Genomic DNA, 281,341 nt, shown 5'->3' with positions numbered 1-281,341 from the left:
GGATCTCCAGGGACAGGAGTCTGCTTTAATCAAAGGCTACAGTTAGACATTCACTGCGGCAGTCTCAGCCATCACCTCCCACGCCTCTTTGTGCATCTCCGCTGTAAACCCTGACCGGGACCACGTGGACGTCGATGCAAAGGCAACATGGTAAGGTGAAGTGTCGCAAGTCCTCCTACAGGCGTTTGCAAATCCAGCAATGCCAATGCAAGGAACCATGAGCCGACCCAAGCATCAGCACTGCAGGAATCAGCTGGAAAGCAGGAACCCAGGATGGGGACGGTGCTCTGCCTAGAAGCAATTGCTGCTGCGTACGCTGACCTCAGAAAATCACTCAGAAATCTAAAGCGAAAGCTGTTTCCTATTCCTGACATAACCTATGGTCACAGGTGCTAGGAATGATCATAGATCACTCTAGGAAAAAGAGTTACTTCATAATTCTGCAAAGAGTGAATGCAGATTTATCACCCGCTTTGGAGAGAGGGTAGTCTACTCAAGAAGGAAAAGAAAATGTTTCCTGTAAAATGTGGTGCATCCATCCATCTTTGCTTCCTTCCTTCCTCCCTTCATAGATCATCCAAACCTCTCTCAAAACTGACATAAACCATCAGAGTCCCACTGATATGCATCAGCTGGCAAACTTGCATCTTAATCTTGGCTATGAACGTTTAGGTTAGAGATGTTAAAAAAAAACAGTCTACCAGGAAGGTGTTCAGCACTTGAGCAGGTTGCTTGGAACGGAGGCAATCCGCCACTGGAGAACCTTAGACAAGCATCTTGCTGATCCTGCTGCAGGGCAGGAGAAAGGGCCAGGCGACCTCCCTGAGCCCTCTGGCATTGAGCACTGGCAGGGCTTAGATAAGCCCGCAGGGAGTTAATGGTTAGTGTGACACTGAAACCGGGAGCATTTTGCCGCACAGAAAAGGACAGAGCGCAGGGTGCTCCCAGCTTGTATGAAAAAGCTTCCATGTATGTTCTTACAAACTGTGGTTGTGTTTCTCATCGCTTCCTCAGTCAGCAAGGCAAACGGGGGGTTTATCACCACTCAGGACCAGCACTGCTGCTGGTGATGGTGGTGTACAACGTGCTCCCTGCCATCAATGCCTTAAGAGATGCTTCTGCCTTCATCGAACACTGCCAGAGATCAGTGCACGACTCTGGACAGGGGGACTCTAGAAGGGCAAAGGACTAAAAATTAAATGTGATCTTTTCTGTCTCTGCTTCCTGCTCTCTGCATCAAGAACATCTACAGGATGACTTTTCCCGCAAATAAAAAAAAGTTAAAAACTCAAAACTTCGGTTCCAACAGAAACCACAGGTGAGCCCTCAGCCTGCCACCTCCCACCCTCCCACATGCAGAAATGCTCAAGCGGTGTGAGTGATGGCAAACTTTACCCCCGTGCCCAACCATGCACCATTGCCGGTGCTCATCTGAGCCACCGAAATGTCTAAAAGGAAAAAAAATCTCAAGATACTATGAACTTGGTCCAGAGCCACTGGCACGGGAAAGAGCCTGGCTCCCGCCTCTTCGCACCCTCCCTTCGGGTATTTATATACATTAATAAAATCCCCCTGAGCCTTCTCCAGGCTGAGCAGTCCCAGCTCTCTCAGGCTTTCCTCATAGCAGAGGTGCTCTACCCCTGCAACATCTTCGTGGCCCTTGGCTGGACTCTCTCCAGTATGCCCATGTCTCTCTCATACTGGGGAGCCCAGCACTGGACCAAGCACTCCAGGTATGGCCTCCCCAGTGCAGAGCAGAGGGGAAGGATCATCTCCCTTGTCCTGCTGGCCACGCTCCTCCTGACGCAGCCCAGGGCACCGTTGGCCACCTTTGCTCGTGGTCAGCTTGGTGCCCACCAAGGACCCCCAGGTCCTTCTCTGCAGTATTTCAGCCAGGTGGCCCCCAGCCCGTGCTGGTGCCTGGGGCTGTTCCCCAGTCCTGGCAGGACTTTGCACTTCTCCTGGTTGAACTTCATGAGGTTCCTGTTGGCCCATTTCTCCATCCCGCCGAGGTCCCTCTGGACACCAGCACACCCACCGGGTGAACCAGCCACTCCTCCATGTACTTTATAAGTACAAGCATGGAATGGTTGGTCCTGGCTGAGCAGGCATCCTACCAGCAGCGGTCAGGACGTGCTCCCCAGTACTCGTGATTTCACTGAGAAAAATCCCACAGACTTGGCCGTGCGCAGGCTTGGGCTTTGTGAAGTGAGGGATCTGCTCTCTGCCCACTGCAGACGTAAAATCAACGATAAAACAGCGCTGGTGGTGCAAGTCCCGACTAGTTAGGGGGTCCTGGCTGTTGGTGAGTTTGGAGGACGGCATTTGCCCCAGCACCGTGCGAAGGTAGACAAGAGCCCCATTTGCTAACGAAGCAGATGCTTTGGTCTGCCCTCACGCAGGTGGCACGGGGCGGCTCAGTGCAAGGGGCACCCAAGGGACGGGCTGAATCCAGCCCAGGCACCCGCGGCAAAGGCCACCCCGTTGCACCCGGGGCTGCAACCTGGCCCAGCCGAGCCCTGCAGGGTCCCCTCTGCAGACAGCACGGGGCTGCGATAGCGGGGGGCTCGGGGTGTCCCTGTCACCGGAGCTCTGCCCGTGACACCAAGCTGCTCCCAGCGTGTGATTTCCCTGTTGCTCCTGGCTGGGGCAGCTCTCCCGGACCCAGGTTTGTCCGCCGAGGAGCCCCAAGGAAAAAGGCACTTTGCCTTGTTTACCTGCGAAGTAGCCATGAGCGGCAACAGATAGATGCATCACGGCTGAGTAATTAGCCTCAGGACACTTCCAGCTATTAGCCATAGCTCACTTGCTAATTTTTAATCTCTCCTTCGGGTGAAGTGTCCAAAGCAAACAACAGTTTAACCCTGTGAGTGCTGGGCAGGGGTAGGTGCCCGCCAGAGATGGGCAGCGGAGGGGGGCACGGAGACCTGCGCTGCCCACGGGCCCCTGCAAAGGCTGGTGGGTTTGGGCAGCGATACCCAGCCCGGACCATGCATGGAGGTGTCTCTGCTCCCTCCAGAGCTGTTTGCAGAGTTGCAAAGCCCTTGGTGCGAGGCCAGCACCCCTGAACCGCCACGGCACCTCGAGATGGGGGTGCTGGTTCAGCTGCAGCTCCCTGGGCAGTGCTGGTGCAAACTCCTCGACTGCAGTGGCAATACACAGACCTGCCTGCAGGACAGCATGAAAGAGCTGGATGAGCATGCACAAATTAAAACGTTTCAGCCCATACTGCCCCTGGCAAGTCCAGCACTGGCTACTTGGGGCCCCAGGTTGGGCACAGGCCCCAGCTCCCACCCATCCTCCTGCCTGGTCACCCACTGCCTGCACCAGCCCAGAACCTGCACCATTCCTTCCCACCATAGCCCATGCCCCAGCCTCAGGCCACTCTCAAAATTAATGTATATTTTAATCCCAGCTAAATTAACACTGTTCAGCAGCATTTCCTTACATGGCTGTAGCGTACAACCCTTCTTGCGATCTGCAGCACAAAAGGTCCCTCTTGGAAACACCACCCAAACTCAAACTCCCGGCGGTGGGTGCTGGAGGTGCCGCTGGAACAGGTTTTCTCATTTTACCGTGGCATTTTCAGCCCCTAAAAATGTCCCAGCCCTGGGGCTGGGTTTGGAGGAGGGTGGCTCTGATTTTTAAAGTTTGGACTTCTGAAAAGTTTGGACTTGGCTGCTGTTCTTCGTACCTGGCAGCTGCCCCACGGACCCAGGGGAGCTGCACGAAGTCTGCAGCCGCCCTGAGCATGGGGCGCTGGAGCAAACCCCCCAGCACCAGGAGGGGGCTTGGGGGTCCCCATGGGACACCCCAGGAGAGTCCCTGCCTGGCCATAGCGGGCACTGGGGGACAGCGAGGCACAGCTGCCCAAACACACCTCCCTCTGCAATGGAGACAGACAACCAAGGGGACAGAGGGGTCCCAGCACCACCAGTGCCCCCATGAAGGGCTGGGGGGGGGGTGTTGGAAAGGAGTTAATTACTGGGGGGGGCGGTCTGGAAAGAGGGACCGGTGTCCTGCAGCTAGGTCTCTCCCCATGGTGTGATGACCGAGGGGATGCTGGGACGGTTACCCCACACCAGTGCCACCAGCCCTGGCTCCAGCCAAGAAACTGATGTAAAATCCCCGGCGAAGTATCATCGGTTGCAAACCCGCTAATTGGCCCCTCGGCAGCAAGCCAGGGGGGACCGCGGGCTGCAACAGCCCGGCCACCAGCAATCAATCCTCCTGTGGCCCTGTGCTGTAATTACCATCCAGCTCGTTAGCACTAATTGGACTACTCCCAGGAAGGGAGCCTGACAGAAAAAAAAATAAACAAAGTTCAATTGCTTTTAACTTTGACTTGTTCGAAAGCCCAGGGAAGAAAATAAGTCAGAGGGCCCGAGATATCTTGGAGGGATGCTCCTGCCTCATGTCACCGGCCACACAGCCAAAAATCTCTGCCCAGGGCAAGGGGATGCTTCACGAGTTGCCCGCCGAGGCTAAAGGCATGTGCACTTCTGCAGGCAGGATCAGGCCCGGTCCCTGGGGCTCACCGCCAGCGCAGCGATGCTCCATCACAAAATACCATGCCCGGCTCCACTGCGGGGGATGCTGGAGGGTCCCGAGCCCGGGAGCGACTCTTCCCCAAGCCAGGAGCCTGTTCCTCTCCCCAGGGGTTCACACTGAATGCATCAAGTGCAAGGCACCAAGCCGTGCTCCAGCCTCCGCTTCCCAAGGCCACCTCTTACCCAGCACAAAATGCCAGGGGTGCCCTGACATTTGTCCCCATTGCCCCCGTTTTAGGGGTGCTTGTGACCTACAGCCATGCCGGCGATGTGCGAGTCGGGGCGGTGCTGGGGGCGGTGTAAGACGCAGCACAGCCAGGTGCGTGCTGGGGCTGCGGAGGGACAGCCTTGATGGCTCTCCTGGCTGCATGGGAGCTTGGGCAGCTCTTGGTGCTGCTCTGAAAGCAGTTCCCCAGCAAACCCTTCAGCTTGTGCCTCCCAAAACACGAGTCTCCTCGCACCAGGACAGCACTGCCCGGGGTATGGATCCTGCTCAGCATCCCCGTGGTGCATAAACCACCCTGCACTGGGCACCCTGCACCGCACACCGGGCACCAGGCACTGTGCACCATGCACCCTGCACCATGTACCGTGCCCTCTGTACCATGCACCCTGCGCCCTGCTCCCCACACCCTGCACCCTGCTCCGCCAGGGGTCTGCTGCCCTGGAGCTGCTTCAGGAGCACAGTCAGGAGAAGACAACCTGCCAAACTGGTCTGGACTGGGACAGGGAGGTCTCGCAGCCCCCATCCCAGCCACCGCCCCCTGCCCTGTCCCCAGTGCTGCGCCCGGCTGTGCAGCCAGCTGCCCTTGCACCGGCTCCAGTGTCATCAGGCCTTTGCTGAGCTGGTTCAAGGCCAGGTCCCAGCAGAAAGCAAGCTGTGTAGCAGTCCAGGGTGGCTTTCTTCAGGGCCATGGAGGCAGCAGCAGGAGCTGAGCATGTTGGTGACAGGTCCCTTGGCCACCGCTCCCTCCTGCTCCCATCCCAGCTGGTGGACTGGGACAAGCCCCAGCAGGTCCGGGCAGCTGAGGGGTGGCCAAAGGGACACGACTGGTGTGGCAGCGGTCAGGGAAAGAGTCCGGATTGCAAAAAAACCCCCCTTCTCCTCCATCCCCCTGTGCGGGCACAACCCCAGAGCAAAATACCCTGGGAATGGGGTGTCTTGGGTTACCCGTAGAGCATTTCATCCTGGGGGGAACAGAGAGGTGAGACCAGAGGATGGTCTGAGCCTGCGAACGGCCATGGTGGGGCTGCAGGGAGCTGCTGGGCTGAGCCCCTGGCACAGCACACATGGGGCAGTTTGCAGGAGCTGCCGGTGACCTTCCCCAAACTGTCCCAGTGTGCTGCACCGGGCTGAGCCCACCAGAGCCATGCAAGCCCAGGAGCTGACGCCTGGCCAGGAGTGGGGGATTTGCTGGTGAACCCGTTTGGCAATGGGCAGTATAAGAGATGGTGTGCATCCTCCAGGTCATGGCTGACCCCCAGCCCCCTGCAGAGTCCTACACATCCAACTCATGGCTGCTGGAGTGAAATGGGCCCCGGGCTGTGTCGGAGCCACCTGCGCTGCTGGGATGGTGCCCTGAAGCCCCTTCCATGCTCAGATGGTGGACCACATGGAGAGACAACATCACACATCCCCCCCACACTATGTCAGCCCCTCTTGCAGAGGGGCAGGGGTCCAACCCTGGACACCGAGCCTGCCTCAGCCCTGCAGCGGGGCTGGGCAAAGCTGAGCTCCTAGAGCAGATTTCCTCCCTGCCCTGAGGTTTGCATAACTAGCAGGTGAGCCCGGAGAACGGTGGCATTTGCACCGTCAGCAAGTGAGCCAGGAGGATGGCAGCAGCAGGAGCACGTGCCCTGTCCCGGGGTTGCAGAGGCCGCAAAAGCAGAGGTGCCCAAACGCGCCAGCTCTGGCCCCGTGGGTCAGTGAGAGCCGCGGGTGCAGTTTCAGGTGTAGAGGGGTGCGTGCATCTGGGCGATGCCCTGCACATCTCCAGCACCTCTCTGGTAAAGACGTGGCCCTTCCAAGCTGCTGGCACCTCTGCAACGGTGGCAATCGCTCTGCTAACTACTGACCACAGAGCCCAGGGAGGGCAGCCCTTCCCCGCCGCTGCTGCTGCTGCTGCTCTCACTGCCAGGCTATCTGGGAAGAGAGAAAAATAAATGAACGCGTCTCCAAACCTCTTCCCTCTGCTCTGGGCGAGCAGCAAGCAGGCAGCCGGGCTGCCCTGGGGACACCGCTGTGGCAGCGGGCACGGCACCAAGCGTGGAGCGCGGGAGGCACCTCCTGGCCAGGAGGCAGCACTGCCACCTCCTTGCCCTGCCACCCCCTTGCCCTGCCACCCCCTCCCTGCCACCCCCTGCCACCTCCCTGCCCTGCCACCACCTCCCTGCCACCCCCTGCCACCCCCCTGCCCTGCCACCACCTCCCTGCCACCCCCTGCCACCTCCCTGCCCTGCCACGTCCCTGCCGTGCCACCACCTCCCTGCCACCCCCCTGCCCTGCCACCACCTCCCTGCCATCCCCTGCCACCCCCCTGCCCTGCCACCACCTCCCTGCCACCCCCTGCCACCTCCCTGCCCTGCCACCACCTCCCTGCCACCCCCTGCCACCTCCCTGCCCTGCCACCCCCTCCTTGCCACCCCCTGGCCCTGCCACCTTCCCAGTGCAGGAACTGCCAATGCTGTGCATGTCCAGGGTTGAAACCAGCAGCCCTGGCCGCCCAGGCAGGCAGGAGGGCTGTGCCGCCTTCCCCAGGCATGTGCAGCCCCTGCTCCGGTTTGGGACAGCAGCTGAAAAACGGGGTCCTGTTTGTCCAGGAGCTTTTAAACACTCTAATGGTGATTTTGGCTTAGTTCCCCCCCCAGCCCTGGTCCATGTGCGGGTGCAGGGGCCGCAGTGGGGAGTGAAGGCTGGGTGCCATGGCCAGGGACAGACAGGCAGGCAGTGGCAGAGGACAGAACCAACCTGCCGTCATTCCTGCCTGTGCGCTGTGCTACGCTGCAAGGACGGGGCAACCCTGCAGCACCCCACAGCCCGACGGGGCAGCCTGGGAGAGGCCCATCAAGGGACGGGGCTCTGTGCTCGCTGGGATACAGGGGAACGGCAGAGAGCAGGGCCCCGACAGCCCCATAGCCGTTCCTGTCCAGTGCTGCCATGGTCCCCAGCACCCTCTGCCCTTCTTCCCCAAGAGGAGGGACTGCTACCCCATCGCAGCCTCCTCTCCTCCACTCCCACCCGTGTCCAAGTCTCTCCCTCATCCCATTTCTTATCAGTCCTTCCTCTCCCTCTGCCTGCAAAGCACTGCGGGCTGAGACGACCGCAGGGACAGTCCTCTTCTTCCCGGACCGCAGCCCAGCAAGGCAGGGGGACACCGTCCAGCCAGCCCCTGCCCATGGAGACATCCCCCAGTGCAAAGCAGCACCAGCCTCGGCTGAAAGCATAAAGCACCAGCACATTCACCTGATCCTCCCCGAGACCATTGCAACATGGGCAGAGGAGAGCATCCCCCGCTCCCAGGAGCTGCCATGTCACTGGTGCATGGGCAGGACCATAACCATCCATCGGGCACCAGCATGGGGGGCTTCAGACTGGACTTTACGACTAGGAATTGTCTATGGACAGCTCTGACGCTGCTCTGATAACAACTGTGAACATTTGACTGGTCTTCCTGAGCTGTCCTCAAACCCAAGTCCATGCATTAAACTCTCTTGGCCTTCAAAACAGGAGGGATGTGTCTAACCTGCCTGTGGCAACAGTCCCTGGACCCCAGTACCATGGCTGGGACCTGGTTAGGGGATGCTCATTGCATGCAAATAGCCAGTAGCCTGTAGGGCAGGACGACGTGTCCAGGAGCCTTTCCTGGTGCTGTTTGACGGACTTTGCTCCCAGGTCTTTATAGGTCTGGCCAGGATCAGCCCCAAGGAAGCCCTGCCTGTGACTGGGGCTTTACATGCTCCCACCATCCAGTGACAATCGCATTGCAATGGACCCCATCACCAGAGGCAAAACTGAATAAGATGCTTCACATTGTGCTTTTCCTACCTGCCCTGTTACCAAGGCTCTTACCAATTCTACGTGCTACAGCATGCACGGTTAAATACAAACAGCGCAAGAAGCAATGTAAAGAAAGAGGCTGCAGGTACAGCCTCAGCTTCCATGGAAACCCAGAGTGAGCTCACAGGATTCAGACTTCAAGTGCCAGTCAAGAGCCATTCCCTAAAGGTGACAGGGTGGCCCATACCAGATGGTGGGAGCAAGGAAACCTGCACAGCATTGCCCGGTCCCGCTCAGAGGTGCTGGTGGGAGCAGGGTGTCTGCCCCAAGCAAAGGGGCAAAGACAAAGATTGTGGAGGAAAGGCACAAGGCTTGTGGGGGTAACAGGGTGTAGAAGAGCACCTGAGTCAGGCACCCAAACTGGGAGACGCTGTCAAAGTCTAACATGAAGCTGAACAGCAACTTTGGAGGGTGGTGACAATGCACAGAGGATGAAGAGCAGAGGACAACAGATCTGTGGGCCAAGGAGTCTCTCTTCCACCTGAACATCCCCAGGCGGTGGTGGACCTCTCCAGGAGGATCCAGTGAGAGGGAACAACCTCTGTTGGCTCTTTCATTTTGATGCCTTCTCTCGGGCGGCTATGAGACTGCAGCACTCAGACCTGGAAAACAAAGCAAATGGACAAACTCACAAAACTGGGACTTATGTAAGTGTCTCCTGTACGGATTCGATGTGTACACGCTCGTCCTGCAGCCTTTCCCCACACACCCTCCTGTCCTCTCTCCTGCCAGCCTGTTCTCATGAACCCTGCCAGGATTTCACTCATTTGAGGTTGCTCCTCTCCACCATGTTGGCAGGACAGGGAGGCAGCAGCAGCAGCACGATCACAAAGGCATCGCTTTCTTCGGGACAGAGACAGAGCAATGACCACAGGGTTGATCCCACCTGGTCATTGCAGTCTGGTGCTGCACATCCTGGGACCAGCGAGGCGGGCAATGAGATGTGTGCTGGAGGAGCATCGTGTCTGCCACCTGCTGCCCTGCCGGCCGGGATGCTCGCAGAGCGCTGCAGAGCTGGTCCACAGCCAGGAGCTCTTCACCCCAGCGATCACATAGATCAAGGGAGCGGTATTTATTAAACTCTTGAAATCCTCAGCGGAGAGCTAACGAGTATGCCTGCCTCAGAGAGAGCAGCAACAGCAGGAGCAGAAATTGCTGATGTCTTGGTCTTTCCAATATCGCAGCCCTGGCGCCCTGCAGCCCGGGCGAGGGCTGCCTCGGGGAGAGCAGGGGCTCAGGGAAGGCAGGCTGCCTGCGTGGGAAGGGTTTCTCTGCTCAGGGGGCTGAGATGCCCTTTCCCTTTGGTCTGTGTTTAGGGTGAGGCTGGCTGAGAGACCCCATTCATCAGGCTCGGGAACCCCCGCACCCACTCATCCTGGGCCAGGAGGAGTCCCGAGTCCCAAGCCTTGCTCGCACGACTGCCTGCACGCATCCCAAAAAACAGGCTGGAACAGACCTTGGAAGGCCACTGGGTCAGTCCCTCTGTAGCTTACCTCAGTCTCCTCTGTGCTAAATGTCACCAGATCCTTCAGCCTTTCCTTCTGGCCACCTCTTCTAGACCCCTGATGATTTTTGTCCCTTTCCTGGCTCACACCATGCACTGCTGGTCTTCTCCTGCGATCCCAACTGGACGCTCCTTGTGCTGCCAGCTGCAGATCCAGTTCACAGGGCATGCAGCTGGGTGAGAGCATGTCCCTGTGCTGGTCGGACACCTTACAATGTGATGTCTAAGTAGGCACCTTTCCCAAATTACCTGACTTGGGAGTTTGTTTAACACAACATACTCGCCCGGTGGCCACGCCGACTGGCATCGATGACCTTCTGGTCTTTGCAGAATGACCCTGATGCCACTCTCTTGCCAGGGAGGGAAACCCAGTTATCCAGGACTGGCGAAACACCAGCACGTCCCAGCTTCCAGATTCTGGGCCAGATCCCTCTCAACCAATTCGAATATGAAGAGAAGTCGGACAGTCAGTTCAAAACCATTAGCTACAGTGGATGATCAGATACTTTGTCCCCAAAGGATCTGAAGTGCTTCTTAATCTGCCTGCGATGCTGGGGCAATGGCTGGCTTCTCTTCAAACACAGTGCTCAACCAAACACCTCCCTTTTCTCTGCAGCACAACCAGCAATTTTACCACATCTATCGCTTAGTGAGAGTATTTGCTTTGGTTTATGTTAATTTTAAAATATTTTCACAATGTTTTTGATTGGGTTTTTTTTTTTCCTCAGCCTTCACCCTGCAGTCAGGAATCTTTCCTAAAGACTTTGGCTTTTTCTTTCTAATTTTATTAATGTCATAATTAGCATTCATACTGACTACTCCCTAACTATCCTCTATTGTGTAACAGATGGGGGGAGCGCTTATAAATCCCCTGCCAAACCATGGTTTGATTTTTGCCCAAGTCGTGCTCCTCTGTGACTCATCCAGTAAATGATTGCTGGCTTGAAGAGAAGAATAGCTAGACTTGAGTGGAAATGGGGTAAAACACATCAAGGGTTGATCCAAAGGGGAGGGGGGCGTCAGACCAGCTGACTCTGATAACTCCTGGCCATGGGACCAGGCCAGCCCGGACCCCAGTAAAGCAGTGGATGCCCCCAGGGCAGCCCAGGAGAAGGAGATGGTGACCAGGCAAGGAATCGGCAGAGGAGCAAGGACCAGGAGAGACGGTATCAGGCAGCACCAACAAGGGACGTACTGGCCCCAGGGAGCTCAGCAGTGGACATCTTGGGGGTTGTTTGACGTTGTCGTTAAGGACCTTATCGGAGCCTGCAGGGGCTGATGAAACCTGCTGACAGCCCAAGGCTGGGAGGCATCACCCAGGGAGCATGGGGATTTATCACAAGGGGCTGGAGGAGGGAAGTTTCAGGACCTCATACTGACATCCAGATTGCCAACAAAATCTTTAATAGAAGTGGAAGAAGCAGCAATCGCTGGAAGTCCTTGCTGCGAACAGCCTCGAGGCCTCCCAATTAATAACGCTGCCTTGAGCACCGCGAGTGACTCATGAGCCGCTGCATCCTCCGATGCTCCCCGCTCATCCCTCACACAGCAAGGTTTATAACTCTTGCCGCACTCTGTCAGAAACCGTGGAGAAATCCACCTGTGGCAAAGCCCACGCACTTCAGTGGAGGAACATATAATCCTGCAGGAAAAAAAACAGCCAGTTTCCTTGCCAGAAACCTGCCTCCTGTGAAACTGAGCTGACGGGCACGAACTCTATCTTTAGCCTCTGGCTGTGCGTTGGCAGAGTTCCCCATTAACTGCTCCTTCCCCGTTTACGGGGTGCACCTCGGGGCTCTGGAATGTGGCCATGTGCGAGCGGAGGTCCCAAGCTGGCAGGGATTTGGGGTGCCCTGGGGGAGCTGGGTTTGGGTCTAAATCCTAAATCCTGGAGCCGCCTTTCTCATTGCCCATCATTTCTCCTCTCCCCTTGCCTCCGCCCCACTCTTTTGGTGTGCACATTCATCATCTCCTCCTTCATATATTTTCTCCTCCTTCACCTTTTCTGCATGTTTTTGTCAGGGATGGCTTTTTTTGTCCCAGTACCCTTCGTGGTGCAGGGTTGTGGCCCTTAAGGGTATCCCTCAAGCAGCTCCTTGTCTGCACCTCCCTTTTCAGATGGAGGTGCCCGTGCCCATGTCAGGCTCCCCAGCCCTGGGATGCCTCCCTGCTCCTCTCCCAAGGGAAGTCGCAACGACGTTCCTCTCCCATCATTCCTTTCCCATCGGGTGTTTCGGTGGGTGCACGCTGTTGATGAGTCAGTGCGTTGACGTTCACAGGCCTGAGCACGTGTTTAAAATGAGCCTCTCTGGGTCAAGGCTGCAGGGAAGCTGCACAGAGACTCGGAGCACGTTTCTCTGCCGAGCTCAAGGGACCGATGCCACCTGAGTCATGTCTTAAAAACTGGGCTCCCCCAGGACGCCCAGCTCTCACAGACACCCCCAAGCACCGTGTCAGGAACTGCGATAAACAGCTTTTCTGGGGGTGAAACCGCTGGTTCCCGGTCATGGTCTGGGAATGCCTCGCTGCTGCTGTGCCTCGGTCCTGGCGAGTGCCTTTCCATGCAGGGAAGCAGCCACCAAGTGACCCCGCACTATGGGACACCCTCAAGGAGAAACTCCCTCCTCCATACCCCTGCTCTAGCCACGCTGGGCATGAGCACAGAGCCCTTATCCTGCGAGATGGTGCTGGCAGAGCTCTGGCCAAAGAAGAGCGGGAGAAGGCCGGGCTGCTCGGCTGGCGGGTGCTCGGGAAGCAGACAAGCAACGTAAAACAAAGGCTGCTGTCCAAGCCAGGACAGCGAGCTAGAAACCAAGCAGATTGTTAGGCTGAAAGAGGGCTGGGGTTCCCTTTCAGAGCAATGAGACGCAGGAGCAGCCAAGTAGAACGGGAAAACAACCAAAATGGTCTCCAGAAGGCATTTGGAGTGCTGCATTTGGGGGTTATGTGCCACGATGCCAGTGACAGCAGGGGTCTGTGGGCTCCCACGCTGCCGTCCCGCAGGGATCCCAGGGTGGAGCGTGCCCATGCACCATCTCCTGCTCCGGTCTCTTCTCAGAAAGGAGACTTTCACCAGTGCTGGGGCAGGACTGGAGCTCAGCTCACAGTACGAAAGCAGGGATTTATATTTTTATCATGGAAATAGCAGAGTGGAAGAGATTCACTAAGATAAATACACAAAAGCTGGGATGCTTCAGTCAATCCTAAATCAAATTTAATCTCCATCTCCCCGCTCTAAAACGGCTTGTGTTGATAATTGTGCTTAGTGATTCTTTGCCAACACTCAGACAGACTTTCATCCCTCCAAAGCAAACAGAAACATACATCTCACAGCAAAGACTCCCCAATCCAGCCCCCTCCCTGGATCCCTCTGTGCGCTAGCAGCATCCCCATCCACCAGCCCTGATGGAGGGGTGTTTGCAGAGACAGAGCTCCCTGCTACACAAACAAGGGGAAGGCAGGAGAGATGGAGGGAGAAGGGCGAGTGCTCCACCCTGTGTGCTCCCTGGACAATATACATGCGTACGTTGTATACTGGTAACTTCCGAGAGCCAGAGGACAGAGAGGACTGGCTATGTCAGGGCCCAGGTCTCAGCTCTCAGCCTGGTAGATAATCCCCTCCATAAACTGATCAAGACTCCCAAAGCATCCGAGCTCTATCAAGGCCAAAAACCATGCTGTGAATATTTCCTTTTGCACTACTGTAGCTGTGGGCTTGCTTCCTTACCCTGAACAGAACATGGGTCTCAGTCATGGCATCTGGAGGCAAAGCATCGGGAGTTGAGCGTATGGAAAACCTTAAGGGACAGAAACTAGGGCACTTCTCTTCAACCCTAGACCATGGCAGTGGGAAGGAGGATGCAAATAGGGTTCGCTGAGCACCAGCCATCAGTGCATGGGTGGGGAAAAAAAAAAAAAAAAAAAAGAGGGTTTGTATCTTGGACCCAATCTAAAACTAATGCTGCCTCTGGATCAGCACACGTGCAAGAAGGAGTGCTGTCTGGGTCTCATCCGGGAGGACCCGTCCTTTTCAGAGCCCCAACAAACAGTACCAGCGTCGAGGACTGTGCCTTGCATGCATGTGCATGGTTTGCGTGCGGTGCTACCCACATCTGAGCGGCCTCATTTCATCTGTCCAGTGTTGCTGCACTGTGCCCAAAACAAAGAAAAGGGGCTCATGCCCACTGCATCAAAGGACATCAGCATTCAGATCTTCTCAGGAATTGTGCTGACTTCTCTCTACACCTATACAAATTTGCCAAGCGGTGCCAGGCACCCTGCTGTGGCCCCATGGCCAACTGGCATGCATGTGCTATGCCCCCACGCTAAAACTCTTCTAGACTCAAAAACAATTTGGCCGCACTGCAACTGCCCCTGCTAGCCCCCAAAACATGCCCAGGAATAGTTTGGGGTAGTCATTCCTTGTCTAAATCATACCAGTGACCACACTAGCAATTTAACAGTGTGGACAGTCAAGCTGTAATGTCCAGGACCTGGTCCTGATTTATTTTTCTAGTACTTACATAGCTTTTCAGCCCCTGCTGCCCCGAGCTACTCGACATGAGTGGAGAGCACACGGAAAACCACGTGCATACTGAAACATGCTCTTCACCTCGCAGGAAAGTCACCTGCTTGGTTTCCTCCTGAGAAATGTGCTCTGAGCATCACCCGGACAGAGAGGCGGGATGGTTTAGTGGCAGGGGTGAGACAGAGGAGACCTGGCTCAGCCTTTGGCTGGGTTCATGACTTCAGACACATCACTTTATTCCTCCATCCTGTTTCTCTCCTCCCAGTCTTGCTCAATAGGGGATAAACTTGCTGGGAGGGTAGAGGTGGACCGAGTTCAGTGAATCCTGGAGTGTGTAGGTGCTTCTTTAATAAAAGCAATCAGAGTTTTGGCTCATTTTTCAAGCCTTTTGCTGCCTTTCACTTACTAAAGGAACTGAAGAGAAAATACAGGCAGTGGGGGTTAGTGCTACACTTGCTGTGTGAGCACAGCCCCTCACCAGCCATCAGGCCTTCTCTCGTCCTCACTGCTTGTAGTTCACAGTTTCCATAGGCCTGTCCAGCGTAAAAAGTGTTTTATCGTAGGGAGAAGAGATTTGCATCCGCAGCAGGAGAAACTGTGCTTTCTCCTTTCAGGCCCAGGAAAGCTGAGCCCTTCCAGCAGGTTGGCACTCTGGGATGGCAGGTGGGAACCAAACGGGGTCAGCCAGCACGTCCCAGGCTGAATCCCTCCTGCTTAGATTCCTCGGGGTCCACAAGCGCAGACCACTCCTCCTCATCCCTTTTTTTCTTCCTGTACCTTCTGACCATCACAGCAAACTCCATCCTCACCTGCACCATGGGAGTGGAGGAAGACCTCCGTTCCCCCATGTACTCGCTGATCACTCTGCTCCTGATGGTCAGTCTCTGCAGGTCCAGCACATTTTCCTGCTGGGTTTCCTCCTTCATCTCAACCACATCTCGCTGGGGGGGGCCTGCATGGCCCAGGTCTTCTTCCCATACTTCTTCATCATGCTGGATTGCAACACCCTCTTTCTCATGGCCACAGGTATGTGGCCATTTGCAACCCACTGCACTACACAGACATAATGACCAGAAAATACCTGTCCCGGTTATCCCTGGCTCCAGTGGTGAGGGATATCTCTTTTGTCAGTCCTGTGGTGATCCTGGCATCCAAGTGCACTTGTGCCACTCTAATGTCGTCAAGGACGTTGTCTGCGAGCAGATGGCCCTGGCGAGCCTGTCTTGTGGGGACACCTCCAGGAACAAGATGGTAGGACTGGGCATGAGAGCCATCACCATCATCTTCGATTTAGGTTTCCTCCTGACATCCTACTGCAGGATAATCCACACAGCCCTGAAAATTGCTTCTGGGAAAGTGCAGCACAAAGCTTGCCACGCCAAGTGCTACTCACCTCATGGTCATCCTGGTGACTCACTTGTCTTCCTCAATAGTCTATCGCATGGGGAAGTCTGCCTCTGAGGACGTGCACAACCTGACCAGTGTGACATACCTGCTGCTGCCATGTGGCATCAACCCTATCATCTATGGTGTGGGGACCAAAGAGATGAGGGAGCACCTCCTAACACTCCTGAAAAAAGAGGTTTGGTGTCAATCCCCTTTAAGGCAGCAGCCACAAGCAAGCGGAGGCAACACCTCTCCGTGCAGACACACAACATCCTGCGCATCACCATGGAAATGGAGCTCTGAACACCCTCTGTCAGGCAGGAGAACAGACTCTGAGGACATGCAACAAGAGTTAATTACCAGGGCAAGTCAAAGGAGAAGTAAAGCGTTAAAAAGAGAGTGTATGTGCCCAAACCAGCAATTTCCAGCTTCTCTGGACCAGCCACACACTGTCAAGCCTCAGAATTTCCCCTCCACACTCAAACTGCCTCCTACGAGCATCTAACAGCCACCGCTACCTGTGGCACACCAGTTTAAGATGAAGGATTCAGGGCTGACAAACCACAGGCTCCCTTCACAGACCGTGGGGACAAGAGGATACGGTCTAGAATAAGCTCCCTGGCATCAGCCTGACTGATGCAGCACAGCATCCGGGAACCGCAGGCTTTGGATGCTGTGTCTTGTAGCTTTTCTCTGTCCCAATGCTCAGTACTAGTTAACAGCCCATGCTGCAATTAAGATAGCCTGCCTCTTCCCAAATTGTCCCTGCTGGAGATCTTGCCAGTTGACCCCAACACATAAGAGATCAGCAAGACCGACTTCTCTTGCTTGTGAAGGCCCTTCTGGACCAGAGGCTAAGTGGAGGAGGGAATATATCGTGCTGGTAGGTGTTCTCCTGGTTGGTAGATCTAAGCATCTGATCCCCACACACCCCATCCCAAGTTACTCAAATGCACAAGAGCGAGAAGATCCCCAGCAAGGCATGGTGCTTGGAAAGCTCCTTTCAGACGTACAGGATAAAAATGCTGCTCTCGTATCAAGTGGGGAAGCTCACCAGAAGGCTCTTCTCTCAAGTTTCCTTCCCCAGGCAAATTAGAAAGAGCCTGGAAGACGCAGAGACAGCGAGTAAGAGGCCCAACCAGCCAGCACCCAACACCCCTCGGCTGCTGCAAGCACCCTTCCCTCAACCTGTAACTGCATGCACGTCCACGGGGCTGCAGGGCTCCTTTCTGGGGGGACCCCCACTCACCCCAGTATGGCTGCATCTTCCTGTCTTCTGAAAACACCAAACTAGGTCAGACCAAAGGTCCAGCCAGTGCCTCAGCCCCGAGAGCAGCAAATAAATGCATAGGGGAAAAAGTAAGAGACAGGAGTACAAGAATGCCATGCTCCCGCTTTATCCCGTCCCAGGTCCTGGCAGTCACCAGCTCATGGGTTTATTGAATCCATGGTTGCACCAGACCATCTTACCCCTTTTCCCCAGGAATTGCTTCATTCTCTTAAGTGACCATCAGACAAGAAGTGCTGCAAAAATAACATGAGTTACAGTGGTAATTCCTGCAAAAACCTGCAGCAGGCAAAGAACAAAACGCATGGCGTTACCAATGCCAAGTTCTCCTTACTCACATAAAGCATCTAAGGTTTGAATCGGTGGTAAATATACAAGTATTGGGTGTAGTTCAAAGCCAAAAGGACGTACTTTTGCCCAGTGCAGCTGGCCAAGATGGAGATCTCTGCAAGATCCTGGATCTATCCTAGATCTCTGCTCCCGTCTTGGATCAGACCCAGTTTCTCCTCTTCCCTTGTTTTTCAGAAGAGTGGCCAAGGACTGAAATATTCACACATGTGCATCTGGAAGTCAGTCCCCATAGGTACCCATCAGACAGGAGAAAACATTTCTCTCTCCTGCACCAAATCACCTCTGAAGGAAACCATGCACAAGCAACTGCACGGGCTAGTCACGTCTCCAGCACCTGGGGAGGAGGGAGCAAGGGCTGAGGAGCACGAGAGCTTCTGCCAGGCAGAGGCTCAGGGTGCTCAGAGGAACACCCGGGGGATTACGGAGAGCTGGGTGGTTTAGTCCAGAAACGTGGTATTCCTGTTCAGGTATTAGCTCTTTTAACTCTGTAAAGCTTCCCAACGTAGAGAAGCATCCAGCTGTTCTCGCAGCCTTGCTGGGCTTCTTGGCTGACACATCACGGGACACCGAGTCAGTCTCGGACAGGCCGGTGTTTCGGGATCAAGTTCAGCAGTTATCCATGCTGGCTACCACCTTACTCGAGGAGCCTCAGCCTTGCAGGGCAAGGGATGCCTCAGGCTGAAAGTCAGCGGTAGGATCTGGCCACAGATACACAGAGCTTTCTGTTTGCAGCTGTGAAAACCTTTGAATTCTTGGCGTGCGCCGTTTTTCCTTTTGGAGAAAAAAAAAATGCTTTGGTATTTTTAATCTAAAAAAGTTAAAAATCAATGTTACCAAAAACTCGCCTACAGTCACGAGGTAACACACAGCCCCAAACATCCACAGGGCCATAGGGCATCTGTCCAATTTGGACAACACCCTCTGCAAGAATAAAAAAAAAAATAAAAAAAAAAAACCCAAAACACAAACCCCACAACCGCTCTGCAACATAATGCGGGGTATTGAAGTAGAGCCAGCGCACTGTAACAACAGCGAGCAGACGTCCTTATTGCGCAGGACACTGGTACAAACCACAGAGGTGCACCACGGGGCGGAAAGCTGCTCTCGGCCCCTGCTCAGACTTGTAGCTCCGTGATTCGGACGTTCTGAGATCAGCCCCGCAGGACGTGCATGAGGAAGGGTGCTGATCTCGGCGCCGATCACAGCGATCCTCCCGCCTGCCCTGGCGAGGTATGCGGGGAGAGCGTCTCAGACTCAGCCTGTCGCTCAAGGAGCAAACAGCTAATGGCCTCGGATCGCGGTGTTTGATCTCGCAGGGAGAGCACGCTCTCAATCCACAGCCCAGGCTGCACCGCAATAGCTGTTCAATCTAACCAGAGAGAAGGGGAAAGCTTCTGTCACACCCAGCTATTTCAGTGCAGCTTCTCTGCATAGCTACCCCTCATTTTGCAGTCACAGGGTCTTGGTGCAGCACTTTGGCTGTTGAGGGAAACGTCCTCCGGTCCCTGTGCGGCGCTGGGCTGCTCGGCCAGCACACAGGGAGGGCTGCAAAGCCAGGCAGGGACTGTCCAACGCCAGATTCATCCTCTGGGACTCCCATGCTCCAAGAACCTCAGGCTCAGCTCTTCCTCTCTTTCTTTGCTCTCATGTGCCCAGCGGTTATCCATGCAATTGGGACGGGGAAAAGCCCGTGCTCTCCCGAGTTCCAGCTCTACCTCCCTCTGCCCTGGGGCTCGGTGGGACCGATACTGTTGTGCCCCAGATGCTGCCTTGTTCTTGCCCCCATGCCAGCATTTGGTTCTCATCCCGCTGCCCTGGCACAGACGCTGCTCACTTGCCCGACGCTCATCCTCGTTTCCTCCATCCCGCACAGGATGGGGCAACCTGCAAGCCACCACACCACGTGGACATCACGTCCGCACAGCTGCCGGCTTGTCTAACCTTGGTAGTCTTGATCTGTGGCTTGTACCACAGCCTCCGAACTCTCTCTGCCACTCCAGTGCGACCCAGCTTTGTGCCCGTGAGCACGCAGCCCTGGCACACCCAGCCTGCGGCAGCGCATCCCAGAAGAGCACCGTGGGCATGGTGCTGGGCGCTTTCTTCATCACACTGGCTGCCACCTGCATCCCAGCCCTGTACGCTGGCTTCAGCCATGCAGCCCGGGCAGCAAAGCTCCCCACGCCTGCAGCCCCCAGCTGCTGGCAGTTCTCACTACATATAGAATCACAGAAGGGTTTGGGTTGGAAAGGACCTTTCAAGGTCGCCTAGTCCAACCCCCCTGCCACCAGCAGGGATGTCTTCAACCGGATCAGGTTGCTCAGAGCCCCGTCCAACCTGGCCTGGAATGTTTCCAGGGATGGGGCATCTCCCACCTCTCTGGGCAACCTGTGCCAGTGTCTCACCACCCTCATTGTAAACAATGTCTTCCTTCTATCTCCTGCCTCGCCTTCGCCATCACGTACTGCACTGGCCAGGCAGCCTCACCGGACACACACAACTCACTGAGTGCTGGCTATCCCTTCCACCCACCCACCCTCAACCCTATTTTTTACAGGGCATTGACCAAGGAGATCAGGCAGCGTGTCCCGAGATCCCTGTGGAGACAGCAAGGAGCCCATGGGCTCCTTGAAAACAAGCCTCTGCTCACCACTGCCAAGGGAGGTTTAGCTTAGGCTTTAGGAAAAACTTTCTAGCGGTAAGACAGCCTTCGAGTACTGTGCTTGGGGAACCTGCATCACCGGAGGATTTCAGATCAGGTCAGATTCACACCCATCTGAAATTGCTCGGGGTGAGAAGATCCTGCCTTGGGGAGGGGATGGACTAGCTGGTCTCTCCAGGTTCCATCCAGTCCTGTTTTCTGCAAGTCCTGGATTCAAAACTGGCAAGCACCACCCATTCCCTCCGCTGTCCTTCCACTGCAGCACAGCTTTGGGTGAGGACTTGGGTCAGCCGCGCTCCCAGCCCCCAGCAAGGTGCTCTCCTCACACCGGCTCATGCCACTGGACCCAGACTTTGGGAGGCACTGGAGGCTGGGGGGAAATCTTTAATGTCTGTCTCAGATGTTGAAGCAATTCAGATACCTTTTATGTCTATTATTTCATTTACGCGGCAGCCAGGGTTTGTTGAGATATTCACAAAGAGCCCAGGAGCAACCCAAAGAAAGGACACTGTGCCCACGGCTGCTGTTTCTCCTCCTTCCCCCCCAGCTATTTCATTTAGTCTCATAAAAGCTATTACAAGCCTTCCATCATTTTACTCCTGCTAGGCATCTAAACCTGGGCTGACATTAATGAGAAGTTCGATGTCTAAACACCTGCGTGGTATTGGTACACTGTGGGGACGAGGCTTGTACGGGAAGCAGAGAACGGGAGCTGCAAAACGAATATTAAACAGAAAGAGCTGCACAGCAATATTTTATGCTTGTTACCGAGTTTGACTTCAATGCTGGTGGAAAAAAAATCCTAGGCAATGCAAGAACTCCAGGGAATTAGCATCTTCCCCCAGCCTAAAAGCCTCATTTTTTTATAGAGCACAAATGAGTTCTGGGCAGAGACGGGGGGAGTCTGTGAGTACTTCTCTGTATTTGCCATCTGATATTTCTCAACAGCGTCTACAAAAAGTTCAGAGGACACAGCAAGAAAGTGATACATTAAAAATTGTAATTTTTAAAATAGTAAAATAGATAGGAAAGAGCCTTGGGGGGAAAGACAAGCTCCTTGTCTTCCTGCTGCATTGCGGCTGCAGAGTTAAGAATCTCAGTTACGCTTTACTGCCATAAATTAAGAAGCATCAGCTCAAACACACACAGAGGCAAAAAAAGGACAAAAAGTCAGAGCTCTTACAGCTCTTAGTGGCTCAGAGTCAGAGCTCTTGCAGCCTTCCCAAGCTGAGCCCAAAACAACCCAAGTGATGGAGTAAAACCTGGGGCCAAGAACCAGCCGAGGAGGGCTGCGCTCACGCCAGGAACAGGAGGGGATTTCAAGTGACCTTGACAACGGGACAGAGCCTGAAATCACCAACGTGAAATCCAGCCAAAACCAGTGGGAAGTTCCACGCTTCATGGGGAAAACCAGAGCGTGGTTTCCCCAGTGAGAAGCCCCTGGGTAAGCAGCGGGGTGGTAAGGACAGAGCTGGGCTTGGGGCAGACCATAACCCCGATGAGCCAGCAACACAGTGCCAGTACCAGGAAAGACCTGCCTAATTCCGAAGCTCGATAACAGCAGCATCGCACACAAGACACAGGTGTTATTATCCGGCTCTGCTTGATACTGATGCGGTCTCAGCCAAGTACCAGACCAGGGTTTGGGCACTGCGGTCTCAGACAGACAGAAATGGAAACAATCCATATGAACCAGATCAATAAGAAAATAATGACACTTGAAAAGAAGAGACTGGGTTTGTTTTCTTGAATAAACAGGGAGCTGGAAGGGGTAAACACACCACTGTTGTCAGGAGGTAAAAGGCTTTTCTAAAGAGCAAGGATTTGTTTCTCTCCATGACTACCAAAGGAAGGATGAGGAGCTTAGTTTGCAGCATCGATAATTCAGCCGGGAATTAAGGGAACTCTGAGTGACAGTAATGAAACACTAGAAACAAGGAAGTCAGGGAGCATCCCTCACCAGAGGCCATGACGAGCAGCTCTCAGAAATCACCCGGGTCCTGGCTCCCAGCACACGTTCCTGCGGCCACGCCGTGCTGCGGTTCGGCAGCGAGCAGGTGCCCTGCCACGAGCACGCGGCCGCGGACCGCAGCTGCGGAAGCGGCTTGGCACACACCGCTCGCCGCTGGCACGCGTTCGCTGTCACCAAGCGGCGTGCACGGCACACACGCGCCGCGCACGGCTTCTGCACGCTCAGCTGCGCTCGGCTTTTCTGAGTAACGCATCACACCCCAAAATCCCATCCAGGAGACGTGAATCGAAAGCTGTGGGGCAAAATACACACCTGAACAGCGCAGCTGGGAGCGGGGAAACCGTGAATAAGTTTGCTATGAATAAAACATACTCCCTTTGGCTCCAGGCTGTCTACTAGACGCTGAGCGCCTGCGATCAGCCTGCCAGTGAAAGCAGGGAGGACAAAAATAATCCAGAGAAAGGCAGGTTTATGATGGCACACGCCGTGTTTAGGAATCACGTATGTGCCAGGTCTCCCTGTGACTGCAGGGGATGGGGCCCCGTCTCCCAGATACCCCGCCAGCTTTACCTTCTGCATCACCAAACCTCCAGCCGATCACCTCTTGCTGCTGAACACGACGGAACAGATGCCAGCAGAGTATCCCACGGAAGTTGTGGTATGGGATTAGGTAGGATGACGCTCTAGATATATCTTGAAAATCAGAAAAGTTAATTTACTAAGCAGTTTTCTAGCTCTGGGATAATTTCCCTGGGAATGAGTTAAAGCTACAACACAGGAGAGATCCTGTGTTGGGAGCAGCAGAGAAATAAACAAAGATGCTCAATGCTACAGGCTTTAGGGAGAAAAACCTGAGAAAGTCTCCAGCCGGTGTGGTAAAGAAGTCAGGGTTAAAAATATGAATGCTAGAGTCTTTCTGCAGAAGGCAGCTGGAGAGAAGAGAGAAACAACTCGGATGAGGAATGGAGGGTGGTGGGGGCAGCAGCCTGGTGTGACCCGTGCTCACTGCTCTGGCACGGATCCTTTTGCACGGCCGTGGGCAGCGGCAGGGCTGCAGCCTCAAAATCAGCTTAAGCCAGTCCCAACTCCTGCTGTTACGGAAGGAGGGTCCGTTCCTCAGCTGCTCCTACCCACCACCTCCCATCTGTTGGCGAGAGCAGTCGCAAGGCAGCACAGTCCGCAGCAATAAAAGCGACTCCTTCTTGGACTGACAAGAAGCACAGCTGGATGACGGCTACAGCAACAGAGGGACGGCTGCGTGAACGGTGGCTGGATGCCCTCTTACATCAGCAAACACGCACCCTCCTGAACTTAAACTGATTAAGGCCCAGCAACAGAGCTCCTGGGTACGTTTCTCACCAAGAAAGTTCTGCGCAGGCCTGGACTTTGCTAAATCAAGAGCTCACGGGCAGCCACCCCAGACCCAACACCACTGAGAAGCACCGATCCTGTCCCTGCTTGCAGGACAGGCTCAGCACCCACAGCCAGCACCAAGCACAGCGGCCAGAGCCACCGGCATGCCCAACGGGTTAGAGGTGCTGCCGCTGTGGACGGACAGCCGGACACTTACAGAAGTTATCGTGGAGGCGGCAGGCCCTGGCGTTAACGCTCACCCAGATGCGATGAAGTTCAAGCCGACACGTCCCACGAATGTGTCCCACACAACCAGAGACAGGGTAACTCCCACCTTCCTGAGGTGCGGCTGGACCGCTGCGGAAGGCTATGTGACGATCAGATTCACGCCAGCCTGAGGAAGAACGCGCCCAGCTTCGGTGCCACTGTTTGGGATTCAGCTGGGAGACAGGAGAGCTGCTTGTGCACTCAAGGGCTGTTAAAGAGCAAGCCAGGAGCATGGCCCAGGCTACTCCTTACAGGCAGCTGCTCTCCTCACTGTCCTTCAGGCTGGCTTTCGGTCTGACTCGCATGAATTTTAACCTTTTGGTTGCAGTGTCCCGTTATCAGCAAGAGGCACACTCCTCTTCCTGGCTGCCTCTCTGTAGACAGGGACAGTCACTCCACAGGAGCCCTTTGGGCCAAGGCAGGCATCTATCCCTGCCTCACGGCCTCAGGGAGAGACGTGTAGGTGGTCTCACCACCTCCACTTCAGCTTTAATAGGACAAAAGGGTGGCGAGCGCTGGCTGTCTGGAGAGGACCCTGGCTAGGGAGCGCACGAGGCTGAAGGGAAGGGTCTCAGCCTGTCTCTTCGCTCAGGATCTCCTACGGACCCCATCCGTCAGCCCGCGCTCTGCACGTTACCACCATGAACCCATTAGCTTCCCTCATTCTCCCCCTGCTCCAGGAACCACACAAGTCAAGTCGCCACCAGTCTGGGTCTCTAGCATTTAAATCCTCCTTTTTTTTTTTCTGTCGTCTCTGTAGCTCAGAGCTATTTCCTAGAGAGCAGCAGCACCTTGCTGTCAAGTGGGGATATGTTCAAGAGGGAAACAGTCTGTTTAGTGTTGCTTTAGCCCAACCACAGCAGCGGTAACAGAAACCTATTTCAGAAAAGGAACTGAGCAAAACCGACCCCACTCAAGCAATGACAGCCCGCTTCCCTGGCTAGTGACAGCAGTCAGGGGATTACGGAAACAGCAACAGGAATATCTGGTTGGCCTTTAAGGAAGTAACAGTGTTTGTCGGAACAGTACAGGCAGCAGGAGACAGCCCAAAGGCCAGGCGAGTAGTAGCCAGGGCAGTGGTTAAGGACGGACTGCGTACAGGAGAGAGAAGGTGGCTCCTGAGGCCTCCCCCCGCCCCGCAAAAGGAGCATCAGCATTCAGCGCAACTCGCATCCCCCACTCCAGCTCCTCTCTAACTGCCTCTCCTCTCTGTCTAGCAGGAAGCGTAAGCCCTCTTCACTCTTCCCCCAGGAGACCAGATCAGGCAGGAGTGCTGATTTCAACAGCACTCGTGTTTAGGAGTGCCTCAAAGAGAGGCAGCAGCAAAAGCAAACTGCAAGTACAAGGAGAGTCTAGACTGCAGGGTCCCCGGGGAGCTACTCCTGTTTACACAGGAGTTACATTAACAGTGCGTTACCCAGTTACACTCAACCCCAAGAACTCTCCTTGTGATGCTTGAGAAGCAAAGGCTTGTTTGATTGAGTGACAGCTTATTGCTGACCTGGCTGCAGAAGACACGCTCAGCTTTGAGCGGCCCTGCCCGTGACTGCCCGAGATCCCGCACTGCTCCAGACAGCGGCCGCAGTCTCGACAGCCCCATCTGCGCTCTACTGTCGAGACAGCAAAGGGTCAGCGCCAGACGGGCGGGAGCAGCGGCGGGGGGGGAAGGACCCCATCCATCCCACTGAAGTTCTCCAGCAAACAAGTGAGTACAGACAGGCACAAGCATCTTCGTAACTTCACTAAACCCTTCCATTACGGTCTAAACAGCAGCTCCTCAGCAGATGTTTGCCTCCAGCCCATACCTTTCCACATATCCGTTTGACAGCCTAACACATCGTTTTTCAGTTCTCACTAAGTTCTCTCTGCCCCATCCGACAGGTGAGGTTAGCGTGTTCTGCAAGAGGGATTCTGCTTCCCCATCAACCCTCCTCCAGCCCTTGCAACTTCTGAACTTTCCAAAACTCCCTCAGAAGAGGATTTTTGCAGCCAAAAGGCCCTGTCCCCTCAGAATCTTTTTGGTGAAATTTCTTGGGTGGCACAGCTGCCAGGAGTGGTGATCAGACACAACAGTCTTCCCTCGGAAGCAGAGCGTGCCACCTCCCAAGGGATTTGCAATAGTGCCTGGTAAGAGAAGCCAGAAGCAAGAAACAGGCCAAGTGCTGGACTGAAAAACAAGATGCAAGGGTTCAAGCCTTACCTCTAGCACAGTCCCAGATTTGCCCGGTGAACTCAGCATACCTCCTCTGCACGTTACTGAAACGCAGGCTTGGCATTACTTCAGCCCCTTCCTCGTGTTTACCTTAAGCCCAAATCTTCTAAACGACACAGAGGAACAGACACCCTACTGAGTTAAGCACGGCTGCCCCAGCAAACACAGCGTTCTGCTTACATGCCTCATTTTACACAAGAGCCTTCAGACAGTTCTCTGGAAGGAACCGTGCAGGAGGTGCACAAACAAGGCCCCAGCCTCCAGCTGCTACAATTCACTTTTAATCAAAAAAAGTGTTCCCAAGATACAACTGCTCATTCCTTCGACATTCCACGTTTTATTGAGTTTGGCTGGATTAAAGGGTTAGTTGTATGGTACATGAATTCAATAAATATTTAAGAACTGGATGATGAAGCCCCATCGTATTAGAGCAGGGAGTTAAGTACATGGATAAGTAAAAATGTATTATTTTTAAAAGAACAAATAACTAGCTGGGGTGGATAAATGCAACTCTCGGGAAAAAAAAGATGGTGTGTGCACTTCAGAAGGCTTTCTGGACAAGGACAGCATGGAAGCCCATTACCAGAAAACTGACTGATAAATTAGAGTAGGTTTTTAATACAGAATAAAACGCACTGCAGCAGTTCTGCCATTTCCTGGTCGGAACTGAAAAGGAATATTTACCAAGTGCAACGCTCTGCCCTGTCAGGCTGGATGGAGAAGATGAACTCTGCAGGTAGCAACGCACCTACCACCAGTCTGCTCCTTCAAAAAAAGCTTTGTGGAGAGGGAAGAGGAGGGGAGAAGGAGAGTAAGAAATGGTGGGAGAAGGGTCTCACTGGCAGATGTGCACACACTCCAGCTTTCTAAGCTTAACATAAATTGCTCCTTTGCCATGACAGACAGCATAGCAGGCGTATGACACACCTAGCCTGGGGATGTTTTCCTGCTGTCTTATCACAGCAAAGGAAGAGACATCAGTCAGGTCCGCTTCGTTCTCTGAAGATATGAGTAACAGTCTTTGGTAAATGAAAAGAATTGTCTGAAGTCCCCAGGACAGATCTCTAACGTAAGTGGTATTAGCACTTTTCCTGTCTGTTCAGGAGAAGTCCTGCCTGTAGGGTTCAGTGTAAGACCATGCAAGAGCACGTAAGTTTTCAGGAAGCCCAGCTACTAAAGCAATATACAAACTTCTTATGCACCCTATCCATACCTGTGCACCAACCCCCAATTGGACAGGGAAGCTACAATACACTACTGTGATCACCCCTCCCTGCCACAGTTCCAGCAAGCCTCTACATCCTGAAGTTACTCTAGACGCTTCTATCTTAGAAGGACTCCAGCTAGGTGGAATGGCTTTGCTGGCACTGCAGGGCGGATCCATTAGGAGCCACACATCATACACTCATCCCGGTTCTCCAGGGAGCACACCATGGCTGCTTTATTCCTCTCCTTCTCTTCCTCTTCCTTGGAGGCCTTCTCCCGCTCTCTGAGTTTCTCTTTGTTCAGGGTGAACTGGATGGGGTTAGCAGCTGGTTTTGTCCTTAGATAGTACATGCCAGTCTTCAGACCCTGCAGAGCAAAAGCATGAGTCTAAGAGCCGGAATCAGCTGGAAGTCAGGCAAGCAACACAGCCAAACTCTGAACGGCTGAGGCCGACCTCCCTTAGCCCATACCACCATATCGGCCTCACAGTCATGTCTAGTAGTAGTCAGGATTAACAGGAGCAAAGCATCTGCAGCTTTATTGCTGTAGAGAGATATTCCGCTAGTAACACCAGATTCTTGGAAGGAAACGGCCGTTTACCCTTCTAAGAATCAGTGAGACCAACTTCTCATGAAAGAACTTATCAGCCCCCATCTGCTCTCTGTTCCGAACAAGCCTCCCACCCTGCCCCTCCCAGATACCTGCTTCCAGCCGTAGAAGTGCATGCTGGTGAGTTTGCCGTAGTTGGGTTCTGCAATGTGGATGTTGAGAGACTGGCTCTGATCAATGAAAGCTCCTCTGTCTGCTGCCATCTTGAGGATAGTTTTCTGGGAGATCTCCCACACGGTCTTATAGAGTTGCTTCAGGTCATCAGGAATCTCGGGTATATTCTAAAAGGAACAGGAAGAGTTTTCCAATGCGGTGTAACCAGTGACTGCCCAAATGTTCATATTTATAAAGTCAAATTCTTCACCGATTGCTGACACTTCAGCAATCCTGACTAGAACTAAGGCTTTTTGCAGCTGAACTCTTATCACTGAATCCAAGCATCCTGTATCTGAAAGCACCCAAGCATAAAGAAATCTTACTTGCTGAAACAGGACGGCTTCTTCTGGGGAATTTGAGAGAAAAAGCTGTTCGCAAACAGACCATTACTGTTTTGCCCTAAATAGCTGTGAGGTGTTACAAAAAGCAATCCAGCAGCTAATACCCCTCCAAACTTCATGACAAGTGGGCTGCACTTTGTTAGCATGCATGACTCCAAGCACAACAGTCACAGCAGCATTTCAAACTCCACAGCGTAAATGATTCATCCCATACAGACTCTTCTACGTGTAACTTCTGGATCTGGATGTCATATACTCAGCTCCTGTCTCAAGCCTAGTCCCTGCTACGAAATCACCCCTTTATAATCTTCATGATAAATGGGAATCCAAACATCAGCAGAATCTGCCTAAAGTAACGCAGCCTGACTTGGTATTTGTTCTAGCAATAATTAGTAGTACATTTCCATTGGGCTTCTCTATTACATGGGCAGGCTCCAGCAGGAACAAATTACTACCGATATCGGACGCATCCCCTCGTATTTCCAATGGAAATGCCACACATTACAGCTTTTCCTCCCCAGGCTAGCTAGTCACTCACATACAGCAGACCTCAAAAGCACTGTGTGGCAAAACAGCCCCCCAGCCAGCACTTCCCAGACCGGCAGGAACCCCTGCGCCGTTCTCCCTGGCTTCTCACGCATACCTGGATAGAGCCGTTGTGGGCAATGATTTGGTTTTTCATCTCCTCATTCCACAGGCCCCTCTCTGTGAGATCTTTCAACAAGTGCGGATTCACAACCTGTAAGGGACAAAGGCCAAAGCATGAACGCACTGTACATTCTGCTAAGCTATACGCCCTGCCTGACAGCACAGATACACCTTCCTACAGGAGGCAAATCCACCCCAGCGTGCACAGGTTTTTAAATGGTTAAACAAGACCTTGTACAGTACTGACAGACTTTCACTCTTCAGTCAGCATTGAGGTATGCATGCAGACGGCCAGACTAGGCACAAGGTTAAAACAACAGGATAACAAATGTGAGGTGCTGCTGGCCACTGCGGACAACAGAAGGCTGTCTGCAACGCCTGGCTGACACCGACCTGGGGCTAAACTAGCAGGACAGTAACGGGAGAAGTTACTGGACATTACAAATGAGAAAGGGGAGTGTATGGAACTCCCCTGCATGAGGAATGCCAAAAGACGTGAAAGCAAGAGATCTTGGTTTACCAGGGCCACTGACCACAACCTGAATTACTAATTAAGGGTGTAAACAATCATCAAGACTGGGGTCAGAAGGGGAAGGAACAAAATAGGTGCAGGTTGCTTATTTGGGAAGAAAAAACAGCGAACTTTTGCTTGCTGGGACTGGGAGTACCTGTCCACCAGCCTGACCTACACAGTGGAGCAGGTTAATAAACCTGTTGTTCTGACCTCACCACACGTGTCTGATTTGATCCTGCAGACGGGAGGAAACGGAGAGCTTTCCCTGACATCGGTGAGGGGACGCCTCAGAGCGGATGCCTCAGAGGGGACGGACAGCAGACCTCCCTAACAGTCAGATATTCCCCTTGTCTCACCTAGAGGTCTTTGCTAACCCCAGCCTCCAGAACTCAAATCATTTCATACTCTTTCCTAAATGACAGACCCCTCTGCATCTGTAAAGCTTTTACACGACCTCTTCAGATCTCTTCAGTGCTTTACATACAGCTCTTTCCTCAGGACCGTGCAAAGCAGCACTGTGGTCTCAGTTACTCTTCCCATAGCATGCATGTCCCTTCAATGATTTCACTAATCATCATTCATTTGGCAATTATTCCTGCAGGCCATCTTGAGGCCTCATAAAGGTTTTTTCCAGACAAAAGCAGCACTTCTTTACAATTTTGCATATACCACGATGACTGTTGTGGAACATGCAAAACTGTACTACTACAGCACATAGTACAGGCTAGATGTTCCCCTTGGTGCTTTTGGCCTTCGATATACACATCTAACTGAACTGAGTTACCAAGTGTATGGCCTCCGTCTTGTCTTTCTTACCAGTAAAAGTCAAAGATATGAAAACAGAAAAGCTCTTTCCCGCAGCTGCCTTGCTTACCTGAAACTCTCCCGAGAGGACCCTGCGTGTGTAGATGTTACTGGTGTAGGGCTCAATGGATTCGTTATTGCCCAAGATCTGAGCAGTAGAAGCAGTTGGCATGGGAGAAAGGAGAAGGCTGTTTCTGACACCATATCTAGTAACAACAGTGAAGAGTTAGAAAGCTTCAACCAAGTGAGACAAGACAGAAAAGACCCAAGAATAGCACAGTTTATATACTGTCTGCTAAGAGGGCCAGTATAAGGAACTCTCAGCTCACACGCTCAGAAATCTCACCTTCTCAGGGTGCAAACCCTCAGATTACCTGCAGTAAAAAAAGGGAAGCTCCACTAAACTTGTAACATGGGTCAACATGGAAGCATAACTAAAGTCTTTGCTATTTTCATCTTTAACCAGAGGCTTTCCCAAATTATTTAGTCATGAGAAAGGGTGCATAGAAAAAAAAAATCTGTCAGGCACTCCACAACTCCACAGCACTCAGGCAAAAACAAAATGAGCAGCGCATGAAGAGCCTGAGACCTCTCCATACACGAGACAGTAGACAGATTTACTAAATTTAAAAATTGGACCCATACAAATTGAACAAATTCATTACAGGCCCTTCACGCTTTAACGATTCCTGTCTTCAGGATGTTTGAGGCTCAGCTGCTATTACCTGTCAGTGGGGAAAGAGTTCCCAAGCCCAGCTGACACTGTCTCACTCATCACTACATTTGTTTAACGGGAACACAAACCATTCTGCTGACGCATCCAAGGTGAAATAAGAGCTCAGCTAAATCAGAGTCTAGGGGGTGGGCTCTCTCTGGCTTGTAAAAACAAAAATGAAAGAAAGCCACCCACAGAAGTTTTGAAGAAAGATCTACCAGGGCAGGGCAGAAAAACATACAGGACCATTTCTACACTTGCGCTCTATCTTTTGTTTTTAGTCAGTCAGAACATATTGAATGTATTTGACATCTAATACAAACTGTGCAAGACTACTCACTTAGCAATCTTCTCCTTTAAAGCCTTCCAGTCCCACAGATCAGACGGGGTGACATTCCACATGTCATACTGAAGAATCTGAAGAACACAGGTGTAGTCCAAATTAGACAGGGCACTCTTTTCTAAATCACATTGTAACTTGACCTGTTATTCCTATTAACTATTCTCTACAATTCAGTCTCAGTGAAGCTCCTGTATCATAATCTTACAAACACTCAATCTTTTAATTGCGCTAAAGGGGACAGCCAGCACAGGCTGAGTCTTGCTTTTCTTTTATTGCTCTCTGCACCTCAGTTTAACTTATGCATTTCTTACTGCACTTAAGAAGCCAAATGATGGAGGAAAACTCATGTACCGTTTGCACTGTTGCAATGTTATCAGCCTAAGGTGTTTCAGTCATACATCTCCTTCTGTATCAAAGACCAGGCACAGTCACATTATCTGCTTTTCACAGCTTTGGCCCTGACACAGGACCGTTCCCGGTACTTACTCCTTTGCTGACAGGAGAACCCTCATATGTTTCGTACGGTCCTTGCTCCTTGGCAAGTTCACAGCTGGCTTCCAAAGCACCGTAATAAATGGTCTCAAAAATTTGCTGGTTCAAGCGCTGGGCCTCGGGACTTTCAAAGGGGTACCTCATCAAGATGAAAGCATCGGCCAGGCCCTGCACACCAATGCCAATGGGACGATGGCGTCTGTTGGAGCGTTCAGCCTGCACAGCATTCAGGTAAAGAGAATAATTACCTTTAGCAGAACTACATAAAATCATAGAATAAATACGGTTGGAAAGGACCTCTGAGAGGAATTTTCATCTGTACCATTGCCTTAACTTTTATGGGCCATCCATTCTGCTGCAACAACCCACCTTTCAATTCTGCCCAGTTCCCCGCTGTTTGGTGGGGCAGGAATTTGAGGACCCAGATTAAGTTTGTTAGACATGATCACTGATTTTAATTGCTCAACCTGACAAAGGGAGCCATGATTTAGAAGTGAACACTAAGCACTTTCTGAAAAAAAGGCCTGTGAAGACATTTAAACTCATGCATTCAAATTGTACACACTAGAAAAATCTGATCCTCATTGGGTTTGGCTTCACACTTTGGGTATTTGCTTAGTTCCTCCTGCAACACCCAGCTCTGCTGCTTGCCTTTCTATGTTCTTACAATGCAACAAACCCTGCTGCCATTCCTCTTCAACAACTACCAAGCCTCTCCCCACCTTCCTTCCAGAAAGCAGTCTATGCACCCTCCCAGAAGTGCATAAAACCAACAAGACTGAGTTACGCCTTCTTGGGATCTTTCCAGGATCCTTCTCTCTGTTCCACTTTCCGCTCTACTCCTAGTGCTGTTCTGTACTTTATGGAAATCCACACACATGAAAAAATTCCAACTGCAGAACCATCTCAAGGGGAGGCTTTTTCTACAACTGCTTCACTAAGGAACCGTTCTGGGTTGAAGCTTAAGAAGCCACTAACAACGGGGTCACATCTGCAAACAGGCAGTTAATAGAACTCCCAACTATTTGCCAAAACAGGTTTACAAAATCCCTCGCTGATTCCTTCTGCCCAAGACTGAACCGGGATTGCTACAGAACAACAGGCCCTTTGTCACCTGACTCTCGGCATGCCTTCAGCCCCGTACCAGCTCAGCACAGCGCTCACCTCTGGCACAGGGTAGTAGTTGATGTCAATGATTTTGTTCAGGTTTCGGACAATAACTTTAGTGACTTCAGCTAGCTTCTTGAAATCATATGTATGCTCTGAAGTGACGTACATGTTCAGGGCTATAGAGGCCAAATTACAAACTGCAACCTGTGGAGAAAACACAGTGAAAACAGGCATGCCAGCCGACTCCCCGTGCAAAAACCACACAATCTCAGTTCCAGAGCATGCTCTCTATCCAAACTATACGGAAACAAAGAATCAGGCAACCTACAAGGCTGCAAAAATGCACTCCTCATTTCTATGCTATCTTATGTGTTGTAAAAAGGGTAACAAGAATTCAAAAAGGTTTAGTAGAAATCACCATAAAAATTCAGTTCTCTGGCCTGGTCAATCCTATTGCCTGCAAGCTATCCTTACATAAACTAAGACTAACCATTTCTGGTGTTGCCAGAACCAGCAGCTGATCTCAATGAGATCCAGACTGTATCAGGGCATTTTCTTGCTCATTTTTTAACACTAGCATTATTTCCAACCCCAGGAGAACTGAAAGATTTCTTGTGCAGTGCAGGCAGGCAAGATGGCTCTCCACTTCTTCTAGACTACTCAGGATTTTATGAATATGCCAAAGAGTGTGAGCTAAAGAACAACTAGCGGCTCAGGCAGTAGAAACTGATACTTTCAGTCACAACAGCCTCAAGAGCTTTACCGCACTAGAAATTCTCCATGCTGTACTAGCACTAACTCATTTCTATGTCCTTCCTTCACCTTTGTTAGCAATGCTGCAGTTCAAACGTAGCATATCCTTAGAGCACCAAGATTAGGGTAGTACATAGGGAACTCAGGGGGAATTGATACTGAAACGTAAGTCTAGGGGTAAGAGAGGTATGGTTTTACTAAATCATTAGCTGAAGAGATGCTTACATCAGCTACCAGCAAGCCAAAGAGCTCACTTCTCCCTCAAGCTTTCAGAGGTTCACTTTGATAGGTATCTTGTTTTATACCAAATCCTCCATGGGAGCTGGAAGGGAGGGGAAACCCACACACAGAGTCAGTGCAAGAGCTGTAGGTACTCGAGTCAAAACAGCCCCAGAATTTTCTTAGCTACCTGTTCCCTTCCCCAACCAACCGTCAGACATATTCTAGAAAGCTGCAACAGGAGCAGTCACAGCTTTCCTAAATGCTACAAGTCCCTGTTCTCCACCGACCTCATCTTTGCTGGTATACTCCACTATTTCTGTACACAGATTGCTGCATTTGATGGTCCCCAAGTTCTGCTGATTGCTCTTCCGGTTGCAAGAGTCTTTGTACAGCATGTACGGTGTGCCGGTCTCTGTCTGAGATTCAATGATAGCGTACCAGAGCTGCTGGGCCTTCACCACTCTGCGGACACGGCCTTGCTTCTCGTAACTGCAACAGGGCACATGTTGCTTAATAATTCTCAGGCTCTCCAAAAACAGCAGTGAAAGACAACCATTTTTAACACAACATCAGGTTTTCAGGCAGGCAAGACCCCATTCGCTTCTGAACTGTGTGAACTCTGAACTGTCCTTGTTTAAAGGAAATGGAAATCTTTCACTACAACATCCTGTACAACTCGTTCAAAACAAAGCCATCAACTGCTTTAAGCAGGGATCACTTCAGAATTCCCTTCTAACAAGCTAAAACAATCATTCATACATAGTTGTATCTTGAGCAGGTCACAGTTTGAAGCAAACAGTAAGTAGACATTCCCCATCTTTGTCCTTTTATCAACCTGATAATGGAACTCACTGACCACTTATGAGCCAACACCACAAACCTGTGCTTTGGCTCCCAGATACCACACAACAAGGGCAGTTCTGTGAATGGATGACCACTGCTTAAAAGTCTATTCACTTTTCTTACCTCTCATATAGTTTCTCAAACTCCTCTCCCCAAACCTCATCTAGGCCAGGACACTCATTTGGACACATTAAGGACCAGTCCTGTAAGAAGGAAAAATATTCAGAGAAAATCTTGAGGCACCCTGTTAATTAAAGGCATTCAACTTCATCAGCAGATCCTGCTATAAACAGGAACATGCGAACGACACTTCCCATCCTAAAAAACTGGGAACCAACTCTGCCAGCAGACATGGGGAAGGTGTTTATCGGACTAGTCAGATTTATTTTAAAAGTAATTATATGAATATTTATGACCAAACTGCATTTTTAGTCCTGAAATGACTGGTTCTCAATATATAACCCATTTTAAAGCAAATACAAACAGTCATAGGAAGATCAATTTACTGAGAAGATTTTGATGCTTTAAGGAAACTCCAGAGCAAAAATTTAGGATAATAGTATAAGTACGTATGTCATGGGCTGCAAGATTAAGCACTGAAGCAAAGTATCTCACTGGAGTTCTCCAACTCCGTTCTCTACCTGCACAGCCTAGTTCTCAAATAAGGTGCAGCAGCTCTTTCAGGAAGTTCCTTTGCTGCTAGGAAGACAGCTCTGCAACCCTTCGTGAACTCCACCCCAGGGCTGGCCACCTCCTTCTCCATTAACAGACCTATTCTGCACCAATCAAGCTTCTTACCTGGTTGGTTTCAACTCGCCTCATGAAGAGATCGGGAATCCAGAGGGCAAAGAAAAGGTCTCTGGCTCGCTGCTCTTCTTTCCCAGTGTTCTTCTTTAAGTCAAGAAACTCAAAGATGTCCAAATGCCACGGCTCCAGGTAGATGGCAAAAGCCCCAGGCCTCTGATACATAAAACATAGTCAAGATCAGAACAAACTGCCCTTGAAAATAAAATCTCCTGCACTGCTCCTGAGTGCACACAATGCCCTGAACTAACTGGAGCTTAGTTTTATAGTCTCGTTAAGGCAATTTCAATATGCTGCTTTGCGTTACCATTGCTCTCACTTATTGGAACTCGGCCATATTACTAGTTCCAGATTCTCAATAAAAATGATTTAGTACCAAAAAAATATTTCCTCTGTGTAAACAGGAGCTTGACAAATCTTAGATTTACTTACTGTGTCATGCCTCCATTGACCTCTGGACTATGTGAGGACAAAGGATCAAGAAGCTTTCTATGGTCTTGTACCTTAATTCACTATAGTGCATTCAAGGAGTGACTGACAACCAGCGCAAGAGGCTGCTCTAACATGTGCATACCATGCAGCAGACATATACCAAAAGATATACCTGCATGATAAAAGGCACAGTGAAAGGGGAACACCAGAATATCAACAAGAAGGGGGGAAAATGCCCTATTTTAATTATGTGTCATCTACAACCACTTCCTCAGCTCACTGATGTTCCTGGGACAATCTTTCACAGATGTGGAACCTCTCCCTCTGACCTGAGGTTCCCTTCTTGACCCTAATTTAATGGAAAGCCAGTACCTTGTTTCCACCTTGATCCACGTAACGGGCAGTGTTGTTGTAGACCCTCAGCATTGGAACAAGCCCATTGGAATTTCCATTTGTCTGCAGAAGCACAGGAAAATCATCAATACTGAAAAGCAGCTACCTGAAGAGATGGGCCTACATTTTCTGTATGTCTTTCAGCAGTCTGCAAAACTCTTATGCTGAAAGCCAGGAACTGACCACCCCAATCAGTTATTTAGCAGTCCCTTCCCCTCGCCTTTATTTTAAATAGACAAAAATGTATACATCAGCTACTGGTCCCAGAGTTAATAAAATGGACCTCCTAACTTCTTTTTGTCACATACACTGTGACAAAAAAACCAAACACACATCCACAGATGATCTCGAGCAGTTAGTCAGACAAAAAGGAAAAGGGCTAATGCACGAGTCTCTGAGCATATTCCTAGGTTGCTAATACATAAATAAGTTGAAATTGTCTGATCAAACAGTGGAATAAGATCCTCTTTTTGCAAGGACTTCTATTAGGAAGCCAAAACACCAAGGAAAACCAACCTTTTCGCTTTAGAGCATACTGAAAAGGGAAGAACTACTGAGCTAGACTAACTGCTGTGTTAAACCTCACTCGGTAGAAGCAGCATTGATTTGGCAACCGAAATATAGACATTTCCTGAAACCAGAAGGTTAACGTCTGCTGGGAACACCATCTGCACACTTACCCCAGCAATATAGCTGCCCGTGGCTCGGATACAGCTCACAGCAAGGCCAATCCCACCAGCAGACTTTGAGATCAGCGCACACTGCTTGAGAGTGTCATAGATTCCCTCAATGCTGTCATCCTTCATGCACAGCAGGAAACAACTAATGAAAACAAATAGCTTTAGCATACAAAGATTAAAACAAAAAAAAGCGAGAAGTATTTCACCAGGCATGCAGAAAAACAAGGGTAAACACTGCATCTTTAACATGCTATGCAAAGCAAAGAAATGAAGCAAAACCATAGGTTGCAAAGTGGAATAAAGAATAGTTTTAGAAAACTTCATGAGCAATAGTTGTATTATTGACACCTGTGTTATCAAAGCAAAACATTTTTAAAATCATATCAGTTATGCTTGCTACTTTTAACATGTTTTAGAAAACCATTACCAGGATTCAGTTTGTAACCTACATAAGACTACGCACGTAAGTAACTTTTAAATAAAATATAGCTATGTAAACATTTCCATTAGCTTTAGAAGCTTACAGAAACCTCTGTATTTTTCCTCAAAGACTACACTAGAGATCAAGTTAAATTTGACAGCAGCTTCTCAAAACTTCATAAAACAATCACAGAAGCACAGCTACTATTTTTAGAAGTTGGGAAAGCATTTCATTTGAACAGACCCGATCTCCAAAACTTCATCTACTTATGCACTAAGCAAACTTGAAAGCCAAAGGTACCTGGAAAGTTGAGGCCGGTTGGTGCCTGCATTGAATAACGTGGGGGAGGCATGGGTAAACCACCTTTCAGACAGAAGGTTGTAAGTTTCAATTGCAGCATCAATGTCATTTTTGTGGATCCCCACCGATACCCTCATCAACATGTGCTGAGGACGCTCAGCCACTAAACACAAAAAACAAACGGGGCGGGGAAAGAATGTCAGTATGACATTTACGATTAGTACAGACAGATGTAGAGGTCATAGCAATAAGCTACAAACAACGTGCAACAGGCCACTTGAGAGTCATAGTTTTCACAGAATCACAGAATAATTCAGGTTGGAAGGAACCTCAGGAGGTCCCTAGTCCAATCTCCTGCTCAAAGAAGAGTCGGCTAAGAGAATCAGACCAGTTTGCTCAGGACTTTGTCCAGTCAGGTTTTGAAAAACTCAAGGACGGGCACTGCATCACCCCTCTCAACAACCTGCTCCAATGCTCGACTGTTCTCATGGGGGAAAAACACCCCACCTGTATTAACAGTTAAAATCCAATCAAATATCCAATTCAGCATCCAATTGCTCTCTAGGTTTATTATATTACAATTAACCTCTCACCCTTCTGGTGTCCTAGGATTTTCATGCTAAGGGCCTGCCATAACTGGTACTGATAGCACAGTAGCTCTTTCAACTTAAATTTATTAAAAAGTGCTTAGCATTATGGAACAAGTTATCAGCTGGACAGGAACTACTTCATCTTCTAAATCCTAGATAACAGGCAGCTTTCAAAGCACTAGGGTCCTTAAAACAGATAGGTGAAGAAGCACAGTTGTCCAGGTCACACTGCCATTATTTGGAACACACAAGTAAACTTGCCACAGTGCTGCTCTTTAATGACTAACTGTTCTTCATGCAAGCATACCACTGCCACCAAAAAAATGCCAGATTCTTAGCCTAAGAAAAGAAGTTGCACATGCCCAGAGAACACCTACTGCAAACGTTTTGCTATTTTTTTTAAACTTGTACACAGTGCTTTCACTGGAATACTTTATGGAAAGCTGTGAGGTAGCCTGTTACCTCCCCAACCCCTGCTCTGAGCCGTGGTCTTGACTTTTAAACAATACCTTAAGTTGACACAGACAGTTCTTACCTTTTGAGTTGATTTTCAGCAAGTAGGAGCGTTCTAGAGTCTTTAAAAAGAGAGAATGCATTTTAGTAGACATGCAGATTTCAGTTTTTTAAAAAATCCTATTAACTCCAAACTCAAGTATCTTCATGCTCCTTATCCCAGGCTTCAACAGAAGCACCAACCCAGCACTCCACTCCTCCTCTTGTTAATGGCGTAGGACATTAGGTGACTAATGACTAAAAAAAAACCCAGAAGTCCACTGTAAGATTCCAACACTAAGGACTCTCTGCTTTGGATTACGGAGTGGTAGTGGAGAGTGCAGCCACAGGGTTCAATACTACCTCTCAACCCACAGTGAATTAAGGCTAGAAGGCAAGGGAGTGCTTGTTCTCCACAACCCCATGCCTCCTTAAAGTATTGTTAGTTATACCACGATAATGCTTTCCAGACAATCTGTATCACAGTCTTCAGTGCTGGGTGTTGAACACACAAAATGACAAATATGGCAAGCCCACAACTAGACCAGAAGCCTTTTAAGCTTGTGCCTAATGGATTACAGCACTAATTACAGGAGGGGATGTCAGGAATTGCTTATCTATATATCTATAGAAACACCCCCCCGCCTTCAAGGTCCCCTCTTTCCATCCCTGCCTATGCTGTTTCCGCAGCTGCTCTGCTCTTTACACACACTAGTTGTTTCCTCATTGCAGACTACTTCCCCCAGACCAGAAGGCACCGTATCAGGTGCGTCGATGGAAACTCTAGGCAAAGACCCCCAGTTCTTACAGAGATTCACAAGAACTATCTGAAGTACCCAGTGCTACAGAATAGCGACATACTCTCCAGCTAACCCTCCGGAGAGCCCACTGCATCGTGCCCTAAAACAATTCAGCAGAGAACAGCATGTTATAAGGGGAGCAGGAAGAGCAGATGGTGGGGGCACAATAGACTGGACTGGTTGTGGGGGAGATGTTCCAGCAGCATGGAAGACAACAAAAGCGTGGGATGACACACTGAGAACAACTGTTACGCAAAACAATAGGGAAAAACAAAAATCCCTTTTTTGGTTTATTAAGAATCAGATTATTTCCTTGAGGAATGGCACAAGCTGGGAAGCTGTCAACAACATTTAGTGCTATCTGCTGCGAAACAGTTAGAGCCCAACAGTTAAAATATTATAGCAGCCAAGGGTACACAACGAAGCCAAGAAGAAAGTACATGATTCATCCAGTTAGGCAACTGCTTTGTGCAGGTACTCTTTGTTTTTTACAAACCCACTAATGTCCCACCTACTCCAGTGCCCTCCTTGCCCAAATCTACATGATTCTGCAAGTATTCCCATCCTTCCCAAAAGACTCAGCTCCAGAACAGTATCAAAACAGCAGTCTTCATTATCATGAGTAATGTGCTTTTTACCTTAAAACCGAAATAGTTGTAGGAGAAGTCTCTGTCATAGATAATGGCAGAATTCAGGCGCTGAGAGGAAATAATACAGAGAAAAATTTACATTTACAGTCAGCTTTTTTGTGCCTCACATTAAGGCATAACAATGCTATCATTGTTTGGCATTTCTGGCCTCAAAGGTCTAGTGAAATAGATATCAGATCAGAGGAATAAAGTAGGGAAGAGCACTTATCTTGAAACAACAAATGCACAGTTTTAACAATTTTTTTCCAAGTACAATGCACAATTGTTGGCTACATTTTACTGAAGTCTAACTAGACACTAAGAAACACAAGACAGAATCAAAATACAAATGTGACTTCCCCATAAGAACACAGACCTGGAACAACTTGAAATCAGAAACCAAACCTCATCTCTCCCTTCTGTGCACACAAAACAGATTGCTACATCAAAAGGTACTTTTTCTCAAATTAATTAGTTGCGCTGATCATGACTATGAGGACATCCAAGAAAATAGATTCTACTACAGAAACATCCTTACATGAAGGAAATTCCTACATCCTCTCTTTTAAACTCTCCAGAACAGAGCAGTTAGCACCTGCACTGGTTTCTGCACTGACTTTTTGTCCTAAAACAAACATGGCTTGCTTAAAAATAAGAAAAATAAATTATCTGAAATTATAAATTATAATTTAAGTTTTATATATTTATAATCAATATCATTTATATAAAATATAAATTATAAAATAAATTATAAATTAGAAGTTAAAAAAAAGTTACGTACATCTTTGTTGGCCAAAACTATGTCTAGAGTTTCTTTGGAGATCATTGGTGAGTGCTTCCCATTGTGAGGGTTTATGTAGTTGTACAGATCATCCATCACATCTACGACAGAAAGGTATTTAAAAAGAAGGACATCCACAGACCTATATATGCATCATCTGTCATTTGTTTTCAAGGATTTAACAGGCAGGACTACCCATCCTCTAAAATAACCCCCTCCAGCTCTACAAACACACAACTTCTCTTCTACCAGCTCAGTACTATTACTGATCTGTTAACCTTAAAAATGCACTTCTCTTACAATGTTTTTTTATAGAATTTATAACACATAATAAATGGGAAAGAAAGTGAGTGCAATGTAATTTCAATCAGTTACATTTTTCATCAAGCTATTTATACAGATACTTTTCACAAAACAGGCAATTTCATTTTCCTTGTGACATGCCTAAAACTCATGTTTTTCATCTCCATGGTATTTTTAGTTAGCCTGGGTACTTAGTAACTTCTGCTTAAGAAAGAGATTTCCATATTTATATCCTCTAAAACTCCTACTCCCTTTCTGACTAATTGCTATCCAAGTGCCCCCAAAGAGACTTACCACTGAATACTTTCTTGGTTTCTTTGTGCAAATTGGACACTGCAATCCTTGCTGCCAGGATAGCGTAGTCAGGGTGTTTGGTGGTCAGGGTTGCAGCCGTTTCAGCAGCCAGCGTATCCAGTTCCACCGTCGTGACACCACTGTACAGCCCCTGAATCACTTTCATGGTGATCTGGGCCTGAAAAAGGAAAATTCTGGACGTTAGCTACCTGTTGTTGGGGGAAAAAAAATCCTGCTGTTTCAACCATTTAAGATGTAAGCACTTCACTATAAGCAGTACTGTTTGCTCTGTTTGAATGGAAAAGCAAATTAAAATAGCAAACCCTCTTGCTGAAGTACTGACTCCTACAATTTTAAAGCAATACTGGGGCAGAAGGGAGAGCGAGAAAAGAGTGAAGAAAGCAGAAACTGTCAATCTGGAATCATTGACAGTTTTTTCTCTGCAGACACTTTCCTAAAGGCTAGAATAGAGTAGCAGCAAAGTTCATAGGGAGAAAAGTCAGATTAAAACAGTAGTTGCTTGCAAGTTTTGAAACTCCAAATGAAGCTTGACTTTATAAATGCCTGATGAGACACGGAAGTGCTACGCTTAAAATCATTTCATGACAAAAGCAAAAAAAACCCAACCCTGGAAAGGATACAATGGCTTTTGCTTCATGGCTTAACCTAATCTTCATCTGCCAGTTGGGACCTTTTGTGGGAAAATACTTTTGCATCTACCATCTCCAAAGTGTTTTCTGCTTTTCTCTCAAGCATCTAGCACTGATCACTACAAGAAAGAGCATATTCTACACTGGAGAAGAGAGGTCTGATCTAACGTGGTAACTGCCAAATACACTGCAAGTGCCAACAGCCTCACAAAACCAGGACATGTAGTTTTCAAACCTTACTCTCTGAAAGTAAGCGTGTTACGTGAGGGATTTTTAGTATTGGCTTGTAAAGCATCTGGCACAAGAAGATCCAAGTCCAAAAGGAGAAACTCAATTCCAGGAAGAGAGATGTCACACACTACTGCAGAATAAATAAGAATGCAGTGCTTCATGTAAGATTAGCTTCATTATTAAGACAGGGGTATTAAGAATCAGGAGGACTAGGAATCTTGCTTCTGTCTTATTAACTCCCTATGTCACTGAGATCAAGTCAATATACTTTGTGTTTCGAACACCAAGTCACTAATGCTCCTCCTCCTACTCTCTATCTATGGCTGAAGAGCACTACTTTCTGGTACAGAATGAATGTGAAATATTTTACAGATGCAATTTAAGACACGAAAACAGATAATTAGATCTTCGAGATGGGAAAAGCCTAAGTTGGCAACTCACTGGGTCTGCACATCTGCATAAAAATCTCACAGAGATCAATGGATCCACAAGGAAGTCATCCTCTGCACAGGCTTTGGAAGGAGCAGCTTACATGAGTGGGATCAACATGCACTCAAAACCCTACGCAGCTCAAAAAAACAAAGTAGGGATATTATAATGACAGGGGGGGTTCTGTCAGACAGAAAGGGCACCTTGTTTTATTAAGAGAGGATCAAGACTGTTTTATTAAGAGAGGATCAAGAGCTATTTTCCATACGCTTTCCATGCATGTCCAAAGAAGTGCAATGAAGCTGGTGAAGGGTCTAGAGCACAAGTCTTATGAGGAGCAGCTGAGGGAACTGGGATTGTTTAGCCTGGAGAAAAGGAGGCTGAGGGGAGTCCTTATCGCTCTCTACAACTACCTGAAAGGAGGCTGTGACAAGGTGGGTGTTCGTCTCTTCTCCCAAGTAGCAAGTGGTAGGACAAGAGGAAACGGCCTCAAGTTGCACCAGGGGACGTTTAGATTGGATGTTAGGAAAAATTTCTGCACTGAAAGGGTTGTCAGGCACCGGAGCAGGCTGCCCAGGGAAGTGGTTGAATCACCATCCCTGGAGGTATTTAAAAGACATGTAGATGTGGCACTTAGGGACATGGTTTAGTGGTGGACTTGGCAGTGCTAGGTTAACGGTTGGACTCGATGGCCTTAAAGGTCTTTTCCAACCTAAATGATTCTATGATTCTATATAGTATTGCTCAAGCTTCACAGATTGAAATTGAGAGCAATCTACCAAAACCAAAATATGCAAGTTGGAGCAACAAACAACTCTTTTTTTAAGCACAAGAAGCTCAATCACTTCAACAATGTTTGAGGTAAAAGCAATTTACAATAGGTAAATTGATTTTCCCCCACCACAGTCTCAGACTCTGTGTCTGTGAAGCAAAAAACCTCAGAACACAAACAATCAGAAGAGACACATTACGAATGCATTTGCCAAGAGTTCCTGCACAGGCCACCATGCTTGGCTTTTGCCAAGGAGAATAACTGGGTAACACCTGCTCACCGCTGTCAGCTTTTAGCAGAGATCACAAGGGGCAGAGAACAGTACAGCAGGAAAAAGGACAGACTCACGGGATCAACAAAGTCAGCGTTGAGCCCGTAGCAGAGCTTCTGGATGCGCGACGTGATCTTGTCAAACATGACACGCTCTTGGCGTCCATCTGTTGGAGAAGAGGTTAGTGTCACAGCAGCTCCCGTTACAATAAAGAACCAGTTAAGCACAGTATCTTCCTACCCAGCACCTCACACAAGAAGCCAGCCCTCTTCTGGGGGAGCTTGGGATGGGAATCACCAAGGACAACCTGTTCAGGTTCTCTGTTCAGGCCCAAGGAGAAGAGAGGCTATCCCTCCACCCCGGCATGTTCTTGCTGCAGATGATCTACTATGCATGGGATCCCTCACTCAGAGGCGCAGGCCTCAGTATAGCAAAGAAACACAGGGAGCTCACACCACTTCAAGAGGGGCACGAGTACCGACTACAGGGCCAAGAAATTCCCACCCCACTACACTTAAAACTTTGCATAAACCCAATTCTCAGGACCACCGCTGCAGAGGTGGGGAACCCAGCTGAGGGCCACCCCAGCCCCCCTGTCCCCCAAAGGCTGGGGATCCCTCCTCTGGCCAAGCACTCTCCTTTGATCAAAGGTGCGGGGACCAAGCCCGAAGCTCATTGCCATGGGGGGGGGGGGGGTGTCTCACAAAGCAAACTGAGGGGTCTCACCCCTCTCTTTTGTGATCATGGGGGGAGCTCCCTCTCTCCGGTGTCCCCCCCAGTGCAGATGGGGTGCTATCCCCTCACACTTGGTGCTGTGCAAGCTGCCCCCAAAGCAGAGGGGATCCCATCCTTCCATGTCCCATGAGTGACCCTCCCAAAACAGAGGAGGGGATCCCCATCTGCTCACTTTAGGTGCCATAAGAGGGACCACCCAAAGCAGAGGGAGTCCCATCCCCTCACACCAGGTGCCATGAGAGGGACCCCCCAAAGCAGAGGGGGTCCCGTTCCTTCACACCAGGTGCCATGAGAGGGACACCCACCCCCCTCAAAGCACAGGGACTGACCCCATCCCCCCACGCTCGGTGCCATGAGAGGGGACACCCCCCCCCCGCCCAGAGGACAGGGACGACCCCATCTCCTCCTCCCCGGTGCCGAGGGCAGCCCCCGTGCCCGGCCGGTGCCCCTCGCGGCGGAGGGCCCTCTCTCACCCCGCTTGACGACGTGCATGGCGGCGGTCGGCGTCCCGGCGCGCGGGTCTCTCAACGGCTCCTCAGCGCCAAGCGCGGTCTAAGCGCTTCCCGCTCCCGCCAACTGCGCTGACCCCGCTGCGCCGCCGTAGCGCTCCACCCCTCCGGCTGAGGCTGCGGGCGACATCTTGCCTCCGGGCACTGCCTCCTCCTCCTTTGCCCCCTTCCTCCACCGCCACGACTTCAGCGCTGCCTTCCCCCGTTAGCGGAGCCTCGTCCCTTCCTCCATCTCCACCCTTCCCGGTCTCCTCCCGGGAAACACCACCCCGCCAGGGAAGACCACGCCGCTTGCCCGCTTCCAAGATGGCGACCGACAGCCCGCCTCCCCATGGAAGGAGGCGGCGGGACGGGAAAGGGCGGTTCACGCCGGCGCAAGGGCGCGACGTACGGAGCCCGCGAAGGGACAAAACGCCCTCGTCCTGCGATAAGCAGTATAGCAATAACAATGGCAATTGTAATTATACTAAAGCAAGGCCCAGACGTAATATTTAATGCGATCCAACGAACGAGAGGCGGTCCCACAGCTCCCTTTCTGCCCATACCCCACACAGAACACCACTGCCCTGGGGCAGAGGCCCATACGGGCATGGCGGCCTGTGCACCAGCATGGCGCCCAGCCCAGGCCCTCCCGCGAGGGGGCTGGGGCAGGGGACAGGAGGGGAGCTGGCATCCCGTCAAGAGAAAGGCCCCCCGGGGACACACAGCCCCTGGAGGGCTCTGGAGGCCAGGACCGGGGGTCACCGGGCCGCCATCCTCAGCCAAGGCAGTGGGTGCCCCAGCCGAGGGTGACATGACGGGCGCACGGCCTGCCACAGTGACATGAAGGGCGCACGTCCTGCCGCAAACACCTTTTGGGATCTCAAAAAAGCCCATGACCGCCCTTAAAACATTCAGGACTGACAATGTCGATGAGGGGCCACCCTCCCTCTGCGCTTCAGGAGGGTGAGCCCCCTCCCACGCCCGTGGGCAACCACCATCTCCTTCTGCAGCGCTTGCTCGTCGCAGAGGCAGGGGAAACATCTGGGAGTCCAGGCAGGGCTCACGGGCAGCGGCACCCAAAGCACCGCTGGGGTTTATGTGCGTAATCCAACCCAAAACGTCAGTAGTTCCTCTGCTAACCTGCTCTGAATGTCTTGGAAACCAGCAGCCGACCAGCAGCTGTGGCACTTGTGAGTCTGAAGTGGCGTGATAATATCTTGCGTTTATCGCTGACAGCATCTTCCTTTTCTGCACAGAGCCTGTGAAGGGCCTCTCTCCATCCCCCCCCCGACCCCGAGAAGCACACCTGCCTGCAGAGGACGATGCTGAGCAGCTTAACACCGTGCGGCCTCGTCTCTGCGAGTGGGAAACGGGAAGTGGAGGCGAATACAGCACCGCACCGGAAACTTCAGGTTTTGCACCGTGAGAATATAATCATCCAACGTACCCTTCGGCTGAGGCTAATCCTCTGAGTCTCAGAAAGAGATCCCAGGAGCTTTGGTGGCACAAAGTGACTGGAAATTCGGTTACTTATGTCTTCTGGATGGACCACTGTCACTCCCCACATGAGGGTGTTGATTCCATTCCGACTCAGAACAAAAATGGCAATTACCGATTCCTCAGCACCAAGGTTTGCTTTGAAGGTGCCCAGTGCACTGACAGGTCAGCCTGATCCCACTCAGCTTGAGCGAGCCAAGCAGGAGCACTGCACAGAGGCTGGCAGCCCAACGAGGTCTCGTCTCAAAGATGTGACACAGGGAATTTTTGGAACTGATCAGGAAATGGGAATAAGTTTGGGGTTGTTTCTCTGTTTTATTGGGAAAAGGCCTACAGAAGGAAAAAGCATGGCATTTTGATCCGTTTGAAGCCTGAGCTGTGCTCACAGATCTTTGCCCTCAAGTTCTTCTGTTTTGTGTTTTATTCACTCTTTTTTGAAAAAACAGTAGTAGGTGGAGCAGTTGTTTCATCTTATGAGGATGTGCCTGTATGTCGCGGGTTAAACTGCTGCAGAGGAAAACCAGCCTCCTCCCCTCCAGCATGCTGGTGTCAAGATCAGAATGACCAAGATAAAACCAACTCTTTAGAGAGGTGAATTTTGGAGGGAAATGTAGCAACGAAAAACAGACTTCCTGAGGCTGCGCAATACTTTACCTCCACCCAGCTCTGAGATAGCTGTGGCTGGAGTGGAGCGTCTGTGCTAACAGGTTCCAGTTGGTACTCCTTTGCTGATTTCCACAGTAAAATTTCCTCTGTCTGAACAGGCTGCTTCATTCAAACTACCAGAGCCACAGACACGTGCAGCTGGCACCTCGGCTGCACAAGGGCATTGAGCCTTTCTCAGCTAGGAAACAAGCGCTGAGCTGGGACAGCACTCAAAACCGAACCAAGGTTGCTTCGGTACCTTATATTCACGCAATGTGAAGCAACAAAACAAAGGATCTGATCCTGCCATGGATCAAGGGGACAGACATACCAAGGAAAGCGTGGCTCCCACCTCTTGCCCATGCGCTCCTGCCTTAGTATGAAGGGAGCTGGGAGCCTGCGTGTGAGTCCACCGCCCTGGCATGCTCTGCAGGGAACCCAGGATGCTGGACCAGCAGAGAGCTTGCAGAGATTCGCACCTTATCTCACTCCAGAGCTGACATGCTATGTGATGTCCTGATGCCGACCCCTCTTCTGGTCCAACCTCACTTTCAGCAGAGAACAGAGTTCAGGCCTCTCTTCCAAAGCAGCCATTGATAATGCTGATGATTATGTATCTGACTACGTAGCTGGTGAAGCTGGGCAAGTCTTGAGTTCCCATCTTCCCTTTGGAGGAGGGGATTCACACTTGTGCTCCCCATCACCCAGGGAGCACTGTCCCTGGCAGGCTGCAAGTGTCCTCAGGAAGGAGGCTCTCTCCAGTTCTCCTGATGAAGATCTCCTGTTTTTCTCAGTCCTGCTGGCTTGTGCTGTGTGCTTGTAGGTCACGTACTGGGCTGGGCCCTGAGAAGATATCCTGAAGACCTTGACAGTGCTGCGGTGCCAGGCTGCCCAGATGGCAGCACTCCTGGTGCAAGTGGAGAGCTGTCGGGCTTGAGGAACATTTCTGGCCAAAGCAGAGGAAACCATGAGAGTGAGGTGGAGGCCTTGAGTCATGGACTGAGCTGCACAGAGATATCTTAATCCTGCCAGGAACAAAGGCCTGGGCTGCTCTGTGACTCTGGCTCTGAGGGCCCCTAGGCTACCGTGGAAGTTGTGAGTATCTTAGGTATCTTGGGGGTTTCTTACGGGATCCAGTCTTTGAGGAGAAAATACAGGTGGAAGAGCCTAATCCTCCGCCTCCTGGTTGTTTTGTGCGTCATAGCACACTATGCTAATTCCCCAACTCTGATTACTGGTTCCTCAGTTGCCCTGGGCCAACTGTGTGCAAAGCTCTACCGTAAACAAGACCACCAAAATTACCCAAGTTAAAAATACCTCTTCCATTTCCCTCTTTCGGGTGGAATTACAGTTAATTCCTTGACCCAGAAACATCTGTACAAATACTCTTCATTTGAAGAGACTGCTTGATTTTGATTATCATCTCTCTTGCAAGGTCTAGGACTTTGCACTGCCCCAGGAGTACAGCAGCACTTTGGCAGATGGCGTGAGATGAAGGTGACCGCAGTCACCAAGCAGAATGACTCTTTCTTCCTTTGGTTTCCTCCCATGATGAGCTTCCTTTTTGCTCCTGACTTAGATTAGATTGCAGTCACCCCACAAAGACTTCACACAGTGTTTCAGAGGGAGTCACCAGCTTAGTGGATCACTGGACAATTCACCACCCATTCCCATCCTGCAAAAGCGTTCTCGGTTGAAAAGAGTTGATTCTGCTGAACCTGTATTTGAAATCTGTCCCTTTCTCCACTCTCCCTGCTGCGGTGGTGGGGGATAGTCATGGTTCAAGGGGTATTTCCTTCTTCTGAGGAACCTGCTCCATTCAGAGGTTAGAAACAGCAGGCTCCAGGTGCAGTGTGATGGCAGTGGCCAAAGAGAGGCAGGGCCAGTGCATCAGCCATGGAAAAAATGCATGTAATACCGAGAGACAGACAGAAGCTGATGTGCAGCAGAGGATCAGGGATCTAGCCCAGTGTCCCCTGGAAGATGCAGAGGAAAGGAGGTGGAAATGAGCAGAAGACGACTCTGTGGCTGGAATGGGGGAACTGCAGGAGAAATACTGACTCTTTCATGGATAGATCACACTTTTAAGTTGAGCTCTTTCAGCAGCTGCTACTACTGCTGACGCTGAACCTGTGCGAAGGTGGCAGCAGTCTGTCTCCCAGAAAACCCGCACCACTATTTCTGCTCCTTATTTGGCTGCCTGGTTTTCCCAGCAAACGGGCCAGGAGAGCACAGACACTAACTGGGAAAACAGGGTGACAATAACGGGTGTTTTGGGGAATGTGGCCATCAAAGATAACCTGGAAAGGGAGACAGAGCCATTCCTGAAACTGCTCCTTCCTTCCGCCTGGATGCTGTTCAGCCTGGGGGGGACAGCGGACCCCTCCGTGTCCCTTTGTACCACTCCCTCACTCTTCCTCATGCCTTCATGCCCGCTGGGCTTCAGCACTAAGTGGGAGCCTGGCACTGTTGTCTGCTTCCTCACACTGCTCTGCAGCAGGGTCGGGATCAGCTGCCTTGGCAGTGCCACAGCCCCCGTGCCCCTCCTGTGCGGGGCCACGGCTGGGGAAGGCACTGGGCTGCTCCTGCAGCATGGCTCAGCCACGGGCATCCAGAGAGCCCAGCACAAAGCCATGTCCCAGCAGAGGCTTGGTGCTGAGAGGGGCCACCCCAGCGCACACCCTGCACTGAGCTCTCTGTGAGCAACGGGTGCTGTCTCACCCCGCTGAGCGCAGCCCTGGCCCCAGAAAACTCATCCTGAGCAGGCAGTGATGCCTCTGGTCCCTCCTGGCTGCACAGGCAAGCGGGATGAACTGTTTGCGGGGAGCTGCGCAGGCTGTGGACTCCAGGGGTGCTCGTGGGGACCCCGTCACAGCAGATCCCGCACCCCGGGCCGGGGCCGGCCGGGGCGGAGCTGCACCTGGCGCAGGTGAGCGGAGTGCGGCCGTCCTTCCCTCCCATTGCCGAGCAGGAAATGCCGTGCACCGGGCACCTCGACACACCGGGGACCCCGGCCCCCACCACGCCACCGGAGCCCACGGTAGGACGGGGGCCCTGAGGGGACGTGCATGCCCTGTCCTGCGCTGCCCCGGGCTGCAGGAACCCCCGCTCCCAGTGCCGGGGACCTGCGGGGTGCAGGTCACCCTCCACAGCCCCGTTGCGGCTGGCCCCACTGGGAAACCCTCCCCAGTGAGCCACGGTTGTGGTGGGAGCAGCACGGGGTATGTCTGGATCCTACAGCGGTTTCCGCAGATCCTTGTCCCTTAGCCACCCAGATGCCAAGGTGATGGCCAGCCTTTGGGTCTCAGCCCAGCTGGGTTCCTCTTGCAATCCCTCCACCATGGACCAGTGCCCTTTCTCCAGCCCCGACGGGTGGACACCTCCTTGCAATTTGCCGCGTGGCTGCAGTTTGGCGGAGCTGCCGGGATTTCTCAGGGTGCACAAAGCAGCCGGCGCCTGGTGTCCCCTTGGGCGCAGGGCAGTTCTCCTACCCATGTGGAGGGCTCTGGGGAAGCTGTGCCCGGCGAGGCCGGCTCTTCTCTCGAGGGCAGGTGGGGCTGATGCTTTTCAGAGGCCAGAGCATCTCTGTAAAGGGCTGAAGGGACCCCACCGCTCTCCCTTCTGTCGGAGCGCTCACCCCATGGCTCATGCTGCAGGTCGCTGCTGGGGTGTGGGGCAGTGGGGGCAAATTTCCTTCTGGGGACAGAGAGTGTGGGACAGGCAAGCCGAGGGGGTCGCAGCTCCCAGGTAACCCCAGACAGTGTGGGGCACGTGAATGGTGGAGGTGATGGGGCTGCTTGGCAGTCCCCTGTGTGCAGCCCCTGTGGCGTGGGGGGGGGCTGCGGGCTTCAGCCCTTGGGGCTTCAGCCGTCTGGTCCTGCTGCAGTGCAAGACATGGGGGTATGGGACGGGACGGGGCTTGGTCGCAGTGACGGTGCTGGATGCTCTGGGCTGAGACTGGCTGGGCTGGAGCCCTCGCGTCCCGCTGCGCCAGCTCCCCATGGTGAGCAGGGAGCGAGCGGTGGGGCCAGGGTGCTTGTACAGTCCTGCTGCCGGCTGCGCCAAAGACTGCCAAGCACTGCTCTTCCTCGGCCTCATCCTGCCTCTCCTTCCTGAGACCCCCCTGGTCACGTTTGCCAGCATTTGGGGTGGGTAAGGTGGCAGGGAGCAGGTCCTGCTGAGCCAACGGGGCTGGATGGGGTGTTGGGAATTTCCATCCACAGCTCCAGTACCTATAAAACCTGATTGGAAATGGGTGGGGGTCATAACTGCATTAACTGCCTGGCGGGCCCCATGGCTGGGACGTGGGCGCTGCGGGTGCATGTACAAGGCAGCCCTGCGGGAGAAGGGGAAGAGCAGCACGCTGGGCCAGGAGACTTGATCATCCTGTGGCAGGTTTCCTGCGTTCCCTAGTAGCATTTTAACTCCCCGTCCATCCTCGCTGACCTCCCCAGGGAAGGTGCCGCACACTTATCACCTCCTGCATTCAAAGCAGCAGGGAGGCGGGTGGTGTGGCTCCTTTTTGTAAGCAGTTATGACCACCTTTCCATTGCTCTGGGCAATGGGAGACGAGGACGCTGGTAGTGGGAAGCCCCAGGAGTTGTGGGGATGGCAGACACTGCCAGGGGCACAGGGCACCTGTAGCACAGCTTGGCAGGCTCAGCAGGACTTGCTAGGTCTGCGCTGGCTCCTGTAAACACACCGGGCATCCCTGCACCGTGCTTCCCAGCCAGTTCTGGGAGGACAGACAGCTTTGACACAGCGCCAGATGCGAGGCAGTGCCTGCTCGGCCGATGGCATAGTTAATCTGCACCTTGTTTCAATGACCCACATATAATCAAGAGCTGATAGATACTTGGTACCTTGCAGGAAGGCACACGGTGAGGCTCGCCCTGGTTTCTGGAGTAAACAAGCTCATGTGGGTGCTGGCACTCCCGGGCTGCGATCCCCTTGGATCAGGTGCCTGGAGGGAGCTGTGCTGCGCCCATGGACTTTGCACAAGAGCAGGCATCTCGGTGTCCCGGGGCTGCATGCAGCCAAGAAACTGTTGCCTCTGAACAGCCCCAAAATGCCCATGTCTTGGGCACCCTGTGGCATTGCCCTGGGAGAGCCGCCCTCCGCAGCACATGCTCTGTCGAGCCTGGCCAGTGCTCCTGCCTGCCGCAAGGCATGTCTCCTGCCAGCTGCTCTGCTGCCCACAGCCCCGGGAGAAAGCGATGGGGCTGGGGAATGTGCTGGATTTCAGGGTTTCTGCAGCCTCTGGAGACCGTAGAGGTGGAGGAGCATTTTCCACACGGCTGGGGTTTGCAGATTGCTTTCCCGATGACCCATCCTGTTGCTTAGGAAGGGGCAGTGTGAGTCAAGGAAAGGGATGCTATGCAGGACAAGTAAACACTGGATCAGCCCCCTCAAGCCTGGGCAGGGACACTGCATCACAGAGGGGGTTTTTTTATTTAATTCAAAACTGGATCCTTTTCTAAAATAAACCCTCACACTCCAGTGGGAGCAAAGCCTGGGCAGTCCAGCCTTTGGCTTGTGTTGCACGTGAGATCAAGTCTGATCTTCTCAGCTTTGTGGTCTGTGAATCATAATGCTGCTTCGTCACTGAGCAACGCACCCCTTGAGCGGTGCTTCCCCTGCAGGGTCCCGCAGGTGGGGGAAACTGAGTCACAGCAGCGCTGGGCTTGCTGGAGGCAGGGCTGGGATGAGAGCCACATGCTCCTGAGGCCCCGTGCTCCATCCCCTGCGGGCTGCGCACAGTTGGGCTGAGAACAACCGTTTGCATCTGTTGTGACACTAGTACTAAAAGAAACGCCCTACGCAACAACATCCTCAAGTACCGTCACACTGCTAGACCCTCCGGCCAGGGTCTGGGGAGGGTCCCCTCTCTTGCTGATCCTCTTCTCTCCAGGCAGTCCGACCTTGCTGGGGAGGGTGGATCAGGATCTGTCCTGGAGGGACCTGGGGAAAGCTGCAGCCCAGGCGGCAGAGGGGATCTCCGGGGAAGGACCGCATGGCTGGAGCAGGCAGCGTGCAGGCAGCATGCTTCGTCCTGGGGAGGAGAGGAGGTGGCAGCGGGGTGCGACACGGGACCAGCGCCGTGGCAGTGGCAGCACCTGATGAGCACAGTATTCAGCGTCACACTCTCTGAAGTCTCGGGGTGCTGAGCAGGTGGGGTGTTGAGGGGTGCTCAGCCCCTCACAGAGCCCTTGTCAGCACTGGTCAGGTTTCTCTGTCTGCTTGTGCTGCAGCCCAGCTTTTTCTCAGCCCAAGCAGCACACCCGAGCCCGGTGACCCGAGGTCCAGGGCAGCTGGGACAGCAAATTTGTCTCGGAGAGATGCTGCTGTCGGGAGATCGCTGGAGGGACCAGACCACTCTCTGTCCCCCCAGGCACGACTCCAGCTCTGCGGGATGATTTGGGGGATCCTTCTGCCCTTCCCAGGGTGGCAGGACCTGTGTGCCCAAGGAGGCTGGTGCTGGTGGAAGGGATCACAGCCCCAAACCCTGCCGTGACCTTGCAGCTCCCAGTGGCGCTGCCGGCCGTGCCCTGGGAGCAGAGCAGCCATCCCGCAGCCTCTCCGGGCCCCAGGGCCATGCCAAGCCGCTGGCTGGCTGCAGGAGCAGTCGGGGCAGTAACTCATGATAACAAATGAGGCACAATATCCCCATTCCCCCTCTCCCCACCACGCTCATTTCCCCTTCAGCAGAGGTGCCAGCAGGGCCAGAGTGCAGGGTCTGGGGCTAGCAAGAGGTGCAAGACACCATCACCTTGCTGGTCCCCCATCTCTGCCCATGCCAAGCGATGGTCTGTACAGTGTGCACAGCACCAGATCTCTCCTCCCTGCATCCAGCACCACTTTGCCTTGGTGCAGTGTGAGCTGACGGCTGCAGTTCTTGCCCATGGGTGCCCTGGCCGGGCACGTGGGCAGGACCCCAGCAAAGGTGGGAGCCAGAGATGGCCCCACTGGCCTCGGAGGTGCTGGGCAGGAGGCCTTTGATGAGTGGTGCATTAAGCAGTGGCAAGCACCCCTGCACCCACCCTCATCTGCCCAGCGCAGGGCTGGATGCTGGAGTGCCAATCCTGGCAGTCCCCGTGTTTAGATAGTCCTGGGTGCATAAGACAGAGCAGAGATGAAAACCCATCACGGGCGGTGGGTGAATGCCAGCTGCTGACTTTCATGCTATGAGAGGATCTGCTGGATCAAACGTGCCCAGGGCTTTTGGGCTGGGGTCTGCCCGGACCTGCGCCTGGCTCCTGGAGCCTGGGGAGGAGCACGGAGCTCTGGGCCAGCCCGAGCCTCCCATGTCCCACAGCATGGGCCACCACGGGCTCCCGCTGGGCAGGTTTCAGGGACAGCCCCAAAGCCCCTTTGGGAACCAGATGCTTTTTCAGGGAGAGCTTGGCCATGCCCAGCCCTGCCGAGGAGCCTTGCGGGGTTTGCAGGCTGCAGCCAGTGGTTCCTGACGCTTTGCTCCCCTCCGCAGGTCAACATCTTCCAGATGGAGGGTCCGACCGCCGACCCCACCAGCCAGCCCTGGCCGGGACCCCTGCCCCAGCCTGAGATCCTGGCCCCCAGCCCACCCCGGGAGACCCGGGCCAGCAAGTACAAGTTCCTGCTGTCCTGCCTGGGCTACTGCGTGGGGCTGGGCAACGTCTGGCGCTTTCCCTACCTGTGTTACCGCAATGGAGGAGGTAGGTCCCTGCTGCGGGCACACACGTCCCTTCCCGGGCACCCGGGGAACTGCTCACTTCACCTGGATGGAGGCCAGGAGCACGGCGGGGCTGGGGAGGGACAGCGTGACGGTGCACGGGGGCTGTGCTCTCCAGGACAGCAAACGTGGGGGATTTGGGGATTTGGGGTCTTGTGTTGCCCACCTGGACACCACCACTTTAATCCCACCATGAGGACCATGGGGAAGGATGCTTTAAGAGTTCAAAGCATCTCCCTGTGAGTCTGCCAGGGACTTCTCCTTCTCCTCTGGGGTGAGCCCGGAGCAGCGTGCAACACTGTCCTGGGTGGTTTGGGCCAAAAAGCGCTGCCTCCAGGCAGAGCCCCTCTGCAAAGCATCTCTGCCTCCACCCGGAGAAGCGGGGCTTGGCCAGAAAGGCAGTGACCCCCCCTTGCAGCACTGTCAGCCCCTCCGCAGCAGCGGTAGCAGGGACCGTCCGGTGCCGTGCAGCTGCAGGCTGTTGTGCATGGTGCGTGGAGGTGCCCGTCCACTGTAAAATCCAATTCAGTCAGGCAGGAGAGCCTGGGAAGGCGGCCAAGTGGGAGCAATAACCCGCCACATTTCTGGGGCAGGACAAAGTGCAGGCAGCTCAGCATGTAGCTGGTGCCTGGTGGCAACGCCCCAGGATGCAGCGCCGTGTCTTTGGGCTGTGGGACAGGAGAAACCTCCCCAAAGGTCATTCCTGAGCCCCTCGCTTCTGCTGCTGCCCTGACATTGTCTCCTCTTGCACCCAGCTGGAGAGCCCACCTCTCCCCGTCCCACCCTTGCCAGCTTTGCTGTGCTTCTGACCCACATCGCTCTGCCCTCCAGCATCTCCCCTTATGCTGGGCATCGCAGAAGTCTGCACCGCTCTGCTGCTGCCTCGGGATCCTCGATGCTCTGTGGGCTCGCAGCCTGCCCAGCCCCGCAGCCTGCCCTCCCCAGAGCAGTCTGCGGGGCTTTTATTGCACTGGTTTTCTACATTCGCTCCAAACTGCCCAGTTAAATGGGTGATTTCCCCTTTGCCCCATGGATGCTCCTTAAATCACTATAACTGAAGTCATGTGCGAACAGGCCAACCAACTTGTTCGGGGCACGGCCGGACGGCGAGTGTGCTTGTGCGGTGGCAGAAGCAGCCAAGCAGCCACGCGTGGGACACGGGACCACGGGACTCCACAGGGTGCTCCATAGCCCCCTGCCCCACGCTCCAGCTGTCCCCGACACCGCAGGTGCCCCCGTCTGAGCCGATGCGAGCAGGCCTGGCTCCAAAATGCCCTGCCCCGTGTGCGCTCGCCCCTGCTGCCCACCGGGGCTGGCACCCATCCCTGTGACACCACGCAGGTCTGGGGAAGCACCGGCGCCTTGGCGGGACGTGCCAGGGCTGGGCTGCGCCGAGCTTTGCACCTTGCCTAACTGGGGAGGAATTTGGCCCTTGGGGCAGGGCTCGCTGCTGGGTGATGGGGCTGCCATGCCCCGCGCTGGGGCTGGGGTGCAGTGTTGGCTGCGGATCCTCCTGGGGAAGCATCTCCTCCTTCCCGAGGGGCTGCACAGCCTGCCTCGCGTTAGCACCAAGGCCGGGGTCGGGGCAGAGCGGGAAGGAGAAGCGGCTGCTCCTATGGGAGCTGCTGCAGCCGCCGGTGCATGCCCTGGGGTGCGGAGCCACCCTGCCACCGTGGGGATGGGGACGGCAGTGGGGTGACCTGCTCTGGGGACACAGATGCAGCCGTCCCCACCCGCCGCAGTCTCTCCCATCACAGCCGCCTTTGGCACGGCTGCAGAGGACACTGGGCTTTTCCCTTGCTGCAGTGACCGCAGGGGTGCGGGACACCCCGAGCCTCCCGCTCCCGGTGCTGCCACCACCCATCACGCACCCCTCGCTCCCCATGCCCTCTCCCAGGGCCACGGCTGCCTGCGGGCAGGGGCCGCCTGCACCGCACGGGCCCACGCGTGCCCAAAGCCGGGGGCTCCCTCAGGGCCGGGAAGGGAAGGAGATGGGCTGTGCTGCGGCAGCCTTGCGGGGTGCATCGCCCCATGGACCCCGCAGACCCCTTGTCCCAGGCTTCGGCCGGGCGCAGCGATCGGTGTGCTCGCCACTGGATGTCACTGCCGGCCGCCCGGCCGTGCAGGGCCCACGCTGCCCGTGGGCAATCGCTGGGGCAGGGCCAGACGCTGCCCGTGGGCACTGCCCAGCACCCACGGGGGACGAGGAAGCCTGCCCACCCTCCAGGCAGCATCAGCCAAAGGGGCTCGGGGCCAGCAGGAGAAATGGGGTTGCAGGGGGAGCTGCTGCCCCCTTGGCCCCCCGCTCCAAGGAATGGGGATGGGGGGGGACAGGCAGTCGTGGGGGTTTTTATCCCAAGGCTGCGGAGCTGGAGAGCTTGGGAGGTTTGTCCCCATACAGCACCGCTTGCAGAAGGCCCCTGCAGTGCCAGCACCCGCGGGGTGCATTGGACTGGCAGTAAAGCAGCCAGAGCCACCGTTCCCCAGCGTTGTGTGCAGAGCAGGGACACACTGCACTACCTCGGTCCCCCAGCCTGGTCCCCTGGCCCCACAGACGGTGCCTGCAGCTGCAGGGAGCCAGTGGGACTGGGGCGCTCGCTCCCAAACTCTGCCAACAGCCAAGCAGGAGTTCCTGATGTCCCAATGGGGCTTTAAACCCGCGGCGGTCCCCTCCTCCCCAGGCTGAGCCCTGCAAAGCCTCTGCCAGAGCTGGCTGGTGATTCCCCTGCAGCACACGCAGCAGATGCAGAGGCAGCCAGCCCCCCCAGCACTGCGCTGATGAGTGCCAGGCTGAGGAGCTGTCAGCCCCACATCTGGGCTGTCAGCCAGGCTGCGGGGGAGCAGGGTTTGAATACGGCATCGTGGCTGGAGAGCTGCTCCGCTGTGGGGAACGGCTTTGCCACAAGGAGAGGATGGGCTTGGGCTGCAGCTGGCTGCCAGCTGGGAAATGCCATTTTCTCCCCTGGAAAATGTCCTTTTCCAGCACAAATTTGGCCTGGCTGAGGCTGCGAGGAGCAGGATTTCCTCCGCAGAGAAGGCCATTGGTGAGACAAGCTGTGTAAAGATGGAGATGTCAGTGTATCACCAGAGGAAACACCAGGATCTGCTGTAGGCACATCCCAGGGCCCTGAGCATCCTGCGGCCCTGAGCATCCTGCTGCCCTGAGCATCCCACAGCCCTGAGCACCACTGCAGCACCCACGGCTGCACCCCAGCGCGGCTCCCACCACCCACCCCAAGCCGGGGCCAGCAGGATCCCACCAGCTCCCAGCTCAGGCCCTCGCTGCTGGGCTCATGGGGAACTCGTCTGCTGGCGACGGCCCCCAGGATGGAGCCAGCAGCCCCCGGGAGCTTTCCCTGCTCTGTTGCATCCTGCTCGGACAATGTGTCCCCGCCATGGGTCCGAACCACGCACGTCTGTCCTCTGGGGAGCCTGGACTGGTGCCGGCCATCCCCCTGACCTGCTCCCCCTCTCCTCCCAGGCATCTTCCTCGTCCCCTACTTCATCATGCTGCTCATCACGGGGCTGCCCCTCTTCCTGATGGAGCTGAGCCTGGGCCAGTACGGGGCCGCGGGGCCCATCACTGTATGGAAGTGCTGCCCGCTCCTGAAAGGTGGGGCTGGGGGCACCTCTCCTTCCTGCCCCACAGCCGCTGGGGCCGGCTGGGCTGTGGGAAGGGGTGCGGGGTGGGCACGGGGGCTGGGACACCCCCTTGGCGAGGCCCCAGCCTGCACCCTGAGTCCCCGGGCAGCCCCGGGCAGGTCTCCTGCCGCCTCTCCGGCCCCTTGGACCCATGCCGGGGCCAGGGGTCTGTGGGATGCGGGCGGGCCCCTGCCTGCCCCCCCTCAGCAGCCCCTCTCCTCGCGCAGGTGTTGGTGTTGCCATGCTGATCGTGTCCTCCCTGGTGTCCCTCTACTACAACGTCATCATGGCCTGGGCTTTCTACTACCTGGGCTCCTCCTTCCAGAGCCCCCTGCCCTGGTCCTGCGATGCCCCCAGGAACGCGGACCTCTGCAAGGTTGGTGGCCCCCGGGCAGGCAGTGTTGCGGGGTCCGGTCCTGGGGTGGGATGCTGCGGGGCCAGATGCCGCACGAGGACCGGGCAGGTGGTTTCTCTTGGGAGAAGCTTTGCCTGCAGCAGGAGAGGAGGGTGAGGCTGGGGCTGGGGCCAGGGCCAGGAGGGACGTCGGGGATGGTGGCGGTGGCAGTGGCGATGACGGTGACCTGCCGGGGCTGTGTGTTGCAGAACGTGTCGGGGAGCGCCAGCCGGGTCAGCGCCAGCGAGGTTTTCTGGAAGTAAGTCCCTGCGTGGCAGCATCGATGTGTGCCTCCCTTGGCCTGTGTCCGGGGGTCCAGCCCCGGCTCCATATCCCCTGGTCCCGAGGGGCCGGGGCTGAGCCTCCGCAGGCAGCGGTCTGTGATGCCGGAGGCTTTGTGAAGGGCGGAGGGGTGGGCGAGGACATTGCAGAGGCGATGAGGGTGCCTTGCATCCCCCGTCCCGCTGACCCACGCCCCCGCGCCGCAGCAAGCAGGTGCTGGGGGTGACGCACAGCTCCGGCCTCGGGGACCCCGGCCCCGTGCAGTGGCCCCTCGCCCTGTGCCTGCTGGCGGCCTGGATCCTCATCTTCCTCTGCATGCTGAAGGGCATCCGCAACTCGGGCAAGGTGAGGGGCAGCACAGGGGGGCGGCGGGGGGGCTGCCGTGCCGGCAGAGCAGGGCCGAGCAAAGCCGTGCCCTGTGCAGGTGGTGTACTTCACGGCCACCTTCCCCTACCTGGTCATCCTCATCCTCATCATCTGGGGGGCCACGCTGGATGGCTCCCTCGATGGCGTCCGCTTCTACCTCTCCTCGGACTGGAGCAGGCTGAAGAGCGCCCAGGTAACCCTGCGCCGGTGCTGGGGGGTCCCCAAGGGCAGCGATTCCCCCCGGCTGGGGGTGGCGGGGGAGGCTGGGCTGGGGAGTTCTTGCAGCCCCCTTGTGCTGTCGTCCCCCAGGTGTGGAGCGACGGGGCCTCGCAGATCTTCTACTCGCTGGGCATTGGGTTCGGGGGGCTGCTCTCCATGGCCTCCTACAACAAGTTTGACAACAACGTCATCCGGTGAGTGGGGCTGGGGTGCGGGGGGTGCGGGGGGCGCAGGGGGTGCGGGGTGTGCAGGGGGTGCGGGCTGTCGGGGCAGCCCCGGGTTGCAGCTGGGGAGGAGCAGGGTGGTGATGGGGAGGTCTGAGCCCCACGGCCCACCGGGATGTCCCCATCTCCATCCTCACCCCACGAGCGTGGGGCTGTGATGCCCTCCCCCGGCAGGGACACCTTGGTCATCACCATTGGGAACTGCTGCACCAGCTTCTTTGCCGGCTTCGCCATCTTCTCGGCGCTGGGGCACGTGGCCTGGAGGAAACAAGTCCCCGTGGGCAGCGTCGCCGACTCAGGTATGGGCTCGGGGAGGGGGGACTCGTGCCATGCCGTGCAGCATACTCATGCCTGCACAGGGATGGGGCCACGGGGCTGCAGCCAAGCTCACATCCAGCCTGGCTACCGGCTTGCTGGGCTCGGACAGTCTCACCATGGCGTGTCCTTTCACACTTCCCTTCGTCTCACCCCGCAGGCCCTGGGCTGGCGTTTGTGGTGTACTCTGAAGCTCTCTCCCTGCTGCCCGGCTCCCCATTCTGGTCCATCCTCTTCTTCCTGATGCTCTTGACGCTGGGAGTGGATACTTTGGTGATTGTCACCCCGGGCAGCCCCATGTCCTGCCCCCTGCCTGGCCTTGGGGTGCCAGGTACACCCCGTCTCGGGCATGCAGACGGCATGACGTGCATGGGCCAGGAGCACGAGGATGGTGCTGGGGTAGGGGGGATGCATGGCCCCATGCATGTGGGGCTGCACCCAAGGTGATGGGGCAGGGATACAGCCACATCCCACTGGCAGTGGGCATGGGTTTCTCCACTTGCCCAGGTGTCACAGGGATGGGGATGCACATGGGGACACTGCCCTACAAAGTCCCCTCTGTGAGGACTGTCCCCTGTGCCCAGTCCGGGGGAGGCAGGGATCGTGACATCCCCCCCCACTGATATCCCCGGTCCCTCAGTTCAGGAACATCGAGGGCATCACCACAGCCATCCTGGATGAGTTCCCAGCCCTGCGCGACTGGAGGAGGAAGACAGCGTTGCTGGGTGCTCTCTGCACCTCCTTCTATCTGCTGGGGCTCCTGCTGGTCACCCAGGTATGGGGTCCCCTGCACTCCCATCCAGCAGCACCCAGCACCCTCGGGGCGATGCCAGGGTGGAGGATGGGGAACGGCCTCCCCTCCCCTCCAATCTCTGCACAAGCCCTCAGGTGGGAGGACAGAGGGCTGTGCGTGGGCCCTGGCATTGATGATGTCCATGGCGTGGGGTGCCCTGCGCCCACCCCCCTGCCCCGAGCCGTGCTGACCCTGTCCCTCACCACCTCACAGGGAGGCATCTTCTGGTTCACCCTCATTGACACATACAGCACCGGCTTTGGGCTGCTCATCGTCGCTCTCTTCATGTGCCTGGGCATCGCCTTCTGCTACGGTGAGCGGAGCGGGTGGCCCCGGGGCACGCTGCAGCCAGCGCCGGGGGGTGCGTGGTGGGGTGCAACCAGCACAGCGGTGCGGTGCTGCCAGCCCTGGGGCACTGCCGCAGGGTGTTTACGGCACAGGGCAGCCCCTGGCTACCACACTGGCAAGGCTTGGCATTCCTGGGGCTCACGGCAAACCGTGGCCAGGCTCTGCAGGGTGCACCTGCAGCTGTGGACAGCTTGGAGCTGGGGCGGGCAGGGAGTTACCCCCGTCCTGCTGCCCACGCGCAGCTCAGCCCTGCAAGGAGATGGTGCAAAGCCGAGGTGCAATTTTCCCTAGGTATGGGGGATGCAATTTCCTCCCCAACCACCAAAGCGTGGTGGATGTTCAGCACCCAGCACCACCACTGCCAGCGTGGCTCAGCACCAGCACAGGGTGTCGTGGGTGTCCCAGAGCGGGTGCACCTGGCAGGGCCGTGCTGGGGACAGGCAGGGGCCCAGCCGTGACCCTCTCCCGGGGTGCCTGCAGGCGTGAACCAGTTCTGCCGGGACATCGTGGACATGATCTGCCGGTGCCCGCCCTGGTGCAGCCACATGCTGGGCTACTTCAAGGTGTGCTGGGCCTTCTTTACCCCCTGCCTGCTGCTGGTGAGCACCGAGCGCCCGCCTGGGGCTGGAGATTGAGGGGAGAAGAGCTCCTCTCCCTCCATCTCTCCCTCCCCTCTGAGAGGGGCAGCTCTTGCCGTGGGTTTGGAGCAGGGCTGCCCTGGTCCCGGTGCCCTCCCAGGCCTCTCTGTGGCTGCTGGAGGGAGTTTGGGGCGGCCTGGGGGGTCCTGGCGGCGCCCAGCCCAGCCAAGACCCCTGGGGCCAGGCGGTGCCATGGCATCACATCGCTCCTGCCTGCTCTGCCCTTCAGTTCACGCTCATCTTCACCTTCCTGGACATGTACAGCGTGCCCCTGCGCTACGGCACCTACAAGTACCCTGCCTGGGGCACGAGCCTGGGCGTCTGCATAGGCGTCCTCACCTGCCTGCAGATCCCGCTCTGGGCTGCTGTGGCCCTGTGCCGCGAGTCGGGGACGCTGAGCGACGTGAGTGTGCGAGGCGGGATGGGGCACAGGGATGGGGACGGGGCGGGGGCAGAGCAGGGGCTGCACCAGTGCTGGGGAGGGGGCCGGGGAGGCCAGCGATGGAGCGGAGGGGATGCTCTCCCTTCCCCAAGAGAGAAAAAGGGCTGGAGCTGCGGGGCTGGGGCAAGAGGTGGGGTCGGACCCCCTCCGCAGCCGTGCCCGCTGCTGCCCCTTCCCACAGCGATGCTGCCCTCTGCCCCGCGGGGGCTCGGGACAGCCCCTGCTCACCCTCGCCCACCCCCAGCGCTTCCAGAAAGCCACCCAGCCCCTGCGCTCCTGGAGGACGGCCACCACCCAGGATGTGGCCGAAAACGTCATCAACGTGCCGTTCACCATCACCCTGACCAGCAGCGACTTCACCGTGCAGCCTCACGGCAGCAGTGAAGACTGATGCTGGCCCCGGGGCACCCCACGTCCTTGCTCAGAGCCCCCCAGGAAGACGGGACCTGCTGGCGATGGGGGAACCCACCCGGGGGCTGGCTGCTGGTGCACGTGGCTCCCCTTGTGCCATCACCGTCACCCACCCACCCCGGCAGATGCTAACCACTGATCCCAGCGTGTATTTTAATTCTTTTTCCTGGAAACGTTCTGCACGCCCCAAACGTGTTTCTAGGGGACTCTCTGTGAGCAGGACCGGCTGCCTGGGCCGCACTCCAGCCCTTCGCCCGCCTCTAGGCAGTTGTCACATCTCGTTGGAGCGGTTTGGGGGCGGCTGCGTGAGTCCCTGGCCCCGACCCAGCGCCCTCCCGGCAGGGCAGGCTGCCGGCAGCGTCCCTGCCAGTGGCAGCCGCCTTGGGCAGGGGCCAGGCTGGCTGAGCCCGCCATGGCGGTGGGAATGACACGCTGACCCCTGGGGTGGGCTCCGGGCCCCGCCGGCTGCCTCCCAGGCGGTGCTTGGGGCCAGCAGCTCCGGCATGGCTGGTACCGCTGTGCCGGCGGGCTGGGCTGGGCTGGCCTGGCAGCCAATTCAAAGCCCCCAGCCCGGCACAGGTCCCCACTTGCCTGTCCTGGGCCGGGGAGCAGTACGGAGCAGGCGAGTGAGGCCAGAGCAGCCCCGGGCTGGGTTTGTAGCCTCAGGCGGCTGTGAGTGCATGATGTGTTTGCTGCTGTTGCAATAAAGCTCTGTTTTCCAGAGCGACGTCGCTGTGCGCTGCTGGCCGGGCTGGGCCGAGCTGGGAACGTGCCCACGTGTGCCGGTGCCTGCGGAGGTGTGTGTGCCGGGTGCCTTGCTCCCCACCGCGCCACAGGGTGCCACCGCCACCCCGGGCTGTGCCGTGGCTGTCATGCAGTGCAAGTGGGGAGGGATCCGTGCCACCATCCTGGCCGGGTGCTGCCACTGCTCAGGGTGGTGGTGCCCCTCGGTAGGGCTGCACCCACTGCCCCGCTGATGCACCAGAGCCCCGCAGAGCCTGGGTGCAGCTCCTCTGGGATGGGCCAGATCCTGCTGCGTCCTCCCCCTGCACGCAGCCTCCGGCCTGATGCCCCTGTGCTATCTGGCTGCAGGGTCCCAGCCCGCGGGGCCTCATCCTGCTGCCTGCCCTCGGGCTCAGCGCTGGGCTGCCCGGGGGCGCAGGGGGACAACATCCTGCTGGCTTCAGCTGCAGGAGCAGAGGGGTGCAAGTGGGGAGAGGCTTTGGCAGGAGCTGAGGTTGCCCTGGGCCAGGTCAGCAGCTGGTTCCTTGCCAGGGAAGCTGAGGGGGCCCCAGGGAAGTGCTTGTAACCCCCATCCCAGCGACCGTCTGTCCTTCCTGCAAGTCTCCAGCCCAGCACTGGGGCAGCTGCGCTCTTCCCATGCTGCTGCCGGGTGATGTATGGGTGATGTATGGGTCCACAGCCGCATTGGCGGGACGAGGCCATCCCCCAGCAGCGGAAACGGGGCAGCACCGGTGGCTCGCACCATGGCCCAGCACCGCTGCGCCAACCTGGGCGGTGCGGGGTTATTTTTGGTGCTGAGCAGAAGTGCATGATCCAGACCCTGCGGGAGAGGACTCTGCTCATGGCCCGGGCACTGCAGGGCCCCGGTGCAGCGGGCAGATGGGAGAGAGCCGGGGCGTCCGTCTGTCCCTGCTGTCCACTGGGCAGGCCAGGGCAGCGGGGCTGGCTGCCGGCGGCACGGTCCCCAGGGAGCCCCCCCACCACTGGCAGGCACCCAACGCCCTGACACCCCCCCGATGGGACCCCGACTCTGCAGCCTGGGAAGGGCTGGAAGAAGAGAGCAGCAGACGCCGGCTCGTAAAATAGACTACATGCTTTATTGGATTTAAAAGTTTTATGAAATGACCCAAAAAAAAAAAAAAAAAAAAAAATCAAGAGTTGGCAGATGCGTCAACAGTTGCCCTTTGGTGGATCCCCAGCCCCTTCTCCAGAAGCATCGACAGGTCTCTGCCACCGCAAGCAGCGCCGCCGGGCCCCGGGCTCCAGCCCGGGCAGCCCCTGCTCGCAAGGTGCCCGCGGGGCCCCACCGCAGCCGGCCCCGCTCCCAGGGGTGGCCGAGCCGCTCCAAGCACGCCCTGCCCGCGGCGGCGGGGTGCCCGCAGCAGCAGCCCCAACCGTGGGGGCCGAGCACGGCGTGTCCCCCCCCCCTCCCCGCGCCTCAGAGCAGCTGCGGGGAAATGCAGGCACTTATTTAGAGGAATTTTTCACTTATCTCAAAGCAACAGTGTAATTGTCTAACTACCACCTACGAAACAAAAAACACCTTTATAGCCCTTCCTGTATTGTCAACATACACATATATATTACTCTGGCATAAAGCAAGGCCCCGGGGGGCTTTCAGCATCCCGCCCTGCCCTCCTCTTCTTCCCCTGCCAGATGTGCATCCTCCTCTGCCCTCAGCAGGTGAAGCAGCTGGGGTGGCCTGGGGCAGCAGCCCACCTCCGGGGACGTGTCGGACGGCGGCATGGGGTGGCTTGGGACAGAGGGGGCAGCAGGGGCTGGGACCCCGGGCTTGGTGGAGAGCTCTGGGGGTCATGGCATGCCAGGCACCAGCCTTGAGGGATGCGGGAGGGCAGCTGGGGGCTCCTCTGCCAGCCCCGGCGCTGGGCGCTGCAGAGCTGTGCCTGGAGGGAGCAGGGCTCGGCCCTAGGACGGAGCGAGGCTCATCCCTGGGGATGGGCTCACCCCAGGGATGGAGCAGGGCTTGGCCCACAGACAGTCACTGCCCCGAGCCGGGGACCCCCCCTCAGCGGCCAGGGCTGCAATGGGGGAATCATGCCAAGACAAGGGCTCTGAGCAGCAGGATGCAACCCACAGCCTGTCGAGGGAGGACGGGAGAGCCGCCGAGCCCCGGGCAGCGGCTTGGGACGGACTGAGACCTGCCGCAGGCTGTGCCGGCACCCAACGGCGGCAGGGCCCGGGCCACGGGCTGGCACAGCCAGGCTAGACCCTGGCCTCCGGCTGGAGCGAGTGCGGCCTCAGGGCAGGGAGGACGCTGCCCACGTGGCCTTTAAGGGCAGCGGGCGCCCAGGTGAGCCACTTCCATCCCTGCCTGCATCCCCGGTCCTCGAGGAGGGCGCAGAGCCCTCAGCACTCGGCCTGAGGGCATGCCTGCTTCAGGGGGATGCAGCCAGGAGAGGGGGAGGACATTTTCAGGCTCCCGCCACCCACGCGCAGCCTGCCTGTCCCCAGCCAAGGAGAGCCCCGCTCCCTCCCTCCAGCCCTGCCAAACTGGGACACAGGGACAGGGGACAGGCCCCGCACCCGGGAGCCCCCTCTTCTTTGTGTGGACGTGGCGGCTGGACCCGGCTCTGCACCAGCAGCCCTCAGGGACAGCCCTTCCCTTGGTGCTCCTCCATCACCAGGGTCCCAGCTCCTTGCCCCGCCGAGCCGAGCCCCCAGGGCATGTCTGGGTTCAGAGGAGCTGCCCCAGCAGGTCCAGGGGGCTGGGGAGTAAAGATGGGGGCAGCCGTGGGCTCCTCCGCCCCAGAGCAGCCACCCCAGCATCCAACGCCCCCACCCCGTACAGACACCGGTGCTGCTCCAGCAGCTCCCGGCCCAGCGCACGCCTCCGGCAGCGCCATGGCTGGCGGGGCAGAGCAGCTGGGTGGGCAGCCCCATCCCACCGCAGAAACCCAGCGCGCTGCAGCCGCCTCCGGCGCCAGCGGGAAGCAGGTCAAGGGCACGCTGCAGGCAGAGCTCCTGGATGCACAAGTACCGGCAAGGGCAGAGCCCTCCCTCACGAGGGCGTTTTACTCGCTCTCACTTATCAAGAGCGCACAAACAGGGATTCCCCCTCCCAACCGTCATAGCGACGGGGGGCCGGGGTGTAGAAAAGTGACTCACAGAAATGAGGAGAGAACCGCTGCAACGTCTGCGAGGCAGCTCGCCCAAGCGCTCGCACCTGAGTCACCCCGAGAGCCGAGCGGGGAGCGTGCTGCCTCCTCGGGGAGCAGCCGGCCCCGCTCCGCACGCTCCCCAGCGGGCTCCCACCACCTCGACCTTCCATACAGCCTGTGCAAAAGTTGGAAGAGGCAGAAGAACCAGGGGGGGGGGAAAAAATTAATAATAATAAAAAATAAAATAAAAAAATAAAACCACATTGAAACCAAACCCAAATGCCGTGTGGCTGAGCAGAGGCAGGAGTAACTGGAAGCCATGCACAGCAAAGCCAGGGACTGCAGCAGTCGGAAGGGGAGAAAGGGCGGCTGTTCTCTTCGGGGGGAGCGGTCGTCTTTTTTTTTTTTTTTTTTTCTCAGAGATCAGGAAATAAATAAGTTTAAATAGCTCCTCCCGCTGCCAGCGTTAGGTGAGGGTGCAGAGGGGAGGGCAGCGGGTGCTGGCCAGCACCCGAGCCCGCGGGGTCTGGGACGGGCGGGTGCGCTGCGTTCCCGATGCACGGCCGCCCCCCGGTCCCAGTGGGTCACGCTCCTGGGTGGGTTTCCTCTTCCCCCCCTCCTCTCTCTACTTCTTGGGCTTCTTGAAGATCTTTAGGGGGAACTTTTTCTTGCTCTGGCCGAGGTCAACCTCATCGCCTGTCAAGCTGCTGTCCTCGTCCCCCGGGCTCTTCTTGGCAGCCAGCTGCGGGATGCGGGTGCTCTTGGCGCTGCTGGGCCGGCAGTCAGAGATGGGGGAGGGGGTGTCGGGGTCGGTGGAGCTGGGGCTGTGGGACCGGGAGGAATCCGAGTGGCTGTGCTTGCCGGCTGTCGGGTGGCTGATCTCCCCCAGGCTGGAGGACTTCTCCATGCCGTGGTTCACCATCATCATCTTCTTCATCACCATGGGGCTCTCGGGCAGCCGCTCCGGCAAAGCCCCCAGGGCGGAGGCTTCCGCGTGCCTGCTGCCGCCGTTGGGGGTGGGCGCGCCGATGGCAGGGTGGCCGGGGGCAGCCTCCTCGATGGACCTGGTCAGCAGGTTGGGCCGGGCAGCCAGCAGCTTGGGCGCAGAGCTGGGGATACGCTGGTGGTCGCTCAGGTGCGGGATGGAGGAGTCGGAGTCGCAGCGAGTTAAGTCTCTGGGGTGGAGAGGGCGGAGGGGAGAGAGAGGTCGTTAGCGCCGCTGGCCCCGCAGCCCAGGGACGCGCGCCCGAGCCCACGCACACACGGATGCAGCAGCTGAGGGCGGCCGGTGGGCAGGGCAACGCAGGGGAACCCCCTCGAGGCAGCCCCGTCCTGCACCAGTGGCTTGGCAACGAGCCCCCGGGGAGCAGGAGCAGGGCAGACGCCCACCCCGCTCCTGCCGCCTCGCCCGCCGGTTCTGCTCCTCCGTACGAGTGCCAGCAGGACAACTGCGATGGGCACCCCCGGGGACGGGGGGGGCTCGTCCAGCCTGGTGCCAACTACCCAGCACACAGGGCACAGGGACCTGCTGCTGCAGGCAGGCAGGCAGGGCTGCCCGCTGCCTCCCCCTGCAAGCGCAGCCGCTCTCCCCAGCACAGGCTGCAGGTGAGCTCACTGCTTAGCACTGACCTAGCACGAGCCAAAACGCCGCTCGGTTCAGTGCCATGGGGAGCTGGAAGGAAGCACTGTACATGGAGGCAGAACCAGAGGGATCGAGGCCCCAATCCACGAGGCAGCGGCAAGCGCTCAGCCCCGAGCTCGTGGGTCCAAAGGCACCGGCTGCAGCACCAGTGGGCATCAGGGGCCCTCGACCAGGCACAGCAGGGCTGGCCAGCCGCTGCTGGGCTCTGCTCAGAGCCGGCAGCTCCCTCCCGCTCCCTGAAAAACGAGCCTGCCAGCCCACTTCTTTCCCATGGATCCCAGTGGGAGCTGGGCCAGGGAGCTCGTAGCATTGCACAGCTCGCCCTGGCCCCCGGAGAACCGGTGCAGCTGCGAGAGCCGATGCCCTTCCAGCTGCAGGACTGGGGGCAGCTTCATCAGAGGGTTCCTCTGCACTCACTCAGCTCGCATCTGTGTGTGCGCACGCCCGCTTCGCCCCTCCGAGTCGCGAGGCTGCAGCCTGACCGCAGCCGCGGGACAGAAAGCGCCAGACCAACCGTTTCCCCTTTTTCCTGACTTAGCTGGTGCAAACCTCTAATTCCGGAGGGAGGAATTAGAGGTTCGGCTTTCCCACGCGAAGCCATGCCCGAGCGCGTGCTCCTGACACGCAGCTGCCTGTGGTCGCTGCCTGCAGACCCTCTGCTGCACAGCGGTTTGTGCCCCCAGCCTGGTGCCTACTTGTGATTGCAAATGGCATCAGAGCGCGGCTGCGCCAGCCCGAGGAGCTCCCAGATCCTTTTCGAAGCGGAGAGTGGGAGGTAGGAGGAAGGGAGAAATGGAAAGTCACAGCTTACTCCTTCCAGCCAGGACCACCCGGATGGGGTGCAGTGCTGCTGTACCCGACATCCCCACGGTCCCTGCCGAAACCTGCTAGCGTGCCCGTGCAGCCGGACAAAGAGCTACACTGCTCTTGCTACCACCTACTTTAATGCTGCCCTCAAAGACTCGGATGCCGCACGGCCACCCCTCCTGCCTGACAGGGCAGGCACAGGCAGGGAGGGATGGGGGCTGCGAGGGGACCCAGCCCCTGCCTCACGCACAGTCTGCACCGGCTGGAGGCAAGTAGCACAGAATGGGAAAGGCGGATGGAGGGAAAAGGAGCAAAGAGGAGGAGAAGCGAAAAGGGTGTGAGAAGAGACGGGAGGTGCTCGCCAGTTCCTCAGCCCCTGCTGCCCCCGTGCTCTCCGCTCCCGGCGCAGACACCCCCCCCCCCCAGGCAGCCGAGCCCCAGGACGTGGGTCACCGTGCTCCTGCCGCGCTCAGCACCAAACCCGCCCGGCACAGCATGCGAAGAGCCCCTAGTTCCTCTTTTACGATACCACCATAAATAACATCGGAGTTTGGCGGCAGCAAAAGAGAGAGGCAAGACGAGAGAAGACGGCCTCACTGCCGAGCTGGTACCCAAGGAGACTTCCAGGCGGTACTGGGTGGATGCTCAGGAAACGCAACTGCAGCGACAGACCACAAAGTCACCCAATACGACTGTACTAGCACAAGGTGCTTGTAAAAGGCAGGAAAGATTCTCCTCAGATCATTGCCCTCCGTAATGGTAACAAGGGTATTTTTTAACAAAACCCACTGAATAAACTTGGGCCCTCGTTTAGCAGCTCCATAGGAATATATGGAGGAAAGGGGTATGAAAAAACCTCGTGGATGGTTAGGATACAGCCCAAGATCCACTGTGAGAGCCCAGCTGTGGAGACTGCCTCATCTCTTATTTTAACAAGAAGAAAATAGCCCCAGGCATTGCTGGAATAGTCCTTGCCTTTCGCACACACACAACTGAGCCCATCTGACATCCGAGCGATGGAGAGCCGCATCCTCAAGGTTAGCAGCAGGCAGGGGAGAACAGGAACTGAACAATTTGGATGGTGTGAAATCCCCAGCTATTCTGAGTGAGCATCTTGGAGGCCGTCCAAGGGAGACAACTGCGATGAAACAAACACACCGTATGGAGCCACGGGAGCTCCTGATTCCCCAACGCCACCAGCAGATACCATGGCTCCGCAGAAGGTCACCATCACGGCTTGTGGCCCACAGCTTTCACTGGGATAACTGAGGCTGGGTCATGGGCAGTCAGCTTCAGGAACAGCAGCATCAATAAAACTCGATGGGGCTGAACCTGGGAGTATTTCAGAGCCATCTTCCAAAAGGCGGACACCGATGGCACCCACACAACCCGGGGGGCTCGAGACCTCAGGCTGCTGCTAGTAAATGCAGAAGAAAGACGTAACTGCAATCACAACAACTCGACTCCTTTCCTTTAAGAAAGGTAGGAGTCTCATGCTCTTCCTGAATGTTTCTTGTGCACGCCGGTGCTTAACACACCGACAAAGGGGGAATTTCTGCTGGGGAATTTCTGCCGGGGAATTTCTGCCAGGCCACTCCTTGTGTCACCTCTCTCAGGAAAGGATGGCAGAAGCCATCGCATGTGTGTGCTGAACTGCTGTCGAGAGACACCACGAGGGTGAGCCAGTGCTGAACACGTGCTTTCAGAGGTTTACTTCCTCCAAAAATACCTGGAAAGCGCCCCCTTTCCACGAAAACAAAGCAGATTTTGGCCACGTGGTTTGGCACCAGCCCTGCAGACCGACGCCGAGCAAGGGAAGGCAGCGGCCGGCACGTCCTCCCGGCCGGCGCTCGGTCCCAGCACACTGAGGAGAGGGAGCGATGCTGCTGCGGAAGCTGCGTCTTCGGAGCTGCCCGTGGGCTGCCCGTCCCGCCGCCCACACATCTGCCGCTCACCGCTGGCTGCAGAGTTGAGTTCAGGGGAAAAGGCTCCATCCAGGCTCTCTGCTCAGCCACCACGGTATGGGCACACAGGTGAAGCAGCACGGCAAAAACTTGGCCTGGAAACGACGCCGATCTGAGCCAGGACTACGGGCAGGCAGGACCACCTCCAGGCAGCGCGGGCAGGTCCGCAGTGCCCGCTCCGAACTCATTCAGCTGATCCCGTCAGGCTGGCGTGCCGTTATGGCGGGGTCGGACCACCGCTTCCCCAAGGACCACCTCCCTAAGGGCCACGGTGCAAGAGCAGAGCACCCGCTGCTGAAGTTCACCTGACGAAGCGGCTGAGCATCGTGCAGATGCAGCGCGCCATGGCCAGTGAAGGCAGGTTTAGGCAGTAACGCCTGCTCGCTTGAAATTCAACGTTGTAACTCCACCGAGGAATATTCTTTTCCAGTAAAAATCAACCCAACCTCCCTACTGGCTGCCATAATCACAAAGATACCTGGGTGGGGGTCAGTGAAAAGGAATCCTTTAACAAAAACCCGAGATAATAGCAAATACAGCAAAAAAATAATTTTTTTAACTGAGGTGACTTAAAAAAACGCCTTATTTGTGCAGAAGGTGAGTTTTCTCCCTGCTGAGATCTGCAAACGCCCATTATCTGGGAGGCCATCCGGCGAGCCTCTCCCCCTCTCTCACAAGGTCCTGCACAGTTTTAAATCCAGAAGAGACAAAAGCAATCCCGCGGCTATGGCAGCGTGTGGAGAAAATGACGACAGCAGATGGAGAAACATCCTCCGCTCCAGGAGGATTTTCTTCCCCCCGCCGAGCGCAGACGCTGGGAACCTGATCCTCGGACAGCTGGTCCCGCGCCCCGGGGAGACGGAGGCGAAACGCTGCCTCGGGCCGATGCCGGCGAGCAGCTCGGAGCAGGTCCTCGGTGCGCACCACGGCTGCCGCGTCTCCTCCCGGGACCGCTCTTCACCGCAACAGAGGGTCCCTGGGCATCAAGGGGTCGGTGGTCGGTTTGCGGGGGTCACGTCCCCACTGCAGGTGTGGCTGTCACTGCTGTTTCCCTGGGGATGCCCTGCTCCGGAGCGGATGGCCGGCACCACACTGGGTGCCGCGCTTGGTCCAACAAGGTTGGACCACAGTTTTTTCTCTCTGAGCTCGCCGGCTTGCCATCCAGAGGGGGACTGAAGGAGCTGATGGGGGAAAACAGCCTACGAGCACGCACACACTTTTCAAATATCCCAATGGTGCGAAGCTAACCCATTGTATTCATAATCTATCCAGCTGTAACTCAGGAATATATTCCCGAAGGGTAAAGGCAAGACACCGTGACTGCTGACACCAGCACGCCAAGTGGCACATCAGCAGTGGGCAGCGGAGAAGACCCCGAGCAGCAGCAGCCCCCACGCCGCTCTGCGAAGCTGCGGTTCAACCCACGGCAGCCGAGACGCAGGCGTGACGTGCCGGCACACGGCAGAGCGCTTGCCGCGCTGGGGACGACCCAAGGGGCTGGCTGGGCCATTAACCCACCCCGACAGCCGACGGACCAGGACATTCAGGCACAGGCATTGAGGGACCTCCCGCGTCCCTGCTGTGGCACCCACGGGCACGGACTGATTTTCAGAACTGAACACCAGCAGCTGGAAACTTTTGCTGGGACTTTCTACAGCCCAAAACGATCCTTTCTGGCGGTTCCCACAAGTAAGCGCACGACCGGGGAGGTGTGTGTCCACGGGAACACGACTCCCTGTGATGCACGCTGGCTTTGCCAGAGAGAGCAAGGAGGAGGGGATGCTCCCGAGCCCAGTGTCGGGACAAGAGGGGAGGAAAGAACATCACCAAGATATTGCCAGTCATCTTGGGCGAGGCTCAGCCAAAAAGGGCTGGTCTATATCCCGCTAATTTTCATGAGGTTTACGCTCCTGAATCGGTACGGCACCTTTTCAAGAGGAAACGCTGGCCCAGGACACTGCCAGCCTCGATGGTCTCAGGGGAAGGTGCCTTCAGAGGAAGCGCTCCTGCGGTGCAGCAAGAACTACCGAATGCTCATCCCTCCTGAAAACCCTCAGGCCACTAATTGAACATGAAAATACCTGGGAGCCTCATTTAAGACAGCATGTTCCTCAGTCCCAGTGGCACTGCCACACTGTTCGCGTCTTTCTTTTTGATGTAGTTGGGCACACTTACAATCTACGAAGACCGAAGCCAATGGCGTTCACGTATGTGAAGGCAGGATGTGCGCGCTGCTGCCGTTTATCTGCTTTCACCTGCGCTTCCTACCGTGCCACTGCAAGAATCCAAACCGACCGCGGCGAATGAGAGAGGGTGAGAAAATGGGAATGGACTGACTTTGCAAACAAAAGAAGCAGAGAGCAAAGCATGGAGTAAAGAAAGACTGGTAGTGGTGGAGAAAGAGGGGAGAGGGCAGGAGGATGATAGAGAATAAATATTTATTTTTCCTCAGCTCTGCAGCCCATCGAATGCTTTCTCGTGGTGGGCTCCCGCTGTCTGCACAATCCAGGACATAGGCTGCAGGAAAGCTTAGGAGTGGCTCAAGGGCATCTGACACTAAAGCAGGGCTTGGTCTACCAGCCTTCTACAGACCTTGCTGCCTCTACCACTCCCTGCCCTTCACCAAGAGCACCCATAGCTGCAAGGCTATACGTTATATACCTGGCTAGCATGTGGCACCAAGGGCAGCAAAGGCTTCCCCTAAGGCAGAATCAAATTTGCTGTATGGCTTAGTTATTCTGCTGCGCTCAGCGTGGCACAGTCAGAGGCTTAGAAACAGCCTCTACAATGCAAATCCAACAGTAATTTCTTCCCTTCCATTCTGTAAGGGCTGTGAATGACTCTTTTCACTGGATTACTGACACTCTCCTGTTGCTTTGGCTGCCACCTCCCTTCCCTGCTGGAAAAGGGCCACCAGCGTGGGGATTTGGTCCTAGGCTCCCATCTCCGTCAGGTTTATCCACGGGTACCACTTGAAGCAGGCACTGGCAGCAGAAACCTCTGTGCACACAGCACCCTCCAACCCCTCTCCCCCCCAGGGACACCCAGTCCCCTTCATTAACATTAAAAAAAACACACATCAGCCTTTGAAATCAGAACAGCTCTGACCTTATTTGCACCGGATCCTCTGAAGCCAATTGCAAAAGAGAAGCAAACAGTGAGGAGTTCATGAAAGCAATTCACCGGCCACGCGCTGGCCTTGCCTGGAGAGAAGGTCCCTACCAGGTTAACCCCCAGCAGACTTTAGCACCGTATACAGCTGGCAGGGACAGAAGCGATCCCCGAGCCTGTCTCTGGGGGAACGGCTTGTTTGAGACGGTTTCTCTTGCGAGGTCTCGCCAACATTGGCATCTGCTGGATACGAGAGGGGCTAAAGCGATCCAGCAGCCCAAAGCACTCAAGGTAGCACTCTCCTCCTACCAAGGGAGCCAGGAGCCAGGGATTTTTTGGGTTCCGTTTTCGTCCTTGGCAATGACTCCCTGGAAGGCCTTTCTCAGCCTCAGCTTCCCCATCTGTTCTGCTTGCCTCTTTGGGAGGCTGTGGAGCTCGAGGGATGTATGTAAAGGCCTCCAAGACTGGTTATATAAAAGAGAAAGAGCAATACATTGGCTTGTGCTGTGGCATGCCTTCGTGGCAGTATTTCTAAAGAGATGCATCTAAGCAGGATCTGCTAACGATGCAGTTTGACAAAAAATTAAAAGCGACAAAATAAGAACACATTTGGGCACCCAATTCTTCATTTCTGTTTTCTGAAATGAACAGAGAATGAATGAGCATGGATTTTGGAGTCATCTGCTATTGTGTAGCTGAAGCAAATCTTAGGTGAAAAGTTCTTACTCTGCAAAACTCCACTGCTAAATCAATTATCCTGCATCAACAGGTGGTCTTTGCTACGGGAACACGGAGAAATCAATCCTACCTTCCACTGCAGGGTGACAATTAGGTTCTGACAAGCTACTAAGTGCCCGTGGGGAATAAGGAGAAGACCCCAGTCATTCTCTCCTAACGACCTCTCAGCACCATTGCCTTTTCTAATTGGGATCCCAAAGTCACACCACGTTTCCCTCTGCCACTCTCAGGGGAGCCTGCAGGACTGAGACTTTAACCTGGTCAGCAATTAAGTGTACCACAGACTCAGCTGAAAAAAATCATGTTTATACAGCTATTTTTGAAACAGTACATCAGCCTTCGAGCTCCCAGGACAAGCCCTCCTTTCTACAGAGACAGGAAGGTCGATGGTAAACAGGGACTGCGCGATGTTACCAGAAGCATTCCCAGCTTTTATCAGTCAAACTGGGACAGCTGCAACTGAACTCAAATTGGCAGTAATTAATCTAAATTTTAATTACGCTGCTTCTCGTAATCCCAAAACAAACATTACTAAATTAACCAAGACGTTGCTCTTTAATTGTCCATTGTGGAGCAGGTGCAGTAGTTTCCCCCCGCCCCGACACTCCAGAATCCATAATCTGCCTGGGGCTGCTCGGGGCTTTACACGCGCTGCTTCTCGCAGCCTGGGCTCAGGGATGCTCTGGCCCAGCAGGCAGCTCACAGGCAGCCCGCAGGCAGCCCGGCTTTGAGACACACCAGTTAGCGAGGGGGTGAGACATCCAAAACGGAGACTGTGTAAACGATGGCAGGGGAGAACCTACGCCTAAGGGCAGAGGTACCTACAGATAAAGGAATAATGGTACAATGTGCCGGGATGAATGAAGATGTGGTGACTTGGAATGTTGTCCTGCCTGGATAAATAAACGTGAAAGGACATCGCCCCTATCGACTTCCTCGCTGAGGGACTTCCAGCCTTTTCCCAGAAGTCTGTTCCCTAACGCTGAGGGTAAGGAGACTATTTTTAATTTTACCAAGGAGAAAGAGCAGAACAGAGAGAAGAAATGACTCGGCCACGGTCACTGGCAGCTCCCCGGCAGGGCAGGACGACGGGACTCCCTGACGGCCCGTGACAGCCCGTCCACCCTCTGCTTCAGCGCCGACACCTCCACACCGAGCGGCCGCAACGCCCCTGAACTAGAGACCGCGCAAACCACACACCCCACGCACCCCTTAAGCCGAGGGTTTAAATCAAGCACCCGAATGGACGCAGGCTCAAACAGCGCTCTGGAGCTGGGTGCGTCCATGACCCACGTGGGGCGAGGACCTCCAACGACTGCTGCCCGTGGACCTCATTCGGAAGAAAGCCACCCGGGGCCGCCCAAGGAATGCGATCCTCTGCTTGGGGCACGGAACATTTCTGAACTCGGGACGGCTGCCGGAGGCCCCCTCGCAGCACCCCAGTTAGACCAGACAGGATTCCTGCATCTATGGCCCACCCAGTGCTTCGCCTCCCTAACGCCGGCATGGTGAATCAGGAGAGGTCAGGGATTTAGGGATGTGGATAATAACTAGTCCCTTGGATCCTATCATACATAGGTCTCCAAAGAGCCATCGCTCGCCGGCTGTTACTACTGAAAGGGACCAAGTTAAAGCCAGTGATCCAGCAGTAAGAAGCTCCAACTCCCTCCTCATTATTCAGACATTCTTTAGCCAAATCACAACCATGCCTCATCTCCTACCAAAACAGAGGTAGAGAGTCACTCTGAAACACAAAATACCTAATCCTGCTTTTTGCCACCTCTTAAAACGAGCACACATTCCAAACCCTCCAGCAGCACCAACGACTATCTCATAGTATCTACCCATCGTGTTTCCTTTGCAATTCGCTTGTGAAGACCCCAGATAAGTCAAGGCTTCAAATAAGGTCAGTGTTTGTTTGATTAGTTGCGTTACCTTTGTTCTCACAGGTGCATTACCCAGGTGAAAGACCGACTTACTTAGTGATAACCGAGTGCCCAGGAATTCTCATTTGCTTAGCTACAGTTAAAACAACAGCACCTCCATGGTTTATGCACCCACTGAGTTTGCAGAGATGGGAATGGACCATGGAGCACTCCTTAGAGGGTCCACTGGCACAGGAGAGCGGTTGAAGAAACAAACATGTGGATAAATCATGAAATAAAACCCCAAAAGGAAAGGGCACAAGGAATCCAGGAGAAAGAGCACCCGAGCAAGCATCAGCTCTGAGACACAGCAGGCAAGAGGGAGCTAGAAAAGAAACAGCAATATACCCAAAGCTCTCAGTGCGACAGCGAACTCCAGAGGTGACATCAGGAGGGGGTAGATCAGGGATGGAGTCCATCTGAAGGAAATAAGAGGAGGTGGTGTGATGGTAATAGATAGGGTGGACATGGCAGGCAGGAGCAGATGCAGTGGTGGTGGATGAGGAGCAAGAGGTGGAAGAGGTGGTGGTGGCAGCAGATGATGGGCTGGTGCCGGGAAGGTCGGAACTGAAAGACTGTCCAGAGGAGAGGCTGTGCATTCGACGGAGAGAGACTCTGCCTGCCCGGTAATGGGCAGGTTGGCCCGACTCATTCTGGCCTTGCACATAACTCTCTACCAACCTCTGAGATCCGTGGGCGTGCTGTGGGTCCACCAGGCGCTGGCGAACTGTGCTGGGCAAGGCAGGAGCTGTAATGAGAGAAAGGGGAGAATGCTGAAGGCAGCGCATCAAATCGGCGAGGAGGCACCGCGATAAAGCTGCCACGCACACGGCCAGGACTACGCACCGCAGCACCATGCCTTCTGTCACCAGGACGCTTGCTCGGGCCACTGCAGCCATCCTACCTTGTGCTATAAGTTACGCTGGTTTAATGCAGAAGAAGCGTTAAGCTGGTGCTACTGCTTAACATGCTAGATTAATGCCCAGCCCATGAAAAACTCTGTTTGACATTCCTGATATAGGTGCTTTCTGAACACCTTATCTGATCATCTTGCTTGAAGCAGAAACTGGCTGCATGATTCATCCTACCCAACTTTACATCAGAGCTACCACCCAGGCTCCCTTTATAGTAAACGTGAAGAAGTCGGTACTTTCAGGACATGATTCATTTCATCCTAACGCAGACATCCAAATCGTTCAGATGCTTCCTGTCTTGGTAGTGCTATTTCCCTACACAGCCTAAAAAAGGAGCCTCCGGTGATCAGTTCAGATGTAGGCACCTAAAGCTGGCGAGGAGAGCTCCACTCCCGGAGCTCAGCTCTGTTCCTGCTTCCAGCATCGTCGTGCCAGTGCAACTCCTGGAGCAAGGTGCAGGAATGCGGTACCGAAAGCAGGGTTGCGAAGTACAGCTGCACTTTGTGTTCAGGCGCAGGAAAGCTTCTACGAAAATGCAGAAACCTCCCAGCCTTGTACCCTTCTGCAGGGCAGAACGGCTGGGACACGCGGCAGATGTATAGTAACTATGATATTAATCGGGTAGGCACAGGCTTTCGTCACAGTCCACGCCTGAAATGATAGCTCTGGTCCAAAAGTGGTATCATCTGTTCCCAGTCTGTTTGATAACTAGCTTACTGATCAGAGAGACGCTCAATTTGGAAAATATTTTTCTCCAATTGCAAATTCATCTTGGTTCAGAGAAACAAACTGGACTACCTCCTTCAGTGCCCTGTCACCAGCTAATTAACAGCTTTTAAAGATCGTAATGATCTTTCTGGCCACGTCATCTTACCTGTCGGGTAACAAGAGGCCAGAGAGCTCAGCCACTTCCCTCTGCCCCAAGCCTGCACTACCTCTGCCCCACACCTACGCACTGAGCCGGAGCCAGGGGGTCGCCGTTAGGAAGGCAGAGGGAGGCACCTTCGCCTACACGGAGATTTCTGCACGCTCATTTCCATCAGGCAGAGCATTACACATGGAAAACTAAGGATCCAGTGGGCTGCATCGCCATCCTGCAGACAACCAGACGGGCTGTATTTAATCCACTAGCTGTAACTTCCATACAAGATGTTCCTTCTTTTGCAGGAGATAAGGTGTTCAGGATTTCTTATATGCATAAGAAATAAATGTAAAAATGGGTTAAAAAGGTGAACAGACAGGAAAGCTAAGAAATGGAGTAGAAGGAGAGCTCCTTCGGGAATCGAAGAACCAGCAAATCACTGCTATAAAAACATACAGCTAGGAAACACGAGTCTCCTGCAGCTCATCTGACAGCGACAACTCAGGTACTGAAGCATCACGGCTGGGACATATTTCAAGTGGAAGAAGGAACAAGCAAGAATAATTCAGGCAACTTTGCTGTTTCCACATCCCCAAGGTTAATCACAGTTTCTCTCACAGGGTCCCACTGCTCAGGTTTGCTACTTCTTGCTTTACTACACTGCCCATCTACGAACCTTTTACTGGAGCTCTTTATACCATCCGCTTTCTATTTCAAGTTTTTTTTTCCTCTTAAGAGCTCCAGAGCTGAAATTAAGTGAAATCAAGTCACACGGAGTCAAGGTGGAAAAAAAATCCCTTGCTCCGGTGGGGACTGCAAAAAACCGATCAGAGGAGGTGAGGGGGAGCGTTAATGGGCAGAACTGGAGGCTGTTCCAGCTCTCCTGCTGTGCCTTTGCAGCAGCAATGCTGCTAACTAAGGCCGCGCGGACAGGAATAGCACAGCTGATCCCTACTTGCCTGCTGCTGGCGGGGATACAGTTTAGGAGTCTCAGTTTGGAGGACTAACGGGGATCCAGGCTCTGCAGGATAATTAACTGGGGGATTATGGGTTTCTGCTACAGGTTTCTTTTTCTCTTGGGCCATGCTTTTTTCCCTAAGGGGTTTGGGTTTTTTTTCCCCCTTGTGTTCCACTCCTCATTTACAAACTTGACACCTTACACCTTTGCATGATTTACCCTGCGATAAGCACCGGACTAAAGGCTGAGACCTCGCCTTGCACAGCCACAGCGGACCCTCGCTTCCCACAAACATCATTGCACTCCAGCCACTGCACATGTTTCATCGTTAGCCAAATAACCTGCCCATCATCTTGAGGAAGACCACCACCATGCAAGCCCTAACCAACGCCAGCACACAGCCTGGCCCGCTGCCGCACTTGCTCGTCCTCCTCCATCCCACGACGGCCGGCGTTTGGCAGCGCTCCGCGAACGGAAGGCTTCCAGCCGAAAACAGGAGGCTCGGTGTCTCTGGGGCTGAGCGTGCCGTCCCCATGGCCCCGGCATCAGGGCACCAGGGGACAGATTAGCATAATAGGTGGCATTGCTCAATTTATTTACGGATACCGAGGGAAGAAAGGCATGGCAATTGGCAGCAGCCCCCCACGGGGAGGGATCGGGGTCAGCCTTGGCCAGCAGCGGAGGGACTGCAAGCAAAGCCTGCGCGGAGGAGGAGGTGGGATGGGAAAGGGAACGTCATCACCTCCTCCTGGCCTAGCCTGAATCCTTAATCTCCACCTCAGGGGTAAAAACAAGTAAAAACAACCCTCCAGATTTCATAACTGGATTTTTTTAAAAAGCAAAACCCAAGAGCACATGAGAACTACAGCGAACTGTGATTCTTCTTCATCCCACCAGACTCTTCCCGGGGGTTAGTAAAGATGCTGATGACTCAGTGAAGAGAGGTACATTCATTAGTTTTCCGTGCCAGAAAGCTGGAAAATTTGTGTGTGTATTTTAGTCCAGAAAAAGGGCAGAGGTAGAATAAAAAATGAAAATATAATTGAAGAGAACCAAACCAGGGTATTTCCAGAGGGACTGATCCTCCGAGGACAGAGACGAGCGGTCACTGAACCTGCGCCCGAAAAGCCAGGCTGCGTCTGGGATGGGCCAACCGGGTGTGAACGGGAGAGAGAAAAACGTGATTTACCGGGAGAATCATCGTGGGCAGTCAGCAACATCCCCAACATGTCTGGGGAGCAAAAACTCTGCGCTTCTCTCCTGAAGCAGTCTTTGTACACAAAGAAAGAAAAATCCTCTAGGGAAAGCCAAACGCTCCCTTGCTTTGGGAACTTGGGTGCCCACCGCTTGCTACGTGGAGTTCTCGCCCGCAGGGATGCAGATCAGCGCTGCGGCACGGAGGCAGGCAGGCTCGCTGCCGATCGCTGGACTGACGGGAACTGCAAGCGCTCACTGCAAAAATCTCATTCGAGGTGTCTCAAGCAAGGCACAACGAAGCTGAGGCTTAAAACCTCAGATGAAGGCTCCTGCCTCATACAGCTCACACCCTCCAGAGAGCGTGCTTCAGTATTACTTAGGACTTCCCTTCAGACATCCCTCTCTCATTAATACCTAGCTTGCATCTTTGCAAGTGTTTTATTAGAGCTGTCTAGGTTGGTTTCTAATGGTAACTGATAATCGCAAAGACTAGTAGGACACCATTATCTGTTTGAGGCTTTAAACTTTCCCTACGCACACCCAACACCATAAAGCACCAGCTCCAACCCCCATGTTTGCTGAGCCCTGGAAACATGCAAATACCCTGTTCCTCCTGCCTTAACATCCTGCAGGCTCCCCAAATCCTCACTGCTCTGCCTTCATCCCCCCATCGCCCTGAGCCCAACCTCAGCACTTGCCTCCAGACCTTCACAGCATCTAACCAGCACCCGAAACCACGAGGCGGGGATGGTGATGGCACGTACAGGCATCTCCTGCAGCGCACGCTGCCAACCCCGAGACTCTTCTGTTCCTCTTCCCCACCTTCTACCCAGTTAAACAGACTTTTGATGAAGTCCTCGCTAGAAAGTGACCCGAATCAGACATAACTAAGACGACTGCTGCAGCTAACACTATCAGCACGGGCTCCCCTCTCCCAGCTGGGGCTCAGAAAGCTGCACTCTCGCCATGACGTGCTGTTCCCTGCACCATCCAGACCGCTGTCGCAGAGCGTCTGGAACTGCTCCTCAGTTCTCCCATTCTCTTGTGCAATAGCTAGGAAACTATACTTGGAAAACGCATTTTTGAGAGAAGCAAAGCCGAATCTGCGTCAGTTTAACATGGGAACAGTAGTCAGGACTGATTCACAAACCTTTCGCAGAGAAGGAGACAGCCTTCACTTAATCCAAGAGCTCAGCAATTGAGAGAGCAACAGGCACAGGGTGACCCCAGTTCAGTCCCTTCCTCCAAGAGATCTGGGCTCATGAGAGCAGGATCATCCACCCTCCCTTTCCAGCAGCCCCATTTCTCCCTATAGGAGTTGATGCACTTTGTATACCAACAGTCACAGACAAAGAGGGAAAGAACGCCCACCTTGGTGACTACAACACACGCACAGGAGATGGGGCACTGGGGTTTCAGTCTTTGCTCCAGGAAATGTTTAATGGGTCGTTAGAGGTAGGCAGCATCACCACAGCAGACTGCTCCTCCCCATACAGAATGGCAAGAGGTGCAAGTCCAAAGCTGTGCATGAGGAGGGGGTGTCTTCAGGTCCTTTTATATCCTGAACAAGTGCTCCAGCCAAGGGGACATCAGGAAAATGCACTTTGTTTTCCTCTCTCGCTTCCGTGGGTCTAGCCCATACCTTTGGGGTTTTTTGTAAATGCTTAAATTCAGTGCGTTGAACAGAACAGCAGACATATTAAATGATGCCTAATAACATCTACAAATTACTAGTTCTGCTGGAATTAACAGGCTCCAAGCAACCCCAGCAGTGGTGGTCTGGCACTTACGGACATCCCTGACCCTTAACGACTAACAATTTGTCTTTGGTCATTTAAAAACCAACGTAGATACCTCAATTCCTCCTAACGCATTAGAACTACTGTTCCAGGTCTGCCCCATGTTGCGGCACCCGGCAGACGCAGACTCACTACACGCAGCTAACACAGACTACGTACATTGTATGGACATGGGAGACACGATCTCCTCGTCCAGATCGTCCACGTCATCAGTCATGATGAAGTGCGAGGGGTTAGGCCGCGGGGTGCCCATCCAGCTGGGGTCAATGTTAAGGGCTGATGCCAGGGTGTGGATGCCCGGGTTGTTGACGATCTGGAAGCCGCAGAGGAGCTCTATCTGCTGCCAGCGATGCAGGCGCTCCCGCAGCGCGGCCGTCACTTCGCTCAGCGCTTGCCTGAAAGCAAGGTTCAAAGAAGGAAAAATGTAGCAAATGAAGGAAAAACACATCATAAATTGTCTGAAACAGGGAGTCTAGTGGTTCAGCTTTGTATCCTAATACTTGAGACGTCTTTCATTGCACTTTCAGGAATACAGGAATTAAAACCAACAGCAACAACTGAAATACCCAGGGATAATCGCTTAAGAACACTGCAGCCTCCCGAATCCTCATTTTGACAGGACTTCTAATTGCTCTGCATAGCCGCGATTTCTTGTTTCACACAGACAAAATTAAAAGGTTATTGATTAAAAGGAGCAAGTCCAATCCCAGCTAAATAAAGTCAGCAGAACAAATGTTCAGCAAAATGAGACCAAGAGCACCTGTACAGGCTACAGTACACTCATGCCTGTAATACAAGAGGGGTGAAAGCAGCAGGCAGAAATAAGGGAAGGTAGTAAGTAGATACTCACTTTGCAGTTAAGATTTTATGATCAACATCATCTAGAGATGAACTGTGAGCAACATGAAATGTTCCAAACAGGGTGTTTCGCTTCTTTTTAATTTTTTCAGCCTGGAACATCAACAGAAAAAGGTCACAGGAAGAAGACGACCTTATGTTTCCTCCAGGACACGAACATCCTGGATGGGCTGAGACAGAAATAGTCCCTGCAGCTGTCTGCACGCATGTAAATAGTGTGAATCGGGTTTTTACTGAAGGATGTTATTCTTCCTTGCACAGTGGGTGAGGAATTTGCCAGCAGCAAGTAAGCAGGTTGGGGGTTTCATGCTCTTCCTTGGCCCTTCTCCTGATTTCCCAAGAGTCAGAGGGAACTGAACCAGCTACTTCATACAGAGAATGGCTCTCTCATAAAGCCTTGTTTTGTCTATCCCATGAGTAAACTATCAGAGAAACACTGTTAATGCCCTAGAGTTGTTGGTTTGGGGAGGTTTTTTGTTTTGGGGTTGGGTTTTTTGCCGTCCCTTTGTGGCACTGTGTGTATTCAAAATTAAAGTCTCCACACACAGCTCTTTGGTTCACAGATCTAGTGGCATTAACTTGAGACGTACAAAAGACAAACCAAGGAAGTGGACATGAGAACTGACACAGCAAAAGGAAAACCACTGAAATGTTAAAATGTTCAGAATAAAAACATATTAAGGCAGACAAATTTTTCTATGCTGCCAGCTCTGACTGCTGTGTATGTCCACAGAGACAAATGCATGTTACAACAGCTTCCCTGCAGCTCACCGCTTTTTGGTTGGCACAGAAAATTTGAAACAACTGGGAATACAGAAATGAATCACTGCTGCAGATCGCATGCACATGTTAGACATTTTGTTGCCTGTGCACGTAAATCACCTAGAGCAGGGATTATGCTTAATAGGTGCAAAACCTTCTGCTTACTGACTACCCACAGTGCCGTCGCACAGGCAGCAATTCGTACTCTGCACCTTCCCAGGCTCCAGCCCACTGAAGACAGGCTAACGCAGCTGACGGGCATGCCCAGCTCAGTGCCTGCCGTGCCCTGAGAGGTGATGGCCCATTATCACTTTCAGCCCCTACTTACACCTCTATGAAGGTTTGTGCTGCACTTTAAAAAAATGCAAATTTAAGGCATTAAAAAGGAAATAAAGAAGGTGCAGAGAAACCAACTCTGCAGGTTTCATTCCCCAAACCTTTCCCCGCGGCTGCGAGGGGAAGACCCGGGACAAGAAGCTGAAATTCTCACCCCTTCCTTGGCCACCAGCAGCTGCTTCTCCGCGTTCTGTTTCTTGATGTTGTAGTACTGGACCTCCACCTCGTGGGTCAGCTGGAGCCACTTCTGCAGGGCCTCGGGCGCAGCCCAGCTGCAGTGGGACTCCAGCTCCTTCTCGGCGTTCTTGAGTGCCATCCGTACCTGGGGGAGAACCGGCCGGCGCGGCGTTGCAGCAGCGGTGGGGACAGCCTCGCCCTCCTGCAGGGTCGTCCCAACCGCTGGCTGCCGACCCGGCGCTTTTAAGGCACCAGAAGAAAAGAAAAGAAGAAGGGAAAAAAAAAAAAAAAAAAAAAAAGACTCCACGCACGTTAATCTTACTCACGACAGAAGCAAAAGTCATTAGGAGGAGAGGTGGCATCCTGGTACTGCGGGCAAGTGAGAGAGAGGAGGGCAGCAGGGCAGCCGTCCGACAGACAAGGCTGCTGTTCGGATGACCCGAACAACCTACAGCACTTTCCTTTCATCCTAAAAGTGAGCTCCTTCCTCAAAAACTTCCAGCCACCGCAATGCTGTCCTGCCTCAGCGCCTCAGCTCTCAGGGAGGGTAAGCAGAGCGTGCGTTCATCGCTGACCTGCTCTACCCCGTCACGTCAGCTCCTCTGCCTCACAACGGCATGAACTGCAGGTAAACCCTCCGGAGCTGACAGCAGGATGCACAAGTTAGTTAAAAGAGAATTAGACTTCAGGTAAGGATATTCAGGGTGCTTATCGTAGCCTCTAGAAATCTCTACAAAGTTCGCTGCCTGCCTGCAGGTCTGGAAAACCCACAGATTCTCCTCCTGAGGCAGAATCGCTGACAACACTGTGCAGGCAATCGCCTTTTCTCACTGCAGCTACTGAGCCAAACAGAGGGAGCTTGTCAAGAGATAACTTTCACACTGGAGCAAGATGATAAAAATATTTAGACACAAAACATGTGCTGCTTGGTCAGGAAAAGAAATAACACGTCTGGAATCAGCAGTTTCTGTAGCTTTCTGGGGGACTCTCCTTCCATCCCAGCTCAGTCTCCTCCACACACCATCGGTCTGGTCTCCTCCACACACTTACTTATCTTGCTGGAGAAGGGAGCGATTACAAAATTAGAAGAAAGTGGGTGACAAGCAAGTTGAAGACACCAAAACCTTACATAAAAGCATTTAGGGCTAGAGACCATCAAGAATTAACACTTCTCTTCCACTACACGTCATGTGGAGAGACTTTAATAAACCTGAAGCCTGACATAAGCCCTGCAAGAAGTTAACATGTCCCACACCGGAGAAACTAAAGGATGGCAACTGCAGCTCAGAGCTGCTGCCAGCCAGGGACAGCACAGCGGTGGTAGACTGGACTACCCTCCAACCACAGCACCTTGAGCCTCAGGAGGGGTATACGTGGTTATACACTCTACAACAGACTTCCTTGCTGTTAAAATAAAAGCCAACCCTAAGCATCTTCAAGAGCTTTCACTGCCCCAGCAAGCCCTGGCCCACCGACACAGACCTCCTGCTAACAGAGGTGGAGCTGGGAGGAAGGGCCCTGCTACGGCACGGCCAGCTACGCCGTCAGGGCTGCACACACATCTCACTGGGATGACGCCTGGATGATGCCTGTCCCATTTTCTCTTTCTGTTCTTTAGGGCCCAGGTCTAAGAAGCACAGAGGCAGTGGCAGTGTGTCCAGCAACCTGCTTGGGCTCTGCACCAGACCCTCCCAATGCCCAACACACGCTTCCCACAACCGTGTTTACACCCACCCTGCCCTGGTGCCGGTGCCTCTTCGTTTCCCACAGAGCACAGCCGCAAGCCAACTGAAGAGAAGCATTTTTTTAAAAGATTGCTCAAACTTGGATCTTTTCCCTTAACATGTTATTTAACTCAGTCACGTCTCACCAAGTCTGGCATAGGCATAATTTCTAGTGAGCCAAAAGCAGCAGGTTACAGGCAGATACTCTGAAATCCCGTATTTTATCCCGGAGGACATTTGCACAGTCCATCTAGAAGTAGCCAGGAGGCACCATACAGAAGAGGTCAACTACTTACATCACTTATGTGTGATTTAGTCTTGTTGAGCATAACATTGCCTAAATCATTCAAAAAGTTACAAATCCAGAATCACAGAGCCCAGGAAGGTCTATTTTTTCCCCTCTGACCCCAGCGGCACTGGGCACTGCTCCCACCACAGGCAGAACTCTGACCACGATCCACAAGCATCTGGGACTTAGAAATATGGAGAATAAGCAGGCAGGAAATCTGCCACTAGGTATTTGGGGTAGAGGAGTGCTCAAAACATTTACAGGAACAACATTTTTATGGAATGGTGGAAAATGGAAGCAGTGCAGAACAACAGCCAAGGACCAGTGGTTGAGATGAGCCATCATACAGCAGTGTTCAAAACACAAACCCTCTTGGTTCTGCAGGGGAATCAATACAAATAGGAGTCACTTTGTGTGTCTACATTCTCCTGTGAAGATTTCTAAGATCCCATTTTGACCACTAAGAGCAACAATTTATAAAGTGAGGAATGCCCTCTAGGTCTGCGGCCCCAGCTGGGTCCATGGTCTGGGGGAGGACGACCTAGCGAGGAGAGAGGATCGGTATGAACAACCCAGTATGGGAGAGTCCCATCCCAGAAATACACTGCTTCTCCATCTCATACGCCCAACTCCAGTAGGAGCTTCCAAACCCTCCAGTTATCGTTTCAGTGATAAGAATCAACTGGTGCAAAAGAAGGTCTTGTTTTAATATTCCCTGGGACCCAAGAATATCTTAAAATCGGATGAGTTTTACGGTCAGCGGGAGTGACTGGTTAATGTTATCTGTGGTCTACAGCTCGCTGGGACGGTGATCGTGTTATAATCACACAGTGTGGGTCAGGTGGGTAAAACCAATACTCACCCTGTCAATGCATCCCTCCCGAAGGCCTCTAAGAAACAACAGAGCGGTTACGTCACCTCTGGCTTTCTGGGTTTCTTAAGAAATGTAAAGTGGAGGGGGAAGTGGAATGGATGACACCCTGCCTTCTCCAAAAGCCGGGAGCAGGTCAGGTACAAGGGCTCGGGGTTACAACAGGAAGGCTACACATGCTTATTTAACGGCCCACAACACAAAGTGACCAAATGTCTGTTTGTGTGAGTACGGACGTCCCAATGCGTGTCCTGAAACAGAGCTCAGTGACTTTGTAGAGAGGCTGGATGACAAGTTAGGAGGAATGATGTTGGATCACGAGAGCAAAGCTGGTAACAGGCACCTGTGGGTGTCTGGGCTGTTGGTATTCCAAGCAGGAAGGAAATTTGCTGTTTGCTGACTGTTTGCGTACCTAGGCTGCACTGCCCCATGGCTCCCTGGTTCCCTGATGGCCCAGGACACTTGTTTCTCCCTTGTCAGTGGAAACCCTAGATTCTTGTCTCGTTTTCTTCCCCATCCTCCATGGTGGCATAAAAGACTGGGCGCAGTCAGGTTGGGAGGATATGCTGATGGCCTCAGAATATCCACGGCACTCGCTTGGCTCATGCAATTCTGGCTCACACAATTTCAGTTTAAACTGATATATACCAAACATGTTTCTTTTCTGCCAGCAGCAGCATTATACACAATATTCTGTCTAGGCCTACGTTGCAAGATATAACTTGGGGACATTTTCCTGCTAGTCTGAATTTAAAACTAATCTTTCTGAGAACTGCATATGAACTCCAACTTTGCTGTACAGATTCTAATCTAGTGCTAAATTTCCTCGGAAGGAAATTTCCTTTGTACACCTCTCTGATCCACAAGAAAACATGGTAAGCACAACAAAACTCATTATAAATCTCTCCTAAAACCATGAATAGACACACAAAAAAAAAAGAAAGAGCTTATGGTTTGGAGTGGGAGTCAGAAGTCATCAGAGGGGTGCAGCTACCGGCCAAGTTCAATACCTCTCCTTCTGCAGGGCGAGCTGGGATGTGCGATGGCAGCACATCGCTCTTGAGACAGCACTTGCATGGTCCCTGCTACCCAACGCACAAGCAGCACTGTTGTATGTATGGGGGACGTGTAACATGGAGTAGTGGAAGAAACACTTGGATCTTTTCCTCCACAAAGAGGAGTGGAAAAGCAAAGGCGGAAGAGCATTATAAGCAGAACATCACTGGCTTTCTCAGAAGGATGAAGCAGAGTGAGGAACTGCCTCCTGTTCTTGCTGGCGTGTCTCGTATGTAAGCGCATCCATCTGGCTGAACCCTTACCTGCTCCAGTTCTTGCTCAGCGTATTTCTGCCTGCTCAGTTCGTTCTCGGTGCCCTCCCGCAGTTCTCGGAGCCGGTGTGCCTCCTGCTTGGCGATGCTGATCTCATCTTGCAGTTTCTTCTCCAGGTGCACCTTTTCCACCTCCACAGAGCGATGCTCCTCCTGAGCCTTCTGCAGTCTGCAACACACAGAGACCGAGAGCCCAATGCTGTGCGTGTCGGGCTATCTGTACAGAGCTGACGAGTACACAGTGCCAGGGCTGGCCAGCCACAATCTAGACCAACCCTGCTCTTATTTATTCTGTGTTGATGTCAACAGAGACCTGTATTTGGAAAGTCAAGGAGAAAGTTCACCGTGCCCGGGAAGAAATTAAATTGTCAGCTCCACAGTCTCAACTTTATTTCATTTATTAAATACTCAGTACATATTTTCTTAATTTTCCAAAGCACATCAAGATTTCCTTTAACAAGCCTCAAATTAATTTGAATTTTCAGTGTTTTTACAAAACTGAAGACCTCTGCCTTTAATAAAAAAAAGGAGGGGAAGATCTGCCTGAGCAGGTATGACCACCCAGATGGGATGTCTCCGTGTTCCCCTTGCAAAAGCCTTCAGATTTAGACATGTCTTAATCTTGCCTGGAAGTTATTATTTTCCCTCATGAGAGAATTAAATCAGTAGGAATTACATATGGCAACAAAAAGTCATAACAGATTACTTGTACCCATTCAGGAAGGTTCAACCATTCAGCCTGGGAAGCCTCAGCCCTCGGAAGGGGACACCACCGCAGCCACAGCGAGATGTTTCAGGGTTTCTACGACGCTTGCATTTCAGGGGAGCTGCACTAGCGTAAACCCAATCCTTGCACAGGGTCAGTGAAATCAAGTGAGCATCAAGAATGAACCCGGCCCACGTGGGACTGAGCTGTCCTGAAAAGGGGTGGTAAAGTCTCTGCCAGCACCTAATGCCAGCAATGCCTCTTTTAAATAGAGTCCCAAACCCACATGCTTCTAGAGACACAGCAACTGCCAAGTAAACGGGAAAAAAAAAGATTTGGCAAATACTTGGCTGAAATGAAATGTAAGAGGTTCACTTCATAATGAAGGTTCTGAACAATCATGTTGAACAAGTACTACCAATGAAAGAAATAAGAGTATTAAAGGGCTTCTTGCAAGAACCAGCCTAATGATTCAAATGAAAAATATCTTTTTTTTTTTTTTTTTAAAATGGTGGCAACAATTAAACCCTGGATCAAATTTCTGAGGAATGTGGTACATCCATCTTTGGATAACTTCAAATCAAGATGTGATGAGTTTCCAGAACGTGTACTTCAGCTACTGGATTGAACGCAATGAAGTGTTGTGGCTGATGCTGTCAGAAACCAGGTGCATCAATCTAACAGTCCCACCTTTTAAACATGAACTCCTCTTTCAAAAGTCTCAGTTATCACAGTCTGAGATAAATCAATAAAAGTTGGACAAACCCATACTGTAGAAGCAGCAGAGGCAACGCTATTTTTAACCCCAACCAAACTGAGGAAACTCCTGTTTTCTGCCCCGAGAAGCAAAGCTCTGCTCCCCACCCAAACCAGCCCCTTCTCCCTGCATGCACCTCCTGCCCTGCCCAGGCAGCTTCTCTAAGGATCGGTGGGATCTTGGATAAAATGCTGATCTACAATGAAGCTACCAGCAACATTTATAAGGTTAGCAAGGCATCAGCTTAACCAGCAAAACCAGTAGCGGCTTATGGCAGATAGATTTTCAGTGACCAAGTAAAACTATCCATAAAATGAAAAGAAAAAACCCCACCCTAAAACCCCAAATGGAATCATCTTAGCCAGAAATAAGTATTTCAAGGTCACCCCAAATGGAATCATCTTAGCCAGAAATAAGTATTTCAAGGTCATAAAATCTTCTCCCGCTCAAGATCATCAACATCCAAACTGGAGAGCAAACCAACGGGGTAATGTGCAGGAGAGACAGATGAGAGGGGACAGCGAGGTCTGTCTCCGGCTGTGCTGTACCTGAGCTGCAATCCTGGGCTCCCCAAGTGGCTCCTGCTCATCCCAGACCGGCTGGGGACTAACAGAAAGGAAAAACCCTGATCCGCAGTCACTACAAACGCTGCTCCCTGCAGCACACGCAGAGGTGTCCATCTCCCAGCCTTGTATCGTAGGACAGCACTTGGTTGTGCTTTTGGCGATGGGCGACGGAGCACAGCCCGTGCGCAGACTCGTGGCAGGGACCCATCGCTACCTTTCAGGTCAAGAGCGGAGCCGCTCGCTGTCCCAGCCAAGGACTCCTCTTCCTCAGGCTCCTCCTCGGCATGCAGATGGCCATTTAAAACAGATTGGACGGGCTGGACTCTCATCAGCCGTGATGTTGGCTCTCTTCTTGGAAAAGGCTCATTTTCAATTTACAGCTCTGTTGAGAAACTCAAGTGTTTTTCTTCCCAATTTGAAGAGACTCTTGCCAAGACATTCCAAGTTTTTAGATAAACCCACGCTCTCTGCCCCGTGCATCAGTGCTAAAGCTCTTCCATACTAGGGCTGTAAGAATCCCAAACCACCAAAATATCTCTGTTTAAAGGAGAAATTCCCCTATACTATGATGCAGAAGAGGGAAGCAATTTTATCCTTAAGATAATTCTCAAAGGCACTCTAATATTGTATTCTCCCTTACTACCATTTTTTTCCTGACAGCAGAGCCCATATTTTCTTCTGTTGGTTACAGACAAAACCATGCTTTGTCTGTGCATTTCTGTTCAAACCCAGCTGATTCAGCCACCCTGGTTTCACGTGCACTGAGCTCCACAAGACGACAAAGTGCCTCCAGAGCTACGCTTGTAATGAGGGCAAGTAATGGAGATCCATCTGGGGGCTTCACGATTCAGGAGCAGATCTTCAACACAATCAGTAGATCTTCAAGACAGATCTTCAATCATCAGCAGGATGTGCTAAGACATGAACTTTTTTATCTTGGTGGGTCATTTGATTGACTGGAAAGTGTCACTGTTGAAGGATGTTCTCAAAAGGTATTTTGAAGATGAACAAAAAAAAAAGGTTTTTTGTATCAATCTTCCCTTCCCAACTCTTCAAGAGCTTATCAGAGTTGTACATCAAATAACAGTGCTAGCAGTTGGCAGGCAACTGGAAAGGCACCACATGCCTTCCGGAGGTCTGTTCAGCACTGAAATTCAGTGAGCCAGGAAAGGAGGTTACTTCAAGCTCTAGAAAAGAAATTTCTGAGCAGAACTTCAGAACAACTTCAGAACAAGTCCATGGGAACTCGTTGCTGTTGGTAGTTTTTGCCGTTTCTACAGTGGCTGAGGACTGCAGCTGAACCTTGCTGGGGCTCAAGGATGAAGAAGCGAAGGCATATTCCTCACTTCAGAGGGGAATCAGATCAATCCTCTGCCAAGAGGCCCCACAAGGTCCAGGAATTCACTTCCCACTTCTTGAGCTCCCGCTCAGTGCCCTCTGCAGAGGACAAGCCCTCCCAGCTGCACACCCTGCAGAAACACCACAAGCTGCTCTGGCTTAAGACTCAAGCTATGCTTAGTATACGTGGTTTTGTGTTTCTTCCTGTCTGGCTTTAGAGCATTAGTTGAACTTCCCAGGCACATCTACTTGTTTACGTGGCTCTGCCCTCGGCAGCAGATCCCAAGGTCGTTCCCCACACGGCACATTCACAGCAGCCAGTATTTGGACATTGGTGTGACCTGCTCTTCAGTGACACCCAGCAGAGACCTCCTGCCCTGGACACTCCGCTGCTCCAGGGCATGGATGTTGAGAAGGAATTCCCGTGTCCTTCTGGCTGGGGGGGGAAACACCTTTTTCTTTGGGCTGTGCCCAACCTGTAATGTAAAATAACACAAAGCTTTGTGAAACCAGCTGTGGATTGGAGCCGGTTCCTTGGTAGGCAGAGGGGAAATGTATTTTATTCTATCTCTATGCCAAAACAAAGCAGGTCACGTATCCGCAGTACTGCCAGGGGAGCATGCCCAGTTTGGCACCATCACCTTGGTACTCTCTCAAGTGTTTGCCCTCCACATAGCTACCAACAGATGCGATCGCACTCGAAGAAGAAAGCCTTTCCAGCAATGCTCACGTGCGGGATAATTCCCTGAGGGCTGTCATGAGCACGTAGGCAAGAAATCAGGCTGCAGTCTTGTAGGTACGTTGTATGGTTTCCAAAGACTCGGCTGTTTGCAGAGGTCTCCACAGCAGATTGACATCCTCGGGATCCTGGTGTTTGCACAGGTTGCTCGTCACGCCACCCGTGAGCGGCCAGCTCGCGTACCTGAGGCCGGGCTCCGCTTTCGGAGAAGCCACTGGAAACATAGCCGTCAGCTTATATGGCAGCCAAACTAAAGTTTATCCTCCAAAATTACACTTAAAACTAATGAAAAATAGTCACAGCCCAAGACTATCGTGCTCCGTTATTTGCTAAATCTGCCCTTAAAAAAATATCTTATTGCCAAAAAACCCCACTGGTTTGTCACCAGCAGTCTTGAATGCTCTTTTCTTTCCTAGAAGACTCCTGTGTCTACAGAGGGCCTCTTTTGCAGCATGCTCTCCGCTAAGTAGTTTTACTGGAACCATTGCAATAATTTCTGTGAGTAGAGGTCACATTCCTGAGGCTACAGTATTTTGCCCAAGTGCCTAGAGTTCAGATATTCATATTTAATACTCCAAAATTATTTGGTTTTTTCATTCTTCCCAGGCAACGCTCCTGGATTTAAGTACCACCGTGCAGGCAGGGAAGCACAGACTTTTACATATAGCTCAAAGAATTCAAGAGGGTATGTGTAATTCCTCTGATTGCTTCCACTGTTTCAGCATGCTTTTTCCCCATCAAAAGCCAGGGTGAAACAACCTGATCAGCCTGGATGACAAATTCTAAGTGAGCTGGATTACCTTACACTCCTTTAAGAGGCTCTTCTTCCCCTCTAGGTACAGATTTACACTGTAATTTTGGGGCGTGGGGATCCTGATATACTTTCAGTATGAGTCAGACTGGGAGTAGAAACCACTGTACATTTCACTGCTCCTATATAATTAAATGTGGTAAATAAATAGGATGTACCTATTTGAAATAGGACAATGCACTCAAAACGAAGAGTGGCCAGTGTTGAGTACAGAAGGAGCGCTCCCATCCATTTTGCTCAGTTGGATGTTTTGCTCCCTAAAGCAGCGAAGGTCTGAGCATAGGGAGGAGAGCTCTCACACGCCAAAACCAGCAAAACTAAACGGAGTCAAGTCTTCCCAGAAATTCAGAAACTATTTTTCTGAACCAGTAATGACCATTAGAGCAGAACAGGAACTAAACAGATGAAACACAACATAAAAACAGCGCGGAAAGGAAACAAAACTGGGTGGGAGCACGTATGGCTGCGCTCAACTACACGTCAGCATGCACTGGAGCCCACCTCGGAGCGGGAGATGCTGGTGTCGGACACCGTCACTTTGCTCCAGTGGCTTCATTGCCACGTTTCAGGACTTTAGTAACGTCAGGGAGTTTTTACCACCCAGGCCTTCACGTGGCACACCACAAGTACAAATAACTAGCACGTCACCACCAAAGAGCAGGTCAAGTGAGCACGCACACATCTTTATGTGTAGCCTGGTAACTGAATTCATTCACGAGCCCCGCACCCGTTTGAGCTATTAAGAGTGGCTGGCAGGTTTGCTACGGTCGCTCAGGAAGGTGCTGACTCTGGTACATAGCAGCACGACAGCTAAAAAGAAAATCTTTCCTGAAATCTAAATGAAGAATAACCTTGCAGAAAAGACTGACAACTGAATGCTCCAACTGGGTGGACGCATAAAACCTACCTTTCTTGAAGGTCATGGAGAGACTGTTCAGCTCTGTGAAGTCCCTCGAGGTCTTTCATCATCTTCTTCATGTGCTCCTTTGAATAGCGATTCTGGATGTAGGCAAACCAGCAGCCACCCACTCCGATGACAATGGACACCACCAGCATGAAGTCCTTCAGGTGGTTGTGCCGAGTTACTGGAAGAGAACCAGAGATACTACTGAATTCAAAAGAGCATGACGATTAACTCTGCAATGCTTCGCCCGGAGCTGGACATGAGAACTTAAGACAGCGTCAGAAGGAATTGTGGCTCAGGTTTCACAAAGGGAAAAGATGAGCTATATCGACATTTAAGGGGAAAAAACCAAACCTTGACAACATTTATTCAATCTGAATGGGGAAGGGAAAAAAAAAAAAAAAAAAGGAAGATGAAATTCAAAATCTTATAGATAGGATTTGCCTGGCAATACATGATACAGGAGAGCCTCCACATAGGAACCCCCAGAACAGCTGTGCTCTTTTAGGACAATACAGATAGCATCGAGTACGAAGATGTAAGAGCTAAGAAGAAAATAACTTTGTTGAAAAAATATGACTGTGATCATAGAGATGGGGCAGATCAAGTATCAAATTGTCAAGTTGCAAAACTTTCCATCAGAATTACAACTCCATGTGGAAAACCCCTTTTTCAACCGTCAGCAAAACACAGTTACTTTAAAAAAAAAAAAAGTGTGGATGCATGTGAGAGAACGAAAGTAAGTAAGTGGGGGTTTTAAGTGCTAAACAAAAACCAAAAACATGTGTCAAGCAGAATTTTTTACTGTTTACTATTTAGCAAAACCTCAAACAAGTATGTACAGAGAAAGCTAAAAATGAGAATGAACAGCTTAGTCAATCTAGCTGCAAGTAAACGTTCAGTATCTACTGGTTTTAAACTAAAAGAAGGTAGATTTAGACTAGATATAAGGAAGAAATGTTTTACAATGAGGGTGGTGAGACACTGGCACAGGTTGCCCATGGAGGTGGGAGATGCCCCATCCCTGGAAACATTCCAGGCCAGGTTGGACGGGGCTCTGAGCAACCTGATCTGGTTGAAGATGTCCCTCCCCATGGCAGGGGGGTTGGACTAGGTGACCTTGAAAGGTCCCTTCCAACCCAAACCCTTCTGTGATTCTATGACCCCGCACGTTGCAAATCCCCAAGCACAACCTTCCACTTGCACTTCACACAGTACTGATTTCTTTTTGCTGCCAGTACTACAGGTTTTATCCTAGGCAAGCCGATTTCCTATCAAGGTCTACACGTATCAGAGGGAAACACGTAATTCCCAGCAGCATGGGGTGTACTCAGCTGCTCCATACAACATTTACACCACCAGCGACCCAACACCGCTTCCCAGCACAGGCTCCTCTACAACGCGCAGAAGTCCCAGAGGCTTTTACATTAGGCTTCATGCAAATGAGAGAAGCGTGAGCATGTGAAGGGGTGCTTATCCGAGAGCAAACGCTGTGCCAGCTCCAGCAGCCCCCAGCTGCTCCACTTGACCGGCTCCGTGCGATGGTACTCGGATGGACAAGACCGACAGGAGAATTTAGGTTGACAGCTACAGGGGAAGCAAAAGAGCCATTACAGGCACAACCAGAAAACTTCTTTGCTTCCCCTGAAGCGGGAGCAGGGGTTTTTTAAACACAGAAACGTACATATGCAACGTGCCCCCTCCCCTTGCTGCCGACCTTGAGAGCACAGAGTGGCAGCCGGGTCATCTCTGGATTCAGAGGCGAGAGCAGCCAGAGAGCAGCCAGCAGGCAACAGCCACCAAAGGGCTCTTTCTCAGAGGAACTGGGAACTACGTGCTGTAATGCAGTCTCACAGTTACTCTAAAAGGAGTCAGCAACGCTGTTTTCCCCAAATTGATGCAACGTCCCTCCCTCTGCCCTGCACCTGGTCTGGAGGACACCTCAACTCAGCATGCACGGGATGGGCTGCACCCAAAACAGCACCCATTTTCGCAAGAAAAACACTTCAGCGAGGCGAGTCCTCGCTGCCGGATCCTCACAGCAATACCTGCTGCCCGTGGGGCAAATGGGTTGCAGCAGCCCGGCAAGCACGAGCAGGACTCCCCAAAATGAGCCGCTTACACTTCAGGCTCACGACGAGCACGGCATGGAGCGGTGTCCTGGCTCCTTCATCTTACGCAAAATCCTTCAGCTCTTTCTTTCCAGTTATCACAACGCATTGACTGCTTCCTCATGAACCGAGAAGCAACAAGGTGACTGTGGTACTCTCACTGCAAGGAGTTTCTCCAAAAAGCCTTTTCATCTTATTTGAAGTTTTAGAGACTTTAAAAGCTTGTTGATTACAACAAATTTGAAATGGACCGCTACCAACAAAATTTTGACATAATTTTATTAATTTTAATAAGTACTTCCTTCACAGCATTACAATGCAGATAAAAGAGTCCCCCAGGGCTGTAAATTCATCTTTGCTACCTTAAAATACAATTAACAAACATGATTTCCCCCCCCCCCCAAATCCTTCCCTCAAAATGACACACACATAGCAAACATAGGGCTTTCACTTCCCTTCCTTTTAATTTTTGCAAGTGTTTAAAGGCTTTTCCAATATATTAAGATACATGCTTTTCGTAATGCTTAGGTCTAAGCATCAGCTTTGCACAACGCAAGAGAGAATTGCCCAGCTGGCCTTTTCAATTTGAAATTTGCATTTATCACATCACAGTGACAGTGAAGGCTCTGAAAGACCACGTTGGAAGTCTCTTACTGGGCATACTGCACTGTGGTAAAATCCCCAACAGGCAGTAAAGAGAGAAAGAACTACGTAAAGGCACAGTGGTTCCTTCAAATGGAAAGGATTCAGATCTGACCACTCTGATCCCCAACAATAAATCAATACGTTCATTTCTAACTCGGACACACACCCTGCTCCACTCAGCACTCATGTTCTCTCAATTTTGTGAGAAATCCCAAGATGTAAAACACGAAGGGTGCACACGAAGGGTGCACAGAACAGCGTAAGAATCCGATCTCTTTTCCCCAGGAAACTCAAGAACCAGGTAAATTTACAAGAGGAACAGAGACTTCACCTTGTAAGAGGAGGTCTAAAGACATTTCTCAGGCTGTTGAGAAATAATTGGTGTCAGAGGTTTTGACAAGAGACCTAACAGAAAGTTAAAAAAAAAAAAAATTTTACTTCCATCATTTGGAGGGATGAGGACTGTCACAGCTGTGGCAGGAACAATATTTATTGTACCCCCAAATCTCTTGATGCCCTAGTGAAATCAAGTACAGGGACACAAGACATTTGCTTTAACTCATCCCCAAATCACCCCCCATGAATCTCTATTTCAGTCAAGACATAAGATGCAGAAACTAAAGGTCACTGACGATATGCAAAACGTGATGAAGCAAAGATGAAAAAGTGGTAAAAGGAGGATGCTGACGTGTTTTAATTAGGAGAAAAAGACTGTTGGATTTGATACAATTCAGTATTTGGGGGAAGGTGGGCTAGAAATAGGTTTTTATATTCTCATGCATCTCCGATAAATGATATACTTGGGATTTCTGCGGGAACTGTAAGAATATCTCCATGAAGCACAGACAATAGGTTAGATCAACATTTTCTTTTTCACATACTGAAGCTGTCATGTAACCGATACAGGGACTCCTTAATAGTCCAGTTACAAGCCACAGGCAGAATATTCTGGTACTATCAAGAAGAATACAAATACACACACACAAACATAAAGATTTGGCCAAAATGAATCATTCCTAGTCGAAAGCTTTAGATGAAGCATCGTGTAAAGGCATGTGCAGCCTCGGTCTAAGGAACATACTGCCTTATCCCAGAGGGGCAGACATGAACTGGAGAAGACACAAGCCTGCAAAACGCAGTAGAGCAAAGCAGAAGATCGCACTAAGCTAGACTCAAACCACACAGATAGAAGAATAGATGTGTTACAATAGTAAGGGCATTAAACCTGTGATTAGGAAAAAGCCTTGTATTGGATCTTGGTTTTCTGATTTATTTATTTTTAAGCAAAGAACAGCTGACATGTGCCATAACTGGGAAATGACGAGGCTTTCAAAGGTCAGTTCCCCCGAGCAGCAGATGATGGATGCACATGCCCCGACTCCTCTGACTGCATCCTAAGGGATGCATCGCACAGAGCTCATTACCACTGACTGTAGTGATCTTTATCGTGTCAAAGTGCCAGAGTCTGACCCTGGTTACAGCTCCAGACTCCATCCCGTGACTCTTTCTGGTCACAACCCATCTTTGGTTTCTCTGTAGCTCTCACTCTGCTGCGAGCGAAATGAGTCTGGAAGTGCATTAGTCTAATGGGGCCACCCTCACTAGCAGAAAAATGATTTCTGGAGTGACTCAAGTGGGCTGCTGCCATCTGCGGCTGGTAGGAATTGCTCTGGTTGACTGAGAGCCAGAAATGAGGAATACACATAAGCCAGCACAAGAAACAGATGTAAAGCAGCCCAGTATCCCAGCTTTACAGAAATACACTGATGCGACGTGATGGACATTCTGCATACAGAAATCTGAGATCTTCTGGAGCAGACAGACTGCCTGAAGAACAGAGGGAAAACCCACAAACACGACACACACATCTTCAGTGAGGTTGGCTTCTTTCTGCAGCTGCATTTAGGCATAAGGCAAAAGGCTGCACCCAAGAAGCCAGCACGGTACCCGAGGTGGTGGCCCCCGCAGAGCTCTCAAGGGGCACAGGCAGGCAGGGACCCGAGCCACCCAGTGTGTTCGCCCCGAGAGCATCACGGCTGCTGAGTCAGGGTATAAACAGACTTGCCCACTACATCTGAGAAATGTTTTCCAGTTAACATGGGATGGACACGCAGACCCTGGATGATGCAGCGCATCCTCCTGTGCTTTCAACAGAAAGTGTTGCTATAAAAAGAGATGCCACCCGGGAGAAACACGGGAAAGCCCAGGGAGTCCTCGGTGCCGCAGGCTGGCCAGTTAAATGACATCCCACTTCACTGTCACGTATTTCCAACCGGAGCCTCCAGCTGAAGCAGACAGGCATCCCGGCGTGTTCTCCTGCACAAGCCTCCCACTGTCCTCCCTCTGCCTGCGTTTTTCTCCCCGGGTGTGGACTGATGATCAAAAGTGCTCACATTACTACCTGCAAACGGGCGCCCGCAAGCAGGCGTGTTGCACGTGAAATGTAAAATACTCATGAATTTCCCGTGAAGGCATTTTAAGCTACTACTCAATCCTGTCTCTGCAACTGGCTCTGGGGTGAACGTGGCTGGTCACCCCAGCAGCAATAACCACAGTACTCGCATCGCTTAGGTCATCTCCCCCCAGCCTCACGCTGCTTTGCTCCATTTTTTTTCTTCCTGACCAATTTTTTAGGCCGTGTTAAACTTCGGACTGATGATGAACACCACATCATCATAAGGCTGGACCGAGTGCAACTGGTGCAAAGCAGCAGCAGGTAATTGCTGGCCAGGTACGGGAGCTGCTCCTGTTCTCCAGGAGCGGTGCAGGAGCAGCCGTGCGGCTGCCAGGGAAACCCCCCCTCAAATTAACCTGCAATTCTTCAAGCTAAGGAATAAATCACCTCCCATTTGTCAGAAACAGATGAATAGGGTTTCAGCAGAAATTGGTTAAATAAAAATCATGGCCTAGCAATACTGCTACAGCTTATGAAGAAGTGTGTGATTTTTTTTTTACCTTAGGACAATAAAGGGTTTATGTATTTATTTATTTTAAATATTTACCTCTGGAATTTTATAGAGTGAACATAATCTACTGCTGAAAAATAATCAATGCCATCTGTCACGTTAAGAGTTTAATCAATAAGCAGCAATGCAGTTCAGCTATTGCTCTCCCCAGCCCACCAGCACTTGATTGCTGTATTAATACATTTAATGTAAACAAACAATGCAAACATGTAATCCCAGCTCGAGGAGGAAATCCTGCGTGCTGTGTGGGGGATGTAATGGCTGTTTGCACTGCTGAAACACAAATACTGCAGCAATCTCTTAGATGCACAAATGAAAGAAAGAGGAGAAATAGCGTCCCTGTTCAAGATAAGCTCTCCTGCAAACTCGGACCCCTTTCAGAAATCAGTGCCAGCGAGCTTTTCCAGGAGCTACATTTTTTTCAGAAGCAGACAAAACAGCTTGGCACCATCTCGAAATCCGACCCTGACTGTTTCTCAGTGAGGCAAGCTGCTCTGGCTAAAATCCAGGTAGCACCTCTCCCCTCCCTCGGTTGACCGTTCCGATCTCAAACCTTTCTGGGAACAGTTTTGCTGTGACTTGGCAGCGTTTTCCCAGCAGAGACAGGTCCTGCAGCCAGCCCGGACGCACAGCAGCCCAGGCCAGGAGCTCCGCACCCCGCGGCAGCTCTGCAGCAAGCAGGAGGGCAGCTGGGGCAGGAGCACAGACCGGCAGCGTCCTCCCTTCCGCAGCACCCCGAGCCCAGCAGCACCCCGAGCCCAGCAGCATAAGGGAAACCCAACCCACCCGCCCACCCAGCCTGGAGCCAAACTGGCAAAGTCAGTACTGGGAGGCACCGCTGGACAGACAGACGGTACACGTATGGGATACCAGGGAGCTGCCCTGCGTGAGGGATGGCCAAAGGGTTGAAAGGGGGAGGGGGAGGCTCACCAGGGTCGCTGATCATGATAGGACGAGGGGTAACGGTTTTAAACCGAAAGAGGGTAGATTTAGGTTAGATATTAGGAAGAAATTCTTCACTGTGAGGGTGGTGAGGCACTGGCACAGGTTGCCCAGAGAGGCTGTGGGTGCCCCATCCCTGGCAGTGTTCAGGGCCAGGTTGGACGGGGCTTTGAGCAGCCTGGTCTGGTGGAAGGTGTCCCTGCCCATGGCAGGGGGGTTGGAACTGGATGATCTTTAAGGTCCCTTCCAACCCAAACCATTCTGTGAGGAAACCTAAAGTCGTAAGGTAAAGCAAACCGTGGGATGGGGGTGGCTCGGGGGGGCTGCCCAGCAGCCCTGCGTTGGGTCTGCACGGAGGAGGGACAGTGATGCTGTTCCTCTGTGTGAAATGGAGGGGCTTTCCCGCATGGGGGGAGAGGGACAGGACCTTCCTCCAAACGTTCAGCAGACATCCAAGCACCGTCTCCCCTTATCTTCGCGAACTCCACCATGTGATCCATCATCAAACACACCACAGAAGAGTTCAATCATTCTTTGAAAACATTCACTCGTAAATTCAACACTAAAGAAATAAACAAGATTAATACTGGCCCCGTTTCCCATTCCGGATGGATTATCACAACATCCTCTTCTAAGCAGCAGACTCTGGCAAGTTGCTGCAGATACGTAATTTTGAATCCCTTTTATTTCACTTTTTGAGAAGACTGCCAGGCTGACTTGTTCAGATGGTTTGTTTTCCACCCACCCACAGCTATTACAGCTTTTCTCTCCTCTGCTGTCTCCTCCACCATTGCCGTGACCTGCTTTGCCCAGCACGCTGCCAGCACAGCCGCCTCCCCAGCCACGCAGCATCATGCCCTAAGCTAGGGCAAGTTTAGGTGTTGCACAGAGAAATACCTACCAGCCCCACCTCGAGCTGATTCATCTCCTGCTCCCGTTCCCAGTGCCAACCGTTCTCAGCTCCACCACACAAGCACTTGACAAACATCCTTCCTCTCCAGCAGCTTTTGCTCAAGACAAGCGGATAAGGAAACTCTAAGGAAAACTCAGCTAGGATGTAAAGTCAGCCAAGCTGGCTTTTCTCTGCAGCTCTTCTCTGAAGAGAAGCGAAGGGCTCCCCAGACCATGGGAGTAATTTGGCTGCTTTGAGCAAGGAACTCGCCTCTTCCCACCAACTGCAATCAGCGCCAGGGCTCCCATCTCTAACATACACCTTGGTCTCTCCCTCTAAGTGATTCAAGGAATGGTAAACAAACATCCAGTTAATCTAAAACTTATTCTACCCACTGTTTGCATGCTTTCCTACGCTGTGTGTCGTGGTTTAACCCCAGTCAGCAACTAAGCACCACACCGCCGCTTCCCCCTTCCCCCTCCCAGTGGGGTGAGGAGGAGGAAAGGAAAGAAAAAAGTAAAACTCGTGGGTTGAGATAAGAACAGGTTAATAACTAAAGTAAAATATAATACTAACAATAGTAATAATGAAATATAATAATAATAATAGTGATGAAAAGGAATATAACAAAAAAAAGGAAGGGGGGGGGGGAACAGTGATGCACAATGCAATTGCTCACCACCCGCTGACCAATGCCCAGTTAGTTCCCGAGCCGCGATCCGCACCTCCCAGCCAACTCCCCCCTGTTTATATACTGGGCATGACGTTCCATGGTATGGAATAGCCCTTTGGCTAGTTCGGGTCAGCTGCCCCGGCTCTGCTCCCTCCCAGCTTCTTGCACACCTGCTTGCTGGCAGAGCACGGGAAACTGAAAAGTCCTTGGCTTAAGATAAGCGCTACTTAGCAACAACTGAAACATCAGAGTGTTATCAACATCATTCTCACACTAAATCCAAAACCCAGCACTGTACCAGCTACTAAAAAGAAAGTTAACTCTGTCCCAGCTGAAACCAGGACACTGTGAAAGCTCTCGGGATATTTCAGATTCAGCCCGCAGTGCCAAGCATGTCACCTCACAGAGCAGACAGGCTGCAGGACAAAGAGTCCTGCACTTTCCAAATGGGCTTTGGAAAGGTAAAGAGGAGGAGGAAAAAGGACAAAAGAAAAAGTACAGCTGTTACATTTTGCACTAAAATTCACAAAACACAGTATTTGCTGCAAACTACTGACTATTTTTCCACAAATGTAGCTCCCAGTACTATTAACCTACTCAAAATGAACAGCATAAAGCATGTTCGTTAGGAAGTAAGCGGGGTTTCCCTGAGAGGCATTTCACCAAGTCCCTTTGAAGGACACGTACTGTTTCGCTGTGCGCAATGCCATCCCCCACGCATGCCAAGCCACCCCAAAACAAACCAACCAACCCCGTATTTCTGAAATTGCTTATAGAAGTGCCTGGAATTTGGCAAATGATTGATTGTAGTTTCAAAACAGCTTAAATTGTGTTTTAGTGAAAACCTCGGAGGGCTCCTGTCAGAGTCTGCTGTGAGAGGCACTGGAACGTGCAGAGCGAGGTGACCGCTCACACGCCGAGGAGCGTGCAAGGATGGCCGTTATCTTTGTACCAGCCTTTTTACACATTAACGCTGCCATGACACAAACATTTAACATTGGATGCAACACGTCTCCTGGGCGCAATTAATATCTCTTATTTCCTTCCAAGTGCCAAGACAACTGAAAGGATTCATTCAAATCCCAGTTACCGCGTCTACCGCACAGACTGGGAAATGAGGTTGTAGCAGAGTGATGCACCTACAGTCCCAAGCGTGAGCCTGGCCCACGCACTGCACGCTCCCAGCCTCACATATCCAAACCCCAAAATTATCCTTCCAATACTCAGTCTGTGCATGCCGTGTACCACTGGTACAGCTCCATCAAACACCCTTGGTGCAGGAGTCGCACTTGGCTTGATCCACATGGCGTACACCACTGCCACGCATGACCACGAGTGTCAGACAGGCACTACCAACGTACCAGTCTATAAAAGACATGAGAACTCTGTAAATCACTGTAACCCACCGAGGATTTGTCAGCATGAGGAATTGGACCCAACTATTGCTTCTGTGTTCAGGAGCTGGCAAGAATAGCTGCTGCAGGACAAGTCACTCTTCTCCAGGGTCATGAATGCCTTTCCAAGGCAGAATAGTGGGAAAGACTGCAAGAAATGACAGGAGAGGTGTTCTGGCATAAAATACCTTTTCTGGGATAGTTCTTGTTAAGCTCAGGCCACCCACGGAAGAGCTAAGGTGGGCTGCCCTGCCCTGCTGCGGTTATTCTCGCCAGCCCCAGGCCCCCTGCACGGCACAGGTCAGAAGAACCGGGGGACGTTCAGCTCTCCGACCCGCTGCTGCAATCACTGTCCAAAGACTTACGTCAAGCAGAAAAAGACGGCGTTTTTCACGTGTAACGTACGTCCGTCGCCGCCACTGCCTGCGCAAGGAGGAACGGGATCGGTCTCTCCCATAGCGGCTCGCATCGGTTTTCCCTCTGACCGCCTGCCAAGGCTTGTGCTCCTACAGCACGTACCGGCTGCCGGTGGAGTGACCCTTCGGGGTGTTGTATCACCAAGGCAACACAAGATAATCTTTCTACTCCCAATTTTCTTGCTGCTTTTTAACTTGTAGTACCAGAACTTCATGTTATTTTAGCTATTTAGCCTCTGTATCTAACGCCCTGTGACAGAGGCCAACTGTACAGCAAGGCACTGGAGCAGAGGTTTTATAGCCGAAGCTCAGATTGTTTGCGTCCAGTTTATTGCAACTTAAATCACGCTGCATTTCTCCCTCGCCTGCAGACAGGCTGGCACAGCCTGTTCTCCCTGCTCGCGTGTGGCCTCTTCTGCTCTGCTGCTCCTGCGCCGCTTCACCCCTTCGCTCCCAGCACCAGCAACCGCGACCGGGCAAACCTGGGTGCACGTCATGCTTGCAAAAGCTGCAGGAAAAAGCAACGTACACCAAGGAAAACCAATTTCTATACCTTCTTTTTCGGGGAAAGAAGGAAGAACGGACACAATTTTACCAAAGACAGTAGTTGTTACGCATTGACTGCAAGACTATTAATGTCACGTCAGGTTTGCAGCGCTGTCTTGGTTTATGTTTTAAAGAAGCAAGGTAAGAAGCTGTACAATAGTAAAAAAGTTAACAGTAACCTCAGGTGTCTTAAGCAAAAGGGTCCTACCATGAAAGATACAAATTCAAAGCCTCAATTTTTAAACAAAAAGTTTCACAAAGTTTTATTTTGGGAATAGAACCAGGATGGATTATTAGAAAATGAACAATTTTACAGCACTGCTAAATAAGCACTGCTAAAATAAGAGAAAATCTACATACTTGGTAAATTCTATACCGGTTATTTACATTCAAGTTGAAATATCAGAAAAAACACACATAGGAATTACCAATTTTTTTATTTCCCTATGTGAATTAATTGGATCAGTGATGCTGCCTTCCTCAGTCAGTAGCAGATGTTTTCAGACACAAGACAGGGAAGAAAAACCACCTCAGGGTACAGTTGTGGGACAGGCACCAATCCCCTCCAAAGTCGGCCTGGTGGCAGCTGCTGTAAGCATGACAGCATAAAACAAAATACAAAAATGCCTCTGTTTTTAAAAAACCCAAATGAAGCTAACAGCTCGATAAATTCCCCTGATGGCACCTACAATTTTCCTCTCTGTTGGTATCGAGCCCCGGGCCTTTCTCGAGTACTTAACGCTTTTTTTTGTTTGCTAGTGGACCCACAAGATAATTATGGAAAGAAACTTTTATAAATGTGCTGATTTTCAATGGCAATAGGACACCGTAAGACCAGCCAGATTTCCCTGTTGCCCCGCTCCCTGGCTTTTCAGGTTCAGAGCTATTGCTCCTTAAAGAGTACCCAAACCTAAAGCTCCAGCTCATTGACCAGGTGCTGCTGGCACATGGACTGAGAAAACTATACGATAACGCTAACGGACCCTATGAAGTCTATTAATGGGACAGAGCTGCTTTTCTGTCTAGGTGCAGGTAATCTAAACACCATCCAGTTAACTGTAAATATTTAAAGTGGATGGTAAATCTCACAGTGATAAATTAATCTGGTATTTGGTTAAGAAATTCTATTGCATTAAACAAATGATTCAACGGATCTAGAAATACTTGTCAAATACGCTTTTAATTGTAATAAAGGGAAACAAGTCGGCTATATTGGAAGCTATACCGAAGGAAGCGTGGCTTCATCCACCCCAGAGAGTGGGCACCAAGGAATAAATGCTTAATGGAAAGCAAAAAAGGTCAGTTCGTTCAGAAACCTTCAACAAGTGCCACCTCCTGTCTGGGAAACGTCTCCTTATCCAGGCACCCGGTCCTTGCGCTTCTGTTAATCCCTGCACAGACATTCAATAAAGGGTAACGCTCAGGATGACGACTAACAATGACCGCAAATGAGAAGGGCTGGGGGAATGGCAGAGACCCCATCCCACAGCGCTGCAGGACCCACGCAGACAGCTCAGTATGGTATGGGAGGCACCGGGGGGCACCGAAATCAGGGCGATGGGCGTCAGGGTGCCCGGCTGGTCCCCAGGGTGCAGTGCTCCGCAGTCCTGGGCAAGCTCTCCCCAGCAGAGCCCAGGACAGGTACCGGTCAGGCAGTGGCTTGGCAAACTGCCGTGGCTTGTGCCTAGCTGTGAAACAAATTACATCTGGTGGACATCTGTCCTGGGAAGCGGAGCTACAGAAACCTCTCCTGAAATCCCACAGGCAACACACAGGTCCCACTTCGATGGCCTTTGGAGAGGCGGACAGGAGAAGTCACCAGGATGGATAACTCAGTGCAGGGCATTCTGTCTGTCTTTGAACCCCAAATGGTACCACAGTGGTGCCCTGAACCATCTGTGAGGAGACGTATGTCTCAGTCTCCACCACCTGAGAGTTACAAAGAGTAAAAATTTAAATTCACTTTTCACCAAAAATATCTACTGTTTCGAATTTTACTGCTTCTTTTCTTAAATTCCCCTCTCCCATTTCACCTGAAGTTGTGGTATTTTGTGCTGGATAAATTCCTGAACCACAGGAACAGGACACGAAAGGGACACAGACACAGAAGAAGCAATCGCTTCATCTTGCTTAGATTATAATTTTACCATACTCCTTCGCACTTGGATTAATTACAGAGCTGCAACCCTGCAAGTGGGCAGACCTGTTTGAAGAAGGAAATGTCACGTCTGGAGTCTGGCATAGGAAATCAGACCTCGTGGGATTACAGGAGTCTACTGATCAGCACGGAAGCTGGCCAGGTGCCCCACTCAACCACCCGATGCTTGCTGAAGCCTCTGCAACAAATTAGAGGAGACATCAGAGAACAAGCTCTCTAGCCCCGGGATGGGAAAAAGCTTCATCCAGCTTTATGCGGCAGTGAGGAACCGTACCTTGGTACGTGTGCTACAATCCCCACCGACAATGAGATGTCTCTGGTTTTATGAGTCTGCAGGAAGCAGTCACGGGGCTCTGATCGAGGCTGATTTTACTGTAATGCTTTTATACTTGCGGCGAATAGAAAGTAGCTTCAAGAGAGAATAAACACCCTTGTCAAGAGAGAAGACAAACCCTTGAAATACTGCACGTGCAAGCCACATCTCACTGCCAGCAGCTTCACTCTCAACAGCAAAGATCACAGGAGACCACCGCCACTGACCACCTGAAAAGAACTGTAACAAGAACGTATCTGAAACCACTAAATCTATCACTGCGCGAACGCTGCTTCTGCAGCTTAAAAGGTCACCAGTACTTCCCGAAACTGCTGATTGCTAATGGCTATTGAGAACTGCTGTTTCGCAATCCATTCCTTACAGAATCAGTTTTAGATAAACCACCTCTCACCATACACTGCAGTATGAACTGGAGACAAATCCATTCAGTTAACCAGCAAATAGCAAATATTACCTTCTAAAAAGGGTTAAATCTCTACTTCAACTAAAAATTTAAAGCGTATTTCCTCTATTCACAGACCCGATACATACGCAGATCGCAAAATCTGTAACAAACCCTTACTGATCTGAAACAACCCGATCAGGACGGTTCACTGCACGCTTTCATCTGTGTGACCGGAGGAGGTTCATATTCCAGTGCCACAACAGCCGCATGGCACCTCAACCACGGAGAATGGCCATTAATCTCTAACCATTACAAGTAATTTACTTTGCCATTTACAGAGCATCCAAGAACTGCCTGAAAAATTCCCCCTCCAAGCACAGGAGTGACTGGGCTCGAGCCTTTGTCGGGTGAGCAGCGATAGCCACCCCTGTGCAATGCCACTGACCGACTGAAAAGCTTCACCTTGTAACACAGGCCAAGTATAAATAAAGCAAGCAAACTATGCCTGAATGAATATATGCTTTTTAATAACTGGAAGCAAAAACGGCTGATTGTATAAGCTAGGCTTCTAATTCACATAGCTTATATCTCTGCCAAGCCTCATAAGTTTCACTTGGTTTATTCTGCGCAGCCAGTTTTCCCAGGATTTGCCTCACTGCACCTTTTCTCAGGAATTTGGACACAGACTGAAAACATGAAAAGACTGCACTAACAGTTGGATTTCAAAAAAAAAAAAAAAAAATTGAAGAAATAATGGAAGTGCCTTATCACTTCCCACTGGCCAAGTGCTGGGCAGCCCAGAGAGGGAAGGCTGGAAAAAAGCCAAACCCCCTCAACTTCTCCATTAGATTGTTAGCAGATCCGTGTCCCACAGAGCAAAGGTACATCCTATCTGCTATTCCAGCAGCGGACAGTGGCAGATGCTTAAAAAAAAAAACATGTAAAGACCAGAGGAAGCACAAAGTGGTATTTTTGATGGTGTAAACCTCCAGTTGTCAGCCATCAAATCTGGGGGAATTCCTGGGCCAGAATTTGTGCCCAGACTATTGCATTTGCACCGTGGTAAGAAAGTACCCCTTCGCGTTCATTTTAAACCTCCCATGCAGGGGACACACGACAACTAAAAGAGAAAGAGGAGTACTGTGCAAGAGGGCCCAAATCATGTACAGGCAACACAGTCTGCCGTACTCGTCTGCATGATGCCAAGCAGAAACAGGCCCTGACCAAGCAAGGTTTCTGTTCACCTCACAAAAGCACCTAAAGCTCATGAGAAAGACATGACTAAGAGGGAGAGAGACAAAAGTACCTTTAATAGACAGTAGACATGAGCCAGACGGAACGAATGCAAAAGGAGCACCCCGAGCAGCGCCGAGATAAGCATCAGAGGGCTTGGAGATCACGCCAACAGACGCCTATAATCAGCATCAAAGGAACCCAGTCCCTCATTCTCATCCATCCTAAATGCCTTCCCATCCAGCCTACTGCTATTTCCCTCGTCCAGAGGCGGGTAATCTGCAGCCTGAGTCACCGACGGAGCCCCAGGTCCCCGGCAGCAGCTTCCCTCCGTGCAGGCAGGGTGGCTGCCCTCCAACAGAACCCCTTCGGGGCAGCTGCAAACCTCACCACACGGTCAGCACCACAACGAGCAGGAAGGACAGGAAGGTTTTACCCTACGGACAGGGGAGATCCCAGCAGGACAGTGGGTCCACACCCCTGCGAGCAGCCTGTCAGAGATGGAAACGCAAGCCCAGCAGGCAGGATGCCTCCGGGATACAGAGCTGCTCCGATAAATCCAGAGGCAACCTGTTCCTGTTTCAGGGGAATTGTACCAGGGGTGATTTACCTAGGTGAGGCTGTGTAGGGCAAAGTTTGGTTCACACAGATCTATCTTTGCTGTTCAATACTGAGCACACACAGATCCTCTTGATGAACAGCCACAGGACTTTGAATTTTGGTACTTACAGAGAGGAGGCCCAAACAGCACTGTGTCCAGAGCTTTCAGCTGCAGCTTCTGCCTGTGGCTTCGATCTGTCATTTTCAGAACACTTCCCATCATGGTTGCATTGTTCACTGCTAGCCTGTAAAAAAAAAAAAGTGTAAAAAAAGAAGTAGGAGCCGTCATATCCATCTGGATTAATAACTGACCAAAAATTAGTAGCACGGAGACTACAGGAGGAGAAACGCAATGAGCAGGACCTGAAAGCTCCCTGCTTCGGCTATCAGGACAAAAGAAATCCCTCAAATATTGTCACCTCTGATATAGGACATCTCTATGAAAGAGTTAAGCAGCAGTGTCTTTGGCTTTACTCGGAGACAGAAGGAAAAACCAAGGTGAAGCCTATTTCATTAATCCTGACAACCTAAGTTACTGATTTCCTATCAAAACTGATCTTTTGGTGTCCTACCAATCACTAATTTTTTTTTTTTAAATCAAACCTATACTGCTAGCCTTTGACATCATATTTCGTAGACCATAAGACCATACCTCTCACTTGGAAGAAATGTGGGCACACCATGCACTGCCTCAAAAACCTTATTTTATTCCCAGTTAATCCCTCCTTCCCAGTCAGTTTACAAGCCCCTTTTCAGCAACAATAACCTTTACCCAAAATGCTGCACTGAGTTTTTTCAAACCTGTTAGGAGTTTAGGCCAACTCACAGCCAGTGTTTCTCTTGAGGAACACAAGGCTTAGAAGTCTCCTTTGCTGGAGCATCAAGGGGCATGAATTAACACCAGCACATACCTGTGCTGGGCAGTGCAGAGATACATAACTAGTAGCCCTTGAACTGGGAACTTAAAGGCTACTTAGAACCCAGAAAGCAGAAATACTCCTTTGCTGAGGACGATGAACAATGACAGAGAAGCTCCACGACTGGGCTGGGGTTATGAAGGAAGGCTGTGGCAGAGCCAGGACGTAGCCTAGGTCTGCTCTGCTCCAGGTCAGGGTTTTAGCTCCAAATATGAAGCTTCAGGCGTAGGCAGGTGAAGTCTAGCATACAAACCAGCAAGGACCGTATTCACGACCACACAACTCGGACTGCAGCCTCTCCTTTCACCCACAGCAGATACACGCTCGCTTACGGCTAAATCACTCCCCACAGAGAGGACTACAGCAAAGCCGAAGCCTCTAAACATAACCAAAGCGGAACAGGAACTAGACTTGGCTCTGTACATGCTGAGGAATTGCACATGATGTTATGAGCCGCCTCAGATCTGTTTTTCTCCCTGGCACACATCCCAGAGGAACACAAGACAATGCAGTGAGCACTGACCTGGGCATGGCATGTCCACTCAGCTGCAACTTTCTGAAGGTCTCTTCGTACTGTGGCAGCTCTACGTAGGTAATGAGCCACTGAACCACCTCGTCAACTGTCCAATTATACACTGTAGGAGAGGTAGAAAACAAGCAAGCAGCTTAATATTTTTACTAAGCAACTGAAATCATCAAGCCAGCAACAACAGCATAACTTCACCAGACACACCTCATCCTATCACCTTCAGCAAAGGAAAAATATTTGTGGAGTTTAAACACATTCCTATTAAGTATGCAGTGAGCTGGGGCAGGGACATTAAATCGTGTGGACTATTAGACAAGAAATAATCCCCCTGGGACACTCCAGGCAATCCTGCAGGTCCTCAGCCTCTACCTGGTTGCTTGTGTGATTATTTCTGCCAATCTGTTCTAGACACGATGGGCTGCTGCAGATTCAGCGTAGACATGATGGGCTGCTACACATTTAGCCTTAACAGACACCACCACACCGTGCATAAGGACTTGTGCTTTCCCAACGGCAGCCTCTGACAACAAACGTTTCAGGGGGGTTGATTTTACAGTGTGCTTCCAGCTCATGAAAGAAAAACACGCAGCGAGGCCATCAGATAAAGGCACAGCCTCAGACAGTGCTGGCGCAGGTGATGCTTCACTGGCAGCCTTTTGTAATGTCATCAGAAGGGCCTGAGGCCGAGATCCTCGGAGAGGCAACACCCAAAGCGCTGGCAGATGATAAGTGAAATCACTTCATTTTCTGTCATCCAAGTGACGTTGCTGCCTCCAAACTCCCAACAAAGTACGTTCATCCTCACCACATGCCCAACCTCCTGAAATACTGAATCCAGCTAACATATCTGGCAACACGCTCTGAAAGCCTCACCCCGTCCTCCAGACCCGTGGACCATGTGAGCATCAGTTTAAAAAAAGTGCATATGGAGAAGTGCTGTAACAAAATGGTCGTAAACAGCTTGAGAAAGTGATTTGCGGGAGGAGGTGGAGCGGGCGCAGCAGCCCAAGTGAACCAGGTGAACTTTTCTCCTTAACTGCCTCACCTGTGGGTTCGTGGATTATTTTTGGAGCTGACACACAGCTCCAAAGCCACAGATGAGGAAACCTTTGGAAACGAAGCTTCTGCCTTTGCCGCTTAGTTTTGTTGTACTTACAAAAACAGTATGAAGGCAAAGAAAATCATGCAGCAGATTTTTTTCGTAGGACAGAGAGGGGTTTGTTATGCTTTAATTTATCGACTTCTGTCTTTGCTTAGCATGCGCTGAGCTCTTGCGGCATTTACCCAGCCTCCAGCAACCCAGAGCACTGTGCTGGACATCACCCACTGCTGACAGTCACCACCTCACACACTTCTGGCCCAACACCCGCCGGTCCCTCTCTCACACGCCCTTTCCAACAGCCCAGTGGAGAAAAGGCCCATTTACTGCTGGCTCCGAGGGCTGCATCGCTGCTGAGTTCAGAGCTGCACGGCCACTTCTTCAATGTCAACAATGACTTGTCCCACAAACATGAGAAACATCTTCCAGCTCACTCCAGCGAGCTAAACGCCTTCGGCGGAAAGATGACAGAGCGGACAGAGCAAGAGCCAAGCGCTGAGCAAAGGGGAGCAAGACTTGAAAAGAAGGTGTCATCTCCACGTACGCTTGCACGATGACTCACAAGACGCAGGCTGGCAAACACAAAGTCAGCAAACTGCCCTCGCTTCAGGAAACTCCCTACAGTTACTGGTTGCTGGCCCGCAAACCGTGGGAAACCGATTTCTGTGGCCACAAGCAAGATGTTAAAGCTGAAGCGGGCAGGGGAAGCCCGGTTCCCTGGATGGTGGCACCCCCAGCACCCAGGCGCAGCGGGACAGCACCGCTGCAGGGCACGAGGCCGGACAGCCCGGCCACCGCACACGGCCGTCACAGACCACCCAGCGCCCGGTGCCCACGGCGGGCAGGAGTCAATGCAAGCTCTGAAGAGCCCAGCGTGAAGTGCCGGGGGGTGGCGAGCTGGCCCTGGAGGGCCCCATGGTGGTATGGGGGTGCCTGCCTGTGCAGGAGGAGTGGTGGGCACCCGCAGCTCCCCCCAGGCCTGGCAGGGGTGTCCCGTCCCCCCCTCCGCCAGCAATGCAGGGCTTGTCCTCCGCATCCCCACGGCACACCATGCCAACAGCCGTGCCGCCACACCAACAGCCGCCTCTCGGCCTCATACAGCAGCCCCCGCATAGCCCGGCCCCGGCTTCTCTCTTTCTTTTTGGCCTCCCATATCCAGAGGTCTTTATTTTGGGAAGAAATCACCGAGAAACAAGCTGGCAGCATCAGGCGGCACGCTCCAGCACAAAGATGAGCAGCTCCCCTGCCCTGCATCCTTGCCGCAATGATCTGATCCGCTACTTCAGTGGCTTTGGTAGAGCCATGCTTACCAAGGGCTTTATCTATCAAATCCAACACCTTGTAAGAGCATCACAACCTTTATATTTTTGGATAATTAGGGGGCAGAAACAACTTTTTAGTTTACAAGTGTGACCAGGAACAACAGCAATGGCAGGTAGGAAAAACACTCTGCTTGAAAACAGATGAAATGGGGACAGTGGCCCTGGGCACCCGTCCCCGTCAGACCTCGGTGCCATTTCAAAGCTGCTTTGCACACCCACATGAAGGAGCAGACCTTTTCTACAAGCCTGATTCTGCGAGTTTTACGACTCGAGTTCAAATGCCAAGATGAGGCTCCATATGAGACCATCCTTTAGAAGCTAGTAATTTGTTTTATCAGCTAGATACATAGAATGACGAGAAGGGACAACAAGAGTGGTAACGAAATCCAACACAAGGAAAACCGTTATGCCACAGCAGCTCTACCCAAAGACATGGCAGGTCCCGTGCGTGTCAGAAGCAGAGAGAGCGCAAAAGTAGCTCAGCAATTAAGGGACCTGGGGAGTACCCTGGGATGTCCTCCTCCATCCCTTAACGATTTCTACCTTTCCCAGCTGACATTAAAATATACTTCAGGCAAAGCCATCTGTAAACAGCCGTACAATAGAATAAATATTTCTTACATGAGGCTTTCCTTGAACACAGGAGACAAAGCGACTCGTTAGCATCATCCCGGCTTGCAAGTGGTTTGGACAAGAATTTTCAACACATGGCTGCCCATCTCCACGGGACGGAGAGTCTGGTCCTGGATAAACAACTCCAGGATCATGCACAGAACCACTGTGTTTTCAAGTCGCCCTTCAAGTGCTGTACCTAAGTATTCATTTAGTCCTCCTGGGATTGTGAGGGACTATAACATTACTTACAGCTGTACCTACACAGCGCTTTGAAAACACTGAGCGCATCCTACCCCCAAGTAATTTAAAGTCTAAGACAGAAAAATCAAATACAAACGGAACAGGACACAAATGAGAAACTGAAATCTTTACAGTTGATTGATCAGAAGACTAAAACCCAAATTTTCAAGCGATGGGCGTTGATAAGATTACCTGATCTTGGAGGACAGAGGGAAGGGAAAAGACTGTAAGCGAAGGGAAGAGCAGCAACTAAAAGTATTGGAAAAAAAGCTGTTCCAGGTCTTGAGAGCAACATGACGACTAGCGTACTGAGAGAAAAGGAAAAGCACAAGAGGAGGAGTAAAGGGCAGCCATCGGCAGAAATGGTCCATGCCACGGATCCGAAAAAGACCCGATATACCAATGTGATCTGCATCAACACACTGCTCACAATGCAGTAAGTAAATCAAAACGCATCGTACAGTCAACACTACACCTATGTTTTGCAAAAGTGCAATCTTCCTACTTCTATACCCTCCCCCACATTTTCATTTTCAAGGCACTGAAGATTTTCCTTATTAGTACTACTGGTCTTAAGATAAAATATCATTCTGTAATGAAGCCCAAAATTTGAGAATGAAAAGTTTCTTAACTAGAAAGAAAAATCAGTTTTAAGGTCTCTCAAAAAAGAAATTCCAAAATTCTGGTCGGGGAAAAAGTAGAAGTGAAATCGTGCCTTTTCCTGACCACCTCGGACACCCTCCCGATGCCTGGAAACAGCCAGCGCTGTGAGAGCCCTGGGCGTGGGGCAGCCCGCACGCAGCGGCCAGGGAAGCACTAGCGAACTTTAAAGTTTCTTCCAAGATTCAGAAGTTTCAGGAAGTTTCCCACCAGTGCCTGAACTTCCACCACCTCCCTGGGTTAACTTGCTGTGATGAATAATACCATTTCTTAACAGCTTGCAGCTTATTTCTACATCGAATGCATTTTTGTACACTTCCAGTTTTAGGACTTTATTCTACCTTCTTTTCACTAGATTAAGGAGCTTTGCAGGTTCAGCAAATTTCTTCTAAGGAAAACATGATCTGTAGGAAAACACCCACGCAGCTCTACTGAATATTTAGGATGCTATTACCCCGTAAAAATACCATCTCAAACTGGGTATTTGAAGGAGAACCTGGAATAGGACAGTATTTGGCTCTATTTTAATACACATTTATAGAGGCAGGGAAATGAAACAACAGTTTGTACTTTTATGGCCATACTCAGATGCCAGCATTAACAGTTGGGAAGCATCAAGAGCAACGAAATCCTGAAAGGCCCCCCCCAAAAAAAGGAAGCTGGAAGAGTACTTGTACAAGGCAGCAAAAGAAGCAGCAGCATATTTTTCCTGGGAGGTACACACACTGCTGACAAGGTTATATGAAATCCAAGGTGTTTATCACTTTTATGGCCAGGGGGGTGGGGCGGGCTGTTTCAATTTGCTTGTTTGTCTTTTTTACCTTCAGATGTCTTCCAGGCCTTCCAGAGATCTTCCACGCTAATGAGCTTGTCTTCTCCATGGAAGGTGCTGTGCTTGACTGTTGGGTCATGGTAATTCAAGTCCTCCCTCAAGAACTAGGAGAATAATAAACAGCAGGATTATTCTTTGATTCATCTTTTAGAGAGACGAGGAGCATTAAAAAAAAAAAAATCTTTCACCCGTCTTCCTTATTATTACATCCACAGGTTGTCACATAACAATTTCTACGGCAAAGCCCTAATAAGTCTGAGATGCAGCATCTCTGGTCTTTCAATCTCTGATCAAAACTACATCATCTCCCTACTTCACAGAATCACAGAATGATTTGGGTTGGAAGGAACCTTTAAAGGCCATCTAGTCCAACCCCCCTGCCATGGGCAAGGACTTCTTGCACTAGATCAGGTTGCTCGAAGCCCCGGCCAACCTGACCTTGAACACTGCCAATGATGGGGCATCCACAGCTTCTCTGGACAACCTGTGCCAGTGTCTTACCTCCCTCATTCTAAGAAATTTCTTCCTTATGTCCAATCTTTAAGCTTCCTTATAAACCCCCTTTATATATTGAAAGGCTGCTATAAGGTCTCCCCAGAGCCCTCTCTCCTCCAGGCTGAAGAACCCCAACTCTCTCAGCCTGTCCTCACAGCAGAGGTGTTCCAGCCCTCGGATCATTTTGGTGGCCGCCTCTGGACCCGCTCGAGCAGGTCCACGTCTCTCCTGTGCTGAGGACCCCAGAGCTGGACGCAGCGCTCCCGGGGAGGTCTCAGGAGAGCGGCTGAGTTGCTCTAACACATAACACCATCCATTACAGACCTGCACCTTTACTTCTAGCTGAAGGCATTTTTCTCTACTTCCAATTTCAGGATTTTATTCTGCCGCCTTTTTGCTAAGTAGCCCTTTGCCAGCAGATTTCTGCCCAGGGCTGTGCTGACAATAAGCAAGTCAGCTTAGACGCTTCAGCCTCTTCTCATTAAGAAAAGCAATCTTTCCAGACATCAAACCATTCCGCTTGTTCTTTTCCAATCAACTGCTTTCCGAGCCCTTTACCGACACATCAGCGTAAGAAGAGGTCACAGCATTTCCACAAGGCACACACATACATATGGCAGCAGCAATCCCTCTCTTCTGCTACTCCCTCTCTCTTGGCACAGAAATCAGAGTCTTCTCATGCCGCCTGTGCCCTCCCCTTGGAGAGACCCCATAACCCCAAGAGCATCTATCAAAGGAACGAGGAAGTATTTCTGAAATCGAGCACTCCATTAGGAATCTCCCCATCTCCGTTATCATCTGATAGTTATGGAATAACACAAGCTGTAAACCTAGACATAAGAGGATACGTCCTCTTATGAGAAACAGTAAATGCTCAAAAGTTTACCACAAGACTGCGACAGATGGTACCTGCAGGCAGGGTAGAGTAAATAAGATGTGCAACAGAAGCATTAACCCAATAATGCTGGAAAGACAGAGAAGAAAAGCCAAATGACGGGGTCCTTGCTATTCCACTGCTCTGGGGAGAGACAGGGCACAAGAGAGCAGCCACAGGAAACAGGGAAAAAAGCTTTTTCTAAGGAGGAATGAAGCAAGACAGCCGATGCAAAGCAGCTAGGTCTTGGTATTTACAGAGGGGTCTTCAGGGAGGGAGGGGAGCCGGGCTGGGGCAGACAGAACAGCGACCGTCTTCAACACAGGAATCTTAACCTGGAGTCCTGGAATCACCCGGTAACAATTAAAGATGAAACACAAAAGCTACTTCAGATTCTCAGAAAATAAAGGGAGGATATAAACTGTTACGTATAATCACCGTAACATTTTTTTTAAATTATTATTTTACCTTTTTGTAACTTTGTTCTATTATTGCAAATATATGCTTTCAGGTAGGTGTTATCATTTAACCTTTTTCATTACAAAGCCAACACTGCATAATCAGATAAACAACACAAGCTACTCCTTGCTCAAAGACGAGACAAAGCTTAAAATCAGATTTTCTGGCTTTCAGCAAATCCTCAAGTTCCAGACTATCCAGGAAGCAGTGGGAGGTTTGCCAGCTGAAAAGCACTTTTTTGGTTCTGTAAGACCTTGTATTTGATTGCATCAAAATGTAGGTCGTCAAAATCGCCCAACGCTGCCAGTAACAGTCTCTGTTACTTTGCAGGAGTTTCTGTGTCAACGCGAATTCCACCAGGGATTACTTCATATAATTCACACACCATGCTCGGTGGTAGAAGCTCATCTTCTGTAACATCTAGAATCAACACGCTACACTCTTCTGGCTATCCAGTAGATATCTGAGCAAATGAACTTCAGGGGACTGAGAATAACAATATATATAACTATAGATACATATATTTATATATTAGAAGATATAGATAAAAAGAATATATATGTGTTTTTATTTTAGATATATTTAGATATAAAATTAGTGTATATATAAAATTATTGTGTCTATAATAATATTTATATCTGTAATAAAATAATTAGTTAAGTATTTCTAGTTGCTGCACAAAACTGACAGATCGAACTGAATATGAATATTCTCTGCAGCACATCTGAAGATTTCTGTTCCTGTTAAGACAAGCTAGGAAACATTCAGTAACTATATGTGTTAAATTAATTTTAATACAGATAGACAGAGTATACTAGAGTAACATAACCTAGGCTTTTGCGATTCCAGACTTTTCTTTGAATTATAGTATCACCAAAAATTCAACTAAACTGCACAATGGAACCAACTTTATGTCAAAGGAGTAAGAATAAAAAAAAATTATTATCAGATTTGACCTGCACCTTCAAATCAAAGCTGAAACAAATGCCTTCCACAGGAGGCGAGGCATTTTCACTGTAGGCTGAGCCACTAACGAAAAAGATATATATTGTCAGTATGGTCTGCAGATATATCACAATTCACTTGGGGAACACATCTGTCATAATAATCTGCTCCAGTGTGTTCCCACCCCCTCCCATCTCAGGAGAAGACAGGCCAGAAACAGAAGACACTGAAGAAAAGTGAAGAAAATTGTATTAAAAAAAAAATTAAGGGAGAGTGCAAGAAAGACTAACAAGATTTGAGACTACCCTGTATGCCGGAGGGATTCATGAGATGTGACACAGCAAAGTACGTGGAAATCAAACAGAAGAAAGAGGATCGCTCACACTCCAGTACCTAACATATGCAACAAAATTAAAAGATAATTTCACATTTACATCCCTGCATGCATCATCCAGTGCATGATTACCACGCAGCCTTCTTTATTACAGGTCTTTTCAGTGTGTAACAGAATTACAAAAAAAAAAAGTAATCTCTAGATAAGGAGATAGTATTTTAATATCAGACAGGGCATGAAAAATATCTGTGAAAGTTTTAACTTTCCAAGCTCTCTACAAGTCCATTGCAGATGCTACCGAGGCCACCGACAGGTACCCGCAGCTTGAGCCTGCTGCCTCTCTGCTCTCTTGCTTTCTAGCCGGCCGAAAGCTTCGGCTCCTCTTCCCATCTTGTAGACAAACATGGAAAGTGGGAAAATTCAGGCAGCTTCAGCAGGGCAGCCCGCTGCCTGGTGGTGCGGGTCTCCTGCCAGTATGCCCCGCCGCAGGCAGCAGCGAGACGCCGGCAGGCAGCCGTGCCAACCCACGGCAGGGAGAGGCGAAGTCCTCGGCCTCCCTGCTCGTTAACTCGTGACCGAGAGGGAACGCGGCAATGTCACCCGGCGCTGCGCACCGCGCGGCTGCCAACTCCCACCGGGACCGGAGGGATCAGCTGCTGCTCTGTATATTTAGCTCGGGGAGCGCAGAAAGGAAAAGTGATCTCTTGCAGCTTTCCTTTGGCACACCATCACCAAAACAAACTCCCAAGGACTCTCCGGAGGGGACGGTGCTGGCTGCGGTGAGAACATTTCTATAAACAAGTGGGAAGGAGGATGCAGGATGGAGCCGTCACCTCCTCTGACAAGCTGTTCATGCACGGTGCAGCCTGAGAGGCTGGAGGAGCTGGGCAGCATGCACCAAAGCCCAAGGAAACCTTAAAAGCAGATTTTCCCTTAGTATCTTCTGGGGAAAAGACAAAAAAGAACAGTGCAAATACAGCAAGTAAGCCAAACTCTGCCTAGCATGGTCTTTGGAGGTGAAGGCTTCTGCCAGGCTGCTGGTGCCATGCGGGCGTCTCAGCTCTGCTCCTCTGACCCAGGCTAGAAAATAAAGATGTTTTCAGCTGACTGCTGACCCGCCAGCTCCAGATCTGGTACCGTCAGACACGTACGACTGCTAAACCCACTTTCTCCAACCTCTGCGTGCTGCCAACCAGCACAAATCGATGGGAATTCCTGTTGCACAGACTGTAATGCACCTGCGTCCCCAATGCCAGCGGCGCTCAGGGCGCTTTTCAGAGCCCACGTTTGCACATCTACTGCACAAACAATTTTCAGGGTGCATAGCTCTCATTTTTACCTCATTGGAGGGACTCCCCACAGATTTCACATACAGAGGTAACTGTACTGAGCAGGCACATTATGTGTATGCTAACACGCGTACATATAAAGTAGCCGCGGGACTCCCAGATGTTCAAAACACCAGCCACAAGAACCACTGCACAAAATACTGACCTACTTGCAAACCATTAAAAAGCAGCACTTCAAAGTGTTAAAGACCCTGCTGGTCCCATCCCTGGAGATACCCAAAACTCAGAGTCCTGGGCAGCCGGCTCCGGGTGGCCATGCCTGGGCAGGGACTGGACTGGAGCAGCTCCAGAGGTCCCACCCAGAGCAGCTCCAGCTCCCGCCTCAGCCAGTCTGCGAATCCGCAAGAAGAACAGAAGGAAACGTAGTCAACCAGGAGTCTCACCACCAAGTTCAGAGAAAGACAAACCATGACCCCACCATCCAAAAGCAACGGGAACAGAACCACCGCTACAAGTGACAACCAACATGAGCTGAGATAGCTGCAGGAAGACTCAGCCTGTGAACGCTGCTTGATGTCAAGATTTCTTTTATAATTTAACGGGTTTCTCTATATAACAAGAAGGAGCAGAATCCGAGGCACACAAAAGCCAGCTGCTGCACACCTTTCCGAAATGCCTACCGCTGGTAGAGCACCGGCGAGGAGTGGGTCCCTGCACAGACACAGAGGGGAATTGAAATACTTTGGGGAGGGAATAGATCCAATCCCTGCTGAAGCCACCCACAGTTCTGACCTCCACAGCAGTCTGGGGCAGAAAATTACCTCCATTTTAGGATGAAAATACTTTTTCTTAGTGCCCTCTGCTCACAGCCGCTCCAGCCCCAGGTTTCCAGCAAGTGCTGGAGGCACTGGCAGAGACCCACGTGCTCTGAAGCAGAGGTACGCACTCCCTCCAGAAAAAACAATTACAGAACCATTTTGGGATTATATAACCTCGTTAAACATGGGGACCTACATTTTAATTCTCCACCTGCCAAATCCCGTGACCAGTATGCTTTTCTCCACTCTAAAAGGGGCGAGGAGTTTGAGTTGCACGCATTTCTTGGTTAAGACAAACTTGTTGTCTCAGTGGCTGGAAGCACGCTCAAAAATGAGCAGTTCCATGAAGTGTGATTTTCTGGAGGTTTTTTTCCTCTTGTGTTCTTTAATCTGCAGAAACTCCAATTACTCACACGATTTTTGCACTTCCTCCCCCAACCTTTACATCCCTCCTACATCCCTGTATCTCTGCTCCTTGTCCCTCCGGAGCACCAACTACCTGGGCAAGAGGTGCACGCGTGCACCGACTCACCGCTGTGCAGGTGCTAAGGGGCCAAAACCGACCAAGCGACTGCAGAGCTCGCCGTGCATCGGTTCCCTCAGTTAGCTCACCAATTTTAACATCTTTTCTGAGCTACCGATTTTCACTGAAGTTGCAGAAAACTTTTGTCTTCAAGGCCTCTTTCCTGCTAACGTGCCTGACCCCAGATAGTGGGATCAGAGGTTGAGAGGAGCCAGGGACTGATCGAGCAATACCATAAACCTTGTTTCCTTAGGACACCAGGCTAACAGCATCCGGGAGACTCGTCAGTGTGCACCTACATCAGAGTTGCCCCTAAACAGCTGGAGCTGCCTTCGGAGTGAGTGCGAAGAGCAGAAATAGATCGCTAATTAGAAGATTTCCCCATGAGGGACAGTTCTTTCATTTTAATCGAGGTCACTGATGTCATCTTAAACTTCATTGAAAATTCACTTCCAGAAAGGAAAAATGAAATGATGATTTAAGGACAGCATAAAGCTGTTGGACAAAATTTCACCTATAATTAGAATATTTAAAAAATACAGTTACCTGTCTGTCTCTCTCTTTCTGCCCAGTCAGGTCTTTTAATCCAAACAAAATGTACCCATAACTTACCCCCCAAAGAGACAGGGCCGAAACAGTAAATGCAAATACGAAGTTCTCAACCAACAAGGGAAACACGGCTATGGGAGCGAAGAGCTTGCTCTCCCGCAGCCGAGCAGCCCCTGCGCAGGCGTCCCTCTGCACTGTGCTCCAGGCGCAGAGACCACGCGCCTGCACGACCGACGTCTGCAAGACCCCCAGTCTCTGCTGGAGCTTGCAAATGCTTCGGGAGAACAGGTGATTAAACCCAAGCTTCAAAATTACCTCAGCCTTATCCTCAACAGATGAAGGTTTGGGGTTTTGTTTTTTTTAATTAAAGGAATTAAGATAAGATGAACAGAAAGGCAAACAGCAGAGAACTGTGGTTTTCCAGGTAACTCATCCAACTCAGCTCAACATCTCTGTGCAAGGCTGACCAGTCACCAACGTGTTCTGTTCTGGAACTACATTAAGATGTTAGCTCACTTTGTTCTGTCACAAATCCACTTCTTAAAAAAATAAATCCCAAGTATATAAACCTACACTAAAGGGAGGCTACTCGGAGCAACTGTTTGCGGCACGGCATTGCAAGAGCTTCCATCATCAGTACCCTCCAAACAGAGACCTCCCGAGGTCCCGTCCCACCCGAACTACTCCGAGACCCCAGAGAGGCTCCCCAGCCTCCCCCAGAGCCCACCCTCGCCCCGCTGCAGGGCTGCCGGCGGGTCCCATTGGGTCCCCAGACAGAGAGGTGCTCGCAGCCTCTCTGGCTGTGCTCCGCGCAGCCGGTGCTCCCCCCGTCCCTGCTGCCGGGGAGGCACAAGCACTTTGCTGTAACACACTCCTTCCTGGGTCATTCTCTGCATCGCTTTCTGAGAATTTTACGGAAATCAAGCATGCCATGCCATCCTCTATGTCCGCTCCCGAGGTGGGAGCTTCGCACGCTGAAAGAAGGGTGTACGAAGATTAAGCGTAAAAGCAATAAAAGGTTTAAATTTGAGCTTCTTATATTCTTTCAAATAATGTCTCCGGCAGCTGTCCCACCACCAAAGACAGGGAGTTAAAACACGATTACAGGGTACACATGGGGGGCTAGAGCTGATAACCTTGAAAGCAGAGAAACCAAGCGCTCAGGCAGTAGCTGGCTCACCAAGGAAAATTCTTGAAATACCTTCTTCAGTGGCTTCAAAGCCTTTATTGAAAGTTTAATTTAATGCAACTTTAATAAAAGTTTCAAGCTTAGCAGTGGTAAAGCTTGCAACTGTATTTACAGAATCATTTAGGTTGGAAAAGACCTTTAAGATCATCAAGTCCAACCATAAACCTAACACTGCCAAGTCCACTAGATATAACTTGGGGTCACTACAATACTTCATTTTATCAATAGGTAAACAGATATAAATACTAATTCACTGCCAGCCGCAGAGACCTACATGTGCACACAAGTATTTTCCATGGAGAGCAATATTTGCACGTAAAATGCACGGCACGCTCATTGAGTATAAAAGGGAAACCATGGAAAAACTACCTTCAATTCTCCGAAAAGATGTATATTTAAAATATTGACTAGGTTATGCTGCTAACTGCATTTTATGTTTTATTTTGCTTATTTTCTTCCCTCTTGAACCCAAAGACTGTCACAAGCCACTTGTGAAAAGCAGCGGGCTAGCAGGAGGAAAAGAGCCATCACAACCACCCCAGGGATGTTCTTATTTTCATTTACACATCACGCATGCACCACCTCGCTGCGATGCACGCTTCCCGGCGAGCCCCCACGAGCGGCAGCAGGTCCGCTCCCGTGGGAGGCAGAGCCGAGCTGCTGCCCCGGGGCCGGCAGCAGCCGCGGGGTGCCCATGTGCCATCGGGCCATCCCGGCCGTCACCAGCTGCGCCTGGCCGATCACTCACCAAGGTCGCCGCTTCCTGGGGTTTCAGCATCCTCTGGGCTCAGTTTAACACCCAGCTGCCTTTGCCAGCCTCCAGGTTTCCTCCTCCTGCCAGCAAAATTCCACACCGCGGCACACACCGGCAGCTGGAATGTGTTTCTCATGGCAGAGCCCGGCGCTGGACTGCCCGTGGGGTTGGAGGGAGAAGGATGGGTTTGTCATACCCTTACAGCAGCATTTTAAGGCACGGGTAAATTATAGGAAGGAAGCTGATTAATACAGGCCATCTCAATTAGCCAAAACAAACTTTTAAAAGAACTCAGACTTTCTTATATGAAAAATTCCACATTTATCTACTTCTTCAAACCAGCCATATCCAACTATTAACAGCAGAAGTAACAGAAAAAAAGCTTTTTCCATTAAACAACAGAAATACCACCATCTCCTTCCTTTCTAAGGACGATCACCACCTTTTGCTGGGAAGCTTGTGACAACTGCAAAATTCCCCAAAATACTGTTCAGACAAAATTCCTGTCCCGAAGAGCTGGGAAGATAACACTAAAGATGACAGAAGCGGTGAAGGGCGTCATGGCAGCTGCAGTAGCCCCAGGGCAGCACTTCGCTTCCCCGCGGGCAGCAAAGGAAGTGGATCTCAGGAAGGGAGCTGGGGACCAACACGACAACGAATCCCATTTGGATGAGCATGGGAAATAACGCGCGCAGGCAAAAGCAATGCGGGAATCGGTGTCCCCTGGAAGCAGATGGCAAAGAGCAATTGCAGGTAGCAACTGGTACAGGCATGGGGGAAAACTAATGGGAGACTCTGCTGGGAGCACCTGGGAGAGCGGGAACACTGTGGGAACTCCCAGCAGGGACATGCAACAGTCTGATCACCGAGCTCAGCAACACCGTCCTGGCAGCTCTGCTTCTAATGAGCAGGAAGGGATAATGCACACACCAGAAACAGGAGGAGAGCTGCTGGGACCAAGACAAGCGATGCATGGGGCTCGGGCATCGGTCTGATCCAGCTATGAGGGGTTTGAAGACTGACTAGTAATGGCAGCAAGGCAGTGATTCTGAAGCCTTTTAGAAAAATGAATTTTATTACTCATACAATGGCAATATCTATACTGTAAAATGAACTGACGGTACAAAGGCTGTGAACAGATACTACTGTTAGTGCTTGTACAATAAGCTCTCAACTAGTCGACCAAGACAGAGGGCAAGATTCACTCAGAGAAACATAGAAATTGCTAGTTAATGCCCAACCCTAACAACATCAGGCTTATCCTCAATTTAATAACAGGCAAGTAGGATGCGCCAAGTGAATCGATTTGCCTGAGGCTACCCCAGGAGTCAGCAGGAGAGGCAGAGCTGCAGCTCCAAAGCAATGCTGAGCAGAGAACTGCCTCCAGGGAAACCACTAAATTTTAGGAAACGCAACTGAAAGCTTTTCATTTGTTTTAATTACTCTGTGAAGTGGGATTTAGGCAGAGGAAACGGCACTGCAACCCGGGAACAGCCAACCAACACTGCTGGCTCCTCATAAACAGGGTGCTCAGCTCCAGGCTGCTGTGCCACGTCCCTGGAGACTGTCACCTCCCAGGAAACTGAAGAGCCCTTGTGACGGCTGCATTTGCCCAATAAACTGAACTGCTGCGTTAGTTTGGGTGGGAGATTTAACCTCCCTGGACCGCGGTTTCTCTATCTGAGAAGTGGGAATAAAGCACCCAGGATAAGGGCTCGTGAAGGACTGGTGGTTGTGCAGGCTGTCGTATGCCTTCAGTTTGCCATCTGCATCAGAATGGGGGGGGGGGGGGGGGGGGGGGGGAGATGTCTTTTGGTCCAGAGGCAGCAGGTCACAATTTTGTACACTCCCAACCCCAGAGAGATTATAGCAGGTTCTCCCACAAAGCCGTCTTTCCTGAGCCTACAAAACATACCGACATCTTCATCAGGAAAAGGCCCGAGGTGCGGAGGGCGCATTCAGCAGAGCTCCGCAGCGCGGCACAGGCGGCTGCCAGCCCCACCACCCACCTCCTGGCCGGGCGCACGCTGGGTACCGGCTCACCAACAGCAGCGGTCTCAGCAGCTCCTGACTCGCCTCCTTCCAGGGCCAAGAATTCCCACCATTCAACAGCCCTTGCTTCCAGCACATCCCAGCCTCAGTCCCAGGATGTGGACTTGGCACGAGACCTACGCCTCCACCCTTCAAGAAACTCCTGTAGCTCTAGAGCCATGCATCGTCCCCGAGCCCAGCGGCAAGGCCAGCACAGGCAGCACATCCCTATCCAGACAGCCGTTTTGCTGTGGATCGAGGGATTGGGAGAAGTGGGATCCTGTGACTGGCAGCAGATCCCTTCACCAGTCTGCTTTCTTTTAGCTTCCAACACTTTGACTTTCTTATTTAGATGCCAGTCTCCTCATAAGACAGAATTCCTCACCTTGAACAGAGCCATGTAAACAAGCATCCACTGCAACTGAGGCAACATTATAAACAAACAGCTTTTCCTTTTCTAGTAGTCACTTACTTCTATTGGTGCTTATGTAAGAAAACAACAACAATTTTATTTCTCTTCAATAAAGGTACCAGCTAACATCTCCAAGGCCAAGATGACAAAAAATTATCCCTTTTTTCAGCAGTACTGTACATGTACTTTAACTGTTTCAGCTGGGTTGGTGGAAGAACGTAGTAAACACTGTAATGTGAAGGAGACAGCAGCCAGTGTATTTGCTCAACAGCGACAGAGAGGCTCGATCAGAATTCAGAGGTGTTTCCCAACCCCACAATTGAAAAAAGGAATCAAATAACAACAACAATCATGTAAGCCAATCTCCTTGTCTTTCAGTGTTGGAATAAAATCGATAATACCTTGTGTGTAGAAAAAGATTAAGTGGCTAGAAACCCCCAGAACAGAGGAAAAGCCATAAACGCTAAAGATTTACAGTACTGAAATACACCGTTTGGATCAGAAACTTGGCTCAAGATGGCACATCGCTTCCTCTGCCAGACGAAGAGACAGGCAGCCAACAGCCTAAGAGCTGGCACACCTGAATTTCAGGCACCCCGCCACATTAGCATTACCCGCAACAGAACGGCCCTCTACGAGAGCAGAGCGCTGCGTGGGAGAAGGACAGCAAAGCACCGAGCACTAACCTCGTCGCTCTCCTCCACGTCCACGTTGCCATTGGCATCATCGTCCATCTGCTTGTGGATGTTGCGGACGGCTTCGAAGCTGAGCTGTTCATCTTCATCGTGGCACAAGGGCTTGTCAATGCGGCAGAATTCTGCTGAGGAGGAAAACACCAACGTTAGGCAGCCTGTACCAAAAACATCACCACCGTGTTTTCTCACTAAGCTTCTTGCGTTTGAAAAGCACTCGCTAAGCACTAGAGAAAGCATTCCGGTGCTGTCATTCACAGCAGGGGTATGAGCAACAACAGCCAGAGTCCTATGAAATCCCTAACAGCAAAGGGTAGGTCATGGCCTCAGCACTCTTCTCCGGGTCAACTTCTTCAGCATTTCCACTGCCCCGGGCCTCCCAAGGCTCCGAGGGCAGGTCTCGCATCTGGGGCTTTCTCTGGCCCATACAGCGTCCACCGATGCCCCGCTGGCAGGGGAAGGGGAGGACTGCAGCTATATTTTACCTCCTGTTTCACGAGCTTCATTTCTCACTTGGAGATTGTTAGTGTTGGCACAGCGTTTAGCTAGGACATTTTGAGAGTAAGAGCTGTATGTTTATATAACATGTCAATTAAAAGAAGTTAGCCTTCTTCCTGATTATGAAATGGACTTTTCTGGCTTGTTTTCGCATATTTTTCTACATTTCAAGACTAACACTTTAAATTTTGCTGCATGCCTGAGTCCATGTCAGCACCAAACGTGGCTGATCCATCCCTTCTATGGCACTGCCGCGTGGCGACGCGTGACTCGCCGCGATGATGGCAGACCAACGCTGCAGTGCCGAGACAAAAGCACAGATGCCAGGCACTGAAAACATCCCCCAAAGGTGAGCTCTTTGTATGAAGCACCTTAAGAAATACCCTTTTGTTTCACAGAGGCTATATCAGATTCACTGTAAGCAGATAACAATTAAGAATTATCCAGGGGTGACCGCTCCAAGATTGCTGTGAAACCAGTTTAATACCTCCTGGCCCAGTTCCCATTAGAAAGCTCTCGTGTTCAAAAAACCAAAGAGAGTTCAGACTGAACTCCTAGGAATTTAAGCAGAAAAGTCCAAATTACATATGAGCTCAAACCAAACTCTAAGATGATCCTCTCAAGATAAGACAAGCTTCTTTATAGGAAAAGTAGATGGATTTTCTCCTGCTGCTGCTGCACACGCTGTATCTGCTGCGAATAACTGGGCACAGGCTCACCTTGCTATTCAAAGATGACCATTTGGACTATCCACCTCTCTGTCACATCTCCACACAACTAGCAAGTACTTGGATTCACTATCAACACGAAAGACTTTTGAACATTAAATCCACACAAGTTTTTAAAAATCATTTTAATTATTTTAGCACATACTACACGATCCCTATGGAAAAAAATATTCCTAGAGAAAGTCCAAAAGCCTCTTAAACAGAGGTTCTCACAGAATGTGTGTCACCTACCACATTTAAAAATCCACTCAGTCAATTTGCTTGTGAAATTGAGGACTCGCACTACCAGACCTGCCTGCCAACAGCCCTGCTTTGGTCCTGCCCCAGGGGAGGAACAAGGCCAGGCACCAGCACGGGCTGGGGCCACCCGGCTGGAGAGCGGCTTGGCAGAGAAGGTCCTGGTGGGCACCAAGCTGAGCACGAGCAAAGGTGGCCAAGGGTGTCCTGGGCTGCCTCCGGAGGAGCGTGGCCAGCAGGGCGAGGGAGGGGATCCTCAACTGAGAGGCCTGGGGCTGTTCAGCCTGGAGACGAGACGGCGCGGGGGGATCTCATCCACGTACATCGATACCTGCAGGGAGGGTGCCGAGAGGACGGGGCCAGGCTCTTCCCGGTGGTGTCCAGTGCCAGGACCAGAGGCCACGGGCCCACACTGGAAGACAGGAGGGTCCCTCTGAACATCAGGAAACACTTTTCCCTGGGAGGGTGGCCCAGCCCCGGCACAGGTTGCCCAGGGAGGTGGTGGGGTCTCCATCCTTGGAGATGCTCACAACCCTCTGGACACGGTCCTGGGCCACCAGCTCTGGGTGAGCAGGGGGTTGGACCAGATGGAGCCCAGAGGTCCCTTCCCACCTCAACCAGTCTGAGATTCTGTAATAGCACTGATGTCCATATGTAAGCACGCAGCCTCCCAGACGGAGGAAACCAGACTGGCACCGGCTGATGTTGTCATGTGCATGTCCAGCTTTCACAGTGGAAACCTACCCCTCCGCCCTCCTGGACTGGGTAAAAAAAACCCAAAACCCTAAACACCACCACAAACCTAAGCTCAACGAATTACACAAACACACACACAGCCATGCTGCATACGGCTGTTCCAGGCGCAGGTTTTGCTCATGTGCAAATGCACGTGCTGCCAGCTACCAAAGTCTCTGAACTCCATGCAGCTTCAGCCATAAGCCTACTTGTTCTTAAATATTTGTAAGAACTCAGTAAAAATCAAACAAAAAACCAACCCACAAACAAACCAAAAAAACCCCCAACAAACTAGAATGCCATGTAAATGTAATGCTGTTTTCCTACCTTTAAGTGTTGATTTTCCTCATCTTATGTCCCCACGCTAAATACGTGGCTCACAACCAGCTTTATTATGTATATATCCGTAATCAGGAGACTAAATAAAATACTGGGGTTTTAATGTTGAGGAACATAAGCCAAGGATCAGGAATTTAATTTTGACTTAATTTACTTATCTGCAGCAGAATAAATTATGTTCTTCAAAGTCATATTCTGCTTAAAACAAAGTCACTCAAAAAAACACTTAGATGGATGTCAGAGCATTATTCAAATCAGACCAAGCTCTTACATTATGCTTGTAACCTTTATTTCTGATGTCTTTATATGTACACATACACACAAATGTATTCAAGATCTTAGCTATAGATTTTGCACTAGCATGTTTCAAATACTGAGCTGATTTCATATGCCAGTGCATAATATCATACACTATAAAATGAAAGGGTTTTGTGTGGGGGTTGGTTGGTTTGGTTTTTAAGTAAGGTACCCTGCTCAGATCACCAGGCTTCTGTGTTATGTCCAGGAGATCCCAACAGCCGATCACCCTTCAGTGCTCCAGAGAAAAGCGATATCCTCGAGGTGCTTGATGAACCATCTCAAGAAAATTTATCTGTACCTTAGGTAAACAACTGCACCCTATGCGTGCATGCTAAAAATTGCCATCGTTAAATACCCAAATCCATTTACACTTTGCTAATAACAATGATTAAGTAAGGATAACTATCACTGTCACACACACAGCCCCCTCGTGCCCCGCCACCCCCCGAGGCTGGGAGTCAAGAGCACTCATCACCACTCCGGGAAAGAGCAAAAGCCCTCGAAACTACACACCAAAAAAATCCTAAAAAACTAGAATTGCCCTAAAATTCTATGTCTGGTCTACCCTTTAGAGCTTTTTAAGAAGAACATACTTCTGATCTCCAACATTGGGGTAAAAATTGGTAGATAAGCCCTTAAAACCTCTGACATAGGCACAGCATGCAGCTACACTGGTGCAACCCTCCGAGTTTCTGGTATGGCTTCAGTGCACGCGCCCTGATCATGCACAGAGCGGAGCAGAACAGGTTTTGTTCGTACCTAAAAGTCTCTCTTTTTCAAACCTGGTGAGCAAACCGTCCCAATGGGTTCTTCAGCTCTGGCTCCGTGCCTCAGTACTGCTGCAGGCAGAGCTGCGGCAGCCCATGCTGACGCCAGTGCACGTCCCCCGTACCTACAGCCTCAGCCCTGCTCCAGAGCAGCACAGCAAGCCCTGCCACTAATACGCGCAGAGCATCAGACACCAAGGCCCTTCAGACACACCACTTCTCTAAGGGGGCCTTTGGTAACCCATAGACAAACCGTACTTATCAAGGGGAGGAACCCGTTTTTGTTGCAAAAGCAGGTTTTTAAAAATGGGCTCTCTGACATGAAAAGGCGATCATCCTTTAGGGACACGCAGACGCAAACGGATTGATCGCATGACTTAAATGCTGGGAGAAGACATGCTGTACAACCTACTGCTGCAAAATGGCACCAACGAGAAATCAGGCTATAGGTATGCACACATGCATGTCAGGGAATATGGATCGCGTAGGTAACGCCACCACAGCAGCTCTTGGCTGGTTTCATCCCAACATTATCAATGACTGTCGATGCTTTAACGTAGATCTCACCAGAAGAAACTCCCAGTCGTGTAAACCAGGCTAAGCAGAAGTCCACATTAATGAACAAGACTCACCCACACTTCACCCACCAGGTTGGCATGAGGTATACCTGCCACGGCCAGAATAAAGCCCCAAGCCATGCTGCACGCCCCTGGGATATAACAAACACCCCCCCCCCCCCCCCCCCCCCAGCACCCTGCTCTTCCACCCACCCCCAGTATCCAGCCTCTTGGGGCTTGGGGTCGGGTTTTCTTTGGTGACTTCTTTTTAGGACACTGTGATCAGTGACAACACATCTTGTATCAGAGCACTTCTGCAAGTTATAAGTATTGCCGGGCCTGGAACCGACATAATTTGGGCTGAATTTATAGGTTTAGTTTCATTATCTAGAAAGATTAATATTATTATTATTAGTATTATTAAGCACAATATCCTTCTTCTACCTTGTTTAGTTGTGGAAAAAAAAAAAACAGGAGAAAATGTAAAACAGTTTAGCTTCAGAAAAACCAGACCCAGCGTACCTCCCCGCAGCAGGGCACTCTAAGAGGCCACGTGCTGCTTTATTTCCAAATGCAAAGATTCAACCATCTCTACCAAATTACTTTACATTAACAGCCATTTTCTCTCTCTCCAGTCCCAATTACCTCCCACACCTATTGCTGTCCATTCATCCTTTGCTGGCTTCAGTTTAAAAAAAAATAAAAAATTATCCAGAACTGAGTAAATCAGATTCTTTCAAGTTTGCCTACGAGAGCACCACACAAAATGTTTGTAAGAAACAGAAAAATTCATAAAGTCATAAAAGGAGCAATTCCTCCCCCCGCTGAAGTCGCTGTGCCCCAGTTGTTGGACACGGAGCTGCGTCCCCACACCAGCTCCCAAGACCCTTCCCTTTAGGTCCAGCATGGCAAATACTCGGGGCACTAGTCAGTAGGCTCCGTCTAAAGTTTTTGTTTTCTGCATTCATGAGCTGAAGAAGAAGAAAAAAAAGTGCTGGAACATGCTGCCGCTCCTGATAGATACGGCAAGATGACTTGGACAATGATGGAGGCTACTTGTGCGTTCCTGAAGAGGCAGGGCTGGTGTCCTGCTGCTTCACAAACCTCGGGAAGTTTATTCTGCACTAACTCTTGGATGTCCATACAGCCAGGAGATTCCAGCAGCCCTACAAACTGGTGTTCACTCACTGGTTTTGGTCAAGCCGTGAAAGCTCTCCCTTCCCCAGCATGGCAGGGCTGTCCTCTCACCCTGCGTTGCTCATGGCCAGCTGCCGTAGGAAGCCGGTGGAGATAAGGACACCTGGGCTCACGGAGCCTGCGGTTGGACCCGGGAAAAACATCTGGTACAGCAACACACAGCAACCAAAGCAGCAGCCAGGGACAACACCGTGGCGGGCAGGGCGTGAGAAACGGTGGCAGTTCAGGAGGCAAAGTCAGCGTTTCCCTGCTCGGGTGTGCCAAGAAGCCTCCATTCTTCCATTACACCGTCGGGTGCAGCCGGAGGTGGAAGAGTGAGTAACGGCACTGCATAGTGCGGCCACAATATCATCCAAGTACTTCACAGCAAGCAGGGTGAAGCAGTTCTTCGTCTGTGTAATTTTTGTTGATTTTAATTGGCCAGGGAGGGGAACTTGGCAGAATTATTTTAAATATTATTGGATGCTCTAACATTGATTTGCACAGATTTGGTTTTCCTCTCCTACCCTGCAAGAGTTTTATTCAACATTATTGCAAAATTAGCTCAGAACTTTGGGCTGGGCCTTTTCTGCAATGATTTGTCATGCTGATCTCAATGACAGAGAGCAAGAACACAGGATGGTCATTGTATTTATACTGCCTTTGGACTTGACTTCAGAAGGAAAAATGAAATCAGGCTAAAAGATATCTCCCAAAATATTACGTGACCATCTTGTTCTGAGCCTGTGCTTATTATTATAGCAATGAATGTAGCAACACTCTGGCAAAGTTCAAATTATAGGAAGGAAAGGTCATGTTATTATAAAACAAGAGTGGTTTTATTCATATTAACACTCTCATAACCACATAACTCTTGAGCCCCAAACCATGTCTGTCCAAGTGGTCTGTCCAGCATTCAGGCAACAAGACACATGTATTGAAGTGTTCTTGCCCAGATTTCTTGCAACCACAAGGACAACCCCTGGGTATTTGTAACACAAATGCTAAGAATGAAGCACGACTGTGAAAGTAGCAGAAAGAGCAATAAAGCAATGGTTGCAAGAATTGCCATGTGTTGATAACCAAGTACACCATCAACAGCAATCAAGCTAGTAAATAGCGAAGAATTTGTTGTTTGCATCAAGGCCAGAAAAAGCCTGAATAAGGGCACAAGTGATTTAATCAGCAGAAGACCCTGCACTGATAACAGAACGGTCTTGAGGTTTCACCAGAGGGCATGGGCCATTCCCCTCCCTGTTATCTCAACGGGAAGACAGGCTGCAGCTGTAAAAATACCCAAAATGAAGAAACAAAGACCAAGGTGAGCAACCTTGCCTAAGATTTATGGAAGATTAAGCAAAAAGATCATACCATAATAACCCTTGTCTCCTCAAGGGAGACAAAAAAAAGACCTATCCAAAAGCCAGGTCATCTCTTGGGCTCCTCTTGACAGGTTGATAATGTAATGAGGGCTTAACAGCCAGCATGCCTTGCCCTCCATGTCACACACAATGACACTCCATGTCAGGCCACTCTGACGCAACACGTGGCTCCTTCAGTGAGTGAAAGCCTTGAAATGAGTGTGAAATTGGTTTTGTTTAAGTAACATCCTCCTCTTCCAGAAGGCCTAGCACTGATTTTTGCTACAGCAGTTTCTACGAAGACACTTGCTGTCTGGTCCTCATCAGTTGTCCCAAGTTGTTCTTAGGTGGCAGACCACACCAGGATTTAGGGGTGTGACTCCAGGACCCCTTAGGAGCTGACACAATCATCTTTACTCAACCCTCCCACCCCACCTCTACGAGTCACCAGGAGTCTTTTGTCTCTTCATCCTGCTGTTTTGTGCCTCCAGTCCTGTTCTTTATCTCCCCACTATCATCTCTCAATAGCTACAGCCTCTCCTTCCTTTCAGAACAAAAAGTCCCTTTTCCCTCCCGTGGGGTGTCCTGATAGACTGCGATGATGGCCTGCTAACCTGGGCACTATCAACGCATGCCATCTTTACATCCCTTCTCCTGCCATTGTTCTGCACTCACACCCACCCACCTTCACCCCTTGGGGCTTGCTCTCCCCCACTACAGGTATTTTGCAATCTCCTATGCAATCTCCTACAAGCAGACTGCTCAGGGGCCCTGCTGCCACCCCACTGGGTGCCACCACCTAGGAGATCATCAACAGACACTTAGGCCTAACTGCTAGAGTAGACTAGGCAGAGCTGGAGTGACATCTACCATGGAAAGCAGTTTGGATTGGTTTTACGAACAGATTAGAAAGACATGTCTTACGAAACGTCTTAGGAGAAATTATACTTTCCAGTCCTACCCCTTCTCCTGCTGCGACTGCCTCGTCAGCCCCAGCCCGCTCCAGAAAGACAAGAGGCAGCGAAACAAACCAGAATACAGGAGATCTGGCTTAAACATCAGAAAAGACATTTTTACTCTAAGGGTGGTCAAGACTGGCACAGGGTGCCCAGAGAGGGTGTGGGGTCTCCATCCATGGAGACAGTCGAAACTCAACTGGACACGGCCTTGGACAACCAGCTCTGGTTGAGCAGGGTTGGAGAGGACGATCTCCAGAGGTCCCTGCCAGCCTCAGTGACTGTAACATCGAAGTATTTTATTCTAGAGCTTTCCTTTCTCATTGGAGATTCTCTCAAATGAGAATTCTGTTTGTTTAATTTCAGGTTCTCTCAATTTTCTTCTATGAGGTCCCATTATCCTTAATAACACTGAAAAGCTGCGTTAATGCCATCGCAGCTGATTGCCCCCGGTAGCACTGAGCTCTACAGCAAGAACAGCCATCAGGATAGGATTAGATAGCAGTTTAATTATAAGAATTGTCATTTACATAACTCGCTTTTATAAACACTGGAATGGCAGCCAAAAAAAAAAAAAGTCTTATATTTGGGGAAAAAGAATTGTTTACATATTTTACTAATGTAACCAAGTTTAACTTCTTGCTCAGGGTTCCTCCCCTAAAACCCTGGTTTTCAATAAAAAAAAATAATGCCAAGGACAATTTCATAAATTTTAACAAAGGCATTAAATGGTTTTGTAAGGAATGTATCCAGAGATTACCATTCCCCCTGGAGGGGTAAGGAAAATGAAAGGGAACCAAGATATCTTGCAAGGCTACAGAGCAGCAGCATGGCGAGCAAGGCAAAAAAGGGCAGAGTAATCATAGTTTTCCAGCTCTGATTACCAAACAATAGAGCCTGACAAAGTTACGAGTATACAACCATTTCCACTGTCATGAAAGTACTCAAAGTATTTTTATACTACAAGTCTACACTGTACAGCTGGATATTATTCACTATATAGAGAACTGTCAGCCACTACTCCATGTTTAACGCGTAATACTCATCCACAAATGCATGTGAAAATTCACACATATAAAACTTTTTTTTTTTTTTAAAGGTGAATTTGCCAAACAGAATCGGGATTTTAACACATGCCCGTTTCCCTATTCCATTTGAACTAGTTCCCTTGGCAGTCAAATTCCTTCCCTGGGAGGTGCAGAGGCAGGGCACAAAGTCTTGCTCCGGAAGGCAGCAACCTGCGACTCTCATCGCATCAATGAGTCGCACGCAACTCACCGGCATTGCCAACACGGACCTCATCCATCTTCCCACCTCCCTTAGGGCCTAGGAACTCCAACCGGTTATTTTCCTAGTGGTTTCTGTAGGTAGAAGATTGCAGCTGAAAGGAGTTTCCTCACAAGCAGACAAAGGAGAGCATTCAAGCAGGCTCTCTCGCTCAACACCACTGAATTATTCACACCCTCTTGCTGCAGTGTTAAATTATCATCACCGCTGAAACAGCGGGATCTGTAGCAGACAGTTAAACAGAAATTCACTGAAGTCATCCCGTTTTCCACTTCACACGAAGCACTGCAAACTGCTTCTGCGGCACAGATCCCCGGTTCCTCACCTGAGCACAAGTAACCCAACCCGTGAGTCTTACTAGAAAACCTTCAACTACTAAGTATGTATTAGCAGGAGTTCAAAGATATACTTTTTCCTTTAATGAAACAGCTTGCACGATGCAAAAAAAAAAAAAAAAAAAAAACCACCAAACCTGTACCCAACTCAAATTAAACAGTCTAGAAAAAATGTAAATACAACCAGAGATTAGACCATTTGATCTCTGATATACTTTTAAAGAAAGTAACAACACCCTTGGGTGCCTCTGCTGGAAGGTCCAACTAAAAATGTTTGCAAACCATCTAATAATAGCGTTCGGAGAAACAGGCCACGCAGAATTCACGGGGCCAAATCCGTCTCCCCTATTCTGATGGCAGCTATCGGTTCCTGGAAAATCCCCCTGATCTCTCAGGATCAACATGACAAAGCTACGCAAGGTGAAACAGATGCAGGAGAAAGAAAGCCCTCAGTGATCCATCGAGACTCCTGGCAATACAGGCACTCACCTCTTCAGGTCACCACCATCAGCTTAAGACAGATACAGCAAGGAATTAAGCAGCAAAGTGACACTGTTGTACAGCTGCTAGCTCTTATTCGATTAAAAATTCAACATTTCTTCCACAAATGGGCTTCTCTCCTTGGCACAAGCTCAGCATTTATTTACTACAATTAATTCCCTCATCACTGATTGCAATTAGCCTTCTCCATGCAACAATTTACTTGATTTAGTACCAGCAAAGCTTCATCCCATTTCTTCCAAACACCCTCATTCTTCCCTGCAATCAGCAGCAAAGCTCTTTTTAACCCTTGCTTCCAACCCAATCCCCTCCACCACAAACCTTTGCTGTCCCACTCTTCCTCTTCAAATGCTTTCCTCTTTCCAGCCCATTAAAAAACAACACCCCCCCCTCCAAAAATCAGACATCCTCCCCAAACAAAACAAACTTATTCCCCGCCCTTGGGGTGGGAAGCACCCACCACCAACCCCATCCCACACCCTGGGCCTGTATCTGCCTGTCCTAACAGTGCCCACACCTCCTTCTGCCTGTGCTGTCTCAACACACAGCCTGCTCTATTAATGAGAAAGCATCCCATCTCCTGCCCACACCACCAACGGAGTATTTGGGTATGCTTCTGCCCTCCCCATTGCTCTCAAACCTCTCCAGACCACATCTCAGCATCCTTGCTTGCGTGCTCTAGCCTTGAAGTGCCAATTTCACGTATTTCCTTCCTGAGAAATTTTTGTTTCCTTTCTTCAGGCCCAAGGACTGCGTAACATTTCTGTTGGGCTGTCTAAATAAGATAGCAAAAGTTGTTTTAGTACCACCCTGTAAAGCAAAGCGGTTTTGCCTAGAGTCAGCTAGAAAATACCACATCAAGTCCTTCTGCAAGATGAGCAGCAAAAGCCAAAATATCCCACGGGCAGGAATAAGTTCTAATGAGCTTAAATAACTAGAGATTGGGTTACTTCATAATAATAAACTAAGTAATCTAACTGCTTACATGTTCCTTTGCTTTTGTGCTGAACAAAATTGAATAATTAACACCGTACCAAACAGTGAAGGCCATCCAGATCTGACTTTAAGGACGTCCTTCACTCAATACGACTGTCCCTCCACAGCTGATGTTCTTTAGAAGCAACTTCACTGAAGACAGGTAAAGTTTCACTAATTAATTTAAATCTGCTAATATTGTGGGTAATGTGAAAACTGCAACAATTCAGCTTACTGTAGATAAGACAGATCTGATACCTACTGGCATTGCAAACACCAACACCAGAAAACACTAGTCACTGGCTAAATAAAAACCTCTCCTTCCTCCATCTTTGGCTATATGGCTTCAGGGGGCTCCCGGAGCACCAGCATCCACAGTTCATCACAGTGACAACAGCAGCAATTTTTCTTATGCTCCAATGATGTGGTAATTTCCGCAAGCAACCTCTCTATCCATATTCCTGAAGAGATACGAAGTGCAAACAATTATTTCCCCAAGAGTGAATCCTCCGAGGAAGGAAACCTCGCCTGGCTCCCCAGACTTGCTGTGGGCACTTCACTGAGACGAGAGCGAGGGGCCGTGCCAGCGAAGGGCAGCGGGTGCACGAGAGGTCTGCGCTGCAGGGCGATGCTCACGGAGAGGCACTGCCTGAGCCTGCTCAGAGTCGGGAACTGGGAATCTCAGGAGCCCAGCACAGGCTCGGGCACAAGCCCTCCATGGGAAGCATCACTTCCCATGTATTCACCCGGAATGTCAGTCTCTGAAGGACGACATCCCTTCAAACTCTGCCCCCTCCGCACCCCTTGCACGACCCAAACACTCACGGTCCAGCCCCCGCCACAAGTGAGCAATATACCTCTCCACCGAGAACATTCTCAAACACTCGCACATGGAATGAGCCAGCTCTTAACTTTCCACCCCATTCATCACCTGGGACAAGCTCACTCCCAGCTCCTGGGGTCCTGCTCCATGTGCTTCACCCTCTGGCCTTGCAGAAACAGCTTCTGAGGTGAGGTCAGCAGCCATGCAGAGAGCAGGGCTTCCCGATCACCGCACAGAAAGCACGTTTAATCAAGGAAGTGATCAGATGTTTTCTGAGAGTTGCAAATTATGAAAGAAAAAATATTACCAGACACAATTTTGTTTTGGTTTTTTTTTTCCCCTAGCCTCTGCTTTATGGCATAAATATAAGATGATGGTTTTTCAGACTTGCAAGCATTTTTCTGAATATCAGTGACATTCTCCCCATGTCTTCATGTATAGAGTGCATGAAGGCAGGTGCAATGGGGAAGGGTCCCCTCGTGACCCCCCATTTTCTGGTGGCCATAACCAGCAGATTCAGTTAACGCTTTTAGCTAAAAGTGACCTTCTTCACTTTAAATTTGGTATAGGCTTACTTATTTTTAGATATAATGGATGTTTATTAACGCTGAGGTGTAAATATTTCTCAGTATAAAAATATTTTAGAATTTCCTCAGATTTCTCAAGAGCAATCCTCCACCAGTGCTCGGAAACGGCCACTTTTCCCAAGTCATTCCCCAAACCTTGCAGCATCAGCCATGGACCCAGAGACCAAACTGAGCTTTTCCCTTGCCCATTGTGCCCTCACCCCCTTCCCCAGACCAGGGAGCTCCAGCCCTTTTCCATGCCAGACCCAACCATCTCCCCGTCTCCGGCAGTGCAGACAAAGCCGCGCTGGGACCTGGGACCGCGACCCACCACGCTGGATGCTCTCAGCTGCCGAGCACCAGGCACTGCCGGAACAACAGCTCTCCTCTCCGAAATCACGGTGGGAAAGGAATGACGAGGGACAAAGCCCATGGCCATCTGCTGATGCATCCTGAGCTTGATAAGTCATGCCTGTCCCCAGCACTGCTGCTCATTCCTACCCTGGCTTCCTCAGAACTGGCCCGTGACTCCACCGTGCTGGAACAGAAGCCCAGAGGGGAACAGCAGGAGGGATGCTGACATCCCACCGGCCGCAGCAGCGCTGGGTTGATGGGGTGCTGGGCTGGCACTCGCACCCCATGCTGGGCAGGGGAGCGGCTGTGCACCACCCGACCACCACTCCTCCTCCGGAACCCACCCTCAGCACCCACTGGGACCTGCGGCACCCCTGGGCTGCACAGATCCCAAGCACACTATCACAACTGGGAATTATTTTAGAAATATAGCCTGAAAGCCTAGAAACCTTTTTTTTATTCCCAGCTGAAAACCCTCCGGCAGAGCAGTCCTGTGCTCGCGTCAAGTGGGAGGTTGCCGGCTTCCCCGCGGCTCACAGAAGCACATCCCTGAGCCAGGCAGCGCTCCGCACCCGCACACAACCTTGCTGTGCCCAGTGCTGTTTAAAGTACATAAAATATTTTAGTGGTAAATATTCCTTCTAAGATATATATCTCCCAAATGCCTTATCAGTACGCTGTGAACAACAGTGCTTTCGGAGGTTAAGGAAACTTGCTTCTTCGCAATGCCGGGAGGCGTCAGCACCCTGTGGGGTCAGAGGCAGACGTGGGACATTCCACACCTTCACCAGCAAAGCCAGGAATCGGAGCTGGGTCCTGCAAGCTGAAAAACCACCACCGCCTGCAGCAGAATCCAGGGGTTAACCCTTGACACGCACCTCGTTTTGTAGCACTTTCCATTCGTGTAAGGCGATGTTTTGGAGAACGATATGCAGAAACTTACTAAGCCTACCATAAAAACGCAGTGCCTGGGTGCAGTGGGGTGCTGCTGGAGAGCTGTGCTGGAGGACCACAGTCCCTACACCGGAGGGAATCGAGGGGGCTGGCTAACCCTGCAGCACCTCCTCCTGTTCTCCAGGACCTAGGATCAACACTCCTGCTCTGTAAAGAGACGAGGAGATCATTACATGGCCAAAATCTGCCTTTCAGATACTTTGAAAGACAGAAACTCAGTGAGGGGTGGGAAGAATTCAACATCAATCTGAAAACCTGTAACAGACATGAGTCAGCCGCTCCAGTCAGCCGCAGCCCACGGTACGTGGCTTTGAATGCTGGCTGCCGTGCACGGTGATGCAAAACTAGTGATTATTATTTTTTAAGTGAAAGAAAAATTGCTAAAAGTCAGGAAACCACATAATGGATGAGTGAGTCATTCTTGCCTGAAAAATTTGAGACGCCAAGGAAAGCTAAGAAGAAATCAAAGAAAAACCCACAATATTTCTGCTATTCCATCTCATCGTCCTTGACCCACGCAAGCCGTTACTGCAGCAGTGCTTGCCCAAAGCCAGGGATTTCCAGTCCCCCGCTCTTGGCGCTCCAGTATGTGATACACACTGCAAAAAGATACTGGGAGCAAGATGAGCTCGAGATACATAATTTCATGTTGCAACAGAAGCAAAAATTTTAGTAGCTGTACAAGGTGGCAGAGAAATATATAACTCCCATCTTGCCCTCAGAGAGTATTTATTGATAAATGCCTAACACCTAATACAAACATATTTCTAATTTTATTGTTCAGGCAAGACCAGAATAGAACAGTATGTACCTCAAGGCTAGTCAAAGTTACCCCCAAAGCAATGCATTATACAATAAAGATGTCAATTAAAATTACAGAATCATAAAATCACAATCATGGAATAACGGAGGTCAGAAGGGACCTCTGGAGCTCATCCAGGTTCAACTGCCCAAAGCAGCTCTAAATCAGATCAGGTCACTCCGGATGGAGACCCCACCACCTCTCCGGGGCCCCCTCCAGTATTTGACCACTCTTACAGCATTTTTTTTTTCCCCCCCTACATCTGGTTGGGGTTCCCTGTGTTGCAGCCCATACACGGGCTGCTCTCCTACCAGCGCCGAGCACCTCTGGGAAGGGTCTGGCTGCAGACAGCAGCGAGGTTTCCCTCTGCCCTCCTCTGCCCCAGGCTGAACCATCCCAGTCCCCCCAGCCACTGTGGTGGCTCTGCTACACTCACACCAGCACGTCCGCACCTTTTCTGTACTGGGGAGCCCCAAAATGGACACAGTACTCCAGCCGCAGCATCACAACCACCGAATAAAGGGGAGGACCTCCTCCTTGGGCCTGACAGACCCCCTCCTGCCTCCCTCACCCAAGGGCACTCTGCCCATGGGCAACTTCTTCACCAGGATCCCCAGACCCTCTTCTGCAAAGCCCAGAGAGTCAGCCCATATTCTTGAGCAGGGTTATTCTATCCCAGATGCAAGACTTTGCATTTTCTTTTGTTAAGCTTCAGGTTTAACAAAAACTCCTGCCAGGCCACTTCTCCTGCTTGTCCAGGTCCCTCCAAGGGACACCTCTGCCCTCCAACGCTCCCCCGTTGGGTTGCTGACCCGCACGGGCTACAGCAATTTGCACTCAGCCGTTTCCCGGGTTGAACCGTGCTGCTGCCCAAAGGCACAGAGTAACGCCAGAGGCATGGGGGGGACGGGGGGACAGCACCGTACACCCGTGAGCCTCAGAAACAAAGCTGAGAACTACTCTGGCTCCATCCACCCTGACCGCAGCTCTCTTCTGGAGGCCAACCCTAGGATCAAAGGAGATACAACACTTCAGAGAACCTAAGCAATTAAGGAGAGTTTAAAGAACTCTGAAGTATTCGGCAGGCTAGGAAGGAACATGTCAATGCTGTGGTTGTGTCTCCAAAAGCAGAGAATATGCCAGACCAGCTCGAAGCTGAGCCATTCGGCTTCTGCGCAGCATGGAGGTGGGACTCTGTTTCATCCCCAGTCTGAACGAACTTGTACCACCAGTATCCACCCAAGCACAAGTCAGCACTACTCCAGCTACCTCCAAAAAGTCAAATAAAAGCGTGACAGAAGAACTTGCAGAATTACAGCGATCAAACAGGCTCCAGGCAGGGAAGCAGCGTGGGTATCTGCAGAGGGTCTCCTGCAGGCGTTACCCAGCCCTTGCTGCCACCACGGCCACGACATGGACCAGCCCGTGCAACCACCCCGCAGACACAGACAGCACGAGGGGGTCAGCAGCCAGCTCCGCTCCCTGGCACGACTCCCGCCAGGTTTGCAGCTTCCCAAGGAGCCCCACAACTCACCGGCACCTTCGGAGGCGCAGGAGGGAGCTGGCACGGGGCAGGCTGGCCGCAGCGGCTGTGACACCGCTCCCGAGGGCTGCGGAAGGCACCCTCGCTATGCATTACATTAAAAACTACAAACTACAAACCAAGCATGAAGTGCAAAGTGGAGCATCACTTGACACACGTGCTTTCATAACCCCTTGGAGCAAAGTGATCCTTTAACGCGCACAGCCTCTCCTTTCTCACCACCACCCTTTTCCTTCAAAGTAAAGGCTTCAGGCCCCGCGGGACACTCGGTAAAGAGCATCTAAGGGGCACTGCGAGGCAGGGGCTGGGACAGGCAGTAGCTCACATCACGGAGGACCATGCACACTCCTGCAGCCAGCCTGCTCCAAACACAGATTTCTTCCCAAATTAAACGTCTTACTCTATCACTCACGCTCCTAACTCAGTTTTCTTCTCCTTCAAACGGACTATTTCAGGGCTGATCGCTGCCTCCTGAATTATGTCACCCCCATGGTGACACAGCCTGACTGATTACATCGGCTGATTCTCAAGTACAAAAACGTACACATAAGTAAATCAGGTCGAAAATGCATTTTACCCCATGATTTTTGGCTTTAGCTAGAATAGTGATGTTCTGGCTTTCTTGTTTGGTTGGTTGTTGGGTTTTGGTTTTTTTTAAATGTGATCTTTATTACTAATATTAAGACTGCTTCCTAAAAGTTATCTGCAATGTTTGGAGGCTCTTTATTCATTCTAATTGGGTTCACCGGAGAAAACGTTCGCTTCCTTCTAGACATACATCAGTCTAACCGGGAAAAGCAGTTGCAAGCAGCAGCAAGCTTAGGCACAAAAAGCAGCTTTCGCATTGCAGCTACTTGTATTTCTAACACATGGATAATTTCACTATTTGAATATTGAAGGGTGTGTAACTCCCTTTATCTTCATGCATGTAACTCCTACTGCTCTCGTCCTTTACACACAACTAAGAGGCATCAAGAGACACTGAGACAAGACGGGGCGCCATTATTTGGCGCAGGGCAACCTGCGGCAGGTGACCCTGCGTGAGCAGGGGTTGGAGAGCACGGCCTCCCGAGGCCCTGCCACACTGCACCGCTCTGATTTGAAAGCAGCTTCTCGCTCCTGTGCTCCCTTTGGCTTCTCAGATGATCCAGACAAGCATTTCTAACGGTCTCCCTGACACCGCAAGTAATGAAACACGTCAATAAGCAATGGCAGGATATGGGCAGAACCAGAGGAGCAGTAATTATGCCATGCAATAAATCTGCTCTATTTATAGCAATTACATATGCCATGTGAACCACAATAACTTCGGCAGGAAGGGACCTCTGGAGTTCATCTGCTCCAACCTCCCCAGCAAAGCAGGGCCAACTTAGATGAGCTTTCTCATGGCCCCGTCCGGTTGAGTTCTGGAATCTCCAAGGCCGGAGGTTCCACCACCTCTCTGAGTCACAGTTTCAATGCCTGACTACCTTCGTTATGAAAATGCATCCCTAATATCTAATCAGAAATTCCGCTGCTGTGATTTGTGTTCACTGCCTCTCACCCTATCCTTGCAAACCTGAGAAGAGTCTCGCTCCATCTTCTCTCTGTCTTCCCATTGCATAAATTAGGGACCTGCTTTTATGATTTAAAATATTTCAAGGCCAGGTTGGACGGGGCTTTGAGCAACCTGGTCTGGTGGAAGGTGTCCCTGCCCATGGCGGGGGGGTTGGAATGAGATGATCTTTAAGGTCCCTTCCAACCCAAACCATTCTATGATTCTACGGTTCTATGATTCATCCTAACTTGTCAAAATTAAAATCACTTCTAACAGGAAAAAGATCATCCTTCTTAGCAAGAGCTTTCTATAAAGGAGTTGCACTTCAAGGCTGAACGGGTTTCTTGCTTATTCGTATTTCATTGAGCTTGTGCAGTTAGTGGGACCAGGCAGCTCCCAGTCCAGCACAGAGGAGTAGTAAGTCATGTTCATAATGCTGGAAGGAAGTAGTTAAATCACCCACTCCATAGAAACTATCTTTCTGTTCTTCCTCTCTTATCTCTCGCTTATTTTTTTTTACAGGATGTGAAAGGAGATAAGAGAAACAGCATCTTAGGTTTATGCACCTGCAAGCTGACGCCCGTTTTCCCAGCTACCACGAGCAGCCTGTAAAGCAGAGTTTTCCCGCGCAGTTGGATGCACATAAGCTATAAAGACGACAACTTCAGGAAGAGAAAATAGCCATGGATTGCTCCTAAAAGCTGAGTGTACCATGCAGGTACCACAAACTAAAGGTGCCGAGGAAGATTTAAAGCAACTGTAAGTAAAATGTGTTTGCTTCAGAGATGAACTAACCCCTCGCTGGGTTAAACCTTATCACACGCAGCCCACAGCAGATGCACACACACCGTACAGCTGACAGACTGCTTCCAGTCCAAAGCACTGCTGCCTTACATTTCCCGCTGCAGAGAAAGGAAAGGATAGGAAAAGGTGACCCTACTTATTATAACTGGAGGACTAAACCCTTTATTCTAGGTTATCCTTGGTTAGGGGAGCAAGCAGAACTGCAGGCAGCAGCTCTAATGCTCCAACCAAGCCTTCCTTCAAGGCTTGATTTCTGCAAAGATTTGACATCTCGATGGCGAAGCACTTCAGACCCAAACAGCTCCCCTGGCCAGAGATGGTTCATGCTAATATATTCCCATTATGTTGTACTGAATTTTCAATTCATTACTTTGGGGAGTTTCCTTAGGAATTTAAAAATGGATTTCCAGTAAGAGTAGTGTAGGGGTGGAGGGTTTCTGAAATTACCTTCATACATTAACGAGATGGATAGCACAGAACTGACCCAAAGGCCAGGCTTACATCTCAAGTCTCTTGGTCAGCTCCATCTCAGCAATACTCAATACCTGGACCAAAGCAAAGTTTCCAGAACCAATGCTTTATAGGGGCTTTTTCAGTGGTGTCCTTTTCTTCTGCTCCTCCTTCCAGAACCCCCTGCCCCTGAGCCAAAATCCCATCTATCTCGTCTTCACAGACTCAGAGGACAGCTGAAGGAGCACGTTGCCCCAGGAGGAAAAGCTTCAAGAGTGGACAAGCCAGAAGGACCTCTCGCATGCATTGCCTGTCGTCATCCTCGTCATCCTCCTCTCACAACAGCCCAGGAATCGAGGACTCCCCATGGTCCCTTCACAGACAAGCTTCTGCATAATTAAGCGAAGCGGCACCATTCCCATGCTGCCATACAAGGACAGCTTCTCCCAATTTTAACCTTATTTATCCCTCATGTGTCCTACCAAGAACTGATGATTTAAATTGTCACAGAAACTCTAGAGAGCAGAAAACACAGTGACAATAGCCTTTGCTCACTGTGCCCTTTCAGAGATGGCATACACTCCACTCTGTGTGCCTTTTCTGCAGCCAGAAGGAATCAGCTGCTGCTCGCAAATAAACCATCATGTGGGATAACTGCACTGCTGCATCCAGCAAGCTCATTGGAAACACATTCCTGTAGTTTAAAACATTTTCTCATTTACAAGACTTTTTTTTTTTTTCCTGAAACCAGCAAAGCAGCAGTCTTTCTCTCCCATTTAAGAACACAACTCTAAGAGCAAGGCCATGCTAAGGCGAGATGCTGCCCGCCATCACAGTGTCCACAGGCAGAGCTAGTAGGAAAACGCCATTCTGCAAAAAACACACATTAACAACTAGACCTCAAGAACAGTATGCAACTGTTAGCTTGACTTCTTCAGGGGAAAAAAAAAACCTGCCCAGTCATCCTGTTATCCTCCTACTTCCCCAAACTCAACCAAAGAAACGTCTCGTATACTGTTCTCTAACACTTTCCATGAGGATCAGGACACCGGTGAAGGGGGGACCCGAGGCTGGCAGGCACACGTGGGCCACCCACGGTCCCAGCAGACAGTGGAGGAGAAAGCCGACGGCACGGGGTGGGAAGGGGAAGAGGGTGGGGAGAGGAAAGCAGGAGGAGGAGGAGGAGGAAGCGGCTCATGAACAAAGGACACAAATCCACAGAAAACTCAAGTTTTGTTATTCTTGGTGCTCGCAGACCCATTCGGTTCTCCGCAAGCGATGGAGACAGTCAGGAACCCCGGTACAAGAACGAGATCCTGGACGTATCAGGCACTACCTAGGAAGTGCTCTTAGCGATGCAATTCTACCAGATTTCACATTTAACATGTTAAATAGTAACGAAAGGAGCAAAGGATAAAGGTAAATGAAGAAGAAAGCAACACCACTCTGCACGAGAAGCTGCAGGAAAGCATTCACAAAGCTCCCCTCCCGCAAGAGGGAGGATCCCGACCTCCCCATGGCAGCCCTGCAGGGTAAGGGAAAGGCTCTTCTCGGACAACCCAGCACATTTTTTTTCCCACTGATTGTAACTATAAAAGATTAACCTAATCCCCATGTACTTCACTTGCCCTGTGACTAGTTACTGCCAGGCGACAACGCTCAGTACACGGCGCAGCAGAACATAAAAAGCAGCAATTAGGAGGAGCAACAGCAGCAAACATTAAAATAAATCTCTTTATTAGTAGGTAAACGTTATTGACATTAGGGAAGCAAGACTTTTCCCCCTACCCCCCCTCCTCGTCAACCAAACACGTTGCTCGAGCAAAGAAGGAGCACTTCGGGTTACGTCAGCTCCGAGGCTGGCTTCCCCATAAACCCAAACAGCACTCGCCCAGAGGAAGCAACGCAGGGAGGGAGGAAGCCAACTGCCAGCCCGGCCTCCGACCAACAGCGATCCACCGCTGCAAAACACCGTGCTGGTGACCAGCAGCAAACACGGACGGCTCGGGAGGAGGCAGAGCCGTGCTTCCCTGTCCCTGGGTGTACTCTCCTCCCTTAAAAACCCAGTCACAGGTAACGAAAATACAGACAGCGACAACGACATGCAAGTAGCCCTGACACAGCCTGCTGCAAGTAGATCCAGGAGAAAAGCATTTCTCAGACAGGACCTGCAAAGAGCAACAATCCTAAGCATGCTGTTACGAGGCAGGTGTTCCTAAATTATAATTCTTCTGCCCCGAAGAGCTGCCATCTTTGAATACAAAGGCAAAATAAAAATATTAAACCCCGACTTTGAGCAGTACTGCCGCATAGGTGTGGGAAGGCATGTGTTGGCACAACACTGCTGAGCGTGGCCACCACGCTGTCAGTAAATCTGGCCTGCCCAGCTGGAAGCTGAGCTGATGCCGCCTCACTAATAAAGGTTGTTACAAAACAACAACAACAACAGCAACAAAAAAAAAAAAAAAAAGAGGTCATCCCAGTTCAAGCCAAAAAAACTGTCTTGGAATGACTCATTGTGGAACATGGGTTAATTTGGATATTTTATGTCCTGTTTTGCTACATTGGAAAATGGAAATGCTGCTCCTGGAGGACAGAGTGGGGAGATTCACACCTGCAAAGCACTTTGACAAATAATACATTTAATATAGTGACTTTTTCCTGTCGGTGACCAGTGAAAGCGGAACTTTATAGAACAGGATGCTGACTAAGAAGAGCACTGAAACTATGAGGCTCATCATTCCGGAGGGGTCCCAGCAGTGCCGATTGCACTCAGCCTCGGGCAGCAGAAGGCGACACACAAGATGCCTGCGCTGCCGCCGCCGCCAACTCTGAGTTATAAAACCAGAGGACTGCGAGGCTGTCTGTCTGTCCGTCTTCCCTGATCGAGCATCCACACCAAGCACACAGACCTCAGCCGGCTACTCTGAGCAGACCTCATCAGCGTTACACCAGCAGCCTGCTCACAGACCCAACACCACCATGCCAAGACCTCCCCTGGCCCCGGGGCCGTGCAAGACCGACTGCTTCTGCCAAGCACCAAACCGCCGGGGGTGCGGGAGCAGGCGCTGCCAAAACCAGGAGGGAAGGAGGAAACGCTTTTCAGCAACGGCAAGCTGTTATTCAGTCAGCTCAGCATCTTTTGAAACCTCGCCCTTAGCTTGAAAAAACGCTACTGAAACTCCAAGGGGCAAGCTCCCAAGCCTGGCTTGCCTGCAGATCAGAGGACGGCACGGCCATTAGCGCTTTCCGGAACAGCAGCAATTTCAGAGTGATCACAAACCACTTCTGCTCCTTCCCCGAAGACGGTCTTTCAAAAAATCTTCAAGGCTATTTGCAGTAATAAAATGGCTTTAAAAGGCAAGCTGACAACTCATTGGACAACGTGGTCCTCATCTTCTATGCACAGGGAAGAGTTTCAGAATGATGCAATCCATGTTAATGCTCAGCATTTTAAAGCAACATTGTTGTATAAGTAAAAAAACAAAAGGAAGAGACCAAAAAATGCCAAATGCTTCCTTAGCACAGCTCTGTTACTAACACAGCTGTTGTTCCACTGACTTTGTTAAATTACATTGTTTAATCCTCCCTGAGACTACCCAAAGCCTACCTTGCATGCATGCTTTCACTGCAATCTGGCAGTGTAGAAGCTGCTGAAAATATGACCCATCCTTGTATGTTTGACCAGATATTAGGGTTCACCTACAGTACAGCAGCTCACCTTTTTCCCCATCATTTCTAAGCCATAATTTAGCTGCTGCCTGCACTGCTGCTTCCCACTAAGCAGACTGGAAAGGTTTTACATCACAGGTTTTACAACATGCTGTTGTCCAAAGCACGGCCACGCTCCCGCAGAGGTGTGCGGATAGGACACAGTTTTAAGGTAAATTAAAGCAGGAGAGAGGGGCAGTTTTCCAAACACCCGTCAGCTGGGGCGTCGGACTGCAACAGCCCAACACACATAGGGCAGCACATTAATGCAGTGCTCCAGGGCTTTTAATCCTGACCAAGGCTCCATTTGGCTTACTCGGCGCAGCACAGCCCAAAAGCCATTACTGCTGCATTTGACCACAGAAAACCATGTTTGAGTCCACCAGCAGTAATTTGGAGAGGATGCATGAATTAAGGAAATGTCAGAGGAAGCAAGAGACGCCTTAATCAAAGGCTGTAGCCAGAGTGTTTCATGAAGTTGGCTTGCATCCCCCCAGGACAGAGAACACCCCACCACCACCATCACCTCAGACCACCTCCATCCTTCAGGGGCCCGCCAACTCAAACCACACAACCCCACGCAGCAATCATTATTTATCTTTACCTTTTGTTTTCTCCACGAGTCTTACAGCGTGCAGGTAATGCAGACCATCAGAGCAAACGCTGTGTATTGCGGAGAAATCCTCTTTTCAACTTCCCAAGAGACTGAGCATCACTAATATGTTTTCTCCATGTTACAGCTTTGCAGTGCATGCATGTATACATTTTACTGCACCTTGGCAAACTGAACGCTTACTACACACGTGCTGTATGATATGCGTTAGATGTGCTATTTAAACCTGCACAACGGTTAACTTAATTACTAGCTCCTGAACTCCCAGCTAGCTTTCACAACAGAAACTAGGTGATCAATCTCTCTTTGTTATTTCTAAGTGCCAAGGATGGAAAGCGCCATTCAAAGCCACCCCGGGCACAAAGCCAGAAGACTGGAGTTGAGTTTGACCCTGTTGGTCATTATTTCAGCTGAACAAACAGTATCTTTTCCATAACTATTTATTCGGTAAGAAACTCGCCCCACCGAGTTTCAACGAGAAGGATAAATCACGTACGACTTGGGAAGGGAACGGGAGAGTCTGATTTGAGAAATGCCTGAGCTTTGGTCCCTGAAGTGAGCAGCCCGGGCGTGCTTCCAGGGCACAGTGGGTGCTTGGGCGTGCAGAGCAGCACAAGGAGGGCAAAAAAATAAATTAAGCAGACTTGTTCTTCGGCACTCCATAAATCCTCGATGCAGACAGGTTTACAATTCAGGTACGAAGATACGAGACCCTCGCATTGCTAAGCGCTAACCAGCCTCTCGTTAAGGAATGATTCCCAGCAGAACTTTATCTTTGGTTGGGGATTACGGAAATTATTTTCCCTCCCCCTCACATACCTTCCCACACGTGTGGGTGCCTGCAGCGCAGCTTACAGCTGGCAGGCCACTGAATCAGAAATTAGAAATGGAAGAGACGTATGCGGTCATCAAGGCCGGCTCGCTGCCACGGCGAGATGCTCTTGGCAGCGTGACTCTGCTCCTCACCAGCGCCCGTGCTCTGCGTCCTCCCGGCCACGCCAGCAGCAGCCACATGTACCAAGGGCTGCCTACACTTTAATGGGAATATCATGTATTAGAACAGTCTCCCTAGAATAACAATATTCTTATCAAAGAGATTTCTTTGAACGTTAAAGCCCCTGCAGCAAAGCACTTAAGTGTTGAAAAGACAGACATCAGAATATAAATTTCAAGTTGAATCAAACAGCAGCTTATGACCAACATGAGTAATCAACTTAAGTGTCCATTAACTGTATTCAGAAACAGAACATTTAATTTATGTTTAAGTTAATTATAGACTACCACAGCTTCCAACAGTAGATGAGGCTATTTAAGCTATGTACTTCTAAATAAGAAAAAATAGTCTTGATTTATTTTAAAAAGTTATTATTCCAAAACACATATAGGAGGGACCATGACTTTCTGCATGACATACACCACCAAACTTGAGAAAGATAGTAGCTTTCAGTATCCAAATTAAGAATAAAAATATTGTGTTTACTGCACAAACATGAAGAGACTAAAAGAACAGTATTATTGTCATAGACAGCTTAAAAATAATTAAATCCTAATAGAAAAATGCATTTGGTCTCTTCTTGAAAGAGACACAAAGAAGGTAATTATAATGACACGGCCAATAGAGCCAGTGACTGCCCTGCTGTCATCTGTAAAGAATGAAGATTTTATGGATATGGGACTGGACAATTCAGCGGAAAATGTACCCACTCTGTTTAGAGAGTTACAGGGGAGCTGCAGCGAAACCGGCTTCTGGTCCTATTAAAACAAAGATTTCAGCCTCATCAGCGTCCAGGCTCCAGGCAGCATTTAAAAAGAAAGAAACACATGAAATCTTAACCCCAACATTGATAACGCCAGGCTGCAGGGCCCTGGCTACAGCAGCTGGCTCTGCTCAGCACGGCCACAGTTCTGAAAAACCTCTGGGCAAACTTCTTCAGTTTCCCCACAGCTCAAGCGGCCGGCCAACCCCCCGGCCACGCCGACAGTGGGTGCCCACCGAGGGGAAGCTCACAGCCCTTGTTTGCCTTCCAAAATTCGCCACAAGAGATTAATAACTGAGGGAGGCACCTGGGCAGACACCCATTTGCCTCTCCTTCGGGGAAAACTGCCACTCATCAGCCAATGTTTCTGTTTGAACGAGAGCCGAGTCCCTCCGACCCATCCCAGCCGTTCCCGCTCCCCAGCTCACCCAGCCACGGGGCTGACCAGGCTGGTGCTGTAACGAGGAAGCTCAATTTGCCAAGTTTTTGGCAACTTCACTTGGGGGAAAAAAAGCATTTGTGCTGAAAAAGTTTGTCTTATTTTTTCAGGCTACATCAGCTGATCTGGGAAAAAAAAAAAAAAAAAAGGCTGTATTGTGTTTCTCCCCATAAATTCTGTCCTGCCAAAGCCTTTCGACCAGTACAAGACCAAGACCATTGCCACCGGATGTGCTGGTACTATTTATTTCCTAAGAGCAGAACTATCACCTCTACAGCATTTGCGCACACCCTGAGCCAGGAAACAAGTGACTAAGTTTAGCAATCATTAGGCTACCGATAAACCTCTTCTAAGTCCCTTTCATCTTCTAGAGCCGCACCTCGAAGGCAGCAGATCATTAAGCGTCTGAGTTAGAAGCACCAGCAAAGCCAAACTATCACAGTTTTAGCAGCTTTTACTCTCTGGGCTTTTTACCAGCTATTATGGCATCCACAGAAGCGGAAAAGAGTTGTAGTGCTCATCTTCAGGCCACTGCATCGCACACACAACCCATCTGCCTCGTTACACGAACACGTTGAGGGAGAAGGAGCATCTTCGGCTTGGCTGCGCTCCCTTTGTGCGGCCTCCAGCCTGAAACGGTCTTTGATGGGGCGACGTCCTGCTCTCAGCCCGCCGAGGCTGCTGTTCCCTCTGGCTGTCTGACGAAAATAGAGTTTCTTTTTTTATTAAGTGGTTTTATTTGATGATAGGAGCTCTGGAAAAAGACTGCTCGCTTTACGATGACCTACAAAGAACTATACATTTACCCCATATCTGATTTTTTTTAAAGTCATCATCAGTCAGTGGTAATTCCTTGCAGCTCTCCTGGGCAGACACCGTCTCTGCAGGGACCAGAGGAGTGGCAGCACCAGGATCTGAGCAGTAACACTTGAGTACATTAGACTGAAAAAAAAATATCTCAGTGCTTAAAATTCTGGGTTATTTCTGTTCTGCTGTACTGGATCAGGGTTACGTTGATTCATTATTCAGCAACATTTACATTCAAGTTAAAGAATTGTGTTTAGTAAAGGCATAACTTTGGCTACCAGTAAAATTCTCTGCCAAATCCTAACACAAATACATAGGTGTTTCAGGAACACAAGTCTGGGCTCCTCTGAATCTTTTTTAGTACCTCATTAAATAGGAAAAGACATACTCTAGCCTCTTAACTCTTCAGGCAGAAACTATTACTTCCAGCATCAGCGTCAAGGGGAAAAGGTGCCGCGAGCTTTCCTCCTCTGCTTCAAACTGGGCAACTTTCCTGCAGTTTCCCGATCCCGTATCAACACTCCCCTCCACTAAAAACAGCCTCCTTTCTCACGTTCTGCACTGAAACCTTCACGTGCTCTTTTACCAATACTTACATGAAGACTATTGAACAATAAAACCTTTTTCTTCTTTCTTTCCAATGCAAATGTTCTCTTTTTTATTAAGACAGTTGTAATCTCGTGCAATGTCCAAGAAACCACATAATTGTATTTGCAGTATATACCTGGTTTGCCACAAGTAAGCAAACCTTCATTAGGAGCTTGGTAATCTCAGAAGAATTTAGCCAATATCAAAAAAAGGAGACCGCACGTCAACCGCACACACTGTTCCCATGCAAACACTACATGGAGACAAGCATGGAGACAATGCTGCTGTAAAATGGGTTTATAACGGCAGTAACTATTGTTCATTTACGTTTTGAATAAATAACGGCAAGCTACTGGAAGACAACTGCAACTAAAAGTACCACCACTGAAGAGAATGCACTCTCTAGCATTAGTTACAATTCTTTGGAAATTATTATTTTTTTTTTTTAATCTTTATTGGGACTGGTATTACCACCAGCCAGCTCTCAAGCCTAATTGCAGGAGACAGGTCTAGACGAGTGAGAAGTGAGGACCTTCTCTGGACACGTGCCAGCTACAGGAATCTCCCGGTCCACCCGATCGACAGCCCACGTACGTTCGGAGGCGGGCACCTGCGTGCCGTGAGCGAGGAGCATCCCCGCTGCCATACGGGAGGGAGGGTGGCCTCGGCAGCAGGTATGAACAAACACCTGTTGGCTCTTCCTTCAGTTCTCATCCACAGACACAGCAGCTACAGCTATTATGGATGAGAACTTGGATAAAAAATTATACTGGAAATGCTGGATTTTCCTCCTTGGACACGGCAGCAGAGCTGTGGCTCCGTGGGAGGCCACGCACCAGTCACATCGAACACCCTGACCGTCAGATGCACATTTAAAGGGCTGCCCAGCTCTGCAAAGCTCATACCCGCAACAGTCTTCCGCAACCCCTCTTTGTGTGAAGGAGCAAGAAAACAGGTATGAAACAGTTATCAAAACAAAGCGAAACCATTCCTCTCAGAAATCCGCGTCCTGGAGGGACGTGCAGCTGCCGACCACCTCGTCGGTCAGAACTTGCCTTTGGCAACCCTGGCCTCCGTGCTGGCTAATGAACACTTCACACCCCAAACCAAACCTTTCCTCTGCCCTCACAAACAAAGGGATTTGCTGAACTATCGCGGACAAGAAGCCTACTTTTGGCTGTTAAGGTTCAAATACTGGATTTCCTTTCTGTTTCTAGATTAGCATAAATAGAGCAAGTCTGAGATGCCCAATGCCACTAGCGACAGCTTCCAGAAAGAGATGCAGTGTGTCGCCTGGCCCCAGTGTGAAATTCGAGCAGAGGGTGATGAGCAGAGAGCGCAGCGTGTCGCTTCCCCCCACGAGCACAGCCCGGGAAAAGCGTTTCTTCACAAATCACTTGCTGCTTCTCCGTCTGGACACGTTTCTGAAGGTGTGGGAGAGATTCTGTGAAGGTAGCTGACCCAGCAGACAAACAGATTCACATCAAGGTGCTAAATTTACTCTACAAGCCAACCCAGATTTCAGTGAACTCCCCCATTACGAATTGCTTCTTGGCCGTGCCCAGGAAATGATGGATGTCCCACAGGCTGGGCCACCAAGCTGACATTTGTGAGAGGGTTCAAGTCCCTGCTCTGCCAGATGACTTCCTGCATAACAATGATATCTCTGCACTTTAATCCTTCATTTGAAATAGGAAGACCAGGGCTTCCACATCCTACAGTATTATGAGGTTAAACGTACTAGAGACCGTGAGAAACTCTGAGGATTTTGAAGTGACATTCCCAGTGCAGTTGTTGGGCAGACACCGGAGAGAAACCACCTTTGCTCACAGGTCCTCTCTGGACTTTAACCAAGGAGCAAGAATTGGGTCTGTTTTAAAAATTAATCTTACCTGAGTGAATGGCAGTTCGAGAGTTTCTCCCAACCCCAAAGGAATCACCAGTCCAATTGCAAGAGTGAACAAATTACACATTTACAACTGGAATAAGGAAGAGGTGGGGTGAAACATCCCCCTCCTCTCGCATCTCGGGCAACCTCCACCCCAGTACAGATGCTCTCGGCACGAACCAAGAGCAGTACAGCCCACATCCCCGCAGTTACAGCGGGGCTGCACTACTCGCTGGCTTTCCCGCTGCTTCTCCTATGCAGAGCCCGGCCAAGTCGGTTCTAGCCGAGGTGCCGGATCCTCCCTGCACTCCCGGCCTCAGCCTCTCAGGAGGGCAACAGGGCAATCGTAACGCTGAGATCTGGGGCTCTCTGTGCTCAGGGTATCTGTGCAAAGACTGACTGTTGTTCTTACAAAAGACCTAAGTGGTGCAAACAGACCGGGCCAGAAAATAGCCAAAAGCTACCAAAAAGAGGAAACGCTGGGGTGAGCTACTCCCCACTGGGGAGCCTGCTGGGGTAAGCGGTACACCTCCTTATAGCACAGTCACAGGGAACAGAAAAGCATCCCAGACATTTCACCTTGTTAGGCTGAGTGGCTGAAAATAGCCACAAGATGAAAAACAAACCAGTTGGACAACTTATCCAAACCGTAATGCTAAAGCAAACACCGAGCAGCAAGCTGGAGGCAGGGTGCAGGACGAAGACCGAGCTGTCTCCCGACTTGAGCTCTCGGTGCGTGGAACTCCAGAGTGGTGTCAGAAGACAACGCCACTTGTCACTGCACAAGGGCCATCTCACCCAGCGCCGGCTGCTTCAGCTCTCTCTATAGCCCATGGAAAGGAAGGGATACCTCTGGAGAGCAATTCCTCCATCTAACACAGGTAGATGAAACAACCACATGAAGATACCCATCTCTGCAGTGATGCAACAGGAATACTAGACGTTTAGATTAAGATACAACTTCTAAATGACAAACTCAAAAGGTTGAGCCTCACCCTTACTAAGTCACACAAGCACGAAACATTTTTTCTCCTTTCCCAAGAGGGGGGGGGGGGGGAAAAAGGTGGGATAAAAAAATAACAAGAGATCCCACCTCCCACTTTTCATACCAACAGCTGTAAGCAACACTTCTGTAGAATTCATCCTGCTGTCTGCAGCATGGGAGAGGCACACTGAGTGCCCCCAAATATCCCTTTCCACCTCTTTTCTTTTTTAATGATACAACAAATTAAAACAAATAAGAAACAGGAAAACCTGTTTGTCTACAAAACAGGGAGTGCAAATCTTGAGGAAACGGCATGGCCCACAAGAAGCCACCAAGAGCAGCACGATCCTAGGCACGCCACGGGATGCTCGGCAGCCGTGGTGCTGCCTGCATCCGACACATCCCTGCCTCTCCTCCGGCTGCACAAAGGGACTGAGCCTGCCGCTCCAGCCACGGCAGTGCGTTTCACAACCGCGGAAGCCCCACTGCCCTCTCAGCAGCTGCTGAGAGCTTTTTGGATGGCTGAGCGATTTCCAAAGGTTTGCATGGTGATAACAAACGAATCTGTCTGCTCCAGCAGGGAGACAAGCCTCCAGGAGCAGTTTCAGCAAGTGCTGAAGGAAATCACAAGCAGGATGGTGCGCTCCCATGGTTCTTAGACGCACCAAGGCTCTGCAGGACTGGAAGCACTCCTCTGGTTTCCAGCGAGCACGGCCATGGCCAGGTGACCCTTGCACCTCTGTGCTCTGGCAGGGCCAGGAGGACAGCAGCCGAGGGGGGACAAGGACAGCACTCGTTGCTGCCCCACGGAGAGGTCCCTCTGCCCGCAGGGCTGCCGGGTGTGTTGCCATCACCATTCCCACAAATGCATCAGCATCTTCTAAGTTAGTTTTCACACTCCCCAGTTTCACACCTCCTGGAGTATGTCCTCCTTTATTCAGAGGGCCTCCAGGACACAGCTTAATTAAACGACTCTTCCTAAAGCAAGCCAAGCTGTGGGAGTGCCATTTCAAGCCGCCACTGCTGTTGGAGGCTGGGGAACCTCTTCATCTTCCCAGCATGGTGGCAGAGGGTTGCAACTCACGCCTCTCAGGACACCCGCAGCCAAAGCCAGCCTGGGGGCTCCCCGCCACGCAGGCCGGTTGGCAGAAAGGGTTTCCAACGCCTTTTGCCTTGAGGCTTGCAATTGTTGCTGGTGGCATCCCGCTATGAGCCGGTCACCTCCGGGGGGGAGCTGGGAACCTGAAAAGCCACGCTCGCCCCCCAAGACCCTGGGCATCTGCTACAGAGCAGAGACGGGGGCTGCTCTGGCAGAGCCCAGCACAATCCTACACCACCAAATCCCTCCGGAGTTTCACCAAGCTGCAATATTTTTGTGCCTCAGTCCTGGTTTAAGGTGCTGGGGCTTGCCCCAGGGAGGAACTGGCCCATGCCCTCCTGTGCAGAGGGGTGTAGCTGGATGCACAAGGGTTCACAAATCACGCAGCTAAAAGCATGGGCATAGACAAATCATTCTTTTCTGATCCTCTCCACAGTTTTTAAAAGGAAGAAAAAAAAAAGATTTCTACTCCTCATTTTGTAGTCTGAAGAACAGATGCACCGTGAAATAATGGGGAACACCGAATTCCCATCTCCTTTCTGAAATGCTTGGAGATGATCTCTAATCAACCATTTTCACATAAACGCTTTAGTCATGATTTATTTATTTTTACTTCCTACAAGCTTAATGCCACTGATGACGGGTCAGACTCTGATCCAGCTGTGGAAATATCAAAAAGAGAAGAAAGCTTAAAGGCTCCATGAGGACCGGCACAGCCTGCTAACACCATCGCTTTTTTCCTTCAGCAATAAGCTGTAACAACCGCCAGTCCTCCTCAGTGCTACCTGACATCCTCAGCAGGTAGGAAGAGCCATCGCATGCAGGATTAAGAAGGAATAATACTTCAATAGGCTGACTGTTCTGGAGGTTATCCTCACCATACTTGAAATCCTGGAGCTTTTCAATAATAAGCACAAGTCCTCCAGGCCAGCACAAGATGACATACTTTGATTTAAAACTGCAAAGCAGCTAGAACAAAAAACACTTGAGCGGTGTTAATAATAGCAGCTACTTAGAAAATAATATTTTCAGAAATTATTTCTCCCCCTCAAAAAAAAATCAGGTTTTATCCTGCATCTGTCTATCTATATCAAGGAAAAAAACAACTTTTTTTTCTTTGGCTTACTCACACATTAATTATATACTGGCACTCTTACAAATCTAAACATACGCATTGCTTAGCAGCTTTAATCCTGAATTATTTCTCCTTTTCCTGCAATACAAAGCTTAACTTGACTAGCAAAGGGGCAGACTGTTCAAACAAGCAACCTGCTCATTTGTAATTCAGACGAGAAACATTCTTAAAGTTCTCATGTTTATTATGTTTCTACCCTCCAAGAATCACAGAATTTCAGGCACCAGAGCTCAAAACCTGAAGGAATGAATTAAACTGACCTTAAAACTCTGCCCTTCAGGGAAAAAGATGTAAGAAATACTTAGCAATAAAAATAGTGTCTTTTCTTGCAAAACATGGGGCGTGAGCGTGTGTTTGGTAACAAACATCACCGTTTCCTATCAGATTGCTACTGCTCCCACTTTCTGAAGGCTGGCTGGGATTGGTAAAGCCTCCTGTAATTTCCAAGCCCTGGAGGAGGTGAAGGGACAGAGCAATTAAGATGAGGTAGAGCTCCTTGGTAGGACAAAGTGCGCTTACAAAGAAACGCTGCATTTGCCTCTGTGAATCCTGCAGACATCTCTTATAGCAAAGGTTAGCAACAGATATATATACTTGCCAGACAAAGAGGCAACAACTCACATGGGTGAGAGAGCAGCTTCAAGGAACACTTGGTGGTTCCCAAAGTCAGCCTGCACAGATGTCCATGATACACAGCGAGCTAATGCATTTTCCAAAGTGGAAAAAATAGGTTACTTAAAAATAGGTCCATAATCCAAACAAACAAGCATCCCGATACTATTTCATAAAGATAAAGCAAACAAGCATGGACAATTCACGTACAAAAACATGCGCAGTTATCTTAATGACTTCCTCATGTTCCTCTGATGATTTTCATATCTATCACAAAGGTGGGTACTTCATCCTGTAACTGCCAGTAAAAACAAGTATTTCAACTGGGCACAGTCGTGCCATCGCTCCGGTTATCACCCGGCTCCCCAGCCCCGCAGCAGGGACGGCACAGAAAAGCTCACCTCAATACACAACTACACCGACCCCGCTCTGGCAGCTAAGAGGTTGACATTTATTTAGTTTTAGTAAGTTAAAAGAATAATTCACCGGTAACGCTTCCACCCCGGTGCCCAACACTCAGCTCCCAGGTGAGCCGTGCTGGCACAGTGCTGGTTTTTAACACACCGGCTCACAGTTTGAGGCAGAAGCTTCTCAAGGCTCACACGTGCTGCAGGAGCAATGGCTTAATTAAAGAGTCCATCGTCTACGCCCGCCTGAGGACCAGCATCAGCTGCTGAAAAATGAACCGGAGTTATGGAAGTGCCAGAAAATTAATCACGCAGGACTGCAGGGGCTGATTAAAATGAAGGTAAAGGAAAAATTAAAGTCTGCCAGGGAGACCCACTTGGATCAGATCACACAAGTAAAGGCAGACAGGTCAGCAAGACGGCCATTGCCTACACACGCATAAAACATCTCAACCTCCAGAAGCAAACTGAAGTCCTCAGGGCGGGAGGTGGGGAGACAGAAGGTCCCGAAGGCTGTACTCTCTAACAGGGAGAGAGCGTAAAAGAGGCCAAAAAGCCACGTTATTAATAGCACTTGACTATGATATAACGAAGGGTGATCAAATCTCCTTTTCCAGCCGTGGACCGGAGGGATTCCCAGCTCGTGCTGCAGACCTTCACCCAAACAGCAGTTAAAGTCCTGGTCTCCTGTTTCCAACACGTAGTCCTGCCTCAGCAGGTATCCGCAGTGCGGTTCAACGCAGCCGGACCACCCAGGGAAAACGTACCCCACCAGGTACAAAAGGGCTCATTCCAGCCTGGGAATCCCAGAGCTGCCCCAGGAAGAACCACGACGCCCCAGTCTCCAGCTTGCTCTGCCTGCTTGGGAGTTTATTTCTCCCTATCTAGCTTTGTTTTTAAAGCAAAGCCAATTAATGAAGTACACAGTTTTTTTCAACCCTAATAGGTTGTGCAATTAGGACTTTCCAAAACAAAATGCAAGGCCAGTTACATTCAAGCAGCTGAAGGCAGCAAAAGGGTAACCAAGCTTGGCACTGAATCTGGGCTCGGAGAACTACAATGGGACAAGTGCCACCGCCAGTGCCTTTTTTTAATCAGCGCAGCCTCCAAGTTGAATAAGCAGAAGGAGAATTTTTAGAAGCCAAGGGATAACCTCACAGAGAACTGCTGCTTTTCAATCACCTGCTCATACACCCTCCTTTTAACAAACAAATCCACGTGGAATTACACCAGGATGCCCTTTTACTTCTCTTCCCTCACCAAAAAACAGGCAGATCTTGAAATAAAACTCACTGCATGGTAACGCAGTTCCCCCTGCAGTATTGGTCTAAAGCACAGCGTGCACCGGACAGACATCTGTCCCCTGCCTGGAGGAAGAGGAGGTGAGAGCACTTAGCAAGGAGAGAATTAGGATGTACCAATATACACCAAGAAGCCCATGAGCCAAACACAAACTGAGCAGGCAACAGAAAAGCAAATTTTTTTTCTTTCTTACTCCCTTTCAGATGAGGCACGCTCCATTTCACCACGACCATCAAAGCATCACAGACCCTGCCGGCCACACCATAAGGGATGGCAGGAGGCTTCATCACACATTTATTGCTTCATTCCCTTCCGAGAAGAAAGGACGGACAGGAGGATTGCTGCTTTTGACTTCCCGCGTGTGCGCACGCATACATGCGTATCCCTGCCTCACCTTCAGAAAGGCCAAACCAAAATGCACAGTTGTAAGGTGCGGCCCCAAAAAAAGAGGATTCAGCGATGAAGACACCAAAAAGGCTCAACAGCCGCATTCAGCCTCCGTTTCCAGTCACATGCGAGGTCTGTTTTCTCCCCCAGGCATCTCCGGGCCGCCGGGGTCGGGCACAACGCGGAGTTACCCGGATCCCTGCTCTGATGCTCAGGTCTGTGCTCCGACAGCTCAGCCTCCCCGCCTATGCTTTCCAGGCGGTCAAAGTTAAAGTCAGGTTTTTCTCTCCCACTGGGATTCAGTGACGGCAAAGGCCGTAAGTAGCTTGGGAAGTCCGAACACAAGCTTTATATGTACTTGCGCCAGCACAACTCCTGAGAAAACGAATACCCCAGAGAGCTCACCTCCTCCGCTGCTTTGCTCTGGCCCCACGACAGCAGACAGCATCCAGGCAGTGGCACTGCGAGCTCCACCAGCAACGCTGCCCATTTGAAAATACTACCTGGGAGGCACGTGAGGCATGAAGAGAGTTGCTTTTCAAAGTAATAAATAAATAAATTAAAAAAAAAAAAAAAAAATCCACTCTCTGATCCAGCTGAGCATCGCTCCAAGTTTCTGGGCCAACACAGGGAACAGCAGCAGCAGGCAGGAGCCAGGAGCTCCCCAGCAGCGCTACCAGCCCGAATGCATGCCCATCCGGCCCCGCTCCTCTTCTACGCAAGGCTGCACCTGGATGCCAAAAGACGACAATTTCTCCAGCTCTCAGTACGGTGATCCCTCAAGATGAGTTTCATTCCTAAACAAAGTAAAGGCTGTGCAATCCACTGAGGTTTCCAATCAAGCTGGTGAAGAACATTGACTATTTTCTGGCAGAGTTTTCCAAGTAGTCTCCAAAACTACTACCTCTCCCTTGCCCAGCCCGAAGCTGCTACTCACATGTGCAACTTCTACTCAGTGAAAGTGCGTACCTAGACTGACTTAACTGCAGCTAAAGAAAAAGGCACAGTAGCAAAATCCTTCTAGTCCTCGAGACAAAGACTCCTTTAAAAAGGATTTCACCATAAAGCAAGAAAAGCATAGCAGGTCATTGTATTTCACGAACTCCTCCAGGTTTGTGGGAAAGATGGCGTTTTAAGAGTTACTGCAGGGAAGGTGCGTTCTGACAAGCCAGGTCGCGTATCTCCTCGAGGCTGCGGTCCAGGGCAGGCTACAGGAGGATTCGGAGGTTTCCAGCACGCTAATAGCAGGGATGAAATCCTGCAGTGGTTCTGTTTACACAGCACTGGGAGGTTAATGAACATCAGAGAGCAGCCAGATCAATGGTATCTCAATTAGCTCTTTGTATCTTAACACCACCGATTTTATGCTGATCTCCGGACTTCAAATGATAAGACTTTTTCTAAAGGCAACTCATAAAAGCATCTTACTTGCTGCAGAGGAGGAAATCAGAGGCTCTGGCAAAAGAATAGAGGACAAGTGTAGATTTTGGCATTACGGTGGGTGACGTAAACTTCAGCACCATGAAATAAATGTGCTAACATAATGTTTCATTAACTAAGCAACTAGCGATGACAACATTTAAATTGGTAGATAAAGAAGTAACCATTCATTTGTGTTCCCACTGTGCAAGATTACTGCATCAAGCTTTCAAAAGACACCAAGTCCACATTCTCTTCATATGTCAAAAGATTTCACTGCAAGTTCAAAGTCCAAAAACGATCACTTTCCAAGCTAGAGATTTTGTAGCAAAGGATTAACTTTCAATAACCCCCTGCATCTTCCAATGACAAGTATAGTTCTCAACTGCAGTGCTTGGACACAGCATCCTCATCCAGAAATGTATGTTTTTTCCCCTATCAAATTAATCACTAGTTAAAAGCTTGTGGTTGTAGTCCCCCTTCATCACACTTATTTTGTTAAACATTGATGGTCTCTGTCTTTATGTGTAGCTTAGGCTTGAAGTGCTACAGGCAGAGTAACTCTGAGCATATGCATTCAGGTTTTCTTTTGATACCATCTTAATATTTTTGTAACTTGTGCTCTGGTAACACACCAAACTCCCCCAGCCGGGGTAAGAATCCTGCATGTTAAACACCACTTGAACAAGAGCAAAGACGACTCCAGAAATCTTGTGATCGAGGAATCAAGACAGGGAAGCAGGAGACAGGCGCAGGGAGAACGAGAAGGGAAGGGAAAGAGGAGCTGTTGTGCCTTGGCATAAGTAAATGCCAAACCCTGCCCTGTGCCACCACCGCACCAGAGGGTCCAGCCCCTCCGGCTCTGGCTCGCGAGGTTCACGTCACCCGGAAAATGGGCCAGCCTCACCGTGCTACCCAGAGCCCATCTTTTAACTGCTACAGGAAAGAGAGACAGGGAAAATCCACACCAGGATCCCTCGTCTGTCTAAATGGTGCCAGAACGGGGACCTAAACGAGACCCCCCGACCTCCTCCGGCACAGGCAGAGCGCGGCAGATATGGCCCCGCATCCGTACGGATGTAAGACCACAGAAAGCAATCTCAACATAAAATGAAATAAGGCTCCAGGGAATGCAGACTTGTACTATTTCCATACGATTGTACGGAGACAGAGCAGGTATGAATCCAGCAAAGCAGACAGCCGTAGATGAAAGGTATCACAATTAAGGGAACCAGGAATGAATCCCAGTCATCCAAAGCCCAGCCCCTTCACAGTCGGCTTTCCTTGGATCCCCTACAAACGCACCTGAAGCCCAACCTGAAGGTCCCCAGCGTAAGCACCAGCAATGACGCTTCACTGTCCACCCACGCTGGTCTGCACAGAAGGCAATCAAGTAAAAAAATGAAGAGCAGCCTCATTGATACCAGTTAATGTGATTTAATGAAAAACAGGCTATCGAGCAAGCTTACTATTTTTATTGAAATAAAATTTTAAAAAGACTTTTGACCAGAACAGCTGATGGTACACACAAAACTCTTGTAAAACATTTGACATAACCCCAGACGATGCTCTGATAAGGACTATTGCCAACAGAAAAATGAACAAAACCTGGATTAAATAGGTTAGACTCGGGCAACTGACAGATTACAGCAAGTAACTGGAAAGAGAAAAAAAATCTACCCCTTGGAGGTAATATTTGTAATAATGTCCACGAGGACCCTCTCTTGCCCCTTTTAGAGGAGGGGTGTATGAAAGATCCCAGGGCTGGAAGCTTCGGCTAGACAAATTCACGCTAAAAATAACCACCAGTGGGTGAAAACAATAACGGCAGGGTGACTGTCAGCACATCCTGCGCAGCGGCGGGGCGACCGGCCGCCTTCTTCATGACACCACGTTTTTTCTGAAACATCTGCTCTAGCGCAAAAATAGGCTGCTGGGAGACGAGGGAGGTCGAGCACCTTTCGGGGTCTGTGCTACGCCGGGGGTCGGGCTGCGGACTGGCTGTCCTTCTTGGCTTCAAAACACACACCACCTCCATCTCCATGCCTTGCGAAATGGCTCCTGCGCTTTTGAGTGTAACCAAACTTAAATGTGATATAGGCAGGAGAAGATTAAAGATTAAGCACTCACTAGAAACGCTTGCCTTTGAACAAGTCAAAGCCAGGAGAAAATCTGATTTTCCCTGGAATTCAGTCACCAACCCTAATTTTCCTCCATGGATAAAACTACCCATTTCAAATGCTTAGTTAAAAAAAACCCAATCTTAGGAATCAGAAACATATACTAATACTCGATAAAGCATGCCGATGCATCCCTTGAGTGTGCACAGGAATCTAAGCAACCGAGCTTAACGAGCAAACACTGCTAAAACTCACACTTCTGCTCTCTACAAACAACACTTCCCTGCATCTCCTGAAAAATTTCACTGGTCCAGGGAAAAGTGACCAATGCTGTTAATTTTTTTATCATTAAAATCATGCCACGTCAAAAAAAAGCCCCGAACCCCACAACCCTTTCACTTTCAAAAATCCGTCAAAAAGGAACGCTTTCACTTTCAAAAATCCATCAGACACCTACCTCTGCTTCACGGTAAGAGCCTGTGCTACCGCAGACGGGTGTGCAGCCAACACAACCCTCACTTTCTGCTTCCAGGGAACACGTAAGGAAAAGTGTCATGTGCTATCTGAGGATATTCACTGCACTGAACTGTGAGCAACAGCTCTAAAAGCTAAAAAGCAAATGGCCAAGTGATCTCAGAGGACACATTAACTTTAAGCTGCGTTAGCAGAGTGCAACGAGCACCACCGAACTTCCCAGCTACCCCAGCAAGGGACACGGTGCAGTCACGCTGCAAGTTACCTGCATTCAGAGTGAACAAATCCCTTATTGACCGCGTCCATCTGCACATTTGGGGTTCCAACCTGTAACCGGTTACTCCCTTGCAAGGTGCCACGTGCTGCTCTGCAGGTTTTTAAACCCAGAAGTGACTACAACATACCAGTTGTGAAAAACCAAGAGCAGTGAAAAGTACCTCTTTTGCAGGGAAAGCCCACCTGATTTTATCAAAGAGAGCAGGTCTCTGGACTGCTCCCTGCCTGCCCTGCTCTGCCTCTGCTCAGAGAGAAGAGCAAGTCAGCAGCTGAATCACCAGGACTGCCACACTTCTGCAGGGCCTCCAAAAATAACTCATCTGGAAATTCCTTGGAGGCATAAACCTTGCTTCATCAGGACTGCAGAGATCCAGTTTCCTTAATGGAGCGGACTGGATGCGAACTGGCCTAAGGATTTAGGATCGCGTATAAACAATATAAAAAGAAACTTCTTACAGAACAGCTAGCGTGCGGTCAGTATTAAGGGGGGGCGGAGGGGGGGGGAAGGTCACATAAATCATCACATCGCCGAGATGAAACAATCTGCCTGCCCCGGAATCAGACACTGAGTTCCCGATCGTTCGCCTGATACTGCGGTTCCAGGGACTTGCCCTGTTCTCACCAACCAGCTCCGTACACAAAGCGAAATGCCTTCTTCGCAACGCCGCTGCGGCAACTTTCATCTGTATTAGCGTGAACGCCCACGCCCGCACCTTCCACTGCAACCAAAAACCCTCCGTGAGCTCCAGTCCCTGGGCCCTTGCTAACACATCAGCCTGAAAAGCTGGGCGAGGGAGCAGCCTTGCACCCACGCAGCGCCAAACACAGCACCTCCCCACCACAATTAGGGTTCAGAGGTGCTCACCGCCTTTTTTTTTTTTTTTAAATCGCCCTGAACCGGCACGTTATCCTTCGTGGAAGCCTGCGCCAGGCGGGACCCTCCGGAGCGGATCCAGGCTGTGGATGATGGCAGTGGAGGTGCGGAGCTACCCAGATGCTGACAGCTCTGCTCGCTGTCGAGCAGAAAGTCGTGCTCAGATGGGCTGGCCCGCACCCAGGCCAGCAGTGCTTTAGCTTTGGTGGGAGTTTTCCCCTTCAGAAACCAATTTATTTCTTCACCTGCAGTGCTCACAGGACACAACTCACTTTTTTTTTCTTCGCATGCAAGAACTCAGCGCTGCTGCAATGAAAAGGCGCCGAGCTGAGGATTCCTGTTTCACTACCGACAACTAAAAGCACGTTTTATCAAGCAGGCTCCCAGCTCTGACCTCAGGGACTGTCACAAGGACACACAGCAGACACCAGTGCCCACTGTGGTTTCACCAATTCCCAGCCCCTCCGCCGAGGCTGGCTCTGGCAGTTGTTCTGGCAGCAGCACGCCACTAAAGCCTGGCTCCTGGGGGGAAAATCCACCCAAGTCCAGAGAGGCTTGGGCTTCTCCTTTCTTTTTTTTGCTGGGTTGTTGACTTTTGGGGCAGAGGGGAGGGAAATAAGGGGGCAAATAGAATAGCTGGCTGTTACGTCTTTGCTACCTCTCCTCTTCAGGGCCGGGAGGTGGGAAAGGCTCACCCCCCGAGCAGGGCGAGGGCAGGAGAGGGCCGGCCGGAGGCATGCCAGGGTTACCCAACCCTTGGGATCCCGCACCCCCAGCCCGCTGCCTCCCCAGCCAGGCTGCCCGCCTGGGAATGTCCTTAAACAAAAAAATTAAAACACTGGCAGCACTTTCTGAACACACCGAGTCACGATCCAAAACTCACTGCAAAACACTCTCATTAGCAAATAGCTGGAGTCCATTGCAAAAATAAACACGGATTATTTTTGGTCCTTCGACCCTTGCCCTGCGCGCTGTGGGTTTCCGAACCAGGGCCGGGACGTGGTTAGCAGCAGCTCCTACCCAATAAACCCAACAACAGACTCAAAACGGAGCTGAGGCCGGCTCGCAGGGCACTAACCCGGCTCGCTGCCCCTTCGCAGAGGAACCTGCCTGACACCACCGGGGCTGGAGGCTTCAATACCGGCCCGGTGGGGGGGGGGGGGGGGGAACGGCGGCCGGCCCGGGGCACAGCATGCCGCTGGCCGGGATCCACCGGGTGGTCAAGTGATCCCCGGCAGCTCCGAGGGGGCCGGGAGCTTTGGGAACCCGGCGGGAGAGAGGCCCCGGGTAAACGAGGAGCGGGTTTGAAGGGGGGGGGGGGGGGGGGGGGGGGGGTGAGCCCGCCGGGAGGGCCGGTCTCACCTGCGATGGCGGTCTCGTCCAGGTGGGAGCCGGGGGGCCGCTCCCCCCGCCCCTGCTGCAGGAGGAAGCCGCACAGCACCCACACGGCCACTCCCGACCGTAAATCCATTTCCGCGTCTGCCTCGCCGCTTTTCCCCCGCCGCTGTCAGCTCCTCCTCGGCATCGGCCCCCGGCGCTGGGCCCGGTGGCTCGGCTCACCTCACCTCACCTCGGCTCGGCTCCGCCGTACCCCACAGCCGGGCGGGAGCGGGCTGGGCGCTGCCGGGCCGTCACCAGCTGAAGGACTGCGCGTTATTTTCCGGTATTCCCGCCCGGGACCGGCTTCTTACTGCCCCGGGCCGGACCGGGCAACTGCCACCGGCCCCCGCTCTGCTCGCTCACCCGCCCGCCCCCGGAAACAGCCCCGGGGTCTGCCCCCGCCCCCCCCCCGCAGTGGTCTCTCCCGGGAGAGCCTCCCCCCCCAACCCCCCCGCAGCAGTGGTCTCTCCCGGGAGAACCTCCCGCTCTCCCCCCCCCGCCCAGCAGTGGTCTCTTCCCGGGAGAACCCTGCCCCCCCCCCCCCCCCCCCCCCCCCCCCCCCCCCCCCAAGCAGTGGTCTGTACCGGGACAACCCACCCACCCCACCCCCGCCCCGGTAACCTCTCCCCGGTCCGCTCCTTCCCCCACCTTCCTCCTCAGCAGCGGTCTCGCCCGGGACAACACCCCCCCCCCGCCCCCGCCGCGGTCTCTCCCGGGACAGCCCCGCACCCCCCCGCAGCGGTGGTCTCTTCCAGGCACCCGCCCCCGCGCGCCCCGCTGCGCACCGGGCCCTGGCGCCGCCGCCGCACGCTCGGTGACAGGGGGCGGAGCCAAACGCCGCCGTGCGAGACCCTCCGCGGGGCGGGGCCGCCCCGCGCCGCCGCCCGGCCAATCAGGGGCGGGCAGCTGGCCCCGCCCCTCCCGCCTCCGCCGGTCTCCCCCGCGCCCGCCGCTGAGCCGCAGCGACCTCTGGCGGGCGCAGGCGGGGATGCCCAGGCTGGGCGCGGGCCCCTGGCGCGGCGCGGAAGCTAAGCAGGGGCGGCTGCGTGTGGCGCCTGGATGGGTGACCTCACGGGCGGCAGCCCGCCTCCAGCCCCGGGGAAGGCTCGTCAGAGCACCGCGGCTCGTCAAGGCACCCCGACACATCAGAGCACCCCGACACATCAGAGCCTTCTGGCTCGTCAGAGCACCCCGACACATCAGAGCATCCCAGCTCGTCAGAGCACCCCGGCTCATCAGAGCCTCCTGGCTTGTCAGAGCACCCTGACACATCAGAGCCTCTCGGCTCGTCAGAGCACCCCAACACATCAGAGCACCCCGGCTCGTCAGAGCACCGCAATGCATCAGAGCACCCCGGCTCGTCAGAGCACCCCGGCTCATCAGAGCCTCCTGGCTCGTCAGAGCACCCCGACACATCAGAGCATCCCAGCTCGTCAGAGCACCCCGACACATCAGAGCATCCCGACACATCAGAGCACCTCGGCTCATCAGAGCCTCCTGGCTTGTCAGAGCACCCCAACACATGAAAGCACCCTGACACATGAGAGCACCCCAACACATGAGAGCATCCCAGCTCGTCAGAGCACCCTGGCTTGTCAGAGCACCCCAACACATCAGAGCACCCTGACACATCAGAGCACCCCGGCTCATCAGAGCCTCCTGGCTTGTCAGAGCACCCCAACACATGAAAGCACCCTGACACATGAGAGCACCCCAACACATGAGAGCATCCCAGCTCATCAGAGCACCCTGGCTTGTCAGAGCACCCCAACACATCAGAGCACCCCGGCTCGTCAGAGCCTCCTGGCTTGTCAGAGCACCCTGACACATGAGAGCACCCCGACACATCAGAGCATCCCAGCTTGTCAGAGCACCCTGGCTCGTGAGAGCACCCCGACACATCAGAGCATCCCAGCTTGTCAGAGCACCCTGGCTCGTCAGAGCACCCCGACACATCAGAGCATCCCAGCTTGTCAGAGCACCCTGGCTTGTCAGAGCACCCTGACACATCAGAGCACCCCAACACATCAGAGCACCCCGGCTCATCTGAGCCTCCTGGTTTGTCAGAGCACCCCGACACATCAGAGCATCCCAGCTTGTCAGAGCACCCTGGCTTGTCAGAGCACCCTGACACATCAGAGCACCCCAACACATCAGAGCACCCCGGCTCATCCGAGCCTCCTGGTTTGTCAGAGCACCCCGACACATCAGAGCCTCTCGGCTCGTCAAAGCACCCCAACGCATCAGAGCACCCCGGCTCGTCAGAGCACCCCCACACATCAGAGCACCCTGACACATCAGAGCACCCCAGCTTATTGGGACACAGCCATTTTGACGCCTGAGCGTGCGGTTGCCCACAGCCAGGCCTGGGCTGCCACACTTCGACACCCCCTGAGAGCTGCAACACCCCGCCGGGGCCACGTGCTCCCAGTCACGTTGCCACTCGCTGGTGCTGGGCCGGTACCATCAGCACCATTGGGGCCCAGGGCCACCAGCGCCCGGAGCCCGCCAGCCGGCGGCGGGGGACGGGAAGGTCAGGGGCTAAGGTTTCACATGTCCTTTTCCCTCCGCAGCGGGGCTGAAAGCGAAGCTCGCTGCAGGGATCGGATGCGGCCCCAGAATAGCTCCACGGCCGCCAGCCCGGAAGCAAAATCTCGTCCCGCTCCAGCCCTGCTGCCCTGAGAGGCGTCACCCTTGCCCCCGGAGCAGGCACCCAACAGCCGGGCAGTGCACCGGGATGCAGGACGGGGGGTACCAGGCTGCAGGGCTGGCACCGCGTGGGGAGCCCCGGCCCCAGCGGGTGCCCGGGATGGTAAAGATGGCTGGCCACGGAGGTTAGCGGGCAGTGCCCCAGGCTGCAGGCAGCTGCCAGACTGATTTCCAGGCAGAGTGTTCCTGGTCGGGTCCCAGCCCCGGTCCTCCGTGCTGGTGTGGGGGAAGATCCTGGGGACAGGCAGGGGGTCCCGTGCCTGCAGAGCCCCCAGGGCTCTGACACACCCTGGGATGAGGATGGGGACAGGCACGCTCGCTCCCCGAAGAACAGCCTCGCCTCCATCCCCGGGGCAGACGCGTCTCCCCCACGAGACCCTCCTGCCCCAGGGCCGGCAGCCAGGGACCCTCATGGGCTGCGGGTGCTGCCTCGGGTGCTGCTGGGGGGGACCTGGCCCTTATGGGGACCCCCAGCTTGGGGGACCTGGCCCTCGTGGGGACCCTCACAGCACCTGAGTCTCCTCTGGCCCTGACCCTGCAGGACAAGGCCGTGCTCGGGGGGCTCTGCAGCCCTGGGACCCTGCTGTTCCCCCTCGGGGTGCAGCAGGGCGGCCCTGGTTCCCCTCGCCGGGCAGCTGGTCCCTGCTCTCCCCTCACCCCATCCCCATGTCTCCGCACCCAGACCCCGATGGCAGCCCTCGGGCAGGGGCTGCCATCTCCCCTGCCTGACATCCCCCTTGTGTCCCTGGGGAGCCCCGGATGGCCGGTGTGGGCTCCCCTCCCTCCTCAGCCCCCCATGCAGCCCCCTGCCCCTGCAGTAAGGTTTCCCCAGAGCTCCCGGCCCCCTGGGCTGGCAGCGGGCTACCCCAGCCTGTCCCTGTCCCCATCCCTCTCCCCATCCCTGCCATCCGGGACCCCCAAGCACCTCTCCCCCTGCCCGGAGCCCTGGGGCAGCCGTGGGGCAGGGTGAGGGCAGGAGCGGGTGGGTGCCTGGGAAGGGCGAGGGTCTCTGCTCCCAGCCGGGCCTCGAGGGGGCTGCAGGACCCTGTTCTGTGCTGGTCCCGTGGGGATGGGCACAGCTCCAGCACCAGGAGCCGGACCCCCCCCTGCCCGCCGCAGCGCGTCCCGGGGAGCGGGGGCCGGGCCGCGGGGCGATGCCGAGGGGCGCAGGGGGCTGCGCTCCCCCGGGAGCCCCCCCGCCGCCCTGGGTACCGTCCTGAGGGAAGGCCCCCGCGGCCCCCCCCGGCCCCCCGGCCCCGGCCGAGGAAGGAAGCGGCGGGGCGGGCGGGCGGGGGCCGGGCGCGGCGGAGGGAAGTTTCTCCGCGGGACCGCCCGGGGCGGCGGGAGGAGGCGGCCGCAGACTTCCTCCTCCTCCTCCTCCTCCTCCCTCCTGGTGCTGCTGCTGCTGCTGCTGCTGCTGCTCCGGCCCCGCGCCCGCCGCCCGGAGCCGCCGCGCCATGCCCCGGGGTGAGTGCGGGGCCGGGGCGGGGGTCTCCGCTGGGCGGGAGTCGCCGTCCGGGCGAGCGGGGGGCGGGTCCCGCTGCCGGGACGGGGGCACCCGGCGGCACCCGGAGAGGGATGGGGGTCCCGCTGCCGGGGGTCCCGCTGCCGGGGGTCCCGGCCGGTACCGGGTCCGGGTTGGGGTCCGGGTCGGGGCGGCGGGAGGAGCCGCCCGCCGGGGCCAGGGCGGGGGAGCCGGCGCCGGGACCCGCCCGGAGCGGGGCGGGGGCTAACGGGGGTCCAGGGATAACGGGGCTACCGGAGGTCCGGGGTGCCGGGGGCGCTGGCCCCAGCCGCCCAGCGGAGCCCGGGAGCGGCCCCGGGAGCGGAGCTTCGGGCGGGAGCGGGGCCGGGAGCTGCGGGGACAGAGCGGGGACAGAACCGGCCCGGCACGTCCTGACCCCCTCCGCGGGGCCGCTGCACCCACCGGCACCCACCGGCACCGCACCCACCGCCCCGGCACCGCACTGACCCTGCATGCGCTGCACCGGCCGCTGCCCCCACTGCCGCGGGCGCTGCCCCCGCCGTGCGGCGCTCACACTGCCCGCACTGCACACCCCGCACCGCTCACTGCATGCACGGAAGGGCACTGCACACCGTGCCCCGCCGTGCCTGGTGCTGCACGGGCTGCGCTGCACGCCAGAGGGCACTGCGCTGCCCGCTGCACTGCCCACTGCACCCTCTGCCCACTGCACTGCACCCACTGCCTGCTGCTCTGCCCACTGCACTGCACCCACTGCTCGCTGCACTGCCCACTGCACCCTCTGCCCACTGCCCTGCACCCTCTGCCCACTGCACTGCACCCACTGCACTGCACCCACTGCACTGCACCCACTGCCCACAGCACTGCACCCACTGCTCGCTGCACTGCCCACTGCACCCTCTGCCCACTGCCCTGCACCCTCTGTCCCCTGCACTGCCCCCACTGCACTGCACCCTCTGCCCACTGCGCTGCACCCACTGCACTGCCCACTGCACCTCCTGCACACCAGGCATTCCACTGCAACACCCAGTGGACACACTGCAGGGTTCTGCACCGCACACTGCGCCCACCGAAAGGTGCAACACCACACACTGCGGGGCACTGCACACACACTGCAGGGCACTGCACACACACTGCACACACTGCACTGCACGTCATTGCAGACACACACCCACTGCACCCACTGCAACACCAGTGCATGGCACCACGCTGTACACACCTTGCAACACACCTGTTACAACACATGCTGCACGTCCCATACGCACCGCAACGCTCACTGCAACACTGCACGCACTGCAACACACACGTCGCTTGCCCACGCTATCACACGCTGCAACACAGAGTGCAACACGCTGCAACAGACGTGCTGCAACACGTGTTCAGCAGACACGACACGGACACTGCGGTGCACGCTGCAGACCTGGCACTGCCGTGCCCATCGCACACCGCAGCGCACGCTGCAGCGCTCACACTGCCATGCACTCACACGCTGCAGCGTGCTGGGAGGTGCGGGGGTGGCACGGTGCAGCAGGGGAGCGCGGTCAGCTCTGCTGTGTGACAGGGCTGTCCCCGGCGTGGGTGTCTGCCTGTGGCGGGTGCTTGTTGCTGGGCCACCCCCGGGGCCACCCCAGGTCCCCCCGGCTGGGTGATGGTGAGTCTGTGCCGCAGCCCCGCGACTCTCCTTTTGTGAAACCCGCCTGGCCTTGGGGTCACCTCTGGAGAGGCTTCGGGGAGCCCTCCCCTCCCCTGCCTTCCCCTGCCCTCCCCTCCCCTCCCGGTGCGGGGCAGTGGGGGATGTGCTGGGGGGCAGCAGGGGGATGCTCTGTGCCGTTGGTCAAACACCAGCTCCCGACTCAGCTTGCGCCGCCTCTCGGTGCCGTCCTGCTGCCGGCTCACTGCAGAGCAGGGGCACCCGTGGGTCCCCGAGTCCCTGGAGGAGACATCCCCCCCCGGGAGGGGCACGGGGTTGCCATGGCTCTGTGTGTGGGTGCATAGGCTGGGGTCCTGCTGGGCTCATTCCTCTTTCCTCGGTGGAAGGAGAAGCTGCCGGAGCGCCAGCAGTGGCACGCAGGGACGTCACCCAGCCCCCGCCGCCGGGGCTGAGCTGCGGCGGGTGTTTCGGCTGGGGTGGGCAGCGGGGCTGGCTCTGGGACTGTGGGGCATGGGTAGCTGGGAGCATCCACGGGTGCGGGGGTATTTCTGGTGATGGCGGGGGGCACCCGAGGCTGGCACGCCTCATGGCAGCAGTGGTGCCGGCCAGCGGGTGTAGGTGTGGTGTGTGCCCTGCGTGGGCTGGGAGCAGGAGTCAGGCATCCCGCGCCCGGAGCTTTGGTTTGACCGTAGCGTCGAGAGCTGCCAAACTGGCCCGGTGCTGGCGTGCTCGACGCTGTGCCTCGTCTGCGCTTCCGCTGTCAGTGTGAGCGGTGCCGGGCTGTTTTCTCACCCCAAGGCCATGGGGTGTGGCCTGGCCTGGCTGGCTCCATCCATCCCCGCCACCCACCCACCCACCATCCCTCTGTCCGTCCCTCCGTCCGTCCCAGGATCCCCCCGATGCAGGCAACCGTGTCCAACCGGGAGCAGCCCTGGCTGATGGCGGCCCCGTCCCACCGCCGGGTCGGGGAGGGGGTTTGCTGGCCAGGGCTGGCCCCGGCTCAGGGGCTGCTCGTGCAGCATCACCCTAGGGGGGTCTGGGGCCGGCTCCAGCCCCCGGTGCTGCCGGCTCTGGCAGTGCCTCGAGCAGGAGGCCGAGGGTAGGGACCAGCCGTGGCTGTGCCGAGGCGGAGAGCAGGACCCGGCAGCGGAGCTCACTGGCTCGGGAGGGAAATAAAATGAGGAAATTAGTCACGACGAGCCTGCAGCTGGAAAATGAGGAAAATCAAAATCCTTCGACTCAGCATGGAAGTTATTTTAGCCGCGATGGCAGGGACCCGGCACAGAGCTGGGGGTACCGGTGACACCGCACCTCAGGGCACATCCAGCAGAGCGGGGACCCTGTCTCAGCCGCGCCAGCACTGGGTCCCCGCCGCGGCTGTGACAGAAACCGCCCCTGCCCCGCTCCCGCGGCTGTGCCGGTGCTGGGCCGTCGCGCTCGGCCCCACGGGGTCCGTGCTCGGTATTTATAGATTTTATTAGTTTCCTCTTTCTGCCTGCTGAGCCGGCAGCAGCGCCGGGGGGGCCGCGCTGTGCTGCTCTCCCCGCAGAGCAGGAGTGACCCCGGCCGATCACGGCTGCTGACCCCCAGCCCCGCAGCCCCAGGTCAGCCTGGGCAGGTCCGTCTGTCGGGGATGGACACGCTGCCTGGTCTGCGAGCGCGAGCAGCAACGTGCTGGCTGCAGCCTCTGCTCCCTGTCGGCACCGCACGGGGTGCCCGGTGTGGGGTGCCTGCAGTGGGGAGTGGGGTGCACAATGCACGGGGTGGGGTGCATGCTATGGGGTGCAGGGTGCACGGTGTGGGGTGCCGCGTGGGCCGCGCAGTGCGCGGTGTGTGATGTGGAGGCCGTTGTGCGCAGCGCGCCGTGCACGGTTGGTGGTGCATGGTGTGGGGCGCAGAGTGCAGGGTGCACCGTGCGTGGTGCATGTGGTGTGGGGTGCAGGGCGCACGGTGCACAGCCCGCGCGGCACGCTTTGGTTTGGTTTGGTCAGGTTTGGGTGCCGCGGGGCCGGCAGTGGGAGGGGAGCCCACGGGGGGGGGCGGCTGCTCCGCTCCCCCCAGCGGAAAAACCCGGCAGGGGGATGCCCTGGCTGTGAGAGATGGTGAGTGGGTTTTGCTTCCCTTTTCTGCCGAAGAAGAGATGAGTCGCTTTTCCCGTCCTGGCGGGTGGCAATGGCGGGGGGGGGAAGGTCGCGATGTGTCACCCGCAGCCCCGCTCGCCCGTGCCCTCTCCCCAGCACCCCAAATCCCGGCCGAGCGCCCCAGTGGCACAGAGGGCGGCCGGGGTCCCGCTGGGGTGGGGGGTGCCAAGCCCCGGGGCCAGGCACTGTGCGGACTGCCCCCCCCGTGCTCTGACTCTTCCTCCTCCGCTTCCCCTCCTGTGGGGCCAGGGCACAGGGCTGGGAAGGGGCAGGTGCCTCCAGTGCCCCACGCGGGCTGTGCCCCTCGGCCCCACGAGGCCACCCGCACCCCGGCATCTCTGGGGGGGCCAGACGGGGTTAAAGGTGCTGCTGGCCGCGGACTTCCTGGGAGAACAGAGCTGGCCTTGTGCAGGCAGTGGTGCTGGCAGCAGGCAGGGCAGGGCAGGCAGGCAGGCGGCACACCAGGGCTGGGGCTGCACTCGCCCAGTGTCCCCAAGCACCGCAGGGCAGCGGCCGGGATGCTGCGGGGACCACGAGTGACCTCCGGCCCCTGCCCGGCACCACAGAGATGCCACCATGCAACCCCCAGCCCCATCCTGGCTGGGGGGGTCCTGACCCCCCTTCGGCATGGCTCCCGCCTCCCCTCCTGTCATCTTGCAGTGGGGAACAGGGAGGGCCAGGGGGGCCGGAGCCCATGCGGCTGCGGGTCAGGGACACGGGTGGCCCTCACAACACCCCTTGTCCTCCCCGGGCAGCTGAGGGGGGCTTGGGGCTTTGGCTGCTGTGGGATCTCTTATCTGCACCAAGCCCCCTCCTCGGCAAGCAGCTCGCCCCGTGCATGCAGGTAGCACGGCCCTGCCTGTGGGTCCCCTCGTCGTGCCACTGGCCCTGGCCCTGCACCCGGAGCCGGCAGTGCCCGTGGTGCCAGCGATGGGGACAGCAAAAACGGTCCCGCGCGAGCACCGGGATCCCTCCGTGACCCCTCCGTGGGCAGCGTGTGGGCCCACGTTTGCTGCTTGCCGGTGGCAAGCCTCGGGCCACGCTGGGGTTTCACAGCCCCAGGGGCTCTGGGTCGTGGAGAAGTGCTCCCCCACCCCCTGCCCGCTGCCGCCGCCTCCTTTCCTCCATTTCCCTGTAGCAGCGATGCTCTCATGGGCACGAGCGTTTCCACTTGCACCCCATCCCCTTCCTTAGCAGCCCCACTGACTCAGCCCGGGCCTTTCCCAGGATGGGGATGGGTGCCCACTGGATGCCAGCTCACCCCGGGGTGCCCGCGGTCCCACGGCCGGTTTGGGGGTGCGGGGTTTGAGCTCGGTGTGACCAGTGCACACCGTGTCCTACGGCGGGACTGTAGCGGGGCCGTGGCTGGTGCTCAGGGGCCACCCTGCTCCCCGAGGGATGGGGAGCTGCAGGCAGGGGGGGACACCGCTTCGTCCCCGTCCCCGTGCCCCGGGAGAGCTGCCCCTCGCACCCCGCTTCTGGCTGTGGCAGCTTCCCCGTGTCCCCCGCCGGGGCCGGCTCCTGCCCATCTGTTCTGCTGCCAACATTGTCCTTGGGCTCCGGCGGCCCTTCCCACCCGCGTCCTTCCCCCGGGTATTTATAGACAGCGATGGGCTCTGGCCACATCTCCCCCGGCTGCTCTGACAACGGGGTGTCCCCGGGACCCCAGTACTGCCTGGGGTGCCCCCAGCAGCCTCTCAGGGCAGCAAACTGCCCCCACGCCCCCCTGACCTGGGGTCCAGGGCTGCTGCGGGACCTGTCTCACTCCCACCTCAGCTGGGTGACCCTGGCTGGCACCCGGGACCTGCTGCCCCAGCACAGGGCATCCCCTGGTGTCACACCACCAGCCAGCTGGTCCTGGCAGCCCGGGGACCCCAGCCTGGGGGGCAGCGGGGACCCTCCGCCGAGCCCTGCCATGGGGCTGCCCAGCATGCAAATAGCTACAGGGACCTTGGGGTACCCGTGGGGACACTGGTGACCATGGGGTGACCATGGGCGCTGGGGACACTGGTGACTTTGGGGTGCCCGTGGGCTGTGGGGACAGCGGGATCCTGGGGGTGCCAGGGGCCTGCGTGTCTCCTTGGGGGTTCACGGGGCACCCTCGGGTGCCACCATGCCTTGAGGTGGCTCCTGCTCCGGGGTGCTGCCCCTCGCTCCCCTGGGACCCCATCTATCGCATCCCGTGCCCCCTTGCACGCCCCAGCGGGGTCCCCCCCAGTGACGTCCCTGCTGTGGGGATGCCGCACCCGCCGGCTGCAGCTCCCACACCCCTGGGTTTGGGTGGTTTTAAACCCGCCACACGCTCCCCCCGCCCAGCTGAGCCCGTGCCGCTCGGTGCACCTCCCACCCTGCCCCGCGGGGTCCCCGGGGACATGGCCACTCCCCAGGGCCCCGCGGGGGGGGGGGGGGGGGAACGGTTTTGCAAAGAAAACCAAAGGCTGGGATTTAGAAATAACCTTTTGGCTATTTTTTTTTCACAAAGCAAAGCCCAGTTTGGGTTTATTTCAGCCAGGGAGCGGCTGGCTCCGGCTCCCGACAACCCAGCGCCTGCTGGCCTTTGGCTTGGGAAGAGAAGAGAATTTAAATCTAAAATACGAACCAAAATGGCTTTCCAGGAAAATTCTTATCTTTGCCATCTCTTCTTCAACCTGATCACATCAGAAAAGGAAAAAAAAATCTGCTGCAGCATTGCCAGCTGCCCCGGAGGGGCAGAGGAAGAGCGGGGTGAGCGGGGTGCCTGTGCCCCCGAGCCTCGCAGATGACGGGGAGGAAAGAGGTCCACACTGGGTCAGATAGGTCCAAACTGGGTCCCAACCAGCTCAGCCAGGTCCCAGCCAGGTCCCCGCCATGGTGCGATGGGGGCGGCTGCGTCCTGCTCCAGGGGCTCCCCTAGGGTCCCCCCCCAGCCCTGGGAGCCCTGGGCAAAGAGACGGAGTGGCTGTGGGACGGAGGGGGCACGGGGGCCGTGGGGTGCCACCGTCCCATGGCCCCACTGCATCTGCATGGTCCCGCCGGTTGCCGGGGGCAAGCAGGGCGGCCAGGGCTGGGCACTGGCGCGGGGGCATTTTGTGCACGATGCAGCCGGGCAGGGGCCGGGGCAGCGGCAGCACCCGATAAGAAATGAGGGTGCATTGGGCAATGCAGGCAGTTAGTGCTTGGCCTGAGCGGGGCAGCCCCCACGGGCAGGCAGGACTCCCGGGTGGGGGCTGAGGCACTGGGGTCTCCCCAGGGGTTCCCTCCCCAGTGCTGCCTGCTCCCCCGTGTCCCTGCGGCCCCTCTCTGGCACTGTACGATGATGGCATGGGGCAGCGGGGTGGCACTTACAGCCCCCGTGGAGGGTGCCCATCCCTGGAGACGGCCCCATGCAGCCACGGAGGGAGCTCGGTCTCCCATCGCCCTGATCCTGCTCCCATCGCCCTGATCCAGCTCCTTCTCCCACTGTCCTGCTCCTGCTCCCCTTGCTCCTGCTCCTGCTGTCTTGATCCTGCTCCTGTCCCCATCACCCTGCTCCTGCTCCCCCTGCTCCTGCGCCCATCGCCCTGATCCTGCTCCCACCCCTCTACCCCTTCTCCCACCGCCCCGGCCTCGTGCTGCTGCTCCAAGCCCCGCAGACCCTGGCGGGGGTCTCGCTGCCTGCTGCTGCCCGCCTGCCTGCCTGCACCGTCACTGAGCCCCCCCAGGCCCTGGGACACCCCGGTTGGTGCAGCCTGGTGCGAGGAAACCCTCCAGGCTGCGTTTGTGACCAAAGCGGGGAAAAAATCGAGGCCGAAGGCCGGGTGTTTATTTGTGACCCGCCCGGGATCCCGCGCTGTGCGAGCAGCTCCGGCACTGCTGCAGCCAGCCAGCTTCCTGCTGCGGGCAGGCGCTGCCTGCGAGGGGGGGGCTGCCTGCGATGGCCCCGCTGCTCCCCAGTGCTGCGGCCCCGTTCACAGGCTGAAGACCCAGGGATCCCCCCCACCGCCGTGGAAGCACTTTTGCGGTGGGGAAACTGAGGCAGTGGCTTCAGCGGCGTTCGGGCCGGGCCCCCCGGCTTGTCCTGCCTGTACCCGGGGGTGCAGCGGTGCAGGCAGGGAGCCAGGCAGGGCGGGGGTCACGGCGCACCCGGCCCCGCCATGGGCAGGAAGCCGGGTGTCAGGGCGGGAAGAGGAAGAGCGACTTCCCCATCCAAGGGGGCAGGGTCCGGCCTGGCGGGGGCTCGGGGCGGGGGGCACGGCCCCTTCGCCCTTCCCCAGCCATGCTGCCCCAGCCGGCTCTGGGGAAGGGTGTCCCCCCCAGCCCGGGGCTCTGGGCCAATGCGGCATCCCCAGCCCTTCCACGCCGGCGCCTCCGCTCCCTCCCCATCGCTGCGGCACGTGAGCCGTGTGAGCCGCTGCCCCGGCCGAGATAACCCTCGCGCCGTGATAAATCCTGTCGGGCAGCCGCTGCGACGATGGCCGGATCTCGGCGGGGAAAGGGGCTGCCGGCCCCAGCCTGGCCCCACGGGTGGGCACCCTCCTACCCCGGCACTGTGCGGTGCCCCCGCGCCTCGGCTGGGCTGGGCTCGGCAGCGCCCGGCTCCAGCCTGCAGCAGGAAGGGGAGCAGGATGCGGCCCTTAATGGCAATTGCAGAGGGAACCTGAGGAAGGCAAACAGGGAAACGTGCGCCGGGCTTGCGGATAAACACAGCTGCCGGAGCGGACGTCAGGCCTGAGGGGCCGTGCCAGCGGCTGCTCTCTGGCCCGGCCATGGCACCAGCCCCGCAGGAGCCGGCACTAGCCCTGCTTGGCTTGTGCGGCACCAGGCACCGGGGCTGGGGCGCACGGCAGCAGCCCACACGCTCCCACAGCCCAAATCTGCCCCTGGCTGCATGCCCTGCTGCCCTCCATCCTGTACCAGGCTGGAGGCACGGCATGGCATGGCATGGCACAGCAGGGCATGACATGGCACGGCAAGGCACGGCATGGCACAGCACGGCACAGAGTGCTGCAGCAGCCTGGCTGTCCCGGGAGCACCGTCCTGGGGACGATGTAGTCCCCATGCATGCCAGCCGCGGTGGCACACGCGTTTGCCCTGGGTCAGGGGATGCGGTTCCCTGTCAGGGGGTCTCTGGGCTGCTGCGCACCGCGGGGGCTGCCGGGGGGATGCGCCTGGCCGGCAAGCTCACCTGGGCTGCGGGCTGGAGGGTGAACTGAATGTGACCTGCCCCTCTGCACCCTCCGGCCTCAGGGTGTCCAAGCGGGGGGAACACAGAGTCCCCAGGCCCGACACGTCCCCCTCCCCTGACCATCTCCCCTCCCCGCAGGCTGCTGAAGGGGGACGCGAGGGACACCGAGCCGCGGGGATGCAGAGCATCAAGTGCGTGGTGGTGGGCGACGGGGCGGTGGGGAAGACCTGCCTGCTCATCTGCTACACCACCAACGCCTTCCCCAAGGAGTACATCCCCACCGTCTTCGACAACTACAGCGCCCAGAACACGGTGGATGGCAGGACTATTAACTTAAACCTGTGGGACACGGCCGGCCAGGAGGAGTACGACCGCCTCCGGACGCTTTCCTACCCCCAGACCAACGTCTTCATCATCTGCTTCTCCATCGCCAGCCCACCCTCTTACGAGAACGTCAAGCACAAGTGGTACCCGGAGGTGTGCCACCACTGCCCCAGCGTGCCCATCCTCCTCGTCGGCACCAAGAAAGATCTGAGAAACAACCCCGAGACCATGAAGCGGCTCAAGGAGCAGAACCAGGCGCCCATCACCACCCAGCAAGGCATCAGCCTCTCCAAGCAGATCCGCGCCGTCAAGTACCTGGAGTGCTCGGCGCTCAACCAGGAGGGCATCAAGGATGTCTTCACTGAGGCGGTGAGGGCCGTGCTCAACCCCATCCCGGCCAAGCCCAAGAAGCCCTGCGTCCTCTTGTGACGGGACTGCCGGTGACCAGCAAGAGACGATCCTGCCCCTACCCCGGCCCCGCCGCCCCCCAAGACACTGCCCGGCGCCGCCAGAACCCCCCCACCCGCCTGGGTGCCTCCCCGAGCCTCGCTGCCCCCCCTGGGGACGGGGAGACCAGGGCCACCAGCCCGAAGCCGCCAGCTTTAATAATACAGACCTTGTTTGCACTAACTGGCCATCCGCCCCAGGGGCAGCGGGGCTCCCCCAGCCCCGCGGGACCCCCACCTCGGCCCTGGCTGTCAGCGTCCGCTTTTGGGTGACGCCTCTCCAGTCCCGGCACAGAGCAACGCTTCCCAAGAAGGGGATGCCCGGGGTGGCCGAAGCCCCCTCCTGCCCTGAGCACCCCACAGGGTCCTGCCACCCCCATCCCCTGCCAACCCCCCCCCCCACACCAGCGGGGCTGAGGGGGGCATGAGGGGAGGCCCTCAGCCCCTCTGTGCCAGCCCCGGCGCTCGGCCACCTCCAAGCATCCCACTGCCCTGGCACTGGCACGGCCCCGTCCTGCCAGGGGGTCCCGGCAGCTGTTCCGGGGGTCTCCTGGGTGGGTGTTTGGGGTGAGCCCAGCCCGGCGCAGCATTGCCAGCTCCCCGGGGAAGTCCAGCCCTGGTGAGAGCAGAGCCGGTGCTGCCAGCAGGCTCTGCCAGAGGAGCGTGTTCCCGCGCCGGCCGGTGCCAGGGCTCCGCAGGGCGGTGGGACTCGCCTGTAACCAGCCGCTCCCCGAGTTGCTTCTCCTGAAATAAAGAGACCTGCCCAGGCTCCCCGTCTCCTGTGCTCTCCCGTGCGCGCCCACCTTCCCCAGGCACAGGGACACACCCCTGCAGCCACTCTGGGGGGCCACGGGTGCCCCCACCCTGAGCTGTGTCAGGACCCCTCCCCCTGCCAGGGCCAAGCCGAGGGTGCTTGCGGCAGCGCCGCTGCCTGCTGGGGGTCTCTGCCCGGGGCGGACCGTGGCCAGGGAAAACCCGAGGTGCCCCTGCCATGGCCAGCCCCGATCCCCAGCCACCCCCATGCCAACTCGGGGCCAGCGCTGAGCTCCCCTGCGGGGGGGCTTGGGGACATTGCACTGGGTGGGAATGGGGACATTGGGGATGGGGACATTGCAGGGGTGGGCACGGGGGGCTGCAGGAGTGAGATCCCCTCCCTGGGAGCCCCCCGGCCAGCCCAGCTCTGACTCTGCCCTGTCCTGCCCCGCTCCGCAGCTGCAGGCAGAGGCCAGAGCCCCGTGTCCCCATGCCCGGGGGTGGCAGGGCTGGGGTGTCCTGAGGGACCCCAGGTCCTGCGGCCGAGTGCTGAGGGTGATGATGGTGGCAGCGAGGGAGCGGCAGGAACCCCGGCTGCTCGGCCGCGCTCGCTGCCCCCTCGCCAGCCCCCGCGGGCTGCCGGCACGTGCTGGCCGGCGGCCGGATCCGGCGAGGCCTGGCAGGGCCCCCGCTGCCGCGCACACGGGCCCCTTGTCTGGCCCCGGGGCCTTCCTGCAGGAAGGGCAGAGACCCGGCGCCCGCCACAAGCCGCCTTTGTTCCCTGCTGCCATTTCCCGGCCAGAGCCGGGGGGGCTGCCGGGGGGGGCCAGCGTGGGCGACGGTGCCGCAAGGCAGGGTGGCTCCAGCCACGTCCCATGCCCGTTGCCCTCCCACGGCCGTGCCTTGCTGCAGCCTCCCAGGGGCCGGCGCAAAGCGTGGCCACCCCCCGGACCCCCAGCCTGGGAGCCCGTGGCGCTGGGGCATTGCCATGGCTCATCCCCAGTGGGGCTGCACCAAATCCTGCTCCTACCACGGGCGATCTCCATGGCCATGGTACTGCTCCCACTGCACGGTCCCGTGAGGGTTGTATCCTGCTCCCACTGCAGCAGCAGGATCTGACCTCCATCCCCACTATCATCCGGGGGGGCTGTACTGTGGGGGGTCCCTTCTTTGGGACCCGGGCTTCAGGCAGGGTCACCGGCGCCTGAGGGGCTGTACCACCCCACAAGCTCCCGTGGACAGGGCTGATGGCAGAGCCATGGGTGCCACGGTGTGGGGCTGCACAGGGCAGAGCTGTGGGGCTAATGCAGCGCTGGGCCCCCTCCCTCGCTGGGATGCCCTGCGCTGTTGGGGGGACGCTCGGTACACCCCGGGTGCCACAGCAGGGACGTGTCCGTGCCTGGGGCAGGAGCTGGCCGGAGGTCTCCTGCCAGGGCACCAACACAGACGCCCATCCCCAGGACTGGCAGGGTGCAGGCAGGGGCTGCGGGGGGCGAGGTGCCACCCCGGTGGGGTACATCAGAGGAGCAGGTGCTGGGACGAGGCAGGGACCCCGGGGCGGGATGCCGAGAGAGGCAGCAGGATGCAGCCCTGCCCTGGCCCCGGAGCGGCGGGATGAGCTCATGGCTGTTCTCCTCCCTGCTGCTCCCTGGCCTGGCCCGGCCCGGCTGCAATGAGGTCAGGGCCCCGCCACGGTCCCACCGCCCCGGCAGGAGCCCCCAGCACGGGGCAGAGGGAAACTGAGGCCCCAGGCAGCTCCCCAGCCCCCTGCTCAGCCCCAGCACCGTGCCCCGTACCCCAGCTGCGCCCACCCCAGCCCTCCTGGCCCCGGCCCGCGCTGGCCCCCGGCCCGCGCTGGCCCCGCAGCATCCGCAGCCGAGTCAGCGGCCCCCGGGGCTGGGTGGGGAGCGGAGCCGCCAGCTGCGGGGTGGACTCAGCCCAGGGGGGGGCTGCACCTCCAGCCCGGCATCCTGGTCTGCTCCCAGCCTCCTCCAGACCCGCCGAGCCTGCCCCAGCCTCACCCGGCACCCGGGGTCCATGTCCTGCACCCCAGCACCCGGGGTCCATGTCCCACACTCCAGCACCAGCACCCAGGGTCCATGTCCTGCACCTTGGCCCAGACCCCACCCTGGCCTGGGGTCCCGGGAAGGGATGGGACCCGCTGGCCGTGCCGGGGCCGTGCACCGGCTGGGCTGGGTGAAAGTGGCATAGAGTTTGCTGAGAGCTCACAAAAATACTCAGTGCTTTATTTCAACCTCAAAACCAAGGCGCAGATGCTGCCGGGGGGGCAGCACGCCACACACATGCAGGCAGGGGAGATGGATGGAACCCGGCACGGCACGGTGGGGACGCTCACAGATGGACACGTGCATGGCAGGACCCGCTCGAAGGCCAGCCCGGCCCCGGCTCAGCCAGGGCCACCGGCCAGGGCACCACAGCTCCTGCTGGAGGAAGCTCTGCCCAAGCCCCAGGAGCACAGGGATGAGCGTGGGGACAACCCAGGGGACTGTTGGTGGTGGCTGCATTCACATGAAGGGCAGTGGCAGGGACCCACGTTGGTCCTTCACGGCCGAGCGTGGCGTGGGGTGAGCCCTGGCAAGCACAGAGCTCCCCAAATTCAAGACAGCTCCTGGTGCCGACAGGCTCAGCCCTCTCCACCTGCCTGCAACCCCTGCCTGCAATCCCTGCCCATTCCTCTTCCAGAGACCCTCCAGGAGTGAGCCCTGCGCTAACTCTCCAAGCACAGCACCGGCTCCCCTGTGCCTCCCTGTGCAGGATGCGGCCAAGCCCTCCTGGGCCGTGGCCGTGGCTCCTGCGAGCCAGAGCAGCGGCAGTCCCCTTCCACTAGTGCTGCCCGGCCTGGCCGTGCACAGGGAGGAGCGGAGGAGCCTGGGGACGCTGCCAGCACCCAGCGCCCACCCAGATGGCACCACTGCCATGCCAGCCCCCTGCGCCCTGGCAGCCAGAGCCCACAGATGGGGGGTCACCGCCAGCATGCTCCTCCCGGGGAAGCGGCAGCACTGCCGAACCCCAACAGTTCCCAGCTCAAGCCCTACGGCACAGGGGAAGTCGTGCGGACATCAGAGCGAGGACCTCCAGCACCAGCCTACTCGCCCTTCCAACCCAAACAGGGCTTGAACCGAAGCACAGCACCCCTGTGAGCAATCTTTGCTTGCTGGAGGGGGCTTCTGGGAAAGGCAGAGCAGGAGAGCATGGATGCTCTCGGCATCTGCTGTGCCCCATGTGCCGCTGCACTCACGCTCTCCTACCTTGCTCCCGTGCGGTCTGTGCACGGGCCAGCACCTTTGAAGATGCTCCCCTCCTGGCAACACAGGCACAGATGGGCTGGGACCCTGCCCCAGCCCCAGACGGGAGAGCAGTGCCTGGGGCCAGCCCCCGGCCGTGGCTCCCGTGCTCACCTCGGGCTCGGGAAGAGCCTGGACCCAGCCCCAAGCACTGCGCCGTGGGCCCGGCTCTGCCCCAGCCCCAGCCCTGCAGCAAAGGCTCTCCAAGAAGCCAAGGCTGCGGGCTGCTCCGCTTTGGGGGTGCAACCAGAGAGATGCAGGGGCAGCAAGTGCTCCTTCTCCTGAGGCCGCCTTAAGCTTCGAGGCCCGAAAGGCTACCAGCCCTTTTTGAGGCCCTTGGCCAAGGACCCCCAGCCTGGAGGATGAACCATGAGACCACCCAGGCAAAGCAGGGGCAGGGCAAGGCTGGCCCCCCATGCCCCGATGCTGGGAGCAGAATCCTGCTCTGCCCAGAGCATCCTCCAAAGAAACAGGCAGCAGGTACCTGCCCCTCTCCTCTGTCCTCCTGCCCATTCCAGTAGTGGGCAGGGAGCCAGGGCAGGGGGTACTGGCCTCGAGGGTCCCCAGCAAGAGCCCCCAGCTCTCCTGTAAGAGAGCTCCAGGCGCAGCCAGGGACCACGCACAGACACTTGCAGGGTCCAGGACCCCAGGACTATCCTTGCAGCAGCTCCACGGCAAACGCCCTGGCCCTGGGGGCAGCAGGAGAGGGAAGGGGCTCTCTGCCTCCCCCAGGGGAAGAGCAGCCCCTGCCTGGCACCGGCACCGCGACCGGCACGTGGCCGGCTGCGGCACGAGGCCGGCTAGAAGTGCTTGTCCTCCAGCAGTGAGCTCACCACCAGCTCCTTGTTGCCGAAGTCCCAGAAGGCAGTCATGTGGAAGGCCATGTTGGAGAGGACAACCAGGTACTCCAGGAAGGCGAAGATGGTGTACACTGGCAGAGGAAACACAGCAGGTGAGGGGAACCTGCAGCCAGATCTGCCCCGGGAGCCGGGGGATCTCCTGGGGCACCTCCCCGGGGCAGCAGGGCACAGGGTGGGGGGCTCGTCCCCTGCTTGAACCCAGGCGGGAGGAGAAGGGCGGCCGGGCACCAACCCTCCCGGGGGAGCTCTCCTGGCCTCTGGCCGGGATTTGGCAGGCAAGGTGTCACCCCCAGCCCCTTCCCCGCATGCATCTCCCCAGGCACAGCCAGGCTGCGGGGTGACCGCAGCCCTGCCCTGGCTCCCTTACCTCCGGGGCCGCAGTACCAGTTGTGGTGGAAGTAGACGCACACGGCAAACGCAAATGTGATGAAGGTGAAGAAGAAGAGCAGCTGCTTCCACTTGTATGACTTGCGCTCCTGAAAGAGGCCAAGAGCTGGGTCACAGCCCCGGCCGGTCCCTGGTGCCTGTGCCGTCCCTCTCGCCCGGCATGGCAGTGACCCGCCGAGGCCACAAGCGGCTCAGCCCTTGCCCCTGTGGACACCGGAGATGCCAGAGCAGCCATCCCCATCCCCAGGAAAGCTCTGCCCTGGCCCCGCCGCAGCCCCAGGGGCACGGGCAGGCACCGGGAGCCCCTCTGCCACCCTGGCTCCTCGGGCACAGCTGCCCGGTTAAGGACGATGGGCCAAACTGGCTGCTTTGGCAGGGCTGTGACCTGCGGGCACGCGGGGGGATCACACCTATGTGGAGATAAACCGAGCTGCTGCCCGGGCTCCCTGCGGCAGGGCGCAAGGCAGCCCCCAGGGCAGGCTGCCGTGGGGGGCTGCGGCATGCCGCCAGCTCTCACCCGGCTCTTCCCTCGGGAACTCTCTGCCGCAGCCGAGTGAGGGGCGATGGGAGCCACGGGGACCTCCAGCACTGACACCAACAAGCCACATGGCCCTGGCGAATGCGGGCAACCGTGGAGGCAGGAGCACCCAGCTGCCCGCGGTGGTACTGGGATGCACATGGCACATGGGGCCCTCGCGGCTCCCTGAAGATGGGCCAACGGCTCTACCAGACGGTACATCCTCTGGCTGTGGACTGGGTGGCTGCAGGTGGCCCTGGCTCCCTCGGGCGCTGCCCAACCGCCCCGGCACGGGGAATTCACCGGTGTGCGCAGGCGGCGGCAGCCGGTGCTGCACCCCCTCGCTCGCAACTGCAGCAGGGAGGAGGAAACCACATGAAGGGGCGGCAGCTGGGGCGGGCGCTGCACCGGAGACATCGCACAAGCCGCCCTGGCACTGGGGGGGGCCCCATCCTGCCCCCCAGCACCACCTCTGACAGCGCAACGGGCGGGAGCAGAGCACAGGGCTGCTGCCAGCGGCCCCCCGTGCCCCCAGCAATGCACAGCTTGCTGCTTCTGTGCTGGCAGAGTCCATCCCCCCCAGCAAAGGGGACATCCCAGGGGGCCAGCGCTCTCCCCCATGGTGGGCTCCCCCAACCCACCGCCCCGTCCGCACGCTGCCCAGCACCCCCCGAAGCTGGGGGCCGCGGGTGCTGTGGTCCCCCCGGGAGCCGTGGGGCTATGGTGGGTACTGGCTCCAGCCCCCTTCCTCTCTTTCTCCCATCACCCATCACACTGAGCATCGTGGATCAAGAAACCTAAAGCCCTGGGGTGAGCAGGGAGCCCCCGTGGCAGAGGAACCCCAAACTGTGGCTGGACACCAAGGAGGATGCAGGGGAGACCCCAGTGTCTCCATCCCAGCGCAGGGCGGCCAACACGCTGAGCCCTGGGGCAGGGGGGCTGGAAAGGAGGGGGTCGGCCTCATACAAGGGGGCCAGTGATGCCACGGACAGCCCAGACATGGGCTGTTATTCCCGTTTCTGGGTGGGAGGGGAATTTCCCCCTCGTCTGACGTTTCACGTGAGACAAAAACTGCATTTTCAGGGACTGCTGAGAATAAGGGAAATTTAAATTGCCCCATCACACTTTCCATTACCCCCCGGAAAGCGTGCCGGCAGGCTCAGCCAGCCGCCCTGCGAGCACAAACAGGTCACGGCAGGGAGGAAAACCCAGAGAGGAAGGACGGCCTCACGGTCGTCTTTGCCATCTGGGGATGTGGGGCTGATGCCGCCGACGCCTCCACCCCACAGGGCCCGGGCAGGTCCCTTCCCGCTCCGGCTGATGAGGATCCCTCTCCCCAGCGGCTCCCGGGACCCTCTGGAACAGAGCTTCCTGCAGGCAGGAGCAGGCAGCCCTGCCCGCAGCCCCTGCCCGCCTGCCCACAAGGAAGCAGGAGGCGGCTGGTGCTCAGCCGTGAGCGTGCGGGGCCAGCGGCACGGGGTGGGGCGAGCAGCGGTGCCAACCCAGGAGTTAAATAACAATGAGCAGCCGGGACCAAGGCGTTATGTAAAGTTTCACACCGGAAAAGCGGGTCACAAAACAGCCTTGTTTTCATCCAGGTTCCACGGCAGCGGAAACGGTTGTGCTACAAAGAGGCAGCAGAGTCCCGCTCGTCACAGCAAGGTGAGCAGCAGCTCCCCGCTGTGCTCTCCTGCACTGCATCGCACCGTGCTGCACTGCACAGCACTGCACCACGTCATACGGCATGGCACCGTGTCATACAGCACCACGCTGTGCTGCACTGCACTGCGTCGTGCTGCACCGCGTGGCACCGCACCATGCTGCACCCTGGGACACTGCACTGCATCATACGGCACTGCAGTGTGGTGCACTGCACGGCACCATACAGCTCCGAACCGCGCCGTGCTGCACCATGCCACTGTACTGTATCACGCAGCACCTCACTGTGCTGCACAGCCCCCGAATCCACACCTAGCAGGAGGCTGCTGCTTGCAGTGGATTTAAGGCACCCCCAGATTCCTCGCAAGGGACTCCCACTGACCTGGCGGCCAAAGGCCAAACCTCCCAGGACGTCCCCAGGGAACGCTGTGAGGGGCCACGGGTGGGGGAACCCCAGCAAAGACGGGGCCGTGGGAAGTGGCAACAGCCACTGGCGCTGCCTGAGCCACGAGCGGGGCAGTGGGCACAGCCCACGCTGGCAAGCAGACAGGCAGCTCATCTTCATCGGGCACCAGCAGCTACCGGAGCTCCCGCCACACTGCCTGAAGTGCAGGCAGGCTGGTTCCTGCCTCCTCCTCCTCCCACACCAGGGCAGGGGGCAATGCTCCAGCTCCTACATCTCCCGCACGGTCCCTGTGCTCCTCCCCACTGTGGCTGGGTGTCCTGCCCGGGCTGCCCGCACTGCTGCAGGGACCTTCCCTGAGGAGCGGCAAACGGTGCCAGATTTCAAGCCAGCGGCTACTGAGAAACCTCTGTTCGGCAACGTGGGCATCCGTCGTGACATGTGCTGCCTCCCGGACCCCGTGTACCCCTGGGGACTACAGGCATAATCCTCCAGGGCGCTGGGCTGAGCTGGACATGCCCTGGCATCAGGGATTAACACCTAATTATCCACTCGCCTCTATAATCCTTGATCAGGCTGGGCTCGCCCTCCAGGGAGAAGCAGAGGGCAAGCACAGAGGGCACCTCTCCACCCACAAGGCCCCAGAGGCGTGGGGTCAGGGTGCCGCGGCGTGAGCCTGGGGTGGCCACTCCTACGGGGACACCCTCAGGGGTCCTGCGGCAGGACAAGGGGCAGCACAGGGGCAGGAGACCCCCAGGTTAGGGCCCTGGAGGGGAGCTGGCAGCTCTAAGCAGCCTGGCAGGAGGCTGAAGCCTCCACACTCCAGCTCCTTGCGAGGAAAAAAGAGGGATAAGAAAATCCCAAGGACGTGGGGCGAGTGACTGTGAAATGCTCAGGACGCACACTGAGGCGGGGAGGATGGTTTTACAGCCTGGCAAACCCAGAGGGAGAGCGGTGCACCCCCCTCCTTCCCCGGGAAGGAAGAACCCTGATCCTAACCCTAACCTTGACCCTAAACCTGACCCAGCACGCTGCAGTACAGAACCTGCTCCCCTGCAGGGCCGGGGCAGAGGGATGCCGGGGCAGAGGGATGCCGGGGCACTCCCATGCCTGGCACAGGCAGCAGGCATCGGCCGCCCAGGGATGGGGTGCTCCAAGCTCAGCCAGCTCAGGCTCCCCCCGGGCCCTTGCTGGGGCCGCTGGGCTGGCGCAGCTGCAGCTGGCAACGCTCAGCTGCCAACCCCGGCTTCGCAATTTCCTCCTGGCACGACAGGCTGGGGCACTCTGCGTCCCCTGCAAGCCACTCCAGTTTCACACAGCCCCCCACCCCGAGCCAGCCCTCCATCGCTGGATGCATGCCTGGCCCAGAAAACCACAGGCAAATTATATTTAGTCCGGCAGCTTGCAGGCTTTGAGCTGAGGCATGTTCCCTGTGCACACGAAGGTGTCAGGAGCAGAAGGCCAGATGATGGGAGAGAGGAGAAGAGCCCGGCTGCACCAACCCAGCCTGGTGGGGACAGCCCTGCAGCCCCAGCCCGGGACGCTGTCCCGTGCGGCCCCGAGCCCGTGGAAGGTGCCTGGTGTCTCCTTCCCTCGTCCCGGGGGGGCCCCCAGCCCTGCAAACCTGGCTCCAAGGGCTGGAGGATGGCTGCTGTGAGCAGGCAGGTAGGAAACACCAGCAAGGAGGCACAGAGCCTCCTGCTTCTTCCACTGCCTCTGGAGAGGAAGAAGAGGGACCCTGTGGAGTTCACACCCCAGTTCCTGACTGGGACAGGGAATGGAATGGCAAAGTGACATTAATTCAAAAATGCAACAGCTACGCTCTCCTGGGACCTCCCAAGCACTGGCTCTGCTCCTGGAGCCGTCCCTTCCTGGGGGACAAGCGGCACCCTCGAGGCTACATGCTGCACACCGGTCCCAGCTCTCCCTCGAGCATTTCTGGCTCCCCTGCGGTGAACCTGAAGACAAACTGCCCTAGCACTGAGAGCTTAGGGCTGGGATATTTATAGAGGGCTTGTGTGAGCTACCGCCACCGCCCCCATGGGCTGCCAGCTAGGCAACGGTGCTGCCGAGGAGTTGCGCTGAAACCACACATGTTCACCAACCGCGTTTGCGGTACCCTCCGCACAGCTCCAGCGGCAGCTGGAAACTCAGCTCAGCTGTCCTGCTCCGGCAGCGTAAACAGAAATGGCTTAACCAGCGTCGAGCAGGACAGGAGCGGTGGTGCAGCGAGCAAGGCGCCTGCCAGCCAGCCCTCTCCGTGCTCACACAGCCGGGGTTTGCACCCGAGCAGCACCTCCGCCTTCACACTTGCTGCACGGGATGCTTTCCAGAAGTCGCCAGCCTGGGGCCAGGCTCAGCCTGCACACCCTGCGGAACAGGCTGATGGCAGCCTGGGCTGCTGCGGGGCAGAGCCCCAGTGCCGGTGGCACAGCGGGACCCGGCTCCACTGATGGGCCTGAAGCAGCCGGCCCGGCGGCCGCCACGCGCATGCATGCATGTCTCCCGGCTGAAAGGCAGCCGCTGGTGACGCCAGGCGCTGGGGCAGGGGGGAAATATGTTTGCAAACAAGAAGTGAAACTGCTCTGCTCTGCTGCACTGCTCATCATCTTCACTGTGGCAGAGCCAGCTGTGGAAGAAGGGTTTAAAAGGGTGTGCAGCCGGCCAGGAGCAGAGAGTGACTGCAGAGATGCCAGCCAGGGAGGGCAATGCCATGCCAGCCATGGCCAAGCACCAAGGACTGGGTGCGTTGTCTCCAAGTCTGCTACAATCAGTCCATAGCTGGAGGCTCTCTGACTCCATTTCCCTTTTTCCCCTGAGCTCTCTTCTCTGCTTTGCCCCTTCCCCTCCTCCTCTCAGCCTGCTTTCTCTTTTCTTCCCTCCTGCGGAGCTTTATTTTCCTTTCTCTCACTATTTGCCACCTTGCAACTGGAAACCGTCTGTACTTCCCCATTACGAAGAAGTTCCTCAGCACCTTCCTGCCCTTGCAGAAAGGCAGTTGCAACATGAGCCCCGACGAACGCGAGGCTTTTGCAAGACCAATTCCTGTCACTCACGTGCTGAAACTCCGGCAAACCTGGGGACCTTTGCCCCCTCCGGCAGTGCTAAAGAGTGGTGCCAGACACGGGGCCTGAGAAGGGCTGTGCACAGACCCCCTGCTCCCTCCTCTGGACCGAGCAAGAGGAAGGCTAGGTCCAGCCTTCCAGTTCCTCACGTAGAGTTTGTCCTGGAGACGGTCCCAGGTTTGGCCCTGGAGAACCCGAACCCCTCTGGGAACCCTTGGTGGCTTCCTCTCCTCCGGTACCCTCTGCTGAAGAGGAGGGAAGGACGGGACGCCGCAGGACCAGAGTTGTCCCCCTCGCCCATCCCCTCCTGCCACTGCCAGCTCCAGGGCTGGGGGTAGCCAAGGTGAACAAAAAGCCCCCACAACCAACACAAATGGAGCCAGAATCTGGCCCCAAGATGCCGTGACCCGCAAGAAGAGATCACTTGCACCCTGCCCTAAAACAGCCCCGCGAGCCTCCGGCCTGGCCAGCTCAGCAGGCGCTGCACAACTTCTCCCTGCTCCTGCTGAGGCCGGCAGTTCCCGCCGGCTGCTTGGCTCGGGGCGAGGAGGATGTGGCGGCAGCACCGCGCTTGCCGCGGCCTCGCACCGCCCCGCCACCCCTCCCCTGCCGAGCCAAGCAAGCCGCGGGTGTTGCAGGAGCCGGGCCAAGCCCGCCGGCACCCCGGAGAGCCCTGCTGCCGCCAGCTCTGGAACGCGAGCGTGCAGCCCAAGGAACCCAAACAGTGGGATTAAGCCCCAGGAGACCCTGCCGGGCCCGGAGGAGCTGTGGCCCCATGGGAGTGATTCATGGCAGGAGCCCAACTCGCACATCATGGGACACTGATGGAGTGACAAGGCAGATCTGCAGAGTGACGATAAGGGCGAGCGCCCGCTTATCAAAGGATGCCACCCGCGGCTGCGCACCCGGCAGCGTGTCAAGCCCTTGGCACGTTTCGTCCAGACGCATCCAATCTGACAGCCCCACTGCCGCCCCGCAGTGCTTTCCTTTTTGGAGGAACTCGCCCGCCGCCCTCGCTCCCCGGGCGACAGCTCCATCTGCCGACACACGGCCCTGCAGGGAGCTGGTGCAGGGGACACCGTGCTCCCAGGAGCGGCTCCAGGTCAGGGCTGGCCCCAAAGGGGTCCTCTCTCCATAGGGAGACACCCAGCTTTGGGGGGGGGGGGGACCATGCACCCCTGCAGGCAGCTCCCCTCCATCAGCAGGGCCTTTCCCAGATGGGAGAAGGAAGCCGTGGCACTGTGCCGGGTGGTGGCACGTTCAGCCAGGGCATCACCGTGCCCCCCTGCACACCCAGGGATGTGCCGTGGTCGACACATCCTCAGAGGGGGCAAATGCTCCTTTGCTGGACTTGGGCACACGCCCCAGGACACAGGAGCGCCTCAGCACAGCTCGAGCCCTGCAGCATCGGGGAGAGGGTAAGGAGGACAAGCTGCCACCCTGCCCGCTGCGGCACACAGCCGGAGACACTGCGGCTTGGCAGCAGCCCCCAGCCCAAGTGAGTCCTGCAGGACAGGGGGGCAGGTTTGCTGTGCCCCTCGGCCCATGCCCAAAACAAGCCACCCAGTCCCGCCGGAGCAGGAGATGCATAGCCTGCTCCAGCACCAGTGGGTGCACGAGAGCCCAGGTGACAGCACCCAGCGACACCAAGACCGTAGGCTTTGTGGGCGCAGGCTGCTCCCCCAGCAGAGCCCCAGCAAGGCCACCATTCCACACCAGCTTCACAGACCGGCCGTGGATGCGCAGACACATGGGACAGGCTCTGGACAGCCATGCCAGCACCTCCCGCCTGCTTTCCTCAGCTCCTCGAGAGCGGGTAATGAACCAGCCCTGGCAGGTAACATGGCAGAGGAGGGCAACCTGCAGGCAGAAATGCTGCCAGATGGCAGCAGGGCACACCGGCTCAAAACACCGCCAGCGGGACTTTGCTCCTGGTGTTCCCTCACATGAACTTGGGAGAAACCGACCCGAATTCCCAGCAGAGAAAAGCCAGACATTTAGAGGCAGGCTGCTCACCTCCCTGACCCGATCCTCTGGCTCTGATGCTGTGATGGGTCAGGGACACGTTACACCAGAGCTCTCTGCCTGCAGTCCCTGCTACACACAGTGACGTGTACCCATCACCATCGGGGTGTGCAGGCTCAGAGCTCAGCCCAGGGAATGCCCAGCTCACAGCCAGCATCTGTTTTTTTCCTCCTGCGAGCTGACGGCAGGACTAGCGCTGCTGCGAACACGCTGCAACCAAAACTCACGGGCTTGCTGCAATGCTACAGTCTGCAAAGGTGCAACACCTGCAGACAGGCGCTCCCCGGGGGTGACTGCTGCTCAGGGAGCCGTTGTCTGAGGTGCAGCGCTGGGGGAAGAGATGTAGGGGCTTGGAGTTCTCACAAAAAAGAAAAAAAAAAAAAAAAGACAAGCCAAAAAAGATGAAATAGATAAAGGAAGGAAGCCACAGGAAAGCCGCCAAGAAGCGACTGCCAAGCTCCCATTATCCCCATATCACCAGAGACAACAGATCACTTCCCAGCGAGAGAGGGGAAGCCCAGGATCTCCAAAAGACCCTTTCATAGGGAACCTTGCAGCCAAACAACTGCTGGAAGCTTCTTTTCCAGGTCTCTGAAATAAGCCAGCAAGGGGATGGGCTCAGTGACTTGCCGGAAGGGGACAATAAACAGCCATGATGGAGCAGGAGCCTTAGCAAGGCGCTCTCTGTAACTGTCTGAGCAGACCCCACGCACAGCGCTCATCCTGCTCGTACACAGACAGCGTGTCTGAGCAGACCCGGAGCGCAGCACCCACCCTACCCTGTATCCCTGCAGGCAGTCCCTTCGGAGAGACTTGCTCCCAGCCCTCGCCAGCTTCCCGGCCCCGGGATAAGGGCGCACACCTCCAACAGTTTCCCCTGAAGGTCTCTGCTTTGCAAAGCCATCACCTCCCTGGGGCAACACAGTCCAGGAAGCCTTGGGAACCGTTCCCCATTTAGTGCTGGGGACTGTGAGGGTTGGACTGGGGATCAGCTGGGCGAGATGCATCCCAGAGGAGAAAAGGACAGAGAGGTCCAAGGAGCCCAGAGACCCAGGCAAAGCCAAGCATACAAGAGGCTCACACACGGAGAAGGAGCTTTCACATACGGAGTTTCAAAACTGAATGTCCTGCCCTGCCTGCCTGCGGCTCTGCTGGTGCCCCCGGTCCAGCACTCAGGCCACAAACCAGCACAGCACCAAAGCTGCATCCAGGCGACGGAGCCAGAAGCCCCCGGCTGCATCCTCTGCCTGACCCGCTGCACGACCGGCGAGTCCCCGAGCCCACCGGTCCTCTCACAGAGAACAAGACCCACAGCCAGCCTGCTCAGCGCAGCGATTCCTGGAGGAAAGGGATAACACGACACGTGCTGCCTGCTGCTGGCAGCTGTTCCCAGTTTGCAGGGCCACCAGGTTCCCAGTTCCCCAGCACAGAGAAGCCAATTTCAGCTCAGAAACAGGCATCCTCAGGCAAAGAGAAGGGGTCAGCAAACCCGACCCACGGGGACACTAACGGGGTGGTTTTCAAATGTCAGCTCTAAGTGAAAACCAGAAAATGGGAAATTAAAAGATTCCTCCCCACTTTGTTTTGGTAAACCATCAATTTTGGTGACCATGTTTCCCAGTTTCACCTGGCGGTGTTAACTCCTTTAGCACCAGGTTATGGTTATTTCACAAGCGAGTGACAGCCGAAGCCCTCCACCGCCAGCTGAGAGCCCCCTCCCCAGCACCCAGCACTGCACGGAGAGAAGAAAGGAAATTTTCTGTACCTCGGGACTTACTGTGTGTTTCTTAGTCATTCTCCAGAGGATGCACGTCAGGAGCATGTGGCCCAGAGCCGACGTGATAAAGACGATGAAGGCATTTTCGTGGATTGCTGAATCAACAAGACAACAAGTTTCCTGTTAAATCTGAGCCAAGAGCACAAGGGGAACGTGGGGCAGGCTTTGGGAGGGTGAAGGACTGCTTTCTGCAGGATGCAGTCCTGCTGGGAGTCCCAGCACCCAGGCGATGCTGGGCCCCCAGTGCGAGCAGCAGTCTGGGGACCCGGGGTCTTTGCAGGAGACAGGCAGAGCACGGCTCCGCACCCCCTGCAGAGAAGGGTAAGGGGGGTTTAATGACAAAGCTGCTCGTGCATGCCTCGCGGCCTCCTGTAAGCCCAGGGCTGGAGGGGGATGCGAGTTGCTGGAAGACTTAGCCCAAAGGTGCCAGGAGGGTGTTTATGTGCTCTGGCACCCAGTCTGAGAGTCCCCATTGCTTCACACGGCTGTAAACCTCAGGCACCCTTGAGAGCAGCTCAGCATCACCACTATTGTTCTAGGGATGGGGAAACTGAGGTACAGAGAGGGGGGTTGCGGAGTGAGCAAGTCCAAGATCCAGAAAGGGCCATCTTCTGGCCTCCTGCATTATCTACTTGCCAATTAACAGCTGTCGTCAGCCTCATCACCAGCACCGAGGCCGTCTTGTGCATCACTGAACTAGCACAGATATAGGGTCAGGCTGGAAATGCAGCTGGAGCAACACTAAGGCACGGAACCCCAAAGCCACACACAAAGCCCATGCAACTTCAGGCGAGTTATTTTCAGATGAGTGCTTCTATTTAGAAGAGTTTCCCAGCCTCTTCTCCAGGAACTGAACCACAAGCTGAATTCCCAACCACGTGAATGTAAGAAATGATCTTCCCTGCTTCCCCTCTCGATTCCAGGGGAAGGGAAACCACATGAGGAGCAACGGTAAAGGCAGCTGTTAGAGGGGAAGACGTGAGCAGTGCCCTGCAGAGATGATCAACCCGAGCCCGTTCTCATCTCAGCACGGCAGCCAAGGTCTGAAACTTTCCCCATAAACCTGAGATTAGTCTGCAACAAGGATCTGAGAAAACTGGGTTAGCCTCAGCTCTCGGTGCGGCTTTTGCCCAGCTGCTCTGCCGCACTTCACTCTCCTCCTCTGCACAAGCCGGGCAGAGCCGCTGGCCGCGAAACGAGGCGCAGGCAGAGCCATTTGGGTGACAATGGGGTTTGAGGTACCAAACCCCAAATGAGCATCTGAATTTCTAAGGGCATGCTCCCAGCCCTGACGGGTCGGAGAAGCCCCATGGGCAGGTCGGTCTGCAGTCCCCTGCCATGGTGGGGGCAGCTGGGGACACCGGCAGAGGCAGGCGGGGTGGCGATGCGATGCCTCGCCGTGGGGGACAGGGAGTGCTGGCAGGAGACGAGGAAGGTGAGCTGGACAGGAATATCCCCTAGACCAAGACCTCCATCAGCTGGAGGTTCACGTCCAGCCATCCCAGGTCACTGGGCTCCACTACGGATCTCCATCCTCACCCTAAAGGCTGGGGAGGTCCTTGGACTCTGCTCATGACACCGCAGCCCTGAAGCCACGAGGCTTACTGGTGAAGACCCAGTGGAAGCCAGCAAGCACCCAAACGGTGGGAAGCTTCATCAGACCTGTGTGCCAGCGACAGGCCCCGGCGTGGACTGCTCTGGGCATGGCTCCCGAGCGACGAGCGGGTGAGCAGAAAGGCAATAACCACTGCACTGCAAAAGATGGAAGCATCTGCGAGGGGGAAAACAAGCAGCGTGCGCTGAGAGCTGTCAGCTGTCTCACCAGCCCGAAGGGCGTTGGGGCTCACGCACTTGTTAGCTGTTTTTCCCCAGACAGCCTGTCGTTTTGGTGGGCAAGATGCAACGTCTCCAAACACCCACTTTGTCAGGGAATCAGGACAGCGCCTGCACTGCTCTGCGCTTCGAATGTGAAACCCTGCTCCGATGGCAGCAGTGGGCTGGAGGGAGCCTCACAAATCACCCACCTCATCCTCTGCACCGGGGCTGGACCCTTCAACCCCACAGGCACGTTCCCAGCCTTCTTGGAGGGCTCTGGTGGCCATAGCCCGTTTCCAGTTCGTTGCTCTAAGCAGTCGCAAGGCTCCCTGATCCCCACCACATCTGCCTTTCGAGAGCTTGTCCTCCTCACCCATTGCGAGTAGGAAGATACTCTCAGCACGAAATCAGCTGCATCCCTGCCCCCCATCTCACCTCCCTTGCTGCTAGGAGACAAACCCTCTTCTGTCAACCTCCCCTCCCCAGCACCGCTCCAAACCTTTCCAGAGCTCTGGCCTGGCCTCTCTCTTTGCGAGGCTTTGGGACTACCTCCTCAAGCGTGGTCCCACAGCCAGACGCGATATCCATCATCATCATCAAACTGCGTGCAGGGACAGCCAACACACGACTCTCCTGCGGACAAGTCCCAGAACTGGGTTTGTTTCCGCTGCAACAGCACCACCTTGCTGGCTCGTGGATGTGAGTCCTCTCAAGTCAAGCCCCGGTGCCTCCTCCAGATCTCAGGATTAAACAACAGCTGGATATCACCACTGGCACTTAAATTCATTTCAGACGAGACCATGTGGGAGATAAGCATTTCCCAGCCTATCGTGACCGTATTTTGCACACGCTGATCTAACCTGAAAAATTCTGATTTTTTTTTTTTTCAGGTCAACAAAGGAAATTTCACCCAGACAATCTTGTGGGAGGGTATTTAAAATGCGGCTGGAACAGAGCGCGGGCTGGAAGCCAGCTCAGAGCCAAAGCCAAAGCTCAGCAGTGGAGACGGAGTGGATAGCAGGGACGAGCACTAACCTGCCTTTGCTCAGCTGCAGTGAGACGCGTTAAGCGTGGCCTCAGCCCACAAGTGGGAAGCAAGCGCTAAAGTCTGATGCTAGGCTTGATATAAAAATTCAGCCTACGGTTTCAGCCAATTATCAGCAACCAAGAATTTTGGTAAGAACACGGCTATTTGCACATTATAGACATAACTTCGCTCTATAAATACTAATTTTAATAGATTTTTTTTTTTTAACTGTTTTTTTCCTCCAAACTGACTACTTCCAAAACACTGGCACGAAGCAGAGCTCTGCAAAGCCTTGGCAGCTGCGAGCTAGACCACCGGCACGACGGTCAGCGCAGAGCGTGGGAGGAGACACCTACCATAGTTTTCAGATGAGGACACGTACGTCAGGATAAGGAGGGCGAAGTTTTCGAGGAGGTTGAGCAGCAGGTTGAAGTGGCACAAGCGCAGGTAGCGAGGGTGTGAGCAGTGGCAGCTCTGGTAGTGGTTCCAGTAGGCAACCGCCACCAGGAAGCGGGGCGCCGAGTGGAGGCCGATGCAGAGGCGCCAGACGTAACGCTGGGGGGTCTCGCCTCCGATAGCGGCGCTGATGGAGGGGAGGTAGTTAGGGACCTGGAAGAGAGACAGTGGGGAGAGGCATAGGGAGTGCGTCACACTGTCGTAGTTATAGCTCTCCAAGACACTAAACCTGGGTTTTTTTTTCCCTAAATAAGTTTATTCCTACTTCAAAAGCCAGCGAATGTAACGTGGCAGCAACCCTGGTTCATCCCCCAGGACCAGGCAGCCCCCAGCCCTGCTGGGACAGTCCCCAGGCACTGGGGTGACCTGCTCAGGGTCCTGCTCGGGCTTCTTAGCTTTACACTTTTGACCCTTATTCCTTCCCTTTGCTGAGTCGTGGTCCCCCACGTCTTCTGTGCCCCCAAGTTTGGGGAGAGAGGAGAGAAGGGTACACGGTTTTGTTAGCCCAACTCTAATGGAGAAAACTGATAGCAACAGCAGGCAAAGACAATGTTCAGGGAGGAACATAAAAGCAGGAAAACCATTGATACAGCGCCTTAATAAACTCCTGACCTCCAGAGTTTCACAACTCGGGGACTTTCTGAGCCAGCCACGATTGCTATGCACCAGGTAATCCACTCTTCCATGATCCTGCTCAGTCTCCCCTGGAGCCCACGCAGAACTGTGCACCCCCAGCGTCCTGGGGAGAGGCATTCCGCAGATCAGCTACTCTCAAGGCAACCAAGAAGGAGCTGGTTCCTCAAGCAGAACCTGCCACCTCCATACGACATCCCCTACTTCTCATACTGGCAGAGGGGTGCAGTGGATCCCTGCCTGCCCTCTCCAGGCCAGCCACAACCTCAGAGGTCTCTGTCTCGCCTCTCCCTGCTCTCAGCCCGTCGTCTCTTCCTGTGCGCAGCTGAAGAGCCCTTGCTTCACCACGCCAGGAACAGGAGCTGCGTGACACCTCTGAGCACCCTTGCTGCCCTGCCCCATACACCTGAGTCATGAGGAGGGGACGGAATCGCACGCCGGGTGCGCACATCACTTATTTCTCCAAATCAAGCTGCCCTGGCATTTCGTTGCTTCGTCACCCCCCTCGGCAGCCTGCCTCACCATCCCTGCTCCAGGATCTCGGCATCGACACCAGCCTGCGCCACCCCACTGCGTACGGGCACGAGGAACACCACGGGCCCCATAAAGCTCTGGGGTCATCTCCGGCTGGTGCGAGAACGACTCCTGCCCTCTGTTCCCAGCTTGTATCCAGCTGCTTATCCACACTTGTGCCATGGCTGCTTGAAAGCCCTGGGGAGGAACCCAATCTCATCCCTTTTGGAAATCCAGGCAGTCCCTCTCAACCCGCACTCCCCAGGCACGTGCTTGTGACTCCTCTGAAGAACTCCAGCAGATCTGAGGGGCAGCAATTCCTTTTTGTAAAAGCTGGGCTAACTCGTCCACAAGACAGTATATTTATCTGTAGCTTCACCAGTTTTATTCCTCATCATAATCATCACCAACGTGCCCAGCACAGACATCAGCCTTACCAGTCTGTACTTCCCTAGGTCCCTTTTAAAAAGCCAAAACCTCAGTTGCCAGTCCCGAGGCATCACAAGTACAATAAAATAAAGCAGCCTGTTCGAGATCCCATAACACTTCTGCTGGGAAAGCCTGGAAGAAGAGAGGAGCCCTGCCACCCTGCCGGCTGCCCCAGCTGAGCAGCCATGGCCTTGGAGGACATTTTGCTGAAGAAAGTCGCTTACCCCGCAATGGGTCGCTGTCGTCTCCTGGAAATGGAACAGCAGAGACCAGATCACACAGAAAAGGAAACCAAAGAGCGGGCAAAACACAGTCCCAACGGCCAGCGTGGTAAAACGGAGCCGGAAGAGGATCCCATCTCGATCCAGGGGCAGCGGTACCTGTAACATCTCGATGGACCTGAAAACAAACAAACAAGCAAACGTTTGACGGGGATTCTCTGTCCTCCTGCAAGGTCCAGCCCCAAACAGCCCTGGGCAGGGATGCGCACATACGACTGGCAGAGACGGCCTCTCACACCCGCGTTTAACGGCCGCACAGCCCTAGGGCGGGCATCAAGGACAGGCAGCCGAAAGCACTGTTCCGGAGACGCAGGAAGCCCGAGACTCATGTACAACAGCGAGCAGGGTCAGAGCAGTGGCCTGCACACAGCGGGGAGGAGCAGGCAGCGGGACGTGCAGGCAGTGGGATGTGCAGGCAGCGGGACGTCCCGCACTGTGCTGTGGACCGCGAGACCGATCTGGCTGGAAAGGCACGTGAGCTCTTTTCGGCAGGGTACGTCTATCCAGAGCATTCCCGGGCTGCGCTCACAGCTGCCGCACAGGACAGCGCTGACGTAGCGAGGGCGCTGCGTGCTGCCCGCCGGTGCTGCCGCGAGCTGCGGCTCCTCCACCGCATCCCCAGCCACCCACGGCACCGTCCTCACACCGCGCCGCCAGCACGCCGCAGCCCCGTACCCAGCGCTGTCCCAGCCGAGTGCTCAGCACCTTTACGGGCAAGACTCCGGCTGCAGGATCAGGACCTTGCAAGCCCCGCAGCTTGCACAACAACAAAGCCGTTGCTCATCAGGTCGGGCAAGACGGGACATGCAGTTTATCAAGCCCGGCAGCCTGCCTCCGGCTCAGGGCTCTCCATCAGCTCAGTCCCAACGTTCGCTGGCTGCTCTCTTGCCCTCACAGCCACGTCTGTTCATCCTTTAACCTTCCCGTGCGCCCTTGGCCGCAGCCCAGCTGCCCTCAGACCGCCGGAGTCAGAGCCACGTTAAATCAGTCCTGATCATCACACGCACCATCCTTCCAGCTCTCCTCCCGCCGCGCCTGGCCCCCACCGCTCCTGCCCCAGCAGGCTCCCCTCCGCCTGGGGACAAGGGCCACCGAGCAGCCCAAACGAGGGGCTGCGACGTTCTGCTCCAAGTGAGCAGTTCGGGATGCCTGCCTCACCTCACACACCGCTCAGGCTCCAGGACAAATCCGATTTATAGACAATCCCTCCGAAGCCAGTTAACAGCGAGGGCAGGAGTCTGGGCAGCTGCCCCAGGGAAGCGCAGCCCCCCCCCGCCCCGGGCGCAGGGACCATCCCCACCAGCGCTGCGCCCACCCCAGCAGCGAAGGGCTATGGAAAACACAGCTCAGCCCCCTCGCCTGGGCTGTGCTGCTGCTCTACAGGCTGCTGCGGGAGGGGAAGGGGGATTTATTTGCAGGATGAAAGCAAAGCGAAAGGGAAGCTCTACCGTGGTTCTGCTGGAGCCCTTTGGGGCCAGGACCGCCACAAGCCGGACCGAGGAGCAGGGGGAAGCGGGATCCCCCAGCCAGCCCAGGCTCACCTCCCTGGGATGCCCCGCCGGCAGCAACCCCAACAGCGAGGGACGCCCTTGAAGGGCAGGGCAGGGCTGTCAGAGGCAGCCACGCTTCCTGCTGAGCAAGGCCCGGGCCGGGGGGACGGAGCCCCTGGCACCCTGCACCTCCCTCGAGGGGGGGTTCAGCTGTGGGGACACACCGCACACTGCACCACGGGGACATCCGAGGCATGGCGACGTCCGTGGGGGACAGCTTCGCAGGGGGGGAATGGATGGGGGACGGGACACACAGGACAGATGGACATGGTGTCTGGGCCATCCCCAAAAAGGGAGCCCCCGATTAGCCCCCGTCCCCCTCTCACGAGGGTCTTGCCCAAAGAGGGCAAATAGAAAAGCAAATCTTTTGTGCCACGCACTGAATGGCCCCGAGCCTGGACTGCACCAGAGGCCCCAGCACCCCACACCCCCTAGAGATCCCCCCCCAGGCACCCCAGACTCCCCTCAAGACCCCTCGTGGGCATCCCACACCTCCCCCCCCCCCCCCAAGACACCCCCGCCAGGGACCTCACAGTGCTGTGACCCCCCCCGGGGTACTCCACATCCCCCAGAGACCGCCCCCCCCCACCGGCTACCCCACACCCCCAGCCAGAGACATCATCCCCCCCCCGGGCACCCCCCTCCCCCCCCCGGGCACCCCATATTCCCCCGAAACACCCCCCTCCGTATGAGCCACCCCCCCCTCCAGAGACCTCACAGTGCTGTGACCCACCCCGGACACCCTACATCCCCCAGAGACACCCCGAGCCCCCCCCGAGCCCCCCAGGACCTCACAGTGCTGCAAGTGACCCCCCACCCCGGGCACCCCACTGCTCCCGCACACCCCCAGAACTGCGCCCCCCACCAGTGCCCCCCCCCCCAGCCCCCTCCAGCCCCGCACCGCTCAGCCCCCTCCGCACTGCTCCATGCCCTGGCCCGGCACGGCCACCACGCCTCCTCCTCCTCCTCCTCCACCACCACCTCCCCCTCCCCTCCCCTTCCCCTTCCTCCTCCTCCTCCTCCCGCCTGCCCCTTCCTGCCGCTGCGGCCAGGCCCGCCCCACTCCCCCGCCCAGGCCTTGCAGCCGGCCCGAGGCCCGAGGCCCGAGGCCCGAGGCCCGAGGCCCGAGGCCCGAGGCCCGAGGCCCGAGGCCCGAGGCCCGAGGCCCGAGGCCCGAGGCCCCCTGCAGGGGCGCCCCCTACCGCCCGAGCCACCTCAGTGCCTGCACCTCCTTCCACGGTCCCTTTAAGACTCTCGGCCCCGCCCTCTGCGCCGCGTTACGCAAGCGCCCGAGCGCTCTCGGATTGGGCCGGTGGAGAGAAGTCCCGCCCCCCCGACGCCCCGGATGTCGGGCGGTGCTGAGGTACGGCGTTCTGGACCCTTCCGCAGCATCAGCCCCGCCCCCTCTGGCGCGCCAGGCCAATCGGCGCTCAGGGCGCGGCGGACGTAAGGCGCTACTTCACCCAATCAGTGAGAAACACTCGCTGTTCCCCGAGGGGAGGGGGGGGAGAAGCCTCGCTTTCAAAGAGCGGCAGCCAATGGGCGGCGGGCGCGCGGGGGCGGGGCTAGCCAATGGGGCGGGCGGCGGCGGAGCGCGGGGGCGGCTGGGAGGCGCGCGGAGCGGGCTGTGACGCAGCTTCCCTCCCCCTGTGAGGCGGCGGCGGCGGCACCGCGGGAGCGGCGAGGCCAGGCCCGGCCAGGCCCGCGCTCCCTCCCTTTCCCTGGGCGCTGGCGGTGAGCACCGGGGAGGGCTCCGGGGCTTACCCTCCTTTGCCCGCTGAGGCGGCGCAACGGCCGCGGGGGCGCCTCGCGGCCTTTGTTCCGTAGCGCTCCTCCGGGAGACCGGGCCGGTCTAGTGGTCACGGGCCCCGTGCGGTTGGCTGGGCTGAGGGCGGCTCGCTCTGAGAGGCCCGGAGCGGGAGGGAGGGTCGTGGGTAAAGGTTCAGCAGGGGACGAGCCGGGGGAAGGGGGTGCGGGGTGGGGGGGGCCGGGCCGGGGCGGGGGGAGCCCGCGGCCGGGCCCGGTCCGCCTGCCCCTCTTGCGGGGGTCCCCGCGGGTGCGTGGGGAGTTGGCTCCTGCCCCCCCCACCCCGCCCCAGCCCGTGTTTGGGGGCTTTCGGTTGTTTCGGTTTCTCGTTCCGGGTTCTGGCGGAGGTGCCGGGGTGTTTACGGGGCGGGGGGGGGGGGAGCGGTCGGGCTGGGCTGGGCCGGACCGGACTGGACTGGACGGGACTGATGGCGGCATGGGAGCCAGTAACGCTGGGGGGGGCTTTGCGGGGGTGCGAGCACAGGGGAAGCGGTGTGGTGTGTACGATGGAATCCGGGGGTAACGGTGGGCCTGTCGCCAGGGTGTTGACTGTGGTGGGCGTCTGGGGATGTAAACGCTAGCCCGCTATCGGGAGAGTTATTTAAAGTTATGTTAATGAAGTAATTGAATTTCTTTGGATGTGGCTGGAGGTTTACCGATGTTGCTGTAAAACTGTAATTAGAGCCCTTCTGTTCAGGAGTGAGGGGATGGCTCCTCTTCAGCTGGGGATGGTGTCCAGCAAGTGGGAGAGGACCGTTGTATAAAACCCCCAACTTCTATTAATCCTGCTCCAGCTTCTCTTCAGTTCTGGGCTGCTGCTGGTGTTCCTGCCGTCAGGGGCTCTGAGTGTGTTTTCGTGGGACAGCTCGGAGCACGTTTGATTAACGTAGCATTTTATATGTGCAGTCGTGAGCCCGTTGTCTGTGTGCGGTGTCCCCCCACTACTGGCCTGGGTTAAAGGGGCTCTGACGCGTCCACGGCGTCGGTGACCGCATAAAGCCCGAGTTCTGTTTTGGCTGAACCTGAGCTGCTGGGGGTCAGTAGGTAAGGAAGGGTGGGTGTCAAACGAAAATAAAGCTTCAGACCCTGTGGGAGGGTGAAATCTTTTAATAGCTTGTTTGCGTTTTAGAAAATTATGCCTCAGATTTCTCCTGAAATAGGATTTGGCATTTAACAATCCTGAGCATACTGACTTTGAAAAAGCAGTGGCATAAATAAGGGGGACAGTGAAAGAAGAGGGGTTTTATGAATTGCAAATAAGGTTGAGGGTAGCAAGATTGAACAACAACTGAAAACTGTGTGGACACTTTGTACCTGGCCTTCAGCAAGACTTGCTTAGGGGCAAAGTGAGATGACCAAAAATAGCCTATAGAAATAGAGAAGAAGGTAGCTGAGGTGGGTGTGTAGAGTTCAAGGAGTGTACTCGCATCAGGCGTCAGGATAAAATTTATCTTACAAGTGTAAAAAAAGAATAGGTAGGATTTTTTAAGGCATCCTAGCAGGTGGTATAGCGTAAGGGAGAGCAAATCGTGAAGTTTGGGGTGGTGGGGGTGGTGGATGTTCTTGGAAGCCATATATGATCGTGCTGGAGCGCAAAGGTTGGATTTTGAGGACGTGAACGGGAGGTGGCTCTGCATTTCATCCTGCTATCCAAAGCCAGGTTCTGCTGGAAAACAAAAAGCAGCCTTGGCACCACAAAGGGGAGGTGCAGCGGGGGAGCGTACGTGGCACAGGTGTTTGGGAGCAGGCCCTGAGGGAGAGAGGGGCTGGGGGGGTTGTGATGTGTTGTGGGATGCAGCGTTATCCCGCAGCAGGATCCTGTTGCGTGGCAGGCAGCGCTGTCTCTTCCAGGAGGCAGCACTAGGCTTAGGGTGCTCTGATAGTTTCTCAAATCAGCTTTTTCTTTCTTATACCAGAATCATTTTGTTTAAAGTACTCTTAATGTGCGTGAGGAAGTCCGTAAGGACTCGCGTGTGCGAGTGGGAGGACTCTTAACGCCACAAAATTGTGACATACTGCAGTTCTGAATAGCTGAAGATGACACAAAACGTCTTTTTAGTTACTTTTTAATATAAGTGTCAGATATTGGTTTGCTCTTGACTGTTTTAGTCTCCAGTAGTGCAGGGATGGCTGCAGAGGTACGGTGGGTAGCTACAGCTGCTCAAAAACTGGATTTGGCTGTTCCCAGAAGGTGGTATGGGTTTTTGGGAAAACAAATACTTATGATTTCGTGGATGGGCAGCTGGATTTAGTGACTTCACTCTGGAGTGGCTGTGCTGGGCAGTACGTAGAGTACGTGCGTGCTTCCTTTTGGTTAGGAGGCTGTAAAAGGAGTTGGAATTAGGGAGCTATAGAGAAGCTGTCAAACCTGGGTGGAGGTAAAGGTGTGGGTTTTTAGTTTTACTTAAATTGTTGGTGACCAAATGGAGAGTACTTGAAAGGAGTTCATTGCTATCCTGGATGTTGAGCCTCCTCAAAAACCTAAACAGAGTTTAAAAAAATGCTGAAATGCTAAAGGTTAGTGCGTCATTACGTAAAAGTGTTATGCTAACGTGATAGCAAGTAGTGCTTTGTAAATTTTCTTGGTACAGGCCATGTCTTACAGTTTTCTAAACTTTAGTTCTGTGCTGCTGTGGATTAGCTAATGCTGCCAACAGTGAATTTTTTTCTGGATAATATTGGCATTTTCAATGGTGGAGCTAACAGGTGTTAGCCCCAATACAGAGAAAGATTACAAATTTCTCTGACTGGAGTATGGCTAAGGATTTGTCGTGATCTTATTTTAGCTTGGCTGGTTTTGTTGAAAAAAGCTGTAACATTGTGTTTGTCCTTGGAGAAGAGATTGGAGTGAGGTTGCGTTACTAAATGTATCTGTAAATAAAATGATGGGTGTTGTAAAGGTAAATTGGGCGCCTGTCTAAATGGGGTAAAACTCCCCTGAACCCCCATTTAAAACCAACAACTTCTAGAAAGTTAAGAAAATCCCGGTGCGGCCCCGTGAGCAATAAACGGGAAGCAGATGGAAGGTGTGTTCCTGTAATTCTCGTGCAGTGCATTTCCACTTGTCCTGTTTGAAGCAGTTAGCAAATAGGGTTTAGCAGAAAATCAACCGTGGAAAATTCTGGGAGTGTCACAGAAAGAGCTGTAGCACAGCGCAGATCCCTGTGCCTGTTCTTAGAGAAGCGTTCCAGTGGGGTGGTCTTTCAGGCGTTGAGACGGCTGAGCAAAAATGAGTTTGTGTTGCCTGGTGGGGTCAAAAGTAGTAGAAACAGATGTGGGAGGTGTTGTTAGTGTTAGATGTTCTAGAGGGTGTTGTTGAGAACACGTGGATCAGGGGAGTAGATTCATTTATTAGTTTTTTCAGTCTGTAAGACGTACAGAAAATCTAGCCATAATTAAGGGTGGAAGACAGCTTACTTGTGATGTCACTGAAGTATTAGTGTTCTTGTCCCTTTCGGGGTTCTGACAGTGTTTTAAATTGCTTAGTGTGACTTAAACACGCTGTCATGCATTTTATGGCTTAAGTACTCAAATTAGATTGCTTACATCAACAATGAGGGAGATGAAAAATTAGTTTTCAAGATAAGCTTTAAATAAAAGCTGAATTCTTCTTTCCAGGTTTAGGGGAAAAACCTGATACATCCTGAAAATGTTTAACAAATCCTTCGGAACTCCATTTGGAGGCAGCACTGGCTTTGGGACAACTTCAACTTTTGGACAAAGTAAGTAATGCATCCAAACTGACTTTTCAGTACTTAATGTATTTTTTTCCTAGAGGTGCAGCTAAAGGATCAGGCGCAGGTGGTGATTCTGTGTGTGTGATGGAATTGGAGTGCTGCTAGGCTCTCCAGCTCGCTCGCTTTGTAGTGAATCAGGTTCAGGAGCCTTAGGCTTCACCACTAACCAAGCTTTTAATTTGGGTCGATACCAGGATTCCACGTACAGTTGTTGAAACTTCCTTTTTTAAAAGGAGTGGAAACTGAAATGCTTAGATGAAGGCTGTCTTGCCGGGGTGGGGTGGGAGGGAGATTCTTTCAATAAGGACTGGATTCGTTGGGGAGACTTGGAAGGAAAAAGCATGTAATCTGAGGAGTGTCTTCTGGAGATACACGTTGTAAATACCACAGTGAGTGAGTTTTTAGCCATTAAAGCAGACTATAAACTGGTGCGTATGCCCTGTTCGTTAGGAAGGAAACACAATAATTCTGTTTATACTGCTCCTAAACCAAGGTATGAGAAGAGCAGCTTCCAGGCACCATAAAAAGTGGTAGAGGCCTTGCAGAGGGCTGTCTTTACATTCTGTAGAAGTGGCTGACACAAATATTGTAGCCTTTTGCTTCAAGAGCTCTGTAGAAGTATTAATTGTACTACTTCACATATCCCAGACACTGATGTACAGGTAGTCATGCACAAACTTCTTTTGGAAAGTTAAAAAGGCAGTGACAGGATTTAGTTTCTAGTATACATGTTTAGAATATGGTTTCATCTAAACTGTAATGCTGATTTTCAGATGCTGGCTTTGGTACTACAAGTGGAGGAGCGTTTGGAACATCAGCCTTTGGGTCGAACAATAATACTGGAGGCCTCTTTGGGAGTACGCAGACAAAACCAGGTATTGCTGTGTTATGGTTGTAGTGGAATGCAATCCTGAAAGAAGGATGTTATTGAAAAAACGGGGGTGGGGGGAGGAAAAGAAAAGGAAAAAAAAAACCCCAAGCAACCATCAACAAAAGCAATGACAAAAACCAAATAAACAACACACACACACACACCCCCCCAAACCCCAAAACAACAAAAAAACCCCAAGCAATTGATGATTGCAAATGATAAATAGTCTCTTTCTGTCTTCAGGAGGATTGTTTGGTTCAACTACATTTAATCAGCCAGCCACCTCCTCCACAAGCACTGGCTTTGGGTTTGGAACGTCAACTGGGACATCAAATAGCCTGTTTGGAACTACCAGCACTGGTGGAGGCCTCTTCTCATCCCAAAATAATGCCTTTGCACAGAATAAGCCAGCGGGGTTTGGAAGTGAGTAAAACTGCTACCTCTCTCTTGAGCATTGCTTATTTTCTTTGATTGAAGAGCACAGAATGCTGCGTGTATGTGCGGATCTGGTACAAGTGTTAATGTGGGGTTTTGGTGGTTTTTTTCCTCCTGAAGGATACAGTGACGTGATTGTGGTCCACAGCAGCCAAGAGTGAGCGTGCTATGCTACAAAATCTGTACCTGCGATTCTAGCCATGAGTTTTAAAATAAGTTGAAAAAGGTGGTTGGCTGGCATCTTCTGTTCTTAAATATCTTTTGGCGCTGCTTGATTTTAGCTTTTTATTCTGCTGTTGTAGAGCAGTTACAGTTGGGTTTGCTTCTGGCGCTAGAATGCTTGAAATGCCTCTTAAACTCTACTGTGATTCCCCAAAGCAAAAGCAACTTCTTGCAAACCCTTCTGAGAAGAGAAAAGAAGCCTCACTGATTCCCTTTATACGCATAATTTTCTTAGCGTTGTCAGGAGTAGAATGAAACTGGCTGCTGTGGTTATTCCAGTATTTCCTGGGGTGATGAGTTAGGGGCAGTCTTCTACAGCAGAATATTGCATTAGCAGACTATCGGTTTCCAGCACTGCTGTGAATTTATTTTTTCTAGCGGTTTCTTCCATTTCCAAACTATTTTGTAATTTGAATAAAATATTTGGGTTTGAGTTTTAAAATTCAGGTTTGTTTTAGTACTGATCTTTTTTTTTTCTTTTTTTTTTCTTTTTTTTTTTTAAAGACTTTGGAACTAGTACCAGCAGCGGAGGTCTCTTTGGAACCACTAACACTACTTCCAATCCTTTTGGGAGTACATCTGGCTCTCTTTTTGGCCCGACTAGTTTTACCGCTGCTCCAACTGGCACGACTATTAAGTTTAATGTAAGTTCTGGTTTTCCTTCTTAATCAGAGCCTGTTTACTGTAGGAAGCATTACATTTTGCAGTTAGTTGTGTAAAGAGCTGTCTTGGTCACTGAGCTGAAAAAAATTGAGTAGTTCAAATGCAAGTATGCAGTGTTCAGAAATGATTTGAAAACACCCCCTTTAGTGGAACTGTTGCAGTGGAAATAGGATGTATAATTAACTCCAAAGAACTAGACTTTTTTTCATTCTGAATTTAACAAACTTCTCAAACACCATGGAGTAATGCCCTGTCTAGACTTGCTAGGTCTACAGCTGTGTTAATGCTGAAGAGGTAAAGCAGCTCTTAAAATTGAGCCTCCTCAGCAAGGCAGGAAGTGCCACAGAATTCAGGGTGATCAGCGCTAAATGCTAACAGCAATAAGGGTTAAAGACATCTTGGAATGGGTCAAAATGCATTCAGTTCTCTTATAAGTCAGCATGGCTTTGGAAATGTAAACTGAAATGTGAAGACTGATCCCCTGTGTTTTCTGGATGAGTTCCCTTTAAGAAAGGGTTGAATAACGTCTTGAAAGTTCTGTGGCAGTTGAAAATGAAGGGTGGCTCGGAAAAGAAGCCATCATGGAAATGGGGTAACTGATAGCTGCTGGAAAGAGGCATTCTTTTTCCCAAATACTTGGTCGTGCAAATCTCGGCCCTCTTCATTTCTAGACTGAGCTGATTTAACAGACTGAGACTGTTTGTTATTTTGGGACATAGACAGAACTGTGATGGTAACTTGGGCAGTCTGAGTACCATTGATGTATACTTTCATAGTATAAATAAAAAAATGGGGGATAGTGAAATCCATGCATAGCTAGAGGATTTGCATCACAAATTTAGGTAAACTACTTTTAAAGTGGAACGGAAAAAGGAATGGCACTGCGTTGTTTTGAGTGTTACTAGGGTAAATTCCGCTATTGATTGCTACTGACCATGCCTTGTCACTGGGTGAGGCCACAGCTCTACAGATAAGTGATACACTGCTTCAGGTCCTGTGCTGAATTTAGGTTTTAACAGCATCTGCTGAGAGAGTACTAACTGTATTAACGGAAGTCTGTCTGGATTTTAAATTTGACACCTTAACCTCTTCTCTTGCAGCCACCAACCGGTACAGATACTATGGTAAAATCTGGAGTTAGCACTAACATCAATACCAAGCACCAATGTATTACTGCTATGAAGGAATATGAAAGCAAATCTCTCGAGGTCAGTCAATGAGTGTTCAAACATGCTTATCTTGTTTGGCTGTTGGTTAGCATTGGTTTAGTAGAGCTTTTTTGACTGTAATAAGTATCTTCTATGCTCGTTAATATGAGTACAACCTTCAATATCTGCATCACTCACAGAAGAGAGTAACGTAAAGCAATGCATCGCCATATTCATTGCCTGTGTTTTTAAATGCTTAACACTCCAGTTTTTGAAGAGCTGAAATTCCATCTCGCCATATACCAGAAGGGCGAGAGATCCTGTTGGGAGCAGTGCTACACTGCTGAGATAACGGCAGAATCTCAGACAAAACTCAGATGTTTAATATAAACTAATGTTCCCAAACATTTAACCCTGAAGCCTTCCCATTCAGGTTCACTTATTTGAGACTTCAAAACAGGTCTGCTACTCAAAAGATCTGAAGAAGCTCTGGGAAGTAAAATTGAAGCCCAAACACAAATCTAAGTTTTTAGGTCCTGTTTATGGTGTCCTTCTTTTTAAAAATGTAGGTGTTACAGCTTTTCTTGATACCTTCATCTTGGTGTAGGCTTGAATGCTGTGCAAGCATGCTGATAACTTGTCTAACCTTATCCTGTGTAAAAAGAACACGTAAAGAGAACTGGATTTTCCTTTACTAGGAACTCCGTTTAGAAGACTACCAGGCAAATAGGAAAGGGCCCTCAAATCCTGTAGGAGCAGGAGCAGCTGCAGGCTTGTTTGGGTCTTCTACTGCTACATCAAGTACAGCTACAGGACTTTTTGGCTCTTCTACTACTAATACAGGCTTTTCATATGGACAGAATAAAACTGCTTTTGGAACCAGTAAGTACTGCCTGTCCCCTGTCATTACTGTGACCGGATATGCAAATATTCTGTTACGCTATTTAAAATTCTGTAATTAAATGTGATGAGGAAACACTGGTGTGAGCTCAGAATTTTACTAGTTCTGTTATCAACATTCAATAATCGGGTTCTTTGCCATAGAAATTTCTGTTGGCTTACTCTTCAGGGATTGCAAACTTCCTCTGCATCCCCCAAGTTTTGCTGGAAGACAGTTCATTAGAGCATCTGGCTTTACAAGAAAGTCAGCTAGTTCACATGGGCGAGTAAAACAATTTGAAGTAAAACCATGAGGGCATTGCTAACGATCGGTAGGGTGATGGCATCAGTTGGTTAATGGTGAACTCAAGATTCTACTTCTGCTAATGAGCGAACATAAATTCCCTGGAAGTGGACAAGTTAATTTGTAGTAGCCTAACTAGACTTTGCCAGGAGCTTTTCTCCACAGTAGATCAGGGTTAGGATGTGGACATGTTATATGTTGTGCCGTCCTGGTTTCATGCTGTCCGTTTTGGCATTCTTGGTCAAAAAGTAACAGCCAGGTATGAAGTAACTGATTTACATAAGTGTTTGTATGTCTGGTAGTTGCAGGTCAGTTGTGCTAACCAGTTAGTGTACCTTTTTGAACTTAGTGTAAAACAAATAGTGCTGAAAAGTTCAAACACAAATTCTATTTTTATTAGCTTCTGCTGCAAACCTAAAAGTAGGTAGGTATTTGTATTTGTGGAATTAGACTGGAAACAGAAGACCAAAATCCTATGGTCCATAGAAACAGAAGCGATTATCTGCTGTATGAAAGGCTGTACTGTCTGTCCTTAATGACAGGCACTGCTGGGCTTAATCTCTGGGCTTGCTTGAGGCCTGTGTGGGTTGAGCTGAGCTGCTGTCCTTGAGAAAGATTAACATACAGGTGGCCATGTTTCTCTGCACCCCACGAAGGTATGGTTCATTAAAATACAGGGACTGCCCAACCTGACAGCTTTGCTGGGCTTCGTGTATTTCTTGGGCAGTCAGCTCCGAAGAAAGCAGCTAGTTTTGCAGAGATAGCAGCGGCAGTTGTGAGAAGGAGCAAGAGCTCTTGTCTATGCATATACCATTTTTACTGCATGTAAACAGCCCTTTTCCTTTGAGGAGAAAAAGGGAGACGGTGTTTGAAGTACAGGTAGAAGTTTCTGTAGCAGTAGTTACATGGGTTATAGAACAGAACTGCTGGCGGCCTGCCCGCCTCTTGCCCAGTGAGCTCTTTTCAGGCGCTCATGGTACAGTTTTCTTTGTGCAGTGGAGAACAAACTGACCACATCACAGCTGGTATCTTTTTGGTCAGATCTATCTGTCAGGTAAACTTGCTGGTAATTCTTGGGTGTTATGCTCATGCCAACTTTAGGACAAGGAGAACCTGATGAAATATCTAATACGAACTGCTTCCATCTGAACGCAGATGTCATGCTGTAACTATGACACTGAGCGTTTTGCTCTTCCATTGAATTGAAGCATCTTTTTTCCTGTTTGAATGTGCTGAGTGTGCAAACGTAGTGGGTTTGGATAAATACTTGAGGGTTTTTTAACCAATGTGTTTATATGTTGTAGGTACGACTGGCTTTGGAACAGGAACAACAGGGGGTCTTTTTGGTCAGCAATCTCAAACTACAAGTCTGTTTAACAAACCATTTGGTCAGGCCACAACAACGCAGAACACTGGCTTTTCTTTTGGGAATACGACTCTAGGGCAGCCGAACACGAACACAATGGTAAGATAAATTGTTTGAATCCTTAAAGGTGTAAGTTGTGGTATAGCTACTCCAGGTAGACGCAGGAGGCTGCGATACAGTGATTTAGATCTTCCTCAAATTGCAGTACAGCTTCATAAAACTAGGATGCAAAGCTTTGAACGCTGCTGTCTGAGCTAGCAACTTCTTGCCAATCAAAATTTTTCATTCATGGTAATTGGACAGCAGTACAGCTTTTAACAAATAACTTTTCCCATCCCCTTCTTTAAGCAGTCTGCTCTCTCTATCAATTCAAGTATTTCCGATCACGTTCACACAGATAATGTAATTCCATTATTAACATTCTGTGGGAATTCATTAACAATTCTGTACTTTTTGGTGACTAATGAGCAGCATTCATGGGCTCTTTTGATAGAAGGATGCTACATAGCTGTAACTTGTTGCATAGCTAGGGGCTTTGGCTCCAAATATACTATATTATTTCTGAATATGTTGTGACTTCTCCCAGAAAACACTGTGAAATGTTTCTTTTCCATCTCCCTCACTCAGTGATGAGGAAATTCCAATATCCTTTTAAGCTTGGAGCATAAATTTTTTTTTTTAGTTTCCTTTTTGTAACTGATTTCTTGGAGAATGGCTAAAGCTTCTGAAATGCTTTTCACCCATTTTCTTCCCCCAGCAGAAGGGGTAATGGTGTAGCATCGTTTTATTAACTGACTTTGTGTGTTGGTTCTGTTATCATCAGTGTTAGACTTCAAAAAGCATTGCAGCATTATCTTAACCTAGTTCCTGTTCGTAGGGTCTCTTTGGGGTAACCCAGCCCTCACAGCCTGGAGGCCTTTTTGGAACAGCTGCCAATACAAATGCTGGTACTGGATTTGGAACCGGAACTGGTCTTTTTGGACAAGCTAACACAGGATTTGGTGTTGGCAGTTCGGTATGTCTGTACCTTAATAATAAAAAAATTAAAAGAATGAAGAAAAAAAAAAAGGAAAATAAAAACAAATGGCTTAGAGTCCTGTTCCTGGGTTTTGACCTCCATGAAAGTAACGTTGTCTTAAGAGTTAAGATGCCTAAGATGCAAAAATAGTGTGGTTTTGTGTAAACCGAAGGATACAATATAAGCATGTGTAATAGACCTAGTGTTGCAGAAATAATTTTTTTAACAAGTAATGTCTTGAGTGATAAAAGACGCAAGAGAGACTGAACATCGCACTGCCTGTATATTGCTAGGGATGCCTCAGTGTAGTGTTGAAAACACAGGTGTTTAAATTATGATGATGACTTAACCGAAAATGAACTTGATTCTTGATATTTAGTCATTTTGGTTTTAATGGAGTGAAAATACTTCTTTCCAGAAGGTGCTTGCTATGTACTAGTGCATGTGGCTTGCAAGTAACGCACCACTATTGGGAGTCTGGGTTGCGTGGTCTAAGTTGTGCTCGGCGTTAGTTCTGCTTTCTTGCTTACAGTTGAAACACTAATGCAGTTCTTTTAATACCAGTCTGTCAGGTTTCCAAATTCATGTTCTCTTCTTTTCAGACCCTGTTTGGTAACAAGCCTGCTGGATTTGGAACCACCACGACCAGTGCTCCCTCGTTTGGTACAACCACTGGCGGCGGGCTCTTTGGTAACAAACCAACCCTGACTTTAGGAACCAATACAAACACTTCCAATTTTGGTACATATAAAAAAAAGTGGGGTTTCAGTCACTTAAAACTATACTGCATATACCACACACCTGGCTGCTGAATATCGCATGCTAAATGGTTATGAATGTTAAAATTCTCAGGTAAGCCGTGCTTCTGATGCATGTTGCTGCAGGGAAACATCCTGGATGCTGTTTTATACCTTTCCTCTTGATGGTACTCCCTGACTCAGAAGGTAGATAGTTACGTACCACTATTCTGATGAGTGCTTAAGAGAAGGTGGAACCTGTAATGGAAAACTACTGAAATCAAAGAATTCAGAAAACAGAGGTTTGTTAAGAGGCTGTAAATATGCTGTGGTTGCAAAGGAGTGCTGAAGGAAAGAGGGTGAAAACAGTGGTATCTGTAGCTTGATGGCAGGGATAAGGAGATCTGGCACTGGAGTGAGAGTAAAATGAAACAGTCAGTTCCAGTTTAACTGGTAGCTGTTGTTGTCTTTCATGGTGTGAAGGATCAGAGTCCTGAAGAACTGGGTCTTGTGTTAATGTTGGCCTCTGACACTAGTGTTAGAGAACTGGTGTTGAATGAGTGTGTGACTGAGCAGGAGAAATGTGTAGTGATAGTTCCAAGTAAATGACAGTCTTCCTTCATGGGACTTCTGTTGAAACCTGTTTTGGTTTGTTTTTTTTTTTCTCTTGACTCTGAGCAACAAAACTATTCCTGAAAGTGAGCAGGAGTGGTTTTAGATCTTGACATCTGTCTGTCTGTTGTTTTTTGTTTTTTTTTTATTTTAATGTCAGCAATAAAGTCTAAAATGCAATTAGCCTGTCATGCCAGCCAGAATAGACAGAGGGAAGAAATTGTCAAGCGCTCAGACTGCCAGGGCAGCACCTCAGCAAGTACAGTTCCATTGTGGTGACCAGCCTTGGGCAAACTGTCATCACAGTATTTGTGCAAGTTGCTTCCAGGTCCCTTGTTCTACTGCTCTCTAAGATCTTCATTGCCACCTTAGTTAGTGTGTGGACACAGTTTGGTAGTGAACAGTACTGATTGTAGTATGTGTTTTTAATTTGCCTGCATTATTCGCAGTGGTACAGTTCATATGAAAAATGGAGTTTGGTTCTAAAGTGTTTCTGACGTTGGTCCATGACTGCAGTTTTCTAGTTTAATTCTGTCTTTGCATACTAACCAACCATAGGATGGTTTCACAATCTTCAGTTTAAGAACTAATCTGTCTAATGTTACATTTGGATTGAACTTAGTTACCATTAGAGATGTGTCTTTGAACTGTGTGCTTGTACGAATCTGAGTTGTTACCTGCTTTGTTGGTAAGAATCCGAGAAGTACGTGTGTGGTATAAACAGTATAAAATGGGATTTGTTCCTTCCAGGCAGTTGAAGAAACTTAACACATTTTATTCTGTTGCCAGATACAGCATCATCATGTCCGTTCTGGCTTTCAGTAAAACTTTGAAGTTTGTAACAAATTGAAAAGCTTAAGAAGGCGAAACAGTATTTTTCCGTACTGATGTTTTCAGTATTATGTTCATAACTCAAATATGTTTTTTACTATTGAAGTCCCTTCTTGCTGCTTGTCAGTTTAACTTTGCATTGTTGGAAACAGTGTGTGAAATTTGACCTTAACTGTGGCAGGGGTGTCTTTGAGCTGGTGATGCTTATTTATTTAAATATATGTTTTTAATTTGATCTCTAATAGTGTTAGATTAATGAGCTACTGGTTCTGTTCTTGCAGGTTTTGGTGCCAACACTGCTGGAAGTAATTTGTTTGGAAATAAGCCTGCAACTGGGACGCTGGGAACTGGACTTGGAACAGGGTTTGGGACAGGTAAACAGTTTACCAGCTTGTTTTATGTCAGCCTAAGCATAGTCCTCAAACTTCAGTGATAATAGAGCCTTGGTGCTACTTGCTAACTCTAATGCAGTAAAGGCTGTAGATATTTTAGCTGGAAGCCATGAATCTCAGTCTCAGATCAGAGCCAAGTAGAGCTTGTTAACACAGTGCTCAGTAACCTTTTAGAAATTGTAGGCAGCATTGCTTACAGTGGTGGCTAGTGGCTCAGGAAACTGGTGGCATCCTCTGTGTTCAAAGCCTCTGGTCTGATCGCATGAGTCTTGAGTGTCTATAGCGTTCATGGACATGTTGAATGTTTGTTGCAATTTAATCAGTAATTGATTCTTTGTTGTGGGATAAATTGGCTCGTAAGTTTGTCACAGTCTTGTAGTAAATGACAGTCATCTCTCCTGCCACAGCTCTTGGGGCAGGACAGACTTCTTTATTTGGAAACACCCAGCCTAAACTTGGTGGAACACTAGGAACGGGAGCATTTGGCGCACCAGGATTCAATACATCAACAGCTACGCTGGGCTTTGGAGCCCCTCAGCCTGCTGTAGGTAAGTGTACGTTAACCCAAGTTTAATTGCTGCTTCCTCCCTTGTTTCAGATGTGCCTAAATGTAGGAGCACATCCCACCCAAATGCTTTGGAGGGGAAAAAAGGTTTTAGTATCTCTTTGAGGCCACTTCTGTTTCTTGGTAGCAGTGGAGACCATGTTAGTGACTTTTTTTTTTGCTAATTATATGGGGTTTTCTTAAGTAATTCAAAGTTGCTTAACATTACTAATAATTGCAGCTATTTTAGAGCTTTGTCTTCAAGATTACTAACATATTTCCCGTCATTGAATTTGGGGCAGCAACCATAGGTGCTTACAAAAAAAAAGTAAGGGAAATGTAGCGTTAGCTTCTTCAGTAATTCCAGATAGGATGGCTAGAGGGACTTAATTATCAGGTATGCTGTGCCATTGGTGAAATAAATGGTCTTTAGATTCAGGCACTTGTGCTACTATTTTGTAAGTTAAAATGTCTACCCCTTCCAGCAGCGTTCACCCTGTTTGGCAGATCTGAGCACTTTAAATGAATGGCATACATAACTGATGCTCTAGCCCCCTGAGGCTGTGATTTCAGGAAAATTATTTTAAGCTTGGGGCAGGGGAAGGATGACACACACACAGCACATGACACTGTGTGGGATGACGGGCCCAAAAAGCAGGTTGATATTCAGGGACCACCTACTCTAAGCTCAGGAGAGTTCCATCCGAATGAGCGGGAAGTCAGGCAAAATGACCGAAGGCCTGTGTGGATGAATGAGGAGCTCCTGGCAAAGCTCAAGCACAAAAAGGAAGCAAGGTGGAAGCAGGGGCAGGTAGCCTAGGAAGAATATAGAAACATTGTCCAGGCATGCAGGGATGGGTTTAGGAAAGCCAAAGCCCAACTGGAACTGAATCTGGCCGGGGATGTCAAAGGCAACAAGGAGGGCTTCTGTAAGTGTAGAGGTGCCGAAAGGAAGAGTAAGGGTGGCTGATTCTCCTGAGGGTGGTGGTGCCATCCAGATGGACCTCGATGGGCTGGAGAAACAGGCTGGCAGGAGCCTTGTGAAGTTCAACAAGAAGTGCAAAGTCCTGCCCCTGGAGAGGAACAAGCCCGGGCACCAGCACAGGCTGGGGGCCACCCAGCTGGAAAGACGCTTTGCAGAGAAGGCCCGGGGGGTCCTGGTGAGCACCAAGTTGACCACAAGCCAACAATGTGCCCTTGTGGCAAAGGCGGCCAACAGTGTCCTGGGTTGCATTAGGAGGAGGGAGGTGATCCTTCCCCTCTGCTCAGCACTGGTGAGGCTCCACCTGGAGTGGTGTGTCCAGTGCTGGGCTCCCCAGTATGAGACACGTGGACATACTGGAGAGAGTCCAGTGAAGGGCCATGAAGAGGCTGGAGGATCTCTGCTATGAGGAAAGGCTGAGAGGGCTGGGGCTGTTCAGCCTGGAGAAGAGACGGCTCAGGGGGGATCTCACCCATGTGCATCGATACCTGCAGGGAGGGTGCTGAGAGGACGGAGCCAGGCTCTTCCCAGTGGTGCCCAGTGCCAGGACCAGAGGCCGCAGGCACACACTGGAAGACAGGAGGGTCCCTCTGAACATCAGGAAACACTTTTCCCTGGGAGGGTGCCCCAGCCCCAGCACAGGTGGCCTTGCTTGAGGAGGGGGCTAGGACAAAGGTGACCTTCAGACGTGCCTCCAGCCTCACTGTCCTGTGATCCTGTGAACACCCCTCAAAGTAACTTCATATACTAGTTATGGCAGGCAAAACGTCGTTGAGGGGAGCTACGTTCTCGTCATGATGAAATGCTCTCTCTCATCAGTGTGTCGCAGTCAGATTTTACGTATTTCTGTCTTGCTTCCATCATACTTGTATATTTCTTATGCTTGGACCTCCCTTGATGTAGTTCTACAGATGATCCAAGTATTCACTGTTGTAGGCAATGCCTGCAGCGGGGCGGTGTAGGGAAGGGTCTCGCTGGTTAACATCTGCTCAGTTAAGCCAGCTTTTGATCTGGGAAGAACCAGTTGTCTCAAACTCTGCTGTTGAATTCCTTGCAGACTTTGTCTGACAGTAAGCTGTTGTTCCTCAGAGCGGTTTTGTTGTTCTTTGGGAATGCACAGATTCAATCTGGTTTTCTTGGAGTTAGAATTAAGCTGCTTTAGGTTGCTCAAAACACTTCATCGTGTGAACACTTACAGCATTTTAATGGGAATTGAAATTAGATGCTAGAAGACAGAGAGACAAAATTAAGAGGCCTTTGTTGTAGAGAGAACTCTAGACCTGCAAGTTTGATTGCTGTAGCAAGAATATCAAAACTTTGCGTCATGGATTTTTTATTTTTCTATTTTTCCTTAAAAGGTGTTTCAGAAGTCGAATGTATTAGTTAAAGGTTTTGGCAGGCCAGGCTCATTCTGCTGATGTGTAGATGTGCTGATGCCCTCAGCTTTTCACCGATAAAAACTTGTTGAATGTGGTTGCAAATTCTAATGAAGGAATAGAATCTGATTTCTTCCTTCAGACTGCTGCAGAAATGGTGACTGAAGAGCAGGGGAAAGGAATGCTGAAGTTTGTATAGAAATTTGAATTCCTGTGAGGAGATCCCCTTATTGGAAGGATGTCTTTTCTGCCTACCTTAGTTCTATTAGTAAAACTGTTTAGATGCTAAAAAGTGATGTTCTTTTTATAGCACTGACAGACCCAAATGCATCAGCTGCCCAGCAAGCCGTCCTTCAGCAGCATCTCAATAGCTTGACTTATTCACCCTTTGGAGATTCTCCACTGTTCAGAAACCCCATGTCAGACCCAAAGAAGAAAGAAGAGGTAAGTGCACGTAAACATTAAACTCGCTTTCTGGGTAAGATTTGCAATGACTTTAATTTATGTTTTGTGCTCACTGTCTTCTCTTAAGTACGCAGTGAGCAGCAAAATAAGTTGCCATCTGTATACTCATACTGGTGCAGTGCCTTTTTATGCTCTCCAGGATGCAAACTGCTTATACTGTGGCTTTGTTTACTGCTTCTGAGTACATCAGAGCCTTGACTTTGGAGTTGTTGTTATGCTCACTGCTGCTAGTTGAGAATAAAGATGGGTAATTGTCTATGCTTGGAATGTTTTTAGTGCTTAGCTTGAGCTTTGCTTATGACATCTCTTATGACAGTCTCTGACAAACCATACCTTGTTGGTTTGTTTTAAAAGACAACAAAACAAATACTTTTCAGACTTTTTAAGTGTTAAGGGAGGCTCTAAATGGCTGCTGCCCCTGGGCAAATTCCAGGGGCTAGAGATTACTCCTGCCCAGCCACTGGAGCCCAGCACAGTATGCCCAGAGACCCAGGGGGTCTGCTTTCCAGGCTGATGGACATGGCTGTTGCTTTCCCATTTGCAGGCGCAGTCAGTTGTGAAGCTGAGCATGTATCCCAGGTGCACACGCACAGAGTGCACTGATGCAGCTGGCTGCACAGCCACAGAAAAGGCACTGCCTTCAGCAGCACCCGTGTGTAACACTACCGGGACTCCCATAAAACATAAGCGTATATAGCCACGTCCCCTTCCTCCTCTTTGGCTGATAAGGGTTGAAGTTCCCTAGTGAAAGCACAGTCAGTCACACTCTCTAGACTCACCCGCACATTCGTGGATCCCTCGAGCATTAGCGTGGCCCCTCTGTCCATCCAATAGCCCTGCCCAGATCTTGAGCCCTCTTACCCGCTCCACAGAGCAGGCTAGTCCAGCTTGATGCTTGCTGCACAAAGATGCACGCAGTCACACGTTCATTTCATGGGCACCCTGTACTCACAGGTCCCTCAATATCAGCACGAGTCCTGTGCCTCTCCGATAATCCCTGCCAGGACCCAGGGCCTCCTACTTGCGGGCTAGTCCAGCTTGAAGCTTGCTAGTGAGTTAAGCAGGCACACCCCCCCACACGTGAGGTTTGGGGACGATGCAGGTGCCCTGCCTGTCCCTTACTGCCAGCAGCTGTCACCCAGGCACACCGGCCAGAGAGCTGTGGTCTTGTTCCAGTGGATGTTGCTGAGACCTTCGCTCACCCTCGTCCCCCCCAGTAGCTACACCTGGGTCACACACTGGCCCCATCCCAGGGGCTGGAGCAGAGACCCTCATCTGCTCCAGGCACTGAGGCTTCCCCTCGCTCCAGCTGCTGGCACCACTGGCCCGGGGTGCCCACAACCCCCTGGTCTGACCCCAGTAGCTGTCCCCGGATTCACTCAGCCTGGACAGGAGGTCCAGGTTGGCCCTCTCCAAAGCTATGCCTGTAGTTTCTTAATGGCCCATCAGGGAGTGACTGGAGACTTTTGGTCTTTGGCGTTGTTTCCATTACCTGTTGTCAACCAGCTTTGTGTCTCTGGTTTTGTTTATTGCTTCCCTCTTTACTTGTTATCCCCTTTGCATTTAAAAGGTCCTTGAGTAGATAGCCTTAACAAAGCAGGCACTCTCACTGTCCACAAACCCTTAAGGTAAGTGGTATGAAAATTTCAGTTCTACATCTTTTTGTTTCAGAGGCTGAAACCAACTAACCCAGCAGCTCAGAAGGCCTTAACAACACCCACCCACTACAAACTGACTCCGCGTCCAGCGACCAGAGTGCGACCAAAAGCTTTGCAGTCGGCTGGCTCTGCTAAATCTCATCTCTTTGATGGTCTTGATGATGACGAGCCATCCCTATCCAATGGTGCATTCATGCCAAAGTTAGTTTTTCTTTTGTGTATGCTGGAGGGAGGAGGTGGTGCAAGACTCTTCTGATCAGATTAAGTAAACTCCTGTATAGTGTCCTGAATTCCATGACTGTTTTGTGGCCTGGTTCAAGTATGAATAGCAATAACAGGTTTTGTGTAAAATTTGAATAGCAATATTTTCCGTAGAGGAGATGAAAATGGTCAGCTTAAACTGTAAAATGAGGTCATCCCATGATTGGAGCGAAGCTTCTATAAAGTCAGTTAGGAATATTACCAGGAAAGCTTGTACAGTGTAACACTTCCTGCTTCTGAGGTAGAAGTGTCATTAGGTTTGCTAATGCACCCACTATGAAGGCAGATTTCTGACATTTTCATAGCCTAGCACTGGTTCTGTTTCAGATACGCAGATGTTTCTGTGAGAAATGAGTAACGATGCTGTGCATCTACCCTACTGAAGCTTTTGGTTTCAGTCTTCAAGAGCACCAGTGGCAATCAAATTGAAAAGGGGTTTGGAAAGCTTTGGGTTTTAGTTAGACAACAACAACAAAAAACCTTTGGAGAAAGATGCATCAGTCACTGAAAGTACTTCTAAGCATAGGCTTTTTAAAAACATTTTGTAACTTTTGTGAACTTAATCTGTCTTGAATTTAGCCTGAGCCATCTGTTCACTTTCCAGGGAGAGAGCAGAGTATGGAATTACTCTCTTTTATTGAAAAACACCAAATGAACAAAAGATGAGAACAAAGGGATACTTAGACTTCTTTGAGTGTAATTGGCATAGATGTTCAGTGATCTTCACATTGCAGGCAGTGAGCCCTAGCCTGGCCATTGATTTGCTCCTAAAGTGACCCTGTAGTAAAGAAAAACCTGCATCTGTGGGCCAGACTTTCTCTGCAGGGTTCTGTACTTCTGCTGGGAAAGCACTGTTTTGTAAAATAGATAATACTGTGGTTTACTGAACTTGGGTTTTGAAGCTTTCAATGACTTGTGCTTTTTACTCATAAACCAAAGCCTTGAATGGAATTCCGAAAAGAGTTTTAGTATCTTAGCTACTGCAGTGCTCTTACAGAAGACTTCATATGTCCTGAGTGTGAGGTCTTGTACAGCTGGTTCCTGGTCCCTGGAGCATGTGAATTAAGCATGAGATATACATTTATGCAGTGGGTATATCCCAATTTCTCTTTGGTGTTTTGTTTAGGAAGAGCATCAAAAAGCTGGTTTTGAAGAATCTCAACAGTAGCAATCTGTTCTCGCCTGTTAATCGTGAAAATGAAGACCTGGCTTCTCCATCGGAGTATCCAGAGAATGGAGATCGGTATGTTGATTCATCATGCAGGTGTTTATACTTCCGAGAAATGCAAACTGGTTATGCCTGTCTCTAAATTATTATTAATAGAATAGGTAGTTATTGTCAGGGATGCCAGCTGTTCATTGGAAGTGGGTTGACCTATTGTGAGATTCACTTCCTCTTAAACTAGCTGTATATTCTTCCCGTGTGGTCACATACTGATTCATTCCATCCAAAATGAGGAGTTCAAAGAGGAATGACTTCTTTTCTGGATATGTCTCTCCTCATGCCCTGTAATGAGAAACTAGGCCATTTCTTGAGGAAGGTGATAAACCTTCATCCTCTGACCTTCCTGAGGTGAGAAGAACCTCTCCTTCTGCTTAGTCCTCCTCAGTAACATGAGAATTGCAAGGAAGCTCCACTGATCCCAATGTCTCACAATAGTAATGTATTTTCTACACATTAAAATGAGGAATCTCTAAGGCAGTCTCTTCCCCCTAAATGCCTGAATACCTACTTCTGTAAAAATCTGCGGCCATATTTCAGATGAACTCTGATTTAAAAAAAAAAAAAAAAAAAAGGCTGGAAAAATTGCTGACCAGCTCAACATTTTGATTTTATTTAAAGCTACTAGAAGTAAGAACTGATTATGGGAGTGGGGAACCTTGTTTCTGATCACCTAAGTCCTGACCTGGGCAGTTCATAATGGGGCAGGGGTGTTTGTTAGCTGTGTTACCAGTAGCCAGGTACAACAGGCAGCTCTCTGAAGTTGGTGTTTTGAAGTGACTGTCACAATACCGTTCTCAAGTTTGGTTTGATCATGGTGCCTGCAAGACTTAATCATCCTGTTCTTCTAAAACAGTATGTATTTTGGGCACAAAAGTCTGTAGCAGCCTGGTTCACAAATCATTGAATCGTTCAGTTAGAAGTGACCTTGGGAGGTCTTTGTTCCTCAAGCAGTCGCAACACTGAATTCAGACCTGGTTATTGCGGACTTTGTCCAGTTGGGTCTCTCAGACCTCCATAGATAGAGATTCTGCAACCTCTCTGGGTCCCTGTTCCAATGCTTGACTGTCCTCATTGATTTCCCTGTTGTAATTTGACTGTTTCTCATCCTTCTGCCATGCATATCTGTGAAGAGCCTGACTTTTGTCTTCGGTGTTGGAAGGCTGCTATTGCACCCCCTGCAAGCCTTTTCATCAGACTGAGCAATGCATTTCCCTTAAGCTCTCCTCACAGGGCATGTGCTTTAGTCCCCCAGCCATCATGGTACCCTTCTCCTGGTCTTATCACTATCTTTCTCGTAGGGGAAGCCCCAGGTTAGATGCAAAATGGCAGAGGTGGTCTAACAAGGGCAGAGTGAAGGGGAATAATGGCTTCCCTCGGTCTGCTGACTCTGCAGTTCATGTGGTGGTCCTGTTTGCTTTTTGTATGAAAAGACACCAGAATTTTAATGTTGACGTAAGTCCCTTAGAACTAAATAATACAACTTTCCTTCGTTCTTCAGGTTCTTTTTGTCAGTACCTCCCGATGAAAACCACAGACAAGATGGTGAGCGGGAGGAGGAGGAGGATCATCATGAAGTGACTAGGTTTTACACTAACCCCATTGCCAAGCCCATCCCACAGACCCCAGAGAATACTGTGCACAAACACCAGAACAGTGTGGATGATACCATTGTGGCTCTGAATATGCGGGTGGCCTTGCGAAATGGTCTGGAAGGCAGCAGCGAAGATGCCTCATTTCATGATGATTCCCTTCAGGATGAGCGCGAAGAGGAGCCTGAAACTGTGCATCATCTGCATCCTGCAGGTTAGACTGGGGTGGGGGGCAGTGGATGTGTAGTTCCTGACAGCACCTCGCACATGCTTCATTAAAGTTCTCTTTTGCTGTTTTAGACACTCAGCTTTTTCTCTTTCCCTCCTCTTTTCTTCAGAATACAAATCTTGCTTTTCAGTCTCTTATCTAGTGCAGAAATATTTTCTGCTGAGTCAATGAGCAATTAAATTTCATCACCCAATTTTATATTAGATTGAGGTAGCAAGATGAGGGAGAAGGAGGACCCAATCTGTAATTGTTCTGCAGTAGTAGACTGAGTTGACTCTCGTTCGGGAGCAAGATCTTAGAGTTAGAAATCTAATGCTTGGTAGTTATCAACATGCAAACTGCATTGTAGAGTTTGCCAGGAAAGGAATGGAACATGGTTGTGTCTTTCTAGACCCATCGTGCTGTGTTTTCAGTACTCTCAATTCTGGTCTCAGGGTTTAGTAAAACTGAAAAAGATGGAGAAGTGTGGAAACGTGATGAGGGGTCTTGAGTACCTTTCCCTTAACTAAGACTTAATAGCTGTTGAAGAGGTGGGGACGTATGTTAGAGTTTTTTTTAAACTCATGAGTGATCTGGAGCAGGTGAAGAGGAAAAGATTTGTTCATCCTTTCAGGTAATATGTGGCATCTAATGAAACTAGCAGGTGACATGTTCAAAAGAAACATCTTCAGACATTTTGTAGATGCAAAAAGCTTTGTGAATTTTAAAGATCATTAGACAAATTAATAGATGAAAAGGCATTGGAGGCTGTTAAATGTAAAAGATGCTGCATCTTGGTCAGCAGGTGCCTGAGCCCCCGGATTATTAAAGCTGGGAGAGTGTTTCTGTCAAGTGTTGCTGTATGTGTTTGCGTTTTTCTTTTTAACTACACATCTGCTACTGATCTCTGATGACAGGTTGCTAGGCTGGAAGAACCTGGCATAGCAATTGTCTTAAATTTGCTATGAAGGCTGTGGAGTTAAGGTGTTTTGATTTCTCTGTTTGCTTTTGTTGCACTGATTCTCAGTTCATTTGGGACCTTCAGTTGTTCAGGCTTGCAAAAGAAATGGAATGAATCTCTTGAAATGTTAAAGTTGACAACTTGCTGTCAGCCCAGTTCTCAATGAATTTTCTGTTGTAGGAATTGTTCTAACAAGAGCTGGCTATTACACCATCCCGTCCATGGAGGAGCTAGCTAGATTTACCAATGACAGAAATGAATGTATTGTGACAGACTTCACCATAGGCCGCAAAGGTAAGCACATACAGCTTTTCTAGTTGCTTAAAATTGAACCAGTGATTTTAAAGCTATGGAACCTGAATCTGAGTTCCGTGCCCTCGGTATGATTATAAACGGCGCCCTTGCATTGTGAACAACTTGCATCAGAGGCTTGTAGTATTTCAGATTGGTAGCACTAACAACCTGTGTTATGGGATGACTTGAGAAGCTTGAGAATGAAAAGAACAAAAGCACCTGCAGCTTTTAAGATGCTTGCTGTTTTTAAACATAAAAGTGGTAAAATCCAGACTTGCTGGAGCATTGATGCAAACCTGATTGTCATTGCTTCCATCTTAGTTGTTACCTACACTGGAGCTGACTGAGCTCTAGTGAAGAGCCTTCAGCCCAAACTGTATTCTTTACTGCTTTTATTTAAAAAAAAAAAAAAAAAGAAATCTTTACTGCTTTTATTTAAAAAAAAAAAAAATCATATAGTGTATACTGTTTTTTAAAACACTTTTTCTATATATGCTCTGAAGCTGAGGGTACACTTAGTATTTGCGTTGGCAATATGAAGAGCCAAGTGATAACAAAAAACTTTCTGTGCAAAAGAACTGGCTATAAAAAAGTCGATAACGCTTCTTCAGTATTTTCACACTGGGAAGGATGAGTCACTTGTACGTTGTTCTGGAGACGTGACAGAGCTAGGTGGTAAGGTGGGGAAAGGAGTACAGCAGGAACGGAGGTTCTCTGGCATGAGCTTTTTCATGGACAAATTGTGATGTTTTGGTTTGTTTTGCAGGTTATGGATCAATTTACTTTGAAGGAGAAGTAAATCTAACTAACTTAAATCTGGATGACATTGTACATATCCGTAGAAAAGAAGTTATTGTTTACCCTGACGATGAAAGAAAACCACCTATTGGTGAAGGTTTAAATAGGTAATTTTTAAATATGTGCTGTGTGGGGACAGTGGCTAGTAAGGATGTGTTTTATAATATTGACAGTCTACTGTGTTTGCAGGCAGCTACCAAGAAATCTAAATCTGAGGGGTGTATTCAGGTTGTGGTATTATACAGTTACGAGATACTTGCAAATTTCTGAACCAGAAATTGGGTTTAAAATCTGGTTTGAGCCCACGTGTTCAATTCTCAACTCCTATATCTGTACCTTAATAGCCTTGCCTCAAAACCTTGTGTAAGAGACTATACTTTTGTCTGTCTTTAACAGACGAGCTGAAGTTACCTTAGATGGAGTCTGGCCTACAGATAAAACATCTCGTTGCCTGATAAAAAGCCCTGAACGACTGGCAGAGATGAATTATGAAGGTAGACTGGAGTCTGTATCTCGGAAGCAGGGCGCTCGATTCAAGGAATACCGCCCAGAGACTGGATCTTGGGTGTTTAAGGTAATATTTTTGTTCTAGTTGTAAAGTGTACAAGAATATCGGAAGTAGTCTGAAGTTAGAATCTCCTGAGAACTTAAAATTCAAAAACTTTGCTAAACTTCTCTAAACTGTCTCAAGTCCTTCAGCTGTAGTGCAAATTGTCCTCACCAAACTGATCAAAACTTCTTTGGCTTAAGACCTGCATACAGCAGATGTTCTTGGTCTATGCAAAAGCTGAATTTGTTCCCGGTGTCACACAACTGCTGTGTAAGGTGGACAGTTATGCCAGCTCATTGTCCAGGCCTTTCAGAAATGGATGCCTGAAACCTCTCTTCCAAGGTGTGACATATTGGCCCTTCTCCTTACACAGGTGGCACACTTTTCCAAGTACGGCTTGCAAGATTCAGATGAGGAAGAGGAAGAGCATCCTTCAAAAGTGGACACAAAGAAGTTAAAAACTACACCTGTGCCGCCCCCAGGGCATCTGCCGCCCCAGCAAATGACCCTGAATGGCAAGCCAACACCTCCATCTCAGGTAGAAGGAGGACAGTGACTAAAAGTGAATTCATAAAACGAAATTTGAAGAATAGCTGGTGCCAAGGGGGGGTTGTTGAAGTAACAAGTAGCCTGGAAACCGAAGAGCAAAACCTTACACAAACTTGCACAAACTCAGTAGCTCTTCTGAGCTCTTGATGAGTGTTTGCATGTTCTTTTTTGTTAAGATACTTGACATTTCATACTGAGGATGTGTGGGGATGGGAAGGCTTTAAACCCTTGTTTCTTGTTTAGATTCTGGTCTAGATTGAGTTTGGCATATTTGCACCACTTACAGAAGAAAACTTGTTTTTGTGAATATTGAATATATGCTATATAATTATAACGCCTTGTGCTGCCTGCCTCGAGAATGATATTGTGCATTAATTTGACTTGACTATCATTTAGTATGCAAGACTGTGTGCTTTATATTTTAAGAATGTGCTCTATTTTTATTAAAATACTTTTTTAAGGCTGGTTATATGCTGGATCTTTAAGCGTATTTGAGTTGGATGTGACTGCTTTTAAAGCTTTGTAAAACATCCTTGGTGGTATGCCTCTGTCTTGCATAGGGAAGGTAGCGTTTTATCCAATTCATTGGTCACCCCTTAAGGTCTAATGTTAATTTCATTTAAAAAAAAAAAATCCTTTTATGTGGGATTAAAGGTTAGTCTAATTGCAGCTGATACACTTGCATTTTCCAAATATAATTAGTATGGATATTGTCAAGCTAAATGAGGAGCTGCTTCATTGTGGGTGAAAAAACAGCCTATTTGGAAGGCATCCTGGCATTGATGGGATAGAATATACTCTCTATGCCAGGTGTTAATGGTAAACGTTTGTGAACTACCTATAGCTTTTTGAAGTAACTTGTCATAAAACAGAAAGAAAGTGCAGAGAGCAGATTTTTTTTTTTCCAAAACTGGGTTCTCGATTGCCTAGTTGTGAAAGTAAACCTGCAGCAGTTAGGGTGTGCAGGAACGCTGAGCAGAGGGTACTTAGCAGCTGGATAGGATGTGCTGAGAGGTTTTGGTTGCTGTGCATAAGCAGCAGGCTTTCTGTTTTACCCTTCAGTAACCTGTGACTGCAGTGAAAGGCGATCTCTAAGCTTGCAGCTCACTGAGGCATGGATCATGTGCCAAGGTGCTGCTTGGCATGTGGCCAGCGTTCATGATGTGTCATAGCACGGGGAAGCAGAGGAGGAGAGTTTTATTTCTGCATCTCTGAAGTCACAGCATTAAAAACAGCTTAAGAGGCAGTACTGTCAAAGAGGTTGAAGGCTTTTTTCTTTTGGGTTTTGTTGGTTTTTTTTTTTGTACTGGGCCTTTTTTGAAACCAGGAGACATCATAGCAGTGTTTCTCTTCATTGGCCAATGGCTTTGGGTAACTTAGAGCCCTTCTGGACAAGGGTCTGTTCATAGTGTCAGGAAATAAATCACACTTCATCGCTGCTTGTGCAAAAGAACAATTTCATTACTTCTGTGGTAGGAAAACATCAAATCACCTGGGAATTGCTTTTAATCTTACATAGTCTGTGATCTAGTTATAGCCTCTGTAGAAACGCCTGAGCCGTTGCAGCTCTGCCGCTTTAGGTCTCCATGCAGGTTAGAGGGGCCCAAAGTAAAGGTCTGGCGGCAGCAGTTCACCTCAACGCCTTTCAGTACAGCCAGCGCTGGTGCGCTTCAGGATCCCCATGGTAGGAGTCCTGATCACCGTACAAACAGAGAGCCAGTAACGGTGCAGTCCGCTCTCTGAGCGGAACCTACTACTGTAGTGACAAATCAGGTGAGCTACCACCTCTTCTATGGATTCTGCTTCGGAGAATCCCAAAGTGTAGTGTACAGCTGCTGCTTTGATTGCTCCTCCTGGCTCACTGGCTAATGAAAACCTGTTAGTTCATCCTGCTCTCGTAAAGTACATTCCTTAAGTATTTGCATTTTATTTGAGATGAACACATGGCTGTCTAACAGACTTGCCTGCGTGTACCACCTTTCAGTTTTCCTTCTTGCTTCTTGTTCAGATTAATGGGGACCAGAGCTGATATTTTAAGCAGTCAAAAATATTGGGAATATGTGTGATTTATTCAGGCCTGCCTTACAGATTCAAATGTACTTAGCAAAACCTGTCTGGGTTAATTAACCTCTTTGACTTGCATACCATTAACTAAGGTTTTCATTTCTGAAAATAGGAAAAACATCTAGCTTAGTTTCCCAAACCTCTGAGAGTCTCAGCATGGCTTAAAAACTTGCCAAACTCGTGGTGTATAAAGCATCTGAAAATAATGTTCTTTGGTCTGTAGGAAGCATTTAGGATCTAGACTTGGGGTTTTTTTCTTCCCTCACTAACTTGAATATTAATGAATTTATTAATGTTGCAAGGTCCACAGGAAATAGCTACACCAGGGACCTGGCTGCATTAAAGCACAATGAAGGGAGTAGTGAAACTTTTGTGTTTGTAACCATGTTTTGACTTGTAAATCTGTTCTGCATACTGTAGGCATACTCAGATACCACTAGCTAAGGCTCCTTCCATGACTGCCATTAAGTTCTATCTTTACAGACCCCCTGATCTGATTTTATCTGCCTCATCTGATAACCTTCGTCGCATTTCTTGGCCGATTCTAATGAGCTAAGCAGCAGCCATTTGAATATGCTCTTAAATTCCTTAGCATGATTTCCAGTGCACTATCTTCCAGGGTTTCCTTGCTCATATATATGTATTGCTCCAGAGCATTGCTTCAGCAGTCTGTACGTTGTTGCTTCTGGAAACCAAGGAAGCTGTAAGCATGAATCTTTCACAGGACGCTCGTATCTGAGCAGCAGGGGATGGTTAGACTGGAGCAAAACCAGTGCACTGGAGCCCAGGTTTGGGGTTCGAGCCCATCGGAGCCACCTGAAGGCCATTCAGCTGCTGTGGCACAGGCTCCTTTCTCCTGGGCCAGGTGCTTCTTTCAGGTTGGCCCGTTAGCTGCACAATACCGTCAGTGAATGGCATTTGCCAGGGGTTTTTGTCCTGTCAAACACTTTCTGGTAGCAGAGCTGACAAATAGTTGAATGGCTTGCAGCGCGCTGTCACGCTCCATGGTTTGGTACCGGCTCGGGGGGCTCACTGCAATATGCTGTCGGGAGACCCTGCTGTTACCACGGTCAACAAGCTGGGCAGAACTAGAGGCGATGACAGTGGTCAGAGTTAATTTCTGACGTCTGCTCATTGTTTGTGCTGGCTGAATGTTCTGGAGTGTGAGTACAAGTTGTCTTAAGCGATTGAAGGTGTGTAGAGGTCACTTCAGGCTCATCACAAAGGTGATGCCATGTGATTGCCTTCAGAAAAATCATAAAATTAATTCTTCCTCCTGCCTTGGACTAGCAGTAGAGATGAGAAATTTAGCTGCAGATTGGAAGAGAACTACTGTATTTAACTTTCTAACTGCTGATGTGCCTAGTGATAAGTAGAATACCATTGGAAAAAACCCACAACTTTCCAGTCCAATGACAGTTGTGTCCTGGTTTAAAATTTAAAAAAAAAAAAAATTTTTACACGTGTGTGTGCATGCACACACAGTCTTGTTGACCCAGTCTTACGTGACCTTGAAGGGGCTTGTGTCCACTTAAAACTTCTGTTAAGTTCTTTGTTGCGTATAGACTCAATCTTTTCAATTTGCACTACATCACAGCTGAGGAAACAAAGCAGGTATTACAGCGACTCATCTGCTCATCAGCCACCAGTGGTACCACACATTAATGCTGGAGAACCACTACTTTTAAACTGGTTGCTCAGTCATCTAAAACACCCTGGGTTGAACTTACGCACAGGAAACTTCTCTTTGTGTGATAGCATTTTGAGGGAGAAGAGGAGGAAGGCAGGGTGCACAAAAGTCTCTTCCTTTTTGTTGGTCACATGAAAAATGGAAAGCTGAAGAATAGTTTCTTAAACTGAATGGCAGAACTCAGTAAGCTTCAGGAGGGCATCACTAAACCGTGACTTCTCCTTCACTTTGACTTGCACTGTTACGTTACAACTCTGAAGAAAATGGGAATAGGTTATATATATTCATCTCTAAACTTAATGTGGAGTCTTGACACAAGCAAGGGAGTACTCCGCTTCGTTTGCAGGTGATTGTTGAAACTATTACATACTCTTTCTTGGCAAATGGTTGCAATCTGTTGTTGTCTGACATGGCCTCTGCATGTGTCCGCAGACCCCAGAAGTGGAGCAGCTGGGCAGGGTTGTGGAACTGGACAGTGATATGGCAGACATCACCCAGGAGCCTCCCCAGGAGTCCATTGTAGAAGACAACATGATAGAAGAGCAGGAGGCAGTGCCTGCTTCAGCACACATCGCGTCGACCCTGGGTATTAACCCCCATGTCTTGCAGGTGAGCGTCTTGCAGTGTCCCCTCTCTGAAAGAGAGGACTTGGTAATATTTGTCACTAGCTTCTCAGTTTGCCTCCCCAAGTGTTTTTATATACCAGCTTGTAATAAACTATACGTCACACCTATAGTATGATTAAAACTTACACATTAGGGTTCTGTGTTTCTGTGATAAACCTTTATAGACATGAAAAGCTTAATGCGGAAATGAAACTCACCTTAAAGCTAGAATTCAGATTTCAGAATTCTGAAGTGCAGGCAATGTGGTAGGCTTAACTAATACCTAGCCAGGACTGCCTTGGGCCCAGTTTGTGGAAAACAAGGTGATAGGATAACTGGTCTTGATTTGGGTGTTGGTGTTGGTGTTTTTATTTGTTTGGTGAAAGGATAATACCTGGAACACTTGTGGGCTTCTACCTCTGTGTTTAATTTGTAAGGAAAAAATAGCGGAGTGATTACTTAAGCTCAAAAACAAGTAGATAGAGCCAAGATCTCAGAAAACGTGATTATTTTAGGACTTCACACCCATCCGAACAAGTACTGTGACACTGATTTAACTAGTAGTTTGTAAAAGTTTACTATCAGCTGACAAGCTTGCTTTCAGTTCTCCTGAACTGTGAGCCTTCACTGTTACTTGAAATATTTGTGGCATGAGTGTATTGCCATATGCAACATGTAGAAGTTGTCTTGGTTGGGAAAGGAGCTAATTAGATCAGCTAGCTGCTGCTGTGAGAGTGATTGCTAATGTGCAGGCTTGACTTATCACCTTTTTAGATTATGAAAGCTTCCTTGCTTGCTGATGAAGATGACCTAGACTTGATCCTGGATCATTATCCTGGGAAGCAACCTGTAAAAACGGATACTTCTCAAGAGATCTGTTCTCCAAGGCTCCCTATTTCAAAATCACAAGGACAGAAAAGATACTCAGGTATTGTGAGAAACGACGTATTGCGTGAAAAAAGAGCTTAATTCTAATATTAACAGGCAAAATCCAATGACTGGCTGAACGTATGGCAGAACAGTTGTGTGCTGTGGTGGGTTAGTTTTGGTCAGCAGCCAGATGCCCACCCAGCCGCGCTCTCACTCATGCTCCTCAACAGGACGGGGGGAGGGAAATTGGATGAAAAATGGGTTGAGATAAAAACAGGGAGATTGTTTTGCTTGTGACAGTAACTGGTAAGCAGACTTGACTTGAGTAAAATTAATTTATTGCCAGTTAAAATAGGTTTGGGTAGTGAGAAACCAAGACAAATTAAAACAACGCTTTCCTACCCTGCCCCCCCTTTCCCAGGCTCAACTTCCCTCCTTCATTCCAGACTCCTCTATCTCCTGCCCACTCCAGGGGGGCAGCAGGGATGGGGAATGGGGGGTTGCAGTCAGTCCGTAGCAGTTCCTCTCTGCCACTCCTTCTTCCTTACGCTTTTCCCCCGGCTCCAGCATGAGTCATATCCTGAGGGCTGCGGGGAAGATACCTGCTGTGGTGCTGGAGCACCTCTTCCCCTCCTCTTTCTCTTGACCTGGTGCTCACACTGCTGTTTCCACTTTTCTTTTTCTGCCTTTGTGGCATTTTCTGCCCTTTTTTAAGTTCTCACAGAGGCACCACCAGCTTTGCTGGTTGGTTCAGAGGTGCCACGGACCCCACTGATGGGCTCAGCTGTGTCCAGCACAGGGCAGCCCCTGGTCTCTTCTCACAGAGACCACCCCTGCAGCCCCCTGCTACCAAAACCTTGCTCTTTACACCCACTACATCCACTAACTGGTGATTTCAAGAGGAATAATACCTCTAATAACAAGCATACAGTTGCTTCCTGAATTAAATGGGCGGACCTGGGATGTTTTTGTGGGGACAGTGTCAGCCCTGTTCCCGTTAATAGCAATCAGTGTCTACTTTCTCTGTGAGACGCTTCTGTTCGAATGGTCTAACTATGACAAGATCCGCTAAATTAGTGACTTCTTTGGAAACTGCGGATTTTGGGGTGAGACTGGACATGCACTGTTCTTGGTGTAATACCATGTGCTTTAGTTTGGATAATGCAAATCAGGCTGTGCATGGTGAGTTTTGCGGTTCTCAGTACTGCACATAATCAGGCTTAGCTATGTGTTACCATCACAAACCATGGCAAATATTTTCACTGGCTGCTCAAGTGCTAAAATACCTTTAAAATATCAGAAATGTACTGCCTGAACAGTGAGTACGCCATTCACTGAAACGTTCTTCCTGCTTCTTCCCTCTAGTTGGTGGGCTGCTGCAATCCAAATTTGCGAACGTCATTTTCCAGCCACCGAGTGCTGCTCTGCAAGATTTCAAGGGACCAAGGACTTTGAGCAGTCCCCCTTCTGTTGCCCTTTGGTCGGCGACTTCTCCGTTAGCGTCTGTGTTCTCTGTGCCTCCGTCAGTCCCTGAAGTACAGATGAAAACAGTTGGTGTCCGCAGACAGCAGGGGCTTGTACCTCTGGAAAAGTCCATCGCCTACGGAAAAGGGAAGCTACTGATGGATATGGCACTCTTCATGGGGCGCTCATTTCGTGTTGGTTGGGGACCCAACTGGACACTTGTCAATTGTGGAGATCAGTTGAGTGGATCAAGTGACATGGAAGATCTTCAGTGTGAGTCTGTGGAATACGGATTCCTGCCAACTCCTGTTGCTCCAAAATCGTGAGTAGTAGTTTCCTTCAGGATGATTCTGACATACTCTCTCTTCGTGTTTGAAAGAATCCTGATTGTAGGTCGCTATTCCTTCTGATACGCAGAAGTGATGCAAGATCATGTTAGCCATGGAAATTCCCTTCGGGCTGCTACTTTAGAAAAATCTGTATCTCAAAGACCTGGAACATCGTAGTAAGAGTAGTTATTTTTCTAACAAGTAAATAGCACCATCATCCAGCAAACGGTTAAAGAGAGAAAGTTCAAAATGGTTGTCCAGGAAGCTTCTAATCTGCTGTTGATTCTCCCTGAGGATATCTGCCCTACCTAAGAAATTCCTTGTTTAGCTTCTGAATTCTCAGATGCCTTCAATTCTGCTTGTATATAAAGCAGTATACAGACCTTTCCTGGGCTGTGTAACTCCATACCTAAACTTGACTGGACTATAGCTAGATGTTCTACCATTTGAGTCTTCCAAAAAGCTTGTTCGGTTGATGTTCTCCAGCAGATTTGATTTGCTGGCAGAATGAGGTGCTCTCACAAAATGCACTGGGGTGTGGTAAGGTGTGCTAATTGCCTTTTGAGAGCTGGAAGCACCCAGTTCAATGAGGTTTATTTGCCAAAGTCTGGTTCTGAATCCCAGGCTGTAACCAGGTTCTTCATACCTAGCTGTTGACCTTGGATCATACGTTTTACTGTCTCTATGTTAAAATTAGGACGAGCTGCACAATGCAGCCGCTCCGTGATGGGTGCAGTTCACTTGCATGGAGACCAATTCAGAACATTAGTACCTGTTTTTATCATCTTTTTTCCTCCAGACTCTCAGAATCCTCTTTCAAGGTTCATGTGGAGAAGCTGAGCTTAGAACAACGGAAGATGGACAGAGACAAACAGCTGTATCTCATCCCTCTGGAGATAAAGCTGAAACACAGCACTGTCCATATGGATGAACACTGTCCTCTTCTAGCACCCAACCCAGGAGTTTCTGCTATTCACGACTATGCTGACTGGGTTAGGAAGGCATCCGAGGATCCTGCTGTGACAGAAAGTGAGTATGGAATAATTCTTTTCACCATAGTGATAGTGAACCTGGAGAACTGTCCAGTTCAGATGAATTTCAGGTTGCATCAGAGCAGCGAAATGTGAATAAAACAGAAAATTTTGACTGTAGCTCAGCATTCTTTCTGAAAGTGTAAACATGGTTGGTTGCATTTGGGAAGCTAGGTGACTTCCTGCATTGACTTGTAACAGTAGGATATCCTTTAAGATATCCTACAAGGTTATGCTTATAATCTTATATGAGTCCTCTCTAAATATTCTTCCGTATGTTTTCACTCCTGATGACTGAGTAACTCTGTTCTGACAGCTGTTGTGAAGCACTGGTGCTTGGCATGGACTTTATGTGAAGCGATTTGGGGGAACCTGAAAGAGTTAGAGGCCAGCTTGGAGGAACCCAGTGAATACATTCTGGCCCTGGAGCGCAGGAAAGCCTTCTCTCGCTGGCTGTCAGAGACTGCTGCAGGACGAATTGAGGAGGAAGTCTCTTTGTCCCGACATGGTAATCACGTAGAGGCTGTGTTCAGCTGCCTTACTGGGAAGAGAATTGGTGAAGCTTGCAGGCTGGCACAGCAGTCAGGTAAGATGCTTAAATCTCTCAGCTTTTTGTGGGGAGGAGGAAGGGAGACACATAAAGAGCATTTAAACTTTGAGAGCTGATAGTAACTGGCCGCTCTGAGTATGGAGTTTTCCCTTGTCAGACAGTGATTAAGGTGGGGGCTAGCTTGTCTACTTGCCGCTTGAGTACCTGGTCACATTTATGCTGACTTACTTGTCAGCTCTCCTAGAGTTAGGAATTGATGCTGTATTGCATTTGGAACTGGTTTTTTGCATAGTATCTCCTTTGAATGTTTTTTATTTACTGTTATTTTTAATTGAGTTTCTGTTAAGCTACTTTATGTTTGTTTTAAAAATGTACATTTCCAGAGCCTAATGGCTAGTTTCATCTTGGTCTTTTATGTCAGTTCAAATCTTAAAACTTTCCCAGTCATTCGTCTCCTTTGGGGAGTCTGTCCTTCCCATTCCTTTGTCTTCTCCCCCTGCCCCCATTCTAGTCCATGTTTATGGGGTGGTTTATTTGATAAGAAATTGTGCACAAAAAACAATTGTGCAGCTGTAGGCTGATCAGAGTGCCCCACAGTTCAGAAACAGATGGCTGTGGCACGGGTAGGTGGGAGGATTTGCCTGATGTGCTGTTGTCTCCTGTTCCAGGCGACCACAGGCTTGCTCTGCTCCTCTCCCAGCTGGCCGGTAGCCAGCCCATTCGGGACCTCCTCACCATGCAGCTGGTGGACTGGCACAGGCTGCAGGCGGACTGCTTCATCCAGGAAGAGAGATTGCGGATCTTTGCCCTGCTTGCAGGAAAGCCTGTAAGTTCTGGTACTCGGCTGTTTTGTCATTGACTTGACTTCCCCTTTTTGACAGCAGTACGTTGTCCTGGTTTCGGCTGGGATAGAGTTAATTTTCTTCCTAGTAGCTGGTATAGTGCAGTGGTTTGGATTTAGTAGGAAAATAATGTTGATAACACACTGATGTTTTTAGTTGTTGCTAAGTAGTGTTTATACTAAAGTCAGGGATTTTTCAGCTTCTCATGCCCAGCCAGCACGAAGGCTGGAGGGGCACAAGAAGCTGGGAGGGGACACAGCCAGGACAGCTGAGCCAGACTGGCCAAAGGGATATTCCATACCATATGACATCATGGCCAGTATATAAACTGGGGGGAGTTGGCTGGGGGGCCACTGCTCAGGAACTGGCTGGGTATCGGTCGGTGAGTGGTGAGCAATTGCATTGTGCATCACTTGTTTTGTATATGCTAATTCTTTTAGTATTATTATTGTCATTTTATTATTATTATCATTATTTTTTCTTTCCTTTCTGCCCTATTAAACTGTCTTTATCTCAACCCACGAGGTTTTGTTTTTTCAATTCTCTCCCCCACCCAGTGGGTGGGGGGAGTGAGCGAGCGGCTGCAAGGTGCTGAGTTGCCGGCTGGGGTTCAGCCACGACATACATTTAAGCTGTAACGCTCAATCACAGCGTGTGGTACAACAGCAGGAAAGGAGTACAAGGTGTTGACCTGTGTTTTTTTACTAATGTAACCTCATGCTGTTGTGTGCCTGATATGTGCTGACCATCGTGTGATAAGTTTGACTTAGTAATTTGTTTCTTTAGGTGTGGCAGTTATCGGAGAGAATAAGTATCAATGTGTGCTCACTGCTGGACTGGAAGCGTTGCATGGCTGTCCACCTCTGGTACCTGCTTCCTCCAACAGCTTCTATTTCCAAGGCACTTGCCATGTACGAGTCAGCGTTTCAGGTAGGTCGGTCACGCCTGGGTAAAAGGAGGTCTCACTCAGTGCCACTGACTGTCTGATGCTGCACTGAGACTTCCATGGGCAGTCAAGTATCACTGCGGAGGTGCTGAGTATGGAATTGCATATGGGTTCATTATTTCAGCTGTCACAGCATCGGATTCCTTCACCAGCTTTAATGATGAGTTGTTGCAGCAGTTCACTTTGATAGGAATGTTCCTTCCCCCACTGGAATGGGAATAAAGCACTGGGGTTGAACCTGTTGGTGATTCTAGTCACTTGAGAGGCTTAGGACCTGCTCTTTAGGGTGTTCCGGTTCTGACTTATTTGAAGCAGATCTCCCACTGATGGAGTGTTTCCAGGTGTTTGACAGCTAGACAAAATCAGGAAGATGGGTAGTGGCCAGCAGCAGGAAGGCCGTTTGAGCTAGGTAGCCAGTCAGTTTTCCCAGTGTGATGATTAATACTCAGCTGCCTGACTTCTAAAATAGTCTTTGCTGAACCATACACCCTGTTTGTTATGCTCGCTGTTTCTACAGCAAGCGTGGAAGCTGTGCTACAGACAGTGCGTGGCTGCATGCATTATGCAAAGCCTTGTTTGTTGCTGTAGAGCTGTCAGCCTCTGTATACAGAAAGACAAAGGGTTCTGTTGAAAAAAGTGTTTAATCATTTAACTAAAGAGAGTTCAGCCATTGATCTGTATGCCTAGGGATAGCCCAAGCACAGCATCAAGTCTAGTAACTTCTAATTGATGCATGCTTAATGCTGCAGGAATATTTAGTGTTATCTTTGTACGTAGTATGTCAGTATAATGTGTTCATCACTTCAAGATACCAAGCTTTAGTTTTATCATGACTTGAACTTAAGATAATGCTACTAGGTTAGAACATGGGGGTGGTCTTACTGCAGCCTGACGATATGGAGGAAAAGTGGATACAGCTCGTTGCCAGAACTTCATGTAGGAGGGCTAATAACTGGAAACCAGCAGGATGTGGAATGCTCTTCCAAACCCAGATCTAGTGTCCTTACCAGCAGTGAAAATGTCAAGAGGATTTTGGTGGCCCAGCCTGGTTAGGTGGTATGAAAGACAACGGTTCTCCTGCAGTTCAGTGCCCTGTAAAATGGTTCTTGTCGACTCTGTGCATTCAGTGCCGCTCACTTAACCGTCCAGACTCTGCAGAGGGAGAGAAAGCTTGCAGGGATGCACCGTCTTTCATTCGATCAAGTCATATGTGGTTTTCCAGCTATAAAAACATTCAGGAATACAGGCTGTATGTATGTGAGAACCACCTATACCTCCACACAGTGGCTTTAAGAGCTCAGTGTGAGATGAAATTAAGCCTGCCAAAGCATTTTGGGTTTAGTTTTTTTCTTTTTAGCGTCATGTTTAGTCTATAGTTGCTGTGTGAGTTTTAACTGCAGGTGCAGTAGGGTGCTCCTTCTGCTTTGAAGCAGAGAGCATGCTCGTGAGCCTGCTGAGCTGTGTGGAGTTCAGAGTGCAGTTTTGTTCAGAGTACCGTCTTTAAACTTACTGTTACAACTATTTCTTTAGAACACACCAGAGTGTGAAAAGTATGCCTGCTGTCCCCTGCCTCCTTACCTAGAAGATTCTGGTTGTGTAATTGAAGAAGACGATAATGCAGGAAGGCCTCTGAGAGATGTCTGTTTCCATTTGTTAAAGCTCTACAGTAACAGGTAAATGGGTAAATAGTTCAAAAACTATTTAGAAAAATCTTGATCAGTCAGTGGCTTCTTGAATTCCCAAACCAGGGGTATGAAATCAGCTTCAGTGTTTACTGAACCACTTACAGTTGTCAAAAAATCTGCCTTGCATGTACACCCTTACAGAACATGGTGACACTGTCAATGCTGGTGATGGTATAGATGATGAAACTTAAGTTTTGGAGCACAACTGTGGGTTTTTCTTTTTTCTTACGTGTTTCCTGAGTCTGAAGAGTGCAGTAATCCTGCCTTCACAGTGGTTGCCTTTTTTGAAGGCATTGAGAAATTTACAGGAAGAGCACATACAAAAGAAAAGGTTGTGACAGTCTGGATGCAGACTCAAAAGAAGAGCAAAAGGATTTTGGCAGTTGTTCCTATCTTTTTAAAAAAAAAAAAAAAACCAAAACCAAAGAAACCACCAACAAAACCAAAACCCCACACCCACATAAATCACATAGATGGAATAATTGGAGGGGGGTGAAGGGAAGGAACAAAGTAGCACCAGTTTCTGATTTTATTATGGGGACACAGTTAGCTGTTTATGTTGCACATATTTTTCCCTACAGGCGCTATGATCTTGACCAGCTGCTTGATCCCAGGAGCATAACGTCTGACCCTCTGGACTATCGTCTCAGTTGGCACCTGTGGGAAGTGCTCAGAGCCCTGAATTACACTCATCTATTCAAGCAGAGTCAAGGAGTGCTGAACGCTAGCTACGCTGCCCAGCTTGAAAGCGAAGGGCTTTGGGAATGGGCTGTTTTTATACTGCTGCATGAGCCTGATACGCAGTGAGTAAAAGAATTCTTCCCCCCCCCCCCGCCTTGAAAATAACATGTTCTCTGTTTTACAGAGCTGCTATGTATACTGTAGTTATCATGGCTTCTCTCACATTAAACCGGAGCTGCACAGCTGGAGAACTTCATGCCACTTGTAAAAACTGTGTGCTGGGATTACAAAGTGGCATGAATAATTCTGCTGAGTTAAATGTTCTTGTTAGATGTTAAATAGTATTGTAATGACTGTAACTACTGAACAAGGCTATAGAAGCAGATCTCGTAGTCATTTGGATATCCTGCGGCTGTGTATCTTGTCTGTGGCTCAGCAAGCTTACTATGTTCAAGAACTTGTCCTGAAAACATCATTAATGCAAAATATTGTAACTGTGCCCATTGGAGCTGAACAGAAGCAAGTGTGTTTGAAAGGAAAGCTTGGGAATCACCAAAATGCATGCTTTGCTTTTGTTGGGAAATACAGACCTAACAAAAAATTGTCCTAAACTTGTAGATAATAGATCTTTTGTGGAAAGGGGTCTTTTGCTGCTAATGTTTACAGCTACCATTAAAACATTGCTATAGAATTTTTTTCCAACTGATAACTTCAAATAGAGCCTGTATATTACTCTTAGGGGCCTGGATCACACTTAAATGTTTTTAAGCTTACAACATTTAAGATGCTACAAAAGACTAGCGAGGACTTCTTTCTTAGTGGTTAACCTCTACTGAAGGAATTCAGCTGATTTTGGAACTTTTCTTAATATCCTACAGTAAGACTGTTGAAGACCCGGCGAGGCTGGCTTTTGCTGTCTGTTCTGCCTGTGCCTCTGCCGTCACCAGTCAGTTCACTGCTGCCTCGTTCGGTCCTCAGCTGCTTGTATTGAAGCGTATCTTGTGATGGAGTGATATGAAGGATTGCTTGTTGGAATAACACCTTGTCCTCTCTTCCCCCAGCATACGGGAGAAGGCAGTGCGTGAACTCCTAAACCGACACTGCGTTCTCTCTGAGACACCGGAGTCTTGGGCCAAGGAGGCTTTTCTGACGCAGAGGCTCTGTGTCCCCCCAGAGTGGATTCATGAAGCAAAGGCAGTTCGAGCAAGGATGGAGGGCGACAAGCATAAAGAAGCCCTCTTCTTGTTCAAGGCTGGGCACTGGAACCAGTGTCACAAGCTGGTTGTCAGGCACTTAGCCTCAGGTGAGTCTGCTCTCCTCATTTTTTTTTCATTCTGTCTTTTGAACAGCACACGTAAATATAGTAGGAACAGAAGTCATTGAGTGTTCAATGATACGAAGGGGTAGGGCTGTGTGTCTAGCAGCAGGGTTAGTAGAGAGTGGCTGGCTGTTTCAAAATAGCTCTCACTTGGTACCTGGCGTGATGATTCTTCACTGCAAACACGTGAGAAGGGCAGTGCTTGACCTTCTGCACATCCACCTTCCCGTGCCAGAGGTGCCTCAGGGAACAAGGGCAGCGGTAGCGTTCCTGGAGCCCCGATCCCATGGGTGTCCCTGCTCTAGGAGATGGGATGGCTTTAGACTTGCCTTTTGTAGGTCATAAATCAAGGAAGCCTTTCTGGCCGTGGCTGATAGTGTCAGGGTATTATAAAACTGAGAGTACAGTCCATCAGTTGCTTTTTCTTTAACAATCATTGACTTGTAAGAAACCCTTTCGCTCTGTTACTGACATGCTTGTTCTCTTTAGATGCTATTATTAATGAAAACTACAAGTACCTAAAAGGATTCCTGGAAGATCTTGCCCCTCCAGAGCGTAGTGCACTCATCCAGGACTGGGAGATGGCGGGGCTGGTCTACCTAGATTACATCCGTGTTATTGAGATGCTCGATAGGATTCAACAGGTAACAAATGAAAAAAATTGTAATTTTTTTTTTCCCCTACAGTTTGGAAGCTCATACAGAGTCTCGCTTTTAGAATAACCTTTTACTCGCTGTTCAGTGCTAATGTTAGTGTTTCCCTTTTGCAGACACTAGCAAACAGAATATGGTGCATCTCTGAAAATACAGAGAGATCTGGTAGATGCTGTCAAAATAAGGTGTGGGCTCTGCCCTGCAAACATGCTCTATGTAGCGTGACAGTGAGATAAGTGAAGGAGAAGGAACAAAACTAGCAGTTTGCTGGTTAGCGGGGAGTCTGTATGCCAGTCCCCTCTAATTCAGTTCCAGACCTCCCATTTCCCCCACTTCAGGTGTTAACTTCAAACAGGTTTTAGTGTAGATTGTCTTCCGTTGGGTAGATTTGGCTTAGCGTGCACTCGGGCAGTCCCCGAGCGATTCCGCTGAAAGGCTTTGGGTGACGTGGAGCCTGACTCTCTTGTCTGCTTTCAGCTGGATTGTTCCACCTACGAGCTGGAGCGGTTACATACCAAAGTGACGTCGCTGTGCAACAGGATAGAGCAGATCCAGTGCCACAGCGCGAAGGACCGCCTGGCTCAGTCAGGTACGGTGACATCAGTGTCTAGCAGCACACTGGGGAAAGCCAGTTTTACAACCTAGCCCAGCTAGTACTGGCCGTCCCCTGGGCTGCTGGTGTGTCTGTCCCTTTGCGTGTGCTGAAGAGGAAGGCTGGGGTTGGTGAGGGGAGCCGTGTGTTGCTCCGGTAGTTACCGTACCTGCAGCTGTTGGTCATCATTTCAGGCAGTTTTTGTTGCTTGGCTGATGTGGCATCAGGCATCTGGTCTCTTACAACAGTCTCCTGATGAGCCGTAAAGTGTCTTGTCCATACTTAGTTTTACAGTGCCAAGTAAAGCATGAGCGTACTTGCAGAAAACAGTCTGGTCTGAGGAATAAGGGCAAACTTTTATTATACTCATGGAGGAAATCTGTGTGGAGAGAGGAGATAAGGCCAGGTCGCGCTAGGGCATGGTTCCACCGACCCAGCCAAATGCCTCTGCTCCGGAATTTCCTGTAGAATCGCTGTTCAAGTTCACCCCTCCGCAGCACGAGCTCAAGTGTGCTCACGTGCTAGCTCCCGCTCTGGAGCGTGGTGTGGAAGCATGTAGAAACACTCCTCTTCCTGCTCTTTCCAGACATGGCCAAGCGCGTTGCTAACCTGCTGCGGGTGGTCCTCAGCCTGCAGCACGCCCCAGAGCCCATCTCCGACTCCACGCCTGACGTGCAGCGCGTCCCGCTTCGCCTGCTCGCTCCCCACATCGGACGGCTGCCTATGCCGGAGGACTATGCCTTGGAGGAGCTCCGCAGCCTCACCCAGTCTTACCTACGGGAGCTGACAGTAGTGACTCATTGAGGAAGAATCCCTTCCACCGATGGATGGACAGTTTTTACCGTTTGTTAACCCTTACCCTTGTTCTGAGGGCGAACAACCTCTCTAGCCACGCAGGTTTTTCCATAGAGGTGTAAAACAGCTTTAGTATGTGGGCTAACGCAGGAATTTTTGTAACCTGGGGGAGCATTGAGACTGGTTGGACCTTGCTGGCTGGCACCCTCAACCACACAACATTTTCCTAGAATCAATAAAGCACCTCTTGCCGAACCTGTCTGCAGGTGAGATTGTACCTGTGGAGGGGGGCACGGTGTGGGCTTCGGCTCCTGGCAGAGCCTTTTCGCTCCTTTCCTTGCGGCGCAGAGGATGGTGAAGCAAGTTCTGGGACCGTTTCCCGTGGGCAGACTCCCGCTTTGGTGGGACTGCGCTTGGTAAACCGATGAACCTTTGGCACCTGAACTGACCACGGATAAGCTTTAACTGGGGCTTTTTTGCTCTGTGGGTGGGGGAGGGAGAAGAAACTTAAGTGCAGAAGTGTCTTTTCCTGCATTCTCTTGCTAAGTTGGAGACCTGCCAACGTGCTGTTTTCTCTCATTGCTCCATCCTCCGTCTCCAAAAGCAAAGCAAGCTCCTTCCCGGCCTCAGGAGAAAGGGAGGTGACACCTGTGTGTGTGCCTTACGGCGAGCTCTGCGCCGTGCAGGCCTCCGAGGACGGACATCTCCTGGGTCCCGCACGCGGTAAAACGCAGCAGCTTTGTCCTAACAGTTGCCGCGTTCCGGGACTCCAGGCTTCTGACGGGAGGGGGCAAATTCTGCCCCGAAAGCAAAACTGCCAAAAGAGGTCACCTGCCCAAGGAGCAGAGCAGCCCGGCTGCCCAGGCACGTCGGACTGCCTCTTCGCCGCCGGACGGCTGCCCGGGGTACGTGTAGGGGTACACGCAGCCGCACGCTGCCACGCGTGCGAGTGCCCGGCGCACGCCGTCGTCTCTGTCTTTGCTGTGTAGCTGGGTTGCATCGAGCGGAGCCGCCATCCAGCCTAAGAACACCCCGCAAGCGAACAGCCGACCACGTCAACGTGCGCTGGTGTGTACAGCCTTTGCTCTTAACTGTCTTTAGAAACCGACTATTTTTGGAAGAAGGGAGGGAAAAAAAAAAAAAGCTGTCTCTCGGTCTGCTCTGATTTCAGGGTTGCTGCAGCGGCACCTCCTGCCACAGCCGGCCAGCCACTGCTCGCAGTGGCCAGCGGCTTCCAGCCTGCCGGGTGCTGCTTCGCATTGGCTCACTGAAGGTCTTTATGCATGAGGATTATGTAAAGGTTTTTATTAAAAAAAAAAAAAAAAAAAAAAAAAAAAAAAAAGAAATATAAATAAATGATCTAGATTATTTTCCTGTCTTTTTGAAAACAATAAATAAAATGTTTATAGTATTCCCACGGTTTCCTTTGCTTTTTAAGATTTCAGTTCCATAGGCACGTGTCCCTCGGCTTGTCCCACCTGGGTGGCTTGGGCTGGCTGGGGTGGTGGCACGGCTGACGCGACCGGGGTGTGCAGGGGTGGTGCTGGGGAAGCTGCAGCCCCCCCTGGAGCTGAACCTGTCGAGGGATGTGAAGAGCCACAGGAAAGGCGTTAGGAGGTACGCTGGCACCGACAGACGAGGGAAAAGGTGGCTCAGTGCGGAACGGGAATGGCGGCTTGGTCACAAAGGATGCGGAAAAGGTACTGGGTGTCATCTTCATCTTGGTCTTTACTGGTAGGACTGGCCTTCAGCAGCCTCGGGTCCCTGAGGGCAGTGGGAAAAGTCAGAGCGAGGAAGACTCGCCTTGGTGGAGAGGGGTGAGGCTAGGGAGCACTGGGACCTGGCAGGGTGCACCCCTAGGGGCTGAGGGAGCTGCGAGGCCGCTCTAATGCTCTAATGCCTTTGAAAGGCGGTGGTGGTGATCAGGGGAGGTTCCTTCAGAGCCTTGGAAGAAAGCAGGAACAGTTGGAATAAAAAAAAAAAAAGTCACCCCTGTCTTCAGGAGGAGGACCGGGGGAGCTATGGGCTGGGGAGCCTCAGCTGGGTCCCTGGCGGGGTGATGGAGCGCGTCCTCCTGGGAACCATTTGCAGGGACGTGAAGGAGAGTGGGGGGTTGGAGGCGGCTGGGGACGGTGCTGAGGCGGGGAAATGTCCGTCCTTGGAAGGGGGATTTCTGGAGAGAGGTGAGGGCTGGGCCAGGTTACAGCTTCACGGCAAACGGAGGGATGCGCTTTTCCACGCAGCACAGAACAGGTTTGTTCAGGCTGAAAACTCTGTGTGTGTGCGTGTGTGTGTGCGCGTGTGCGCGCGCAAAGAGGATAAATATGCTTGGCTGGGCACAAATCCAGACCTCTGCTCCCCAAGGCTGGGCGATGCTGGGTGCCAGCCAGTCACTGCTGGAGATGGGGCTGGGAAGGGACCCGCTCCCTGGAGCCAGCTCTTGGGCATGAAACGTTGTAAAAGCAGCGGCAGGTTGTGTCTCCTCACCCACGCGGGGCGGCTGTCCTGCTGTGCCGGCATCGCCACACGTTAAACTTGACACCGGCTGTGCCATGCCACGCAGGGAGCCAGGTCACTCAGCCTTCGCCTCCTTCCATTATTGTAATTGCCTCTCTGCAAACCCAGCTGCTGCCCTGGGCAGAGGAACAGCGTGGCCGGGAACATCGGGCTGGGGATGAATAATTCACCACCTGGAAACAAAACCTCTGGCCTTAAAACCGATCGGCACGCTGCTTGACATCTGCTGCCTGGGGAGAGGTGCCAGAGAGGTGCCAGGGGAGCAGGAGTCGGTGGCATCCCCCATGGCTGGAGCTGGGGAGATGCTCCGGCACCCCTGCGGCAGGGACCTCTCTGCCACTTGCTGCTTTGTCTCCCGGGTCATGTCCCTTAACCTTCCGGGATTTTCTTCTCACCAAATGGGAATAATCTTCCTCTTCCCTTTCCTCGCTCTTTTACTGAGACCAGAGAACAGGATGTCCCTTGCTGTGCACAGCGGTCCCTCCACCCTGGGGTCCACAGCATCCGCCCTCGGCTCTTCCCACCGCCTGCTGCCATGGCCTTGGTGGGCTTCGCTGCCCTGACGCCTCACTTTCAGCCGCAGGGTTTCCTTTTCCAGCTTGCTCTGGGCCAGGACTGGGGGGAGCGACCCCCCTCTCCTGGCAGCTTCCCGGGCCAGAGGCACCTCGAGAGGGCAGTTTCCAGTGCACAAAGCTGCTGGCCGGGAGTGAAGCTGCTAGCAGCTCCGGGCAGGCAGAAGCTCCAGACAACATGGTGAGGAGTGACTTTGTCCCTGCCTGCTCCAGCCCACCGCACGGTCCTTGTCACCATGGTCCTGGCCCTGAGCTGCCTGGAGCAGGCAGAGAAGGGGCTGCCCACCGGCATGGCCAGGAGGGTCTCGTGGGAGTGACGGTTCAGGGTGCCAGCGGGCAAAACCTTCCCTGGGCTTGGGCAGCTGGTGGGCAGCCAGCGGGCAGCCAACAGGCAGCGTGTCGCTGCCAGCAGTAGCTCAGCACCCAGACCCGTCCCAAAGGGGCTCAGCTGCACCCAAACCCCATCCCAGCCCCCTGCCAGGTCCCAGCCGGGGACCCTTGGGGGTCACTCTCCGTTACCCCCCGCCACAGGGCTCGCTGTATCGAGACTGTCGGTCCCTGGAGGGGGGGGGCTGTGCCCCCCCGCCCTGTCCCAGCCCTGACGTCACCCCGGCGCTTGCAGGCAGCACGGCCCCCCCGTGTCTCCTGGGACCTGTGCACGGTGGGAGCGTGGTGGGATGGAGCCCGGAGCTCGCCCGCTGCTCACCCTCTGCCTTGCCGGCTGCCTTCTGGCCCCGGGTAAGCAGCAGAGGGGGTGGCGAGGGGCGCTGACCCCCACCCAGCCCTGGGCGTGGGGAGAGGGTCCCCCGACCCCTCCGAGCAGCAGCATCCACGCACATCGGGCATCCTCAAGTGGGGGACAGGGTCAGTGGGACAGGGGGGGCTTGGGCTGGTGGTGGGGAGGGTTGGGGGTCCCGGCATGCTCCCCCACCTCAGCTGCCAGTGGGCCCCCGCAGCCGGGTCCTGGGGGTCCCTTGGGAGAGGTCTGGCTGCACCCCCGGCACTTGCAGCCACGGCCCCTCCAGCCCCGGTCTGGGTCCCTGCAGGTTGCCGAGGGGCACAGGGCAGGTTCGCCTACAAGCTGCTCCACGACCTCTTCGCCAACTACTCCAGCGCCCTGCGCCCCGTGGAGGACACAGACCGGGCACTCAACGTCACCCTCCAGGTCACCCTCTCCCAGATCATCGACATGGTGAGTGGCCGGGGGCACAGCACTGGCACCGGCACCGACACCGGCACCGGCACCGGCAGCTCAGCCCAGCCAAAACGGGACCTTCCCCGTCACACTCCTGGCCACCCCTTAGCCGGGCTCTGCTCTCCCCCAGTGGGTCCTGCTCGACCCAGAGCTGATGCTCATCCCTCGAAACTAGCCCAGACCCCTCAAAACCAGCCCAGCTGCCCCCAAGTCAGCCCAGACCACTTGAAGACAGCTCAGAGCCCCCAAAACCAGCACAGCCGCCCCCCCCCCAAACTAACCTTGTACCACTTGAAACCAGCTCAGACCTCTCCAACCCCCCAAAACCAGCACAGTCCCCTTGAAGGCAGCTCAGCCCCTCGGGACCCTTGCAGAGGCCACCAGGCTGGGGGGGGGTGGGCAGGTGGCACCGGGGTCTGTCCCCCGCGCCCACCCTCTCCCCTCGGCAGGATGAGAGGAACCAGGTCCTCACCTCCTACCTGTGGGTCCGCCAGGCCTGGCTGGACGCCCACCTCACCTGGGACAAGGACGCCTATGACGGCATCGACAGCATCCGCATCCCCAGCAGCTACGTCTGGCGGCCGGACATCATCCTCTACAACAAGTGGGTTGTGCTTGGCCCCCCCCCCCGGCCCTGCTACTGCTCCCAGAGCTGGGGGGGCTCAGGCTGGGGCTGAGGGGACTGCACAGGGCATTGCCAACCTTGGGACTGCGTGGCTGCACGTGGGGTGGGAGCAGGGGGGGTCCTGGTGTGGGTGACACAGGGAGACGGTCACCCCGACTGGGTGATAAGGTGGGAGCAGGAGGTCTAGGGGGGGCTGGCACCAGCTTGGTGTGCCTGGCACCGACCCACCGGCTAGGACATGTCACCGCAGGGGGTGGCCAGGGGCACCGAGCCCCCTCTTTGGGGGGCAGGGTGACACAGGGAAGGGACACAGCATTGGGGACAGGCGCTCGGCCCCAGCCCTGCAAACCCTTGCCCCACGTGGGGCTCAGGGCCATCCCGGCCCCACGGCTGTCCCTCCCCCAGTGCCGATGACCGCTTCGGCGGCTCGATGGAGACTAACGTGGTGCTGCGCTCTGATGGGCACATCATGTGGGACTCGCCCGCCATCACCAAGAGCTCCTGCAAGGTGGACGTCTCCTACTTCCCCTTCGACGGGCAGCGGTGCCGCCTCACCTTCGGCTCCTGGACCTACAACGGGAACCAGATTGACCTCCGCAACCGACTGGACGCCGGGGACCTGACGGACTTTGTGGAGAACGTGGAGTGGGAGGTGCTGGGCATGCCAGCCACGAGGAATGTCGTCATCTACGGCTGCTGCTCCGAGCCCTACCCCGACATCACCTACACCCTGCTCCTCCGCCGCCGTGCCTCCTTCTACATCTTCAACCTGCTCCTGCCCTGCATCATGGTCTCCTTCCTGGCACCCCTCGGCTTCTACCTGCCAGCCGACTCGGGGGAGAAGGTCTCGCTGGGGGTGACGGTGCTGCTGGCCCTCACCGTCTTCCAGCTGCTGGTGGCAGAGAGCATGCCACCCTCGGAGAGCGTCCCGCTCATCGGTGAGCCTCAACAGCGCCCAGGACCCTCCCATGGGACCAGAGCGTCTGCACCGGGGTGATGGCCAGCACCCATGCCAGGGTGACTGCGGTGCAGGGAGGGAGGGATGCAGGTCTCTACCCCCTCCACCGCAGCATCATCGCCCGTTGCCCACGCAGGAAAGTACTACATCGCCACCATGACCATGATCACAGCCTCCACCGCGCTGACCATCTTCATCATGAACGTCCACTACTGTGGCCCGGGGGCCTGGCCCGTGCCCCCCTGGGCCAGGTGGCTCATCCTCCACCACATGGCCCGGCTCTGCTGTGTCTACGAGGTGGGCGAGAGCTGCAAGAGCCCCCGGCGGGCGCTGGGTGGGCGGGCAGGCAGGGGGGATGCTGGGGGGCCGGGGGAGACCCCCAGGGAGAGAGAGGCGGGCGCCGAGGCAGGGGGCTGCCCCCGGGACCGCTGCCTGTGCCACCACGACGGCCTGCTGAGGAACGTCGGCTACATCGCCAGCTGCTTCCGGCGCCACCGAGCTGCCCAGCGCCGGACCGGTGAGTGGAAGAAGGTGGCCAAGGTGATGGACCGCTTCTTCATGTGGGTCTTCTTCCTCATGGTCTTCCTCATGAGCGTGCTGGTCCTGGGCAAAGCTGCCTGATGGCCCCGCGGACCCACTGCCCCGATGCACCCCCTGCCCACGACCCCTGCCAGGGACGGTGGTGGCTGTGGGTGCCCCATGAGTGTGGCTTCTCCTGAGCACCCCCCTGGCCCCCCACGGAGCTGCAGGGTGGGAGCTCCACCATCGCTGGGGGAGAGGAGCCCGGCAGCGGGACCCCCGCCCCAGCCGGAGCCGTCCCAGCTGCAGGGCTGAGGGGTCCTGGCCCCCCGGGGAAGCTTCACCAGGGCATGCGCCCACGTCCTCCCATAGCACCCTGCGCCCAAAAAATCCAACAAAATGGAAATAAACCCTGGAGCATGTGTCCTCCCTCTCCTGCCTGGGGGCTCGGGGGATCCCGGGGCCTCACTGCCCCGGGGAGGGCTGCGGCACCGGCACCAGCACCAGCCAGCATGGGCTGGGGGTGTGCACACGGTGGGCAGCAAAGAGGTGTGGGACCCTTAGGGACCCTTCTCTCCATGGGGCCATGCCCTGTCCTTGCAGCCCCATCCGGAGCTCCGCAGTGGAGGGAGGGCTGGGCAGAGCCTTTGCCAGTATGGATGTGTACGTATTTATAGATATATAAAGGTAGATACAGACACACATACATACCCGTATGTGGGCACCGCTGTCTGGCAGGGCCCTGCTCCCCAAGCCATCCCAGTCCCCCAGTTATCGGTGCCGCGTGGGGTCTTGCATCACCCCAAAACCACCCATGAAACCCCGCAGCGCCCCGAGCTGCGGCCACTGCTCCTGGCAGTGCCGGCTGCCTCGCGTCCCCACCGACGTCTGCCACCCTGCCCAGCCAGGGGCTGGGTCTGCTGCAGCCCCCCGAGATGCCACTCCACTGTCCGGTGGCCCTGCTGAGGGTCCCGAGGGTGCAGGGAAGTCCCCACCCCGTCCCCTCTGGGTGCTCCCTGGGGCGAGGATGGCGTCTGGGAGGGATGGAGGGACCTAGCCCTTGACGCCTTCGATGATAAACTTGTGGGGCTCCCTTTGGGAAGGGGTGCGGGGCCCGGCAGGAGCTCTGGAGCTGCTGCCCACCCCGGGGAGGGCAGGTCTATCCCGGGGTCCATCGGTGCCTGTGCAGCCCAGCCCATGGCAGCCAACATCCCGCGGTGGGGACCCCGCAGCAGCATCCCTCCCCGGGGACCCCCGTGTCAGCACGGCATGGCACGGCACGGCACACTTTGAGGTTCAGAGCCAAAGTGGGTGGGACCCCGGGGCCAACACAGCAGGTGGTGGCACCGGGGGAGGCAGCCCACAGACGGGCCCCCGGCCTTGCTGCCGAGCAGAAGTGAAACCCCAAAACCTCATCACGGCGGTGCACGATCCCACCAAAGCGGCCGGGTACGGCGCCTGCTCCCACCCTGAGCAGCACCGGTGCCACTGCTCCCCTAGCACCCTTCCCTCCCCGCTCCCCGGCTGCTCCCCGGCTGATGCTGGGAGGATCCCCGGGGTGTGGGGGGGACCTCGGGGTTACCCCTCGAAGCTGAGAGACCCCGTACCCGACACCAGGCACCGACGGGTCGGTACGGGATGTTCTTTGCATGCGTGTCACATTGAAGACACGTATAGGAAGCTGACGCGACGATCTTTGTATCCCATCCTGACGTTAAGGGCAGTAAATAGCAGAGCGCTGGCCGCCGATCCGTCAGTGCTTGCTAAATATTTTACAGACCTGCACGGATGGATTAGAACTCGCTAACCTACCGACTAGATCAGCTCTGGCTGAGTGGCCTCTGACTCTTCTCCTGCGACAGCGACGGCGGCTCGGCCGTGCTCGCCCTTGAGGCCGGGGGGGGCAGGCGCTGCCCCCGCCCTGCCCGAGAGCCTGTGCTGGGGGAGCCAGACCCCCCGCCCCATCGCCGCCGCGCACCCCACGTACCGGCCGTCGGAGGCGTCGGGGCTGGGCTGGGGTGGCATCCAGGTCTCTCCCGGCTCCGCCATAGCCAGCACCACCCAGGCGGGTTTGGCAGCGCACTCGAGCACGGCATGCCCGGCCATCCGGCACGGGGACGAAGCGACCGCTCGCTCCCTGCACCCCTCCCTCGGGGACCTGGGAGGGAGCCCCCGGGGGGCAAAATCCCAGGGGACGCGGACCCCCGAAAGCCGGCGGGAGCCCAGGGCCGTGCCTGGCCCCAGCAAGGAGCGGAGAAGCCTGGGGCAGACGGGACGTGGCGTCGAAACCCGGGGCGGCCACGGCACCCTCGGGTTCTCCTCCGTGGGGGGGTCCTGCTGCCTCCCCCGTGCCCCCCACCAGCAGGATGGGGTGGGCAGGAGGCTGGGGGGCACAGCTGACCCCAGCTGGCCGAGGGGACGCTGCAGCCCGCCCGGCATCGCGCTGCCCACTCAGACGGGGAGGGCTTTTCCAACGCAGCCATCGGTCGGGCCCTGGCTGGGCATCGCCCGGCTCGGCTGCTGGCGCCGACCCAGCGCTCGGGCACCTCTTGGGCCTTTGCTGCTTTACCTCCCTTCACGAATTCAATGGTCTTTTTCTCTAGCCAGATTTTCTTTACTTCTCGCATTTGCCCTCCCGAATCTCCCCCCATCCCGCTGGGGGGGAGCGAGTGGCTCGAGGGGGCTCGGCTGCTGGCTGGGGTCAGGCAGCCAGGGCCTGGGCTCAGCAGGGAGGGTCCTGGGCTGGGTTTGGGCAGGACCTGGGCTCAGCATTGAGGGCATCCTCTTTAATTTCAAAAGCTCTGGCCAGTGCTGCTGTTGGTGGGAGGGCCAGGTGTGGGGGTCCTGCTCCTCCTCCTCCTCCTCCTCCTCCTCCTCCTCCTCCTCCTCCTCCTCCACCTCCACCTCCACCTCCTTCTCCTCCTCCTTCTCCCTCTCCCTCTCCCTCTCCTTCTCTCCTCCTCCACCTCCTCCTCCTCCTTCTCCTGCTCCTTCTCCCCGCCTCTGAAGCTCCCCCAGGGTCCCCTGTCCTGCAGACACTGTGGGCTTCCCCCAGCTGCCACCCCTGATTTCCAGGGGGACGTCCCAGCCCCTCCTGAGCCCCTCGCATCTGCCCGTACCGGCCGGGGAAGGGTGCAGGGGGCCGCTGGGTGTCACAAAGGGGGGCCCTGCCTGCCCCGCGGTGTCACAAAGGGGCTCTGCCTGTCCTGCCGTGTCACAAAGGGCGCTCTGCCTGTCCTGCCGTGTCACAAAGGGGGGGCGTCCCCGCCTGCCGTACTATAAAAGGGGGGCGCGGGCCCCCACAGGAGCAGGCAGCGGGCGGTGGGCACCGCAGTCTGGCATTGTCTGGGCAGACTGCAGCCTCAGCCTCTGCCACACACCAGCAGTGTTGGGGGGCCTGTCACTGCGGACCCAGGAGGTCACTGGGCATCCGCACCGCGGGCCTGTGCTGGTGACTCGGAGTGCCGCGGCCACACCGGACCTGGTGCCATGGGGCACTCCAACGTCCCCACCCCGGCTGAGCTGCTCCCGTTCCTGATGCTTGTGCTGCAGCTCAGCCTGGTCTTTGCCATCCTGCGGGCCAAGCGGCTCCGGGTAGGTGACCGTTGCACCGCACTGCACCGTGGCGTTGGTTGGCGTGGCATGGGGTGGGGTGGTGTGGCATGGGGTGGTGTCACATGGCGTGGCATGGGGGGCTGCGGCGTGGGGCCGGGAGCTTCTCCCGTCTCACCCAGCTCCTGTGGGTCCGCAGTGGTGGTGGAAGAAGTCAAAGCGTCGGACAAGCGCAGCGAGAGCCCGGCCAGAGGAGCAGAGCGGTGAGTGGCCCCGGCACCGAGTGCCCCGCAAACGGCCGACACCCGACGGCAGCCCTGACCCGGGGCTGTGCCGGGTGCTGCTGGGTGCTCACTGTGTGTCCTCCCTTGGCAGCTTCTCCACCGGTGGAGGGAGGAGTGAAGCCCACGGTGACCCTGGAGATGCGGTGAGTGCTGGGGGAGACCCCCAGATGCTGCCCCAGACCCTCAGCCCGTGCCCTGCCCCTGCCCGCACTGGGCAGCCGTGCCCACCAGCTGAGGAGGGGTGCTGCCCGGGGGTCCCACCGGAGGGGCTGGCTGCAGCAGGGTCTCTTCCCTCTTGTTCTCTGCAGGGCGAGCATGGAGGTGTCGAGCAGGAAGCGCCTGTCCCCACGGGGCCCTCTGCCACCCCTGCCTTCCCGGCCTTCCCTGCTGAGGAGGAGCTCCTCCTCCCTGGGCTCCCTCTACTCCTTCCCGGAGCCCTGGCCTGGTGCGATGGCAGAGCTGGCGGCACTCACCGGCTCGGGACCCCCCCGGTCCCCCAAGGCTGTCGAGGGGCTGGCGGGGGAGCCAGGGCCGGCCCTTGGCCAGGACCCCCCGCTGGCGCTGCCAGAGGGCACAGAGCAAGAGTCGGGCCCCGAGGATGGCAGGGTCAAGGCGCAGAGCTCCGTGGACGTGGAACCACCCCCCGGCAGCCCCCCAGCCATGGCCACGGGCACGGGGGAGCTCATCCTGGAGCTCATCCGCAACGTCCGGGCCATCCAGGCAGTGACCGAGCAGTCCTGTGAGCTCATGCAGGCGGATCTGGCCCAGTGGCGAGGGGCACTGGGGGGTGTCGGGGGAACCTGCGGTGGGACCCCCCCCGGGGAGCCCTCCCTCCCCCCAGCCAGGATGGAGGTGCAGGTCCAGCTGGGGCTGCTGGGGGCCAGAGTGTGGCCCCAGTGCCTTGGAGCGGAGCTGCCATGGGTGGACGCAGACACGGACAAGGCTGCGGAGAGGGACATGGAGACGGACACGGGAACAGACAAAATCAGCTCCATGGAGCCAGAAAGAAGCAGCCCCGTGGGGCCATGTAGGAGCAGCCCCACGGAGGTGGACAGTAGCATCCCCATGGGGCTCAAAAGGAGCAGCTCCTTGGAGCCGGGCAGGAGCAGGCCCCCAGCGCCGGGCCGGAGCCGCCCCATGGAGATGGACAGGAGGGGTCCAGTGGAAGTAAAGAGGCGCAGCGCCATGGGGCCAGACACAAGCAGCTCTATGGGCCCGGGCATGAGCACTCCTACAGAGCCCAGTCCCTGGCAGTGGGTACCTGCAGGCAGGGCATGTTGCCGGGCAGCCCCAGGGCCGTGCCGGGCAGGACGGTGCCTGCGGGAGGGCTGCGCCCGGCTCTGGCACTGCCTGAAGGGCTGCTATGTGGAGCTGGGCAGGAGCAGCCTGATGGCAGCGAAGAGGAGCAGCTCCATGGGCCCGGGCAGCACCATCCCCGCTGCTCCGGGCAGGAGCACCCCGGCAGAGCCCAGTCCCCGGCAGCGGGTGCCTACAGACAGGGTGACTGGCCAGGCAGCCCCGGGGCTGTGCCGGGTAGGACGGTGCCTGCGCGAGGGCTGTGCCCGGCTCTGGCACTGCCTGAAGGCCTGCTGGAAACGCCGCTGCCGGCCCCGCCGCATTCGCTTCTGCAAGCCCCCGTGCTGGCAGCGCTGGTCCCAGAAGACCAATGGGTTCCCCTCCTCCTGAGCGGCCGGGGGGCGTGGGGCCGGGAACCCCCTGGGGTGCCCCACTCCCATCTGAATTGTTAAAAATTAAATGTTTTCTCTATGCCTCGTGCCGTGGTTCATGCACTGTCCTGGTTTCGGCTAGGATGAGTTAATTTTCTTCCTAGTAGCTGGTATAGTGCTGTGTTTTGGATTTAGTAGGAAAAGAATGTTGATAACACACTGATGTTTTAATTGTTGCTAAGTAGTGTTTATACTAAGTCAAGGATTTTTCAGCTTCTCGTGCCCAGCCAGCAAGAAGGCTGGAGGGGCACAAGAAGCTGGGAGGGGACACCATCAGGACAGCTGACCCAAACTGGCCAAAGAGCTATTCCATACCATATGACATCATGGCCAGTATATAAACTGGGGGTAGTTAACTGGGAGGGGGGATCACGGCTCGGGAACTAACTGGGCATCGGTCAACGAGTGGTGAGCAATTGCATTGTGCACCACTTACTTTGTATAGTTTAATTCTTTTAGTATTGCTATTGTCATATTATTATCATTATCATTGTTTTTCATTCCTTTCTGTCCTATTAAACTGTCTTTATCTCAACTCATGAGTTTTTTTTTCCTGATTCTCTCCCCCATCCCAGGGGTGGGGGGGCAGTGAGCGAGCGGCTGCGTGGTGCTTAGCTGCCAGCTGGGGTTAAACCATGACAATGCACTCATCCTGCGGCCTGGCGTGCGACACCCTCAGTGCCCGACCCCAGCGGGGACGGGCTGGCACCGGGCCCCGCTGGCACCCACAAAACTGGGGGCTGGCTGGTACCCCAGTGGGTGTGCTGGCGTCTGGGGGCCTGGGTGGGCGGGAGAAAGGGGCCAGCAGGAACCTCATCAAGTTCAACAAGTGCAAAGTCCTGCCCCGGGGGAGGAACAAGGCCAGGCACCAGCACGGGCTGGGGCCACCCGGCTGGAGAGCGGCTTGGCAGAGAAGGTCCTGGTGGGCACCAAGCTGAGCACGAGCAAAGGTGGCCAAGGGTGTCCTGGGCTGCCTCAGGAGGAGCGTGGCCAGCAGGACAAGGGAGGGGATCCTCAACTGAGAGGCCTGGGGCTGTTCAGCCTGGAGACGAGACGGCGCGGGGGCATCTCATCCACGTCCATCGATACCTGCAGGGAGGGTGCCGAGAGGACGGGGCCAGGCTCTTCCCGGTGGTGTCCAGAGGCCACGGGCCCACACCGGAAGACAGGAGGGTCCCTCTGAACATCAGGAAACACTTTTCCCTGGGAGGGTGCCCCAGCCCCGGCACAGGTTGCCCAGGGAGGTGGTGGGGTCTCCATCCTTGGAGATGCTCACAACCCTCTGGACACGGTCCTGGGCCACCGGCTCAGGGGGGTTTGCACCAGATGGAGCCCAGAGGTGCCTCCAGCCTCAGCAGTCTGCTGCCCCAACACTGAGCTGGTGCCTCCCTCAGAGGCAGCCTTGGGCTGGGGTAAGGATCGGGAGCGGAGCTGGTGGGGCCGGTGGGGACCAGGGGGGTCGGCTGGGGGCCGCGCAGGTGCGCGAGGGCACCTGGGGGCCGGGGGGCCAGGGCAAGGTGGGGCTGGACGTGGCAGGGAGGAGGGTGAATGTGCAGGGGTGCCGGGGTATTGGGTGTGCAGGGAGGCTCCTGCCCATGGAGCCAAATCGTGTGGCGGTGCAGAGCTGCTCTCCCTGCCCTGGCTGAGGCTGTGCAGGGCTCGTGTCCCACCACATCGTGAGGACAGAGTGGGGCCCCACTCCCCTGGGGTTGGGCAGGGGTCCCCGAGGGGCCAGGCTCTCATGGGAGAGTGGCTGCCATGGGCTGGGCTGCGCAAGCACCGATGGACCCCGGGATAGACCTGCCCTCCCCGGGGTGGGCAGCAGCTCCAGAGCTCCTGCCGGGCCCCGCACCCCTTCCCATGGGGAGCCCCACAAGTTTATCATCAAAGGCGTCGAGGGCCAGGTCCCTCCATCCCTCCCAGGTGCCATCCTTGCCCCAGGGAGCACCCAGAGGGGACGGGGTGGGGACTTCCCTGCACCCTCGGGATCCTCAGCAGGGCCACCAGACGCTGGAGTGGCGTCTCGGGGGGCTGCAGCAGACCCAGCCCCTGGCTGGGCAGGGTGGCAGACGCCAGTGGGGACGCGGGAGGGGGCGGGAGGTGGCCGGCACTGCCGGGAGCAGTGGCCGCCGCTTGGAGCACTGTGGGGTTTCATGGGCTGTTTTGGGGGCATGCAAGACCCCACACAGCACCGATAACCAGGGGACTGGAATGGCTCAGAGTGCAGGGCCCTGCCAGACAGTGGTGCCCACATAGGGGTATGTATGTGTGTCTAGACCCATCTTTATATATCTTTATATCCATCTATCTATCTATCTATCTCATGCCCTGGCACAGCCCGCTGTTGGGCTCCTCTGCCCTGGAGCTGGTGGAGCTCCCATCCTGCAGCTCCATGGGGGGCCAGGGGGGTGCTCACAACAAGCTACACTCATGAGGCACCCGTGGCCACCGCCGGTTACTGGTGCCCTGCCAGGGGGAACATGGGCAGGGGTGCAGCAAGGTCTCTTCCCTCTTGTATTGGGTTTGCGTGGCAAGGTTTTGGTAGCGGGGGGCTACAGGGGTGGCTTCTGTGAGAAGCTGCTAGAAGCTTCCCCTATGTCTGACAGAGCCAATGCCAGCCGGCTCCAAGACGGACCCACCGCTGGCCAAGGCCGAGCCCATCAGCGACGGTGGTAGTACCTCTGGGATAACATATTTAAGGGGAAAAAGTTACTGCACAGCAGCAATTGCAGCTAGAGAGAGGAGTGAGAATATGTGAGAGCAACAGCTTTGTAGACACCAAGGTCAGTGAAGAAGGAGGGGGAGGAGGTGCTCCAGGCCCCAGAGCAGAGATTCCCCTGCAGCCTGTGGGGAAGACCATGGTGAGGCAGGCTGTCCCCCTGCAGCCCATGGAGGTCCACGGTGGAGCAGATATCCACCTGCAGCCCGTGGAGGACCCCACGCCGGAGCAGGGGGATGCCCGAAGGACGCTGTGACCCCGTGGGAAGCCCATGCTGGAGCAGGCTCCTGGCAGGACCTGTGGCCCCGTGGAGAGAGGAGCCCAGGCTGGAGCAGGTTTGCTGGCAGGGCTTGTGACCCCACGGGGGACCCACGCTGGAGCAGTCTGTTCCTGAAGGACTGCACCCTGTGGAAGGGACCCACGCTGGAGCAGTTCGTGAAGAACTGCAGCCTGTGGGAAGGACTCACGTTGGAGAAGTTCGTGGAGGACTGTCTCCCGTGGGAGGGACCCCACGCTGGAGCTGGGGAAGAGTGTGAGGAGTCCTCCCCCTGAGGAGGAAGGAGCGGCAGAGACAACGTGTGATGAACTGACCGCAACCCCCATTCCCATCCCCCTGCGCCACGGGCGGGAAGGAGGTAGAGAGAATGAGGAGTAAAGTTAAGCCTGAGAAGAAGGGAGGGGTGGGGGGAATGTGTTTTTAAGATTTGGTTTTATTTCTCATTATCCTACTCTGATTTGACTGGTAATAAATTAAATTAATTTTTTTCCCCAAGTCGAGTCTGTTTTGCCCATGACGGTAATGGCTGAGTGATCTCCCTGTCCTTATCTCGACCCACAAGCCTTTTGTTATATTTTCTCTCCCCTGTCCAGCTGAGGAGGGGAGCGATGGAGCGGCTTTGGTGGGCACCTGGCATCCAGCCAGGGTCACCCCACCACAGCTCTCCTCGTCTGCAGGGGGAGTGTGGAGGTATCAACCAAAAAGCTCCTGTCCCTGTGGGCCCCACTGGCCTCCCTGCCCTCCCTGGGCTCCCTGGCCTCCCTGCTGGGGGGCAGAACTGGCAGCGCTCACCCACTCAGGACCCCCCCAGCCCCCCAAGGTGGTGACGGAGGTGCAGGTCCAGCTGGGGCTGCTGGGGGCCAGAGTGTGGCCCCAGTGCCTTGGAGCGGAGCTGCCATGGGTGGACGCGGACGTGGATGAGGCTGCAGATGGGGACACGGAGACGGACACGGGAGCAGGCAGCAGCATGCCCACGGGCCAGGCAGGAGCATCCCTGCAGAGCTGGGCAGGAGCAGCCCCACGGAGCTGGGCAGCAGCAGCCCTGCAGAGCCGGGCAGGAGCAGCCTGGGGGAGACCAGGCACAAGAGGGGGGGTTCAGCAAGGGACAGAAAGGGGAGTTTTGGCAAAGAGAAGGGGGAGGAGGTTCAGCAAGGGACAGAAGGGGAGGTTCAGGCATCCCCAAGAAGACAGAGCTTTGACTCCATCCCCTCCAGGCAAAAAGCTTTCAGAGGCTACACACATTCCTTCTGCTTCTGGGCCCAGGTGAAACTGAGGGAGCATGAAGCGGAGGCCTGTGCCTGGCAAAGGGACAGGAGGGGAGGTTCGGGCATGGGGCACCTCAGCCCGGCCCCGGGTCCATCCCCCTGCCCAGCTCTGCTGCCCAAAGGTGGCCCCTGAGCTCGAGCCCCTGAGCGCTCCCCTTCCAGCATGGCTACAAGACAATGTGGAGGCTCTTCCTTATCTCAGCAGCCAGGGAAACTTCACTCCCTTGCAAGGAGTCCTGCTGTCTCTGGCATCCCTGCTTCCAGCCACTTTAACCCCTTCTTGCCGTTGGGCCTCCTTGCCCTCCATGCCACATCGTTCCTGCGTCTCTAATTACCAGGAACCCTACAGAGGGTGGAAGCAAGGACAGGTAGCCTGGGAGGAATATGGAGCAATGGTCCGAGCAGCCAGGGATCAAGTTAGAAAAGCCAAAGCCCTGAGAGAATTAAATCTGACCAGGGATGTCGAGGGCAACAAGAAAAGCTTCTATAGGTACGTTGGCGATAAAAGGAAGACTAGGGAAAATGTGGGCCCTCTCGGGAAGGAGACGGGAGACCTGCTTACCCGGGACATGGAGAAGGCTGAATCATTCATTCAACGACTTTTTTGCCTCAGTCTTCACTGGCAAGTGCTCCAGCCCGACTGCCCAAGACGCAGAAGGCAAAGGCAGGGACTGGGAGAATGAAGAACTGCCCATTGTAGGAGAAGATCAGGTTTGAGACCATCTAAGGAACCTGAAGGTGCACAAGTCCATGGGACCTGATGAGACGCATCCGTGGGTCCTGAGGGACCTGGCGCATGAAGTGGCTAAGCCACTATCCACCATATCTGAGAAGTCATGGCAGTTGGGGAAGTTCCCACTGACTGGAAAAGGGGAAACATAACCCCCATTTTTTAAAAAGGAAGAAAGGAAGACCCGGGGAACTACAGGCCAGTCAGTCTCACCTCTGTGCCTGGCAAGATCATGTAGCGGATCCTCCTGGAAACTACGCTAAGGCATATGGAAAATAAGGAGGTAATTGCTGACAGCCAACATGGCTTCACTAAGGGCAAATCGTGCCTGACAAGTTTGTTGGCCTTCTATGACAGGGTTACAGTGTTGGTGGATAAGGGAAGAGCAACTGACGTCATCTACCTGGACTTGTGCAAAGCATTTGGCACTGTCCCGCATGACATCCTTGTCTCTAAATTGGAGAGACATGGATTTGATGGCTGGACCACTAGGTGGATAAGGAATAGGCTGGATGGTCACACTCAAAGACTTGCGGTCAACGGCTCGATGTCCAAGTGGAGAGCAGTAGAGTGGCGTTCCTCAGGGGTAGGTATTGGGACCAGTGCTGCTTAACATCTTTGTCGGATACATGGACAGTGAGATTGAGCACACCCTCAGCAAGTTTGCCGACGGCACTGAGCTCTGTGGTGCGGTCGACACGCTGGAGGGAAGGGGTGCCATCCAGAGGGACCTGGACGGGCTTGAGAGGTGGGCCCGTGCAAAGCTCATGAAGTTCAACAAGGCCAAGTGCGAGGTCCTGCACACGGGTCGGGGCAATCCCAAGCACAAACACAGGCTGGACGATGAGTGGATTGAGAGCAGCGCTGCGGAGAAGGACTTGCGGGTGTTGGTTGACGAGCAGCTCAACATGACCCGGCAAAGTGCGCTTGCAGCCCAGAAAGCCAACCGTAACCCAACGGCAACCCAACCGGGGGCTGGAACGAGATGATCTTTAAGGTCCCTTCCAGCCCAAACGTTCTATGATTCTATGATTGTATGATTCTACCACGGCTGAGCAGTTACAACTTGGATTTCCCTTTCAGGGGTCTCCCGCCACCCCAAAACACCCATGAAGCCCAGCAGCGCCCCAAACTGCTGCCACTGCTTACGGCGGTGCAGACCACCTCCGGCCCCCTCCTGTGTCCCCACCGGCCCCAGGGGAGCAGGACCGTGCTCTGTCCTTGGCATGTGCTTGGACACGAGCCCTGCACGGCCCCAGCCAGGGGAGGGAGAGCGGTTCTGCCCCACCACACAGCTCAGCTCCATGGGCCTGCACCCCCTGCACCCCTGCACCCTTTGGTGCTGGGGCTTTTGGGGGCTCGGCCCTCCAGCCCTGCTTGGGGACAGGACCGAGGACGTGCTGGGGCTGGTGGTGGGGAAGGGGCCTCCGAGCCGCCCCGGGGCCCAGGGCTGCCCCTGCCCGGGGAGGGAGGCACCGGCTCAGTGTTGGGGCAGAGACAGGAGCAGACTGCTGAGGCTGGAGGCACCTCTGGGCTCCATCTGGTGCAAACCCCCCTGAGCCGGTGGCCCAGGACCATGTCCAGAGGGTTGTGAGCATCTCCAAGGATGGAGACCCCACCACCTCCCTGGGCAACCTGTGCCGGGGCTGGGGCACCCTCCCAGGGAAAAGTGTTTCCTGATGTTCAGAGGGACCCTCCTGTCTTCCGGTGTGGGCCCGTGGCCTCTGGACACCACCGGGAAGAGCCTGGCCCCGTCCTCTCGGCACCCTCCCTGCAGGTATCGATGGACGTGGATGAGATCCCCCCGCGCCGTCTCGTCTCCAGGCTGAACAGCCCCAGGCCTCTCAGTTGAGGATCCCCTCCCTCGCCCTGCTGGCCACGCTCCTCCTGAGGCAGCCCAGGACACCCTTGGCCACCTTTGCTCGTGCTCAGCTTGGTGCCCACCAGGACCTTCTCTGCCAAGCCGCTCTCCAGCCGGGTGGCCCCAGCCCGTGCTGGTGCCTGGCCTTGTTCCTCCCCCAGGGCAGGACTTTGCACTTGTTGAACTTGATGAGGTTCCTGCTGGCCCCTTTCTCCCGCCCACCCAGGCCCCCAGACGCCAGCACACCCACTGGGGTACCAGCCAGCCCCCAGTTTTGTGGGTGCCAGCGGGGCCTGGTGCCAGCCTGTCCCCGCTGGGGTCGGGCACTGAGGGTGTCGCACGCCAGGCCGCAGGATGAGTGCATGAACCACGGCACGAGGCATAGAGAAAACGTTGAATTTTTAACACTTCAGATGGGAGTGGGGCACCCCAGGGGTTCCTGGCCCCACGCCCCCCGGCCGCTCAGGAGGAGGGGAACCCATTGGTCTTCTGGGACCAGCGCTGCCAGCACGGGGGCTTGCAGAAGTGAATGCGGCGGGGCCGGCAGCAGCGTTTCCAGCAGGCCTTCAGGCAGTGCCAGAGCCGGGCGCAGCCCTCGCGCAGGCACCGTCCTGCCCGGCACAGCCCTAGAGCTGCCCGGCCACTCGCCCTGCCCGTAGGCACCCGCTGCCGGGGACTGGGCTCTGCCGGGGTGCTCCTGCCCGGAGTAGCGGGGATGGTGCTGCCCGGGCCCATGGAGCTGCTCCTCTTCGCTGCCATCAGGCTGCTCCTGCCCAGCTCCACATAGCAGCCCTTCAGGCAGTGCCAGAGCCGGGCGCAGCCCTCCCGCAGGCACCGTCCTGCCCGGCACGGCCCTGGGGCTGCCCGGCAACATGACCTGCCTGCAGGTACCCACTGCCAGGGACTGGGCTCTGTAGGAGTGCTCCTGCCCGGGCCCATAGAGCTGCTTGTGTCTGGCCTCATGGCGCTGCGCCTCTTTCCTTCCATTGAGCTCCTCCTTTCCAGCTCCATGGGGCTGCTCCTGCCCGGCCCCAAGGAGCTGCTCCTTTTGAGCCCCATGGGGATGCTACTGTCCATCTCCGTGGGGCTGCTCCTACATGGCCCCACGGGGCTGCTTCTTTCTGGCTCCATGGGGCTGCTCCTTTTCACTTCCGTCAGGCTCCTCCTGCCCGACTCTGTGCGGCTGCTCCTTTCCAGCTCCATGGAGCTGCTTCTGTCTGCTCCCGGGTCCGTCTCCATGTCCCCCTCCGCAGCCTTGTCCATGTCCGCGTCCACCCATGGCAGCTGCGCTCCAAGGCACTGGGGCCACACTCTGGCCCCCAGCAGCCCCAGCTGGACCTGCACCACCTCCATGGGGCTCTGCGCCTTGACCCTGCCATCCTTGGGGACCCGCTCTTGCTCTGTCCCCTCTGGCAGCTCCAGCGGGGGGTCCTGGCCAAGGGCTGGCCCTGGCTCCCCCGCCAGCCCCTCAACAGCCTTGGGGGACCGGGGGGGTCCCAGCCAGGGCTCCGGCAAGGAGTAGAGGAAGCCCAGGGAAGAGGAGCTGCTCCGCGGCAGGGAGGCCAGCGGGGCCCACGGGAAAGGAGCTTCTTGCTTGACACGTCCGCACTTGCCCTGCAGAGGAGGAGAGGGAAGAGACCCTGCTGCAGCCCGACCCCTCCACGGGACCCCCATGTAGCACCCCCTCCTCGGCCAGCGGGCAGGGCTGCCCAGTGCAGGCAGGGGCAGGGCACGGGCTGAGGGTCTGGGGCAGCATCTGGGGGTCTCCCCCAGCACTCACCGCATCTCCAGGGTCACCGTGGGCTTAAATCCTCTCTCTGCTGGCGGAGAAGCTGCCAAGGGAGGACACGCAGTGAGCACCCAGCAGCCCCCAGCACAGCCCCGGGTCAGGGCTGCCGTCGGGTGTCGGCCGTTTGCGGGGCGCTCGGTGCCGGGGCCACTCACCGCTCTGCTCCTCCGGCCGGGCTCTCGCCGCGCTCATCCGACACCTTGACTTCTTCCTGGACCTCTGTGGACCCACAGGAGCTGGGTGAGACAGGAGCAGCTCCCGGCCCCACGCCGCAGCCCCCCATGCCACGCCATGTGACACCACCCCATGCCACACCACCCCACCCCATGCCACGCCACCCAACGCCACGGTGCAGTGTGGTGCAACGGTCACCTACCCGGAGCCGCTTGGCCCGCAGCATGGCAGAGACCAGGCCGAGCTGCAGCACAAGCATCAGGAACGGGAGCAGCTCAGCTGGGGTGGGGATGTTGGAGTGCCCCATGGCACCAGGTCCGGTGTGGCCGCGGCGCTCCGAGTCACCAGCACAGGCCCGCGGTGCGGATGCCCAGTGACCTCCTGGGTCCGCAGTGACAGGCCCCCCAACACTGCTGGTGTGTGGCAGAGGCTGAGGCTGCAGTCTGCCCAGACAATGCCAGACTGTGGTGCCCACCGCCCGCTGCCTGCTCCTGTGGGGGCCCGCGCCCCCCTTTTATAGTACGGCAGGCGGGGACGCCCCCCCTTTGTGACACGGCAGGACAGGCAGAGCGCCCTTTGTGACACGGCAGGACAGGCAGAGCCCCCTTTGTGACACCGCGGGGCAGGCAGGGCCCCCCTTTGTGACACCCAGCGGCCCCCTGCACCCTTCCCCGGCCGGTACGGGCAGATGCGAGGGGCTCAGGAGGGGCTGGGACGTCCCCCTGGAAATCAGGGGTGGCAGCTGGGGGAAGCCCACAGTGTCTGCAGGACAGGGGACCCTGGGGGAGCTTCAGAGGCGGGGAGAAGGAGCAGGAGAAGGAGGAGGAGGAGGTGGAGTAGGAGAGAAGGAGAGGGAGAGGGAGAGGGAGAGGGAGAAGGAGAAGGAGAAGGAGAAGGAGAAGGAGGAGGAGAAGGAGAAGGAGGAGGAGGAGGAGGAGGAGGAGGAGCAGGACCCCCACACCTGGCCCTCCCACCAACAGCAGCACTGGCCAGAGCTTTTGAAATTAAAGAGGATGCCCTCGATGCTGAGCCCAGGTCCTGCCCAAACCCAGCCCAGGACCCTCCCTGCTGAGCCCAGGCCCTGGCTGCCTGACCCCAGCCAGCAGCCGAGCCCCCTCGAGCCACTCGCTCCCCCCCAGCGGGATGGGGGGAGATTCGGGAGGGCAAATGCGAGAAGTAAAGAAAATCTGGCTAGAGACAAAGACCATTGAATTCGTGAAGGGAGGTAAAGCAGCAAAGGCCCAAGAGGTGCCCGAGCGCTGGGTCGGCGCCAGCAGCCGAGCCGGGCAATGCCCAGCCAGGGCCCGACCGATGGCTGCGTTGGAAAAGCCCTCCCCGTCTGAGTGGGCAGCGCGATGCCAGGCGGGCTGCAGCGTCCCCTCGGCCAGCCGGGGTCAGCTGTGCCCCCCAGCCTCCTGCCCACCCCATCCTGCTGGTGGGGGGCACGGGGGAGGCAGCAGGACCCCCCCACGGAGGAGAACCCGAGGGTGCCGTGGCCGCCCCGGGTTTCGACGCCGCGTCCCATCTGCCCCAGGCTTCTCCGCTCCTTGCTGGGGCCAGGCACGGCCCTGGGCTCCCGCCGGCTTTCGGGGGTCCGCGTCCCCTGGGATTTTGCCCCCCGGGGGCTCCCTCCCAGGTCCCCGAGGGAGGGGTGCAGGGAGCGAGCGGTCGCTTCGTCCCCGTGCCGGATGGCCGGGCATGCCATGCTCGAGTGCGCTGCCAAACCCGCCTGGGTGGTGCTGGCTATGGCGGAGCCGGGAGAGACCTGGATGCCACCCCAGCCCAGCCCCGACGCCTCCGACGGCCGGTACGTGGGGTGCACGGCGGCGATGGGGCGGGGGGTCTGGCTCCCCCAGCACAGGCTCTCGGGCAGGGCGGGGGCAGCGCCTGCCCCCCCCGGCCTCAAGGGCGAGCACGGCCGAGCCGCCGTCGCTGTCGCAGGAGAAGAGTCAGAGGCCACTCAGCCAGAGCTGATCTAGTCGGTAGGTTAGTGAGTTCTAATCCGTCCGTGCAGGTCTGTAAAATATTAGAGAAGCACCCTCAGATCAGAGGCCAGCCTCTGCCCGGGAAGGGAGGCACCGGCTCAGTGTTGGGGCAGAGACAGGAGCAGACTGCTGAGGCTGGAGGCACCTCTGGGCTCCATCTGGTGCAAACCCCCCTGAGCCGGTGGCCCAGGACCATGTCCAGAGGGTTGTGAGCATCTCCAAGGATGGAGACCCCACCACCTCCCTGGGCAACCTGTGCCGGGGCTGGGGCACCCTCCCAGGGAAAAGTGTTTCCTGATGTTCAGAGGGACCCTCCTGTCTTCCAGTGTGGGCCCGTGGCCTCTGGACACCACCGGGAAGAGCCTGGCCCCGTCCTCTCGGCACCCTCCCTGCAGGTATCGATGGACGTGGATGAGATCCCCCCGCGCCGTCTCGTCTCCAGGCTGAACAGCCCCAGGCCTCTCAGTTGAGGATCCCCTCCCTCGCCCTGCTGGCCACGCTCCTCCTGAGGCAGCCCAGGACACCCTTGGCCACCTTTGCTCGTGCTCAGCTTGGTGCCCACCAGGACCTTCTCTGCCAAGCCGCTCTCCAGCCGGGTGGCCCCAGCCCGTGCTGGTGCCTGGCCTTGTTCCTCCCCCGGGGCAGGACTTTGCACTTGTTGAACTTGATGAGGTTCCTGCTGGCCCCTTTCTCCCGCCCACCCAGGCCCCCAGACGCCAGCACACCCACTGGGGTACCAGCCAGCCCCCAGTTTTGTGGGTGCCAGCGGGGCCTGGTGCCAGCCCGTCCCCGCTGGGGTCGGGCACTGAGGGTGTCGCACGCCAGGCCGCAGGATGAGTGCATGAACCACGGCACGAGGCATAGAGAAAACGTTGAATTTTGCCGTCCTACCCGGCATGGCCCCGGGGCTGCCCGGCCACTCGCCCTGCCCGTAGGCACCCGCTGCCGGGGACTGGGCTCTGCCGGGGTGCTCCTGCCCGGAGTAGCGGGGATGGTGCTGCCCGGGCCCATGGAGCTGCTCCTCTTCGCTGCCATCAGGCTGCTCCTGCCCAGCTCCACATAGCAGCCCTTCAAGCGATGCCAGAGCCGGGCGCAGCCCTCCCGCAGGCACCGTCCTGCCCGGCACGGCCCTGGGGCTGCCCAGCAACATGCCCTGCCTGCAGGTACCCGCTGCTGGGGACTGGGCTCTGCAGGGGTGAACCTGCCCGGGCCCATAGAGCTGCTTGTGTCTGGCCTCATGACGCTGCTCCTCTTTACTTCCACTGGACCCCTCCTGTCCATCTCCATGGGGCTGCTCCGGCCCGGCGCTGGGGGGCTGCTCCTGCCCGGCTCCAAGGAGCTGCTCCTTTCGAGCCCCATGGGGATACTTCCGTCTAGTCGCGGGTCCGTCTCCGTGTCCCCATCCGCAGCCTTGTCCGTGTCTGCGTCCACCCATGGCAGCTCCGCTCCAAGGCACTGGGGCCACACTCTGGCCCCCAGCAGCCCCAGCTGGACCTGCACCTCCATCCTGTCAGGGGGGAGGGAGGGCTCCCCGGGGGGCGTCCCACCGCAGGTTCCCCCGACACCCCTCAGTGCCCCTCGCCACTGGGCCAGATCCGCCTGCATGAGCTCACAGGACTGCTCGGTCACTGCCTGGATGGCCCGGACGTTGCGGATGAGCTCCAGGATGAGCTCCCCCGTGCCCGTGGCCATGGCTGGGGGGCTGCCGGGGGGTGGTTCCACGTCCACGGAGCTCTGCGCCTTGACCCTGCCATCCTCGGGGCCCGACTCTTGCTCTGTGCCCTCTGGCAGCGCCAGCGGGGGGTCCTGGCCAAGGGCCGGCCCTGGCTCCCCCGCCAGCCCCTCGACAGCCTTGGGGGACCGGGGGGGTCCCGAGCCGGTGAGTGCCGCCAGCTCTGCCATCGCACCAGGCCAGGGCTCCGGGAAGGAGTAGAGGGAGCCCAGGGAGGAGGAGCTCCTCCTCAGCAGGGAAGGCCGGGAAGGCAGGGGTGGCAGAGGGCCCCGCGGGGACAGGCGCTTCCTGCTCGACACCTCCACGCTCGCCCTGCAGAGAACAAGACGGAAGAGACCCTGCTGCAGCCCAGCCCCTCCGGCGGGACCCCCGGGCAGCACCCCTCCTCAGCCGGCAGGCACGGCTGCCCAGCGCGGGCAGGGGCAGGGCACGGGCTGAGGGTCTGGGGCAGGATCTGGGGGTCTCCCCCAGCGATCACCGCATTTCCAGGGTCACCATGGTCTTCTCCGCTCCTCCCTCCGCCAGTGTGTTGTCAACGTTATTTTCCTACTAAATCCAAAACACAGCACTATACCAGCTACTAGGAAGAAAATTCACTCTGTCCTAGCTGAAACCAGGACACAGTTCTTGACATATATGGTGGCATTCCAGATGGTTCTTCACCTACTGAGCATGTGCGGCTTACTGGGGTGGTGCTCTTAGGGACTTTCCAAGGAGCTACAAGCCCCCTCCTCAAGCAAACTCGGTGGGACCCCTGGGCACATCTGGTGTGTTACCAGGCTGGGTCTGTCAGAACGCGGGCCTGCGCACCCTCCGGCACCCCCCTGCGTCCATGCCCCCCGACTTCTTGCTGCGGTCCCTGCTTGCCATGCTGACTGCACCTGAGTTTGCTACAATGCTTGAGACATTGACATACGTTAACTCTTTCAGTCCCTCACACACCTCTGTGGACCCGCAGGAGCTGGGTGAGACGGCAGCAGCTCCCGGCCCACACCACAGCCCCCATGCCATGCCACGCCACGCCACGCCACAACATGCCGTGGCGCAGGGCAGTGCAGCGTTGTGCGGTGCAGCAGTCACCTACCCGGAGCCGTTTGGCCCGCAGCACGGCAGAGAGCAGGCTGAGCTGCAGCACGAGCATCAGGAACGGGAGCAGCTCAGCTGCGGGGGGGAGGCTGGAGAGCCTCATGGCACCAGGCCTTTAGGCAGCGCCAGAGCCGGGCACAGCCCTCCCGCAGGCACCGTCCTGCCTGGCACGGCCCCGGGGCCATCCGGCCACGCGCCCTGCCCACGGGCACCCGCTGCCAGGGGCTGGACTCTGCCGGGGTGCTCCTGAGCAGCCCCACGGGCTGCTTCTGTCCAGTCTTGTGGGCACGCTCCTGCCCAGCTCTGCGGGGCTGCTCCTTTCCAGTTCCATGGGGCTGCTCCTGCCTGGAACTTAGAGCTGCTTCTGCAGCTGTCCCGTGTCCGTCTCCATGTCCCATCCGCAGCCTTGTCCGTGTCTGCGTCCACCCATGGCAGCTCCGCTCCAAGGCACTGGGGCCACACTCTGGCCCCCAGCAGTCCCAGCTGGACCTGCACCTCCATCCTGGCGGGGGCATGGAAGGGCTCCTGGGGGCGTCCTACAGCGGGGCCCCCCACCGCCCCCCACCTCTGGGCCAGATCCATCTGCAGCAGCTCACAGTGCTGCTCGGTCACTGGCCAGTCAGTCTCACCTCTGTGCCCGGCAAGATCATGGAGCAGATCCTCCTGGCTACTATGCTAAGGCATGTGGAAAATAAGGAGGTGACTGGTGACGGCCAACACGGCTTCAGTGGGATCGAGCGCACCCTCAGCAAGTTTGCCGACGGCACCGAGCTCTGTGGTGCGGTCGACACGCTGGAGGGAAGGGATGCCATCCAGAGGGACCTGGACAGGCTTGAGAGGTGGGCCCGTGCAAAGCTCATGAAGTTCAACAAGGCTAAGTGCGAGGTCCTGCACACGGGTCGGGGCAATCCCAAGCACAAACACAGGCTGGACGATGAGTGGATTGAGAGCAGCGCTGCGGAGAAGGACTTGCGGGTGTTGGTTGACGAGCAGCTCAACATGACCCGGCAAAGTGCGCTTGCAGCCCAGAAAGCCAACCGTAACCCAACGGCAACCCAACCGGGGGCTGGAACGAGATGATCTTTAAGGTCCCTTCCAGCCCAAACGTTCTATGATTCTATGATTGTATGATTCTACCACGGCTGAGCAGTTACAACTTGGATTTCCCTTTCAGGGGTCTCCCGCCACCCCAAAACACCCATGAAGCCCAGCAGCGCCCCAAACTGCTGCCACTGCTTACGGCGGTGCAGACCACCTCCGGCCCCCTCCTGTGTCCCCACCGGCCCCAGGGGAGCAGGACCGTGCTCTGTCCTTGGCATGTGCTTGGACACGAGCCCTGCACGGCCCCAGCCAGGGGAGGGAGAGCGGTTCTGCCCCACCACACAGCTCAGCTCCATGGGCCTGCACCCCTGCACCCCTGCACCCTTTGGTGCTGGGGCTTTTGGGGGCTCGGCCCTCCAGCCCTGCTTGGGGACAGGACCGAGGACGTGCTGGGGCTGGTGGTGGGGAAGGGGCCTCCGAGCCGCCCCGGGGCCCAGGGCTGCCCCTGCCCGGGGAGGGAGGCACCGGCTCAGTGTTGGGGCAGAGACAGGAGCAGACTGCTGAGGCTGGAGGCACCTCTGGGCTCCATCTGGTGCAAACCCCCCGAGCCGGTGGCCCAGGACCGTGTCCAGAGGGTTGTGAGCATCTCCAAGGATGGAGACCCCACCACCTCCCTGGGCAACCTGTGCCGGGGCTGGGGCACCCTCCCAGGGAAAAGTGTTTCCTGATGTTCAGAGGGACCCTCCTGTCTTCCGGTGTGGGCCCGTGGCCTCTGGACACCACCGGGAAGAGCCTGGCCCCGTCCTCTCGGCACCCTCCCTGCAGGTATCGATGGACGTGGATGAGATCCCCCGCGCCGTCTCGTCTCCAGGCTGAACAGCCCCAGGCCTCTCAGTTGAGGATCCCCTCCCTCGCCCTGCTGGCCACGCTCCTCCTGAGGCAGCCCAGGACACCCTTGGCCACCTTTGCTCGTGCTCAGCTTGGTGCCCACCAGGACCTTCTCTGCCAAGCCGCTCTCCAGCCGGGTGGCCCCAGCCCGTGCTGGTGCCTGGCCTTGTTCCTCCCCGGGGCAGGACTTTGCACTTGTTGAACTTGATGAGGTTCCTGCTGGCCCCTTTCTCCCGCCCACCCAGGCCCCCAGACGCCAGCACACCCACTGGGGTACCAGCCAGCCCCCAGTTTTGTGGGTGCCAGCGGGGCCTGGTGCCAGCCCGTCCCCGCTGGGGTCGGGCACTGAGGGTGTCGCACGCCAGGCCGCAGGATGAGTGCATGAACCACGGCACGAGGCATAGAGAAAACGTTGAATTTTGCCGTCCTACCCGGCATGGCCCCGGGGCTGCCCGGCCACTCGCCCTGCCCGTAGGCACCCGCTGCCGGGGACTGGGCTCTGCCGGGGTGCTCCTGCCCGGAGTAGCGGGGATGGTGCTGCCCGGGCCCATGGAGCTGCTCCTCTTCGCTGCCATCAGGCTGCTCCTGCCCAGCTCCACATAGCAGGCCTTCAAGCGATGCCAGAGCCGGGCGCAGCCCTCCCGCAGGCACCGTCCTGCCTGGCACGGCCCTGGGGCTGCCCAGCAACACGCCCTGCCTGCAGGTACCCGCTGCTGGGGACTGGGCTCTGCAGGGGTGAACCTGCCCGGGCCCATAGAGCTGCTTGTGTCTGGCCTCATGACGCTGCTCCTCTTTACTTCCACTGGACCCCTCCTGTCCATCTCCATGGGGCTGCTCCGGCCCGGCGCTGGGGGGCTGCTCCTGCCCGGCTCCAAGGAGCTGCTCCTTTCGAGCCCCATGGGGATACTTCCGTCTAGTCGCGGGTCCGTCTCCGTGTCCCATCCGCAGCCTTGTCCGTGTCTGCGTCCACCCATGGCAGCTCCGCTCCAAGGCACTGGGGCCACACTCTGGCCCCCAGCAGCCCCAGCTGGACCTGCACCTCCATCCTGGCGGGGGGGAGGGAGGGCTCCCCGGGGGCGGTCCCACCGCAGGTTCCCCCGACACCCCCCAGTGCCCCTCGCCACTGGGCCAGATCCGCCTGCAGCAGCTCACAGCACTGCTCGGTCACTGCCTGGATGGCCCGGACGTTGCGGATGAGCTCCAGGATGAGCTCCCCGTGCCCGTGGCCATGGCTGGGGGGCTGCCGGGGGGTGGTTCCACGTCCACGGAGCTCTGCGCCTTGACCCTGCCATCCTCGGGGCCCGACTCTTGCTCTGTGCCCTCTGGCAGCGCCAGCGGGGGGTCCTGGCCAAGGGCCGGCCCTGGCTCCCCCGCCAGCCCCTCGACAGCCTTGGGGGACCGGGGGGTTCCGAGCCGGTGAGTGCCGCCAGCTCTGCCATCGCACCAGGCCAGGGCTCCGGGAAGGAGTAGAGGAGCCCAGGGAGGAGGAGCTCCTCCTCAGCAGGGAAGGCCGGGAAGGCAGGGGTGGCAGAGGGCCCCGCGGGGACAGGCGCTTCCTGCTCGACACCTCCACGCTCGCCCTGCAGAGAACAAGACGGAAGAGACCCTGCTGCAGCCCAGCCCCTCCGGCGGGACCCCCGGGCAGCACCCCTCCTCAGCCGGCAGGCACGGCTGCCCAGCGCGGGCAGGGGCAGGGCACGGGCTGAGGGTCTGGGGCAGGATCTGGGGGTCTCCCCCAGCGATCACCGCATTTCCAGGGTCACCATGGTCTTCTCCGCTCCTCCCTCCGCCAGTGTGTTGTCAACGTTATTTTCCTACTAAATCCAAAACACAGCACTATACCAGCTACTAGGAAGAAAATTCACTCTGTCCTAGCTGAAACCAGGACACAGTTCTTGACATATATGGTGGCATTCCAGATGGTTCTTCACCTACTGAGCATGTGCGGCTTACTGGGGTGGTGCTCTTAGGGACTTTCCAAGGAGCTACAAGCCCCCTCCTCAAGCAAACTCGGTGGGACCCCTGGGCACATCTGGTGTGTTACCAGGCTGGGTCTGTCAGAACGCGGGCCTGCGCACCCTCCGGCACCCCCCCTGCGTCCATGCCCCCGACTTCTTGCTGCGGTCCCTGCTTGCCATGCTGACTGCACCTGAGTTTGCTACAATGCTTGAGACATTGACATACGTTAACTCTTTCAGTCCCTCACACACCTCTGTGGACCCGCAGGAGCTGGGTGAGACGGCAGCAGCTCCCGGCCCCACACCACAGCCCCCCATGCCATGCCACGCCACGCCACGCCACAACATGCCGTGGCGCAGGGCAGTGCAGCGTTGTGCGGTGCAGCGGTCACCTACCCGGAGCCGTTTGGCCCGCAGCACGGCAGAGAGCAGGCTGAGCTGCAGCACGAGCATCAGGAACGGGAGCAGCTCAGCTGCGGGGGGGAGGCTGGAGAGCCTCATGGCACCAGGCCTTTAGGCAGCGCCAGAGCCGGGCGCAGCCCTCCCGCAGGCACCGTCCTGCCGGCACGGCCCCGGGGCCATCCGGCCACGCGCCCTGCCCACGGGCACCCGCTGCCAGGGGCTGGACTCTGCCGGGGTGCTCCTGAGCAGCCCCACGGGCTGCTTCTGTCCAGTCTTGTGGGCACGCTCCTGCCCGGCTCTGCGGGGCTGCTCCTTTCCAGTTCCATGGGGCTGCTCCTGCCTGGAACTTAGAGCTGCTTCTGCAGCTGTCCCGTGTCCGTCTCCATGTCCCCATCCGCAGCCTTGTCCGTGTCTGCGTCCACCCATGGCAGCTCCGCTCCAAGGCACTGGGGCCACACTCTGGCCCCCAGCAGTCCCAGCTGGACCTGCACCTCCATCCTGGCGGGGGCATGGAAGGGCTCCTGGGGGCGTCCTACAGCGGGGCCCCCCACCGCCCCCCACCTCTGGGCCAGATCCATCTGCAGCAGCTCACAGTGCTGCTCGGTCACTGGCCAGTCAGTCTCACCTCTGTGCCCGGCAAGATCATGGAGCAGATCCTCCTGGCTACTATGCTAAGGCATGTGGAAAATAAGGAGGTGACTGGTGACGGCCAACACGGCTTCAGTGGGATCGAGCGCACCCTCAGCAAGTTTGCCGACGGCACCGAGCTCTGTGGTGCGGTCGACACGCTGGAGGGAAGGGATGCCATCCAGAGGGACCTGGACAGGCTTGAGAGGTGGGCCCGTGCAAAGCTCATGAAGTTCAACAAGGCCAAGTGCGAGGTCCTGCACACGGGTCGGGGCAATCCCAAGCACAAACACAGGCTGGACGATGAGTGGATTGAGAGCAGCGCTGCGGAGAAGGACTTGCGGGTGTTGGTTGACGAGCAGCTCAACATGACCCGGCAAAGTGCGCTTGCAGCCCAGAAAGCCAACCGTAACCCAACGGCAACCCAACCGGGGGCTGGAACGAGATGATCTTTAAGGTCCCTTCCAGCCCAAACGTTCTATGATTCTATGATTGTATGATTCTACCACGGCTGAGCAGTTACAACTTGGATTTCCCTTTCAGGGGTCTCCCGCCACCCCAAAACACCCATGAAGCCCAGCAGCGCCCCAAACTGCTGCCACTGCTTACGGCGGTGCAGACCACCTCCGGCCCCCTCCTGTGTCCCCACCGGCCCCAGGGGAGCAGGACCGTGCTCTGTCCTTGGCATGTGCTTGGACACGAGCCCTGCACGGCCCCAGCCAGGGGAGGGAGAGCGGTTCTGCCCCACCACACAGCTCAGCTCCATGGGCCTGCACCCCCTGCACCCCTGCACCCTTTGGTGCTGGGGCTTTTGGGGGCTCGGCCCTCCAGCCCTGCTTGGGGACAGGACCGAGGACGTGCTGGGGCTGGTGGTGGGGAAGGGGCCTCCGAGCCGCCCCGGGGCCCAGGGCTGCCCCTGCCCGGGGAGGGAGGCACCGGCTCAGTGTTGGGGCAGAGACAGGAGCAGACTGCTGAGGCTGGAGGCACCTCTGGGCTCCATCTGGTGCAAACCCCCCTGAGCCGGTGGCCCAGGACCGTGTCCAGAGGGTTGTGAGCATCTCCAAGGATGGAGACCCCACCACCTCCCTGGGCAACCTGTGCCGGGGCTGGGGCACCCTCCCAGGGAAAAGTGTTTCCTGATGTTCAGAGGGACCCTCCTGTCTTCCGGTGTGGGCCCGTGGCCTCTGGACACCACCGGGAAGAGCCTGGCCCCGTCCTCTCGGCACCCTCCCTGCAGGTATCGATGGACGTGGATGAGATCCCCCCGCGCCGTCTCGTCTCCAGGCTGAACAGCCCCAGGCCTCTCAGTTGAGGATCCCCTCCCTCGCCCTGCTGGCCACGCTCCTCCTGAGGCAGCCCAGGACACCCTTGGCCACCTTTGCTCGTGCTCAGCTTGGTGCCCACCAGGACCTTCTCTGCCAAGCCGCTCTCCAGCCGGGTGGCCCCAGCCCGTGCTGGTGCCTGGCCTTGTTCCTCCCCCGGGGCAGGACTTTGCACTTGTTGAACTTGATGAGGTTCCTGCTGGCCCCTTTCTCCCGCCCACCCAGGCCCCCAGACGCCAGCACACCCACTGGGGTACCAGCCAGCCCCCAGTTTTGTGGGTGCCAGCGGGGCCTGGTGCCAGCCCGTCCCCGCTGGGGTCGGGCACTGAGGGTGTCGCACGCCAGGCCGCAGGATGAGTGCATGAACCACGGCACGAGGCATAGAGAAAACGTTGAATTTTGCCGTCCTACCCGGCATGGCCCCGGGGCTGCCCGGCCACTCGCCCTGCCCGTAGGCACCCGCTGCCGGGGACTGGGCTCTGCCGGGGTGCTCCTGCCCGGAGTAGCGGGGATGGTGCTGCCCGGGCCCATGGAGCTGCTCCTCTTCGCTGCCATCAGGCTGCTCCTGCCCAGCTCCACATAGCAGGCCTTCAAGCGATGCCAGAGCCGGGCGCAGCCCTCCCGCAGGCACCGTCCTGCCTGGCACGGCCCTGGGGCTGCCCAGCAACACGCCCTGCCTGCAGGTACCCGCTGCTGGGGACTGGGCTCTGCAGGGGTGAACCTGCCCGGGCCCATAGAGCTGCTTGTGTCTGGCCTCATGACGCTGCTCCTCTTTACTTCCACTGGACCCCTCCTGTCCATCTCCATGGGGCTGCTCCGGCCCGGCGCTGGGGGGCTGCTCCTGCCCGGCTCCAAGGAGCTGCTCCTTTCGAGCCCCATGGGGATACTTCCGTCTAGTCGCGGGTCCGTCTCCGTGTCCCCATCCGCAGCCTTGTCCGTGTCTGCGTCCACCCATGGCAGCTCCGCTCCAAGGCACTGGGGCCACACTCTGGCCCCCAGCAGCCCCAGCTGGACCTGCACCTCCATCCTGGCGGGGGGAGGGAGGGCTCCCCGGGGGCGGTCCCACCGCAGGTTCCCCCGACACCCCCCAGTGCCCCTCGCCACTGGGCCAGATCCGCCTGCAGCAGCTCACAGCACTGCTCGGTCACTGCCTGGATGGCCCGGACGTTGCGGATGAGCTCCAGGATGAGCTCCCCCGTGCCCGTGGCCATGGCTGGGGGGCTGCCGGGGGTGGTTCCACGTCCACGGAGCTCTGCGCCTTGACCCTGCCATCCTCGGGGCCCGACTCTTGCTCTGTGCCCTCTGGCAGCGCCAGCGGGGGGTCCTGGCCAAGGGCCGGCCCTGGCTCCCCCGCCAGCCCCTCGACAGCCTTGGGGGACCGGGGGGGTTCCGAGCCGGTGAGTGCCGCCAGCTCTGCCATCGCACCAGGCCAGGGCTCCGGGAAGGAGTAGAGGGAGCCCAGGGAGGAGGAGCTCCTCCTCAGCAGGGAAGGCCGGGAAGGCAGGGGTGGCAGAGGGCCCCGCGGGGACAGGCGCTTCCTGCTCGACACCTCCACGCTCGCCCTGCAGAGAACAAGACGGAAGAGACCCTGCTGCAGCCCAGCCCCTCCGGCGGGACCCCCGGGCAGCACCCCTCCTCAGCCGGCAGGCACGGCTGCCCAGCGCGGGCAGGGGCAGGGCACGGGCTGAGGGTCTGGGGCAGGATCTGGGGGTCTCCCCCAGCGATCACCGCATTTCCAGGGTCACCATGGTCTTCTCCGCTCCTCCCTCCGCCAGTGTGTTGTCAACGTTATTTTCCTACTAAATCCAAAACACAGCACTATACCAGCTACTAGGAAGAAAATTCACTCTGTCCTAGCTGAAACCAGGACACAGTTCTTGACATATATGGTGGCATTCCAGATGGTTCTTCACCTACTGAGCATGTGCGGCTTACTGGGGTGGTGCTCTTAGGGACTTTCCAAGGAGCTACAAGCCCCCTCCTCAAGCAAACTCGGTGGGACCCCTGGGCACATCTGGTGTGTTACCAGGCTGGGTCTGTCAGAACGCGGGCCTGCGCACCCTCCGGCACCCCCCCTGCGTCCATGCCCCCCGACTTCTTGCTGCGGTCCCTGCTTGCCATGCTGACTGCACCTGAGTTTGCTACAATGCTTGAGACATTGACATACGTTAACTCTTTCAGTCCCTCACACACCTCTGTGGACCCGCAGGAGCTGGGTGAGACGGCAGCAGCTCCCGGCCCCACACCACAGCCCCCCATGCCATGCCACGCCACGCCACGCCACAACATGCCGTGGCGCAGGGCAGTGCAGCGTTGTGCGGTGCAGCGGTCACCTACCCGGAGCCGTTTGGCCCGCAGCACGGCAGAGAGCAGGCTGAGCTGCAGCACGAGCATCAGGAACGGGAGCAGCTCAGCTGCGGGGGGAGGCTGGAGAGCCTCATGGCACCAGGCCTTTAGGCAGCGCCAGAGCCGGGCGCAGCCCTCCCGCAGGCACCGTCCTGCCGGCACGGCCCCGGGGCCATCCGGCCACGCGCCCTGCCCACGGGCACCCGCTGCCAGGGGCTGGACTCTGCCGGGGTGCTCCTGAGCAGCCCCACGGGCTG

General features: G+C 53.8%; 7 protein-coding genes across 14 annotated transcripts; 4 read left to right on the top strand and 3 right to left on the bottom strand.

Annotated features, from left to right (window-relative positions):
- Window positions 1–26,400: 26,400 nt before the first annotated feature.
- Window positions 26,401–45,481, bottom strand: RRM1 (ribonucleotide reductase catalytic subunit M1). The gene is made up of 19 exons (XM_050910251.1): window positions 45,364–45,481; window positions 44,233–44,321; window positions 41,803–41,980; window positions 41,206–41,306; window positions 40,434–40,493; window positions 39,039–39,078; window positions 37,914–38,076; window positions 37,193–37,334; window positions 36,492–36,575; window positions 35,682–35,843; window positions 35,007–35,086; window positions 34,328–34,529; window positions 33,120–33,269; window positions 31,950–32,171; window positions 31,461–31,537; window positions 30,476–30,611; window positions 29,083–29,178; window positions 28,035–28,223; window positions 26,401–27,699 (listed from the first exon to the last, which is right to left on the bottom strand). The coding sequence occupies exons 1-19, from the start codon at window positions 45,380–45,382 to the stop codon at window positions 27,511–27,513; spliced, it is 2,379 nt and encodes a 792-aa protein (XP_050766208.1). The 5' UTR covers window positions 45,383–45,481; the 3' UTR covers window positions 26,401–27,510.
- Window positions 45,482–50,497: 5,016 nt separating this feature from the next.
- On the top strand, window positions 50,498–63,288 carry LOC127025111 (sodium-dependent proline transporter-like). Its single transcript, XM_050909939.1, has 15 exons — window positions 50,498–50,563; window positions 55,010–55,217; window positions 58,716–58,847; window positions 59,104–59,252; window positions 59,480–59,529; window positions 59,759–59,897; window positions 59,977–60,111; window positions 60,228–60,331; window positions 60,536–60,660; window positions 60,837–60,949; window positions 61,317–61,451; window positions 61,683–61,782; window positions 62,298–62,416; window positions 62,685–62,858; window positions 63,142–63,288. Exons 1-15 carry the CDS (start codon window positions 50,498–50,500, stop codon window positions 63,286–63,288), a joined length of 1,896 nt encoding a protein of 631 aa, XP_050765896.1.
- A 4,299-nt stretch (window positions 63,289–67,587) lies between these two features.
- STIM1 (stromal interaction molecule 1) lies at window positions 67,588–169,250 on the bottom strand. 4 transcript variants are annotated; one of them, XM_050908228.1, is made up of 13 exons: window positions 168,968–169,250; window positions 128,122–128,255; window positions 116,753–116,867; window positions 111,990–112,101; window positions 110,679–110,794; window positions 95,258–95,435; window positions 89,425–89,602; window positions 85,199–85,366; window positions 83,939–84,039; window positions 83,248–83,483; window positions 81,151–81,231; window positions 77,707–78,106; window positions 67,588–68,346 (listed from the first exon to the last, which is right to left on the bottom strand). In XM_050908228.1, exons 1-13 carry the CDS (start codon window positions 169,074–169,076, stop codon window positions 67,797–67,799), a joined length of 2,478 nt encoding a protein of 825 aa, XP_050764185.1. In that variant the 5' UTR covers window positions 169,077–169,250; the 3' UTR covers window positions 67,588–67,796. The 4 variants fall into 4 exon arrangements, with proteins under 4 accessions (XP_050764185.1, XP_050764195.1, XP_050764202.1 ...); XM_050908238.1 differs by lacking the exon at window positions 81,151–81,231; XM_050908245.1 differs by lacking the exon at window positions 81,151–81,231 and having other exon boundaries at window positions 78,040–78,106.
- A 13,033-nt stretch (window positions 169,251–182,283) lies between these two features.
- RHOG (ras homolog family member G) lies at window positions 182,284–183,640 on the top strand. Its single transcript, XM_050913037.1, has one exon. It carries the CDS (start codon window positions 182,290–182,292, stop codon window positions 182,863–182,865), a length of 576 nt encoding a protein of 191 aa, XP_050768994.1. The 5' UTR covers window positions 182,284–182,289; the 3' UTR covers window positions 182,866–183,640.
- Window positions 183,641–185,862: 2,222 nt separating this feature from the next.
- PGAP2 (post-GPI attachment to proteins 2) lies at window positions 185,863–205,281 on the bottom strand. 4 transcript variants are annotated; one of them, XM_050914502.1, is made up of 6 exons: window positions 205,239–205,281; window positions 202,731–202,905; window positions 200,832–201,084; window positions 197,622–197,728; window positions 188,168–188,276; window positions 185,863–187,871 (listed from the first exon to the last, which is right to left on the bottom strand). In XM_050914502.1, the coding sequence occupies exons 2-6, from the start codon at window positions 202,893–202,895 to the stop codon at window positions 187,741–187,743; spliced, it is 765 nt and encodes a 254-aa protein (XP_050770459.1). In that variant the 5' UTR covers window positions 202,896–202,905; window positions 205,239–205,281; the 3' UTR covers window positions 185,863–187,740. The 4 variants fall into 4 exon arrangements, with proteins under 4 accessions (XP_050770459.1, XP_050770464.1, XP_050770467.1 ...); XM_050914507.1 differs by lacking the exon at window positions 205,239–205,281 and adding an exon at window positions 204,236–204,323; XM_050914510.1 differs by lacking the exon at window positions 205,239–205,281 and adding an exon at window positions 204,236–204,323 and having other exon boundaries at window positions 197,634–197,728.
- Window positions 205,282–206,013: 732 nt separating this feature from the next.
- NUP98 (nucleoporin 98 and 96 precursor) lies at window positions 206,014–248,242 on the top strand. 2 transcript variants are annotated; one of them, XM_050915472.1, is made up of 33 exons: window positions 206,014–206,071; window positions 209,762–209,865; window positions 210,654–210,755; window positions 210,995–211,174; window positions 211,913–212,052; window positions 213,172–213,279; window positions 213,918–214,101; window positions 215,707–215,867; window positions 216,646–216,783; window positions 217,389–217,476; window positions 219,248–219,340; window positions 219,766–219,906; window positions 222,571–222,704; window positions 224,397–224,584; window positions 225,771–225,887; window positions 227,368–227,672; window positions 228,808–228,921; window positions 229,688–229,826; window positions 230,116–230,293; window positions 230,643–230,807; window positions 235,005–235,181; window positions 235,952–236,105; window positions 237,413–237,833; window positions 238,640–238,869; window positions 239,188–239,457; window positions 240,090–240,247; window positions 241,050–241,193; window positions 242,740–242,882; window positions 243,476–243,697; window positions 244,637–244,878; window positions 245,383–245,537; window positions 246,024–246,135; window positions 246,725–248,242. In XM_050915472.1, exons 2-33 carry the CDS (start codon window positions 209,793–209,795, stop codon window positions 246,940–246,942), a joined length of 5,394 nt encoding a protein of 1,797 aa, XP_050771429.1. In that variant the 5' UTR covers window positions 206,014–206,071; window positions 209,762–209,792; the 3' UTR covers window positions 246,943–248,242. The 2 variants fall into 2 exon arrangements, with proteins under 2 accessions (XP_050771429.1, XP_050771430.1); XM_050915473.1 differs by lacking the exons at window positions 206,014–206,071; window positions 209,762–209,865; window positions 210,654–210,755; ... (5 more) ...; window positions 216,646–216,783; window positions 217,389–217,476 and adding an exon at window positions 217,781–217,825.
- A 2,457-nt stretch (window positions 248,243–250,699) lies between these two features.
- CHRNA10 (cholinergic receptor nicotinic alpha 10 subunit) lies at window positions 250,700–253,421 on the top strand. Its single transcript, XM_050915052.1, has 5 exons — window positions 250,700–250,760; window positions 251,069–251,214; window positions 251,667–251,821; window positions 252,248–252,780; window positions 252,937–253,421. Exons 1-5 carry the CDS (start codon window positions 250,700–250,702, stop codon window positions 253,419–253,421), a joined length of 1,380 nt encoding a protein of 459 aa, XP_050771009.1.
- The last annotated feature ends 27,920 nt before the right edge of the window (window positions 253,422–281,341 follow it).

Source organism: Gymnogyps californianus, chromosome 1 (assembly GCF_018139145.2).
Source record: "Gymnogyps californianus isolate 813 chromosome 1, ASM1813914v2, whole genome shotgun sequence".
In the NCBI taxonomy this organism is placed as follows: domain Eukaryota; kingdom Metazoa; phylum Chordata; class Aves; order Accipitriformes; family Cathartidae; genus Gymnogyps; species Gymnogyps californianus.
This window is presented reverse-complemented; position numbering and strand designations above follow the sequence as displayed.

Coding starts and splice junctions, on each gene's coding strand:
- LOC127025111 (XM_050909939.1), top strand. CDS start 50,498: ATGCCGTGCACCGGGCACCTCGACACACCGGGGACCCCGGCCCCCACC. Junction 59,898..59,976: donor GCATCCGCAACTCGGGCAAG/GTGAGGGGCAGC, acceptor TGCCCTGTGCAG/GTGGTGTACTTCACGGCCAC. Junction 61,452..61,682: donor GGCTCCTGCTGGTCACCCAG/GTATGGGGTCCC, acceptor ACCACCTCACAG/GGAGGCATCTTCTGGTTCAC.
- RHOG (XM_050913037.1), top strand. CDS start 182,290: ATGCAGAGCATCAAGTGCGTGGTGGTGGGCGACGGGGCGGTGGGGAAG.
- RRM1 (XM_050910251.1), bottom strand. Junction 37,335..37,913: donor AACCGGCCTCAACTTTCCAG/GTACCTTTGGCT, acceptor TGTTTTCATTAG/TTGTTTCCTGCTGTGCATGA. Junction 28,224..29,082: donor CCCACAACGGCTCTATCCAG/GTATGCGTGAGA, acceptor TGTTCCTTTTAG/AATATACCCGAGATTCCTGA.
- STIM1 (XM_050908228.1), bottom strand. CDS start 169,076: ATGGATTTACGGTCGGGAGTGGCCGTGTGGGTGCTGTGCGGCTTCCTC. Junction 83,484..83,938: donor CATAAAATCTTAACTGCAAA/GTGAGTATCTAC, acceptor CCTTGCTTTCAG/GCAAGCGCTGAGCGAAGTGA. Junction 78,107..81,150: donor GTCCCTCTGGAAATACCCTG/GTTTGGTTCTCT, acceptor CTCTCATTACAG/CTCCTGCCTTGCCCAGCACA.
- PGAP2 (XM_050914502.1), bottom strand. CDS start 202,895: ATGTTACAGGTACCGCTGCCCCTGGATCGAGATGGGATCCTCTTCCGG. Junction 201,085..202,730: donor CGACAGCGACCCATTGCGGG/GTAAGCGACTTT, acceptor TCTCTCTTCCAG/GTCCCTAACTACCTCCCCTC. Junction 197,729..200,831: donor GTCCTCATCTGAAAACTATG/GTAGGTGTCTCC, acceptor TTGTTGATTCAG/CAATCCACGAAAATGCCTTC.
- CHRNA10 (XM_050915052.1), top strand. CDS start 250,700: ATGGAGCCCGGAGCTCGCCCGCTGCTCACCCTCTGCCTTGCCGGCTGC. Junction 250,761..251,068: donor CGGCTGCCTTCTGGCCCCGG/GTAAGCAGCAGA, acceptor GGGTCCCTGCAG/GTTGCCGAGGGGCACAGGGC. Junction 251,215..251,666: donor TCTCCCAGATCATCGACATG/GTGAGTGGCCGG, acceptor TCCCCTCGGCAG/GATGAGAGGAACCAGGTCCT.
- NUP98 (XM_050915472.1), top strand. CDS start 209,793: ATGTTTAACAAATCCTTCGGAACTCCATTTGGAGGCAGCACTGGCTTT. Junction 229,827..230,115: donor ATTGGTGAAGGTTTAAATAG/GTAATTTTTAAA, acceptor TGTCTTTAACAG/ACGAGCTGAAGTTACCTTAG. Junction 244,879..245,382: donor TGTCAGGCACTTAGCCTCAG/GTGAGTCTGCTC, acceptor TGTTCTCTTTAG/ATGCTATTATTAATGAAAAC.